Raw genomic sequence first — 230,894 nt, 5'->3', positions numbered from 1 at the left:
AAAAAAATGAAGAGGAAAAATGGGTGGGAGTATAGATAAAACAATGTGAGCCATGAGCTAACAGCTACTGAAGTTATTGTCTCTACTTTTGTATATGTTTGAAAGTTTCCATAATAAAAACATTTAAAGAAATCCTTCCCAAAGTGATGCAGATTACTTAAGGACTTAGAAACTTGTTTCTCATTTACTAAGTGAAAGAAGCAGTTGGCAAATCAGTATGATCCCATTGTATATAAATATAATACATACACTCAAAGGTCTAGAAGGGTATATACCAAAGAAGTAACAGCTTGCCCCGTACTTGGTAACTGTCAAATAGAACTTCCTAGGATGAATATGCTCTATTATCTGCCCTGTTCAAAACAGTAGTCACTGGGCACATGGCTAGTCAGCTCTTAAATGTGGCAATTCCACAGATGAACTGAACTCTTAATTTTGTCTAATTTTAATTAAATTTCAATAGCCACATGTAGCTAGTAGCTACCATCTACTAGCCACACATGAACATCACAGGCAGATGACGGAATTAGGATGGAATTCTTTTTACTTATCATTACTTAAACATTTTTCTACGATGAAAAAGCACTGTTTTGTAATAACGAAAAGTAGGCTGTTTTCATTGAAAACATTTACTGTCAGTTTGGATTCTCTTTGTCAAAGAACTATTATGAAAATGAAATGAAGTGGAATAAAGCAAATTACATAGAAAATTTCTAAGTGTCTGCTTTCAACTAACTTTTAAAGGAAAGGCAAAAGCAGGCAATTCACTTCCAGGTCTGTTCCCTCAAGCCTCTATTCCTTCAATCTCATTTCATGCAAAAACATGTTGTTTGTTTGTTTACTAAAAGGATTGAGTGTAAATGTGTTGCCTAGATTAGAAACTTCAACAGATATCTCAATCATAACAGAAAAAAATTAGAGCTACAGCAAAAAAGGCCTTCTGTGGTTTTTAGCTAATGAACTGGGAGCCATACAGCTCTGTGATCGGGCAGAAGAAAATATTTAAAAGATCAAAATGGATTTCATGGTTGAAGCAATCAGCAAACAGGATCAATCTGCACCAGTGTGACAGCGTTGGAAAGGAATACAGGACCTTAAACATGACAGTTGTTAACAGGTATGTCTGCAATTGTAGTTCACAATAAAGTGGAAGTCTGAGCATAATAGAACTATGCCAGAGGTGAGATTTTTATTAACTTGACATAATTTCTTGGCATACAAAGAGTTTAATCAGGTATAATATTTACAATTCTTACATAATATACATTTTAGAATAACTATAAAGATAATGTACTTTGTTCCATTTACAGTGACATCCTACAGTAAAACTACATTCATGAATTAGATACAAATAAATCCTCTACATACTAATAAAAAGTAAATGGATTGTTGGTTATACATTCTTTAAAATATACCTTTTCACAGGTAGCAGGAAATATTACATGTAATAAGTCTTTATGACTGGAATGATCCAGAAATATCACAAAGCACGAGTAAACACATATAGAAAAGTAGCTCATCACTTCCAAAAGTTAACCTTTAGCCTTTGTGTAAAATAAATGGTGCCAACATTCTTTATAATGTAGCGAGCTTTCCCTGTTTAAAATGAACACCCAAAAGGTGGGAGGTGTGTTGAAGAAAAATAAGAAAATCTAGTACATAAGATAGTGAAAAGAGCAATGTAGAGAAAAGTTTACTTAATCAAACCTTACTTCCCTCCCCCCATTACCTTATTTTAGTAGATAATTTATGTAAATAGAAAAGGATGCCCCCAAAATCATATTTATAGATGTCAGGATTTGGCCAAACTGAATCCATGCCCCTTTCAGTTGTCTTCGTTTAGAAGCATCAAGAAATTGATAAGCATATGTGAACGAGAATTGCCTTTACAACGTTTTGCCTTCATCAATGTTTGTTATTGTAAATATATACAATTCCCTACAATTTAACGTATTTAAACCCTAATCTAGTCCTTCAAAGTAACTTTATATCTAGGTTCTCCAGAATACTTGGAGTCTTTGTTATCAAAGAACAAGGAAAGCTGGCAGTCATTATCCAATTTTGCTGCTTTACAATGATTTCAAATCATTTCATGATATGAGTAAAGTGCCTCTGACTACTAGTCAGACAGGGGTTCTGGTGTCAGCTACGCCACCAACCAGCAAACCAGTGACCTGCTCTGTAAAACAAGAGGAGCAGCCCAGGATCAAAGAAGAGACACTGTCGGTGCTCTTAGATTAAGATCTCAGAAGTCCTACTGTGAGTAACGGCAAAGCACACTGTGAGCAGATGTGAGCAGCGGAACAGTACACCAAGGGATGCTGTTACAGTTTCACCTTGTTTCGTCCCACTCATTGTATTTGTGAGGAGCTCTGAATCCAGTAAGAGTAGTAAGTAACTAGTCAGTGCTCTTTCCACTATATCATGCAGGTCTGAAGTCATTCTGAACAGACAATTCTATAAAAATATAGCATTTTTCCAGCTCATGTCCACAGTCGAAAGTGCTACCAAACAGAAAAGTTAATTCCACAATATAAGAGTGATATGGGAATGTCTTATTCAAAATGGATAGTAAATTTAATCTTAAATACAATTTGGTTTATCGTGACCCCACTTCACATGTGTAAAATTATATTTTTAAAATACTGCTTTAACACATCACAAACTTAAGCTGTCCAGACTGTGAAAGTATAAGTTTTTTTCAAAATGCACCCATGAAGAACCAAAGTAATATTCCAAATAAAATCTGTATGTTTTACAAAGTAAACACCAAAGTTGATTAAAATCTACAAAGACCAGTATAAATTAGGTAAACAATGTAATATAGTGAATCCCTGGAAATTTCTGAATTTCTAAGGATTGTACCAAAGGTAATTTTTAAAACCTTAGAAATCTTAAACATGTAAGTGTTACAATGAAAAAATCGCAAATAACTATGCAATTACCTTTAGTCTAGTTCTAACATGAAACTGTATTTTATGAATTCCTCATAGTACTGCTATTCTTATTTTCAGATTACTCTAACTTTTAAGTTAATGAGTTAATGGAATAATGACAAGGAATCAGAAACTAATACCAGCAGATCAGTGAGGGAATGAAAACAAAGGACAGTCAAATTGATTTCTGAAGCCCAAGAGTATGACTAACGTTGTTTAAACTATAATTTATCATATGATACTGAATAATTCACAGCATAATGAAACTAAGATTTGTTACATACTACAGAAAGGCTATTAGTTGACACAGCTAATTCACCTTGGTTAAGAGCCAACCTACTCTATAACTACTTGTAACCATTAATTTACTTTAAAACCTTGCTGTTACTCCTGCATCATTTCTGCCAAATTTAATCCAAATTGGGTCTCCGCATATTCAAGAAGTCAAGCCACAGAAGTATATTTTTGTACGTACAGGCTCCCTGTACTGTTAAAGATTTCACTTTCTCTGAAGATATTCAGAACCATGATCTTTAGTGTACTTCAAATACATCTCTAACAATTAAATTTAAGTAGACACTAATTACTGCCACATTAACAACTCATGACTGAAGCCACAGGAGTTAAGAGTATGATCAAGAATTGCTTTTACAACCAGAGATCCCAGAAGTGATCTGAAGACCAAAGGTTGTATCCAAAAGGTAAACTGCCTAGGCCTCCTCAGATAAAGGTCAGATGAATTCCTAGGAGCAAAACAGGAATAGGCACTACAAAGGAAAAGTGAGGCACTCTTTTCTCTTTTTTTCTTTCTTCCTTTCTTTGTTTCTTTCTTTTCTCAACATATTTCCTTCTCCTTGAGATTTTCGGACAATTAATTTCAAAGTACACTAATAAAAATGCTACAAATCAGACTTTTGCAAAGCCCGGTGACCTGTGACTCTGAGGTGAAACAGGAAAGATTTAAGGTTCCTGGTATTGTTGCAATTAAAATACAAGGCTTTGGAAGTTAGCATTTCCTTAGAAATAATCCCTAAATATATTTGTATCCTTATCTAATACACAGCAATTATTACTAAATAAGCATTATATGCATGCAATTTGGCCAAACAAATATGGAACCTTTTCTGTGATATGAATTTATGTCAGTATAATTCCTGTTTAGACAGATTCTGATTTGATGTTCAGTCAACTTAGAAAACTCTACTTACTGGTGGGAAAATGTTAGAAAATTTATTATCTACCCAATGAAATATAATTTCTGTACTCATTTGGCAACTCAAGTTTAAAAACCTCTCATTTAGAAACTGAGTATCAATAATATTACTTACATGTAACTTGAAAAAGAAAGTTAAACTTAATTATGACAATATCAGAAAGAAACCATAAGGCAAATTACTTATTTTATACTCCTGACAAGATATGTCAATCAAAGATAGAATCAGACTAATCTGTAGCATATACCTGGAAAATTAGTATACCCATAATATTTTGGAATTCAAGGGTCTGTGATTCATGTAACCAAATACTAAAGCTATAGAGATGCTATAATTTAAAAGAATGTATACCGTGTACAACAAGTACACAGGAGATGTTAGAAGAATTAAAAAGCAATTTATTGCTGTATATTTTAGTATAAACTAAAAAAACTTGAGTCTTTTTTACTCCTTTTACAGAGATATTTTTCCTTTCACTAGGAGCAATAGCAAAATTGTATCTGGAAAAGGACACATTTCAAATATAAATTCTACATTATTTTATAAGTCAACTTTTCCTTTGATAGTTACAACTGATGAAAGCATAATTTTGCAACATTCAAGTAACTTTTGAAACACAGTTTTGTTACATCAATAAATTTGTCAAGGTTTTAGGAAATCAACTAAACAATGAAGAACTACAACTGCTATGAGATTCTTTTGGTAATTAAAAAAAAACTATTGTCAAGGGTTGTTTTTTTTTTCCTTCATAAAATGGAATAAATCTAAAGGACTGAGTTATGTCAATCTGTACAGCCACTGTATGTACGTTAAAGTACTGGACAATAACTGAGGAATATAACTGCATTTTTGAGCAAATGGGGGGGCATACATTCTCTAGTTCTAATAATTAAATTACATATTGTGTATATGACAGCTAGGCTACCAAGAAACAAACAAACAAACAGAAAAAAACTATTTCTGAATCACCAACATCAGGGAAGCTAAAGCAAAGACATATTCTCAAGTCAGGCAGGACATCAGGCTCCCACTCGATGCCGATATGCTTGATTGAACGATCCTGGGCACAGTGCACAGAAGAAAAAATTCAATGCTACCACCCACTGGGAAAAAAAGATTATTTTGTCTAAACTCTTAGCATCTTGTAACCTAGAGATGGCCTAAGTCTAGATTTAAATTTTAATCTATAAAAAATAGCCCTTTAAACAGGCTTTAAAAAAAATTTTAATAAAAGAAGTCTTAAAGTAGGTTCCTCTCCCAACTACTAGAGATCTATGTTTTGATTTATAAAAATATCAATGAACGGGTACCTTTTTCCCAAAAAACTCAATAGCTACTAAAAGTAAGTAAGTAGAATTAAAGAAGTAAAAATCTGTGAGCTTTCAAATGTATACTTTAGGGAGTCACCAGATTTACTATTTTCCCCTTCTTAAAAAAACTCAAAATTTCTGTGAATCTTGCTGGAAACGATTTAGTTTCTCTGGATTATTGGATGCCATTTGGGAGAAATCACGAAAAATATCCTGGTAAGTTTCATCACCTGCATGAAAGTAAAATGAGGAGACTTTTAAAATTTACACAATTGAAAGCATTAATAAACAACATTCATTTTTACGACTAGTAACTATTTTATAATTCATTACATTAAAATTTTGTTCAGATGAGCATTTTTGGAAGAAAAAAGACCAACTAAATATAAGTGCTGGAAAAGTATACAGTGGAAGAAAAAAAAAAAAACTATACCTGAAAAAAGCACCTCAGATGCAGCCACAGAGGAAAGTTCAGAGTTAGAAAAGAGCAAAGATGCAAGTGTTTTAAAGCAATATAAAGAAATACATTTATTAACACATGAGAAATAAAAGTCATTCTAAATGAGGTAAATCACGTCATTCTAAATAAACAAAGCATTCTTTAAATAAATATTTCCCTTGATCAAGGCCAAAAGAAAAGACCAAAAACAAACACTAATGTTTCTGTTGGATGCAAGTTATTAGCAAGACAAAACTAATAACCATGTGGGAAAAAAAGCCTCATATTTTAATATTATCTTTTAATTAAAGGCATTTTAACTTAAATAGCATGTGAAAAAGTAAGTCTTTACTCAAACTTTAATTCTTAACTCAAACTAATGCACCTAATCCACTTTTTACTAGGCTTATAAAATAAAGCCTAGAAAATGACTTTAAAATCATTTCACATTTAGTCAGTTTTTCATTTAGTGTAGGTCATATGAGCAAGGATGCTATGACAAAAGGGGAATAAATATCAAAGACATCTGTTAAATTAGAGTAATACAAATGTTTATACGTACAAATATGCTTGTAGAGAAGATTGTAGATACTGATATTATAGTGGATTGAATACTATTTTTCTTGCAATGAAAAGCTAAATATATAACACACATAAAGGCTAACTCCTCAGACAAAAGATTTGTATAAAATGAAATCTTATTTTCAAGATGAATCATTCATCATGAATGCTTCCTGTTAAACATATTAGCTTTATGCAGAAGCTGGGCATAATTCTGTTTTCTGATTTAGAAAACAGAATTTAGACTGTCAAATACTGTTTTAGATGATTAGTGTTGGAACATGGTTTTATAATTATTCCCCATAAGATACCTTGCATCCATCTTATTATACACTCATTGCTACAGTTGTTGTTAATAGTGCAGTAAGTTTTGTCAGCTTTTAAAAAGTGAGATTTTTTTGAGGCAACAGATGTCATACCAAAAGCCAGAGAATTAGAAAAAATCTGGGGGAGGGGGATACAGATCTAGTAAAAGGTCTAATAGCATAAACCAAGATTTTCAATTAAAAAAAGTTAATGCTTTTAATATTTAGTCAATGTAAAAAGCAAGTTATTAAAATCTCTATGTAGTTTTTCATTTAGCCCTGGAAATTTTCTCATGACCTGAATCAATCAATCTACTTTAAAAAGAAAAAATATGGTAAGAAGAGAATCTTAATAGGTTGGCTAAGAGTAACATCTAACTCATATTATTGTTACTAAAACAATAAACGTTGATATGGTGGAACAATGGGTAAGACAATTCAATTACACCCATGTTTCATTTCATAAAAGTTTACCCCACATTAAAAGACAAACTACTATCTATTCCCATTATTAGCCACTCTAAAAGATATAAAATAAACTGAGAAGAGACAAACATTAAACATCACTTAACAAACCATATAAAATATTTAAACTTTTTTCTTATTCTTAGATGTTGAATTCAAATATTTAAAATATTTATTGTAAACATTATAAATATTTTAAAAATACTATTTAAACTGGAGAGTCTGGAGTTTTACTTTCGAAGAAAGTGTAAAGTGCAGATTATAATACAAAAATACCACACTGATTTTACCATTCAACACCAGAAATAACTTAAAAGGCACACATTATACATTCAAGAAGAAATAGGAAGAAGTATCTAATAGATGCTAATGCCAAATAGTTTACAGATAGCACCAGGTGAGCAATCTTAAGTATTACAACAGTACAATGGCAATATATGGCTTCTACTATTAGCAATGCATATTTTGTATAACAGGTTGTGAGATTTTTTTTTTTCCTTTTTGTGGTTTCCCAGTTTTTGTTTTTAAAGTATCTACTACACAAGTACATTTTAGTAGAACCATTGTACCATGCAAAACAAATTATAAGATTTTTTTAATTCACTGAATTAAATGCTTCCTTGAAGGAAAGTGTTGGTGCTACACTACTCATTGGTTTCACTTACCGAATACATTTTAAAAGAGTTAATACAATACAAAAGGAAGTCTCACCTTCACACACATACACAAAACTTTTTGTTAACATTCAGTTTCTAACCAAATGTTAATTAAGGGACTTATCAATATAATACCTTTCTTAGGCCTCAAAATGTGTTGTCAAAAAGCAAACGTTACGATAACAATAGTGACTAAGATATTTAATATAGTTAACACAAATTGAACTTCAATATGATTCTTTAAATACAATTTTCATCATTTAGAATGTTTCCCACGGCAAATATAACTTGTCTACACTACAATACATAAACAATGACCCAGAATATATTGCCCTGGAAAGTTCATATGAGTACATTTAACAGTCTATTATAAACAGTAAACAACTAACCACCCAATATTTGTAATACTAAGTTATATTCTTTAAATTACTTCATCACATTTTATTTCTCTTCAGAAAGTTAACTTTTCCATGTGCCTGGACAGTTCTGAGTTTTTTGAAATGTGGACTGCTATATTTCCACTGATAGCTTAAAACAGTTCTTGATTTTTGGTATTCAGAATAAGCACTGCAACAGCAGTGATGATCCAAGATTTTGCTAATTTTGCTCTCAAAATGTACTCCCCTCAAAGATATGACAGCTTGTGAGACCCTACTCCCAGGTGATCAGTGTATGATCCTGCCCCTTCTGGGCTGATTACAGCTTCCTTTTTGTAACTGATTAGATCAATGATCAATCTTCATCAGCAACATACTCACGTAACCAGTAGTGGTTCACTAAAGCAGTGATTTTCAACTGGCTGAGAAACTCTGCCAACAATCAAGAGGAGTCACAGAGCCAGAGACTGTGGGAACCACCAAACTGGTTTCCAACAATTGAGAGAACGGCGTGATGTTGCACCCACCCACCCAGTCCTATGAGTTGTGGGAACTGACAAAGAAGGATACATCTTCCCTTCAGGAAATGTGTGCTCTTAAGTCGCCTTGCAAAAAACAGGGAGTCTCAGGTCCATAGGGTTGTAGACAGAAAGTTCAAAAGTGGGGTTTCCTAGACATAGGTCCATCATTCCCAAAGATTATATCTGAGTCTTTTAACGGTAGGGCTCTTCATAATGAAAAAATTGAAAATACCCGCCTTTTAAAACTACCCAGAATTCTGAAGTTTTCCTTCTATTGCTAGGCAACAAAAAAAGGATCTAGATAAAACAACCAACCAAAATCTATGAGAGGGAAATTTACAGCGATAAGCAGAGAAGAAAAAAGACCTGCTGCCTGAGCAAAAATATCTGCTCTCCCAAGACTCATAAAGGAAAAGAAGCCAGAGAGCAATTGCTGAGCCATTTTACCATGTCATCTGTATAAGTATAAAGTTGTTCTGCTTTAACTACGAGACCCCCAAATGAATTTAAAATCTAATTATTACCAAATCAGAATCTCATTTTATTCTGCTGATATACCATTTCCAGACTTCTGATCTATTTTTTAATCTTTTCTAAGCTAAAATTTGAGTGGTAGGAAAGCTTGTTTTTTTACTTTTATTATTTTTTTTTTGCAGTACGCGGGCCTCTCACTGTTGTGGCCTCTCCCGCTGCGGAGCACAGGCTCCGGACGCGCAGGCTCAGCAGCCACGACTCACGGGCCTAGCCGCTCTGCGGCATGTGGGGTCTTCCTGGACCAGGGCACGAATCCGAGTCCCCTGCATCGGCAGGCGGACGGACTCTCAACCACTGCGCCACCAGGGAAGCCCAAGCTTTTTTTTTTTAAATAAGCCTTTTCTTCAAATTTTCATTCAAATAAATTGGAAAAATCTGTTTTTCTACTGTTGAGCGGAAGGTATATACTCATAAACGTATACATAAAATGACAGTGAAAGAGACATTTGAATGCTCCTAGATGGGGGCAGAAGCCCGAGCAGTTTAGGTGGAACTAGAAGCTGCAAGAACATAAGAAGACCTGTCCTTCCAAGCTTCCCAGCTCCAGAGAAAAGTCACCCACCGACCTTCTGACTAATCAGCTGGGTGCAGCTTCATCAGCAAACACCTTAAGAAAACATTTACACTTAAAATGTCAAGAAAAAAAAAACTGTTTAACTTAAAATCTTGAAGTTCACTCTTACCTCACGAATCAGGTCATAGTCTTTGAATAATTTTCATTTTAAAGTGCTTAAACATAAAGGCCTCAAAAATGGCCTAGTAATACTATCACTTAAGTGTATATCTGTTACAAAATTATAATGTATTTAAAGTCTAACATTCAAGTTTAAAACAAATGGGTGAAATTCAGAATTAACGCTGAGACTTCACCCTTAATCAGCACTCTTACATCTTGGTACATCATGAGTCAGTAGTACTGTTTGATCCATAGGATTAAAGTGGGACACCCTAGATTAGAAGTATCTAGCTGAAGTGCCTCTATTCTCAAAGTTCTTATTTGTTCCTATTAAAGTAGACCAAAAATAAGTCATAAATACAGTCCTCTGAGAAAGGAATGGCCCCATATTTATCTTAGTTATATATTAATCTGGCTAAAATAAAAGTAAATGGCTGAAGCTAGCATAAAGTGCAGAAATTTCAAAACATACTTAAACAGGAAAGATAGATGATATCACAAGCCACTTTTAAAATAATATATTAGTAGTCATTGAAAAAAAATCAAACATACTCACTTAAAACTGAACATTCTCAATTATTTTAGTCATGAATTCCTAAAATTTTTAACGAGCATGTATATGAATTTAAAACAGATAAATTAGTAATTCATATACTCAAATTCATGAAACTGGAGATCTAATTATTACTCTCTTCTTTGTGAAGAATGTCTAATCAGGATATGTTCATCAAAGAAAGAAATCTGATCAGCAACATTTCTTGCTTTTCTTGACATCTCGACTCAAAAATTACTCAAAATGAGAATTGAGCTGATCCTGAGTTCTCTCTAATAAGAATACGTCTACTTTGCCATCCATCAAGCTCATGAAATATTCTTCTAAATACTTCCATTTATCCAACAGATATTGTACAATTACTTGGGGCAAAGGTACAAGATAAAATTTGACCTTTTCCCTATACCTTTTAAACTAACTCCATTTGCATTATGGACTTCTTAACCTACTGGTAAATTTTATTCTTAAACCTTCCACTCATTTTTAGATCAAATACGGAACTCTTAATTTAATAAACTTCTTCTAGGCATTTTCCATACTGACTTTTATATGTCAACACATAGTGATTTGTTTTTTTCCCTGAACACAATTTATAGAAATTCCCTGAATAACAAAAAGAAAACAATTTTGTTATATTCACTTGACAGCCAAAAAGAAAATGACTGCTGTGCTGCTGTAAGTGTATAAAGATATGTTATCATTCCATTCGCCTCTCTGGAATGTATATGGAAGACATCTGTACAGCAGATAAAGAAGTCAGCAGCCAGAGTTAGATACAGCAAGTAAATGTGTTCTGTAATAGGAATAGTTACGGATTTTTAAAGGCTCGGGAGTGAGCCACTCCCAAGAATTCAGTAAGTACAGTATATATACCTAACAACTCACAATTTACAAGTAATTTATAAAAACTCTGTAGCATTAAGTTAGTTTACTAAAGAACTATGAATCTTCCAATTGTAAACTGATAAATTCCTGGATGCATTTCTTATACTGCATTTCAGTATGGTTATTAGTAGAATATTGACCTGGCTGTCCATAAAGTCCTTCTGATTCCCGCATCTCTTCATTCATTCTTGCTAACCGTAACCTAAAATTAAATAAAAGAATTTTTTAGATAAGTTATACAATATAAATATTCATAAACTAATGAATTACATACACAGCTAAGACGTATTCATGTAATTTTTTCTTTTACCAGTATTTGCCACTGAAACAAAAGTACTTTTAGTTTATCAGGCCCAGCAATCTGAGATACAAAAATAACTGTATTTTATCTTATACAATTCTCATGAGAGAAGACAATAAAAGACTTCTAACAAGGGCATTTCACTTCTGTTTAAGCAGGTTCCCGGCAGCACCTCTAGCAGCTTACTTCCTCCAGACACAGAGAATTCCTGGCTCCTAAAGCAACCTGTCAAACTTTAACTGCCAACTGCTGAAATTATTGCTTCTATAGAATGGAAGCAATAGCCTGTCATAAGTTCATTCTGGTTCACCCTGAGGTACGGTAGTTCCAGATGTATAAATAGCACATGTTATCTATAAATATTAGGGATATATTCTGACCTACAGACATTATAATAAGTGACCATAGGTTACCAAGATTTTTGCATGGTTACCATATTGATTATACATTCTTTTTTGGGTTATTTATCCTGGCAGCAGGAAGACCTGTAGCACTGGATTAAGGAAACAAGAATTTCCTCTCATTTTCTTACTGACTTTAAGCAACATTTTGAAACAGGCAAATGTTACCTGTGGTGCCCCTCTCCTACTCTGTACTTCTTGCCTGTCCTCCAGGCCGCCAAATCCTCAACGCCTTCCCAGACTTCTGTCACCCTCTTCTAGCATGCTCTCTCTGGCAGTTGCCGCATCTGACATGGGCTTTTTTTATCTTCAAAGTACCACAATTCCCTGCCATTTCCTTTCCAACCATTGTGTGAATTAATAATAGCAAGATAAGTCTCCCTTTTTGGTATTTGGACTTTTCACAGAGGATGCCTGTTTCAAAAAATTGTAAGTGAAACTGACGTCCTCATACAAAGTAAAATGAGAAAACTTAAGACAATTTGGGACCATATTTTGGGGGAAGAAGGCCCATTACTGTAAGAATTGCCTGGGAAGCTGCAGCCAGGGTTAATTTCTCTGTATATCACTCCTATCTTTTCTTTAATAACTTATCTTTCTCCAATTTTAAGTCTATAATGATTTAATAGATGTAAATTTTCCTACAATAGACTCCATAATAACAATAACCCCTCCAGTGAGGAAAAGAAGCTAAGTACAGAGAAAATATGTCTTGCTCTTTTGTTTTTTCGTTTTGTTTTAATCTGGCAGGGGTCAGGGAGGGGTGATATATGGCAAGTCAAGAATTCTCAGTGGGAGCTCAGGAGTTCAAGACAGTCAAGGGAGTTTCTATCTGTAAGTGACTGAAATTCAGTAGTGTAGATGGAACTATCTCTACTTATTTAACAGGGAATCAGCAATCCTGGGCTTCATTCAGAATAGACTGAATAAGCGATTCATACAACATATGCTTGAGACTCCCTACACAACAATAAAGTGTAGGTGACAACCACATTCCTAGATTCCAAGTGTAATGAACAACTCTGATCTAAGATGAAAATCAAATAAAGACCTCAAGATTCTTTCTTTAGTAGGTCATGTTAAATTGTATTCAAACATTCCAAAACAAATATTTTTACCTCAAAATAGAGGACTCATACAAATAATTCTTTAAAAAAGTAAGTACAAACAGGTCCCCTAATTATCACTGCCCAAAGGAAATGCAACTGCAAAAGTTACTAACATCAATGCAGTTGGTTTCCCTGCTTATAATCCTCTAATTCCTGAGGTAGTCGAAAAATTGCCTGTTACTATACCAATCCAACTCCCACCCCAGTACTGTACTGAGAGTTAAAGAATCAGAAAAGTTACTGATTTTCTGTTCCTACGGGCCAGGCAGTATAACAGAAGTGGCTAAGCACATGGGTTTTAGAGCCAGAATTCTTGGTTTCAAATCCCAGCCCTACCACTTACTAGCTTCTCAAATTATTTGTGGCTTGGCTTCCTTATAAAATGAGGCTGATAATAATAAAACCTTCCTCACAGGGTTGAGGTGGGAACCAAGTAAGTTCATGTATGTAAAGTGCTTCATACATTTAACGTGCTTAGAGAAGTAAATGGCTTCTAGTAAAGAACCAAGTTTAAATTTCATGCCTACACACGAAACTCTATGTTTAAACACTGTATTAAGTAATACGGTGTATGGAAAATAATCAAGTGAAAAGAAAACACTTACAAGGTCACTATATCAGCGTTGGCTGCTTCCACAGCTATACTCAAAGGGTCCTTCCCTTCTTCATCAGTGGCATGTTGATTGGCACCTCGTTTTAGGAATAAACATACCTGCCTGTTTAAGGGAACAGTGTTTATGAGATATTGCCGATAAGAAAAAAAATTAGTATTCACCTTAAGAAATAAAAAGCACTACTTAAAGAAATAACATTTTCATTAGGAAATTCTTGATTTCATTCTACAAAGATTTATTGACTATTGACTCTAATAATAAAAATCTACCATGATCAACATTTTATAAATCTTATGAAATTTTCACATTTAACCTGATAATATACAGCATAGTGAGATGTGTAAATTATGGTCCCTACCCTCCAAGAATATCATAAAAAGATGTACACAGATAACTATAAATGTAAATAAAACAAAAATCACTCAAGGTCATTATCTGGGAAAGAAGAAAGCCAAGGCAATGTTAACATCATAATACATTAACGATAATACAACAGCAACGAGTGGGAAGTAATCTTGCTGCTGTATTCCACAAATATTCATAACTTGAAGAAACTGACAAAAAATGAAAAAAAATGAATAAATGGAGTCTATAAAGTAAAATGGGAATAATTATGATTATGAAGAAAATACAAAGGATGAGTTAAATACAACCATTTTTAAGTAGAGAAAAGTTTTTATGATAAAGTTATTGAACTGAATCTTCTTGCTAATAGAGGGAAACAAAATAAGCTATGATGAAAATAGAAGATGCTATAAAATAAACATTAAAAAAGGACAGTTTCTTGTTTGTCCAGGTAATAAGACTTGGAGATCCTGAGATGTTTTATTGAAAAACAATGACCTATGACACAAACTTTACATAAGGCCAATATTTTGACTTTATTTGTACCCTCTAGTAGAAAGCCCATTTTTACGGCTTTATTGTTCTGTGAATCTAAATATTGCTCCAGAAGACACACATCAATAGCACAAAATAAGAATTAACTACCCTGTGGGAAAACTAAAATTTACAAAGTTACAGAACTCTCCCAAAATGTATGTGCTATCTACATAATGTATGTACATGCATAAATATACACAAATACAGACTTAAGTTGCCTGATGAAATCACCACAGTTTTAAATACTAAAACAGATCTATATAAAGAATTAGTAAAGTTCAAAGTAAGCTTGGCAATTTTCTTATCTGAAAAGTAACCATATCTTTTTTCTGAATGAAATTTTTAAAAATTTTAAGTGCCAGCATGAGAGTGTAAGTCAAGGAAAGTATAACTTTATAAGCTCTAGCTAACAATCTTAACCTGAGAAAGGGCAAAACATTATTTCAAAATAATTTTTTCAACTACTTAAATATATAAGCACTAGTTTACCCCGTGTGCCCTAAGACAGTGGCATGGTGCAGTGGTCCCCGCCCTTGCACATCTCTCTGGTTCACATTAGCACCATTCTGAAGGAGAAACTCGCATGTCACCAAAGAGCCCTTAGAGGAAAAAAGAAGATAACAATGGAGAAAAAGCAAACAAACAACAATATATTTCTATTAACAGAGTATTTACTTTACTCTAATAGCCTTTCTATTGTATTTTCCCCAAAAGAGAAAATACCCCCCTGCAAAAAGCAGAAAAATGATAAATTATATTATTTTCTTCCCAAGAACTACTTCTAACTGGGATTCAATTTGCAGTTTGTGATCTAGCAAAACCCACTACTTTCATTACTAGAACTCCCTCATTAAGAAAAAAAATTGAGCTTATACAAAGTGATGTTCAGAAATCACTACTAGCTGCTGCTTCTATTTTCTATCCCATCTCTTAAAGCAAACAATAATGCTAAAGCTATGCTCAAAATGAATTATGATTTTTTTTAATGCTCTACTACCACTGAAGACCTGAATTTACAAATTCATACCCCTAATACAGCCTGAATAAGTGGTGTTGCTTTGTTTTCCTCAGAATTAGGCCAGTTCACATCTGCGCCATGAGCCAAAGCTTCAGCCATTTTAGGAAGATTTTTTTCATATGAAGCCCTATAAAGCTGGAGTCCTGGATTAAGATGTTGAGAGTCGAGAAACACAGAAGAATCCTGCCTTTCTGTCTCTGAAAAGCAAACACAAATACATCAATAAAAATGAGCTCTTGGCAAGGAGGGAGGGAAAGAATGGGGAGTCATTGCTTCATAGGTACAGAATTTCAGTTCTGTAAGATGAAAAGAGTTCTGTGGATAGATGGTGGTGATGGCAGCACAACAGTGTGAATAGATTTAATGCCACTGAACTGTACACTTGAAAATTGTTAAGATGGTAAATTTTACGTTATGTGTATCTTACCACAGCTTTTTAAAAAAGCGAACTCTTACCTGTATCACAGTATGAAAGTTGTGACATAAGAAACCACTAGTTTAACAAAATGAGCTAATGGGAGATGTTCACAAAGGAATCTTATTTCCTATAGACTAATCACTCTCCACAACCTTCTTCTCTTATAAATACATCGACTAGTACACCAGGCCTTTATGGTCTTGCCAGTATCCAATGGATAGGTAAATTACTCTGTATTAGATTAAAATTAGGTATATATGAGTATAAGCCTGGACTTAGAGACTCAGAAGAGGCAGTAAGAACCCCTAAAGGATTTCACTACTAGACCAAACCTCACTTTATTCCTAGAATGGTCCAATACCATCATCACAATTTGCAGTACAAGCAATTCAAATAATTTAAAGAATGCTTACTATCCTGAGTATTCTGCAAGATCATAACCACTGAAATCATAAAGGAGAGAATATAGGAGGAAAGCACAGGTCAGAAGAAAAACCTAACTTGGGGGGGGATGTGGGGGATTTGCTGATCTCTTTCTCCTGATAAGAAAAGACAGCCACAAAAAAACATAACGGGTAGTAAGAAATACCGTTCACATGGATTAAAAATTATCCTTAGCTATTGACACATATCTTGAGGCTCAGAAAAATGTACAGCTAAGAGAGAACTTCCAAATATGAAAATAGCTGCTTTCTCATTCAGCAGTATTAACTGCCCCTTAGTACCTTCTGAAAGACTAACCACTTCCTTCAGAAACTATTTAATCAAACTTGGCATTTTCCACATGCATTTTTCAGCAAACAATACCAATTAACATGGAATTTCACCAAAACTCACCCGGCTCATATAAACTATTGGCTGACACTGTGGAAGGTAAAGATTCTCTTCCATCATCAGAGCTCTGCTGGATTCCACTGTCATTACTTTTGACTGTTTTAAAAAAAAACCAGCTAGTGATTAAAGTTTGCACCATTAAGAAAAAAAGTCCCACAATCAATGAGGTTTTAAAATGAGCTCTGATACATCAACGTGATCTCAGCCACCACCAGCAGAATAAATTTACGACAATTTTAATCCTTTGAAACACTTCACGTATCAAAATATGAATCAGTCATGAAGCCTAGCAATAAACTTATTTTCAGAGTCGCAACATATCTCACTACCCCGTAATGTGTCAGGGGTAGTAAAGAGTTAATTTATCGTATGACTGTAAGTAATGTGTAATTCTGAGACAATGGGTAACATCTAGAGAAATGGCCACACCGCACAATGACCACGGGCACAGACTTGGAATGCTCCACAAGAGTAGTACTTACTACTACGTAGTTTTGAAGAAGTATCAAAGTAGGAGAAGAGTGAATCTAGCTCATCAGGACAGAACAGAGACTCCCTCCTGGCCTCGTCGCTATTTACAGCAATCACTGGGGACATGCAAGTTAGCAAAGCACAAAGCAGGCCATAAGAAGGGAAAAGGGCAGGAAAAAACGTTACTGGGAAAAATTTAGGAGGAAAAAACAGGAAGGCTATTAGGTGGTTAATCAGATATTTAGGGCTTTTTGCATGACAGATTTGCAATTCCCATCTCCCCTTTCATTTTAAGCAGTTTTATTCCTTAAGAATATACACATTATGGTTGAACCTTGAACAACACAGGTTTGAACTACGTGGGTCCACATATACTCAGATTTTTTCAATACTAAATACTACAGTACCACATGATCTGGGATTGGTGGTATCCACGGATGCAGAACCAATGATACAGAGGAACTGCAGAGCAGACATGGAGGAAACGCATACATGGAGGGCCAACTACAAATTATATGAGAAGTTTCAACTGATCGGAGAGTCAGTGCCCCAACCCCTGAGTTGTTCAAGGGTCAAGTGTACCTAGAAATGTGAATTATCAGAACACTGCTTAAATTTAACTGTTTTAAAAACAGAGAAATCCAATTTTTCTGTAGGATATACAGAAGGAAACAGTTTTTAGCATTTAAAAAATCTACAACAGCTACTAATTCAGAGATTAAGAAAGTGACTTCAGCTTAAGAAAATATTTATATAGATAACAAGTAAACCGTAATACCTGAACTTTGGGGAGATGCTCTAACTTGTTCACTTGGCCCAAGTTTAGAAATGCTCAGCCTCTTTTCTTCACAACTTTTGGAGACAATCTGTTTTTCCTGCTCAGGAGGTGATGATGATATAGAATATTTATCCACAAATTTTCTCTCCACATATTTTGCTCTGATATACGCCTCTTTCTCCTGTCTGGTTGGTATACATAAAAATGTCATGATGTTCTGCTTAATATCTTAGCATGGCTAATACTGAAAAGAAGCCATTACATATTGAATTTTTCAAAGAAAGTCACTAAATGTCATACTAGTTAAAACTGAATTTGCAACATTCTACAACATGTTTTCCTTCCCAATATTAAATGAACTATGATTTCATGTTTAAATGAAAAACAAACAATAAAATGAAAAATCACAAGTATTAACATGGCACTCTCTTATTGTCTTAATTTCTATGCTCATTCATTCCCATATATATTCTCTTTTGCTTTTTACAGAATGAAAAACATTACCAAGAAACTATTAAAATTTACAGAAGTTAACTTTAATTCCATTTTTACTCCGATAAATAATGTCACATACTGAACTATCACTAGTCATGACCATAATTCTTCGTAAGACAACTACTTCAAAACAACATAGCATTTCTAACTTAAGGGGGACCAAAAAAGGTATCACATTTAAATTTTTTGATTTATGATACAACTATAAAACACCAAGTTTGTTCTATACCTTTTCTTACTTACATCTTTCTAAAATGCCTAGGTCTTTGGCTAAAATAGGATATCTCAAGGTCTGAAATAACTCAAACAGACATGCTTTAGCAAAAAAATAAGAATCTGATTTAAGTGGTATTGGTTTAGAGGGCAATAACTTTTTAAAAGTATTAATTATCATAAAAATATAATCAAACATAGGATTATGGCAAATAAAATTTTAATACCTAATATAAAGAATCATAAAGTCTAAAAATAACATGAACAACAAAACTAATTATCTACCTTGAAGGCGGCCACTTCATTCAGAGTCTCCATATATAGAATTGGAAGTAAAATTTCAAACAGAGCAATTAAGTAAGTACGCTCCCCTACCAGAAGCTACCCTTTTCATCTGTAATTCTTCAATATAATAATGCCATGTATGAAATACATAATTAACAAATATTTGCAGAACGAAGTCAAACAATGTGATACTATTCATTGTAGGTAGTAGAAACTTGATCCTTGGAGACATTAATGAACAGATTAACTCTTTTTAAAGGCCTGCCACTAACAGAACTTTGTCTCCTTTAACTGCTAAGAGTTTTTATATTCCTATGTGGAGCCTTTTTTTTAAATTAATTTATTTTTAATTTATTTATTTCTGGCTACTTTGGGTCTTTGTTGCTGTGCGCGGGCTTTCTCTAGTTGTGGCGAGCGGGGGCTACTCTTCAATGCAGTGTGCGGGCTTCTCATTGTGGTGGCTTCTCTTGTGGAGCATGGGATCTAGGCGTGCAGGCTTCAGTAGTTGTGGCATGCAGGCTCAGCAGTTGTGGCTCACAGGCTCTAGAGCGCAGGCTCGGTAGTTGTGGCCCACGGGCTTAGTTGCTCCGCGGCATGTGGGATCTTCCTGGGCCAGGGCTCGAACCTGTGTCCCCTGCATTGGCAAGCGGATTCTTAACCACTGCGCCACCAGGGAAGCCCCGGAGCCTTAATTTTTAAGATTCTCTCTCATCTGGAGACTATAATTTATTATCTGACTAGTAAAATATAATTATCTAATTAACAAACCCAAGAGAGACACAGCCACATTTTAACAGAAGCAGTAATGATCTCTTCTGAACAGTCTGCTTCAATAATACATATCAATTAAAGTGAAATAAAATAACAGCTATATTCAAGATGGTGGGGGGGGGATGAGGTAACACATTAACACAACAGTACCTTTGTCCTGGTTGCGGTTTCTTTATTCCCATTTTTTCCACATTAGCTTCATAAACTCTATTCATAACATCATTCCCCAACTCACACATAAGCTGTTTGGCAGAAAGACAGAAAATAAGCAATAATTTCCTAAAAAACACTATATAAATCCTTAAGCAAACAGAGCTACTTAGTTCTTTTTGCATGTTCTGCAAATGCTCATTTCACAAAGATGCTTAAAGTTAAAACAAAAGGAGACAAGGACTGAGAGCAATATCACCATTTTGCCATTCTTCACCAGAATACCTTCCCTAGAAGATTACTACTCCTCAAGAAAGCGTTTCTCCTCACCCATCTTCTACCAGATTTCTATCCCTTACTGTGGCTAGCACAAGGCTACACATTCACAACATCTGCTAAGTTAACTGAAAAAAGAAGCCTAAGTCCAGACACGGTAAGGTTTAAACAACTCAGAATTGAAGCAAACTATTTTCTCCTTACACTTTATTTATAAGTATTTCTAAATATTTTTTAAATGTATCAGACAGTTGTGTTTCAACCAAAGCTTCTAAACTGAATCCACTGAGTTCATATCTACACGCAAAGTTGATGCAGAAATTAGATTGCTAGCCCCCACCCCCCACTTTCTTCTCCTTTGAATTCATAACAATTTATGGAATCTATCGAAATAGGGCTCTACCACAGGAGCCAACTTAATCACTTTCATTTAGACGTTTCCACAGTGATTCCACAAAGAAAACTTTTTACTTTACTTAATTGACAGGATTATTGGTTTATTTATGGATTGAAATAAAAACACAAGCATATTAAGAACACAATTTTCAGACAGAAATAAATGTAGGATACACTACAACCTTTACACAAACGTATATTTTTTACAGTATGGTAAACTAAATGGTGGGAATTAAAATGGGTATACTATTAACCAGTATAAATTTTGTAAATATTAAAAACCCAGTTGTGATATAAAATCATTTATGACATTTTCATAGATATGAATCCTTACACAGGAAAAAGGATGTCTTAGTCTGATGAGTACTACCCCTTAAAAATGTAAATTTGCAAATGTGTTATGCTAAAATATGCAATGATAATGACATGCTATACCAATCTATCACGCAGCTCACTATAGCAATATCTAATATTTTTAACAAGAATTTATGTAATTATAAAATATAAAATTAAGGCACAGAATCTAAGATAATTTGTGAGAAAACATAAAAATGCAGGGGTGCTGGTTTCCTTAAAAAGTGAACTGACAGGGCTTCCCTGGTGGTGCAGTGGTTAAGAGTTCGCCTGCCGATGCAGGGGACACGGGTTCTTGCCCCGGTCCGGGAGGATCCCACATGCCGCGGAGCGGCTGGGCCCGTGAGCCATGGCCGCTGAGCCTGTGCGTCCAGAGCCTGTGCTCCGCAATGGGAGAGGGCCACAACAGTGAAAGGCCCGCGTACCGCAAAAAAAAAAAAGTGAACTGACATGGAGTTAAGAGTGCTACATAATAAGCTTAGCAATTTAAAAAACCAATAACAAAACACCAGATTTGCCAAAATAACATCAGATATGTTCCAATACAATTTAATTCACTGTTAGCACTGAGAAACTCACACATTTGTAAAACCAGATTCTAAAATCTTGACTTTGGGGGATTCCCTGGCAGTCCAGTGGTTAGAACTCTGCCTTTCCACTGCAGGGGGCACGGGTTCAATCCCTGGTAGGGGAACTAAGATCCTGCACAGCTATGTGGCAAAAAAAAAAATAAATAAATAAAATCTTGACTTTTATGTGAAAACATAAAATATTTTTAAGCAAATATTCATTTTACCTTTAAAAGTTCAGGCTCCCAGGTGTCTAAAGTTAAAGATCGTACTTTTGAAAAGTGAACTCCAAGACTCCTAAGTGGGGAAAAAAAAAGACTGCATTAATATATAAAACTTTCAAGTCTCTATTTGCACATTATGCAAGTTATTTTTCTCTCTTAATGTGACATAGTCTCTAATATAGGCCTCAACACATACATAAATAGGGACAGATCTTCTAGTTAATAATGAATGGTGAATCGAAGTCCTCAAAAGTACTTCACAAACCAGAATTTTATCCACTTCATAAAAGATACAAAAACACACTGGCAGTCAAACTAGGCAAGTGGGAAAGGTCCTCTAACCAATGAGACACAGTAATTTACAATGTGTGTTTAACGGAAAGAAGTCTCTCATCCTGGGCAGGCCTACCCACCGGTGAATCCCAGAACACTCGATACACAGGGTGATGCCCAGGTTGATGCTGGCCCACCGTGGGTCTGCCAGACCACAGTCACAACAGCTGGCATTGCCAGGAATACACTGGACTCGCTGCAATGCACTTTCTCCTTTCAATAATTTATCTTTTGACTCATTTCCAGAATCCAGGCTTCCCGTGGATGGAGATGATTTCTTATCCAGCTTCTAAAAGAATTAAGAATTATTAAAAAAAAAAAAAAAAAAGGATTGTAATACTACGTTGCACACTGCATGCTCCAAACAAATGCTTCTAATCAACAAATTGAAGGCCTATTATGGGCCTAAGCCAGGAACTGTTCTAAGCACCGGGGATTCAAGGATGAAAAGATATAGTTTCCTCCATCAATTGGCCTTTAGTCTTGTGGGGAGAAACACATTAATATTAAAAAATAACCCGACACAATGAATGTATGTACAAGATAAAATGGCAAAGAGAAAGGGGAACAGTAAATTAACACGCAGGATGAGAGACAGAGAGAGTACACGTGAGACTATAAAGACTCAAGAATAAAATAAATACTATTTTATACCAAGTTTTTCCAAGGTATTCAATGAACTGCAAGCAAGTTGTTTCAATTGCTGCAGTGAATTACTGAAAATGATATGGCCTTTTACTAATGAGGAGATCAATTGCATAATTATAATTACGAGTGAATCAACAACAGAATGCACAATGTCTAAAATCTCAGGCGAAACGAGGAGAAAAGCAAAGGTGGTAGATAAGCAAAAAGCTAATTTTTTAAGTGAACAACAAAGTCTATACCAATAACGACCAAATACAAACATGTAGTTTGGGGATCCTAAGCAATTAAAGATATGACCTAAAAAGTCTTCTGGTTTAAAAACATTTCAACAAGCCAGTATTTTAGTATAAAATCAACAGAAATATAATTTGGCCCTTGTCTTGCCCTTCTTGAAAACTCAATTCAATAGCCGTTAGGTGGGGCTAAGCAAAGAAAGTGTGGGGATACAGTATGCCAGAGAGGACTCAGCTGGGTGAGGAGCATACCCTCAAATGAGAGTGACCCTGTGCAGGTTGCTGTTCCCAAGCAGCAGAAGGAGGGTATTTGCATAGGGAGACAGCCCAACAAAGGAAATGAGAGCCTGAGGATAGAGAGGAACTACAAAGTGGGAGTGCCACCTAGTGAGAGATGTTAGAGCCTGGCACGTGGGAAATGGCAGCAGGGAAGGGATATTGGTCACATACAGGGGAACTGATTATGTAACTAAACCTGCTAAAAATAAGTGGGAGCCAGATTTCTCACTGCAGAGAAAGGGCTAATTTATATAAAAAGGGAGAGAGTTAGAACAAACCCTGTTATATTAAATTAGGACTGGAAATACCAACAGGTGCCCTAATGGTTTCAGTACAAATAGATACATAAAGTTATACAGATGTAAATGTGTATATGTGTATATATACATGTATATTCCCTTATCTTGGTTTCTACAAACTATTCTCCACGAAAAAGAACTAGGGCAGTTTGCAGAAACTACTGATTTCAAGGCTAGTACAGAGAAACTACAAGAAGATGAACTCGGAACATCTCATCATGTTAGAAAGTAGAGAACAACTCAAAGATTGTTGGGAACATGTCAAAAGGATACAGAATCCAGGGCTCCACTGGATTGGCCAAACTTGGGTCAATTTGAGAAACAAAACAAATAATGATAGTAATGAATTATAATACATTGAATAAAATAGAGGCCTATCTTGATATAATTATATTTTAAAATTTAAAGCCTGATGAGGAACAGAATATCTACATAGTCTCAAAGTACCCCCCCCACACACACAAAATACTATTACAAAGATAACATTACAGTAGAGAAGTCTAGCAGACACTACCTTACTCAAGTGATCAAAGTTAACATCACCAATAACGGGACAAATCAAAATCTTGTGCCACCTGAAAGGATGCAGTGAGAAGAACACAGCATCATTTATACAACATTCCTACAAAAGATGCATAACCTTGTGAGTAAACAAACCAACAATGAGGGACATTCTACAGAAACCTGTAATCTTGAATACAACCAAGGTCAAGAAGGTCAAAGTAAGACTGAGGGACTATTCCTAACTGAAGGAAACTGAAGAGTCATGACAACTAAAAGAGACCTGTGCTTCTGAACTGCATCTTTTTGCTGTAAAGAACATTACTGGGACAACTGTTAAAACAATGATATTTGAGAATTAAATGGAAGTAATGCATCAATGCTCATTTCTTGATTTTGATGACTGTACTATGCTTATACAGGAGAAATGTCCTAATTGTGGGAATTACTCACTAAATTAATAATGGGTGATGGGGCATATGTTAGCAGCTTACTCTGAAACAGTTCAGGGGAAAAAACTGTTTGTATTATACTTGGAACTTCTCTATAAATTTGAGATTACTTTAAAATTTTTTTAAAAAAGAAATAAAATCTGCTTTACTAAAACATGTTTGATAATGTGAATTAGCTCATAAGCAATTATCATATAGAGAAAGGATGTCAATATAATGCAGAAATCATGTTGGTTCAGTCCCAATTTTTTCTTTATTAGCTAATGCTTTTGGCCAAAAGCAAAGTATACTAACACAGCAGAACTTGGGCTGGCCACCTCAAGGAACACAGGACTGAAAATGACACCCATCTCCCCATTCTTCTTGGCTCATTTTGGCCATGTGCTATGACTTGAAAGTGTTTACTGCACCATTCTCTCTGATCTTTATGTATTTTGTATATGTCACCAAAGCCTCAACCCTTCTGTACCCTTCCTTTAAGCTATCCTCACCAATTTTTAAAGTTAAGTCCCATCTGTATTCTATATTATAGTGTTCATTTATTAGGAATTTAACTAGGCTAATATTGGGTTGGCCAAAAAGCTCATTCGGTAGTGAATAAGTTGTTCCATAAAGTTCTTCATGAAAAATGTGTCTTTTATCTTGACTTAAAACCAAACAAACTTTTTGGCCAAGCCAATATTTTTACTGAGATTCTAAAGTTCCAAAAATTATTCAAGTTACAAACTTACAAGGTTTTTTAGGTTGGCCCTATCCCTATTTTTCCTGTAATCCCTGCTATTTCTGGTGTATGATTTTGCTAACATAGGTATTTCAGCAACACCACTAGCTCCTTCATCAAGATGATCTGGATACACACCTAAATTTGTTCCCTCTCAAAACTCCGCTAAAAACTAGAGAATTTTTTTAAACGCAATTACCCAGAGCCCTTAATGGACAAAGTTGTGATAATCTGAATATGAAAAAAGAGTAATTACTGCAATTAATTGGGACCCACTGTATTTACCAAAAATCCATGAGTGTATAATGATATCCCAAAAAACATGTATCTGTCCCCACTTAAGGTAGCTAATAAATCAACCAAATGTGGTCATTAAAAGCAAAAAATCAAGCATTTTATTAAACTAACTAAATAGCTCCGTTGATGAAGAAAACCTGTATTTCACACAGGAATGCAGATGGGAATGACAGAATTAGAAAATCATCATTTTGCAATTCCTAATGAAATTACAAATTCAGTTATAAAACTATTAGATGAATGGTTGATGGAGCATAGATCTTATAGGGTCAAAGTAACACAAGGTAGATTTTGTTACACAAAATAACAAAGTAGACTGGGAACAAAAAAGGAAATGGAACATGACAATGGAGGGATCATATTGTCATCTCCCTAATCCAATGTGTCTGCTTCATGTTCACACAGAACATTTTCGCATTAACAGTGGCTGGATAACAATATTGTATGTCTCCTGTTGCAGCATGAAGTATATACATTATCTATGTTGCAATCTATGAGAAGGAATTCTATAGGAACAAATAGCCTAACCTTTTCAGCACATCATTGTTATGAAAAAAAAAAGAACTGTTCTAGATGGAAAGACAAGGAACATAAGACCAGATGCAATGCCCAGTCATAGAAGAGCTCCTACTTTGTAAAACAGGTTGTAAAAGACATTTTTAGGACAACTGAAGACACATGAATATAGACTGGGTTACAGACGATATTAAGAAATTACTATTAAGTGTGGAATGACATGATATCTGTAATCTACTTTTAAAAACTTAAGCTTTTTTATTTAAAAAAATTAAGACATTTATCCACAAGAATAGGGAGAACAGGAAAGAAAATAAGAGCAACAAAACTTGGGGAGCTGAAGAGTGGCTGGATGAATGGTAACTGAGTAGACCAAGGTAAAATCTAAGGAAATAATAAGAAAAATCTAAGAGTCCATCAATTTATATCACATAATATTCAAAGGACTCAAGGATTTATACCAGTTATCTTGGAAGTGGGGATGAAAGTAGGAGGACTGATTGTTTAAGAAGCAGTTAGATCGAAGGTGCCCTCCCCAACACTGCCATTAGTGTACTGCTCTCTACAAAGACACACAAATGACTAGAGGTTTATTCTCTGGGAAAGTAAAACAGAAAGTGACTGGATGGGGTTTACCTAAAAGGTGGAAGGCAGAGGATTAAATTAATGTATACACACCGAATGCTGCGATCCCCAGCAATTAGCTCCAAGCCAGGCCCTTATCCCTATGCAGGAGATTGGTGAGTCTTCTCTGGGGAATCTTAGCTGAAAAGACTCCAAAGACCCTAACTCTGGTTGTTCCTCAACAAATGGTCCACACTTTGCTGAAGCTCACAGTCAACGAAGTCCTAACTGTGTTCTCAGAGCTTCCGAAGAGGTTACTCCTTAACTTGCAACCATGAGCAGATTACCAGAAAGCCAAGGAAAGCCCCTAATAAAATGGTTCTCAACATTGTCTATACACAGAAATCATTTAGAAAGCTTTTAAAAATATTGATGCCTGGGTCCCAACTCCATTCAATTGTTCTGGGGTGGGACCTAAGCACTGGGATTTTTTAAAGCTTCTTGTGCTATCCTAATGTGCAGTCAAGATTAAGAACCACAACTCTAACACTGCATATATGAAAAAAGAACAAGTTTATATGTACAAACATTCAGCAAACAAAAAGGATCTCTTGGAAATTAAATATGTGCTAGCAGAACTGAAATATTCAATAGAAGGTTTGGAAGACTAACTGATAAAATCTCCCAGAATACAGAACAAAAAACACAAAAAATAAGAAAATCATAAGACCAGTCCAGAAATTCCAGAAAAAGAAAACAAAGAAATTGGAGAGGAGGAATACTAAAGACTGGTAACAAGAAAGACTCCAACAACAACTCTGGAAACAAGAAAAACACTGCCATTAAAATTTTTAAGAATAATCATTTCCAACCTAAAAATTCCACACTCAACCAAACTATCAAACAAATGTGAGGATAGAATACAGACATTTTCAGACATGTACAGAGATTCACAAATGTCACATTTTCAGGAAGCTAGTGGGGGGAAGTGGTGAGTTCCATTTCTTAAGACTCACTCATGGCCTTGCTCAAAGGAGTTTGTAAACTCACTGGGTAGCTAAAGCCAGACTACAACCCAAGACTCTATATTTAGTTTATCTTCTCCAGGGAGATTTCCACTAAAATATGAGCTTTCCTTTTTTGCTTTTCACCCAGTTTTAATTTTAAATACCTTTCACATTCACTGTTTTATTAGAATAATAAAATATTTGGGGAAAAATACTTGCATCAGAATACCTGGGACACATATTGAAATAATGGATTAAACATAAATATATATATTAAATATATATTAAACATATATATAAAATGATAAGTAAAGAGAAATAAGCAAGAGAATTGAATCTACAATTTAAAAATAAAACCCATTTCAATTACAAAAAAAATTATCCTCCATAAAAAAGAAAGTTTTAATAATCATGCAATGTTGCGACTAAAATTAGAAACTTTGTTAATGTATCACTTGGTATTACAATATGGTTTACTAACCTCCGATTCATCACCCTTCTCTCTATAAGCAGTAGCAATACTGGTCTGAACAGCCTTAATCCATGCCTGGCGCAGCTTTTCAGAATCTGCCTGAAGCATACAACTTCTAAAAGGAAATAACATTGTTTTCTCAGATACTAAATTAAACCAAAAAATAAGAAGGTTTACTTTTTTGTCCACTTTGTTATTTAATAATTTTCTAACAAAAACTAATTTCTGTTGAAAGGTTTTATTTCACCTATCTTTACGACAGGGTATGTTCATAAAGAAATCAAGGAACCAATGAAATAAATTACCTACTGAAAACAAATCACCCTTTCCTGTATATTAAAAAAAAAAAAAAACTTTAAATTTGCCACATAAAATAACATTAATTTTTTCCATTGGGTAGATATATGAAATGATAGTTATCAAAGAAATTTATCTGATATATGACTTCAGTTCATTACCATGACAGTTAATATGTTTTCACATGGCCACATCAATCATCTTTATAGAATTTAAAGAATACAATACTGGGTAGAAGTTACATAAATATCTGACTTAATACGTGTAACCATTAATTATTAAAATTTACTTTTAGAGCACTTTTTTCCTCTTTAGCTCATATAATCACAACTGCAACACAGATCTCTCTGTATTCTGGAAAATTCTTTAAGACAAGCTATGGAAACATAAAAGCAACTCTCAAATTCTTTAGAACCACTCACTTTGTTGGAGAGACCACCTCAAAGCAGAATCGTCGTTCTATGTCCTCACAATGTTTCACTGTACAGAGCCTTAGATCTTCTACCACCACAGTGGGATTATCCTACAATAAGGAAACAAAACTCCTATATTTATCAACCTAGGTTTTAAATACCAACTACCAATGAAAACATACTTAAAAACAGTACTTGGAATAAATGGTCTAATTTTAAAGGTTTATATTTTATCTTATTTTAGATTAGAAATAGGAGTTATCAACATAGATATAACTAATAAAGGTAATCCTGCCCTGTTAATAATTTTATCTGCCTCATAAAACTGCTGTATAAGAATTAAATGAAATAGTTTATATAAACTTAGTCCAACACTTGGTAGTTAATTAGCAAGTGCTCAATAAATGTTAGCTTTCTGTTCATTTTCTTCTATTTTCTTTCATATCGATTTCTCTCTTGATCCTTACTCACATATAATAAAAGCTACTTTCCTCCAAAACAAGAAGCCTTTCATGAGTCAAGTTTAAATAACTGAAAGAAAAATAAGAAGCCTATACGTGCTTCTTAAAATACCTAAGAAAATGAGAAATTTTAAATCATTTTTTAGTACTTAATAAAAAAATAAACTCAAAACCAAGCTTATCAGAGTAGAAATAACCATGGACTAATTAGTTAGAATAAAGAACTTCTATGGAATAAACCTGCTACCATAGAATAGCAAGTAAAATTTCACATTGTGTCATCTCAAGAGTAAAGTGGATATTTGAAATTTACAGGTGAATACATCATTCATAAAGACTAACTAGGTAAAAATCAAGTCATCAATTAACTAATAGTTCTTTTTCTCTAATTATCTTTAACATTCTCAAGTCACATATAATCTCATTATGCCTTTCCATTAAATAAAAATACCTTACTCTTAAAATCAGGTTCAGGAAAACAAACATGTAAAAACAATGTTAACAAATTTAAAAGTTTCTATTTAAATTAATTCAAGCTTACACTTTAATGTAATTATTAACCTTTCTCCATTACCACTTTTGGCCCTAAGGTGATATTTCTTAAAAGGCACCCTTTCCTTCAGCATCAAAACAGTACTAGGGAATTCCTGTCTCACAGCTGGACAAAGAAACGTGAAGGAATAAAAGTAATAATCCTGGGACACAGAAAAATCCATCTCAAAGCTAGGAACTAAGAATTCAGGACACAATGTTGACACTTTCCACTTCTGAGTCCTCTTATACATACACAAACATAAAACTAATAAACAGTAATCTTGCACACATGCATATTTATGGACTTCAATGCTTTACCAAAAGGAACAGTTAAAAAACTTAAACTGGGGACTCAATGGGTTTTCACTAATTAACAAAACACCTACCTTAAACTTTTTCTGGTAAACCAACTGATTATTCTGTATTGAAAACCAGCGTCTAAATAGATACAAAATAGATTACGTTTTCACAAACATAATTTATTTCAGTTGTTGTTAGAAAAGAAATATTGAGGAAAGCACTAGAAAATCAGTTTATGGTAATTATGTTTTTAGAAGTGCATTGTTTTGTTTTGCTTTATATAAACTGATGTCAATGAGATAGATAACTACTGAAAGTAAAAAAAACAATTTCAGGCAATTTTAAAACCACAGATTAGGAAAATAAAATTACTATATTTTGATTCATTTTTATGTCAGAAATTTATATCCTAACAAAAGTTGTCATCCTTTATGTCATTACCAAATAATAATTGTTTTAAAATAAAAATTTAGCTTTTTGAGCTTCCTCAAAAATAACTAAATCTTTCCCCCCAAATAATTTGCTTTTGTTATAAAGTAGAAGTAAAATTATATTATAAATAAGACTTCATTTGTATACAATAAAAGACTGAAATAAATGGTGCTTTGTTTTCAACCTTTCTGAAGCTAATTCAGCATTTGATTTGTTAAGCAAAACAGAAAATTGTATCATCCTTTTAGAACTGACATCACAGGAGATAGGTGCCAATTCACTTGGGCTTACTTTCATGTAAAATACTTCTAAGCAGAATAATCAAAGTTATGACTAAAAATGAGTCACCCAACTATTGTTCTGCTCATTACTATACATTAATTGGCAAACACTTTACTTGCAATCTTCTTTAGAAGAAAAAACTAAGCTACGTATGGCATATTTACTAATTCTAATTTATTAAAACAGTAAAAGGACCTAAAGACTTACAAAAAAAAAATCACAGCCAAAAGCCATTCATAAAAGGAAGCAAAAACTCTCATCAAGCATGAAAGGTAAAACAATATTTGAGTCATTATTTTAAAATTAGTTTCATGTGAGATGATTTCTATCATAAACATTAGTTATTAATCTATTAGCAGATAGAGATTCTACCTTTTCATTGATTCTAATACAAAGCACTAAAAATTGTATTTAGACATATTTAGAATTTCTATTTTAAAAAATTAAGTTAATTCTCCAAAGCTGAGAAAATGATTAGATGCTTTTCTATTTTTAAGCTAGACAGATTGTTAGGTTTTCTTGCTATTTAAAAAGGTATCACCGTTACCATTAAAATAGAGACTGTTAAATAAGCATCTAGATAAAACCAAGTGGGTTGCCTCTAAATGCAAATCATCAAGAGGTGAGCTAGAAAAGGAAGAACTTCTGGGTCTCTTTGCTTTGGAACACATGGTTGGTTAGAAATGTTAAAGGAAATACCTCCAAACAAACAAAATGGTGCAGCCCTGCCACATGGGATGACATGCAATGGAAACAATCTCTGATATTGATTAAAGTGTTTTTTAAAAAAATCATTTGAAGTAGCGTAAACCATATTAATAAAAATTCTTATATTTTATATATAGTAATCATATTATATAATTTGATGAAAAACTACAATGAATTTTATTGCACAATGGAAAAACATCCATGTAAACTTTTCATGCTTCTGAGGTCTTCAAAAAATAAATTTCTTTTGACCTGCTGAATCTTAGAATAGCCTCTAAACATAAATAACAAAATACTAGATAAAAACTTAATTTTTTTTTTGTTAGAGACAATTTCCTCTGATTATTAACTTTATAGATCATTTGTATTTCTGAAACTCAGTTCCCCTACCATCTATCTGCTTCTGGGTAACTTTCTCACATCATTAGTTTTTGTATACACTACAAATTCATCTTAATTTGACATCTCCTAAGGAAAAACAACCCCACATATATCCTAGGTAGAAAAATACTTTAATTACTAAGATCAGTATGTCTTATGATACTATCTCCCCTCCTCTGCCATTAAAAAAGGAAAAAAGAGTTAACTTTACTCATTTACACTGATGAAGACCTTAATCAGGTAAGTAAAATAAAATATAATTTTAAATTGCTCCTGTAGGATAATCCTAGTTATTATTAACAATTTTAATAAAAGGAAAAATGAGACAGTTCATAGTCTATGCGATATGCAAAGATATTTAATATTTTTCAAGTTCATGCTACCTGTAATTTGAAGATTCTTTAAAAGGTAATTAAATAATAAAAAAGACAAATGTTGGAAAGCATTGTGCTGACAACTACACTATATTCTGCAAGATTCACAAACTGACCACAAAGCCAAAATATAAAAGTTTTTAAAAAGGAAAATTTCTTGGTTTTAAGAAAACTAAGACACCACTTTATATCTATCTCAAACTGAGATAACATAATAAAGATTTTAGACCAAAATATTACATTCATAAACAAATATTATTAATTTTTAAATACCAATGAGAGCCATAGGATGACAGAATTTTGGTGGGGAGGGAATACATTAAAAAAGAAATCAAGTATCTTTTACAATTTTTGAGCACTAGTCCCAGAACTCAAAATCAAGAACATGGGTAAAAGTCAGACTTCTAAATCTGTAGAAGCTTTATCACTAAAACTATACAGACGATGGATTCATGCACACATCTGGCACAGAGGTGCCAAAAAGGTGAACATTTAACAAAATTAAAAGCCTGAACATGTATATGTTCCTTTATCTAAAATTCAATTTAGTTTTTCACAAGGAAAAAGACCAAAATGGTAAAACAAACAAAAGCTAGGAACTGACAATGTTTCCTTTAAACATAATTAATAAAGTGATTACCAAAGGGGCTAATTCCTAATTACTGTTTAAAAAATTTAAGAAGCATTTACTAGCTTATTTCCCTTAAAAAATACAGACACACATATATATATATAAAGGTATTCGTATTACTCAATCTATATCTTCTTTGGATAACTATATACATATCAAATGTTCTTTTCCAGATTAAAACAAATTGAGGAGATAAGCAATGAAAAGGTATAATTCCATTCCTCAAATAAGAATTACACTTTCTTCCCAATTTAAAACATGAGACTTTATATCCATTGCAAGTAATCCAATTGAAATGCAGGTTAATTATGAGCTTTCTCGTGCCAAAGAGGAAACTGGAGTAAGGTAGGGGTGGGGGGAAGGAAGCCATTTGGTACCTGATATGATCGGGCTTTTTCCTGTCATGTGAAAAAATGGGGCAGGATTAAAACATAAGGGAAAGGTGGTAAAAGAATGAAAACGCAAATGTGCAAAATAAGCAAAAGACTAGCATGATATGAAAATAAAGCAAGAATTAAAGGAACCAGCTTAAGCTCATAACCTAACAAAAGAGTCAAAAGTATCTGTGGTATTTTGCTCACATATTACACATACATGCATTTATACAGTTAATTCCAATTCTTAGGGATCTGAAATGCTAATATTTCAGAAATATTCAAAATTTTCTTCAAAGCATTATGGTATAGAAGGTTCTGGTAGGACTTAGCACACTCTGCTATTATTTTCTGCCTCTATGGTCACAGCTGTAAAATATAAATAGTACCTTTCCTCATCTTAAAAATTTAAAGGAAATAATCACTACAGTTTTATATATATATACACCTGAAACAAATGAGAATTTTCCATAAGGAAAAGTTCCTCCCATCTGCTCACCCTCTTTTTGTCAAATGATAGTGGAGACTCTAAGGTCACACATAAGTAGAGTTTATCTTTAATCTATCTATACACTTCTTATTTGTATCTGTACTAGATTAAGATACTATATAATACATTTTATGCTTTCAGCTATATTTTCTAATTCCACAAAGACTGAGCACAGCATGTAATTATTCAACTTCTTTATTCGTTTTAACACCTCACTACTAAATAATGTTAATATTTAATTATTTTCCTTGTTCCTTCATCTTTTCTAAATTTATCATTAAAAGCAAAAGAGATATACAGGTATTAGTAATCCATCTAGCACTGACTTGAGCTTGAAGTAAAGCTGACACACTGAGAAGATGGCCTGGTATGGAAAGACTATTTTGTAGATATCACATCATCAAAAAATGTATACTATAGACATATAAAAATCTTAAGAGACACCAGAAATCTGAAGCCAACCAGAAACAAGCTCAACAATTCACATAAGACATAAAACGTTTCACTCCTTACGCTATTTCAATCATATCACACAAAATACCATCTCTTTGGTTAAATTTCAGATCGTAGAATGATGCTTTCAAGATATACTTAGATTTTATGAAACACAGGGTCAGGTTTTAAAACTACCTGGGAATTCCTAGTCAAATTCACATTTCCCTCAGGAAGATCTTTTTAAAAAGTTCCTTTTGAAAATACTGTATGCTTCTACTCCATAAAACTATAGACAATGGCAAATTTGTCATCATATGATTGGCACCTTATAGTAACTACAAGAAAGTATGTTTCCTAAAACTAATCCACAAACAATTAAAACAAAAACAAACGTAAACAATGGGCAGAAAAAAAATCTACATTTGAACAGTTGAATTCTTGGATTTTTAAAGTTAAGGCACAAATATCACAAATACACAGTCTTTCATTCAGAGGCTCGTAGAATATATTAAATCAAGCTAGATAGAGAACTAACTAGAGAAGCAGGGCAGAGTCTGGAAGTCATATACAGGTAAAGGGAAATTATTTGCACGTACTTCCTAACATTAGACTTTTGGTAACCTCATATAAAAAAATTTAGATACATTCCAAATTTTTAAAATTGAAAAGCAGAAGAGAATTCTAAATAACATTTAATAGATAACTCTTTCTTTCTTCTCCCTTTTATAGCTACTGACCTATAACCTAGAAAATACTTAAGACTTCTGTTGCAAGGTTTTGACTTTTGTTTTTGTTTTTGAAAAGGGATTTGTATAATGTTTATATACTATATTCCTTAGAAGTCTGCCTTTAACTACTGTTGTCATCAAAATATTCTTTAAAGGTGTATGAAAATGAAACTAATTTGCTATGCATAATTTATTCCTAATAATGCAAATGGATTAGGAAGGTTTTAAAAAATATTTTTTAAGCTATTTTTTTGTGGTTATTGAAGTTGTATTTTGTCTTATCAAAATACAGATTGTGGGCTTCCCTGGTGGCGCAGTGGTTGAGAGTCCGCCTGCTGATGCAGGGGACACGGGTTCGTGCCCTGGTCTGGGAAGATCCCACATGCCGTGGAGCGGCTGGGCCCGTGAGCCATGGCCGCTGAGCCTGCACATCCGGAGCCTGTGCTCCGCAACGGGAGAGGCCACAACAGTGAGAGGCCCGCGTACCGCAAAAAAATAAAAAATAAAAATTCAGATTGTTTGGAATTTCCATAGCAAGTTTTTTCTTTTTTTCTTTTTTTGACATTTCCTTTATGTTTTATTTTTTTTGGCCTCGTGTAATGTGGTATCTTAGTTCCCCGACCAGGGATCGAACCCGCCCGCCCCTGCACTGGAAGCACGGAGTCTTAATTCTGGGTTGATCCACTGTCGTCTGACCTTGGTCGTCTCTTGACTATCTGCCATAGCAAGTTTTTTAAAGAGCCAGGTTTTGAGCCTCAATTTTGTCACAAACCAGCTGTGTGACCCTGAATGAGCAACCATCTCCCTGCACTTCCATTTCTTTACTAAAAATTAGGGTGTTAACTACAATCTATGATTCTAATCAATAACTGTCATCCTATCACACAGAAATGGCGTCTCCTTTAAAAAGTGGCTTCATTTCCAAAGTTATTGTCTTCCTTACTTGGCAAATGATAGGTAACATATCTACAATTGAGAATTTTATAGTTATTCCGTACTTGATTTTAGTTATGTTTTAATGTCTATGCCAATTAATAAAATTCATGAAACATATAATAAAAAACCAAAAGGTCCATGCTTAAGTCAATTAATGTTCTTCCGTTGTCCTAAATGGGAATGCGATTTTCCACTAACACTTACTGTGCTTCATTTTGAAGTCTGAGAGCATTTCTGATTGGAGTAGTCCATGGAAGTTCATTTCATTTCTTCTTAACATAATGGTACAGTTTCTACGGATTTACTGTATTTTCACTGTGTTAAACTTTAAGGAGGTTGTTTTGAAATCTGAAGGTTAAAATTCAATTCTAACATTACCTCATGAAACCATACTAGTTGAAAAATCTTTATTATAAAAATTTGACAACCACACGATTTTAATTTCCTACTCTGGCTATGCAAATTTGCCAGGAAACCCTTCAAAGATTATTGGCTTAATACAGAATTTTAATTTTTGTTTTTTACTTTATAATACTTAAAACATTATTTCTTAACCAGACCATCTAGTTGATCCATCTATATTCATGTATTATTTTTAAAGTTCTACATAACTCGGCCTTCCCTGGTGGTGCAGTGGTTGAGAGTCCGCCTGCCGATGCAGGGGACACGGGTTCGTGCCCCAGTCCAGGAAGATCCCACATGCCACGGAGCGGCTAGGCCCGTGAGCCATGGCCGCTGAGCCTGCGCGTCCGGAGCCTGTGCTCCGCAACGGGAGAGGCCACAACAGTGAGAGACCCACGTACCGCAAAAAAAAAAAAAAACAAGTTCTACATAACTCAAAGAGACTTAATATCAAAAATAATCATTATTCTTTCCAGTTTATATTCACTCTCAAGTAAAGGAAAATTATTTCAAATACAACACACCATGTACCATTCAAACATCTGACAATATCGAATGCTATGGAAATACTCAATGTATCACTGACATTTGAAAATATCAATAAATGTTTTTTCTATAACCTCATCACCAAGGACTCAAAATTAGTGCACAAGGAATCCATTTCAATGTACTGAATATCCAAGCATAATCATTTCCAGTTAAATTAACAAAAATGTATACTAAATTAAACTTACCAAGAAAATTCTATTTATTTTGCTACTGTCCATTTTTTTAAAAAGAAAACAATCTATCATTAAGTGAATTCATATCTGTTCAAGCAGCAAATAATATACATTCAACCAATAATATAATAGTGTATCAATTAACCAGAACCCAATACTATTTTCAATTATTACAAAACTGTTCTAACTACTCTTTTTTTTTTTTGCAAGAAGGGAGGCATCCTTGAATAAAAGGCTAATCACTGCTATTCAGAAGAATGATCCTGAGACAATACAATCTTTTTTTTTTTGCTTTAATGTCTGAAATTATTCCACTTTATTAATACATAAGAAAATATTTTACACATTCATTCAAAAGACATTTACTGGATCAATATATATAAAAATCAGTTTAGAAAAAAACATTTTAAGTTTTCGGTAGGCATCAAGTTTAGAAAAAAGAAGCACCAGCTGCCATACTCACTTCACACATAAAAACAATTCCATATCCTAAAACTCCTGGTTAAAGTTATTGCAAAGATCCAAAGATCAGAATCACCTCACTTAAAGATTCACAAGCCAAAATTAAGTAAAAATGTACATAAACAGCATATAGGGAGGAATCCAAAGGGAAAAAAAAAGCTCACTTGTCATATTCATCCATTATATTCAAAATATAATTTGCAATCAGATCTATTTGGTAACAAATATGGGAGGAAGCTCACATTTAAAAATTTATTCATTGTAATGATCTAGTCACTACAGACCAAGCAGTATAAAAAGTCTCCTTGTTTCCTGGTTTAAACTTCGCTTAAATTTTAAAATTTAGAATTACTACTGTTACTTTTGACTTGCTTCGTAAGGCCCCTTTCCTAGAAGGGCCTTATCTTATCTTCAATGGACTGGGTTCAGGAAAGTTACTAGGGACTGTGAATTTAGGGAATTATGAAGGAAAGAGTTGCCAAACCAAAGGGAAAGTCAGAAAACTGAGAATATGGAAAGAGCAAGACTAGATTTGAAATATATTACCTGTTCCAAGTTTTGAAGGCATTGCTGGCTCGTTTGAACAGATAACCTTCCATAACAATGCCATTTGCAGCATCTACATTATATTCTAGCTTAGAATCATCACTGGAGAAATCCTAGACAAAATAACACATTAAAAAGTTCATATGATTTTTACTGATTTCCCTAGACAACAAATCTATCCTAGAGAAACAGCTCAAACAGTAAAAAGCTTTGTATTAAGATAGTTATATCAACAATATTCATAAGAAAGCAGGGGAGACCTAAATGTTCAAAAATAGAAGAATGCTTCAATATATTGATGTATTTCAATCCAGTAGACTATTATGCAATAACATAGATGAGTATACAGAATATACATTAAAAGAGAAAAAACAATATAAATTTTATAAATTATACAGCTTGGGTAAATAAATTGTATATACACTGTGATTAAAAGCACAATATGTATACAAATAGACAAAGGGAATAACTCGATATTCTACAGGTGTTATGTTTAAAATGTCTTCATTTAATCCCAATATTTTATGGTTATGTGTCGGCTAACAATTTTTTTTAAAGGAATATGGGTATATTTAATTGGGATTATTTAAATCTACCACTATTTTCTAAATATATTACTATTATGGCAGTTTTAAAAATCTGGTAGAAACAATAACTCCACTGTTTGGGGGTTCAAAAAAGGATTAAAATAAAATTATTTTTGCAAAGGAGAAGCACCACAGTGTGAAGTAAGCATTCCGAGCTCACTTTTTTATGAGGACTATAGAACCACTCATAGGCATTTTCTATCATTCTAATCATTCTAGTTTTCACTTGAATGCAATTCAAACTTTCAATTTTCCTCCAAGGATTCATGAATTTTTGAAATCAGAATTACCATATTTAAAATATTTCCTGGTGAATTTCCAAAGTAATTTCAACAAAACTGCAAGACTGCTGTGATCCCCAAATTGAAAACTCTAAAGATCAGTCTTGAAACTTTCAAAATTATTTCTGGACCAATAATCAAAATTAGAATGCTATCCTATTAGAGAGTAGTAGACTTTCTGTCTTGAGAAAGATTTTGGTAGAGGCTGGATGACCACCTGCCAGAACGCTGGGATGCGGGGGTCCTGCACTGGAGGGGAAACGGAGTGAGAACCACCTAAGGGCTTTCCAAATCTGACTCTAAGACTATGGAAAGAGGAAACAGACTAACTTCAGAATTAAAAACAAACACTGCTGAAATCTCTCAAAATTTAATCATAAAGACATAATAATCCAAAATAATCAAATGAAATAACCTGTAAATAAATTGCTACATTTCTTCCTGCTTTAATACTTTGGGGGAAAAAATCAGGGAAATTTTAATTCCTTCATTTAAAATTTACTTGAAGCTATAATTTATTTAATTATGTAGACAGAATTAAGTCAGCAACAGATGTAATTGAGTTTGGCAACATTCTAAAAATTTCATTTGTAACATCGGCATCTTTGCAATGCATTATAAGTATTTTTTTCTAATTTCAACTATTTTTCTTGAGATAAATTAAGTCTTCAGTATAATTCCTATTAACATCAATTAATATTTTATAGTACTTAAAATGTGATAGATATGATTTTATAATGAAAGCAACCAATAATGTTGAATAAAATATATAATATTAGAATTTAAATACACTGATGAGCTGACAAATTGGAAGGAATACTCAAAGGCAAAAGAATAAGTGAAAATTGGAAGCCACAGGGGTAAGCAGAGCAAGGAAGCCAAGTCTCCCATTAAGGGCGTTTGTCTCATCAGGAGAACTTGAAGCTCTGGTGTGGGGCCCAAGGAATAGAAGGCAAGGCCAAGGCTGGCCAATGAGGGGACTCTAAGAGAAGCTTTCTCTTTTGAAATTGCAAGAAGGACAAGAAGGACCACTATTATCTCTTTGATTTAAGCTTATTTTAAAAGTCCTAGCCAGCAAGATAAACAAAAAGTAAAGGAAACAATTATTTGCAGATGATGTGACTTTGTACACATAACATCCAAAAGAATCCAGAGATAAGTCAGTATTAAAGAGAGCTTAAAAAGACTACTGGTTACAAAATCAATACATAAAAATCAAATTTTATTCTAATATAGAACAAAAGTAAACAGTGAGAAAAGAAATTTTTACAAGATAATATTTACAATAACATTTGCAATACAATGTAACAAAAGATGTACAAGAAAACTATCAAACTTTATGAAGGACATTAAAGAAAACTTAAATAAATGGAGAAATATTTCAAGCTCATGGACTAGAAGACATTTAAAATAAAGATATCAATTTTTCCCCAAATTGATTCACAGATCCAATGCAATCCCAATCAAAATCCCAAAAGCTATTTTTTTGTAACCTAAAAAGCCACTCCTGAAATTTATATGGAAATGCAGAACTTTGGCAATTTACTTTTGAAGAGAAGGTAGGAGGCTTCGCTTTGTCAGATATCAAGATATGCTATAAAGCTAAAATAATTAAGATAGCACAGTATTGGCATAATTAAGATAAAAAGACCAACAAAACAGAATAGAGTCCAAAACAGACCTCACATGTATGGAAATGTGATGTATAACAGTATACAACACTGAGTAGTAGGGAGAAACAAACTTTTTAATAACTGAATCTAGATCATTTAGCTACCAATGTGAAAATAAAAGGAAACTGGATCTCTACCTCATACTATATACAAAAAACCAATTACAGATTGACTAAAAGATCTAGATATTGATAAAAGGCAAATCTATAAACACTTAGAAGATGATGCAAATCTATAAACCCTTAGGAGATATACCATTGTGATCCTCGGTTGGGAAGGACACAAAAAGTACCACACAGAAAAGACATTTTAAAAACTATGTGAAAATTTAAAACGTATATACCCCAAAGGGGGGCTAATATCCAGAATATTTGAAGATATGATCAACAGTTAGCTAGGCAACATGATGGAAAAATGGGAGAAAGACTAACAGACATTTAACAAGGAGGATATCCAAATGACCAACAAACTTGGGAGAAGGTCATTAGTGACTAAAGCATAAATTAAAACCAAAACAAGATGTCAATACCTACCACCAAAATAGGCAAAAAATTTAAAACTTTCACAATACAACGAGGTGGCAAGCAGCAATGGGAACTCTCACACAGTGCTGCTTACCAGGAGTGGTATAACATTTTGAAAAATAATTCAGCATTATCTACCAACACTGAACATATATACACACCCTCTGACCCAGTTTTATTCCTAGGTATAAATCCATCAGAAATGTGTGCATATATCCAAAAGGCATGTACATGAATATGCATAGCATCGTTTCTTCAACTGATCAATTTCAGTTCTTGAAAAAATCTAAACAATTACATTAGACATACTTTTCTTTAATTTTTAGTTTGACTGGATCTTGTTCTTTTCCTTTTTTTTTTTTTTTTTTTACCTGTAATGCAGCCTTGTGTCAGCATTTAAGGGCAAAAAAAAAAAAAAGGTAAGTATTCATAATGAACAAAAACAGCATTATTCCCTTTAAGGAAAACAATAACTGACAATTATTTAAAATCAAATAAATTTATCAGATTTAATAATCTACTACTCTTGGACATTCGGTACAACACTGAGCTGTTTATACAATAGGGAAAGATATTAAAAGATGCATAGTGCAACAGAAACTAACACGGTACTGTGAAGCAATTATACTCCAATAAAGATCTATTAAAAAAAAAGATGCATAATATTCATTAAATAATTCAGTTTAAACAAATAGTCACATGTTTCTAAATTTCATGACCTCTCATTTTAATTAAAAATGATTGGTCCCAATTCTTAAAAATCTTTCTACAGTAACGTCATTAAAACAAGTTATCCAACCAAAAGTGATTCTAACTTTAAACAAAATAAAACATGGAGGTAGTCTTACCTGAATATAACTAGAAGTAATGAATCAAACATGGTCTGGTAGAAAATCTTCCACTTTTTAAATAACGTTTCTCTTTGAGTACTAACAACCCATCACCAATAAAATTTTCCTTACTTTTATTACAGATTTCACTTTCAGTTTTTTCCTCTGACATCTTCTATATCAGATCTAGTTTACTGGTATTTTAAATTCTAAATAAACCATAACAAAAGTTGATTTGACTGCTCAATACCAAGAGAATAGATTTCTTAAAGCAATGCTAGAAGGTATTTTTTTTTTTTGTCTTTTTAGGGGAAAGTGTGATAGCAGTCCCCCACTACCAAAAATTATGCAGTCAAGTTTCCCACGTTTGGGGAAATTGTAGGTGTGGGATGGATAAGCCTCACCCTGGGAAAACCACCTTTGTGATCATGGTATCTCTCCTGCCAGGTAAGTATAGAACACATCTTTTTTCATACTTTTTACATACATTCAACCTCCAGTTGTCTCTTTTTATTTTCAGATTACTACACACAAAAAAATGTCAATGACTATATAAGATAAAATATTATTAGACTGAGTTCCAGGTATATCATATTCAAAGCTTTTAGCACACAGAAACAAAAACTGTTTTCACATTTAAAGCTTCATTTTTAAATATATATTTTTCAAACATTAGTTTAGCTAGACTTAGGCAAATTAATAAGAAATGCAAGTGAAATTTCAGCATCACTTGAGAGAGTAAGTGCTGCCTTAGAGTGACTGCAGCTGGAAATTCCTAGTACCAAACACACACATTGATGCTACAGTGTTCTCCACCCATGACCACCTCCACGCAACCCCCCATCCACCGCCCCCCACATACACACACACATTTTTACAGGTGGTTGGTGATATCCTAACTGAAACTATAAGTAGTGTTTTAAACCCTAAGGGCCACTTTTTTTTTTTTTTTTTTTCCTAAGGGCCACTTTTAAAGCAGTTAAGGCCCTAAGAGACTGATGTTTTTATAAACTGGTTCAAGAGCATGGCTTTCAAATATTTTGATATAAAATAATAATAAAATACAAACCTGAACATCAGAAAAATATTTTATTTTTTACAAAAAACGGAGGAATTTATCTATACAATACAATCTTTAATTATTAAAGCAACTCAAAGGATCCTTTCCAACACAATGATATCCTGCTGAAACCAATAATCAAGAAATTGTGTAAAATGGGAATTAATCTCCTTTAACTTCTCCCCTCAAGTACCTTTTGTTGAATGGTGGAATGTTTTTGCTCCATTTCTCTTTTCTCCTTTGCTGCATCCACAACCAGTCGATCCAACTATAAAAGGAGTAAATGATAGAGACTTAGAAGTTAAAGAAAGAAAGACATGATTATTTTTCAAAACTCATACTCCAAATCAGTCAGTCAATTGAGGTTTACCTAAAAAGGCATTTTGGCTACAACTTTAAAGTGGAAGTTCTTTTTTTTTCTGGTATCATATCCTCTTTGAGAAGGTCTTTAATTCCTCTAGGGAAAACATTTCTAAGAGCAACCATGGTTCCAAGCAATTGTGACAGGTGGCCCTGTCTAAGGCACAACAGTGATAACATGCTCACCCCTTGAATTAAGGAGAATGACTCTAGATTAAGTTGTCTGCTGATGCACTCAGCAATTCTGGTAGTCGCTATCAAAGACAGAAAGAAGATATACTGGTGATTTTTCTTCCCAAACAGCAAAAAGTAGCAGCTAAGCTAGTGTATGCCAGCCTCACAAGTTCAACGTAACAGACACTTCCAATCACTCAAGATGCATGATGTTTTCAAGTTGGCTTCCTAATATTACAATAAAATCTAAAAGGTAGAAAACAAAATTCAACAGATAAAAGAGAAAGCAAGAAAGGAGGGAGGGAGGGAATAGAATAGAATAGAGTAGGAGAGGACAGAATAGGATAGCATAGAACAGAATAGAATAGAATAGAAACCATTCATTAGATCAGAGTATAAAATCACCAATTTTTAAAGTCCTTTTATTAAAAAAAAATTTAAAAACTTATGAAATCATAAAATCCCATTTCTTTCTTGATCCTTTCCATCAGAAGAGAAATATCTGGCTTCCAGTATTATGACAAAAGCACTGGCTTCTTGAACTCCTCTTTGCTGGAATAACAAAAATTGGGTTATAAAATACCCCATTATGTGGGTCTACTCTTCTAAACTGTGATGCATGTCATTTCATCTTTTTTTTTTTTTCCCCCGGTAGGCGGGCCTCTCACTGCTGTGGCCTCTCCCGTTGCGGAGCACAGGCTCTGGACGCGCAGGCTCAGCGGCCATGGCTCACGGGCCCAGCCGCTCCGTGGCATGTGGGATCTTCCCAGACCAGGGCACGAACCCGCGTCCCCTGCATCGGCAGGCGGACTCTCAACCACTGCGCCACCAGGGAAGCCCTGTCATTTCATCTTTGAACACCCATCACCTCAAACTGACTAATGTGTGATAAATGAATAAATAAAAATGTAAATGTCAACAGACTACAGAGACAAAGTATTAAATGTCAAAATGTTCTCATTGATATCCTTTAAAAACAAAACTGAAAAAGGCCTTCTTAAAAGACTGTGTGATCCTTTATTCACTATCACAAATGGTGTTTTTTTTCTACAGGAGACAAATTCTGACCACAGAATCTTAATATCACTGAATAATAATAAAGAACCAAAAGAAAACACTGAAATAGAACTATCACTATTATAAAATATTTTACTTAGATGGCAACTATACCACTCCACTTTAAGATCTAACGCATACTTACCTTAGTGACATGCTGCATTGATTTAATGGGTAATGCTGCGCTAGGAAAATGTTTGTCCTTAATAGTTTCTTATACTGAATGAGTGGAATAACCATTATATCCTTGTTTTATAGCCTTTAAGTGAAAGGCATGTTAATGTTTTTCATACATTCAGATTGAAGTGCAGCAGAAGGCAGCCCCCAAGATTCAAACTGATATTTCTAAACTTGCATGCATGTACTTTCCACACCAGTACTACAATGCTAGTGATGGTAGTAAAATTGTCAACTTGGTAGTAAATTTCTCTGCTGCATCCCACCCCACTGCTATTGCAGCAGAAAGGGAGGAAATCCCCTCTCTCTGTTGGGGCAGAAGTATAAAGAAAAAGATATCTTCCAACATGGTGGAGTACTGGAGGACGTATGAGTTGGGGAGGTGCAACGGCTGGCAGTCTTGTCTCCTAGATGCTGGGTACTGTATCAGGAAGAGAGAGTTTGGAGCACAGTAGCATGTGTCCCGTGTTTCTATTAGTGTTGGGCATCATGAGGTTAATAGGCTCCTATACCTAACCAGGTGCCCCCAATCCTCTACCTATGTATTGAATCTCCTACACTCCTACCACCTCAGATTTCACCACTTCTCTTTCTGCCTTTCAACTTCTCCCATTCCCATTTCTTTTTAAATTTGTGCAAATAATACCTTAAATAAAACCTTCCTACAACTCATACTCCCCTCTAGCTACTACCTGCTCTCCTTTCTTCACAATACAACTTCTTAAAACATTTTTCCCTGTTCTCCACTTGCCCATTTCATATTCATCTACCCACTGTAATTAAGCTTCCACCTCTTGGACCCTCAACTCTCACATCAGTAACACATAACCTTCTTGCTGCTAAACCCAAGAGGTAGTTCTCAGTCCTAGGGTTACTCGACCTTCTTTCCAGTATTTGCACTGACAACCACCCCCACCTTTCTGAGACACTCTTTCCTTGCCCTGTGCTACCATGATTTTCTGGTTTTCCACCTCCTCTCCCATCAGTGTTCTCACGGAGCCCCTCTTACCTAGCCGTCTCTTAAAAGTAGATCATTCTTAGGGCTCTGTCCCAAGCCAAATCTCTTTTTACTGCATACTTGTGGACCTTGACCTTAACTTACAAAATCAAAATTATTAGGCATGGTGTTCGGTCACTTATGTTTTTTTAAAATAGGTTCATGATTTTGAAATACCTATTAACTCTCCTTGGGTCAATTCACACACTCTTGTGATTGCAATTAGCAATTATATGCTATTGACCCCTTTAGTGTTTCTTTCTCTTGAACTCCAGATATACCCACTTAGATGTCCTATTCTCAAAATCAACACATTTAAACTTGAACTCATCATGTCCCTCCACTCTCAAATTGGCTACATCTTAACTATTCCTCAAGTCTATCTATTTATCTCCACCCTTACCGCCAGGACCCTAGTTCCAGATGCCATAATCTCATAACTGAATTACTGAAAGAATATCCTAACTGGCCACCTCCAATCAGGCCATATTATCCACCAGGCACTACAGGCACCGGAGTTTAGATGCTTTTCAAGGACCTGCAAAATTACTTGAGACCTGGGAGGGTAAAAACTGAAATTAATAAATGTCAAAATATACAATTATTGAAACTAGTCAACTACAAACCAATTCATTTTTTTGATAAACTATACTTAATGTAAGATGAGGGTACAATCTAATGTTTGATTAAGATGTGGGGAGTGCCTGGGGCCTAGGAAGGTCTTGCCTTCTTCCCAATTCTGGGCTGGATGTACTGTATACATGTTACAGTAACACTTTGATCCTCCAATATGTGGTAGGGATAGCTGGTTGCCTCCCAACATCCATTCTCTCCTCCTTTCTTAACAACAGAATCCCCAAATTCTAGTAGGTTAACATGGTTACATGCATTGAGACTAAATTTCCCAGCTTTCCTTGCAGCTAGTGTGACACTGGGTCATACACAGAAGTGGAATATACAATTTCTAGGAAATATCCTTAAAGAGAGGGAATGAATCTTTCTTTCCCCTTTCCTCCTTCCTGTTGGCTAGCATTTGGATATGAAGGCTAAAGCTTGATAAACCACTTTGAACCATTAGGTAGAATCCAAAGATATAATAAGCCTGTGTCCCTGCAGATTAAGTGACCACCATACTAGGCCTTTGGTTTTACATAGAAGAAATAAAATTCTATCTTGTTAAAGCTCCTACTATTTCTGGTTTTCTATCACATGCAAACAAATCTAATCTCCATTTATATACCCAGACAGGGCACTCAGCACAGAGATTAATAGTGTGGTGACTTGTTATTTTCTTCCAATAGATTAAGTTCTGTAGAGGCACGGAAGAGCATTTCTATAATTCACAGCATATGCCCTGCACACCATCTTTCCCCAACACCATCCCAACACACACACACAGACACACATGCACACATGCATGCACCACATTTATTTTTGGTCAATGAATGCAATTCTCATTCTGCTCTTACCTTTTCCCCATTTCCCTAAACTCTATTTTTCATCCTTAATCCCTCTCCTCAGAAAGTAACCTGAACCATTTTGGGAAAGAAAATCAACTGAAAATTGACAGAAATCCAGAAAACTCACCAGTCAACAAAAAAGAATGTCCGGGAACAGATCTAACATAAAGTTTTGATTAGATATCAAAAATAATTTGGATGTAATAAAATTTCTATGTAATATTCTTATATATAATTCATGCATGTGCATGTGTATGTGCATGTGTATAAAATGAAAAAGTTCCCAAGAGTTCTATAATCTTAAGATTCTAAAATTTTATTATTCAAAATAGCAAAATGCGAATTTCTCTGAAAATAAAAAAAGAGCTATAACTCAAATAAAATACCAATTAGGATAGTAACTCAATAATCCAAATGTAAGAAACAAAAAAATAAATCCAGCTATGTATACTGTAAAACAAACACTTTGTTTTAAAATTCTTCTTTTTGGTACCCTAATATACTATCTGCAACATTTTCTTTAACTTTAATCTTATTTTTGGTTACACATTTAACCCATACATAAATCTGCTATAGCACCAAACTTCATCATTAAATAAACTGTCAAATTTCCCAATATGCTAAATCTCTTTAAAAATACAGATACTAGAACAAAGACTACAAAAGGAAAAATAAACAAGTCAAACTACATCAAACTAAAAAGCTTCTACACAGCAAAGGAAACCATGAGCAAAATGAAAAGGCAACCTACCAAATGGCAGAAAATATTTACAAGTCATATATCTGATAAGGGGTTAATATCTAAAATATATAAATAACTCAGACAACTTAACAGAAAAAAAAAATTCAACTAAAAAATGGGCAGAGGATCTGAACAGACATTTTCCCACAGAAGACATAAGATGGCCAATAAGGGGTCAAAGGTACTCAATGTCACTAATGATGAAAGACATGCAGATCAAAACCACAGGGAGATATTGCCTCACACCTGTTAGAATGGCTGTCATCAAAGATAAGAGAAGACTGTCAAGGATGTGGAGAAAAGGGAACCCTTGTGCACTGTTGGTGAGAATGAAATTGGCACAGCCACTATGAAAAACAGTATGGAGGTTCCTCAAAAAATTAAAAATAGAACTACTATGTGATCCAACAATTCCACTTCTGGGTATTTACCTGAAGGAATCGAAGACACTAACTCGAAAAGATATCTGCATCCCCACATTCACTGCAGCATTATTTAGCCAAGATATGGAAGTAACCTAACTAAGTGTCCGTCAATAGATGGATTTTAAAATGTGGTATACATATACAGTGGAATATTATTCAGCCATAAAAAAGGAAATCCTGCCTTTTGCAACAACATGGATGGATCCTGAGGGCATTACACTAAGTGAAATAAGTCAGACACAGAAAGACAACTACTGTGTGATCTCACTGATACGTGGAATTAAAAAAAAACAAAAACAAAAAACAGAACTCATAGTAAAAACAGACTGGAGGTTGCTAGAAGTGGGTGTTGGCGGTGGGAAAATGGGTGAGTGGGGTCAAAAGGTACAAAACTTCCAGTTATATGTATGTCAATTATATCTCAATTTAAAAAAATACAGATATTGGTATATAACACAGAATCAAGAAGTACAGTACATTACCTGTGCACCAAGATCCTTCATGTAGGGCCCAAGTTCACTAAATAGATCATATCCTTGATGAAAGAAGGCCAAATGGGCATACATAAAGGATAACATCTAACAGGAGGAAAAAATGGTTAGCATTTTAAAATCAATTCTTAGATAAATATTCTGAAATTTAAAAAAAATTCTGATCCTATCTATTGTTTAAAAATTATTCCACCAGAGCCCAAAATAGCAAACCTATTTAAAATTAAACTGAGTCATTTTTCTTAAAAGAGTATTACAAAAATATTTTCAAACTTATATTGCAATTATTCAAAGAATCAAGTTTCCAATAGCTTCACCATCTTTCCAGGTACATTATAAAATATCTATGTGTCTTTCAACAAAATTCACTGGCAAAACCTCAAATTACAAATAAAACATTAAAATATTAGGAGGGGACATATGAAGCTCTCAAAACAAAGCAATCACATATACTTTACAACCCGTAGATCACTAAGCACAACATGAAATAGGGGCATGCTCATTTTTTTCTCAAGATAGCAAAATAAAATGAGGCAACAGACTTTGCCAATATGGAGATTTTGTTATATTCATTCCAAAAATTCAAAAATGATTAATGCGTTAAGATTTTTTTCTAAGTTTTCCTACATTTTACCTATTCATGAGAGAAAAAACTCTTATTTTCATTAGTTAAATTTTTACATGAGAAGGAATTAATTCAATCACAATACTGAAAGAATCCTCCAAACATCCCTGTTATTTTTAGCAAGAAGAGACATCTGTTTAATTCTGTAAAATCTAAAATAGGTCAAAAGGTCCTTAATACTCAAGAATCCTTCAAAAGGAATTTTTTTGGGAGAGAAAAACCAATAAAATAAAACACAATGACAAAAGGACAAAGCTCACTAAAAGATGATTCTGGAATTAGATAACGCCGGTTGTACAACTTTGTGAATATGATTTTAAAAAACACTAAATATATTTTAAAAAAAGAGAGGAAGAGATTAATAGTTACAAGTACATAAAAAGTAAAATATGCCTGCACATCAAAACACAGAATAAGCATATTAAAAGATAAATAATAAACTAGGAAAAAACACTTGACAAAGGGTTACTTGTCTTAATAGATAAGAGATGTTACAAATCAATATGAAAAGCATGAAGACCCCCACAAAAAAAGAGGGGAAGGACATAAATAGAAAACATAGTGACCAAGGAAAAAAAAGGTGTGGGGGGGGGACATTCATACTCATTTGCCACAAAGAAATCCAAAACTAAACAATGAGATGACATTTTCAATCTACCAAATTGTGGTAGAGTGGGGGAAATTAATACCCAGTGTTGGTAAAATGTGGAAAAATGTTCACTCTCACACACTATTAGTGGAAATTTTGTGTAACCCTTAAAATTTGACAATATTCCTTAAAAGTTTCAATAAATGCTTCAACGCTTTGACTAAGTAATCTCTTGTCTTAATCTATCCGAAGGAAATATTATTCATTTAGAATGATCACTATAATGCTACGCTTTATGTCAAAAACAGGGAAATTACTTAAAATCCATTAATAGGTAAAGTTAATTTACGGTATATTCAAGGTCAGCAAACTGACCTACAAACTATATCCAGCCCTACCACCTGTTTTTGGATGGCCTACGGGCTAACAACGGTTTTTGCATTTTTAAATGGTTAAAGAAAATGAAAAGAAGACATGAAATTCATGACACGTAAAAATTATATAAAATTCAAATTTCCATGTTCATAAAAAAAGTTTTATTAGAACAGTCATGCCATTCATTTACATATTGTCTATGACTGCTTTCCTATTACAATAGCACAGCTGAGTAGTTGCAACACAGACGATACGGCCTCCAAAACCTAATATATTTACTACCTGGCCCTTCAAAAAAAATGTTTGCTCACCCCTATTGTATTCATATGGTAGAATTCTACCTGGTCACATCGTTAAATAAAAAAATATTTAATGACTCGTGATGATTTTGGAGTGTATTAGTGAAAAAAAAAATTATAGAACAGTATGTAGGAATGATTCCTATTTTGTTTTTAAAAATTAAATGGAATTTTAAGAGGTGTATATACATTTTCACATACACACACACACAGGCGCACGCACACAAACAGAGAAAAAAGACAAAGATTACACCAAGATATTAATAGTGGTTCTCTCTTGGTAGTAGCATTTATAAGTATTTTTATTCTTCCTTCATATATTTTATTTTCCAATTTTCTACAATTAACATACATTACTCTCAATCTGGAAAAGGTGGTGGAGGTAAACAGGAAGTATAATGTTCTCATCTGATAAGAAATAACATAAATATTAACAGAGAATTTAGGAAAAACCTAGGTGTGGACAAGGATCAAAAGCAATTTCTGTAGATCCTTTGAGAAAAAAAAACCATAAAAAAACTTTAGTGAACAAAATCAGAGAGGAGAAATTATTTCTAAGGTTCTCAAAATATAAAAGAGTGTAATGTATATATGACTATCATCCTCTGCCCACTTCCTTGTTAGCTTTTAAGACGAAAAATGGGCAAATAAAAAATCACTGTTGCCATGCCATCCTTCAAATTTCATCTCGTTTGTTTTCTACCTGCACTCCAAAAAGTTGATACACCATCTACAGCCCTAAGGGAAAAATTCTGTAAAATGACGCTATGTATGCCCTCAATCTCAAATTATTTAAGTGTCTGCTTTAAGCAGATTACAGTGTAATTATAGATGAGACACACATAAATAACTATAACATAAAGGAGACCAAAAAAAGTGGTTAAGTGACATATAAGAAGTACAAAAATATCATTAAGTAAGATTAATTATGAACCTGGAATAAATAAATAAGTCAATAAATAAATATACATACACACACACATATATGGTGCTATTTTAAAAACTTAAATATAGACATTTAACTTCATATGAAAATATTTAGAACATCATTTCAATAAATAACTTACTGATTTCAGGATTTCTGATCTCCTTTTTGATTGAAGGACGTTAATCTGAGGGAAAATGCACTTGGTTAATCACCTATGCATTATTTTTAAAACTAATCCAGAATGCAATATTGTAAACTTTGCTTATTCTAATACTTTTCCAGAAAAGTAAATGAAAACAAAGTTCAAGTTTTTCACCTTTTGACCTGCTTTTTGCAAAAACAGTTAAGACAAACATACCAATGAAACTCTCATCCATTTTTTCAACTTAAAGAAAAACTGGCCATGTTCAAACCATAATATTGTACTGTACTAATAAAACTATCACCTTGATAAACTTTTGAATTTCTTAGAATTCCATCTTCTCTCCACCCTCCTTATCTAATTGCTCTTTTAACATACATCCTTAATACAAATTCTAATCACTTTTACCACTACCACCAACCACCATATCTTTTCCTGACTGCTATAATAGTCTATGAACTAGTCTCTGTTTCCACTCTTGACACTTCATTCTCCACACAGCAACCAGAGTGATCTTTTCAAAGAATAAATAAGATCATGTACGTCTGTATTAAAACCTTCCAACTCCCTACTGTAGCCTACAAGGCCGTTTGTGAAGAGGCTCCTGCTACCTCTCCCACCTAATTTTATACTACAGTACTTTCCCCTTTTCTGTGGTCCAACCACAACCCAAGAGTACTCCCACCTCAATGCCTTTGTACTATTTGTTCTGTCCTCATGTCATGATTTTCTTCCCAGATGGGCACAAGGCTCTTATCCATCAGGTCGCAGCTTAAACAGTATCTCCTCACAAAGGTCTAAAGTAGGCCTTTAAGCAGTCTTTAGTACACCAACCCTATTTATTTTCTTTATAGTATTCATAACTACCTCATATTTTATTTACTTATTTATTTTCCCCAGCTAAAACATAAGCTCCATGAGATCAAGGTCGTGCTTTATTCCCAGCTGTATCCTCCAAGCTGTATATATTAGGCACTCAGAAATATTTGTTGAACAAATTAATGGATCTTAAATAAATATTTTAATTAGACCAAACTATTGAAAGATCAGTAATTATAAAAGTTGCCTTCTGTGGTATCTCTCCCAACTCTAGAAATTCACAACAAACATTTTATTTTTGTCTGTTATTTATTATATATCAGCTTAATGAAATACAATGTTTACACAAGAAAAGAATCATGAACTCTTTGCTAAAATTTCCAAAAGGTTACAGAATATCTTTTTAATATGTCCTTCCCACTGAATGTTCCGCCTGTTGTTTAATAAGGTAATTTTAAAGCACTGATCAGAAAACAAAAACAGACCAAGAGGGGACTTCCCTGGTGGCGCAGTGGTTGAGAGTCCGCCTGCCGATGCAGGGGACACGGGTTCGTGCCCCGATCCAGGAAGATCCCATATGCCGCGGAGCGGCTAGGCCCGTGAGCCATGGCCGCTGAGCCTGTGCGTCCGGAGCCTATGCTCCGCAACGGGAGAGGCCACAACAGTGAGAGGCCCGCGTACCGCAAAAAACAAACAAACAAAAAAAAACAGACCAAGAGGGAATTTCTTGGTGGTGCAGTCGTTAAGAATCCGCCTGCCAATGCAGGGGACACGGGTTCGAGCCCTGCTCTGGGAAGATCCCACATGCCGCGGAGCAACTAAGCCCGTGTGCCACAACTACTGAGCCTGTGCTCTAGAGTCCATAAGCCACAACTACTGAGCCTGCATGCAGCAACTACTGAAGCCCACGTGCCTAGAGCCCATGTTCTGCAACAAGAGAAGCTACCGCAATGAGAAGCCCGTGCACCACAATGAAGAGTAGCCCCCGCTTGACGCAACTAGAGAAAGCAGGCGCACTGCTATGAAGACCCAATGCAGTCAAAAATAAATAAATAAATAAATAAATAAACAAATAAATAAGTAAAGACAGACCAAGAAAAATCTAATAACTGTTTACCTAAGCACTAGTTTCTTCTGCATGTCTGTTTCAAGGTCTATTCAGTTTTGAGAACTAAAGATTAACTTTCAAATGCTCTAAGTAAAAGCTTAGAAAAATGTTAAAAATGCCTGTTTGACAATGAAAAACAGCATACATTTGAAAATACAAAAGTATATTCAAATATTTAGAGAAACTAAAGCATGACACTCTATAAATCTGAATATTTCTTACTTACTATTCTCTAAAACAGACACTTTGGCCATATGGTAAAATAACGCAACAGTTCTCATTAGAAAAATCAAACAAATAGTTATAAGAGAGGTGAGGTCCTAACTTAAAACTAGTGGATGGACGTCAAAGGAAACAGACAGTTTATATGTAAATTTGAAAATAATGAATATTTTAGGTAACTTCCCCCCTTCCCAAATAAAATTTAAAATTAAGTAAGCTGTTCACTCTTTCAAAAAACATTACCTATCTATTTTCCAACCACTGGACTAGAGGGAAGGGATATAATCTAGGAGTAGGAAAGACATATAAATAAATAATTTCAATAAATGAGATAAGTGCTCTAACAGCAATGTGTATGACAATAATATGGCAGCACAGAGGAAACAGAGACAAGAATGATTCATTTTGCCTGGGAAAGCTTGAGTAATTGTGACCACAGAACAGAGAATGAATTGCTAATGGGCAGGTTAAAAGCAACACAAGAAAGATCAGTTTTTATGAGAACATCTTAATACTCGAGACAAGAAGCAGTAAGAACTAGTGTTGCGGCTGCAGCAGAGTGAGAACGAGGTACATAGAACTTTTCAAGGCAATTTTGACTGTTAGATATAGTAGCTAAGAATGAGAAGAATATCTGATATGATTCTCCAATTCTGATTTCTATGATTAAGAGGGTGATACTACTCAGTATGGTAACGGCAATACAAAGTCATTTGAGAAGAAGAAAGATTTTAGTTTTAGACACAAAAGGAATGAGGTACTTCTGAGAAAAATATATTTTGTCGCTTATATATGGTGATAATTCAAGCAAAGGGCATGATTAAACTGTAAGGGATTATCATAAAGTCAGAAAACAGGAAGACCAAAGATGGAACCCTAATAGAGAGACTGAAAAGGTGGACAAAGGAGAGAAACCCGAAGTGGAAACTGAAAAGAAACATAAATTAAGATGATGACCTGCAAATGGTTTAAGATACATTAAGACAAAAGTATGTTTCAAGAGAGTGTGGTCTACTATTTCAGTGAAACACAACAGTCAAGTTGGTTAAAAAGTACAATATATCTAATGAATAAGACCTTAACATGAGCCATTTCAGTAGAATGAGGTAGGCAGACTCAGTACTCATACTACTGCAGGAAGTGGTATAAATGTGAGGTAGATAAGACGAGATAGGAAATACAGACTACTCCATGCTAGAAGCCTTTCATTAATAAGTGGAGTGTACTTCATTTTTTAAAATTTAACTTCCCACTTACTGAACAGGAACTTAATAGAAAAAAATCTTAAAGTCATTTTCTACTGTTTTCGCAAAGTTACCTGAGTAGTTTTTAATCACTAATTAGCAATATGTTTACTTAAGTATTTTTTTTTTTTTTTTGTGGTACGCGGGCCTCTCACTGTTGTGGCCTCACCTGTTGCAGAGCACAGGCTCCGGACGCACAGGCTCAGTGGCCATGGCTCACGGGCCTAGCCACTCCGCTGCAGGTGGGATCTTCCCAGACCAGGGTACGAACCCGTGTCCCCTGCATCGGCAGGCGGACTCTCAACCACTGCGCCACCAGGGAAGCCCTAATAGCCATTTTTTGAAAACATATAATAAACATACCTGAAGTACGTAATCTAGGGCTATATGTCGAAAACATTTCCTTGTTGCTGTCAGAATGTTTGTGGCTTCTTCAACTTCATGCTGTTTGTTTCTCTGTACTTGAGCATTTTTTACTAATGCGTTTTCTTTTTCTTCACTGACTTTTTCAAACTGCTTCTTGGCATCTTTGAATTTTCTAAGATCTCTAAAAAAAATTAAAATAGTGAAACTTTCATAAAACTATCTGGATCAAAAACTTTACCAAAATAACATTTAGAATTTAATTCTTATGTTCCTCTACTTATTTATTTATTTGCAAATGACACTCAATAGCTCTTCCAACTAACATATATATTAGTTTATGAGTACACACTATTCCTGATATAGTCAGCTAGCATTTCCTTACTTAAATCTATACAATTTAAAGTGAAAATAAATTATCAAATTAACATTACAGAAACATAAAAGGCAAAGTTAATTTTTCTAAAGACAAATTCTGGGACATGCACCAATATTTAACCAAATAATTTTTATTTTTTTTTACATTTATTTTTATTTTCTTTAACTGATGAATGGTTGATGTAAAATATTATATAAGTTACAGGTGTATAATATAGTTATATACAATTTTTTTTTTTTTGGTCAATCCCAAACTCCCTAACTATCCCTCCCCCACTCTTCCCTACTGATAACCATAAATTTGTTCTCTGAGTCTGTGAATCTGTAAACTTGTTGTTATTTTTTAATATTTATTTATTTATTTTGGCTGTGCCGAGTCTTAGTTATGGCACATGGGATCTTCATTGCAGCCTGCAGACTCTTACTTGAGGCATGCGAACTTAGTTGTGGCATGCATGTGGGATTTAGTTCCCCAACCAGGGACTGAACCCAGGCGCCCTGCATTGGGAGCATGGAGTCTTACCCACTGGACCACCAGGTAAGTCCATCTTGCCTTTCTCTTTTTTTTTCTTTTTTTTCCCTGTTTTTGTGTGTGTGTATGTGTTTCTTTGTGTGGTTTTGCTTTTACCATTTGTCTTGGGGGTTTTGCTTGTTCATTTCCTTTTTTTTTTTTTTTTTTCTTTCACATGGTACAGCTTGCAGGGTCTTGGTTCTCCGGCCAGGGGTCGGGCCTGACCTTCTGAGGTGGGACAGCCAAGTCCAGGACACTGGACCGCCAGAGAACTCCCAGCCCCAGGGAATATTAATAGGTGAGAGCTCTCCTAGATGTCTCCATCTCAACACCAAGACCCGGCTCCACCCAAGGGCCAGCAAGCTCCAGTGCTGGACGCCTCACACCAAACAACTAGCAAGACAGGAACACAACCCCACCCATTAGCATACAGGCTGCCTGAAGTCATAGGAAGCTCACAGACAACCCAAAACACATCACCTGACACAGCCCTGCCAACCAGAGGGACAAAATACAGCTCCACCCACCAGAACACAAACACCAGTCCCCCACACCAGGAAGCCTACACAGGCCACTGGACCAACCTCACCCACTGGGGGCAGACACCAGAAGCAAGAGCAACTACAGCCTCGCAGCCTGTGGAAAGGAGACCCCAAACACAATAAGTAAAACAAAATGAGAAGACAGAGAAATGTGTTGCAAATGAAGGAGCAAGGTAAACACCCACAAGACCAAACAAATGAAGAGGAAATAGGCAATCTACCTGAAAAAGAATTCAGAGTATTGATAGCAAAGATGATCCAAAATATTGGAAATAGAATGGAGAAAATACAAGAAACATTTAACAAGGACCTAGAAGAACTAGAGAACAGTGATGAACAAGACAATAACCGAAATTAAAAATACTCTAGAAGGAAGCAATAGCAGAATAACTGAGGCAGAAGAACGGATAAGTGAGCTGGAAGACAGAATGGTGGAAATAACTGCCACAGAGCAGAATAAAGAAAAAAGAATGAAAACAATTAAGGACAGTCTCAGAGGCCTCTGGGACAACATTAAACACACCTACATTCAAATTACAGAGGTCCCAGAGGAAGAAGAGAAAGAGAAAGGGTCTGAGAAAATATCTGAAGAGACTATAGTTGAAAACATCCCTAACATGGGAAAGGAAATAGTCAATCAAGTCTAGGAAGTGCAGAGAGTCCCATACGGTATAAACCCAAGGAAAAACACACCGAGACACATTAATCGCATTAAAAAAAATTAAATACAAAGAAAAAATATTAGGCAGCAAGGAAAAAGCAAAAAATAACATACAAGGGAATCCTGTAAGGTTATGAGATGATTTTTCAACAGAAACTCTGGAGGCCACATTGGCGTGGCAGGATATATTTAAAGTGGTGAAAGGGAAAAAGCTACAACCAAGATTAATCTACCCAGCAAGGATCTCACTCACATTCAACAGAGAAATCAAAAGCTTTACAGACAAGCAAAAGCTAAGAGACTTCAGAACCACCAAACCAACTCTATAACAAATGCTAAAGGAACTCCTCTAAGCCGGAAACACAAGAAAAAGACCTAGAAAAACAACCCAAAACAATTAAGAAAAAGGTAATAGAACTTACATATCGATAATTACCTTACATGTGAATGGATTAAATGCTCCAACCAAAAGACACAAGCTCGCTGAATGGATACAAAAACAAGACCCATATATATGCTGTCTACAAGAGACCCACTTCAGACCTAGGGACACATACAGACTGAAAGTGAGGGGATGGAAAAAGGTATTCCATGCACATGGAAATCAAAAGATTTTGATTTCCATGTGCATGGAATACTCATATCAGATGAGATAGACTTACTCATACCAGATAAGATAGACTTTAAAATATAAACTGTTACAAGAGACAAGGAAGAACACTACATAATGATAAAGGGATCAATCCAAGAAGAAGATATAACAATTACAAATATACATGCACCCAACATAGGAGCACCTCAATATATAAGGCAAATGTTAACAGCCATAAAAGAGGAAACTGACGGTAACACAATAATAGTGGGGGACTTTAACATTTCATTTACACCAACAGACAGATTATCCAGACAGAAAATTAACATGGAAACACAAGCTTTAAATGAGATGGATTTAATTGATATTTATACGACATTCCACCTGAAAGCAGCAGAATACACCTTCTTCTCAAGTGTACATGGAACATTATCCATCACATTATACATTATACACATTATCCATTATACATGGAACATTATACATCACATCTTGGGTCACAAATCAAGCCTCAGTAAATTTAAGAAAATTGAAATCGTGTCAAGCATCTTTTCTGACCACAATGCTATGAGACTAGAAATCAATTACAGGAAAAAAACACAAACACAGGGAGGCTAAACAATTTGCTACTACATAACCAAGAGGTCACTGAAGAAATCAAAGAGGAAATCAAAAAATACCTAGAGACAAATGACAACAAAAGCACGACAACCCAAAACCTATGGTATGCAGCAAAAGCAATTCTAAGAGGGAAGTTTATAGCAATATAATCCTACCTCAAGAAACATGAAAAATCTCAAATAAACAATCTAACCTTACACCTAAAGGGACTAGAGAAAGAGGAAGAAAACAAAACAAAAACCAAAACAAAACAATAAAAACCAACGTTAGTAGACGGAAAGAAATCACAAATATCAGAGCAGAAATAAATGAAACAGAAAAAAAGAAAACAAGAGCAAAGATCAATAAAACTGGGCTTCCCTGGTGGCGCAGTGGTTGCGAGTCCGCCTGCCGATGCAGGGGACACGGGTTCGTGCCCCGGTCCGGGAAGATCCTACATGCCGCAGAGCGGCTAGGCCCATGAGCCACGGCTGCTGAGCCTGCGCGTCCGGAGCCTGCGCGTCCGGAGCCTGTGCTCCGCAACGGGAGAGTCCACAACAGTGAGAGGCCCGCGTACCGCAAAAAAAAAAAAAAGTTTCCAACAAACAAAAAGTCCAGGACCAGATGGCTCGACAGGCGAATTCTATCAAACATTTAGAGAACAGCTAACGCCCATCCTTCTCAAACTATTCCAAAAAATTGCAGAGAGAGAAACACTCCCAAGCTCATTCTACAAGGCCACCATCACCCTGATACCAAAACCAGACAAAGATATCACAAAAACAGAGAATTACAGACCAATATCACTGATGAATATAGATGCAAAAAACCTCAACAAAATACTAGCAAACAGAATCCAACAACACATTAAAAGGAGCATACACCATGATCAAGAGCGATTTATCCCAGGGATGTAAGGATTCTTCAATATACGCAAACCAATCAATGTGATACACCATATTAACAAATTAAAGAATAAAAACCATATGATCAGCTCAATAGATACAGAAAAAGCTTTTGACAAAATTCAACACCCATTTATGATAAAAACTCTCCAGAAAGTGGGCATAGAGGGAACCTACCTCGACATAATAAAGGCCATATCTGACAAACCCACAGGAAACACCATTCTCAATGGTGAAAAACTGAAAGCATTTCTTCTAAGATCAGGAACAAGATGAGGATGTCCACTCTCACCACTATTATTCAACATAGTTTTGGAAGTCCTAGCCACAGCAATCAGAGAAGAAAAAGAAATAAAAGGAATACAAATTGGAAAAACTGTCACTTTTCAAATGACAGGATACTATATGTAGAAGATCCTAAATATGCCACCAGAAAACTACTAGAGCTAATCAATGAATTTGGTAAATTTGCAGGATACAAAATTAATGCACAGAAATCTCTTGCATTCCTATACACTAACAACAAAAGATCAGAAAGAGAAATTAAGGAAATAATCCCATTCACCAATGCAACAAAAAGAATAAAATACCTAGGAATAAACCTACCTAAGGAGGTAAAAGACCTGTATGTGGAAAACTACAAGACACTGATGAAAGAAATCAAAGATGACACAAACAAATGGAGAGATATACCATGTTCTTGGATTGGAAGAATCAATACTGTGAAAATGACTATACTACCCAAAGCCATCTACAGATTCAATGCAATCCCTATCAAATTACCAATGGCATTTTTCACAGACTAGAACAAAAAATTGCACAATTTGTATGGAGACACAAAAGACCCCAAACAGCCAAAGCAATCTTGAGAAAGAAAAATGGAGCTGGAGGAATCAGACTCCCTGACTTCAGACTATACTACAAAGATACAGTAATCAAGACAGTATGGTACTGGCACAAAAACAGAAATACAGACCAATGTAACAGGACAGAAACCCCAGAGATAAACCCATGCACCTATGGTTACCTAATCTATGACAAAGGAGGCAAAAATATACAGTGGAGAAAAGACAGCCTCTTCAATAAGTGGTGCTGGGAAAACTGGACAGCTACATGTAAAAGAATGAAATTAGAACACTCCCTAACACCATACACAAAAATAAACTCAAAATGGATTAGAGACCTAAATGTAAGACCAGACACTATAAAACTCTTAGAGGAAAACATAGGAAGAACACTTTTTGACATAAATCACAGCAAGACCTTTTTTGACCCACCTCCTTCAGTAATAAAAATAAAAACAAACAAATGGGACCTAATGAAACTTAAAAGCTTTTGCACAGCAAAGGAAACCATAAACAAGACGAAAAGACAACCCACAGAATGAGAGAAAATATTTACAAACGAAGCAACAGACAAGGGATTAATCTCCAAAAAATACAAATAGCTCATGCATCTCAATATCAAAAAAACAAACAACCCAATCAAAAAATGGGCAGAAGACCTAAATAGACATTCCTCCAAAGAAGACATAAAGATGGCCAAGAGGCACATGAAAAGATGCTCAATATCACTAATTATTAGAGAAATGCAAATCAAAACTACAATGAGGTATCACTTCACACCAGTCAGAATGGCCATCGTCAAAAAATCTACAAACAATAAATGCTGGAGAGGGTGTGAAGAAAAGGGAACTATCTTGCAACTGTTGGTGGAAATGTAAACTGATACACCCACTATGGAGAACAGTATGAGGGTTCCTTTAAAAACTAAAAACAGAATTAGCATATGACCCAGCAATCCCACTACTGGGCATATACCCAGAGAAAACCATAATTCAAAAAGACAGATGCACCCCAGTGTTCACTGCAGCACTATTTACAATAGCCAGGTCATGGAAGTAACCTAAATGTCCACTGACAGATGAATGGATAAAGATGTGGTACATATATACAATGGAAAATTACTCAGCCATAAAAAGGAATGAAATTGGGTCATTTGTAGCAATGTGGATGGACCTAGAGACTGTCATACAGAGTGAACTAAGTCAGAAAGAGAAAAACAAATATCGTGTATTAACACATATATGTGGAATGTAGAAAAATGGTACAGATGAACCTGTCTGCAAGGCAGAAATAGAGACACAGATGTAGAGAAAAAAACATACGGACACCAAGCGGGGGCAGGGGTGTGTGGGGTGAATTGGAAGACTGGGATTGACATATACACAGTAATATGTATAAAATAGGTAACTAACGAGAACATGCTGTATAGCACAGGGAACTCTACTTAATACTCTGTGGTGACCTAAATGGGAAGGAAATCCAAAAAAGAGGGGATATATGTATACATATAGCTGATTCACTTCGCTATACAGCAGAAACTTACACAACATTGTCAAGCAACTATACCCCAATTAAAAAAAAAAAGACAAAATGATTTTTAAACAGTAGTATATACCATAGGGAACTTGTTAAAAATGCAAGTTCCAAGGGTCCTCTACCAGAGATTACAATTCTTTGTGTTTTCGGGATAAGCCCTAGAAATCTGAGGGATTTTCTTAAGACATGCCCTTGATTTCACTGTTATGGTGGTCTACAGACCACACTTTAAGAAACAACATTCAGGGCTTCCCTGGTGGCGCAGTGGTTGAGAGTCTGCCTGCCGATGCAGGGGACGCGGGGTCGTGCCCCGGTCCGGGAGGATCCCGCGTGCCGCGGAGCGGCTGGGCCCGTGAGCCATGGCCGCTGAGTCTGCGCGTCCGGAGCCTGCGCTCCGCAACGGGAGAGGCCACAGCAGTGAGAGGCCTGCGTACCGCAAAAAAAAAAAAAAAAAAAAAGAAAAAGAAACAACATTCATTTATTGTTGGAAAAAATTAGGAGTCCAAAGGACATGAATATATTCTTAAAACACACACACAGAAGAATGCTTTCTAAAAGAATTATGTACCAGTAGAGAATAACAGTATCCATTTCAGTAGTCTGAAAATCTGAAACCTTGATTCATTAATGATCTTAGGTAAATATATAACATCCTTTTACTTTTTCTACCAAGGAATTAGGCAAAGTAATTTGAAGACAAATGACTTTAAAATAATAACAATAATAATAACGTGTACCTAGCAAAGACTTTAATAAGAAGCCATAAATTTTCATGTATACACTCTATAAGGACATTCTGAATATTAGTCTATTTTGAAGTGATTTATAAATGATCTGCAAGACATCACCTCCAGAACAACAAATTCTAACCTACTAAAACAGAAGTGCATTATGTTCATGAGATCTGCCACTATTTATAGCTTTTAACATCTGAATACTATATCATAATCAACTTTATCTGTAATTTAATATATTCTCAGTCAGGAATTAAAAGACATAAAGTGAAATTATTAATGTGGAAAAGGAAAACGTTCCTACCTGGAAGTTCAGATAAATTTTTTATTTCTAGTTTCATTTTATTTCACATATAAAATGTGATGAATGTGACACAAAAGGTTTGCTTCATTACTTATTATGCACCTTCATTACTCATTCTCGTATATTCTATTATCTTCTCTACAAAGAAAATACCATATTGAGACAACTAGAATAACTGACAGTATTTCAACCACTCTTGGGATCTGCTTTGATTTTTAAAGATCATTAGGTTATTTATTTACATTAAAAATTTTTTTTTAAGTCTGTAACAATTTGAACTATGTATCCTGAACTCAAATTTCATAGTATAAATGATTCATTGAAAGGCATGAAGTCTGACTCCTTTACAGAGTAATTCAGGAAAAAATGCAATATAAATTTCACAAAGCAAAAACACACAAAAACCTCCATATTTTCACTAAGTCATGTTTCTAAGCTCTCTGAAAAGATACCAACTCCCAGATGTGATCATTAACTGGTTGCTTTTCTTTTCTTTTCACTGCAACTGACTTACTCTTTGACAAAGTTCTGAAGCTGTGCCTTAATCGATCTCTGAGTTTGGTCAAATAGGATCTAAAAGAAAAGAAGGACATTAAACAATTAGAAAAGTAAACAAAGAAAATAATTTTCATTTAGTTCCGTAAATATTACATCCTTCCAACAATATTCCAATTCTAATAACACCTACATTTCTTACTGAACATTGCATAAGTATTTAAAAAAGAAACAAACTGATTTTCAAGCCAATTTCATCTGTTTAAAAAATAAAATTACTTCTATTTACAGAGGAATGAAATGTGCATTAATATTTAAATACAATGTTCAATCAGTAGAGCAATTTATTTCCTTGACTCTAATTCAGGCTTTGGAAGACAACCTAAAAGAGTAATACAAATTCTACTCTATCCACCACAGAAATTTCTTACTCTAATATATTAAAACAAAACAAATGAAAACAACTCTAGAACTGCCTTATACCTTAGTTAGAGGTTTCTCATTTGGGAAGACCTGTGGATTTAAATGTCTTAAATTCAGAACTCAAGTAAATATTATATAGCCCTTCAGGTTAAATTATTGCTAAGATTAAAAATGAGAATAAAATTTTACTTCTCACGACAATATTTTACACCACTTAATGGATGCCACATATTTAACTATGTGTGGTAAATTTCACAGGGCTTGGCATGGGAATTCCAAGTACTTTCATAATTTACAGATACACTTCATTCAGAATTTGAAACACATGCCAGATGAAGAGGCAGAAAAATAAATATTAAAAACAAAAAGAAAACCTTATGTCCTTCAACTGACTAAAAGCAGTACCAAAAAAATTCAGTCTCTATGGAATCTTACTATTAGCAAAGTCTTACGTCCTTGTCTAAACGCCAAATACACACACACACACACACCCCCCCCCACACACACACACAAAACCTGGATTGAGTACAGGGTTTCAAAATCTGTCAATTCACTTCCAAAGGAAAAACAGTTTTGTATTATGTTAATCCCAAAGTATTAAACCCAAATTAAGCAGAAGAAAGGAAATAATGAAGATCAGTTTGGAAGGCAACTAAATAGAAAACAGAAAATCAATAGCCAAAACCCAATGAAACCTAAAGCTAGTTCTTTAAGAAGATCTAAAATAGATAAACCCACAACCAAAGTGATCAGGAAGAAAGAAGACACAAATTTCATACAATAAAAAGGAGAGAGATGGCTTCACCACAGATTCTACAGATATTAAAAAAGGATAATCAGGGGAAAAATTTTATGCCGATAAATTCAATAGATGAGATGGGGAAATACTTTGAAGGACAAAAACTAACAAAGCTCAACTGTAGCAACGTTAAGAGCAGTTTCCTAAGGCAACAGAAATAAAAGCAAAAATAAACAAATGGGATCTAATCAAACTTAGAAGCTTTTGAACAGCAAAGGAAACCATGAACAAAATGAAAAGACAACCTACAGACTGGAAGAAAAAATTTGCAAATGTTGTGACTGACGAGGGCTTAATTTCCAAAATATACAAAGAGCTCATACAACTCAATAACAAAAACACAAACAAATCAAAAAATGGGCAGAAGACCTAAATAGACATTTCTCCAAAGAAAACATACAGATGGCCAATAGGTACATGAAAAGATGCTCAACTTCTCTAATTATTAGATAAATGCAAATCAAAACTACAATAAGCTCTCACTTCACACCAGTCAGAATAGCCATCATTAAAAAGTCTACAAATAATAAATGCTGGAGAGGGTGTAGAGAAAAGGGAACCCTCCTACATTGTTGGTAAGAACGTAAATTGGTGCAGCCACTAGGGAAAACAGTATGGAGGTTCCTTAAAAAACTAAAAATAGAGTTGCCATGTAATCCAGCAATCCCCCTCCTGGGCATACTTCCAGAGAAAACTCTAATTTGAAAAGATACATGCATCCCAATGTTCATAGCACCTCTATCTACAACAGCCAAGACATGGAAGCAACCTAAATGTCCATCAACAGATGAATGGATACATGGAATATTACTCAGCCATAAGAAGGAATGAAATAATGCCATTTGCAGCAACATGGGCAGACTTTGAGATTATCATACTAAGTGAAGTCAGCCAGAGAAAGACAAATATTATGTGATATCACTTATATGTGGAATCTAAAATATGACACAAATGAATTTATCTATGAAACAGAAACAGACTCACAGACATAGAGAATAGACTTGTGGTTGCCAAGGAGGAGGGGAGGTGAGGGAGGGAAGGATTGAGAGTTCAGGATTAGCAGATGCAAACTATTACATATAGGATGGATAACAACAAGGTACTACTGTATAGCACAGGGAACTATATTGAATATTCTGTAATAAACCATAGTGGAAAAGAATGTGAAAAAGAATATATATATATATATATATATATATATATATATATATACACACACACACACACACACATAACTGAGTCACTTTGCTGTATACCAGAAACTAATACAACTTTGTAAATCAACTATACTTCAATAAAAAAAATTTAAAAAAAGAAGATATCAGAAACCTAAACAGAGTTCCCTGGTGGCCTAATGGTTAGGATTCTGGGCTTTTACTGCTGTGGCCTGGGTTCAACCCCTGGTTGGGGAACTGAGAAGCCACATGGCATGGCCAAAAAAAAAAAAAAGAAACCTAAACAGAATTAAAGAAATAGAATCTATAGTGAAAAACCTCTCCTATCCTATAAAGTTAAAGGTAACTTTACATAAAACCTAGCAACCCCAATCTTAGGTATTTGCCCAAGAGAAATGAAAACTTAGGTTCATAACAAAATCTGCATACAAATGTTTTTTAGCAGTTTCATTCCTAATTGCCAAAAATTGGACACAACACAAATGTCCTTGGAGAAACAAACTATAGTATATCTATACAATGGAATACTACTCAGCAATAAAAAAGAAAGAACTATTAATACATACAACCACATAGATGAATCTGAATGCATTTTGATAAATAAGTCATATTCAAAAGGGTACAAACTGAATGAGTCCAGTTATATGACATTTAGGAAAAGGCAGAACTACAGGATGGATATCAAATCAGCAATTTACAATGGTAGGAGGAAGAAGGAAAGGGTGACTAACAATGGGTTAATAAGAGTATTTCGAGAGTTAACAAAACTGCATCTTGATTGAGGTATGGAGACCCAACCGTATGCATTTGTCAAAACTCATAAAACTGTACACCACAAGGAATCAATTTTGTTACATTTAAATTTGGGGCTTCCCTGGTGGTGCAGTGGTTAAGAATCTGCCTGCCAATGCAGGGGACACGGGTTCGTGCCCTGGTCTGGGAAGATCCCACATGCCACAGAGCAACTAAGCCCGTGAGCCACAACTACTGAGCCTGCGCGTCTGGAGCCTGTGCTCCACAACGGGAGAGGCCGCGACAGTGAGAGGCCCATGCACCACAATGAAGAGTGGCCCCCACTCGCCGCAACTGAAGAAAGCCCTCGCATGGAAACGAAGACCCAACACAGTCCAAAATAAATAAATAAATAAATAAATTTAAATTTGAAAATAACTTTAATACCCTCTAGGTCCACCCTATTTGTCACAAATGGCAAGGTTTCATTCTTTTTTATGGTTGAATAATATTCCATTGTACATATACTGTACATGTAATATATACACCACACCTTCTTCATCCATTCACCTACTGATAGGCACTTAGATTGCTTCCATATCTTGCCTATTGTGAATAATGCTGCAATGAACACAGGGGTGTATGTATCTTTTCTAATTAGTGTTTTTGTTTTCTTTGGTTAAGTACCCAAGAGTGAACTTGCTGGACCATACAGTAGTTTTACTTTTAGTTTTTTGAGGAATTTCCATACTGTTTTCCATAGTGGCTGTACCAATTTATATTCCCATCAACAGCACACAAAGATTTACCTGTCTCCACATGCTCACCAATGCTTGTTACTTGTTAACGTTTAGGTAACAGTCATTCTGACAAATGTGAGGTTATATCTCATTGTGGTTTTGATTTGCATTTGATTTGTTTAGATAACAGCCATTCTGACAAATGTGAGGTTATATCTCATTGTGGTTTTGAAAGCATTTTTTCATGTGCCTGTTGACCATCTGTATGTCTTCTTTGGAAAAATGTCTATTCAGGTCCTCTGCCCATTTTTTAAATTGGGGTATTTGGGGTTTTTTTGGATGCTGAGTTGTATGAGTTCCTTGTATATTTGGGATATTGACCCTTGTTGGATATAACATTTGCAAACATCTTCTCCCATTCAATAGGCTGCCTTTTCATTTTGTTAATGGCTTCCTTCACTGTATAAAAGCTTTCTTAGTTTCATGTAGTCCCATTTGCTTATCTTTGCTTTTGTTTCCCTTGACTGTGGAGACATAGCCAAAAAAATATTGCTAAGACAGATGTCAAAGAGCATACTGCTTATGTTTCCTTCTAGAAGTCTTATGGTTTCCGATCTTACATTTAAGTCTTTAATCCATTTTGAGTTTATTTTTGTATATGGTGTGAGAATGTAGTCATCTGATTCTTTTGCATGTAGCTGCCCAGTTTTCCTAACACCATTTATTGAAGAGTCTGCCTTTCCCCCACTGTGTACTCTTGCCTCCTTTGTCATATATTAATTGCCCATATAAATGTGGGTTCATTTCTGGGCTCTCTATTCTGTTCCCTTGATCTATGTGTCTGTTTTTGTGCCAGTACCACACTGTTTTGATTACTGCAGCTTTGTAGTATAGTTTGAGATGAGGGTGCATGATACCTCCAGCTTTGTTCTTCTCTCTTAAGATTGTTTTGGCTACTTCGGGTCTTTCATGTTTCCATACATATTTTAGAATTATTTTTTCCAGTTCTGTGAAAAATGTAATTGGGATTTTGATAAGGATTAAAATGAATCCCCACACTGCCTGAGGTAGTATGGTCATTTTAAAAATATTATTCCTTTCAATCCATGAGCACAGTATACCTTTCCATCTGTTTGTGTCATCTTTAATTTCTTTGATCAGTGTCATATAGTTTTCTAAGTCTTTTATTTCCTTAGTTAGATTTATTTCCATGTATTTTATTCTTTTGGATGTGATTGTAAATGGGACTGTTTGTTACTTCATTGTTAGCGTACAAAAATGTAACAGGTTTCTGCATATTAATTATGTATCCTATTTGTAGTGAGGTGGATGGATCTAGAGTCTGTCATACAGAGTGAAGTCAGTCAGAAAGAGAAAAACAAATACCGTATGTTAACACATATATACGGAATCTAAGTAAAATAAAAAAAAAAAAAAAGGTCATGAAGAACCTAGAGGTAAGACAGGAATAAAGGCACAGACCTACTAGAGAATGGACTTGAGGATATGGAGAGGGGGAAGGGTAAGCTGTGACAAAGTGAGAGAGTGGCATGTACATATATACACTACCAAACGTAAAACAGATAGCTAGGGGGAAGCAGCCACATAGCACAGGGAGATCAGCTTGGTGCTTTGTGACCACCTAGAGGGGTGGGATAGGGAGGGTGGGAGGGGGGGAGATGCAAGAGGGAAGAGATATGGGAACATATGTATATGTATAACTGATTCGCTTTGTTATAAAGCAGAAACTAATACACCATTGTAAAGCAATTATACTCCAATAAAGATGTTAAAAAAAAATGTATCCTGCAACTTTACTGAATTCATTGACAAGTGCCAGTAGTTTTTTGGTGGCATCTTTAGGATTTTGTATATATAGTATCATATGGCATCTGCGAACATTGACAGTTTTATATCTTCCTTTCCAATCTGCATTCCTTTTATTTTTCTTGTCTGACTGCTGTGGCTATGACTTCTAATATTTGCCATTTGCTACAACATGCATGGACCTAGAGGGTGTTATGCTATGTGAAACAGTCAGAAAAAGAAAGACAAATATTATATGATTTCACTTATATATGGAATCTAAAAAACAAAACAAATGAACAAACATAACTAAAGAGAAACTACAGGAAAGCCTACTAGAACTAATAAGTGAATTTAGCAAGTCTGCAGAAATAAAGTCAGTATACAAGATTCAGTGGTATTTCTATACACCAGCAATGACCAATTAGAAACTGAACTTTAAAATATATCACTTACAATAGCACCAAAAAATAGGAAATGCTTAGGGATAAACTTGACAAAAGATATGCAAGACTTGTATGATGAAGATCACAAAATACTGCCAAGAGAAATTAAAGAAAACCTAAATAAATACAGATATATTGTGTTCATGGATTAGAAGATTCAATATTAGTAAGATGTCAATTCTCACCAAATTGATCTATATAGATTTGATGCAATCCCACTCCAAATTCCAGTAAGGCATTTTGTAGAAGTTTAAAACTTGATTCTAAAATATATATGGAAATGTGAGGGACCTAGAGTAGCCAAACCAATTTTGAAAAGAAGGAAGAAAGTTGAAATATCTAACCTACTTGATTTCAAGACTTATTATGAAACCTACAGTAATCAAGGCATTTGTAGTATTAAAGATAGGCAAAAAAGGTCAATAAAACAGAATAGAGTCCAGAAATGACCAATACACACGGTCAACTTTTTTTTTTTTAAACAAAAGATGCCAATAGGGAAAAGATAATTTTTTGAGCAAATGATGCTGGAACAAACAACTGGACAGCCTTATGACCAAAAAATGAAACTCGACCCTTACCATGCAACATACACAAAAATTAACTTGGGATGGATCTACAGATCTAAACTAAACCTAGAATAGTGTCAGTGAACTTGGGTTAGGCAAACATATCTTAATAGTACACAAAAAGAAAACTATAAAAGAAAAAAAGATCAATAAATTTACTTCATCAAAATTAAAAACTACTGCTGTTCGAAAGATACTGCTACAAAAATAAAAAAGATAAGCCAAAGCCTGGGAGAAAATACATATCTGCAAAACACTTATCTGACAAACAACATATCTGGAATATAGAAAGAACTCTTGTAACTAAATAATAAGATAAACAGCCCAACTTTTTAAAATGGGCTAAAGATCTGACATTTCATTGAGGAAAATACAAGGGTGGCAAATAAACGCATGAAAAGATTCTTGGGATCATTAGTTATTAAGGAAATGCAAATTAAAACCATAACAAAATTAAGAAGAGTATCCATACCAAGTGTTGGCAATCATGTGGAACAACTAGAACTCTCATACACTGCTTGTATAAAAGGATACAATCAAATTTGGAAAACAATTTCCAGATTTTGGAGGTTTTCTTTAATGAAATTTAAAACTTTTAGAAATTTAATGTATAAAAGAATATTAACATAATTATAAGCATTAATAAATAATAAAAGAAATTCTTCTTTCCATAATTCTTCTTAGCAATTTTTTTGTAGATTTCACTATATAAGTAGTTTCGTAAAATGTTAAACATACTACCCATTCTACCTCTAGCTATTTACACAAAAGAAATAAAAGCATACATCTATACAGACTTTTACACATATTTTTTATAAGCAGCTTTATTTGTAATAGCCAAAACTGGGAAACAACTCAAATGTTCATTGTATTGGCTTTAAAATACGTCCACAAATTGTTTGACATTCTTCCCTTCAAAAGTGGAGCTTTTCCCCTTGAGAGTGGCTGGTCATAGAGACTTACGTCTAACAAATAGTAATATGGAGGAAGTGACACACAGTAACTTCTGAGACTAAGTCATGGATAGTATTGCATCTTTCTCTTTGCCCTTACTCTTGTATCATTTGTTTTGGGAGTAACCAGATTCCATGCAGTAAAAACCACTCAAGCAGCCCTGTAAAGAGGCTCCTTGGTGAGGAACTGAGGCCTGCAGTCAACAGTCATATGCACGGCCCTATCTTGGAATTGGATCCTCCAACCCCAGTGAAGCCTTCAAATTACAGTAACCCTGGCCACATCTTATCAGCTCTCTCATTAAAGACTCTGAGCCAAAGCCACTCAGCTAAGTCTCTCTAAAAATTCCAGGCCCAGAAACTGAGATAATAAATGTTTGTTGCTTTAAGCCACTGTATTTTGGGGTAATCAGTTATACAGCAATAGATAACTAACACATACATCAACAGGTGAATGGATAAACAAATTGTGATATATCTACACAATGCAATACCATTAAGCAATAGAAAAAAAGGGAATAAACTATTGCTACACAGACCATGATTGAGTCTCAAAATCATTACACTGAAAGAAATTAGACCAAAAAAAAAAAATCCATTTACATATAGGTCTGGAAAATGCAAACTGATCAGTAATGACAGACAGCAGATCAGTGATTGACTAGGAATGAGGAGGTGGCAAATCAGAGGAGGAATTATAAAGCGGCACAAGAAAATTTTGAGGCATAATTGTTATGTTCATTAAATTAATTGAGGTGACAGTTTTATGGAGGTATACATATGTCAACATTTATCAAATTGTACACTTTAATATACAGTTTATGTCAATCATTCCCCAGTAAAAAAAAAAAAAATCAATATATTCCAGAGAAAGAAACACAATGGTTTTTGCCTATTATTGTTATTTTAGAACTACAAAAACATTACAAAGTTCTCCAAAATATAGCATTAACTAAAGTTTATATACATTTGGATAGAATGAGAAATATTTCAAGCAATTGTCAATAATCTAGCCTACCTATTTTAACACCTCCATTAGAATGAAAAGTATGTTGTAATGCAAAGGCAACTGAGTCTCCCACTTGCCAGTTTCAAGCTATCCAGCTACCGAACAGCTAACTCTTCCTCTGGTGAACTGTTGCAAAGAGCTGCCTCAATAGGGCACTAATCTATTCCCCACTAAGAGAGAATTCGCAGCATTTCTTAAGCTTTAAGACTTTGCCTTGTCAATGTCTCTGGAAATTCGGTGACGAAGGAATTTTGCAAGACTCTTCCCTAAATTTTTGCCCTTTACCTCATTTCCCTATTTTCCTTGTGTAGAGTTCTACTATCCTGACTAGTTGGGGGTTCTGATCAAGATCTTACCCAAAGTGCTCAGCAACCACCCAAAAACTTTATCTGGGCTTTAGACCAAAAACAAAATTTGTTTCATCCTCAGAATTGAGTGCATACAGGTCTTCTCTTCCATGTCTGTACCACAAAACCTGGGATGGTATAATAAAGCCAGAGTGACAGGTTCCTTGGGTGGGGTGTGTGTGGGGGGGGAACCAACACAAAAGCAAAGGTTCAGTTCCATTTTTGGAAATGAATGGCATTATTCCTAGCAACATATGTATGACAAATAATCAGCAATGTCATTTGACCTATCTGCTACTTATAAAAGGATCTTACCTTTTAAGAGGTAAGAGTGCATAAATATCATGGCTGTTTAAAACCAATGGCTTACACTCAGGTTATTCCCCATTCATGTCTGCACCCAGTTAAAGCAACACTATCTAGCTGTGTTCAGCAAAAGATGAAAGCTGAGATACACTACACAGATGGCAGACACTCTAGGAACTTTAGTAGAAGAATAGGCTACACATCCATAGATAGCATTGAACTATTCTCAGTTCTTGCCATTTAGGTCCCATTGGCCGAGACTAAAAATTTTGTAGTCTTTGTGATCCATTTAAATATTACTGAGCTACCATAGCAGTCTCTTCTGACGATTCTGCATGACAGAATCATTCCTGTCCTTTCCAGAATCTATAGGCACAGGGTTATGGCTGTTGACACTGTGGATTCATTGAATCTTTTAGTTAATCCCATTAGGCCTGTTTATTACAGGCTTATAATAATCAAGAAGACTCTTCTTTGCTTTTATCAGAAACAGGTCCCAATATGCAAATGAATATTTATTATGTGTTCCTGTTTTTCTACATCCCCTGCCTGTCCTAACCTATCCATTTATCTAACTTCTTCTTTCTCCCTTTCTTCATTTCTCTAAGGCAGTGGTTCTTCACGGGCTTGGGTGTGAATCAAAATCACCTGCAAAGCTAACAGAAAATATTAATACAAAGATCCAAGCTTATTGAAGGACAGAATCCCTCTGTATTTTTTAATAAGTTCACTAGGTGATTCTGTTACTCCAAGATTGAGACAAATCGCTCTGACCAGGGGTTCTCAATTGTACAGTATTATAACCTGGGGAACTTTTAAATACCCTGATGCTGAGATAATTAGAAAAACTGGCAAGTATCAGGAATCAGAATTTTTAAGGTTCCCCAGATGTGAACCAGCATTATCCACATCACTTGCGTGCTTGTTAGAGATGAAGAATCTCCAGAACCACCCCAGACTTACAGAATCAAAATCTGCATTTACCATGATTTCCAAGTGCTTGTTTGGGGCAAGAAGCAATGCATTGTTTCTCAAACTGGGCTGCACAATGGGATGACCTGTGGAGCTTTGATTGCTGGGTCTTACTCCCAGAGACTAATTTTAACTAGTCTGGGTTGCAGCCCACTAGCACTCCACTGAGAAGAATTCATCAAGGCATCTAAATCACTAAATTACCTTCACTAAGAGCAAAAAGGGGCCTCCCTTCAGTGGATGTCATGACAGATACAGTCCTCGGAAGTGGGCAAAAACAGTCTTGAGAGCAGAAGTCAGCACATTTTTTCTGTAAAGAGCTAGATGGTATTTTAGGCTTGTGGGCCATGTTGTCTCTGCCACAGCTACTTATCTCTGCCATCGTGCGAAAGTAACCATAGACAATACAGAAGCAAATGAGCATAGCTGTGTTCCAATAAAAATTTATATGAAAAAAAGGGGAGGGGGCGATGGGCTAAATTTGGCCTGTAAGCCATAGTTTGCCAACCCCTGCTCTAGAACAGTGGTTCACAAACTTTAGAATACAACAGAATCCCCTGCAAGCCTTGTTCAAACACATATTGCTGGCTTCCAGCCTCAGAGTTTCTGATTTAGTAGATCTGGATGGGCTCTAAGAAGTTGCTATTCTAACAAGTCCCTAGGTGATACTGATGCTGCTGGTCCAGGGACCACAATTTGAGAACCATTGATCGAAAGTAATGGTCCTCAAATTTTACTGCATGTCAGAATCACCTGGGGAGATTTTAAAAATTCTAATGCCGCACTCCAGATGACATAAATCCAATCTCTGGGAATGGGAACCAATTTACTACTATAAGCGTTCTCAATGCTTAGGTCATGGCACACTAAAATAGTGACATTTCAGGGGAAAAGTTACATGGCATTACTATTTGAATCATCCAAAGCTATTTTAGTCACAATTTGTTTGTCATCACTTCTTTGTTTTGTACGCCCTGTCAAATATTGCATCTTTCTTTTGCTTATTTTTCACAATTCTTCCTCCTATTGTCATTTTTCACATTTTTCCTATTAACAAGGTATGTATGATTGTTTCCTTAGCATCATCATCATTAGTTATAAGGTATTCCTATTAGAATGCAATTGATTTTGTTATTTTTTGGCTCTTACTTCTTGGTATTTATTTATTATTGGCTTTTAATGTTAATTAGCCAAAGTCTGACTCTTAATGAAATTTAATTATGTTTTATTTTAAATTATTAAAAAACATTTATTTCTGAAGATGGAATTAAATGCACATAATTATATCATTTTAAATGGGATTGCAGATTCAAAACATTTTGAAATTTTGATTTTTTGATCATAAATAAGCATAACATTTGTTGAATAAACTAAAATGAATTAATATTTCCTATCTTTACTAAATGCCTAATTTTATAATCTTGCAATATAATTTACTTTAAAACATTTTAAGAATGCAGAAAATTATACACATAATCAACTTTTGAACCTTAAAACATATCCTATTTTATCTCATATTTAAATAGATCTGATTTTTTACTGGTTGTCGTTTTCCACCATAATGGACAACTTTTTCATCAAACAGTGCTGGAAAGCCATTACATTCATAAGGCAAACACAACATTTCCAAAATTCTCTTCTTTAACCAAAATGTATTTTTACATGAAAGAGTTATTAAATAAAGCAATTACAGAAGCAAATCATACAGGACTTCAACACAAAATATCCATTTAATACAGAAAAAGATTTGCACTTTAAACTTCTACAAACACAAAATAAGAAACAAAGTTCTTTTATCACATTAGTTATAACTATATCAGATTACTAAACTGCTTAAAAGGTTACTACTCAATTAACGGCTAGAGCCAGAATGCCTCATACAATTGCAAAACTGTATAATATACCAGCCTACAAGGAAAATTTCAGAACTTTGTAATTTCCAAAGAAGCAAAGGAAATAGAAAATGTGCCGCATTCAAATAACAGAATTAACAGATGCGTTTGATGGCATGCCAAATAAACACAGCAATAATTACTAACCCAGAAGACAACTGTATCAAAAAGTTTTCATTGCTGCCCAATGATTCTACATGTTAATAACTGTACTCAAACTAACAGCAATACTTAAAATTTCTGAATAGAAGATTATCTTGGAAGAACACTGATTGTTTTACTAAGCACCAAAACAAATTCCTAGGGATGAAATACTCAAATGCCAAAAGAAAACTTTAAAACAAACAAAGAGGATAAATTTGGAAACACTGTAACTTTGCATACTGATAGAACAGCTACAAAGACAGCAAGACGTAAATTTACGTTAAGAATTCATTTAGAAAGCTGTGAAGATCTAGTAGTACATTATTTCACAAAGGATCTCTTATATGTAAAAGGTTACATGTAGATATAAATTCCAAATTAAATTTTATGAAAATGATACATGAATCTAAACAAATATTCAAAATATTTCAATTTTTTTCAGCTTTTTGTATAGAAGTGAGACAAGTATATCATGCTCTGGGGACTTCCCTGGCTGTCCAGTGGTTAAGACTCCAGGCTTCCAATGCAGGGGGCACGGGTTCTATCCCTGTTCGGGGAACTAAAATCCTGCATGCTGTGCAGCGTGGCCAAAAAAATTTTAAAAAAGGAATATCACTTTCTACTGTTTTCATACAACAGTGTACTAGCTGTCCAAAGGAAGAGTTTTGCCTAAGTTTATGATTTAAAAGTAGAATTCAAAAAGTTTAAGGAGGAACAACTTTCAACTTGCAGATGTGTTTAGTGCTAGTTATTGACTTTAAAAGGTGGCTTAGTTAACTGGTGTTCTAAATCTGATGATCTTATTTCAAACAATCCTTGATATTTTTGACAATTAACATGTACCAACAATCTTTATGGATTCAAAGTGTTGGAAACAAGAGGCTAAGAATGAGTCACTAGGGAGTCAGTGCTATAATCTGAATCCAAAAATAGAATTATTAAAAGTGAGTAAATGGGGGGCTTCCCTGGTGGCGCAATGGTTGAGAGTCCGCCTGCCGATGCAGGGGATGCGGGTTCGTGCCCCGGTCTGGGAGGATCCCACATGCCCCGGAGCGGCTGGGCTCGTGAGCCATGGCCGCTGAGCCTGTGCGTCTGGAGCCTGTGCTCCGCAACGGGAGAGGCCACAATAGTGAGAGGCCCGTGTACCGCAAAAAAAAAAAAAAAAAAAAAAAAAAAGTGGGTAAATGGGGTTTAGTAAGTAGAGCAACTTCTACGTATACCTACAGAAAAGCTTCATCATTATTTTATTCAAAATCCATTCAATTTATCACAGAAAATTTAAGCATTACATGTGTCAATGAAAGAAAAGGAAGAGCAGCCCCACTTAATGAATGATTGCTCCTTTAAGGTATAATTTAAAGATATGTAATTATTTAAATTCTAATTACAAGTGATAAAACAGTTCCTGTCAATCAGGAGGAAAGGGCAATAAGTGCTCATCTGCCTTTCACTAATATGTCTACCTATGCAGACAAAGTTCTCATCAATGACAATGGCCAAGAATTTGAAAAGATCATCAATTTTTAAATCTTGATCAGGAATTGCTTGAAATCATTTCATGCATAAGATTGTTTTTTTTTTAAGTTATGTTCAGGGAAGCCAGTTCAAGTTTCTCATTAAAATATTTTTTAAATATATGGAAGTGTTATACACACAGAGAGAAGAAAAAGAAATAGAAGGAATACAAATTGGAAAAGAAAAAGTAAAAGTGTCACTTTTCAAATGACAGGATACTATACACAGTGAATCCCAAAGATGCTACCAGAAAACTACTAGAGCTAATCAATGAATTTGGTAAAGTAGCAGGATACAAAATTAATGCACAGAAATCTCTGGTATTCCTATACACTAATGATGAAAAATCTGAAAGTGAAATTAAGAAAACACTCCCATTTACCACTGCAACAAAAAGAATAAAATATCTAGGAATAAGCCTACCTAAGGAGACAAAAGACGTGTATATAGAAAATTATAAGACATTGATGACAGAAATTAAAGATTATACAAATAGATGGAGAGATATACCATGTTGTTCGATTGGAAGAATCAACATTGTGAAAATGACGCTACTACCCAAAGCAATCTACAGATTCAATGCAATCCCTATCAAACTACCACTGGCATTTTTCACAGAACTAGAACAAAAAATTTCACAATTTGTATGGAAACACAAAAGACCCCGAATAGCCAAAGCAATCTTGAGAACAAAAAATGGAGCTGGAGGAATCAGGCTCCCTGACTTCAGACTATACTACAAAGGTACAGTAATCAAGACAGTATGGTACTGGCACAAAAAGAGAAAGAAAGATCAATGGAACAGGAGAGAAAGCCCAGAGATAAACCCGCTCACATATGGTCACCTTATCTTTGATAAAGGAGGCAAGAATATACAGTGGAGAAAAGACAGCCTCTTCAAAAAGCGGTGCTGGGAAAACTGGACACGTACATGTAAAAGTATGAGATTAGAACACTCCCTAACACCATACACAAAAATAAACTCAAAATGGATTAAAGACCTAAATGTAAGGCCAGAAACTATCAAATTCTTAGAGAAAAACATAGGCAGAACACTCTGTGACATAAATCACAGCAAGATCCTTTTTGACCCACCTCCTAGAGAAATGGAGATAAAAACAAAAATAAACAAATGGGACCTAATGAAACTTATTAAAAGCTTTTGCACAGCAAGGGAAACCATAAACAAGACCAAAAGACAACCCTCAGAATGGGAGAAAATATTTGCAAATGAAGCAACAGACAAAGGATTAATCTCCAAAATTTACAAGCAGCTCATGCAGCTCAACAACAAAAAAACAAGCAACCCAATCCAAAAATGGGCTGAAGACCTAAATAGACATTTCTCCAAAGAAGATATACAGATTGCCAACAAACACATAAAAGAATGCTCAACATCATTAATCATTAGAGAAATGCAAAGCAAAACTACAATGAGATATCATCTCACACTGGTCAGAATGGCCATCATCAAAAAATCTAGAAACAATAAATGCTAGAGAGGGTGTGGAGAAATGGGAACACTCTTGCACTGCTGGTGGGAATGTAAATTGATACAGCCACTAGGGAGAACAGTATGGAGGTTCTTTAAAAAAAACTACAAATAGAACTACCATACGACCCAGCAATCCCACTACTGGGCATATACCCTGAGAAAAACCATAATTCAAAAAGAGTCATGTACCAAAATGTTCATTGCAGCTCTATTTACAACAGCCAGGAGATGGAAGCAACCTAAGTGTCCATCATTGGATGAATGGATAACGAAGATGTGGCACATATACACAATGGAATATTACTCAGCCATAAAAAGAAACGAAACTGAGTTATTTGTAGTGAGGTGGATGGACCTAGAGTCTGTCATACAGAGTGAAGTAAGTCAGAAAGAGAAAGACAAATACCGTATGCTAACACATATATATGGAATCTAAGAGAAAAAAAAAAAGGTCATGAAGAACCTAGGGTTAAGACGGGAATAAAGACACAAACCTACTAGAGAATGGACTTGAGGATATGGGGAGGGGGAAGCGTAAGCTGTGACAAAGTGAGAGAGTGGCATGGACATATATACACTACCAAACGTAAAACAGATAGCTAGGGGGAAGCAGCCGCATAGCACAGGGAGATCAGCTTGGTGCTTTGTGACCACCTAGAGGAGTGGGATAGGGAGGGTGGGAGGGAGGGAGACGCAAGAGGGAAGAGATATGGGAATATATGTATATGTATAACTGATTCACTTTGTTATAAAGCAGAAACTAACACACCATTGTAAAGCAATTATACTCCAATAAAGATGTTAAAATATATATGTATATATATTTTAAATATATGGAAGTGTTATACACATTCAATATGTAATATCTTTCCTAACACTTTAGGTTTTATTTTAACATAATTCTATAAAAATAAATTATTTATTAAATATTTATTAATTATTTAATGTAATTCCATAAAAAGGAAATCTAAACATTTTTCACCAACACCCAGACAGGACATGACACCTTATGTCCCCTAGAAGTTTTCTCCAGTGTCTCATACAAATACAACCATCAGTTTCTACCTGTGCCATGAGATGAGAACCGTTGGAAAGCACTGAACTACTATATTCTCACTACCTAAAACCATTTGTTGAGCGAATGAGTAGACAGCTGTAATATGGAAAACCAAACTCACAAAAAAACAAAACAAAAAGGGTCATATATTTTCACAGAATTTTATGCAGCAATTCAACTTCAAAACTTCATTCAGCAAATAATCAAAATAATATTCCAATTTCCTCATACTAACAGCAAATTAGAATCCAAAAGAGTCATCAGCGACGTTACAGAAACAGAGCTCTAAGTTCCAGGAAAACAAAGTAGTCAAATCAACTGTAGTACATAGTAGAATGTAGCATATATGACCTGCTCTGGAAAAGTTATGAGTTGGCACCTTATAAAAAACATATGAGTTAAAGAGCAACCCTAGGAAGTTCTCATTCTATAAGGAATAAGGAACAGTACTATCCATTTTTACAGAGAAAATAAATCACAAAAGAATCCAAATAATTTATTTTTTAAATGACTGGATAATCTAAACCCAATCTATGTTTAATCTTACTTGGCTAAAAACCCAAATGGTTACATTATTTCACACATTTATTTAAGCCCACAAAGTTATTCATAAATATCATCTCTGTAACACCTAGCCTTTTATCCTGATACAAAGTGATACACCAAGACTTAAGTGTTATGAGCTTTGCTATAGAATATAAAGCAGATTCCAGTGTTTATTACCTTTTAGAAAGCAGTTTGTCTTATCCTATAAAGTCTCCTTTATCCTATAATGCTATGTAATTAAAATTTCACTGAACAGAATGCTACTAAAATAAAGCATTTTATACAACTAGGCTTTCCCACATTTTTAACAAGTGACTCTGAGATCATATTTAAATCTTATAATAATTAATACTTTATAATTAAAAGTCATCTAGTAAAAGCTCCTTCATTTTACAGAGGTGGAATGCAAAGCTTAGAAAAATTAAATGACTTCCCCAAGGTAAGAATTATGCAAGTACTAAGGATATAACAGTAAACAAGATATGTGTCATCCCTATCTTTAATCTAGTTGAAGTATACAGCGTTATGATGCGGGAAGAACCTTTGCCACAAATATAAAGATTGTGATTCGGCCTTCCCTGGTGGCGCAGTGGTTGAGAGTCCGCCTGCCGATGCAGGGGACACGGGTTCGTACCCCGGTCTGGGAAGATCCCACATGCCGCGGAGCGGCTGGGCCCGTGAGCCACGGCTGCTGAGCCTGCGCGTCCGGAGCCTGTGCCCCACAACGGGAGAAGCCGCAACAGTGAGAGGCCCGTGTACGGCAAAAAAAATAATAATAATAATAAAAAATAAAGATTGTGATTCAAGTACAAAGAGGTCACTCCTACTGAAAAAACTAAGGGAAAAGTATTTGTTAACAAGAAACAAAAAGGCCAGGTAAAGCACAGAGCATAGCAACTATATAAAAGGCAAGAAAATTAAAAGAAACTACGGTCTCACAATTTCATACCTATAGTTATTAGTAGAAAAATTTCTGAGATGCTGTAAAAAGGAATATGGGAATAAAATTAGAAAGGCACTAGACATCTGGGTGTAGTATCAGAGCTCCCCTATATACATATATATAAGTATACATGTAAACACACACAAGATCACCAACCTATAGCATTTAGACCTCTAGGCAGACAGGCAGACAAATAGTGATCTCCTCTTAGTTTGCAAATTATCTTTCTAAAGCATATTAAGCATTTCTAAAGAATATTAAATACTTCTGTCTATTTGTTCACTGAATTTTCACTGATTTAACACATCTTTATTCATTTAATGACTAAAAAAACATTACAAGCGTTGTCATAATCTCAGTGTCCTCAATCCTGCCATGAGTAACTCCTTCCTGCCAAGGACTCTTCTAGGTGGTAGTAGCAGAGATGAATACAACAAAGTGCCTACAGTCATAAAACTTAGGAACAGACAATAAAATGAGTACACATATTTAAGAATATACATGGTATGTGTGTGCGCACGCAAAAGGTAGGGTAAATTGATAGACAGTAACCATATGGTGGTCAAGGAAGGCTTCTCGTAGAGGCAGTGATCTATTAAAGTGAGGGAGACCTATAGAAAGAAAAGCAATATGGTAAGGAAACAGTCGCACATAAACGTGGAGGAGGAACATGCCACACCAAACAGACTGCAAGTACAAAGGCTGTAACATGAGAATTACTTTGGCATGTTCAAAGAAGAACAAAGAGCCCAAGAGGCTACAACTGGACAGAGAAGAGAGATGAGATCAGAAAGTTATCAGCAGGAGCCTCATCATATAGGGCTTGGTTAGGATTTTATTCTGAGTGTAACAGGGAACTAGAACAGGAGAGTACTGTGAATTAATTTATATTTTTAAAAGTTCATTCTGGCTGCTGTATACATAACTCACTATATTTAGAAGCGCAAGTAAAGAAGCAGAGATACAAGTTATATAATCCTAAACAAAAGATGGTAGTAGTTTAGACTTGGAGGTGACAGAGCAACTATTTATTATAGGATCTGGGGTATATTTTGTTAATGTGTGGGATATGGAGTATGGGGGGAAAAAGAAAAGTCACAGAAAGAGGTTTCAAGGATGAAAATTGCTAAGACTGCACAATAATTTGCTTACTAAAACTGTTTTCAAAATTATAGCCTTTATGGTTGGTGTGCCAGTTGTTTACTGGCTTTCACCACTACATCACCCTTCCATAATCTCCTCCTCTATGTTGCCAGGAGCTAGAAATCTGCAAAGCATATTTCCCAACCCGCCTGCAAGCCAAGAGGTTAGGTTCTGCAAATAGGATCTGATGTTAGATTAAGAGGCAGGAGATAAGGAGAAGCCACTTTCTTTTTCTGCTTCTGTTCTGACACAGCCATTAGTGAGCAACTGAGCTACTCCAAATTTCGGCAGCGTCAGTGACCAATCTGAGGGTGTCAGTGGGACTGCAGGCTCCGAGGCTCTTGCAGCCACAGCAAGCAGGCAACCCCTGACTTCCTGGCTCGGCAACAATGGCAGTGTTCTCAAGAGTGCAGTACTTAGGGGCTCTAGCACCACCACTTCCACCCTTGCTCCTGCAACCCCTAAGGACAGTAGCTCCTTCCTACTTTGACTAATCTCTAGGCTTTTTTTATTTTTTCACTGTGGCTTTTTGCATTCCTACAACCCTTCCAACACTTTGTAACCAATTCACTATATTAAAACCCTTCTATAAGAATACCGTATGTGGTTTCTGTTTTCCCGAACGGAAACCAACCAATATAGTAAAGGAAGAAGTATCACTCCCCAGGATCTAGCTGCACATATTTTGTTCCTCATCACAACACCCTTACACGTTGGTATCGCAAATTCTACAATTCCCCTTTTATAGAACAGTAAAATGAAAAATGAAAGTGATTAAATAAACTGACCAAAATTATACAGCTAATAACAGTGAAGCCTAAACTCAAAGTTGTTTCTATCTAAATTCTATGCTCTTTTTACAATGTTAAAATTAAGAAATATCGATTGCTTTCAATTTTAGAAAAGGAAAAAAAAAACCACATTATTGGAATTAGTTCAGGAAACCAGCTGCACATTAATAGCACTAGCACTAAAAAGACCAACCACTATCCTCTTGAAGCAAACTATACTTATATACCTTGCTTCAAACAAACCTCATTTTTAAAGACTCAATTTACTCTAAGAGAATGATTTATAAAATACTCTGAACTTAAGTTTTCTTGACAGGACAGATTTCAACATACATTTAAACTATTTATTTACCAGAAGTTTATCTTACTCATAACTTTTCACATATAAAACTATAACAAAAAGCAAAATATTCTTATATAAAGCAATAATATAAGACTTACTGATTTAAAGAAAATATAAGAAACAGGATTACTACAAAGGATACTATATTACAAAAAAATTTAACCTGTTATGTTAATTTAAAATCAGTAACTTAAAAAAATTTAATTCTCATTATATTACACTTTTTAAGAAGTTTGAATCCCAAAGGTCCCTGATTTAAAAAGAAATCAAATATACTCTACACTAGCATCCAAATTCAATAGAAGGCAAAAAGAAAATTAATAAGAGGTCATTAAAAACAAATTGGTGCAAAATATTAGAGCTAAAATCATAAAAATATTAGAAGAAAACAAAGGGATTAATCTGCATGATCTGGAATTTAGCAGTGGATTCTTGGATATGACCCCAAGAGCAGGAGGAACAGAAAAAAAAAGATAAATTGGATTTCATCAAAATTAAAACTTCCATTTATTTTTATTTATTTATTTTTGGCTGTGTTGGGTCTTTGTTGCTACACGCAGGCTTTCTCTAGTTGCGGCGAGCAGGGGCTACTCTTCATAGCGGTGCGTGGGCTTCTCATTGTGGTGGCTTCTCTTGTTGCGGAGCACGGGCTCTAGGCGCACAGGCTTCAGTAGTTGTGGCACATGGGCTCAGTAGTTGTGGTTTGCAGGCTCTAGAGCGCAGGCTCAGTAGTTGTGACGCATGGGCTTAGTTGCTTCATGGCATGTGGGATCTTCCTGGACCAGGGATCAAACCTGTGTCCCCTGCACTGGCAGGTGGATTCTTAACCACTGTGCCACCAGGGAAGTCCCAAAATTAAAACTTTTAGAGAGTGGCCAAGATGGTAGAGTAGAAGAACCCTAAGATCACCTCCTCTCACGAACACACCAAAATCACAACAATCTGCAGAACAACCATCATTGAAAAAGACCGAAACCTACCAGAAAAGATTCCCTACAACTAAAGACATACAGACAGAACCACAACAAGGCAGGTAGGAGGGGTGCACCTGTGATATAATCAAATCCCATACCCCCCGGGTAGGACACCCACAAACTAGAGAATTAAATTACAGATGTTCTCGCATAAGAGTGAGAATGCTGAGCCCCACATCAGGCCCCCAGCCTAGAGGTCTGGCACCAGGAAGGAGAGCCCCCAGAGCATTTGGCCTTGAAGGTCAGTGGGGCTTGACTGCAGAAGCTCCACAGGACTGGGGGAAATAGAGACTTCACTCTTAAAGAGCACACACAAAATCTCAGGTATACCAGGACCAAGGGCAAAAGCAGTAATTTGATAGGAGCCTGGACCAGACCTAATTCTGGTCTTGGAGGGTCTCCTAGGGAGGCTCCTGGGTGACTGTGGCCCACCCTGGGGACACAAACACTGCTGGCAGATGTATCAGGGAATATTCATCTGCGTGAGCTCTCCTGGAGGCTGACATTTTGGCACAGAGACCTGGCCCCACCTAAAAGCCTGTAGGCTCCAGTTGCTGGGACACCTCTGGCCAAACAAAAAACTGAGCAAGGACACAGCCCCATTCATCAGCAGACAGGCTATCTAAAGACTTCCTGAGCCCACAGCAGCCTCCAGACACACCCCTAGAATGGCCCTGCCCACCAGAAGATGAACACCCAGCCCCACCCACCAGGAGGCAGGCACCAGCCTCTCCTGTCAGGAAGCTTGCAGAAGCCTCTAGACCAGTCTCACCCACCAGGGGGCAGACAACAGAAGCAAGAAAATTACAGTCCAGCAGCATGTGGACCAAGTCCACAAACACAGGCCAGACACTACCCTGGACCAGCTGGCCCCTAGCCCTTGTGACAAGAGGGGAGTGCACTGCTGGGACACATAGGACGTCTCCTACAGAGGGCCACTTTTCCAAGGTCAAGAAACTTAACGAACCTACCACATCCATAAAAATACAAATAGCAATTTACAAAAAATTAGGTGACAGAGGAATATGTTTCAGACAAAGGAACAAGATAAAACTCCAGAAAAACAAAGTGAAGGAAGATAGGCAATCTAACCAAGAAAGATCTTGTTCAGAATAACAACCATAAAGATGATCAAAGAACTTAGGATAAGGGATGCACAGAGTGAGAAATTAGAAGTTTTTAACAAAGAATTAGAATATATAAAGAACAGCCAAACAGAATTAAAGAATACAATAACTGAAATGAAAAATACACTAGAAGGAATGAATAGTAGACTAACTGAGGCAGAAGGATGGATCACTGAGCTGAAGACAAAATAGTGGAAATCACTGTCCCTGAACAGAAAAAAGAAAAAAGAATGAAAAGAAATAAGGACAGTTTAGCAGACCTCTGGGACAACATCAAGCGTGCTAATATTCACTTGATAGGGGTCCCAAAAGGAGAAGAGAGGAAGGGCCTAAAAACATATTTGAAGAGACAATAGCTGAAAACTTCCCTAATCTGGGGATGGAAATAGTCATCCAAGTCCAGGAAGTGCAGAGTCCCATACAGAATTAACCCATAGAGGAATACACCACAACACACTGTAATCAAAATGACAAAAATTAAAGATAAGAGAGAATATTAAAAGCAACAAGGGAAAAGCAACAAATAACATACAAGGGGACTCCCATAAAGTTATCAGCTAATTTTTCAGCAAAACTCTACAGGCCAGAAGGGAGTGGCAAGATACACTTAAAGTGATGAAAGAGAAAAACCAAGAATAATCTACCCAGCAAGGCTCTCATTCAGATTTGATGGAGAGGTCAAAAGCTTTACAGACAAGCAAAAGCTGAAAGAATTCAGCACCACCAAACCAGCTTTACAACAAATGCTAAAGGAACTTCTCTAGGCAGAAAAGGCCACAACTAGAAACAAGAAAATCACAAAATGGAAAAGTTCACCGGTAAAGGCAAACATACAATAAAGGTAGGAAATCATCCACAAACAAAGCTAGTAGTAAGGTTAAAAGACAAAAGTAGTAAAATCATTTGTATACACAATAAGCAGTTAAGGGATATAGAAAACAATTTGATGCAGAATATAATATCAAAAACAGTGGGGCTTCCCTGGTGGCGCAGGGGCTGAGAATCTGCCTGCCAATGCAGGGGACATGGGTTCGAGCCCTGGTCTGGGACAAGATCCCACATGCCGCGGAGCAACTAGGCCCATGAGCCACAACTACTGAGCCTGCGCATCTGGAGCTTGTACTCTGCAACAAGAGGCTGCAACAGTGAGAGGCCCGCGCACCATGATGAAGAGTGGTGCCCGCTCGCCGCAACTAGAGAAAGCCCTTGCACAGAAACAAAGACCCAACATGGTAAGAAAGAAAGAAACAAACAAACAAATAAGTGAATAAATAAATAAATAAATAAATTTTAAAAACAAAACAACAAAAAAAACAGTGATCGTGAGGGGAGGAGGGTACAAATGCAGGTTATTTAAAATGTGTTTGAAATGAAGAGATCAGCAACTTAAAACAAGCATGTATAAACATAGACTCCTATACAAAAACCTCATGGTAACTGCAAAACAAAAATCTATAATAGATATACACACAAAGAAGAAAAAGGAATACAAACATAACAGTGTTTGTTAGAAGAGAAGTCATCAAATCATAAGACAAAACAAAAGAAGAAAGGAGAAAAAAGACCTATAAAAACAAATCCAAAACAATTAAGAAAACAGCAATAGAAACAAATATATTGGTCATCATCACCTTAAATGTAAATGGACTAAATGCTCCTACCAAAAGACAGAGACTAGCTGAATGGATACAAAAATAAGACCCGTGTATTTGCTGCCTACAAGAGACTCACTTCAGATCTGGAGACACATACAGACTGAAAATAAGGGGATGGAAAAAGGTATTCCACGCAAATGGAAATCAAAAGAAAGCTGGAGTAGCAATACTTATAACAGACAAAATAGACTTTAAAATAAAGACTGTCACAAGAGACAGAGAAGGACACTACATAATGATCAAAGGATCAATCCAAGAAGAAGATATAATTGTAAATATATATGCACCCAACATAGGAGCACCTCAATACATAAGGCAAATGTTAACAGACACAAAAGGAGAAACTGACATTAACACAATAATAGTGGGGGACTTTAACACCCCACTTACATCAATGGACAGATTATCTAGACAGAAAATCAATGAAGAAATACAGGACTTAAATGACATATAGACCAGACAGACTTAATTGATATTTATAGAGCATTCCATCCAAAAGCTGCAGAACACATTCTTTTCAAGGGCACATGGAACATTCTCCAAAACAGATCACATGCTGTGCCATGTAGCAAGCCTCAGTAAATTTAAGAAAATTGAAATCATATCAAGTATCTTTTCTGACCACAAGGCTGTGAGGCTAGAAATCAACTACAAGAAGAAAAACTGCAAGAAAACACACACACACGGAGGCTAAACAATATGCTACTAAACAACCAATGGATCACTGAAGGAATCAAAGAGGAAATTTTAAAACGCCTGGAGACTAATGAAAGCAAAAAAAGAACCGACTATCCAAAACCTATGGGATGCAGCAAAAGCAGTTCTAAGAGGGAAGTTTATAGCAATACAATTCTACTTCAGGAAACAAGAAAAATCTCAAACAAACAACCTAATCTTACGTATAAAGCAACTAGAGAAAGAAGAACAAACAAAATCCAAACTTAGTAAAAGAAAAGAAATCACAAAGATCACAGCAGAAATAAATGAAATAGAGACTAAAAAAACAATAGAAAGATCAGTGAAACTAAAAGCTGGTTCTCAGAAAAGATAAACAAAACTGATAAACCTTTAGCCAGACTCATCAAGAAAAGAAGGGAGAGGGCCCAAATCAATAAAATCAGAAATGAAAAAGGAGAAGTTACAACCGACGCCACAGAAATACAAAGGATCATAGGGAGAATACTATGAGCAATTATATACCAATAAAATGGACAACCTAGAAGAAATGGACAAATTCTTAGAAAGGTACACTCTCCCAAGACCGGAGGAAATAGAATATATGAACAGACCAACTACCAGTACTTAAATTGAATCAGTAATTTAAAAACTCCCAAGAAGTAAAAGTCCAGAACATGGTTTCACAGGTAAATTCTACCGAACATTTAAAGAAGAGTTAACACCTATCCTTCTGAAACTATTCCAAACTACTGCAGAGGAAGGAACACTCCCAAACTCATTCTATGAGGCCACAGTCACCCTGATACCAAAATCAGACAAAGATATCAAAAAAGAAAAGTATAGGCCAATATCACTGATGAACACAATGTAAAAATCCTCAACAAAATACCAGCAAACTGAATCCAACAATACATTAAAAGGATCATACACCATGAACAAGTGGGATTTATTCCAGGGATGCAAGGACTTTTCAATATCTGCAAATCAATCAGTGTGATACACCACATTAACAAATTGAGGAATAAAAACCATATGATCATTTCAATAGATGCAGAAAAAGCTTTTGATAAAATTCAGCATCCATTTATGATAAAAACTCTTCAGAAAGTGGGCATAGAGGGAACCTACCTCAACATAATAAAGGTCATATATGACAAACCTACAGCTAACATCATACTCAATGATGGAAAGCTGAAAGCATTTCCTCTAAGATCACAAAAAGACAAGGATGTCCACTCTCGCCACTTTTATTCAACATAATTTTGGAAGTCCTAGCCACAGCAATTAGAGAAGGAAAAGAAATAAAAGGAATCCAAGTTGGAAAAGAAGAAGTAAAATTGTCACTGTTTGCAGATGACATGATGCTCTATATAGAAAATCCTGAAGATGTTACCAGAAAACTAATAGAGCTCATCAATGAATTCAGTAAAGTTGCAGGATACAAAATTAACATACAGAAATCTGTTGCATTTCTATACACTAACAACCAAATATCAGAAAGAGAAATTAAGAAAACAATCCCATTTACCATCACATCGAAAAAGAATAAAGTACCTAGGAATAAACCTACCCAAGGAGGCAAAATGAAAAGACAACCTACTGAATAGGAGAAAATATTTGCCAATATTGTGACCAACAAGGGATTAATTTCCAAACTATACAAACAGTACGGAGTTTCCTTAAAAAACTAAAAATAGAGTTGCCATATGATCCAGAAATCCCCCTTCTGGGCATATTTCTGGAGAAAACTCTGATTTGAAAAGATATATGCACCCCAATGTTCATATCAGCACTATTTACAATAGCCAAGACATGGAAGCAACCTAAATATCCATTAACAGAGAAATGAATAAAGAAGATGTGGGGTGTGTGTTGTGTGTGTGTGTGTGTGTGTGTGTGTATATATATATATGCACACACACACAACAGAATACTACTCAGCCACTAAAAAGAATGAAATAATGCCATTTGCAGCAACATGGATGGACCTAGAGATTATTAAGTGAAGTAAAACAGAGAAAGACAAATATCATAGGATATCACTTATATGTGGAATCTAAAAAAATGATACAAATGAACTTATTAACAAAACAGAAATAGACTCACAGACACAGAACACAAACTTCTGGTTACCAAAGGGGATAATGGGGGTGGGGAGAGGGAGGATAGCAGTTTGGGATTAACATAATACACTCTACTATATATAAAATAGGTAAACAATAAGGACCTACTGTATAGTGAAGAAAACTATACTATCTTGTAATAACCTATAATGGAAAGGAATCTGAAAAAGAATATATATATATATGTATAACTGAATCACTTTGCTGTATACTTGAAACATAACATTGTAAATTAACTATACTTCAATAAAAAAAATTAAAACTTTTATGCATCAAATGACATTATCAAGAAAATAAAAAGACTACTTACAGAATGGGAAAAATTATTTATATATCATATATCTGATAAGCATGTAATATCCAGAATATATAAAGAATTTAATTAAAAAAAACTTTAAATGGGCAAAGGACTTAAGTGGACAACAATGGTAACAATGGCAGAAGAAAATATACAAATGGCCAATAAGCAGATGAAAAGATGCTCAACCAGATTGGTCATTAGAGAAATGCAAATCAAAACCACAATGAGGGACTTCCCTGGTAGTCCAGTGGCTAAGACTCCACACTCCCAGTGCAGGGGGCCTGGGTTCAATCCCTGGTCAGGGAACTAGATCCCACACGCCGCAACTAAAAGATCCCACATTATTTCAGTAAACGTTTACAAAACTTATAAAGGAATTTCACAACATTCCAAAAGTAATACATATCCCTCATTCTTGAAGATCTGTCCTCAAAGGGGATATATATATTTGTATCTTAAAAGAAATAGCTAATTTTAGAATGATGACTTGTACGTCTTTCTTCTTGAAATTACTTAAAAACTTATAAAGGCACAACTTAAAGGAAAAAAATTAACTTTTATGGGTGTGTACTTCATTGAAATTAAAGTTCACTATTATAGAATGGGAAATAATACACATCTATACTTTCTCCCTGTCTCTCCCTCACACACACACAATTTTAGATCCACCCAACTAAAAAGTTGTTGACAAATCAAAGCCATTCATTTTCCAACTTAAGTAATTTTATAAAATACTGCCACCAAAGAAAGTACTAAAACATGAACATGGTCATAATAACACCTATTTACTAAACACTTACTGTGTGAAAATTTATCATTTCTTGAAGACTGTCAGAAAATTTGGTCAAACTTGTCTATGAGAAAGAAATCAAAAGAAAACCAAGTCATTTAAGAGCTACTAATATAGGCCACAAAAATGTTACTTCAGCATTTCTGACAGAAGATCAAGTTACACTGTAAACAGTAACATTTATTTCTCACTAGGACAATCTCACTACCTCTCAGGCATGCTCTGCAGAGAGGTCAAGTCTACATGTAGTAACATAAAACCCTAGAACAGTCAAAGAATTAGCCTGCCCTATCAATACTATTATACTAGCAAATCGAAATGGCCCATGTAAACCTAAGGTAAAATTGAGTATATCAAGACTGTCCATTTAGGCATCTATGGATCACATAATCATCAAATTACAACCATTTCTGTACCAGTTATTATTCTTCATAAAAGAAATGTCATAATACCACATAGTATAGCCAGGGGTGTAAGCTAACACAGCATAGCTAGCTGACCAGAACTTTCCTATGCAGCCCCCAAAATGTATAGTTAGATACTAGTCTTGGGTTAATGCTCTCTGCTTGCCCCGATAAACAGCTACTAATAAGCATGATCCTACTCTCACTGCTCAGGTCCCCTTGTAGATGCTGCAGTTCACCTAGCAGCAAGTATAGTAAACTTATATCCACAATACAAATCAACCATCACCTTCTAACTGTCCTAGAAAACAGGATTATATCAGATAGCACCAACAGATGATAGCTTTTCCACTTCTAATTTTAAGGACCACTACTACTATTAATAAGGTAAATGGATGCATAATTCTCTTAACATCTTGTTTCATTTACCATTTTAACTAAATTTAATAATACTAACCTCAACTACAGCATCATTGCTAGAATACTGTGCCAGGTCTCGAATCCCATTCATGAACTGTTTATTTGCAACACAAAAGGCTTTTCCAGTATCAATCATTGCAATACATAGCTTCACAAGCTGAAAAAGAAAAACATCATATCATTGAAAATAATTTTACAAATTACTTAATCAAACAAGTGCTAGCATTAACCACATGTGTTAGCCTAGTTAAGACAAATTATAGTTCATCAATAAACCCAAAATAGACTAAATGAAAACTGTTTCTTTTCCTTTGGCTTAAAAAGTAAATTCATAAGAGAACTGTACCAAAAAAAGTTGACCTTTCAGGATGCAGAGGCTGTCTGATAACAACCACCACCAATCATTTTATCAAGTTAAATTCAATCCCATAAATTAACCCCATAAAAATGTATTAAGCACCCCTTGGAAGGAAGGAAAGGAAACTTCAGGCAGAGCAAGCAGTATGATAAAAGATTTTTTAAAAACACAACTATGGTATGGTGGAGGAAAGGGAAGTAAACTGGTATGGTGGGTTAGTCATGCTGGTCATTTTAATATCAGACTATCAAAGCAGAATTGCTTAATCAACCATATTTCTCTAATGCCTACCATCTAGGCATTGTGCTAAATCTTAGAACAGAGGTTCTCTCTCTCTTCTCCTGTCCCCTCCTTTCTTCTTTCTTTTTTTCATCTTTCTCTTTTTCCCTTTCATTCCTTTTCTCTCTCTTTTTTTTTTCTATCCCTTCCTTGTTTCTTTCTTCAGTTCACTCAGATACAGAACATTTTCTTTAAGTAAACAAAAACTTGGCTGAAAATCTAATATTAAAAAAGATAAGAGTGGAGCTGCTCTAGATGAAGGAAGGGTAATGAGAGGGTGGGAAGAGGGGCCACCAAGAAGAAGATAAAGAGCTCAGGAAAACTTTAGAAGACAGCTCAAGGATCTCAGGAGTGTAATTTAAAACTGTTACCCTGGGACCCAGAGGAACAGAAGTGAAAAACATAATCTCTGTTCTAATTCTAACCATTCAAAAAGCAGATAAATTCTATTTAGCACAAGTACAACCGCTATGCTCATCAAAATCATGCAAGAGGGAACAAAGGAGGAATGCGTAATGAGGGCTATGGGGATCAAGGAAGGGTTCCTGGAAAAGGTAACACTTGAGAAAAGCCCTGAACACCAACAGGAATTAGCCAATCAGATAAGGGTAATAAGAAGACACTTCTCTAGGAAAAGCATATTCTAAGGCCCTGAAGCTTAGACGGCAGGGCAAACCAGGGGCACTAAGTAGCTTAGCACAGTGTGAAAATGTATACAAGGGCCCGATCAGGAAAAGCCTTGTGTGCAAAGCTAAGGTGTTCACATTTTATACGAAAGGAAATGGAAAACAATAAAGACATCGAATGGGTGAGTTGACCAGAGTTCCATTTTAGAATGATGACCTAAAAGAAGAAAAAGTAAGATACGGAAGTGGAAAGAATAAAGATAAGGAGATTAGACCAAAAACTAAGAGAGCCTGAATTAAGGCAGTAAGCAGGGAGAGAAGAGAGGAGACAAATTTAGAAATTAGTTGAGTACCGAAGTACAATTATGCAGATAGTGTCCTACCAAAGGGAAAAACAGGGGATGAAATCCAGCCTGAGCTCTGCTTGCTGAGGGCTATATCTGCTACAAGATGCTAATTTGCACAAAGACACTATACTGTCCAGCCAAGACTTGTTTTAACAGCATTGGGCCTGTGAGGTAGGCCTGAGCTAGATGGGTCTGTGAAATAAGCCAAGTGGAAAGTCTACCAAACCCAAGTGAAAATAGATATTTAAAGCTCAAAAAAGAGAAGTGTACTGTAGATACACACACAGGAGTCAGCAGCAAATAAAGTATCAGTGCTACAGCCTAGATAAAAAGCAGGGGTCACAGTGTGTACAGTGAGGACCCCACAAAGGAGACTAAAAAGGAAAAGGGAAAGGTAGGAGGAAAAGCAACAGATTAATTTCATCAAGGTCAAGAAAGAACAAAGTATCAAAAGATGGATGATGAATAGGTTGAAAATCCATAAAGGTCAAGTTTTAAAAACACTTAAAAAAAGTTTGTTGAGTTTGGTGACAGTCACCAGCATCCCTAGCAAGAATAGTTTTAAGAGAAACTGGGGGGGGGCTGTAGCCAGGTTACAATGAGTTATGAACTGCAGATGAAGAAGACATAATGAGAGGTCAATTCTTCGCGAATATATATTCTATAGAATATCCCAGGGGAACATTCAATACCAAAATAGGATTCTGTGATCAAGTAAGTCTGGGAAACTCATTTTGTCAAGTTAAACAGATTTCTTTATTACTAAATTTGTAAGAGCTTTTGATATATTAATGTGTATTATGAATCCTAGAAAGGAAGTATGTAATAGGCAGCATTTCTCAAAATTATCTGACATTGATTGAATTCTCTTTAGAGGAAGCATCCTCATAGGACCAATGTTCCACAAAACCCACTATGAGAAATGCTGGCAGAGACTAGTCCTTCAAATAGTTTGCTATTTCAAAAAAAATAAAAACATATCTTAACAACCAAAAAAACTAATTCTAAAATTCATATGAGTAACCAACATGCAAGAAGAGAATCAAAAAAATTGAAAAAGAGTAATGAGGTGGGGACATTAGCCCCACATTAAAATATACAGGTGCAGTAATTAAAAGTCTGGTAATGGATGTGAATAGACAAATTGGTTAATGGAAGAGAATACAGAGTGAAGAAGCAGATACACACTCCAGCCAGGGGGGTAAAAAATTATCCAATAAAGGACACTGGACAGCCATCTAAAGCCATCTAAAAAAAGAAACTAAGTTGTATTCCAAACCCCCAAATTAATTTCAGATGGAATAAATATTTAAACATAAAACATTAAATCAGAAAACCAAGAGAAAACAGGAGGTGGTATTTTTTATAATCTCAGAGTAGGAAAAGTCTTTCTGAAAAGGATGCAAAACTCAAAAGCCATAGAAGAAACTAATCAATTCAAATACACAACAATAAAACATTTAGATAAGGGAAAAAAAAAACTTAGTCAAAAGACAAATGACAATATTGGAAAACAATACTAGCAACAAATCACAAGGGACTAATTTCCCTACTACAAGAAAGGGTATACAACTCATTTTTGAAAATCCAACCAGCCACTACAAAAACAATGGCTGACAGACATGTACAGGTAATTCCCAGAAAAGAAAATTCAAATATACCTATGTCCATGAAAAGAAACTCAACCTCACTCATAATAAAAGAAAGGTAAATTACTATTTTTTATAGAAGAGCAAAGGTCAAAAAATGTGATAACATGCTGTTTTAGAGAAGGTAGGTATGGCGAAATAGGCACTCTCGCACACTGCTGGTGGGAATGTAAACTGGTACAATTTCTATGAAAGGCAACTAAGCAAGAGCTATAAAAATTTTAAACATACATGCCCTCTAATGTAGTAATTTCACTTTTAGAAATGTATCATACAGATATATTTGCACAATTAGATACAATCAGCCATTAAAAAGAATGGGGCAGCTCTGTAATTAATAATAAGGAACAAAATTTAAATTATGTATTTTAAGAAAGCAAAATTAAAACAACGCTAATATCTTTGTTGGAGTGGGGAGAGAAGAGTACAAATACATATAATCTTTCACATGCTTAAGAGATTTCTGAAAGACCACACAAGAAACTAGGTCAGTGTACTCCTCTGGGATATAGATTAGATGATGACTAATTTTTCACTAGGTACACTTTTGTACCTTTGAATTTTGTACCACATGTGTGATATTGCTTATTCAACAAATTAAATAATTCAAAAATGATTAAATTGAAAGTTTCCATAAAAACAGAAACAAACAGACAGGTTGGTAGTAGAACATTATGGTTAAAAACAGGTTTATAGGCTCAGTTGGCTTAGGTTCAAATTCTGCCGCCAAACTTAATGCTCTAAGTGATTCGGAGAGACCTCAACCTCAAGAAGCTTCAGGTTCTTCTGTATGACACAATGACAATGGTATCAAACCATAGAGGGTTACTATAAGAGTTAAGATAATGCACTTAAAGATCTTAGCACAAACTGTTACTGGCACATGGTAATTACTTGATAAAGATTTGCAATTCCTTGTCAGAGGTGAGATTTTCCTCTTGTTTTGTTTTGTTTTGATTCAAGAGAAACAAACGTTTTTGTTCACTTAAAATAATGAGGTGGTAGAGAAGGAAAAGGAGAGAGATGGCTAAAGCAAAGTCCTGAGAAGTTAGAGTTTGGAATTACATAGGAAAGGGGATATTTTTATCACTCAAATGGGAAAAAAAAAATGGAATAAGGACAGATTCTGTTAAGTTTCTAGATTAAAAGCAAGAAATAAAGGTGTTCCCACCAAAAGGAAGTAAGAGACAAGTTCCTCTACTAAGAATGAAGAGCAAGGTGGTGAATCTTGAGAAAAGTGAAATATAAGAGACGCTAAACATAGTAAGATAACCTGATTGAGTGTCAGAAAAATTGCTTTGCATCATGAATCCCAGGTATGTGTAGCTCCACCAATTAGTTTCACCAAACAGTTGTGTAACTTCTCCTGTAGGGCTTTATAGCCCAGATAAGGGACAGAGGATATAGATGGTTAGACAAATATAGTCAGAATTCTGCAGAGTAGGTGTTATGGAAAGGAAATGAAGGTCTCCATAAGAGAAATGATGTGATAAGTTAAGAGTAGACTGGAAGAGTTCACAGCAGTATTATACATAATAGCCAAAAAGTGGAAACAACCCAAATGTCCATCAACTGATGAATGGATAAACAACATATGGTATATCCATACAATGGCATATTATTCAGCCATAAAAAGGGAAATACTGGCGATGCTACAACATAGACGGATGAACTTTAAAAACATTATGCTAAGTGAAAGAAGCCAGTCACAAAAGGTCAAATACTGTATGATTCCGTTTATATGAAATGTCCAGAACAGGCAAATCCACAGAGACAGCAAGTAAATTAGTGGTTGCCAGAGGATGTAGAGAGAGGGAAACTGGAATTGACTACTAACAGGTACAGAGTTTCTTATCAGGGTAATGGAATTAAGTAGTATATTCACATTGTGAATATGCTAAAAACCACTGAGTTGTACACTTTAAAATGGTGGGTTTTATGTTAGGTGAATTTTATCTCAATTAAAAAAATTATTTTAAAAAATATATAGTGAATAAAAAAGGGATCTGAAACATTGGAAGCGGATAGACTGAAAGACTAGAGATTTAGATAAGCTTGAAAAACAGAAGCAGGAGGAGTCCAAGATGAGAACTGGAAAGACTGGAGACTCACATCAGAAAGTAAGATATCAATGAGCATTCCACAGTTTCAGAGATTACGACTCTGAGCAACAAGACACAGCATATGGCCAGGAAAACAGGTATCAGAATTAGAATAAAGGTCACAATCGCAGGCGTTGGAGGGAAGATGAAATTGTCATATAGCTGAAGCACATATACACTGCAGCTACTCAGGTGGAAGGACTGACTGGGTGATAGACAGATAGATACTTTGCCAGCTGTCAAAGTCCTTATTAGATGACAGTGATGACAGCTATACTAAATAACATAAGCCTACAAAGAGGGAAGATTTTTACCTAAGAGTAAAATGAGGGCTTTTTCCCTGTTAAAGACAATCTGTCTTCAAGGAGATCTAAGAGTCTGTTGAAAAGACACCACCATCATTAACATTTATTTAGAACTTACCATGTGTCAAAGCACTTAACATGTATTAACACATCTCATTCACATAATAACCTTATAATAGATACTCTTATTTTCCCCATTTTGGAGATGAAGAAACTGAGACATAGGAAGGTTTAGGAACTTGCCCAAGGCCATACAGCTTAGTAAGTGGTAAAGCCTTGCTCCAGGCTTTGTGCTCTTAATTACTAGACTATGCTACAAACCAAAAATTACAATAATATTATAATAATTTAAATGGCAGTACAATTTTAAAATGTAAAAATGCAAGAAATAATGAAATACCTGAAAAAGAACCTAAGTTTGGTAGTACCTGAGCTGTGATTTAAAGGGTATCTGCTTAACAAACAAGGAACAAGCATTCCAGTGAGAAGATGCAATAGATACAGAAATTATATCTAGATGGCCACTATGATGCTCTGTGTATTGCCAATGCCAGAATACCTGGCAGAATGGATAAATAATTGGACCTAGTCGAATAATGCCATCCATTCATGGAGCATTACTCATCAGAAAGAGTGTAACTACTGGTGGCATACATTATAAGCAAAATAAATATAAGCTAGGTCGTCAAGCTGGTTAAACCTGTTGCTGCCATGATTTGCAATATTACAGGTACAACTGGTCCTGCACAAAGTTATGAAATCAGTAAACTAGTTTTAGGCAACCCCTCCCCTCCACAAGTCCTTCAATGCCACCTCCTTCAATAACAACCATTTCTTGCTCCTCACAGTCTCTCTTCTTTAATTGTAACTCCTCATAATTCTAAAGTAAAAATGATTAGTAATAGCTTAAGAATTTGGGAAAGGGACATTGTATAAGGGATCAAGATCTTAAACTAGAGAAATATAAAAGTGACTATGGAAATTCTATTTGGGTGGAAGATGATATTTTAAAAGATGCCAAAGCTTCCATGATAACCTGAGTAGCCCTTTGGGTAATATGGACTCTAGAAAGGATTTAGGGTTCTTAGTACTGAATGCCAATACTGTGACAATTTGGTTTAGATTTGAATCTTTTGGTTTTAAGATTCTACCAGTCTCTCAACTGCAACCAAATGATACAAAGGGGGGGGGGATAGCTGCTCATAAAAGCAAATCATTAACAAAAATACTATAAGAGGATTCTGTTTAGGTACTTTAAATTTTGAGGTCCCCCCGACACAAGTGTTTTGTTTGATTTAGATGCAGTTCTGCCCAAAGAGAATAGATATCCTTATTGTACTACTCTGTGATTCTTTGAAAAGCCTTCTCCTTCTATACACTCTCTTATAAACCTACCAGAAAATCAAAACTACATCTTCTGCTGCCTACCTTAAGGGTTTAAAAACTTTGTTTCACAGAGTCCTTAAAAATAAATGTAATACCTCAGGGGAAAATAATAATAACAACAACAACAACAATGATCCCATATATATAATTTTAAATAGAAAATAAAGTTCTTGAAAATAATATCCTTACAAAAAATTCTAACATCAGTTTTTAAAAACACTTGCCTGGAAGCTTGCTAGTGTTCCTCAGAAAATTTCCAAGTGGCATGTGCTCCCTCAACATGGATCCAGGAGTACAGTGGTGCACAAGAAGAGTACTGAACTAAGAATAAAACAGATGGATTCTAACCCTGGTTCTGCCTTTTCTAACTCTGTGATTTGAAGCAAGTCCTCTTCACTTTCTGGGCTGTGGGACCCTCATCTATAAAATGGAAATAATCCACTTGTCCTACCCACCTCACAGGATTAGTGTAAAAATCCAAAAACATACTGTATATCAAAGTGCTTTGAAAACTACAGAGTACTGCACAAAAATAACTTACTACTAAACATTTTCTAAAATTATTTTGTTTTACATATATAACTAATAACTACTGCTTTATATAGTTTCTATACTATTTACATTATATACATATATTTCATGATTTCAAAACATTTGAAAACCATCAGTCTAGTTAATATATATTATCCTTGTTATTCAAAATGCAGTCTATGGAACAACAGCATTGGTATCACCTAAAATGTGGTTAGAAACACAGACTCTCAGATACCAAGACTTACTGAATCTAGATCCATATTTTCACCAGAACCCCACATATTCCTATGCACAGTAAGGTTTGAGAAGCACTGCTTTACATAATAATTCCATTTATAATAATAATTACATAAATAGGAAATTATTTTCAGAGAAGGTATTCAAATATACACATTTATCTCCAAAAATTTTAACAATGAACAACGGTTACTTAAGATCAGAAGCCATGTCTTACTCATTCTCATATTTCACTGTTATACAGCAGATAACATTTCTTGGGTAGAGGCCAAAAAAAAACAAAGATTATCAATAATTAATACAGAAGATAGGAATCAATCTACATCTACCCTTGCATAGAATATGACCATTTAATATCAATTATTAAATACACATTCAGCATTTCTGGCATTAGCTTTAAAAAATGGAAGGAGTATTTAAAATTTTATATTTGAACATGGCCTCACCCAAATGTATAAACAAGAGTGGTTAGGTTACATATGATATCCATTAAGCATCAAAAAAGACTGCAATCTTTTTGATGGAGAAGGAAACAACCGTCCAACAATATAAAAGATGCCTAGTCAGACATGGTTCAGATTCTTGCTCTGGCACTTAGATTAAATTTTCAACAAACTACTTAATGTCTCTAGCCTCAACTTCTTCATAATATTGGGATAATATTAGCATTTACCCTCACGGAGATAAAAGAAGTCACTTGAACCATCTAGTGTTACAGGAACAAATCATTATGCAAAACAAGAATTAATGTTTTAAAAAGTTAAAGTAAAATTTACCTTATCAAGTTTCAGTTCCAATTCTGCCACATCTCCTTCTACTTCTTCCAAAGCAGCCCTAGAAAAATTAAACATAAAGTAAGTTACTTTGTGTTTAAACATATACTTTACTCTTGAAAAATAACTCCAAGTAAAAAAATAGATATGAATGCTAAAAAATTACACTTCACATAAAGTAATAACTCCCTTAGAACAAAGTATGAATACTTCATAACCATGTATTACAACACATAATACAATTATTGTTTAAGGTAATGAGAGAACACATTAGGCTAATTTACTCAACACATTCATGTTATTCAAATTAATAACACTAATTAGAACTATTAAGCATGTTTTTAAAAACAAGTAAGATTTTGAAAGTTGAGCCTGACAAAGACTTATATTTCTATTCAACAAAGCACATGTAACCAAACAGCACAGCATGCTTGGCAACCAAAACTAAAGGCTTTTACTTTTAGAAACGGTTCAGAAAGATGTTATGACCCTTGTTTAAGACCGCGTTTTGTTTCCTATGTATTTTTAAAGAAATCAGCAGATTATCTTCCTTGTCAGGGGAATGATAAAATTCTAACACTAAGTAGTACTTGATATGCCCTATAGGGCAACATTCCAAAATTGGAAATTTGGAACAAAACAGCAGCAACTAAAACTTTTTAAGGATAACAATATTTTATACTTAAGAGTAAAAAATGTTATTCATCTACTTTAAGCCATCTATCTATCCATTTTAAGATAACTACTTGATAAACTAGCAACTTTGCAATACCTGTTTTTTGAATCAACCAAAATTTGTTTCAATTGGGTAACAGTGGGGGACTAGCCACCCAAAAAGCTATTTTGAACTCTGGGCAAGAATTCTCAATTAGACACTGTTAAGAAGAGAAAAATAGCCAAGATATAAGCTCTATTCCCAAAACTACCCACATAACCTCTGTGTGACCTCTTGAATACCATTTTTATCAGCTTGTGGTTCTACTTCTCTACCTGGTAACATTTATTGAAAAAAATTTTTCATCTCCAAAATGAGAAAATTATGTAACCATAAATTATTTAGTAAAGAAATGCCGATTCCATAAAATGAGATACTCTAGCACAGTTAAGAAAACAAGAGGTGCTATACTTCCACAGCATAGAAAGAGAAATGCTTCTCCCCTAACTAAAAGTTTGTCATTTTCTTCAGCAGTGTTTTCAAAGTACACATTGTTCCCTTAGCCTAGAAAACATTTCCCCTTCACATTAATCCTCATTCTCTTCACCTGCCTCTATGTTACTCATCATTTAAAACTTAATTCACAGAAGAAAACAAATATATTAGTACAAGGATATCTATTTTTTGTAAATAGGTTTAAAACCTACATGTCCAGCAATGAGAAATAATGTAAATAAATGATGGTACTCCATCCTATTATGTGAAGCAGCAGGTTTTTAAATGAGATTAATCTGTCTCTACTGAGATGGAAACATATACATTACAGACCATCACAAGGGAGGAAAAGCAAGTTACAAAATTACATATAGTGTGAGCCCAGTTTTTTTGGGGGGGTTGGAGTGGGGAGCCTATTCGTATATGCATAAGAAAAAATCTGGAAGCATATTTACCAATCTGCTAACTATAACTTTGAAGAATGGGGATCAGAGGGCAGAAAGTGAAAATAAGGATTTACACTTCTTACGATTTATATTTCTAGATTGTTTTAATGTTTTCAATGACTATGTGTTTTTAAATAATTTTTAAAGCTAATAAAGGGGAAAAGAAATAAGTTCAGACATCACCTTCCTAGGAAGTGGGTCCTCTTAGAAGGTCTATCCCTGTCCACTTCTCTCACTAGTACGAACTCCTGGTAGCAGTACAGAGACTCAAAATGTTTGCCGAGTCAAGAAAGAAACTCCACAATTTCAGAAACTTTCTTCATTTATACTTCTTTTGTTGTTGGCCACGCCGCACGTCTTGCGGGATCTTAGTTCCCTGACCGGGGATCGAACCCAGGCCCCCAGCAGTGGAAGCGTGGAGTCCTAACCACCGGACCACCAGGGAATTCCCTCTCCATTTATAACCATTTAAAACCTCTCCATTTATACTTTTAACCTGCATTTAATTTAGCTTGATTCAATTTTCAACTTCAAGAAAATGAGTTGAAACAATCAGCTTAAGATTTGATTTAATCATTGGTGTCTACTAAACATATAGTTTAATAGAAACTTCATGTACATTCCTCAATCTTATTTCACTGTGCAATACTACGAATTTATTTGTGAAACACTTTTAAACACCTTTCTTTAAAGAGAGGTAAGAGGGACTTCCTTGGTGGTTTAGTGGTTAAGAATCCACCTTCCAATACAGGGGACGCAGGTTCAATCCCTGGTAGAGGAGCTAAGATTCCACATTTTGTGGGGCACCTAAGCCCATGCACTCTAGAGCCCACGTGCCTCAACTACTGAGCCCGCACACTCTAGAGCCTGCCTGCACACCGCAACAAAGACCTGACGCAGCCAAATAAATAAATAAATATTTCTTAAAAAGAGAGAGGTAAGAGTTTGTGTATAAAATTAACAGGTAAAATGTGTTTTGCCTATCATTTCAAAATAAAGCTCACTGTAATCACATATTGAGAATCTGAAAGTTTATCACAGAGGTTCTTCAATTCAACATTTCACCTTCTCTAAAAAAAATCTCTGTCCTTGGTCATCTAAGATGTGTGTGAAAACTTGTAGCAATAAGTAAGTAGCTAGTGTCTAAAGCAGCCTGGTTAACTGTTGAATATTCCTTGGTATAAAAAGAAAAGTATATGGACAGAACATGGTCTCAGTTCAAATTCTGTCTCACCACTCACTTATCTAAGGCTAAGGTATTTTATCTAAGTTTCTTCATCTGTAAACTGAGTAAACAAATACCTATTTAAAAGAGTTGTAAAGGTTAAATGAGGGACTGTACATGTCACTGACCACAGTATATATGTACTACAACACAAAGAACACAATCAATAGGAGCTTCTTTCTCTCCTTTCTCGTCCCTGCATTCTGAGGTGAGTTTTGCCTCCCTATTGCGTCTACTCATTATGCAAGACAACCATTCTGGAACACATTTTTAATACATAAATCAATAAGTAAAACAATCTACACAACAATCCTTCAAATAGTGAAAGACAGATATTATTCCTTTCCAACTCTCTCAAATATTTATTGAGCATATGGGCTTCCCTGGTGGCACAGTGGTTAAGAATCCACCTGCCAACACAGGGGACACAGGTTCGAGCCCTGGTCCAGGAAGATCCCACATGCTGCGGAGCAACTAAGCCCGTGTGCCACAACTACTGAGCCTGCGCTCTAGAGCCCGCGAGCCACAACTAGGCCTGCACGCCTAGAGCCCGTGCTCCACCAGTGAGAAGCCTGCGCACCACAACGAAGAGTTGCCCTCGCTCACCACAACTAGAGAAAAGACCACGCGCAGCAACAAAAACCGAACGCAGCCAAAAATAAATAAATATATTTATTAAAAAATATATATTTATTGAGCATATAATTTTTATAAATGTGCAAGGCATTAAAGATGACAATATTATAGACCCTACACTCCATAGCTTAAAATGTTAATTACAATTATTAAATTTTAAAAGTTACACACACATTAACAAGGAAAGAAAACCTGATTAAGTAGTAAAATAAGAATAATATAAAATAATGTTAAAAGATGGTAAAATAAAGGGCAAAAAGACCAGAAAGCAGTAAGCTAAGTCTCACAGGATTATTATAAGCAGGGGTCAGCAAATGACAGCCTGTCAGGCAATCTGGCCCATAACCTGCTTTCACATAGCCCATGAGCTAAAAATGGTTCTTGCATTTTTAAATGGCTGAAAAAAAACAAAAGAAAAATAATATTTAATGACCCATGAAAACCATATTAAATTCAAATTCCAGTGTCCATAAATAAAGTTTTATGGAAACACGGTCAAGCTCATCCATTTACACATTGCCTATGTCAGCTCGCACGCCCTAGTGGCAGAGTTGAGTAGTTGGAAGAGAGACTATATGGCCTACAAAGCTTAAAATATTTACTACTATCTGGTCCTTTAAGGGAAAAGTTTACTGACTCCTTACTATGAATATCAAATACAAGAACAGGGATGAAAACGCGTTTTCATACATGAGCTACATACAAGAAAATAATTTTTAGGACTTAGGTCTGCTTGGCTGTACCCTAAGAAACTGAATAAGCCCAGATTTCAGGGAAAGAGTCACTTTATTTTTTTAAATTTTATTAAAGTATAGTTGACTTACAATGCTGTGTTAATTTCTGCTGTACAGCAAAGTGATTCAGTTACATATATATTCTTTTTCCTATTCTTTTCCATTATGGTTTATCACAGGATACTGAATATAGTTCCCTGTGCTAGACAGTAGGACCTTTTTGTTAGGGTCACTTTATTTTTAATAATAACAACTTCATTCTTTTATCTATTCATGCATCACAGATCAACTCACAAAAGAGTTAACTAAAAATAAAAACATAAAACTAGAATAGGAAAAAATCTAGCAGCAAGTACTAACACTGAGACATTTCTAATCACATGGTGATCACTTTGGGCTGTGAATTAAATAAAGCTCTAAGAAAAGCACAAACATAGAACTCTCCCCACCCAGATAACTGCACACCCCTGGTGTAGAAATAAACTTTTTTTAAAATTTTTTTATTGAAGTATAGTTGATTTACAATAAACTTTTTAAACCACTGCTTTTACAAGTTTATCCATAAGAATAACTAAATAGTATGTGTAACACGAGCATTACATTTTCTTTATAAAAGACAATTATTTGAAAGAAACAGGAGGTATGATAAAGAATTATTCTACCCATCCATTTGAGATCCTTTAAAAAAAAAAAAACTGTTTCCACTTCAGCTTTGACAATATGCTTAAAATGGAATTGATAATCTAAGACTAGGTCACATGATGATGCAATCTAAAACACAACTACAGGATACTCAAGATCACTTATTGAGCACATAAATATCCTCAAAGCATTAAAGATGGATTTGAGGCTCTGTCATAACTACCTCCCAAAGAATTATGAAAGAGATCAAATAAATACTCAAACTATAATGTACAGATTTTGAAACTAACATCTATGGTCCTTGTTTTATATAATAGATATACTCCTAAAGGCTGCACATAAATTGAATAACCATTTAGATACTCAGAGGAGTTGCCTATATGTCTATCATGACCTACCATCCCCAACCAACTCTTTCAGCTCAACAGCTTTATCCACCGTGGGCAATGCTGGGCTATTCTTTGCAAAGATAGGACAATGGCAGGATCAGGGATAGCTCACTGATCCAAGGGTAGCCCTATAACTCAACAGATGGCAAAACTAGATGACCAAACTCCCCATATAATGAGATGGCTCCCTCTTGGGTTTTTGACCGGAGAACACATGACACACCCTGGAAACTTACTTTTTAAAAGAAATCCTTCATTAGATCATCTTGTAATGTGAATGGCCTTCCCTTATTTTGTTCAATAAGCTCTGAGCCCTTTATAATTGGGTCTCTGTAATACCTTTTAATGTTGAGAGGGAATGGAATGGAGTTTTTAAAAAACTGTCTAGGTATGAATCCATATTTTACTTCTTACTACCTATGTAATGTTGAACAAGTTCTTCGTGTTTCAATATCATCTATAAAATACAGGTAATAATAACTGTATGTCCCATAGAGACGTATGAGAATTTTTAAATACATATAAAATCCTTAGCACAGTACCTGACACTCAGTAAGTAATCAATAAATGTTAGCTATAATCATCTATAGTGTTAAAGAAAATACGCAATTTCTTTTCATTTTCATCTCATGGGGCCAAAAGGGAAGAAAGCAGTGATAAGATTAAGTTATCACATACTCCCAACAAGAATTTGAAATGGTTTAAGAAGGAACAAAAAATTTACAACAGGCCTTTGATCAGCAGATAAAACAGCAAGTCCAAACTGCTTTAAAATACTTCAATACTTTTGCCCTCTTACAAAAATTACATGTCAAATACACACTGGAGTCTTCTCCTAACTTCTTCATAATTTCAATCTAGCCATAGGAGAATATAATAAAATTTACTTGAAAATCCTCTAGGTTTTCTATGGTTATCAAGGTTGGTTCTATCTGACTCCTCTAAGAGCCTACAAACAGAGGAGAACCAACACTGCAATCAGTACCAGGGGGAGTTAAGGCCCTGAATATATATTTATTAGACAATAATAGTAAGCCACCTTTTAATAAACAACAAGGTCCTCCTGTATAGCACAGGGAACTACATTCAATATCCTGTGATAACCCATAATGGAAAAGAATAGGAAAAAGAATACATATAACTGAGTCACTTTGCTGTACAGCAGAAATTAAACACAACACTGTAAATCAACTATACTTCAATAAAATTACATAATAATAATAAGCCATCTTTTTAAAAAGTCTCTGCCTTTATTTCTGGAAAGTCTCAGTGAAATTAAAAGGACATTCTCCTTTTAAAAGTATATGCTAGAAATGTTGCTGGAAACATTTACATGCAACATAGTATGCTAGAAATGTTGTTAACTGCTCCTATTCGCTCAGATTGGTCAACTAAGCAAAACTGGCAAGATCCATGAGAAATTCAGTCCTGTAATCGAAAAAAGAATTGTGGAAAAACAGACTAGAAATGGAAACCAAACTTTTAGTCTAACCCTCTACCAACTAATATGGGTCGCTGGAAAGATCTCTGAATCTCTCCAGACCTCAATTCTCTCATCCATAAAAAGTGACGAATGGACTGAATCATCTTTAATATCACTCCAGATAATAACATTCTATTACTCTGGAATAAGCATTCAAAGGAAAGCAAGAACCTGGATTTGATTATCTTCTCCCAAGCAAGGTTTCCTCCAGGCCCTCACCAACACTTTCAACAGAGTTAGAGAATAAAAGAAAAAAACATATAAGCCATGAAAACCCTCACCAAAATTTATATTGTTTCACTCATCCCTTTCAAATGCCTCCTCTATATGCTTCTTAAAAGATAATGGAGGACGAGGGAAAGATGGCGGAAGAGTAAGACACGGAGATCACCTTCCTCTCCACAGATACACCAGAAATACATCTACACGAGGAACAACTCCTACAGAACACCTACTGAACGCTGGCAGAAGACCTCAGACCTCCCAAAAGGCAAGAAACCCCCCACGTACCTGGGTAGGGCAAAAGAAAAAAGAATAAACAGAGACGAAAGGAAAGGGACGGGACCTGCACCAGTGGGAGGGCGCTGTGGAGGAAAGGTTTCCACACACTAGGAAACCCCTTCGCGGGCGGAGACTGCGGGTGGCGGAGGGGGAAGCTTCGGAGCCGCGGAGGAGAGCATAGCAACAAGGGTGCGGAAGGCGAAGCGGAGAGATTCCCGCACAGAGGGCCGACCAGCACTCACCAGCCCGAGAGGCCCGGGGCCCGGGGCGGGCGGGGCTGGAAGCTGAGGCTAAGGCTTCGGTCGGAGCGCAGGGAGAGGACTGGGGCTGGCGCCAGAACACAGCCTGCAGGGGGTTAGTGCACCACGGCTAGCCGGGAGGGAGTCCCGGGGAAAAGTCTGGACCTGCCGAAGAGGCAAATGACTTTTTCTTCCCTCTTTGTTTCCTGGTGTGCGAGGAGAGGAGATTAAGAGCGCTGCTTAAAGGAGCTCCAGAGACGGGCGCAAGCCGCGGCTAAAAGCATGAATGCCAGAGACGGGCATGAGACGCTAAGGCTGCTGCTGCCGCCACCAAGAAACCTGTGTGCGAGCACAGGTCACTATCCACACCCCACTTCCGGGGAGCCTGAGCAGCCCGCCACTGCCAGTGTCCCGGGATCCAGGGACAACTTCCCCGGGAGAACACACAGTGCGCCTCAGGCTGGTGCAATGTCACGCCGGCCTCTGCCACCGCAGGCCCGCCCCACCCCACCCCCGCCTGAGTAAGCCAGAGCCCCAGAAGCAGCTGCTCCTTTAACCCCGTCCTGTCTGAACGAAGAACAGACGCCCTCCGGCGACCTACACGCAGAGGCGGGGCCAAATCCAAAACTGAGCCCCGGTAGCTGTGCGAACAAAGAAGAGAACGGGAAATCTCTCCCAGCAGCCTCAGAAGCAGCGCATTAAAGCTCCACAATCAACCTGATGTACCCTGCATCTGTGGAATACAGGAATAGACAACGAATCATCCCAAATTAAGGAGGTGGACTTTGAAAGCAAGATTTATTATTTTTTCCCCTTTTCCTCTTTTTGTGACTGTGTATGTATATGCTTCTGCATGAGATTTTGTCTGTACAGCTTTGCTTTCACCATTTGTCCTAGGGTTCTATCCGTCCGTTTTTTTTCTTTCTTTAAAAAATTTTTTTTTCTTAATAATTATTTTTTATTTTAATAACTTTATTTTAAATTATCTTACTTTATTTTACTTTACCTTCTTTCCTTCCTTCCCTCCTTCCTTCCTCCCTCCCTCCTTCCCTTATTTCTCTTTTTTTCTTTCTCTTTCTTTCTTTCTCTTTTCCTTTTCTTTTTTCTTTCTTTCTTTCCTTCCTTCCTTCCCTCCCTTCCTCTTTCTTTCTTTCTTTCCTTCCTTCCTTCCTTCTTTCTACTTTTTCTCCCTTTTATTCTGAGCCGTGTGAATGAAAGGCTATTGCTGCTGCAGCCAAAGTGCTGGACACCCTACATAAAACAACTAGCAAGACAGGAATACAACCTCACCCATTAGCAGAGAGGCTGCCTAAAATCATAATAAGTCCACAGACACCCCAAAACAAACCACCAGACGTGGACTTGCCCACCAGAAAGACAAGATCCAGCCTCATCCACCAGAACACAGGCACTAGTCCCCTCCACCAGGAAGCCTACACAACCCACTGAACAAAATTTAGCCACTGGCGACAGACACCAAAAACAACGGGAACTACGAACCTGCAGCCTGCAAAAAGGAGACCCTAAACACAGTAAGATAAGCAAAATGAGAAGACAGAAAAACACACAGCAGATGAAGGAGAAAGATAAAAACCCACCAGACCTAACAAATGAAGAGGAAATAGGCAGTCTACCTGAAAAAGAATTCAGAATAATGATAGTAAAGATGATCCAAAATCTTGGAAACAGAATAGACAAAATGCAAGAAACATTTAACAAAGACCTAGAATAACTAAAGATGAAACAAGCAACGAAGAACAACACAATAAATGAAATTAAAAATACTCTAGATGGGATCAATAGCAGAATAACTGAGGCAGAAGAACAGATAAGTGACCTGGAAGATAAAATAGTAGAAATAACTACTGCAGAGCAGAATAAAGAAAAAAGAATGAAAAGAACTGAGGACAGTCTCAGAGACCTCTGGGACAACATTAAACGCACCAACATTCAAATTATAGGGGTTCCAGAAGAAGAAGAGAAAAAGAAAGGGACTGAGAAAATATTTGAAGAGATTATAGTTGAAAACTTCCCTAATATGGGAAAGGAAATAGTTAATCAAGTCCAGGCAGCACAGAGAGTCCCATACAGGATAAATCTAAGGAGAAATATGCCAAGACACATATTAATCAAACTATCAAAAATTAAACACAAAGAAAACATATTAAAAGCAGCAAGGGAAAAACAACAAATAACACACAAGGGAATCCCCATAAGGTTAACAGCTGATCCTTCAGCAGAAACTCTGCAAGCCAGAAGGGACTGGCAGGACATATTTAAAGTGATGAAGGAGAAAAACCTGCAACCAAGATTACTCTACCCAGCAAGGATCTCATTCAGATTTGATGGAGAAATTAAAACCTTTACAGACAAGCAAAAGCTGAGAGAGTTCAGCACCACCAAACCAGCTCTACAACAACTGCTAAAGGAACTTCTCTAGGCAAGAAACACAAGAGAAGGAAAAGACCTACAATAACGAACCCAAAACAATTAAGAAAATGGGAATAGGAACATACATATCGATAATTACCTTAAATGTAAATGGACTAAATGCTCCCACCAAAAGACACAGATTGGCTGAATGGATACAAAAACAAGACCCATATATATGCTGTCTACAAGAGACCCATTTCAGACCTAGAGACACATACAGACTGAAAGTAAGGGAATGGAAAAAGATATTCCATGCAAATGGAAACCAAAAGAAAGCTGGAGTAGCAATTCTCATATCAGACAAAAGAGACTTTAAAATAAAGACTATTAGAAGAGACAAAGAAGGACACTACATAATGATCAAGGGATCGATACAAGAAGAAGATATAACAATTGTAAATATTTATGCACCCAACATAGGAGCACCTCAATATATAAGGCAAATACTAACAGCCATAAAAGGGGAAATTGACAGTAACACATTCATAGTAGGGGACTTTAACACCCCACTTTCACCAATGGACAGATCATCCAAAAGGAAAATAAATAAGGGAACACAAGCTCTAAATGATACATTAAACAAGATTGACTTAATTGATATTTATAGGACATTCCATCCAAAAACAACAGAATACACATTTTTCTCAAGTGCTCATGGAACATTCTCCAGGATAGATCATATCTTGGGTCACAAATCAAGCCTTGGTAAATTTAAGAAAATTGAAATTGTATCAAGTATCTTTTCCGACCACAACGCTAGGAGACTAGATATCAATTACAGGAAACGATCTGTCAAAAATACCAACACATGGAGGCTAAATAATACATTACTTAATAACGAAGTGATCACTGAAGAAATCAAAGAGAAAATTAAAAAATACCTAAAAACAAATGACAATGGAGACACAATGACCCAAAACCTATGGGATGCAGAAAAGCAGTTCTAAGAGGGAAGTTTATAGCAATACAATCCTACCTTAAGAAACAGGAAACATTTCAAATAAACAACCTAACCTTGCACCTAAAGCAATTAGAGAAAGAAGAACAAAAAAAAAATCCGAAGTTAGAAGAACAAAAGAAATCATAAAAATCAGATCAGAAATAAATGAAAAAGAAATGAAGGAAATGATAGCAAAGATCAATAAAACTAAAAGTTGGTTCTTTGAGAAGATAAACAAAATGGATAAACCATTAGCCAGACTCATCAAGAAAAAAAGGGAGAACACTCAAATCAATAGAATTAGTAATGAAAAAGGAGAAGTAACAACTGACACTGCAGAAAGACAAAAGATCATGAGAGATTACTACAAGCAACTCTATGCCAATAAAATGGACAACCTGGAAGAAATGCACAAATTCTTAGAAATTCACAACCTGCCAACACTGAATCAGGAAGAAATAGAAAATATGAACAGACAAATCACAAGCACTGAAATTGAAACTGTGATTAAAAATCTTCCAACAAACAAAAGCCCAGGACCAGATGGCTTCACAGGCAAATTCTATCAAACATTTAGGGAAGAGCTAACACCTATCCTTCTCAAACTCTTCCAAAATATAGCAGAGGGAGGAACACTCCCAAACTCATTCTACGAGGCCACCATCACCTTGATACCAAAACCAGACAAGGATGTCACAAAGAAAACTACAGGCCAATATCACTGATGAACATAGATGCAAAAATCCTCAACAAAATACTAGCAAACAGAATCCAACAGCACATTAAAAGGATCATACACCATGATCAAGTGGGGTTTATTCCAGGAATGCAAGGATTCTTCAATATACGCAAAACAATCAACATGATACACCATATTAACATACTGAAGGAGAAAAACCATATGAATATCTCAATAGATGCGGAGAAAGCTTTTGACAAAATTCCACACCCATTTATGATAAAAACCCTCCAGAAAGTAGGCATAGAGGGAATTTTCCTCAACATAATAAAGGCCATATATGACAAACCCACAGCCAACATCCTCCTCAATGGTGAAAAACTGAAACCATTTCCACTAAGATCAGGAACAAGACAAGGTTGCCCACTCTCACCACTCTTATTCAACATAGGTTTGGAAGTTCTAGCCACGGCAATCACAGAAGCAAAAGAAATAAAAGGAATCCAAATCAGAAAAGAAGAAGTAAAGCTGTCACTGTTTGCAGATGACATGATACTATACATAGAGAATCCTAAAGATGCTACCAGAAAACTACTAGAGCTAATCAATGAATTTGGTAAAGTAGCAGGATACAAAATTAATGCACAGAAATCTCTGGCATTCCTATACACTAATGATGAAAAATCTAAAAGTGAAATGAAGAAAACACTCCCATTTGCCACTGCAACAAAAAGAATAAAATATCTAGGAATAAACCTACCTAAGGAGACAAAAGACCTGTATGCAGAAAATTATAAGACACTGATGAAAGAAATTAAAGATGATACAAATAGATCGAGAGATATCTCATGTTTTGGGTTGGAAGAATCAACATTGTGAAAATGACTACTACCCAAAGCAATCTACAGATTCAATGCAATCCCTATCAAACTACCACTGGCATTTTTTACAGAACTATAACAAAAAATTTCACAATTTGTATGGAAACACAAAAGACCCCGAATAGCCAAAGCAATCTTGAGAAAGAAAAATGGAGCTGGAGGAATCAGGCTCCCTGACTTCAGACTATACTACAAAGGTACAGTAATCAAGACAGTATGGTACTGGCACAAAAACAGAAAGATAGATCAATGGAACAGGATAGAAAGCCCAGAGATACACCCACGCACATATGGTCACCTTATCTTTGACAAAGGAGGCAGGAATGTACAGTGGAGAAAGGAAAGCCTCTTCAATAAGTGGTGCTGGGAAAACTGGACAGGCACATGTAAAAGTATGAGATTAGATCACTCCCTAACACCATACACAAAAATAAGCTCAAAATGGATTAAAGACCTAAATGTAAGGCCAGAAACTATCAAACTCTTACAGGAAAACATAGGAAGAACACTCTTTGACATAAATCACAGCAAGATCCTTTTTGACCCACCTCCTAGAGAAATGGAAATAAAAACAAAAATAAACAAATGGGACCTAATGAAACTTCAAAGCTTTTGCACAGCAAAGGAAACCATAAACAAGACCAAAAGACAACCCTCAGAATGGGAGAAAATATTTGCAAATGAAGCAACTGACAAAGGATTAATCTCCAAGACTTACAAGCAGCTCATGCAGCTCAATAACAAGAAAACAACCCAATCCAAAAATGGGCAGAAGACCTAAATAGATATTTCTCCAAAGAAGATATACAGTTGCCAACAAACACATGAAAGAATGCTCAACATCATTAATCGTTAGAGAAATGCAAAGCAAAACTACAATGAGATCTCATCTCACATCGGTCAGAATGGCCATCATCAAAAAATCTAGAAACAATAAATGCTGGAGAGGGTGTGGAGAAAAGGGAACACTCTTGCACTGCTGGTGGGAATGTAAATTGATACAGCCACTAGGGAGAACAGTATGGAGGTTCTTTAAAAAACTACAAATACAACTACCATACAACCCAGCAATCCCACTACTGGGCATATATCCTGAGAAAACCATAATTCAAAAAGAGTCATGTACCAAAATGTTCTCTGCAGCTCTATTTACAATAGCCCGGAGATGGAAACAACCTAAGTGTCCATCATTGGATGAATGGATAAAGAAGATGTGGCACATATATACAATGGAATATTACTCAGCCATAAAAAGCAACGAAATTGAGCTATTTGTAGTGAGGTGGATAGACCTAGAGTCTGTCATACAGAGTGAAGTAAGTCAGAAAGAGAAAGACAAATACCGTATGCTAACACATATATATGGAATTTAAGAAAAAGAAAATGTCATGAAGAACCTAGGGGTAAGACAGGAATAAAGACACAGACCTACTAGAGAATGGACTTGAGGATGTGGGGAGGGGGAAGGGTAATCTTTGACAAAGCGAGAGAGTGGCATGGACATATATATACTACCAAACGTAAAATAGATAGCTAGGGGGAAGCAGCCGCATAGCACAGGGCGATCAGCTCGGTGCTTTGTGACCACCTAGAGGGGTGGGATAGGGAAGGTGGGAGGTAGGGAGACGCAAGAGGAAGGAGATATGGGAACATATGTATATGTATAACTGATTCACTCTGTTATAAAGCAGAAACTAACACACCATTGTAAAGCAATTATATTCTAATAAAGATGTAAGAAAAAAAGAAAAAAGATAATGAACATAAGATGAAAATAGTGGGTTGTTTTTTAAGTTTTTTGTTCAGCTCAACAGTTTGCGGAAAAAATGTATCTTCTGTTCACACATGTATTTTTCTGAGTGAGTTCCATTATATTTCATTTTTAAAGATTGTAAATATTATTCTGCCATTTCTCAGAGAAAAAAGAACATTTTTTAAAAGGTAGTTAAAGGAACACATACCTCCTCTCTTCTCAAGTTCTCCCTTGTCAATACATACTATCCAAAGTAAAACCACTGAGGCCAGAGAAGAGCATAATTTAAAAGGCAACCAAACCACAGCCCAAGATCTAGATGTAAGTACTAGGTCTAAGTGAATGAATACCACACTCTCAAGTCATTACTCAGGCTTCAAGAACCCTATCAGTCAAAGCTCATCATTAAAAAAAGGGAACACTCTTAAAATATTATCCAGATCATCCTACATAGAGAATAGCGAGTTGGAGAAGTGGAGAAGTACAGGATCTTCTGTTCCTAGAGTTCCAGACTGTCTCAACAGGGATATAACTTCAATAGTCACTTCCAGAATTCGCTTTGCATAGCAGATAGGAATTATACACAAAGTAATTTTTTTTATCACGTGCAGTGGCAAATATTCACTATTTACAGGAAACTAGTCTAAGGAAATACTAGTAATGTTTTATTCTGATCAGATAGGAAATTATTTTATATTTTTTCTCACAAAAAGTCAATAGAAAGCCATATTTCCATTTCACCCTCCTCTAACAGGCTAAATTTCTTGTCCAGGGAGTTAGCATATGCAAGCCGGTGCATATGCTACTCCTAATTGCAGTAGGAGTTAACTTCATTCTACTGTGCCATAAAAGAAGGTAGTGAAAGAAGGGATGCCCCGTCTATTATGTTGGGATCAATAAGTGACATATGACTGGTTAACAGTCCCTTCCAGTTTTCACAGTACAGGATGTAAAACTAGAATGAAAGCACTAGTCATCTAAAGAAGGGTAAGGTCACTTTCATGAGAAAAAAAAAAAAAAACAGGATTAAGGGAAAAAAACTACAGACTTACAGACTATAGAATATTGCCTTCAACTGGGCCCAGAAAAATAAAAGCTAAAGAAGAAAGTATTTCTGTTTTGAAATCACAACAAACTCAGGCAGGTCTACTTAAAAAAAAAAAAAAAATTTTTTTAAGTTGACTTTCTATAAAGGCAGTCCAGTCCCAAGAATTCTTATCACTGTAGTAGGCATTGCCATAACAGGAAAATAAAGTAGCTACCATTACTGTTTAGAGGATTAAGAGCATATGTTCAACCAAAGCAGTTAAACCACAATGCTTATTCTATTAGTGGAGTGTCACAGGCGATATAGAGAGAAGAAGCTCTGTAAACTTCATGGTTCATAACAAAGGAAGAGAAGATTTCTATGAGAAAAGGACACTGAGACTGATATTACTGTCAGTATGACCAAGGCTTTCAAATAAGATGGGACTATCATCAGATTCACAATGAGAGAAAGAAGCAAGATGGTAGGGACATCTAGGGCCAGGCCCAGATACCACTGTCAAAAATTATAATCAGAGACCTGCCATGTTCCCTTTCATGGCTGTTCCCCCATTACCCTTTTTAGAAAATAGAAATGGTACTAAAGACACAGGTTACCCTCTGCAAATCAGAGCAGGTAGGTAAGGTAACTACATACTGGGCCTTTCCGGGTTCTCTCCATAACATATCAGAGACTGATAGACAAATCACATCTAGAACTTTCCCAGACTCCTCCAGTAACAAAAAAAAAATCCACTTTAATACATAATTAAAATAATTTTGCATTACCTCTTCTCCGTGTTTTACAATTTGCATGGCACCTTTGTGCATGGTATAGCATGTATTGTATTCAGAGATGAATATAAAATAGTAATATGAAATAAGAAATAGAAAAAATATTAAGAGGAAATGAGCAACAACCCCAGAATCACAGAATCAAATTGGAAGAAACCTTAGCAAATTGCTGAATGTCAGAACTGTTTAATGAAAGTAGAGCAGGGGCTTCCCTGGTGGCACAGTGGTTAAGAATCTGCCTGCCAATGCAGGGGACACGGGTTTGAGCCCTGGTCTGGGAAGATCCCATATGCCACGGAGCAACTGAGCCCATATGCTACAACTACTGAGCCTGCGCTCTAGAGCCCGTGCTCCGCAACAAGAGAAGCCACCTTAACGAGAGGCCTGTGCACCGCAACGAAGAGTACTCTCTGCAACTAAAATGAAAGCCCGCGCACAGCGACGAAGACCCAACGCAGCCATAAATAAATAAATAAATAATTTTTTTTTTTTTTTGGTGGTATGAGGGCCTCTCACTGTTGTGGCCTCTCCCGTTGCAGAGCACAGGCTCCGGACGCGCAGGCTCCGCGGCCATGGCTCACGGGCCTAGCCACTCTGCGGCACGTGGGATCTTCCCAGACCGGGGCACAAACCCGTGTCCCCTGCATCGGGAGGCGGACCCTCAACCACTTGCGCCACCCGGGAAGCCCCAATAAATTTATTTTTAAAAAAAGTAGAGCAGCTGTGTTTAGAAAAGCACTTCACATACTATTTTAGCTCCATTAAAATGCTGCAATTTTACAAGATCTGTAAACAGGATGCAGAAGAATACAAATTTAAGAGCGTAATAAGTAGGCTCAGGGTTTTGAAGACAATGTTCACACTATAAACCATCTTTGGATAGTAAACTTGTGACACTGAAGCCCCTTCTACTCCTCAGTGGAATGAGCACCTCACCACCACCACCACCTCCTCCACAAAGCACCCTATGTTCACTTCGAATAGAGCACCTGGCACTCAAAATAATTCAACTATTGGTCTAGATGTCCAAACTGAGACGCCTTGAGCAAAGACTATGATTCCTTTAGCTATATATCCCTAGTTCAGTTAGTTAACAAGCAAAACGCCTGCTTACTGGACAGATGGAAAGATGCAGCATTTAAAACAATTATGTAAGCTGGGGCCCAGGGCCACTTATGACGGTTATACATGCATTGCAGTGTACATGTATTTATGTGTAACTTTCCAATTCCTTTTCCAATTACAATTACAATTCCAGACTTCAGTTATTCCAATCTGCCATAACCTCTCCAGCCTTATACAGGTGTTATTTTAAAAGACTTTAGAAAAAATGAAAGAAAAAAGAACACAAACAATTCCATAAACCTCAAACTCAGATTTACAATGAAACAATGAAAAAGACAGTTCTTTCCACATAAAAGGAGGAGCCTATATACCTTTATTGAACCATTACAATACCTATAATTTCTTTTAAAGTTGAGAGAAATGGGAATTTTTTTCACAATATAATACTCTGGAATGTCGAGTAATAGAGGATTTGGAAAGTAGCTTAAACTAAAGAGGACTTCCCCATGGAATGGATGTGAAGTATGAGCATATATAAGCACAGGTATGCCAGTGAGCAGATAGATGTATAATCAAAGATGGATTAAAAGTTTTTGGCTAGAGCAGCCAAAAGGATAGAGTTGCAGCCAACTTGAGATGGAGAAGACTATGGGTAGAACTGGTTTGGGTAGAAAAGATCTGGAGTTCAGTTTGGGACTTGACTTTGAAATATTTATTAGATATATAAGCAGTGACATCAAATAGGTGGAGGGATATAAGAGTCTGGATTTTAGAGGTCTGGGCTGGGGGTACAAGTTTAGGAATCATGGGCATATCGATAGCATTTACAGCCATGCCACTGGACATTATCAAAAAAAGTGAAGACAGAAAAGAGGATTAAGGACTGAGGTCTGGGACACTCTGATATCAAAGATCAGGAAAAACAAGGGGAACTGGCAAAAGAAACCGAGAAGAAGCAACTAATGAGATAAGAGGAAAAAATGAGAGAGTGTGGTGTAAAAGGGAACTGAAAAATGCATATCAAGAAGGAAGGAGTGACCAACTCTGTCAAAAGCCACTAATAGATCAAATAAGATAAGGGCTGAGAATAAACACCAATTTTATGACAAGTCAAAATGGCTGAAAAACACCTCTAGTCTGGTATTTTGATGAACCAAGGGTGTACTCCTACAGAAGGAATTACTTTAATATCTTAAAACAGACGTTTGGAAATTTTTCCAGGAATATAACGCACCTGAAACTAAAATAAGAAAAAAAAAATTCCCAACTAGAAACTCTGAAAATGCATATTAACAATAAACAAGGAAGACAAGTAGCTAGGTTCCCCTCTACTCTTCTCCATCCTCAATCTCTTCCGAGAAGCTAAAGCTAATTAATTATATGAAAAAGAAACCTTCTTATTCTTTCTCAGGAAGTCCAGGGCAAAAGTTCTATTGCCATCCATAACATTAAACACAATCTAACTCCTACAAATACAAAGACTGCTAACCAAGCTCTAACTCTCCATGAGACAAATTATGGATCAAGATCTGTACTTTCTTTTCTTTCTATAAAGTTGGGATATTTTGCATTCCAATTCTACAGTTCTTTTTGTATAGCTATACTGTTACCCTTTGCTAATAAATTCTCGAAATTAAAAGCTATGCATACCCACAAGATCAATAATTTTAAATTAATTTCATTAACTGCTTACGGATGGGTTATAAATCTGTCCCACAAACTTGCTAATCTTGTCTTTCTGCAGTAAACAAAACTGGAAGTCTAGGTTATCTTTGTTTAAATAATCTAGCAACAGCAGTCTTAAATGCAATCATATTAACTATATTGCTGAAGAGCCAGGAATCTTTATACCTCAGATTTTATCTTCTATCAGCAAGTCCTCATCCTCCTGTTTAACAATCCTATACTCTAAAGGAGATGGTGCAACTTAAGTAAGAGACTGTACAGTTTTGGGTAATATGTGTATTTAAGCTGAGCATTTATTCATATTCTGTAGTTCACCACTAGCTCTACCTAATCCACTGATTTATAATGGCTACAGATACAATGGATGCTTATTAAACACTTGGTTGATCTATTGCATCTTGGTTGCACATTCCCGGTGATACCTAATATTACCAACTAAATAACAGGAAACTAGTCATTCTAAGACATCAAAAGACTCAACTCAGAAAACTAAAAATGTACATACTTTCATAAAACTGCTAATGTGACACTTCCAAGTAAGTATAAACTAAGACACCATAGAAGTTCAGTGCATTTCGTGTTTAACACAATTCAAGGGGAAAGAAATACAACTACTTAAATGTTTACAGACTTAATGGCTTGACATAAATCTTACTTGTTCTATGGTTATGACCTGTAGCCTATCTAAATCTGTGTCTAACAACTTGTCTTGTAAAGGAATTCTACTGGAGTCTCAAAATAACTGCTGACAAGTCTATTTTGAATTTGTCTTCATTTATGCCATAAGGAGTGGGATACATGTGTATATGACATACACTAAAAGCTAGAAATATAAAGATGCCAGTTAAGAAAGTCTCCTGGAATAATGGGAAGCACACTTATCTCTGACCAAATAACAAGCATGTCAAAATACAGACTCCTAGAGCTCTATCCCACTCACTCTGACATAACCTTAACCTGCACAGTTGAGGTATGTGTAATTTTAATAAGCTCCCAGGTGACTCTGATGCAGTCAGTCACAGGAAGTCACTACCTTCAAGGGCAAAAATAAAAATATATTATAACACATAAACTTTTTCTTGTAAAACACATAATATTTTAAAATAAAAAGAAATCACAGGTACATTAGTGCATTGGGAATAGAAATCACCCTTGGCTTTAACATTCTACTGACTACCTTAAACTATTATTACTGTTTCCCCAAAGAAGATAAGATTGCCAACAAACACATGAAAGAATGCTCAACATCACTAATCATTAGAGAAATGCAAATCAAAACCACAATAAGGTATCACCTCCCACCGGTCAGAATGGCCATCATCAAAAAATCTACAAACAATAAATGCTGGAGAGGGTGTGGAGAAAAGGGAACCCTCTTGCACTGTTGGTAGAAATGTAAATTGATACAGCCACTATGGAGAACAGTATAGAGGTTCCTTAAAAACCTAAAATTAGAACTACCATATGACCCAGCAATCCCACTACTGGGCATATACCCTGAGAAAACCATAATTCAAAAAGAGTCATGTACCACAATGTTCACTGCGGCACTATTTACAATAGCCAGGACATGGAAGCAACCTAAGTGTCCATAGACAGATGAATGGATAAAGAAGATGTGGCACATATATACAATGGACTATTACTCAGCCATAAAGAGAAACAAAGTTGAGTTATTTGTAGTGAGGTGGATGGACCTAGAGTCTGTCATACAGAGTGAAGTAAGTCAGAAAAACAAATATCGTATGCTAACACATATATATGGAATCTAAAAGAAAAAAAATGGTTCTGAAGAACCTAGGGGCAGGACAGGAATAAACACACAGACGTAGACAATGGACCTGAGGACACGGGGAGGGGATAGGGTAAGCTGGGCTGAAGTGAGGGAGTGGCATGGACATATATACACTACCAAACATAAACTAGATAGCTAGTGGGAAGCAGCCACATAGCACAGGGAGATCAGCTTGGTGCTTTGTGACCACCTGGAGGGGTGGGATAGGGAGGGTGGGAGGGAGACACAAGAGGGAGGGGATATGGGGATATATGTATATGTATAGGAGATTCACTTTGTTATACAGCAGAAACTAACACAATATTGTAAAGCAATTATACTCCAATAAAGATGTTAAAAAAAAACAACAACCGGGCTTCCCTGGTGGCGCAGTGGTTGAGAGTCCGCCTGCCGATGCAGGGGACACGGGTTCGTGCCCCGGTCCGGGAGGATCCCACGTGCCGCGGAGCGACTGTTTCCAAGAACGCTGAAGAAAAGCAAAGTGTGTTTCTTAGGGAAACAACACTAAAGTTGTATTTATTGTATGGATATGTGGCTTTGTTATATTCTGATGAAGATATATTATTTAAACCTACAGGAATAGAACCACACTCCTAAAAGGGACAAGGGCTCCCCTGAAGGAGAAAGTCATTCCCTTCATGTCAATTGTTAAGGTAGCATTAATCATCTGGATAAAGACTAGGAGAAAATACTGCAGTGTCCATCAACAAATGAATGGATAAGCAAAATGTGGTATGTACATACAATAGAATATTATCCAGCTTTGAAAAGGAAGGAAATTCTGACCTATGCTACAACATGGATGAAACTTGGGGACATTATGCTAAGTGAAATAAGCTAGTCACAAAAAGATAAATATTGTATGATTCCACTTATATGAGATTCTTAGTCAAAATCATAGAGACAGACCGTAAAATGGTGGTTTCCAAGGACTAAGGGTAGGAGGAAATGGGGAGTTATTACATAATGGGTACAGAGTCTCATTTTGGGGAGGTGAAAAGAGTTCTGGAGATGAACAGTGATAATAGTCGCACAATAATATAAATGTACTTCATACCACTGACATGTACACTTAAAAATGGTTAAGACAGTACATTTTATATGTATTTTACCACCATAAAAAATTGGAAAATAAAATAATTTCTTCACATCAAAAGACATATGCATTTTACTTAATTCTTTCCTTGATAATCTCTAACCTGTAGTCTTTTGCCTGTGACTGGCATATTCCTAGTACTAACCAATTTCAAATTTCTAGGTCAAACCATCAAGAAATTTACAGATAATTAACATAACTATGTTGCATTTAAACTCATATTGCATGGCAAAATTTGTTTTAAAGCTGGGTCTTGATGATGGTAAAGGATTACATCACATACTACACAGACCCACTGACCAACCACTCAAAAATCTATAGTTGGCTTAAAAATAAGAATTAGCATACTCGATTAAGGTAGCATAACTTGTTGCTCAGAATATGAAATTTGAAATTCTGAGTAGTAGTACTAAGCAGAGATTTAAGCCCTTTTGAGGTGTGAGAAGTCTTTGTAAAATCAATCTTGGGGATAATAACAAATTAAGGCCATAACAACTACCTCTGAAATAAGCAGTAATTTTTTTAAGCTTTGCATACTAAAATATAAGTAAGTTTTTCATTCATTCAACAAATATTTCTTTAGTATTTATTGGATGCCAGACACTATACAAGGGACTTAGAATACAGTAGAAAATAAAATAAATCTCTGTTCTCATGGAACAGGTTATGACAATCAATAAAGAAATCTAAGTGGGTTTAAGACTATCAATAAATATGTACACATATTGTATCAGGTAGTATAAGCACTTTTTAAAAAGGCGGGATAAGAGGATACAGAGTGATGGAAGGGGATTCAATTTTAAATATTTAAGAAAAAATATTCATGGCTGAAATATACTAAGGAATGGAAAGAAATTGTTTCAACAATATAAGCAGTGAAGAAAATAGTTGAATAAATGTGATTTTTATTATATTCCATAGAGGGGAGTTCTACATAAATTTAGACCTTAAAGCACTCAACCTTGTTCTTTTTGTAACTAGTTTTAGTTGGAAGTATTTATTGATTTAAAATTTTATTGATTCTGCCTTATTTTATTTGGTGGGTTACATCACAACCAAGATTTCTTATCTTAGGACACTAATCAATTAATTAAAAAATTATAGTCCACAAACAAAAGTGCCTGATGTTTATTTAAAAGTAAATATTGCTTAGGAGAATAAAATGACAGATCATAGGCTGGGAAAAAATATTTGCAAAATACATATCTGATAAAAGACTGCTATTCAAAATATACAAAGAACTCTTAAAACTCAACAATAAGCAAACAAACAACCCAATTAAAAAAATAGGCCCAAGATCTGGACACCTCACTAAATAAGATATACAGGTGGCATATAAACATATGAAAAGATGCACCACATCATAAGTGATCAGAGAAATACAAATTAAAAACACAATGGGGGGGTAGGGGATTAAGAGATACAAACTACTACGTGTAAAATAAATAAGCTATAAGGATATACTGTACAGCACAGGGAATATAGCTAATATTTTATAATAACTATAAATAGACTATAACCTTTAAAAATCCTGAATCACTATGCTGTACACTTGAAACATATAATGTTGTAAATCAATTATACCTCTATTAATTAATTAATTTTAAAAAACAACAAGATACCACTACACACCTATTAGAATGGCCAAACTCCAGAATACTGACACCACCAAATGCTGGTGAGAAGGTGGAGCAACAGGAACTCTCATTCATTGCTCCTGGGAATGCAAATGGCACAGCCACTTTGGAAGACAGTTTCAGGGTTTCTAATAAAACTAAACATACTCTTATAATACATACCATACAATCCAGCAATTGTGCTCCCTGGTATTTACCCAAATGAGTGGAAACCTTTTGCCCACACAAAAACCTGCACATACATCTATATAGCAGCTTTATTCACGATTGCCAAAACTCGGAAGCAACCAAGAAGTCCTTCAGTAGGTGAATGGATAAATAACCTGTAGTACCTCCAGATAGTGGAATATTATTCAGTGCTTAAAAAAAAACAAGGAATGAGCTATCAAGCCATGAAAAGACATGGAAGAAACTTAAATGCATATTACTAAGTGAAAGAAGCCAATGTGAAAAGGCTACATACGGTATGATTTCAACTATATGATATTCTGGAAAAGGCAAAACTATGGAGACATTAAAAAGATCAGTGGTTGACAGGGGTCAAGGGGATGGAGAGATGAATCAGCAGAGCACAAAGGATACTTAGGGCAGTAAAACTATTCTGTATGTCACTACAATGGTGAGTGAATGTCTTTACTCACGTGTCAAAACCCACAGGATGTACAACACTACCAGCGAACCCTAATGTAAACTACAGGGTTTGGGTGATAATGATGTGTCGATGTAGGTTTCTTGATTGTGACAAAGGTACCCTGGTGCCTGATGTAGACAGTGGGGGGAGGCTGTAAGTATGTGGGGACGAAGGGACATGGGAATTCTCTTTACCTTCTGCTCAAGTTTGCTGTGAACCTAAAACTGCTCTAAAAAATAAAGTCTATTAAAAAATACATTTGCATATGTCTGTATCATCAGTTTATAACTGTAAAATATTTTCAAATGTATAATTATTCGATACCATTGATTTGATAAATTCTCTATGTATAAAAGATAAAAATAACTTTCTTTTAAAAAATAAGATATGTATATATTCAAAATAAGCAGTAAATGAAGCAGTAAATTTTAGAAGTCTCAAGTCACAGAAGGTGAAGTTTTAGGGTGAAAAAATAAACAACATTAAAAAGTGAAGAGAAACCACAATCATTCCACAAATCAGAAAGAAAAGGACAAACTCACCAATAGAAAGTAGGGGGAAAATATGAATAGGCAATTTGTAGAAGAGAAATCATGAGTGGACAATTAACATGAAAAGATGCTCAACTTCATGGGCAATTAAGAAACAAATTTAAAATCACAAGACACCATTTCACACTCCTCAGATTGGCAAAAACTTTAAAGTCTGACAATACCTAACATAGGAGAGGATATGAAACATACAGTCTCACACATAGCTAGTGGGAGTGTACACAGATATAACCTATTCATAAAGCAATCTGTCAACAGCTGGTAAAATTAAAGATGTATATGCCCTTCTACCTGGTAGTTCCACTCCCTAGCTCTCACACATGTGCAGAGACATGCACACAAGCTTCATAGTAACACTAACTATGAACACAGTAGCACTAAGAAAAATAGGAAACAAATGTCCATCCACAGAAGAAGAGATAAATACAATGAAGTATTTTCTTACAATGGATTTTAAAATACCATGAAAACTGTGAAAATAAATAAACTAAAAGAGTAAGAATCAATTAGGTTGAATCTCACCAATTATAACACAGGAAGTAAAAACATGACCAACAAAACACTTTCAGGTAGCCTGTTATTTGGCAAGCAACTCTTTGAGCATAAGCATTGGCTGTCATAAAATACAAAAGGAAATTATCCCAACTTATAAACCCAATTTACCCTCAAGGAAATGAATATCAAGATCTCAAATATTTATATCCAGCCCATTACCTCTCTCAGAGCTTCAGACTGCCTACTGAACATCTCTGCCTGAATGAGCCACGCTAACTAAAAAACTGGGCATTATCTTCTTCACCAAACCTGCTGTTCTCTAGCTCAGTGATTAGCAACAAACAGTATTTGCACAGTTGATCAAGACATAACTCTGGACCATCATCCTGGCCTCCTTCCTCCCCATCCCTCATATGCAAGCAAACACGTCCTATCATTCTACCTCCTAAATACTTTGATGCTATCCCACTAACTACCCGGAGCAAACCATCATTTCCTCTCATCTGAACTGCAGCAACCACCTTCTAAAGGACTCTCTTGCTCCAGTGAAGTTAATCATATCAACACACTGCAATCAAAATGTTCTTTAACAAGCAAAAATATGATCAAGATACATCAACCTCCTACTTAACATTTTCAATGGCTCTCCACTATCCTCAGGTTAAAATCCTTAATGGACTCAAAAGGCCCATGATCTGGCCCTTATTTATGCCTCCATCCTCACCACTGTACACTCTCACTTACTTTCGGGCCATTCCACACGCAGTTCTCTGCCAGAAGCCCTTCTCCTCAAACTTCTTCACCTCAGTAATTCCCAATTTGTTCTTCATCTGTCAGCTTAAACATTCCCTATTTTAGGAAGCGTTACTTGCCCATGCAAGACAGAGATCTTTCTTATCTGCCCCCAGGATTTAATTCAATTGTATCACTTAACACACTGTAAGTTAAGTGTCCATTTGCTCCCAGAGACAGAGACTGAGTCTTTTCACCAAAGCTCCAGAACCTAGTTTAGAGGATTAACAGGTTGAACTTCCTTTAAAAAGCAAGAAACCTGCAATTTCTTGCCATTTGCAATTAACTTGCTCTTGGGTGGTTGCTCAGTCTGCTTGAAACCCATACTGAAGATTATTGTTTTTAATAATTTCTGGGCTTCCCTGGTGGTGCAGTGGTTAAGAATCTGCCTGCCAACGCAGGGGACATGGGTTCGATCCCCGGTCCAGGAAGATCCCACATGCCGTGGAGCAACTAAGTCTGGATGCCACAACTACTGAAGCCCACGTGCCTAGAGCCTGTGCTCCGCAACGAGAAGCCACCGCGATGAGAAGACTGCACACCACAACAAAGAGTAGCCCCTGCTCGCCACAGCTAGAGAAAGCCTGCGCACAGCAACAAAGACCCAACGCAGCCAAAACTAAATAATTTTAAAAATAATAATTTCTCAACAATCAAAGAAATAAATAAGATGTTCAGATAAGAACATTCATTCTATAAAAGTGTTTTGTAGGGAATATTCCCAGATAAATAAATAACTGAACACACACACGGCTATTCAAAATACTGAGATATTATATAACACGGAGATACTTGGAAAAGACTATTAAGTGAAAAAAGCTTAAAGTGGAATTGCAGAAACAAATGTTTTATGAGTATGAATATTTTAAAGGTTTTTTTTTCTTACACAGTGATACACAGCCTCCCACAAAGGTTGACCATTTACACTCCCACCAACTATATATGAGTAAACCCAAATCTTTGTCAATTGAAATATCTTAAATAATGGCAACTTAATATGGATTTATTGCCATTTATTTAATGCAAAAAATGAATAACTTTTAAGTTTACTAGCCATCTGCATTCTATTTTTTAATTGCCTATTTATGATATTAGCCTATTTTCTTTTTTTAACCATTTTTTTAATTGAAGTACAGTTAATTTACAATGTTGTATTCGTTTCAGGTGTACAGCAAAGTGATTCAGTTATGCATACATATATACATACATATATATGTATTCTTTTCAGATTCTTTTCCATTATTACAAGATATTGAATATAGCTCCCTGTGCTATACAGCAGGTCCTTGTTGTTTATCTATTTTATATATAGTAGTGTATATATGTTAATCCCAAACTCCTAAATTATCTCCCCCACCCCCTTTCCCCTTTGGTAACCATAAGTTTGTTTTCTACGTCTGTGAGCCTATTTCTGTTTTGTAAGTCCATTTGTTTCACTTTTTTTAGATTCCACATATAAGTAGTATCATACGATATTTGTCTTTGACTTACTTCACTTAATATGATAATCTTTAGGTCCATCCATGTTGCTGCAAATGGCATTATTTCATTCTTTTTTTATGGCTGAGTAGGTATTAGCCTATTTTCTACTGTCAGGTTTGCAATTAAAAAATATTTAAACAGTTTTACTGAGATATAATTCAAATACTATAATCACTTAAAATATACAATTCAATCTTTTTTAGTACATTCACAGAGTTGTGCACCCATCACCACTAATTTTAGAACATTTTCATCACCCCCAAAAGAAATCCAATGCCCATTAGCTAGTCACTTCCCATTCCCACTTCCCCTGCTCCCAGCCCTAGGCAACCACTAATCTACTTTCTACCTCCACAGGTTGGCCTATACTGGACATTTCATATAAATGGAACTGCAAAAAAATTTTTTCCCAGTACAATACTTTGGATTTATTTAAATGGATTTTGATAAGAGGACAGGGAAGAATTATTACATTAGACTCTATGTTTATGGATAAGTTGATACAGACATTTTCAGATATCCAAGCTAGGTGTTATGTTTCTGACTTTTAGATGGAGACTTCTTGTATTTCCAACCAAACACATTCTTGAATGTAGATATTCATTTGTATCAAGTCTTATCTAAATAGAATACAGATCAGCAGAGGCATTCCTATGATCCAGTAGAAATACACTCAACTCAGGAACAGCCACAGAGAAGAGATGCATAGGGTAAGGTATGTGGGAAGGGGCACGGAGCTTCCATGCTGAGTGTGCCACTCTCTGCCAAAACACCACATGTTCACCAACCCAGTAGCTCCTGCAAGACATTTCTAAGAACTTTCTAAATATATAGGATTTGACACTTCTTTCACACATTCCAAATATTTTTCCATCTATGGAGGGGAAGTTAATATTTTTATATAGTCAAATCTATTTTAAGGCTTTTGCCTTTTGTGTCATGCTTAGACTGTCCTCATCACAAGTTAATATATAATCTCATCTATACTTTCCATTACTATATTCAAGGCTTCAACTTTAACATCCAAATCATTACTCCACCTAAAATTTATTCTGGAGAAGTGTAAGTATCCTACCTTGTTTTTTGCCAAGTAGTGAGCCAGTAGTCCCTCTTTATTTCTCAAGTAACTATTTTCGATTGATTTGAAATATCACCTTAATCATACTCTAAACTCAGATACATTTGAGTCTGTCTCAGAACTTTTAAAAATTCTGTTCCTTTCATCTGTCAGCTCTGAGCTCAATACAACACTATTTTAATCTTGGTATTCCAATAATACATTTTAAAATCTGATGCGGGGAGGGCTTCCCTGGTGGCACACTGGTTGAGAGTTCGCTTGCCGATGCAGGGGACACGGGTTCGTGCCCCGGTCCGGGAAGATCCCACATGCTGCGGAGCGGCTGGGCCTGTGAGCCATGGCCGCTGAGCCTGCGCGTCCGGAGCCTGTGCTCTGCAACGGGAGAGGCCACAACAGTGAGAGGCCCGCATACCGCAAAAAAAAAAAAAAAAATCTGATGGGGGACATCATTGTCTTGGCTAGTCTCGCATATTTGTTCTTGCATTTAAATTTAGAGATTTAAATTTATAAATTAATTTAGGAAAAATTTACACTTTACAATGTTGAGTCTTCAAGCAACAGACATGATTCCTTAGTCATATTTTCCCTTTTTGTCATCAAGTTTTTAGTTGTTGTATAGTTATAAAGTCCCACATATGTTTGTTGACTTCACTTCTATTCATTTTATGTATTTTTTCACTAACTTAAAGGAGATTTCCCTGAACATGTGTTTATTTCTATCTGCTTACTTGGTATACAGGAAAGTTACTAACTTTTATGTATAAACATGTTCAAAATCATTTTTGAATTGTTTTATTCATTTTCATTGTATCTGCCTTATACTTAATCAGACCTAAACATTATAAGCTGAAAAAGGACTATGGGAATATGATCAGAAAATGAATGAGATTCAGAGTAACATTTACACATGACTCCAGAGACTGTTTTATAAAGTATATTACCTATCCATTCCTTTAAAGGAGAGCAGTGTGCATTGTTTTGTACATTACTTTTTTCAAGGGGGTATTCTGACTACATTCAACAAGCTAAATTTCTCAAGGAAGACCAGAGACATTTCCAAATAAACAGCAGAAAGAATTATACAGCCATGAACTTGGGAGACCATGGATGGAAGTAAAAGGAAAAGAACCCTGTTCTACTCAGAATCCATCTGACATAGCTTTCAATCTAAAAATGTGATTTACTACCTAACTTTGAAATACTAGATGTGTCTCACAAACTAACATATGTTTGTTTTCCCAGGGTGGGGGAAAAAAAACTTACTGTCATGCCATAGAAATGTGTCCTTGTTTAAGAGGAATCTCACTGGGACTTCCCTGGTGGCACATTGGTTAAGAATCCACCTGCCAAGGCAGGGGACACAGGTTCGAGCCTTGGTCCGGGAAGATCCCACATGCCGCAGAGCAACTAAGCCCGTACACCACAACTACTGAGCCTGCACTCTAGAGCCCGCAAGCCACAACTACTGAGCCCACGTACCACAACTACTGAAGCTCGCACGCCCAGAGCCTGTGCTCCGTAACAAGAGAAGCCACCGCAATGAGAAGCCCGCGCACTGCTATGAAGAGTAGCCCCCACTCGCTGCAACTAGAGAAAGCGCGCGCACAGCAACAAAGACCCAACGCAGCCAAAAATAAATAAATATACACAAATTCATTAAAAAAAAGAGAAATCTCACTAAGTCTAGAATAAATTATGATAGAAAATGATAAAAATCTTTTTAGTGGTGAGCCATCTTGAATGATTTTTGTGTTAGACTTAATTTGGGATGAAGAGGGTAACTATGTTGCTTTTCCCTCTCTCAGTCATTTGATTACTCTTGCAGAGACTCAGCATCAAAATAAAAGACCTCTTAATTATGTTGATCACAATAAACCTTACTACACTAATGGTTTCCCTGTGATTAAGACTTAAAGGCTAACTTAAGCAGGCAGGGCAAAAAGACAGCATCTCTTCCTATTGTTTTTCTTCCTATTTACTCTGACAACATTCTTGTATGCCTTAAATGTTTCACTTAATTTCCAGAATCAGGTCTATGTCAACAGGAACTTTCATGAGGACAGATTACCTCTTAACACAGGCAGTTTACCAAAAAACTCCTTTCTTCATTATTCAAATTAGACTTTGCAGCCCATACAGTTAAAACAAAAAAAGAACAGGGAAAAACATATACAAAATTAAGCAATTAGCCTGGGGTTTGAGTAAAGTTATTGGTACTATGGTCATTTCTGATCAATCTATTACTTTGATAACTCCCCACTGCATAACATAGAGAATAAAAACATCTAATAAATGAGACTTTTAATAAATGTAACCCATTCCCACATTACCTATTACTCTAGCAGCAGTTATTCCATCTGTCAGGTCTGGGCTCATTACATAAACCAATTACAGGAGGCAGGGGTGGGGGGTACCCATTCCTCAGCAGAAAATCTGAAAACTTGTAGTACCCAGGAAACAGAATGGAGTTGGTACAGACTGTGTTCTAATCCTCACTGTCATTAATTTGCTATGTTATACTGGCCAATCACTTCAAATCTGACTTATTCGTTATCTATAAAACTCCAAATATTATCACTTATCCTACCTTCCCAAAGGAGCTTTGAGAATCCTAAAATCTCTGAGTCAGGGGCTATCAAAGATAACCCATTTTAATTGTTCCATTTCAAAAATACAGAAAACAAATCAACTGCACTGAAGTATTTGAAAGGAAATAAATACAAAAGAATAAAACACTAAATAAATATAGAGAATGAGTATTACAAAGAATAAATTCGACAGAAATTTAGAAAAGATGGAAGTCAGTGAGGGAATGATGAGATGACTGTTTTGGGAGAGCAGTAAGAGCATGTTTCTTTCCTTCCCTAAAGTTTACAAACATTAATAAAAAGAAAACTATTATTATAGGAAACTCCACCTACTATGAAACTAGGGAATGGCTACAATTCCATACCACAGATAAGAATATAGGTCCAATGCCATGAAATAAGGACAAAATGAAAAGTGGAGCTCCCACAATTTCACTAATCTTAAGCTAAGTACAGACACGTCCTATTAACAGCATATAACACGATACCAAATAAACACCTGTCAGTTCTTAGCTGAGCCTCCAAGGTACTACCTGCCAACTACTTACTTCCACTATCCAAAATGAAGGGCTACACCATGAAGGAAGTGGCCAAAAAAAAAGGGCAATTTTATAATACCTTAGCTAATCACCCACCTCCAACTATTTTTAAAAAGGGTGGAGGTGGGGAGGATCTGGAGAGATCTAAAGAGAAGATGGAAACTGGGGAGAAGAGATTTTCTTTAGAGTGAGTTGTCAATAACACTCCCAAATGAATGGGAGTGGACTGGTGTTTTACCCTCACCTCTCACCTAGTAAGGAGGGCTTCGAGGATACCACTCCGAAAACTTGGTATCTGTCTTTTGGAGCTTAGGAACTCTGTGGACTGGTTTTATCTGACTTCTACCTGAGAAATCTAAAGACTAGCAGTTGATTAGAGTGACCCACAGCAGCAGAGCAGAAGACTAGAATTACAAAGTAGCTGCACTATCACTGCTAATAGGCCAAGGAGTGTTTCGCATGTAAAAAAATATGAACCACTTGAGAGCTGTCTTGGACTTGTTTTATATCCTGGAATGAGGAAACTCCTGCAGAGGCTGAACTGTACCACCAGATGCCAATGGACAGAAATACTGTAAACAACCTGCCTAACAAGAAGCATTGGCCTATGACAAGAGAAAAGCAGTTAGAGATCCACATTGATGGATTAGGGAGTAATAGTAATAGCATTCTCCAGGCTGGTTTTGTTTTTAAACAGATTTACTGAGGTACAATTGACAGTGCATATATATAAAGTGTACAATTTGATACATACATACACACACACACACACACACACACACACACACACACACACACGAAGCCAACACCAAAATCAAGATAATAAACACATCCATCACCCTGAAAATTTCCTCATGCCCCTTTGTAACTTCTGCCTCCTGCCCCTCCCCCCTCCAGGTACTTTGTGTTGCCACAGATTAAATTTTTAAGCATTTTATATAAATGGGTTAATATAATATGAACTCTTTGATCTGGGTTCTTTTACTCAGCACGCAAATTTTGGAAATCAAAGAAATCAAAGAAGAAATCAAAAAAGACCTAGAAACAAATGCCAATGGAGACACAACGACGTAAAACGTATGGGATAGGGCTTCCCTGGTGGCGCAGTGGTTGAGAGTCCGCCTGTAGATGCAGGGGACACGGGTTCGTGCCGCGGTCCGGGAAGATCCCACATGCCGCGGAGCGCCTGGGCCCGTGAGCCATGGCCGCTGAGCCTGTGCGTCCAGAGCCTGTGCTCCACAACAGGAGAGGCCACAACAGTGAGAGGCCCACGTACCACAAAAAAACAAAACAAAACAAAACCTATGGGATGCAGCAAAAGCAGTTCAAAGAGGGAAGTTTATAGCAATACAATCCTACCTTAAGAAACAGGAAACATTTCAAATAAACAACCTAACCTTGCACCTAAAGCAATTAGAGAAAGAAGAACAAAAAACCCCCAAATTTAGCAGAAGGAAAGAAATCACAAGGATCAGATCAGAAATAAATGAAAAAGAAATGAAGGAAAGGACAGCAAAAATCAATAAAACTAAAAGTTGGTTCTTTGAGAAGATAAACAAAATGGATAAACCATTAGCCAGACTCATCAAGAAAAAAAGGGAGAAGACTCAAATCAATAGAATTAGAAATGAAAAAGGAGAAGTAACAATTGACACTGCAGAAATACGAAAGATCGTGAGAGATTACTACAAGCAACTCTATGCCAATAAAATGTACAACCTGGAAGAAATGCACAAATTCTTAGAAATGCACAACCTGCTGAGACTGAAGCAGGAAGAAATAAACAATATGAACAGACCAATTACAAGCACTGAAATTGAAACTGTGATTAAAAATCTTCCAACAGTGCTTCCTGGTGGCGCAGTGGTTGAGAGTCCGCCTGCCGATGCAGGGGACGCCGGTTCGTGCCCTAGTCTGGGAAGATCCCACATGCCGCGGAGCGGCTGGGCCCGTGAGCCACGGCCACTGAGCCTGCGCATCTGGAGCCTGTGCTCCGCAATGGGAGAGGCCACAACAGTGAGAGGCCCGCGTAACCGCCCCCCCCAAAAAAAAAAAAAAATCTTCCAACAAACAAAAGCCCAGGACCACATGGCTTCACAGGTGAATTCTATCAAACATTTAGAGAAGAGCTAACATCTATCCTTCGCAAACTCTTCCAAAATATAGCAGAGGGAGGAACACTCCCAAACTCATTCTACGAGACCACCATCACCCTGATACCGAAACCAGACAAAGATGTCACAAAGAAAAAAAACTACAGGCCAGTATCACTGATGAACATAGATGCAAAAATCCTCAACAAAATACTAGCAAACAGAATCCAACAGCACATTAAAAGGATCATACACCATGATCAAGTGGGGTTTATTCCAGGAATGCAAGGATTCTTCAATATACGCAAATCAATCAACGTGATACACCATATTAACAAATTGAAGGAGAAAAACCATATGATCATCTCAATAGATGCAGAGAAAGCTTACAACAAAATTCAACACCCATTTATGATAAAAATCCTGCAAAAAGTAGGCATAGAGGGAACTTTCCTCAACATAATAAAGGCCGTATATGACAAACCCACAGCCAACATTGTCCTCAATGGTGAAAAACTGAAACCATTTCCACTAAGATCAGGAACAAGACAAGGTTGCCCACTCTCACCACTCTTATTCAACATAGTTTTGGAAGTTCCAGCCACAGCAATCAGAGAAGAAAAAGAAATAAAAGGAATCCAAATCGGAAAAGAAGACGTAAAGCTGTCACTGTTTGCAGATGACATGATACTATACATAGAGAATCCTAAAGATGCTACCAGAAAACTACTAGAGCTAATCAATGAATTTGGTAAAGTAGCAGGATACAAAATTAATGCACAGAAATCTCTGGCATTCCTATACACTAATGATGAAAAATCTGAAAGTGAAATCAAGAAAACACTCCCATTTACCATTGCAACAAAAAGAATAAAATATCTAGGAATAAACCTAACTAAGGAGACAAAAGACCTGTATGCAGAAAATTATAAGACACTGATGAAAGAAATTAAAGATGATACAAATAGATGGAGAGATATACCATGTTCTTGGATTGGAAGAATCAACATTGTGAAAATGACTCTACTGCCCAAAGCAATCTACAGATTCAATGCAATCCCTATCAAACTACCACTGGCATTTTTCACAGAACTAGAACAAAAAATTTCACAATTTGTATGGAAACACAAAAGACCCCGAATAGCCAAAGCAATCTTGAGAACGAAAAATGGAGCTGGAGCAATCAGGCTCCCTGACTTCAGACTATACTACAAAGGTACAGTAATCAAGACAGTATGGTACTGGCACAAAAACAGAAAGATAGATCAATGGAACAGGATAGAAAGCCCAGAGATACACCCACGCACATATGGTCACCTTATCTTTGACAAAGGAGGCAGGAATGTACAGTGGAGAAAGGAAAGCCTCTTCAATAAGTGGTGCTGGGAAAACTGGACAGGCACATGTAAAAGTATGAGATTAGATCACTCCCTAACACCATACACAAAAATAAGCTCAAAATGGATTAAAGACCTAAATGTAAGGCCAGAAACTATCAAACTCTTACAGGAAAACATAGGAAGAACACTCTTTGACATAAATCACAGCAAGATCCTTTTTGACCCACCTCCTAGAGAAATGGAAATAAAAACAAAAATAAACAAATGGGACCTAATGAAACTTCAAAGCTTTTGCACAGCAAAGGAAACCATAAACAAGACCAAAAGACAACCCTCAGAATGGGAGAAAATATTTGCAAATGAAGCAACTGACAAAGGATTAATCTCCAAGACTTACAAGCAGCTCATGCAGCTCAATAACAAGAAAACAACCCAATCCAAAAATGGGCAGAAGACCTAAATAGATATTTCTCCAAAGAAGATATACAGTTGCCAACAAACACATGAAAGAATGCTCAACATCATTAATCGTTAGAGAAATGCAAAGCAAAACTACAATGAGATCTCATCTCACATCGGTCAGAATGGCCATCATCAAAAAATCTAGAAACAATAAATGCTGGAGAGGGTGTGGAGAAAAGGGAACACTCTTGCACTGCTGGTGGGAATGTAAATTGATACAGCCACTAGGGAGAACAGTATGGAGGTTCTTTAAAAAACTACAAATACAACTACCATACAACCCAGCAATCCCACTACTGGGCATATATATACCCTGAGAAAACCATAATTCAAAAAGAGTCATGTACCAAAATGTTCATTGCAGCTCTATTTACAATAGCCAGGACATGGAAGCTACCTAAGTGTCCATCAACAGATGAATGGGCAAAGAAGATGTAGCACATATATATGATGGAATATTACTCAGCCATAAAAAGAAACGAAATTGAGTTATTTGTAGTGAGGTGGATGGACCTAGAGTCTGTCATACAGAGTGAAGTCAGTCAGAAGGAGAAAAACAAATACTGTATGCTAGCGCATATATATGGAATCTAAGAAAAAAAAATGTCATGAAGAGTCTAGGGGTAGGACAAGAATAAAAACACAGACCTACTAGAGCATGGACTTGAGGATATGGGGAGGGGGAAGGGTAAGCCGTGACAAAGTGAGAGAGTGGCATGGACATATAGACACTACCAAACGTACGATGGATAGCTAGTGGGAAGCAGTGCATGCACAGGGCGATCAGCTAGGTGGTGTGTGACCACCTAGAGGGGTGGGATAGGGAGGGTGGGAGGTAGGGAGACACAAGAGGGAAGAGATATGGGAACATATGTATATGTATAACTGATTCACTTTGTTGTAAAGCAGAAACTAACACACCATTGTAAAGCAATTATACTACAATAAAGATGTTAAAAAAAAGAATTTTATATAAATGGGTTAATATACTATGAACTCTTTGATCTGGGTTCTTTTACTCAGCGTGCATATTTTGAGGTTCATCCACGTTGTATCAACAGTTCATTCCTTTTTGTTACTGAGTAGTATTCTGTTTTAAGGATATACCAGTTTATTTATCCACTCATTTGTTGATGGACATTTGGGTTGTTTCCAGTTTTCAGCTATTACAAATAAAGCTGCTATAAACATTCAGGTACAAGTCTTTTTATGGCCATTTGCTTTCTTTTCTCATGGATAAATACCTAAGAGTGGAATGTGTGCATCGTATGAGAACTGTATGTTAAGTTTTCAAGAAATTGCCATACTGGTTTTCAAAGTAGTTTTGCCATTTTACATATCTACTAGCGTGTAAGAGAATTCTAGTTACTCCACATACCTGCAAATACTTGGTATGATCGGTATGATCCATCCGTTTCATTTTAGCCATTATACTAGGTATGTAGAGGTATCTTAGTAGGGTATTAATAATTTGCATTACCCTAATTACTGAAGAAGTTGAGCATCTTTTCAAATGCTTATTTGCTATCCTACATCTTCTTTAGCTAGTCCTGAGAGGTGAAAGAAGGCTTCTGGAAGGTGGTAATGTTGACACTGAGACAGAAAGGATGAATAGGAGTAACCTAGTAAAAGGGAATGGAGAAAGCCTTCCAGGCAAAGGGAACAAACAGCCTGTTCAAAGACTGGAGGAGGCAGGAGAGAGCATGAGTTGCTTGAGGAGCTGAAATAAGACCTTCTTAGTAAACTGGAAATCCACATATGTATAGAAAATGTCCAAACGTTTTAATATTGGCACACTTTTAATCAATGTTAATTTTTAACATTATACAAGTCAACACAACGCATGGCAAGAAAAATATATGCCTATGGGCTAAATAAGACCATGTTAGGCAGTTTGTAATCTCTGATAGAGAGGAACTAAGTAAGATTATTAATACAATTAATCTAATAGACATACAGCCATCAACAAAGATTTATACTCTGCAGAGTATGCATCTTCTATTTAAACATTCATGGACCACTTTAAGAAACTGATTAATTAAGCCACAAAGAAAATTCATAAGTTTCATAAAGTAGAAATAAAACTAATCACACTCATTAACCACTAAGTATTGAAAATTGAAATAGCAGAAGTAAACAAACAAAAAAATCCCAATGTTAGGAATTTTAAATTTTTCTCTGTAACAGTGTTGAGTTAAAAAGAAAATCAAAACTACACAGTAATAATATATGATAAATAATCATAAAAACATTTCACATCAAAACTGGTAAAATCCAGCAAAAGCTAAGCTCAAAGAAAAACTTATACTCTTGAAGACTTCATACTGAATATTAGACAAAAAGAATGTAAATGAACTCAAAATGTCAGATTTACTTTATTCTTTCTTAGAAAAGCAGAAAACAGAATTATGAAGGCTAAGGCCGATAGTAATAAAAAATAGAATTGATCAAACTTGGGAATTCCCTGGAAGTCCAGTAGTTAGGACTCAGTGTTTTCACTGCTGAGGCCTGGGTTCGATGCTTGGTTGAGGAACTAAGATCCCACAAGCCATGGGGCACGGCCAAAAAGAAAAGGGAAAGTTGATCAAACTCAACAACTAATATGGGGAGGTAGATAAAAACTAAGTATTATGGGACACCATATTAACAGGATAAAAAAAGAAAGCATCAATTAAAACATTATGAATGAAAAAGACAAGAAATCTACAATATTTTACATGACCCTATGTTGTACAAATTTGGAAGCCTGAGTGAAATACATATTATATTAGTTTTCTAGGGTTCTCATAAGAAATTACCAAAAACTGGGTAGCTTAAAACAATAAATTTCTTCTCCCACAGCTCTAGAGTCTGAAGTTAAGGCACCGGCAGGGCCATGCTGCCTCTGAAACCTGTACAGCAGGATCCTTCCTTGCCTCTGTCTAGATTCTGGTCATCGATTCCTGGCTTATAGCAGCATCACCCCAGTCTCTGCCTCTGTCATTACATGGTTGTCTTCTCCCTGTGTGTCTGTCTTCACACTGCCTTCTGCCTCCTTATAAGGATATCAGTTATAATGAATTAAGAGTCCATCCTACTTCAGTATGACCTCATCTTAACTTAATTACATCTGCTATGACCCTATTTCCAAATAAAGTCACATTCTGGGATACTGGAGTTAGGACTACAACATGTCTTCTGGGGGACACAGTTCAACCCATAACAGATACTTCTGGGTAAGACAAATTGCCAAAGAGTGACAGAAAGGTCAATCTAGGTGAATTATATAACAATTTCAAGAACAAATAATTTGAAGAGCAAATTATACCAGAGCATGTAGAAGTGGGTACTTATTGGGTTGGGTTTTTTTTTTCCACTTAAAAAAGTCAATATAAGGCTTCCCTGGTGGCGCAGTGGTTAAGAATCCGCCTGCCAATGCAGGGGACACGGGTTCGAGCCCTAATCCGGGAACATCCCACATGCCGCAGAGCAACTAAGCCTGTGCACCACAACTACTGAGCCTGTGCTCTAGAGCCCGCAAGCCACAACTACTGAGCCCGCGTGCCACAACTACTGAAGCCCACACGCCTACAGCCCGTGCTCCGCAACAAGAGAAGCCACCACAATGAGAAGACCGCGCACCACAACGAAGAGCAGCCCCTGCTCGCTGCAACTAGAAGAAGCCTGCACACAGCAACGAAGACCCAATGCAGCCAAAAATAAATTAATTAAATAATTTTTTTTAAAAAGTCAATATAACACTATAGTAGTCCCCACTTCAGTTACCCACAGTCAGCCACAGTCCGAAGATATTAAATAGAAAGTTCCACAAATAACCCATAAATTTTAAATTGCATGCCATTCTGAATAGTGCAATGAAATCTTGTGTCACCTTGCTCCGACCCGCCCACCACTGACATCATCCTGGCTTGATGATCCAGGATTACCTGAAGTAGATGATCATCTTTCTCACATATAATCAGAACATCAACAGTAGCCTTGGGAATTCTCTGGTGGTCCAGTGATTAGGACTCAGCACTTTCACTGCCAGGGGCCTGGGTTCAATCCTTGGTCAGGGAACTAAGATCCCACAAGCCATGCAGCATAGCCAAAAATGAAAAAACAAAAAAAAACAGTAGCCTAACGCTTCATCACAATGCCAACTTCATTTTATCATCTCACATCATCACAAGAGGGTGAGTATATTACAATAAGATACTTTGAGAGACCACATTCACATAATTTTTATTATACTTTATTGTTATAAATTATTGTTAATCACTTACTATGCCTAATTTATAAGTCAAACTTTATCATAGGTACGTATGAATAGGAAAAAATAGTATATATATGATTCAGTACTATCCTCAGTTTCAGGCATCCATTGGGGGTCTTAGAACGTATTTCCTTCTGATTAGGGGAGACTACTGTATTACCAAAACCTAAAACAGAACAACAGCTCATTATAACTGCTGAATATTAATAAAAATTCCTAAATAAAATATTAATAAGATCCAGCTGTGTTTTTTAAAATTATGACCAAATGAAGCTTCCAGGACTGTAATAAAACTTAAATATTATTAGGAAATCCATTAATTTAATTCACTATGTTAACAGGTCAAAGAAGAAAAGCAACATGGTTATCTCTCTAAAGACTGAATATTGGTATCCCTCCAAAATTGATATGCTGAAACCTTAATTTCTAATGTGTTGGTATTTTGAGGTAGGGTCTTTGGGAAGTAATGAGGGTTAGATTAGTTCACAAAGGTGATGATGGGATTAGTGTCCTTAAAAGGAGTTTAAGAGATCAGAACTCTCTCTATACACCAGGAAGAAGGCTCTCATCAAGAACTCAACCATGCTAACACTCTGATCTTGCACTTCCAACTTCCAGAACTGTGAGAAATAAATGTTTGGTATCTAAGCCACTCAGTCGATGGCAATCTGATATGGCAGCAGTCCAAATTGACTAAAACAGTCTCAGATGACAAAAAGGCAACTGACAAAGTTAAACACCCATTCCTGATTTATAACCCTATTTATTCAAAAACAGTTACTTCTTGGGAATTCCCTGGCAGTCCAGTGGTTAGGACTCTGCACCCCAGGTTCAATCCCCGGCCAGGGAACTAAGATCCCACAAGCCACGCAGTGCAGCCAAAAAAAAAAAAAGTAGTTACATCTTTAAGATACGCACACACACCACAGAGAGAGAGAGAGAGATAAGAAAGCACATTTGCTTGGACTAGTCCTCCTCATTCAAAATTTACCAATAGCTTCTAAAATTTTAAGTGTTATATCCTCTTTTACCCAAATTATTATGTTCCTTTTAGGTATTTATGCTACAGATACAATAAGGCAAATACACCAAGAGTACAGAAGGAAGCTCACAGGAAAAATAAATAAACTAAAAATAAAAAACCCATCAGGGGACTGGTTATTCAAATTACCATTCACTAATTAGTACACAGCCACTTAAAAAGTATGCAGCCATTTAAAGAGGCAGATCTCTATGTACTGACAAAGAAATATGAATATTATATTAAGTGAAAAAAGCTAAGTGAAGCAGACAGAAGATGATCTGATCTCATTCATACAAGAAAAATGACTGTGTTAGCATAAATAGAGCAAAACATCTGAAAGCATATACACTAAGCTGTTAGCACTTAGAATTTACTTTAAATGTATTATTTTTCCAATTTGTATAAATTGTTTTTAAAACCTGTAAAAAATAAAGCTTCATAATTTTTTTAAAGATAGAATAAAGAAAAGGGCACTGCATATAAAAGTTTGAAGTGGCCATGACAGCAATGTTTAGGTGGCAACAAAAGAAAAAATTAGAAGACACAAGAGGGTATAAATTAGAAGGCCTTAGCAAAGTTTACTCAAAGGCAGTGTAAAGACACTGATCATTTTTGTGTATAAAAGTAAAAATGATGAAATTAGTATCACAGGAGGACTTAATACAATATTGGGTTGGCCAAAAAGTTCATTTTGTTTTCCCATAAGGTGCTGCAGAAAAACCGAACGAACTTTTTGGCCAACCCAATAATAATAGGTGGTGTTGGGTCGGGCAGGGAACAGCTTATCTAGGGAAGAACTATAATGAGGCTGTCTACACTGGGGAGTTATTGAGGTCGGTCTGAGGTGTGACAAAATACTTGTTACTAATAATTGGGATACAAATGTTATCACATCACTTGCCTGCTAAAAAACACTTTAATGGCTATCCACTGCAATCCTGAATGCTTTACTTGTTCTAGAGAACAAGTAAACAAGAATAAGGAATGGAGTTATAGATAGCCAGTGGGTAACTGTGCCTTGCCTAGAACCATTAGGTTAAAAAGACAAGAAGACTGAAATCACTGTGCTTTATTATCTGTTTACATATATTAAAGAAGAATTCCGACACTCTTAGAACAGTAGTCCTTGAATAGTCCTTGAATATAGGTTCATATCAGAACCACCTAAAAGACATTTTCAAACTATCTATGCCTAGGTCCTATTCTCCCCCAAAGTTCTGATTCAATAGGCTTGGAGCAGAATCCAAACAAAGGTATCTTGGATAAAGCTCCCTAGGTGATTTTGATGTGCACCTCTGATCCTCTGGTTTAAAACTGCTTATTTGACTACATGGATGGTTTCTCAAATAATCAAACATTAAAATAAAATGAAAACTAACACATTGCTAATATAGAGGGCAAAGGCCTTGACATTAAGTCATCAGTTAACTATCTTAGAATCAAACTCTCCCTCCCTAACACTGTCATATCTTTACTTCAATGACTGCAACTAGCACCTGTGGTCAGAATACAGCTGGCTGGATTCAAATCAAGAAATGCCATTGGGCTTCCCAGGTGGCGCAGTGGTTGAGAGTCCGCCTGCCGATGCAGGGGACACGGGTTCGTGCCCTGGTCCGGGAGGATCCCACATGCCGCGGAGCAGCTGGGCCCGTGAGCCATGGCCGCTGAGCCTGGGCGTCAGGAGCCTGTGCTCCTCAACGGGAGAGGCCACAACAGTGAGAGGCCCGCGTACCGCAAAAAAAAAAAAAAAAAAAAGAGATGCCATTGTTTACACCTCTTGGAATCATAGTAAAGCAGCACTAGTAATGTATTAGTGCTGTAATTATAGGAAAGATTACACACAATTTACACAATAGCTGATTGATAAGCAAGAAATCTCCACAATAGTGTTCTACAATTGTGAGTGGTGGTTTGAATTCAACAGTTTTGTAATTTGTACAGACTTTTTCTATTGTCATAGCTAGCTTTCTGCCATACTTAAAAGATCACAGTTTTTAAATAAATACTGTAAGAGCAGGATTACTTCTTAATACCTTCAAACATTGGATTCTCTTCAAGAGATTCAGAAACATAATTATTTTTGCTAAGAATTATTTTTCTAATCAAATGTTTTAAAATGTTTCTTTGGTGTATTTATTTGATACTATTAAAGAACTCCTATGGAAAGTAACAGAAGTTTTAGATACCAGTCAACTTTCACATACAACTTACTTTCTAATTCATTTTTCAAGTCAAAAATGAGGTGTCAGTGGTTATGTCTTTTTTACCTCTTATGAAATTAATCAAACACATAAAAATAGACAGAAGTATATGATGCACTCCCACATACCCATCACCTGGTTTCAACAATTATCAAAACTTTGCCATTCTTGTTTCATGTAATCCTATCCTACTTTTTTGCTGATGTACTTTAAAGAAAACACCAGCTGTTATATTCTTTAATTAAACTTTAATTGATAAGAATTTAATAGAAACTCTTTATCATTATCACACCTAATAACAGTAATTCCTTAATAGTATCTAATAACCATGTCATGTTTGACTTTCCCAGATTGTCTCAAAAATGTATTTTTTACAGTTTTGTTCAAGGCTATATCATTTTGTACCAAATGTGATACTCTAAAATATTTTGCCTCAAAAGTTAATGTTTTATACACTATCCAAATCTGAACATGTCATAGCTCTATAAGAGCTTCCCACTATGTTTCTATGGCGATCCACCAAAATCCTTAACGTGATATACAAAGTCTTGCATGTTCTGGCGCTTACCCAAATCAAGGCCTCAGGTTATGACTGAGACCTCTCCTAGCTCCATAATAATCTAGTATTTTCTTAATGGTAAGTTGCCCCAGTGAGAGATAATGGACTAAAAGAATCAAAAAAGTACACTCAGCTAAAGGTAATGAAAAAGCAATCCACTGCGTGAACCTTTTTTTTTATGATCTTTATTAGAGTATAATTGCTTTACAATGGTGTGGAACCTTAATTGAATGCTGAACCAAAGGAAAGAAACTACTTACAAAAGACCTTACTGGCACAATTGGGAAAATTAGAACGTGTAATTACCGTTAGCGTTATAAAGGTGGTTATGAAGGAGAATGTCCTTATTTTTAGAAGATGCATTTTGAACTTTCAAATGGTTTTTTTAAAAATGTACATGCTGGGGAATTCCCTGGCAGTCCCGTGGTTAGGACTCTGCGCTTTCACTGCGAGGGCCTAGGTTCGATCTCTGGTCAGGGAACTAAGATCCCACAAGCCGCGCAGCATGGCCAAAAAAAAATTTTAAATAAATGAATAAAATAAATAAATAAAAATGTACATGCTGTATGTATATGTGTGTGTGTGTGAGTGTGTGTGTGTGTAAGACAGAGGGAGCAAATGTGCCAAAATATTAACAACCAGAGGATCTAGATAAAGGTTAGATAGGTATTCATTGTACATCCTTTCAACATTTCAGTAAAAGAATGTACTGCCTCCTTTTCCCCATAGTATCTTTTTTTTTTTTTTTTTTTACTAATAGCACTTATTTTTGTAAACAAAACTTCAAAAATAATGGCCAGAAAGCATACTCCTATTTCCCAGAGATAAAATACTTTAGTAGTTTTCCAGACTTTTCCAGACTTTTTAATAGCCCTTTTGACATACACAGTGTCATGTTACACATTCTAAATTATATTCTATATTCCACTTTTTCTTTTCACATAATGTATCATGGACATTATCCCCATAAATTGAGATCTATTTCTCATTCTTTTATGAAAGGCAGAATAGAACAGTGGTTTAGATCTATAGAGCAAGCACTGGCAAAGTTTCCATATAGAGCCAGATAGTAAATATTAAGCTTTGAGAGCCATACAGTCCCTGTTCCAACTACTCAATTCTGCTGCTGTAGCAAAAAAGTCATTGATAATATGTAAATAAATAAGCATGGATGTGTTCCAATAAAACTTTATTTATGAACACAAATTTAAATTTTGTATAATTTTCATTGTGTCATAAAATTATCTTCTAGGTTTTTTTCAACTTTTAAAGATATAAAAACATAGTTCACAAGTAGAAATGACAACATAATCTGCAGGGACCAATGGAAAAAAATAAATGAGGCCTCTTGTTTAACAATTACGAATTTCAAAATAGTGACAGAGCATTAAACCAAGCACAGGGCCCTTCTAAGAGTGAGGCCCTACATGACTGCACAAGTTATATAAAGCACATAGAATGGTCCTAGTAAATATAAAGCACTTTTTAAGTGTTAGTTATCATTGTATTTTAATAGCTAAACAGTATTCTACTTAACCAATATTCTACTTGCACAATTTTTCTTATAAATAATGTGATAAATTTACCTGAAAAATATCCTTGTTCATATAACTTTGCACACTTTTCCTATTATTCCTTAGGAGAAATTCCTAGATGGAAAAATGGTAAATCAAAGCATATGCATTTTAAAATTCTGAGATATTTTACTACTTTGTCCTTCACAAAAGCTCTACCAAACCACACGCTTTCCAACAGTATGAGGACTGTTTCCCTATACCTTTCCTAGCAATGAGAACTCTTAAAACTGTCAATTTGACAGACAAAAATAGCTCGTTTTAGCTTTAAATATGCAATCTTATTGCATCTTTATAATTTTCCTCATCATTATTGCCAAGGGCACTTTTGGATACAATGTGCAGCAGATTATATTTTCCAAAGATGGCCACACATGATCATTTGCAACATGACCTGGCCATTCCCCCATCAAGATGCAGAGTCTATTTCTCCACTCCCTTGAATCTGGGTGACTCCTGTGACCGCCCTAACAGAATACAGTGGAAATGCTGCTGAACCTGTTCCAGGCTTAGCCCTTAATCAGCCTGGTAGCTTAAATGGCCTCAAGAATGAGATGACATGTGAAGAGACGGCAGAAGGACCATGAAGCACAGGGGCGTCAGGCATGTGAATAAAGAAGCCACGTTGGAAGTGGATGGTCCAGCCTCAGCCACCCAGTTTTCATAACATGGATCAGAGATGAACCTTCCAGCCAAGACCTTTTCAAACTCCTGACCCACAAATCATGAGCAAAATAAAATGGTTGTTTTAAGTCACTAAATTTTAAGTTGGTTTGTTACAGAGCAGTAGATAACCAGAACATGATTTAAAGTAAAAACTGATAAAAAAAATTTTTTTAATTTTTGAATTTTATTTTATTTTTTATACAGCAGGTTCTTATTAGTCATCAATCTTATACACATCAGTGTATACATGTCAATCCCAATCGCCCAATTCATCACACCACCACCACCACCCCCCACCGCTTTCCCCACTTGCTGTCCATATGTTTGTTCTCTACATCTGTGTCTCATTTTCTGCCCTGCAAACTGGTTCATCTGTACTATCTATTTTTCTAGGTTCCACATACATGCGTTAATATACGATATTTGTTTTTCTCTTTCTGACTTACTTCACTCTGTATGACAGTCTCCAGATCCATCCACGTCTCTACAAATGATCCAATTTCATTCCTTTTTACAGCTGAGTAATAGTCCATTGTTATGTATGTACCATATCTTCTTTATCCATTCGTCTGTCAATGGACTTTTAGGTTGCTTCCATGACCTGGCTATTGTAAATAGTGCTGCAATGAAAACTGGGGTGCACGTGTCTTTCTGAATTATGGTTTTCTCTGGGTATATGCCCAGTAGTGGGATTGCTGGATCATATGGTAATTCTATTTTTAGTTTTTTAAGGAATCTCCATACTGTTCTCCACAGTGGCTGTATCAATTTACATTCCCACCAACAGAGCAAGAGGGTTCCCTTTTCTCCACACCCTCTCCAGCATTTGTTGTTTGTAGATTTTCTGATGATGCCCATTCTAACTGGTGTGAGGTGATACCTCATTGTAGTTTTGATTTGCATTTCTCTAATAATTAGTGATGTTGAGCAGCTTTTCATGTGCCTCTTGGCCATCTGTATGTCTTCCTTGGAGAAATGTCTACTTAGGTCTTCTGCCCATTTTTGGACTGGGTTGTTTGCTTTTTTAATATTGAGCTGCATGAGCTGTTTATATATTTTGGAGATTAATCCTTTGTCCGTTGATTCGTTTGCAAATATTCTCTCCCATTCTGAGGGTTGTCTTTTCGTCTTGTTTATGGTTTCCTTTGCCGTCTGATAAAAATTTTAAGATCATATATCCCCAAGTCAACATGCACTTCAAAGGTTATCTTAAAGAAACATACTTACTCCAATGATTTCATGATTACTAAGAGCACCTTAAGAACAACTATTTTATAATTGCTTAAGGAGCCTTAATATTTATCTCATTCTGAATCAGGTTGTCAAGGAACAACAGTTTCCAAAAGACTGTTATAGATATTCTAACTAGATAGTCAGCTGAAAAATTAAGAGTTTATCAAGGAGACAAAATAATGTTATTTTAGGGAACTCCCTGGTGGTCCAGTAGTTAGGACTCCGCGCTTTCACTGCCAAGAGCCCAAAGTCTCTCAAGGTGGAAGCGGAAAATTTTTTAAAAACTGAAAAAAATAAAAAAGAATATGATATGTAAAATTTTTTCTATACAACTACAATAAGCATTAATTCTCTGAATAGTTCAGTTTGTGAAATTAACTATTTCCTTATAAACCCCAAGTATAAATATTCTGGTAGCCTAGAAAAGACTAGGCTCTCTAGAATTATAACAACTACCCAAGAGGATCTAAAGATTTTGGTTTGATTTAATTACTATGTAGTGAAGGAAAAGTTACACAAGCCCTAGCAGCTGTCACGTATTACTTATAGTTTTTCAAATTTATCAATAGTACAATAACAGAAAGATTTCTAAACTAAAAATAGTATGTTATGTGAAAATGGAGAATGTATGACTATCTTATGAACATAATTTTTGGCAATAAAAGTCTGTAGCCTAACTTGTGCACAAAGTATTATGCTGAGAGTGAAAGGAAATGAAGACAGTGGTGGTCTCTGTACCAAAGAGTTTATAATCTAAAAGGGAGTATGAGATGAGATCATATCAGTTTGTAAAGTAAAATTACAAAACGCTACACTTCTGTGCCAATTCTACTTAACAGCACCACCTGGGTGTCTACTAGATATCTCAAACTTAACAGGTACAAAAATAGAACTCTTTATTTTTTACCCAAAACCTGTTCTTCCCTTGCCTTCCCCTTAGCAGCAAACAATACCTCTATCCGCCCAGTTGCTAAAGGTAAAAATGTCATTTTTTATTCTTGTTCCTGACGAGCAATTCAACAGCAATTCTGTTTGATTCTACCACAAAAATTATCTCTACTATCTCCCCGAGTCATCTCTTGCCTGGCCTAGCCTGATAAGGAAGCCATTGCAGGAAACTAGTTAACTGTTCTCCCCAAATTCACCCTTGCCCCTCTACTACCCATTTTCCGAACAGTACTCAAAATATTTTAAAAATATAATCCTTATCATCTCTCACCACTGCTTTCTAATGGCTTCCTATTGCACTAATCATAAAATCCAAACTTCTTACAATGGATGACTTACAAGGCCTAACATGATATGATCCCTGTTTCTCTCTCTCATCTCCTACCACTGTTCCTCTTGCTCACTTGCTCCAGTCCACACTGGTCTCTTTTAGTTCCTTGAAGATCATGCTCCTTCCCATTTCAAGGCTTTTGATTCAGAAGCCTCTCTTCCCCCTAGTTCCCAATCCATGGTACCAGAGATCAACCGGAAGATGACCAACTATCATGGGCCTCCTGATGGAAATGAAACATCACCACTCACAAGTATTCTTGTCAAAATTGTTTAAACTGAGTCTATCCAGAGGGAACAACCAGACAATTTCAGAATGTGGGAAACTGTACAAGATAATTTGTCTACCCTCAAAAAAGTAACATGAAATTATTAGTTATCATATTATCTATAATCCAGAAAAGTGGGGGAATCATCACTTTGAAAATAGGAATAAGCAGTAAGTGTTATGCTATAACATCTTGATAGAACATATAATACAACCATTTTCTTTAAATCATAAAACCTTCCTAGCAACAGTGAAAATTTATAACATACTACTAAATAAAAAATAGCACAGCTGAGGCTTCCCTGGTGGCGCAGTGGTTGAGAGCCCGCCTGCTGATGCAGGGGATGCGGGTTCATGCCCCGGTCTGGGAAGATCCCACATGCCGCGGAGTGGCTGGGCCCATGAGCCATGGCCACTGAGCCTGCGCGTCCAGAGTCTGGGTTCCGCAACGGGAGAGGCCACAACAGTGAGAGGTCCGCGTACCGCAAAAAAAAAAAAAAAAAAAAAAAATAGCACAGCTACCAAAACTTTGCACTGTGATTTTAAGATGGTAACGTGTAAACTAACAAACACAAATGAGACTTTTGGCAAAATTTCAACCCAGATGAGATGAGACTTAAGTTGCAATGAGGTTAATAAACTCTGCATGTGAGACAGAGGTGAGACTTTAGGAGTCAGAGGGTGGAATGTGGTAGACAGAATAATGGCCTCCCAATGATGCCAACATCCTAATCCCCAGAACCTGTGAAGATGTTAGGTTACACTGTTTGGGTGAATTAAAGCAGCAGAAAGAATTAAGGTTGATAATCATCTGACCTTGAGATGAGGAAATTATCCTGGAATTATCTGGGTAAGTCCAATGTTACCACAGAGTCATTATAAGGGAAAGAGGGAGACAGAGAGTGTCACAGTCATTACTGGCTTTGAAGATAGAAGGGGGCCATGAATCAAGAAATATGGGCAGCCCTTTGAAACTAGAAAAGTCAAAAAATGAAGATTCTGGGACTTCCCTGGTGGCACAGTGGTTAAGAATCTGCCTGCCAATGCAGGGGACACGGGTTCAAGCCCTAATCCGGGAATATCCCACATGCCGTGGAGCAACTAAGCGCGGAAGCCACAACTACTAAGCCTGTGCTCTAGAGCCGCAGCCACAACTACTGAGCCCACGTGCCACAACCACTGAAGCCCGCGCACCTAGAGCCCATGCTCCGCAACAAGAGAAGCCACCACAATGAGAAGCCGGCACACTGCAACGAAGAATGGCCCCCGCTCACTGCAACTAGAGAAAGCCCGTGTGCAGCAACAAAGACCCAACACAGCCAAAAATAAATAAATAAATAAATTTTTAAAAATAAATAAATAAAATAAAGATTATTCCCTAGACCTTCTAGAAAGAAATGCAGTCCTGCCAACACCTTGATTTTAGCTAAATGAGACCTGTATCGAAACTCTGACCCTCAGAACTGTAAAATAATAAATTTGTGTTGTTTTAAGCCACTAAATTTGGGATAATTTGTTAAAGCAGCAATAGGAAACTGACAAAGCTTATTCAGTGACTGGACTAGGATGATCATTGGTCACACTGTCTACCTAACAAAGGAAAGAATTCACCCTCTCTGGAGGAAGATAATATCATCCAGAGCATCTACTGTTTTTCAAATACGATGTATAGCCTGAAGTTAAAAACTGGGCCCACCAAAAGAAAGAACTAAATAACAACAAAAAGAAAACACAAAACAAATAGAAATAGACCGACAGATGACCTAGATATTGGTTTTATTAGTGACTTAAAAGTGCCAATAATTAATATATTCATGAACCTAGAGAAAAACCTGCAAGAAACAGATGAAAAGTTAGTGATTTTCACCGAAGAGTAAGAATCTATAAAAGAGAAAATCAAATGAAGTTTCCAAAAGTGAAAAGATACAACTGAAAACTCCACAGACAGGTTTAACAGCAGTTCATACACAGCAGAAGATGAGGGAATACAGATGAATAAAAATATCCTATTTCTCTATGAAGAATATTTCAAAAAAGAACAAGAGACATGTAAGACACAGCAAAAAAATTCTAACATATGTGGAATTGAGTCCCAGAAGAAGAGAAGAAGTGAAGCAGAGGCAACATTTGGAGAGATAATAGCCAGGAATTTTACAAATGGATGAAAGATTCTCTACAAACCCCATGTATTGAAGAAACCCTACAAGCCCCAAGCAGGATGAATATGAAAGAAACCACACCTACACATCATGGTAAAACTGCTTGAAAACCAGTCAAAGAAAAAACTCTTAAAAGCAGCCAGAGGAAAACAGACACATTATGCTCCAAAGAGCAACAATAAGACAAACTTGTAACATAAATGATAAAAACATAAAAAACATAAACAAAAGACAATGAAATGACATTGTGCTTTAAGAAAAAAGCCAACCTACTATTCTATGCTTTGGGAAAATAGCCTTCTAACATCAAAGAAAAACAAAGGCTTTTTCAGACAAACAGAGGTGGCTCTTAGCCAGCCCATAAAACCTGAAAGAAATGCCAAAAGAGGTCTTCAAATTAAATGATAAGTATGCTAGGAAGTATCTTAATTCATTTTATTCATATAAAACTATTACCTGACCATAACCAATAAAATCTAGTCTCTTTATTATTATATTAGTTTAAATACTTTCATTTGAAAATTCATAGAAATGGATTTTTAACTTACTATAAAGCCTCCCTTTGAACAGAAAATTGAAAATCAAAGTAAAACATTATCTCCAAGTTAAAAACTATTTTTTAAAAAAGGAAAAGTTTTGTTTATTTAAAAATGAACATGGGGAATTCCCTGGCGGTACCGTGGTTAGGACTCCGCTCTTTCACTGCCAAGGGTCTGGGTTCAATCCCTGGTCGGGGAACTAAGATCCCACAAGCCCCAAGGTGCAGCCAAAAAAAAAAAAACACACACACTTCTGGCTAGAACTAAAAAACTAAAATTAGTCCCATCAACTTTAATTTTATATGAGTCAACTTTAAAAGTATACACACTTGCTCACATCTTTGTCTAAAAGTGACTCTAGAATACATACGAAGTTAAATCCTTGATATTAATTGTCCTAGTGTTAGGGGAACCACTGACTAAAACTGCCCACCCTGGCCAGGCACCAATGAGCTATCTTGCGACAGGAGGTCCTGGTAAGGAACATGGAACTAACAAGCCACCACCAACCAGAAGAATTCAGTAAAGGTCAAAAGGTGATGCCAGTCCATATGCCCTGCCAGCCTCCCAGAATCCTCCTCGCTGTAATCCATCTTGGCTGAGCGATGCATGCACCACCAGGAAGGACCCTGAGTCAGAATGATTGGCCAGAGACAACCCAGAAACTAATCCCATCACCGTAAAACCAGAGACTGCAAGCCACGTGGCAGAGCAGTCCTCCTGGGTTCCCTTACCCTCCTGCTCTCCACCCGGATGCCCCTTCCCAATAAAGTCTCTTGCTTTATGTCAGCATATGTGTCTCCTCGGACAATTCATTTCCGAGTGTTAGACAAGAGCCCACTCTCGTGCCCTGGAAGGGGTCCCCCTTCCTGCAACAGTAATGCCCATTCTCCATTGCCTGCCTTTGGTTAAACTATTTTACCATTTTTTTTACACTTCAGCACTGAACTATAACTTTTTAAGCAGTGAAAAATTTATATTTAAATTTGAGTATGTCTGTGGCATCACAGAAAATATAAAAATTTTAAACAGAAAAACTGATTATATTTCAATAAAGAATCCTGACGTATTTCAGGTACAAAGTACTACAAGATTACAATCAAGTTAATTCCTTCTATGAGAATTTCTTCATGTACTCATTTACCCGGATCTTTATAGAGGTTTAACTTGCATTGCTTCTCATCTGTCTAACCTCCAAATCCTAGATACAATTCAATGGAAACAGATTTCATGTACTCTCGAGTAAACACGTACATTTCTTCATAGTAGTTTTCTTCTACAACCTCTCAGTTCACTTATCCTTTGTTCTGTCATCATTCAGGATTTAAATCCTTAAGGCACTGTGTCCTCAGTTGTTTTTTCTCCTCCTATTCTTCTCTTGCTCACTCTTCCTTCTTAAATACTCTACACATAAAATCTACATATGGCCCTTTTTAAAGACCTTCACTGCTCTCCTACAAAGTGAAGTCTGTCCATCTACTTTTATTGTTTCATCATCCACAACACAGATGATTTTCATATTTACAAGTAACATGCCTAATCCTTCATGCATTCTAGATGCTTCCAACCGATAGCTTATTATTTCCACGTGGGAATGCCTGCATCCTTAACTAAATCATCCAAGCTTCTCTTCAAGGATACAAGAGAAAGAGGAAGGGAAATTAGCATTATTAAGTGGGTACTCCCCACCTACTTCGGTGAAAAGCATTTTGAATTCTCAGTAATGCTGTACTGTTCTCACTGAGCCTAGGTAAAAGTAAGAAACCTACCCAAGATCTCACAACGAGTAAGTGAAAAAGCAGTCAAACAGGTAATCAACCTCCAGAGCTCACATACTTGGTCCACATTCACTACCCTAAGAGAGTGTTCTCCAGTAGCAATTATGCTTTGCATACCAACAGCAGATCAAATACATCCATTTATCTCCATTTTCTCAAAAAATCCAATTAAGGGCTTCTCTGGTGGTGCAGTGATTGAGAGTCCACCTGCCGATGCAGGGGACACAGGTTCGTGCCCCGGTCCGGGAAGATCCCACATGCCGCGGAGCGGCTGGGCCCATGAGCCATGGCCACTGAGCCTGCGCTCCGCAACGGGAGAGGCCACAACAATGAGAGGCCCGCAAAAAAAAAAAAAAAAAAAATCCAATTAAAATGACAGAAAAGTAAGGTGGGTTAATACACAGGACAAAGAACAGAAGCAATAACAGTAGCAACACAATTCTGGAATCTGAAAGGCAAATAAAACAACAGTAACTCAGACCAGAAAATGCCAAAACCTAAGTCTTCAAAGTACACTTGTGAAGCCAATGTCAAGCAAGAAGATCCACAATACAGAATCCCCTAATGGTTAGAGGCATGAAGATGTCATATGTCTCAAAATACCGGGATGGAGGTGGGAGGAGGTGGGAGGGTGAAAACAGGATTAGTTGAAATCTTATACTCATAAGGAGCAACCAAACTCTTCAGATCCTCATTCCACTCCTCCAACCTGATATGACTACCCCTCCCTGACCCTGACAAAAGATGGGAGCTTTATTTTCTGTAAAGGTTTACATAATTAAATCAAAAGTATTGATTAAAACTCAGTTAAAAATTCCCTATGAGAGAGAAACTCCAGTAAGAAGTCTCTACCCCACAGCCCTTCTCCAACCCCTTCCCTAGCTCAGTTCCCTGAAATTCAGCACTTATGCTCTACCTACCAGGCAGAAGATGGCTCTTTAAGGACATGTCAGATAAATAAGAAAAGACCTAAAGATACTGACATTTGGGAGTGGTCCCAATGAAAATACTGCCCTGTAGAGAAACTCACCAGTCAACAAGCTGTAACAAAATATACCACACTTCCAATAACTTTTTAAGTGCCTCATTCTTTGATGTAAACAGAGAGCCAAGGGTCAACAGAAACACATTAAGGAAAACTTCTAAAAGGAGACCAAAACAAACAACAAACAAACAAACAAAAACCTTAGAGGAAAGGTAATTCAGAGAGGAAAAAAAATTGTTGACTATGACTAATTTCTTCAGACATACAAGGAAAGCTCTTGAAGAATGGGTTGACATTAAAAAGGAATATTCACAGTAAGAAAGAATTCTTGAAAACTAGGATTAGTAAATAATTTGGATATATCATCCAGAAAGTAGAACAAAAAGACAAAGAAATAGAAAAAGGGAGAAAAAAGAAAATTAGAGGATTCATTCAAAATATGAATATAAAAATAACAGGTTAAAAAAGAGGAAAAGAAACTACCAAAGAAATAATAAGATTCCTCAGAACTAAAACACATGAGTTTTCAGATTGAAAGTACATGTCCAAGACAATAAATTAAAAAGACCCACCCAAAGGCACATCATCATGAAATTTCAGAATACCAGCAGTAAAGAAAAAATCTAAAAAAACTTCAGGGACAAAAAATGAATCAGGAAATAAAAACAGCATCACATGTCAACAACAACACTGAAAACCTGAAGAAAATAGAACAATGCCTGCAAATTCTGAGAGAAAATCGTTTCAATCTACAAACCTACAAACATTTCCAAACAGCTAAAGTCTAAAAGGAAAAAAAAAAATGCACCTTTTCAAGGGAGGGTAGTGGCAACTGCGCACTGCAAAAATAAGTAAATAGACAAAGCAACAACATGAAAATCAAGAACAGTAAACCCAATATATGAAGGACAGAGGGAATTTCCATATCAAAAATAAAGAGAATCAAGAAAATGAAGACAAACCACAGACTGGGAAAAAAAAATTCCAAAACACATATCTAATATAGGACTGTTCTTCCAAATATACAAAGAACTCTTAAAAACCAATAAGAAAACGAACAACCCAATTAAAAAATGGGCCAAAGACCTTAAAAGACACCTTAACAAAGAAGATATACAGATGGCAAATAAGCACATGATGGCAAATAAGCTCACATCATACGTGATCAGAGAAATGCAAATTAAAACGAGATACCACTACACACCTACAAGAGTGGCTAAATTCGAGAATACTGACAACACCAAATGCTGGTGAGAAGGTGGAGCAACAGGAACTCTCATTCATTGCTCTTGAGAATGCAACTGGCACAGCCACTTTGGAAGACAGTTTGGGGGTTTCTTATAAAACTAAATATACTCTGGCAATACTTACCATACAACCCAGCAATTGTGCTCCTTGGTACTTACCCAAATGAGTGGAAAACTTATGTCCACACAAAAATTTGCATACAAATGTATATAGCAGCTTTATTCATAACTGCCAAAACCTGGAAGCAACCAAGATGTCCTCTGGTAAGTGAATGCATAAATAAACTGTGGTTTATTCTGACAATGATCTTGTATCCTACGGCCTTGTTGAACTTATTAGTTCTGACTTTTGTGCATTCCTTAAGATTTTCTATGTACTAGATACAGTCAGCCCTCCATATCCTTGGATGCAGAACCTGCAGATAAAGAGGGTTGACTATACTACACCATTTTATGCAAGGAACTTGAGTATTCACTTTTTTCTTCTTTTTTTTTTTGCAGTACGCGGGCCTCTCACTGTTGTAGCCTCTCCAGTTGCGGAGCACAGGCCCCGGACGCATGGGCCCAGTGGCCATGGCTCACAGGCCCAGCCGCTCCGCGGCATGTTGGATCCTCCCGGACTGGGGCACGAATCCACGTCCCCTGCATCGGCAGGCGGACTCTCAACCACTGCACCACCAGGGAAGCCCAAGTATTCACATATTTTGATGTCCACGGGGGTCCTGGAACCAATCCCCATGGATACCAAGAGACAACTGTATATAATCTAAAAGTAGAGATGGATTTACTACTTCTTTTCTTATATGTATGCCTTTATTTTTCTTTCTTGCCTAATTGCTCTGGCTACAACCTCCACTACACTGCTAAACAGAAGTGGGAAGAACAGACTTTCTCTTGATCTTAGAGAAAAACTTTGTCTTTCACCATTAAGTATGATGTTAGCTGAGAGTGTTTTATACATGTCCTTTATCAGGTTGAGGAATTTTTCTATTCCTAGTTTATTGAGTATTTTCTTTTTTCTAATCTTTGAATTTTATTTATTTTTTTATACAGCAGGTTCTTATTAGTCATCAATTTTATACACATCAGTGTATACATGTCAATCCCAATCACCCAGTTCATCACTACTGAGTATTTTCATCATGAAAGTGAGCTGGATTTAGTCAAATGCTCTCTCTGTATCAAGATGATTATGTGGTTTGCATCATTTGTTCTATTAATACAGTTTACTACATTGATTGATTTTTGTACTCCTGGGATAAATCACACTTGGTCATGGTGTACAATCCTTTCTATATATTGCTATATTTGGTTTGCTAATATTCTGTTGAGGATTTTAATACCTGTATTCATAACAGATATTGGTATGTAATTTTCTTGTAATATCTTTGGCTTTGGTAGCAGGGTGATACTGGCCCCATAAATCAGTTGGGAAGCGACACTTCGTTCCTACTGTTTCTTCGAAGAGTTTATGAAGGACTGTTGTTAATTCATCTTTAAATATTTGATAGAATTCATCAGTGAAGCCATTTTGGCCTGGGGTTTTCTTTTATTTTTTCTTTTGGGCAGCATTGGGTCTTCTTGCTGCGCGTGGGCTTTTTCTAGTTGTGGCAAGCAGGGGCTACTCCTGGTTGCAGTGCATGGGCTTCTCACTGCGGTGGCTTCTCTTGTTGCGGAGCACAGGCTCTAGACATGCAGGCTTCAGTATTTGCAGCACGTGCGCTCTAGAACACAGGCTCAGTAGTTGTAGCACATGGGCTTAGTTGCTCCGCGGCATGTGGAATCTTCCCAGACTAGGGATCGAAACCGTGTCCCCTGCACTGGCAAGCGGATTCTTAACCACTCCGCCACCAGAGAAGTCCCTGGGCTTTTCTTTTCAGGAAGCTTTTTGATTGCTAATTCAATCTCATGTCTATTCAAATTTTCTATTTCTTCTTGAGCCATTTTCAGTAATTTGTGTCTTTCTAGGAATATATCCATTTCATCTAGCTTAACTAATTTATTGTCTGAGTATTCTTCATAGTATTCTCTCATAATCCCTCTTATTTTTGTAAGACAGCAATGATGTCCCCTCTTTCTGTCCTGAATCTAGAAATTTGAGTCTTCTCCTTTTTTTTCCTTTGTCTAGCTAAAGGCTTGTCAGCTTTGTTGATCCTTATGAATAACCAACTTCTGGTTTCACTGATTTTCTCTAGTTGTTGTACTAGTCTCCATTTTCATTTATTGCTGCTCTAGTCTTTTTTATTTCCTCCCTTTCCCTGCTTTGACATTAGTTTGCTATTCTTTTTGTAGTTTCTTAAGATGGAAGGTTAGATCACTGATTTGAGATCTTTCTTCTTTTTAATATAGGTGTTTGTAGGTATAAATTTCACTCTAAGCACTGCTTTAGCTGCATCCCATAAGTTTAGTATGTTGTATTTTTGTTTCCATTTGTCTGAAAGTATTTCCTTATTTCCTTGTGATTTCCTCTTTGATCCACTAGTTATTTAGGAATGTGTTGCTTAATTTTCAACTATTTATAAATTTTTCAGATTTCCTTCTGTTACTGACTTGTAATTTCATTCCATTGTGGCCAAAGAACATATTTTTCATGATTTCAATCCTTCTGAATTTACTGAAGCTTGTTTAATGCCTTAATATACAGTCCATGCTAGAAAATGTATTCATGTGAACTGGAGAAAAATATGAATTCTGCTACTGCTGCATGAAGTGTTCTATAGATATCTATTAAATCTTTTTTTGGTTTATAGTGTTATTCACATCTTCTATTTCCTTGTTGACCATCTGGCTAGTTGTTCTACCCATTATTGAAAGTATTTACGTCTCTATTATTGTTGGATTTTCTATTTCTCCCTTCAATTCTGTCAATTTTTGCCTCATGTATTTTGAGGCTATACTAAGTGCATATGTTTATAAGTATATGTCTTCCTGATGGATTGACTCTTTTATCATTAAAAAACGTCCTTTATCTTTAGTAATTTTTGTCATAAAGTCTATTTTATCTGATATTAGTATAGCCATTCCAGCTCTCTTTTGGGTACTGCTTGCACTGTTTATCTTTTTCTATCCTTTTACTTTCAATCTATTTGTATCTTTGAATCTAAAGTATTTCTCTAATAAACAGCATGTAGTTGGATCATCATTGAAATTTTACATAATAAAAAGTTTTAAATAAATAAGGCCAAAATACATAGAAAGACGTAACCTCTTCTGGAATTGAAGAAGCTATTATATAGACAAAATATTCAAGAACAGCCATTAAATTTTTGGAAAAAACAGTAACAAAGGAAAACTTGTCCCACTGGATATCATAACAGACTATAAAATTTTACAACTAATATATTAACAATATTTGCAAGAGAACAAAAAATTACATTGGTAGAAAAGAGCAGAATCCAGAAAAAGACCCATGTTCGTATACATATATGTATATGCACGTATGTGTATAATTTTAAATCAATGGGGAAAGGATGGATTATTCAATAAAAGGTATTAGGACAAGGGCTTCCATTAGGAAGAAAATAAAATAGGATTATCTCCCACACTCAAAACTAAATCCAGCTGCATTACATGAAACTAAAAATTGCTAAAAATAGAAAATATCCTATAATAATGGAAATGGGAACACTTTTCTAGGGAATACACGAATGCCAATTTTTAAACTTCTGTATTATAAAAGACACCATACACACACTTAATGCAAATTTAATTAATGCAATAAAGCCTGTGGCTCAAGAGATGGAGTAAAAGAGTGAATTCACTTCCAAGTCCACCACTTGAAAGTCCACCATTAAGAAGTCAGTTTGGGCTTCCCTGGTGGCGCAGTGGTTAAGAATCCGCCTGCCAATGCAGGGGACACGGGTTCAAGCCCTGGTCTGGCAAGATCCCACATGCCGCAGAGCAACTAAGCCCACGTGCCACAACTACTGACCCTGCGTGCCTAGAGCCCGTGCTCCGCAACAAGAGAAGCTATCACAATGAGAAGCCCGCACACTGCAACGAAGAGTAGCCCCCACTCTCCGCAACCGTAGAAAGCCCGTACACAGCAACAAAGATCCAACGCAGCCAAAAATAAAATAAATAAAATTTTAAAAAAAAAAGTCAGTTTAACTTCTCAAAATATCCAGTTTGGTAATTTTTAAACATTTTAAAAACAAAGATAGTAATTCCTACATCGTAATATATTTTAGTATTAAAAGAGATGGTAGCTATAAAAGCATCTAGTATAAGGCCTGGTATGTTATAAAAGCTTGTTCTTCCTTATTTCAACTTATGCTGGTACTACATTAAATGAGGAATTAGAAGCTGCAATGAGGAGTAGCTGGGTTCCTGTATTTTGGTTCATGATAAAACTATTGATACTTTATAATGCCATTCTACCACTTCTGAAATAAAAACACATTTTGCTTCATCTCTTGCCCACTGTATTTCCATGTATATAAAGTACCAATTGTTAAGAGTGTATACCGGTTCTAAATATGGAAGGTAAAGAGGCAAACCAGCCAGGATTGGCACCAGCTTAAGAGCAAAACATTATATGTATGTGTGTGCACGTGCACACACTTATGTGTGCATTTATTTATTTATTCCAATGTCTTTCAACCATTAAAATCTTTCACCCTAAAACATCTTTTTAAGATTTTTATCCTAAGTTGCTGAACAAGGATATCTGAAATAGAATCAAACAAAAAACCTTCAGATCAGTGCAAAATAAACATTGTTAAGGATAAAAAATAAATGTACCAGATAAAGACTCAATATTTTTATATCTGAGGAATGAATTAGAGCAAAAATCTTCCACAAGTCAAAAAGCACTTGGGACCTCCCTGGTGGTCCAGTGGTACAGAATCTGCCTTCCAAGGCAGGGAACTCCGGTTCCATCCCACACGCCCCGGGACAACTAAGCCCGCCAACTGCTGAGCTCGCGTGCCTCAACGAGAGAGCCCGCGTGCTGCAAACTACAGAGCCCACGCGCTCGGGAACCCACGCCCCACAGCTACAGAGCACACGAGCCCTGGAGCCCACGTGCCACAGCTAGAGAGAGAAAACCCGCACGCCACAACTAGAGAGAAGTTGGTGCACCGCAAGGAAGAGCCTGCACGCCACAACAAAAGGTCCCGCGTGCCACAACTAAGACCCAAAGCAGCCAAAATATAAATAATTAAAAAAAAAAAAAAAAAAAAGCACTAGCAGGGGCTTCCCTGGTGGCGCAGTGGTTGAGAGTCCGCCTGCCGATGCAGGGGACACGCGTTCGTGTCCCAGTCCGGGAAGATCCCACATGCCGCGGAGCAGCTGGGCCCGTGAGCCATGGCCACTGAGCCTGCGCGTCCGGAGCCTGTGCTCCGCAACGGGAGAGGCCACAACAGTGAGAGGCCCGCGTACCGCAAAAAAAATAAAAATAAAAAAGCACTAGCGGAACCGCCATCTTCCAGTAATTCGCCAAAATGACCAACACAAAGGGAAAGAGGAGGGGCACCCACTACATGTTCTCTAGGCCTTTTAGAAAACATGGAGTTGTTCCTTTGGCCACATACATGCGAATCTACAAGAAAGGTGATATTGTAGATATCAAGGGAATGGGCACTGTTCAAAAAGGAATGCCCCACAAATATTACCATGGCAAAACTGGGAGAGTCTACAATGTTACCCAGCATGCTGTTGGCATCATTGTAAACAAGTTAAGGGCAAGATTCTCGCCAAGAGAATTAATGTGCGTGTCGAGCATATTAAGCATTCTAAGAGCCGAGATAGCTTCCTGAAACGGGTGAAGGAAAATAATCAGAAAAAGAAGGACGCCAAAGAGAAAGGTAATTGGGTTCAACTGAAGCGCCAGACTGCTCCACCCAGAGAAGCACACTTCGTGAGAACCAACGGAAAGAAGCCTGAACTGTTGGAGCCCATTCCCTATGAATTCATGGCACGATGGGTGTAAAGAAAATAAAAGACCTGGACTGTAAAAAAAAAAAAAAAAAAAAGCACTAATTCAACTTTTTGTTTCAAACAAAATTTCACTTCCTGAGTGAACCATATGTTTATATAAAGGAAAAAGCACAATTTTTATTAAAATTTTATAAATTTACAGTTTAGGGCCCAAACAAGTTCAAACTTCTTCAACAAATGTTGGTCAAAATGGATAATTCCCACTTTAGAAATGTACACTTAGATGCATTCACTTTCCTACAGATTTTAAATGAACAAGATTTTCACCTTTAGACTGGTTTTTTAAAAACTAAGAAGGGAACCCAAAATTACACAATGAAATGTGCCTTCCAATCTAAAAACAAAACAAAATGTTCACAGGAATGTAAAAGTAACCACGGACTATTCAAATTACTAAAAACAATGTTGCAACTGCAACATCCTTCTCTCGCTATTTCAACCAGTCTTCCTGTTTCCTTACCAATTTAATAGGAAAATTAATGTCTGAAGCTTGAACACTGATGAAATTTTTCTTCAGCAAGAGCTGCCATTTACATTAATTCTACAACATTCAAGGCAGTTATGTCCACATACCAGACTTAAACGCCACAAGATTCATTTGTGAAGGATAATAAAAATAGGAATTAGATTTAAAGCAGCACAATAGATCAGGACACTACAAGGAATAAATAGTACAGCTGCCTTGCTCTCAAAAAAACAAGCCCAGCCGCCACAAATCTTCTCTTTTGATACAAACACTTCAATATATCACTCATAAAGTGCACAATGCTTTTAAAAGTTTCACTTATACATAAGGCATGTGAATAAAAAGACTTCTGAAACATTATTTTCAAATGCTATAGAAGCCTACACAGTAATGGGATTATAGGAAAACTGTAAAAATTAGAAGTGTGAATGATGAGACTTTTATTTCCTGGCATTCTTGCCTCTATTGCAAATTTAATCTAGTCTCACAAATGTATACAAGATATTAGAGTTCTCTGAATCTTGGTTTGTCTTCCCAATTTGCAGCCAACAGCAACTGGAATACCGGAAACAACTCTAGAAAATCCCTAACATCCTAATTAATATAGAATATAAATTACATTCAAGTCTAACAAACGTTCACTATAATATTCCATACGACTTAATCAGTATCTTTTCCTCTTATTTTATATTCAATGATTCTTTTATTTTAAAAACAAAGACAGCACATGGTTTGTGACCAACACCAGGGATTAGAAGCATTTCCAAATCACTTCTCTCAACTTTTTTTTTTTTAATGAAATTTAAACTGTGAAACAAACTGAGCACAAAGCCACATTCTCTAGGTAAAAAGTGCCGTGATTACCTCGTTACCCAGTAATATTAACAACAATTTCACCAAAAAAGTAGAACTTTTTAAGGTACACTTTAAAAATTACTTCCTTTGCCACACAGTCCTGGAATCTAACTTGCAAAGCTGTCCTAAACAATCCATTTGTATCTCCTCTGAGTCCATCAAATCACGCACAATGTAAGTTTTAAAAACTAATACCAACAACAACAATCAAATCAGGTGTACGTTTTTACAAGCAATAGCCCAAATAAAATTAACACCAAAAAACAAACAAAAAAAAAATCAAAGGACATTCTCTTAGAAGTAGGAGCTCCTTAGTTTTACAATAGTTTCTTTGCTTTTCACTGAAAAGAAAATGGCAAATGAAATTAACAGTGATAACGATGAGAACAGTTAGTTCCCAGGCAGAGAGGATGCAGGAATTTACAACCCAGGCTTGGCCTAGAGATCAGCCGGCACATACACATCAATGCTCAGGGGACGCTTTCAAGACATGTCACTATCTAACGGAAGTTCTAAAGGCCTTATTTTTAAGGCCTAAGGACAGCCCTATAAATGCACTGTAAAACACAACCTAGCAAAACTCCATTCTCCAAAACAATTCAAGAGTTTCCTACGATGCCCGAAACCGAAAGAGTCTGTGCTCTGGACACCCTCAGGACTGCCGCCTCTCTCAAGGCAAGGTGGCCAGCCCATGTGAATCGGAGCGCCACCACGTCAGTTTATGTGACAGATCCACTGGGAGCATCCGACGGTGATGGGGGCACTCCCGGGCCGACGCTGCTAGAAGAGGAACAGAAATGCCATCTTCAGGGCCCTCCTACTTCCGTTCTCAAAACAGAAATGCACTGTTTCTCCTAGTCCTCACCCCTCAGCCCGGTACCTCTCGACAGCGGTGCCCCTCCAAAGAGCTTAGGTGTAAAGAAAAGCCTACAGCCTCGGACCAAGGTGGACAGAATGCTGTTGGTCAAAGGACTCCCATCCCCGACTCCCGTGCAAAATCAACCGCCAGCGCCTTCCGAGGAGACCCCCCCAGGCAGGAGACACGCCAGCAGCATAAATCAACATCCCAGTTCGCCCCCCACTCCTTCACCCTCGGGGTAAAAGGAACTAAGTGAACTGCAGGAGGGTGCCCTGCAAGCTCCCTCAAAGAGGGGCTGGGGTGGGGGTGGAAACGAAGAAGCAGCGGAAGGAAGGGGAAAGGACGAGCGGCAAGAGGAAGGGGACGAGAGCGCGCACCGCAAAGGGCACGAGTCTTCGGGGACGCGGCTGCATCCCAGTTCCCCGGAGCTGGTGCGCCCCGCCTCTCGGGCGCTCCGCCCCGGGCAGAGAGCAAGGAAGGGGGATAAGGAGGCAACATCCTCCTCTGGCTCAGCCTCGCCCCTCACGAAGGGCTAGTCGGGGCTGTCGTGCCCTCTCCGGGTCGGGAGCGACGGCATCCGCAGCCTGCCCCGTCGGAGGGCGCGGACTACGGGGCCTCCCGCGCGTTCCGCGGTCTGCCTTTCACGCCCCCACCGCCGGGGGAGGCACCTCCGGGTGACGCCGGCCCGGCGCCAGGCGGCCGCGTCGGCTACCTGAAGCGGGGCGAGTCCTTCAGACACTCTTCGAAATCCACCGTCATCTTCATCCTGCCTCCGCCTCGTCTCGCAAGCGGCGCTGGAAGAGCCGAGGGAGCCGCGGGAGCGGCTGCGCTGGGGACCCAGACGGCTACGGCTGGCGCACGGCCGCGACTAGCGCTGCGCAGAGCTGCGGAGGGCGCCTCGCCCGCTGGTCATAGCAGCCGCGAAGACAGCGGCGGCAGCGACGGCTCCTCAGGCCCCAGTCCTGCCCCTCTTCCTCCCGCCCCCAGCAGAGGACCGACCTCAGGGAAACGACCCGGAGTGACAGCCCCAGCCAGCCAGCCACGAACACGACGGCCAATGGGAGGGGCTTCCGGTAGCACCGCCGCGGGCGCTCGGGCAACGCGCCTGAGCGACGGTAGCGGAAGCCAATGAGCGGCGCGACCGTGGGAGCCTCCTTGCCAAATACGTCCCGAGGGCCAACCAGAATGCGCGGGCGTCGTTAGGCGGGACGAACCGGTTGCTGGGAGGCCGGCACCTGAGGCTCCTTGGGAAGGAAGTCACGTGGCTGCGCGCCGCGCTTCCCCCGGAGCCCCCGCCTCTTCTCCTGCTTCTCCAGCCCCGCCCTGCTGAGCTGCCAACAAGGAGGAGCCGCCGCCTGCAGGTCTGAGGAAGGAGAGTTGCTTTTCAAGGCAGCTTTGGCAGAAATCTGAAAAGGGTAAAAGAGTAGAGATTATAAAAGGAAGAGATGGTCTAAGCCACCACTTCCTTTCAGTTTAGAGAAACCGAGGCCAGGAGAGGAGCGAGGGTAACTTTAATGATAAAATCCGTCTTTCACTTACCGGCTTCATCACGTAATAATTTGGAAGTATCTCCCATGTATTGATATATATTTTCATATAACCAGAGACTACTTTCAGAAGGAGCTGGCATTTGGGGTGGGCATGGAAAGATCAGAAGGATTTAGACAGATGGGGGAGGCAGGGCGTTTTGTGTGGAGGAACCGTTCTCAAAACCACAGAAAACATTCCTCCTTACTGACGCCTTTCTCTCAGTAGCCTTTGCCAGTTCTAAGATGATAGGATTCTGAAAATGCAGGCTCATTTACTCAACTTGCAACACCTGCCCTCTGATACACGATTTTTCTAGGAGCCACTGTAAGATACTCATCTTCTGATGCCCACAATAATCCCACAATCCCCTACTTCTGATTCTTAGATGCCACGGACTCATGGCATGTAAGTAAAAAGTACCATGGATACATTGTATTTACGTATATACTTCTAAACTCAACCTAAAAACCATACCTGTAAAAATGCACAGGGAGGGTTAGAACAGCATAGTGGCTCTGGAGGTAAACTTCCTGGATTTGCCTGCTAGCTTTCTCACTGCAAAATGAAGATAATACCACTGATCTGACAGAGTGTCCTGAGGCTGAACAGATAAGAACTCAAGTCAACAGTGCCACATAGTAATCATTCAGTTAATGTTGGTTATTATCATAATTGTACCACTTTCTTCTTCAGTACCATAAGCAGAAGTTAGGTTTAAGTCTTCTCACTTCCACTGCCTAAAGTCTTATATAATAACCCTTTTGACCATCTGGTTAAGTATAGCATGATGGCATGCTGTTTTTCATAACGTATGGTTATATCTTGATCTCTTCATCACCTTTAGAAAGTAACAGCATACTTTTGAGACATTTCAAAGAATATACGAGCATTATATATGTTTCTTCTTTGTTTATAAACTTGGTTTCTTTTTTTAATTGAATTGCATAGCCCTAGAATCTACACAGCTTCTCTTAATAACTAGAAACTATTTGGCAGTTAAACATTCAGTGTCCTCAGACACTTCAGTTAGTCAAAACAACCTCTTCTTAGATTTGTAACTTCTGTGTCAAATTTAGAGAGTTGGCCATTTCTACATTTAATTGTATTCCGTATGCATGACAACTAATCTGTGTATATGATATCTTATTGTTTCAATGACTCAACACAATGTAACCTTTTGGAAGACCCCTAACATGACACTTTGAGATTCAGATTAAAATTCAACTGCATGGCACCATCAATGCAAATAACTAACCTAATTATCAAATGAACATCTTTCTGTGGATGGCTAAATTTACGTATACCTAGTTAGTGATAACGCTGTCACAATTTTTCTTTGCCCTGTGATAAAGCAAGCATTTTGGGGTGTCAATTGTAAGATACGTCTTAAATTGAGAAATATTAAAAGTGAGATAGGGTAGGAACATTGAGTCTTAGAATAGAATTACAATATCATTATTCTTATAATAATGGAAACCAAGGCCCCAAGACACAAAAATAACTTGCTAGGTGACTCAGGCCCCATGATCCAGACTCTAACTGCAAACTGCCCACTCTCCCTTTAGAATTCAGCCTTTACAGTTGTGGCTCTGTCTGCCTGTGAAGCATTTCCTTTTCATCTCTTTAAAACGCAGCTCAGGGCTTCCCTGGTGGCGCAGTGATTGAGAGTCCGCCTGCCGATGCAGGGGACTCGGGTTCGTGCCCCGGGTCGGGAGGATCCCACATGCCGTGGAGCGGCTAGGCCCCTGAGCCATGGCTGCTGAGCCTGCAAGTCCGGAGCCTGTGCTCCGCAACGGGAGAGGCCACAACAGTGAGAGGCCCGCGTACCGCAAAAAAAAAAAACAAAAAAAAAACGCAGCTCAGATGCCACCTCTTTCAGGAAGCCTTCCCTGTTTGCTGAAATACAGACCTCTCTTTTCAACACACAGTGAAAGTTAGTTACCAGGCCCAGTCTACACTCTTAGATGATATAAATGATCAGAACTTAAATCTCTTCCAAATTTCTTCTCCCCAGACTTCCTAGTTCCTTCCTCCAAACCCTCTGGAACCCTGCATACCCACAGCCCTTCCCAGAATGCTTCTGATTTTCTCTGAGAATACTTTTGACTATACATCCTCTCGAGCAGAGGTTGTTCAGTGCCCCTTCTCTGATCTTTCTGAACCAGGATACATAGTCGACAAGAGTCTAACTCTTGACAGCAACTTATAATTTATATTCCACCTTCATGTAAGAATTTCTTCTTTGAGGCTAATATCATCTAAATAAACCACTGTCTTACTTGCCTCATTGCTGTTATCTACCAATTTCCTAGTAGCCCCCTCCCTTAGCCTGACTAATTGCATTGCAAATTATCTCAAGAAAAGGGAATTATGATGAAGGTAACCATTAGCAGTTACTAGAACTGAGAAGCCCAGAAACTCAGGCATCTCTGGGCACTGGTTTCCCTCTCTTAGCAGCTGTATCCTCTCTCTTTCTCACCTACTCCCCAACTCCCACCAGTTTCCTCCTTGCTCTCTTAGGGATTCTGTTCCCCTGTGAACCTGGCTTGCATATAAGCCCTCACTGCTAACTTGTTCCTTCAACAAGTTGGTTGTCAGATGGCTATAGGGGCCAAGCAGATAAAGTAAATGAATGAAGCTGGCCAGGTGTGAGCATATGGCGTGGGGAAGGCCATGGCGAAGGGGAAAGCAGGTGCCCTGTGTTCTACTTGGCTTCAGTTTTTGCCATATCAGACTTTTGAATTTTACAAGAGAAACCAAATAGCCAGATTTCAATGTGAAACCTTCCAATTCTCAAACGTTGGCAACCCATTCAAAATATTATAAAACATCGCACAGGTCATAAAAATGTATCCGGGCCACTCTGCAACTTCTGCTAAATATTTCTTGACAATTCTTGATGTATCCTTTCAACCTATGCTCCTAGAGCTTATCATTTTAACCTGTTTTCCAATTCCCAGATCCCAGGAGAAAATCCGATTAACGCAGCTCATCTTTTCGTGACAGGTCACACAGGTCCCTGGCAAGCAGATAGAAGGGCAGGATCACTCAACTTAATCATTTGTACAGGAATGGTGTCAGGATGCAGGATTCAGGACAGCTGACTACTAGACAAGGAAATTTCCCTAAAAGAAGGTGTCGATGGCCAGGTCCCATAAAACGCAGCTAGTAAACTTTCATCCAAGACTTTGGGCTCTCACTCACAGTCTTCCAACCCCAATTCCTACCCTCAGCTAAGGAGATTTCAACATTCACTCATTCCTTCTTCATTCAATAATATCCATTGAGCATGTACTCTGGCCAAACCCTGTGGTAGGCTCTGAGGTTTACAGGTGAAATAAACAGTGTCTCCCGTCTAGAGCTATCAGACCAGAGGGGGAAATATGTGATTAGTTCTGGGCCAGGGGCAGGCACAGGGGGCTACTCATACTCTGATGGTCATTTCTCCCAGTGAAGGAAATAAGGTTCTCATACCTCCACAGATATGAGGGATCTTGAAAAAGATCCAAGAGAAGGTGTGGAAGGTCTTTCCAAGGACCTTTAATCACAGAGAACTATGTGACTAAAGCACAGAGGTAAACGGTGACCAGATACCAAGGACCTTGTCTGCCACACTAAGGAATTTGTATCTTAAAGCAGTGGGAAGCCACTGGGAGAATTTAAGCCTGGGAGTGAGATCTGATTTGAATTTTAAAGGACAGTGGGACAAGGGGGTGGGGGCAATTTCGAGGTTTTCAATCAAGGCAACCGCAATCAAGAGATGTTTAGGGGGCTTCCCTGGTAGTGCAGTGGTTAAGAATCCGCCTGCCAATGCAGGGGACACGGGTTCGAGCCCTGGTCAGGGAAGATCCCACATGCCCCGGAGCAACCAAGCCCGTGTGCTACAACTACTGAGCCTGTGCTCTAGAGCCCGCGCGCCACAAGTACTGAAGCCCGCGTGCCTAGAGCCCGTGCTCTGCAACAAGAGAAGCCACCACAATGAGAAGCCCGCGCACTGCAACGAAGAGTAGCCCCCGCTCGCCGCAACTAGAGAAAACGCGCGCGCAGCAACGAAGACCCAACGCAACCAAAAATAAATAAATAAATAAATTTATACTTAAAAAAAAAAAAGATGTTTAGGAAATACAGTTAAAAGGTTCTGATGGCCAAATGAATGTAAGGGAGGCAATGAAGACTGAACCCCTAGGATGACTCCAGGTTACAGGTTGTGGTGACTGGTAGGAGGTGGTGTCATTCACACAGAGAGAAGAAAGGTTATCTCTTTGGCTCAGAATATGTCACTCCAGAAAGTCCTTACATGTTCCCATGTTAAACTTTGTCTCACCCAGAACATTCCATGCACAAGCTCAACCTTCAATGTTCCCTGCTGTCTCACTCACACACATTCACTTCACACCCCAAGTCCCGACCCCAGGACTCTCTCTTTAAGGCTGTTGGTATCCACCTGTCTGGTCTTCCTCCACTACTTCAACAGCTTTTTTTTTTTTTTTTTTTTTTATCATGCCCCCTACCTCTCCCTAGGTCATTCCCTGGCTATTTCACACACCCAGCACTGGATCAATCCAAAGATTTCCTTCATGATGCCTCCCCCGCTAGTTGTTGAGCAATACTGGAGACAATTTATATCTTAAAGCAATGGGAGCCATTGGAAGAGTTTAAGCAGAGGAGTGTGATGTGATCCAATTTGTATGTTAAAGGGGGCTGGGTAGGCAAGAGTTGAAGGCTTTCACGGCTGAGACTGTATCACTGCATTCAGTAGTTCAAGACTTGGACACTACATACTTAGGCGTTTCAACTGTCTTTGTATTATTTATGTTGCCACATCCCTGGTGCACTGACACAATGGCTATTCCCAAACTTTGCCAGCCAAGCTGTGGCCCACGCCTCCATGATCTGTAGATAATTTTGCCTCTTCACAAAGAAGACAGGAGTCATTAGGTAGGAATACTCTTCCCAGCCCTGCCCCGCATACTCATCTACATTCCCATCTTCCTTACTTCTTACCCACCTATCTCAGAGGAAAGTGTATCTTTTCCTTGTGCCCCAGACCTCACCCCTTCCATTCTCCTCTGAGAAAGGTTCTTTCTCGGTATCCTCACCCTTTCTCTCCACTGACCTTTCTTTTCTCTTTGAAGAAAAGAGAAAGAAATGGAAGCATATATCCTCTGTATCGGTAGGGATCATTTTTGTTGTAAGAGAAACTATTTGAGTAAGGCAAAAATAAAGAGTTCATGATAAAATAGGATGATTTCACCTGGAATGGAGATGACAGGCTTTCCATGGACCTTGAGAAGTAGTTGGAACCAGGCCCCGTAAAGCCTGGATGCTCCCTCCCCTCTGTCCTTTCCAAACATCTGCTTTGTTCTTCTGCACACCTGAAGCTCATTTCACCTGACTGTCCGGGCCCAGCTCCCGAGATTAACCAACCAACTGGCAAGAAAGGGTTTTCTCTCTTGACCCAAATTCTAAATTTCTTGGGGGAAGTATCAGCCCAGCTTGGATGATGTACCCCATCAAGGGCCAACTGACCACATCAAGGGGACAGCCACATACAAACATAGCTTCAGAAGCCTCCCTCTGTGACCATGTGGATAGGGGATCAGTTAGCAAAGAAGGCAGACAGGTGAGTTGAGTAAACCCCCCCTTTGGCTGTTGCCAAATCTCCCTCCATTGCTTCCTAAGATTCTTAAGAGCATGGTCAACACATTTTCTTCTCCTGTTCATTCCACTATCCACTGCATTCTGTTCTCCACTCCCTACCCACCCCCATCAGCTGTTTTCAGTAAGGTCCCTTTCTGATTGCCAAGCCAAAGGACACTTCCAGTACTTATTTTTCCTAACATCTCTTCAGCGCTTGACACTCTTGGCAACTCTTTTCACCTTGGAAACTCATAGCACTCTCATGCTTAAAATTCTTCAATAGTTTATCATCACCTAAAGCTACGGTTTTTAAGCTTTCCTTAATCATGGGGCCCTTTGTTTAAAAGAAAAAGTCTTTCACTAGTACCCACTATTAAACGGGTAAAAGCAGAGTTGGTGTGGTTGAATTAGGGGTGGGAGACCCAGGCCCCTGCCCACCTGGGCCCACTCCGCATTCCCAGATGACCCACCAGTGGACTCCAAAGAGACCTCACAGCTCTACTGAATAGAATTTGAAAACCACAGATCTGTAGGATAAACTCCAAATTCCTTAATTTCAAAAATCAGGCCCCGTCAACCTGCCAACCTTTCCTACCTTCTTTGCTGCCAATCTCTCTACTCCAGACAGGTTCAGCCATCCACGAAGGGATTCTTTCAGTGGCTTTGGTGTGCTTTTTTCTCAGCCCCACCGTGGCACTTGATGATTCCTCTGCCTGAGTGGGCCTCCTTCCTCTGTGTGCCTGGTGAGCTCCAATCCATTATTTGTAAGTTGGCTTAAATGGAATCTCCTCAGGTGCTTCCCACATGACGTGACTTCTCCTTTGTGTCAGCACATAACTCCATTAGAACAGAGTTCAGTTCAGCTTTATAATTTGAGATTTTTATACTCATGTTCTCTTCAGACCTGGAGCTGCTGGGTGGTGACATTATGTTCTTTTCACCTTTTTAGCTCTGGAACCTAGCCTAGTGCCTGGCACTTACTAAGTGTCTGATAAATGTTGAGTAAATAGATGTATTTCTCTCCCCAGATGATCTTTTTCTTATTCGCATCCCCATGGTTACTTCCCCACCAGATTATGTGTAAGTATATACTTCCCCACCAGATTATGAGCTCAGATTACAATACTTATATGTTAGGGTGATGGTGAGAACTAAATAAGATATACATCAAAGTGCCTAACAATGCCTGATTCATTGGGAGTTTTTCATCCTGGCTGTATAACAGAATCCCCTTTAGAGTTGTTCTGTGTTTGTTTGTTTTAATGTAGACTTGTGGGCCCTACTTATTAAATCAGATTTTCCAGAGGTGGTCCAGGGCATAAGTCCCACAGATGACTCTGATGCACAGCCTTCATAATTGAAACTCAGTACATGCTACCTAATGTTCATTTTGTAACTGGCAAAGGTCCTGTTGGGTCTATACTTCAGTATAGTCTGTACCCTCTGCTGCTCTTCTTACTTCCTTCTGCCCCCTTCCCACCTTCCTGCCTTTATTACATAGTAAGAAGACTTACTCTTTGCCCAACTACGACCCCCACAGATCCAAAACACCAAAGTTTCTAAGATTAAGAATCAAGAATGTAACTTCTTGATCTGGCTATGGTCTCTCTCTCAGCGCTTTCCTGGAAGTCCTCTCTCATAACCACCACATTTAATTGATCCTCAGATCCTGTTAACTTTTTCTTGTGTAATAGCTGTTGAATTTGTGCCCAACTTCCAATCCTCATTGCCACTGCCTTGGTTCAAGGCCTTCAATATCCCTTGCCAGAATTATTCTAAATAGCATCCTAACTGGGCTCCTTGCTTGTTATAGGCTGAACTGTGTTCCCCTCAAATTTATATGTTGAAGCCCTGTGCCCAGGACCTCAGAATGCGATTATATTTGGAGATGGGGTCTTTATGGAGGTATTAAGGTTAAGTGAGGTCATAATGGTGGGGCCCTCATTTAACAGTATGAGTGATATCCTTATAAGAAGAGGAAGGGATCCTAGGGATGCAGGCACACTGAGAAAAGGCCAAGTGACGACACAGAGAGAAGGCAGCTGCCTGCAAGGCAAGGAGAGAGGCCTCAGGAGATACCTGCCAACACATTGATTTTGGACTTCCAGCCTCCAGAACTGTGAGAAAATAAATTTCTGTGGTTTAAGCCACCCAACCTGTGGTATTTTGTTATGGCAGCTCTAGCAAACTAATAGAGTCTTGGGTGTCCGGGGAATCCTCCACTTTACTCAGCAGAGTCAGCCTGCCACCGTCAAAGCCGGAACGGCTGTCATTCTCTTTCCCAGCCCTCCTCACACAGAGGAGGAGGGATTGTGACCTAGGCTTGGCCAGTGAGAAGCAGCCACCCCAATCTTGGTCTCAAGTCATAGACAGAAGAGGAAACTAAAAACATTGTTTTGTCCAGTCCCTTGTAAACTTTATAGGTGAAGAAATGGAGGCATAGCAAAGAGTAATCTGTGCACTTATCAGACCTCACAGGGATTCCATGCCGGAGCCCAGGCTCAGCACACTGCTTCCTATTTCTCCTAAAAGCCCAGGAACTAAGGCCAGCTCCACTGGTGCTGGTCATCCAGCACCTGAACACAGTCAGGGCCTGGTCAGCAAGGACAGAGGGGCACTGGTGTCTGCCACAATGGCAAAGGATCAATGTGACTAACCCTGACAAATCAAGAAGAAAAAGAAGGAAAAGACAAGAATGCTCATATCTTAAAAAATGGAAGTAATACAAATGGACAAAAAATTACAAAATTCAGAAATCAAATACATGCAAATTAGAAAGCTATACCTTTTCCTCCCCTCTCAGATGGTAAAGATGGAAGAGAATGCCCTAGAAAACAACCCATTAGAGTGTAAACCTCCTGAGAGCAGAGACTTCTGTTTTGCTCGCCACTATATCCCTGTCATGTGGTACAGAGCCTGGCAGATAGTTGGGGCAATTTAATATTTAATATTCAGTAAGTGACTAGCACACCTGTGTGAGATCGGCTTTCCTTATTGCACAGGAAGGCAGTCAAATCCAAGCCCTGCAGCCTTCCCTCTGCCACACACAACACATAAGAAAATACCTGTTCTTTAAAGAAGTATGACTGGCGGGCTTCCCTGGTGGGCGCAGTGGTTGAGAGTCCGCCTGCCGATGCAGGGGACGCGGGTTCGTGCCCCGGTCCAGGAAGATCCCACGTGCCGCGGAGTGGCTGTGCCCGTGAGCCATGGCCGCTGAGCCTGCGTGTCCGGAGCCTGTTGGCTCCACAACGGGAGAGGCCACAACAGTGAGAGGCCCGCGTACCGCAAAAAAAAAAAAAAAAAAAAAAAAAGAAGTATGACTGGCTGTACCACACAGTTCTGAAAGCTCTGGTACATGAGAAGATAAAGTACCTTCAAAAAGGAAACAGGAAACATGTATAAGAAGGAAAAATTAAGTAATTTTTCTCACTGGTGAGACTGTGTAGATAGAGGTTCTCATACACTGGAGAAGCACAGAACTTTTCTGAAGGACCGTTTGGCAATATGTATCAAAGTGCTAAATATGTTTATCTTTGAATTTATCTTAAGAAAAGGATAGGAGATATGTACATATACATGTTTGCTGCAGTGTTATTTCTGGAGAAAAAAAGATATATTCTAAATTTTTACTAATAGACGGGTTAAATAAACTATAATATATCCATACAGTAGAATACTATGTAATGAGAAGAAAATAAATCCAATATTAGCAATGATTATTAGTTTTGGTTTAATCCTTTATCGTTTACCTCCTTTCTTTGTAAACATATATATTACTTTTATAATTGAAAAAAAGTCTTCAGACCTATTATTCCAAGAAAAGTAGACCCTAAAGTGTTTAAAATTTTACCTATTTGCTCTATTTTAATCACTTATATCCTGTATGTCTCTTAAATTAAGAAAATATTAAATAATAAGGCAGTTAAAATGAAAGTTTTTCTAAAAACATGGAAACTATGGGAAAGAGAATAAAAAGTTATGCTAAGAACCCAGGCTCTTTTTTTTTGGACAAGGTTAAAAATAAAATACACTGTTATGTTGTTCCAATTAACTGAGAAAAGAATTCATACCACTAACACAGGAAAGACAAACATTTTCCAAGAGAAATTTATACAAGCTTAATTTCTGTTCCTATCACCTGTTAGGCAACTAATGTGCACTTCCACTGAACCCTCTCTTTAGTGCTGAATTCATGGCTTTGAAAGTGCTTACACATGAGGATGTGGTATTATCACAAGGACATTTTGGTACTTCCTTTTAGTGGGCCTCAAAACACATACCCTGTTTTCTTTACTTTTGTTATTTTAAAGAAAGTTTGGGATTTCCAAATATGAAAATGAAGCTTTACTAGGGGACTTCAGTTTTGTTGCTGTTGTTTATGATTTAAATACTTTGAACATTTGCACATGTACAAAGGGGTATGCACTGAAGAGCAGGTCTCCTTCCTGCTGCTGTTGATGCTAGGAGCACTCATGTCTTAGGCTTCACTGCTTCCTTCCTTACCTACCAAGGGCCACCCATGACCTTCAGCAGAACATTTACTGCTTTTCTTCCTAATATCTGTCTTTTGCCTTTAACTGTCTCTTGGCAGAGGTGCTAGGGAAGTAGAAGGCAATAGAAATAAATTTGTCTTCTTCCTCCTCGTCTTCCTTCATGTGCTAATGTTGGTATTGTTAGGTAAAACCAAGCTATTGATTTTCATGGCTGAAATTTAAAACTTTTTAAAAAAATTTTTATCGACTGTAGGAATAGAGCCAAATATGTCCCTCACTAGAAGAGCTAAGAAGCTGCCTACCTCATTCCTTAATCTCTCCTAATGACAGGGTGGCTTGTTGTTGTTGCTTAAAAAAAGAAAAAGAGGGGGGAGGAGCTGACGAACTTTACCTATTTATTAGTTCCTTTGAACACACTGTGCTATATCAAGGTATAGATCTACATTATGAGGGAAGTATTCTTGTTTAAAATGTAATGTTGACATTACTCATAGCCTTTTGCACCAACACAAATGCTCGCCCAAATCCTACAAATCCAAAGCTACACATTCAAACACCAGATGTGTGTGCTCTGGGAATGCAAGGGGAAGGATGATGTTTCAAGTTAGTAAAATATCAAGTACAAGGCATAAACTGTTAGAGATGTGGCAGAGTCCAGGAGTACAAGGGGTTAACGGCCCCACCCCGACATGGGGCCTCAGTGCCTGAAGTGTAATGCTGTTCAATGTACTGTGATTTCAACATGACTGGTCACAAAATAGCTACATTCAAAGAACAGAAGTTGTCCAACTCCTCTCGTCCCAGCCACCACGACTCCAGTTCCTTGCAGTTCTGACTCCAGCTTTCTTACTTCTCTCAGAGAATTAGAACACCTGTTAGAGCAAAACTAATAGGTGGGCTAGTGCCAGTGGTGCGCCGCCACTGACAAAAGGGGTGTGTATCACCGCTGGCATTGGTTACATTGCTACATACATATAACTAGCCAGAGTCAACCCTCCCCTCCACCCATGGAACAGCTGACCTGCCAGGCAACTTCTGGCAAAGAAGCTCCACAGAGACGACCGTCAGGCATGCAGAGACCACCAACCTTCTGACGGACATAACAGCCCTCACTGTTCTCCTCAGCTGATTCCATAACTGGCCGCTGAAAGGGGCCTGGGTGGGCAAGGGCACTGCCACAGAGCTGTCGGCAGCTTGTCGACATGATTCGAAGGCGGCCGAGGTGGGTGGCACTATGGAGATAAGCAGTTCACACTTCCCCATCCTTCCCCCCACTCCCTAACTTGGAAACACAAGGTACTTTGGGATCTGAAATCAGCCTCCCGCAGCTGCTCTGCCCTGGATTGTGCTTTGCCAACTGCTTCCTTGGGGCCGTCTCTCAAGGAGTGGTTGGGTTTTGCCTTTTAGCTCACTATAGGTCACAGCAAGACGTTTGGCCACACAACCAAACAGGGAGGACCTCCTATATCAGGAGTCATGATCTTACAGAGCCATAAGAACCTTCAGGATTCTATAAAGGACTCACCCAGGGTGACACAGCCAGCTTGCAGAACAAGAATTCAAACAGGTCTCCTGAAGCACTGTTTCTCAAACTTGTGAAACCAGGATCCATGGTCAGAAATACATTTAACCTCGTTACCAATGAGTGAGTGAAATGTAGACATACATGTGATTGAAACAGACATGGCATGACACAGTATTACCCTTTCCAAATGCTATGCTCTGTTTTCTTTTCTGTTGTTTTTATTATCATTATTTTTTGGCCGCACCGTGCAGCTTGCAGGATCTTAGTTCCCTAACCAGGGATTAAATCCGGGCCCTTGGCAGTGAGAGTGAGGAGTCCTAACTGCTGGACCATCAGGGAGCTCCCTCTGTTATTATTTTTAAAAAGTTTTTTTGACCTACTAAATCGGTCTATGACCCACTAATGAGTCACAACTTGCAGTTTGAAGAGGCCCATACACATAAGCAAAAACTCCTTGTGCTATTTCATTTTGAACCATCTGGCTCATTTTAAACTAGGTACATAGTAAAAATTTCTGAAAATAAGAGTATAGTCATCCCTCTGTAGCAGCCCTCTTCTTCTGTCTTCAAAGCCAGTAATGTACAGTTCTGTGTCCATACTTCCCTCTGACCACAGTCAAGAAAGGTTATCTACCTTTAAGCAGTCATGTGATTAGGTGGGGACCACTTGAATAATCCAGAATAATCTCTGCATCTCAAGGTCCTTAATCACATCTGCAAAGTTCCTTGGTCACATGAGGTGGTATATTCATAGGTTCCAGGGATTAGAAAATGGACATGTTTGGGGAGGGTATTATTCTGCCTACAACAAATGACTTGATCTGACTTAAGGTTTTACCAGGATAACCCTGAGTGCTCTGTAGGGGACAAGGGTGGAAGCAGGGAGACCAAGTAGGAGGCTATTAGAATAATCCAGGTGAGAGCTGATCAAGGCCTGAGTGCCAGCAGTAGAGGTGGTGACATGTAGCCTAATTCTGGTTTTTTTGTGCAGGTAGAGCTGACATGATTTGCTGATGGATTGGATGTGGGGTATGAGAGGAGGGTGTCAAGGATAACTCCAAGGATGACACTCTCCCCCCCACCCCCTTAGAGTACTTGACCTATGTTGTGTTGATTTGTTTAACTATCTTCCCTGTAAGACTGAAAGTTCTAAGGGAGAAGGGCTCAAATCTGCCTTGTTCATTGTTGTATTCTCACATCAAGGAGTGCATAGAACATAGCGATACAGCTCATAACTGCTACTTATTGAGCCGTTGCTACGTGCCAGGCACTTAACATAATCTCATTTAATCATCAGAACAGCCTTATGAGGTAGGTACTATTATTATCCTCATTTACTAAGTGAGGAAACTGAGGCCCAGAGAAATGAAATGACATACACCAGTGAATACAAGGGTGGAATTCAAATCCATATTGAGAGGCTTCCCTAGTGGCGCAGTGGTTAAGAATCTGCCTGCCAATGCAGGAGACGTGGGTTCGATCCCTGGTCCGGGAAGATTACCACATGCCACGGAGCTACTAAGTCCATGTGCACAACTACTGAGCCTGTGCTCTAGAGCCCACAAGCCACAACTACTGAAGCCCTCGCGCCTAGAGCCCGTGCTCCGCAATAAGAGAAGCCACCGCAATGAGGCAATGAGAAGCCTGAGCACTGCAACGAAACAGTAGACCCTGCTCTCCTCAACTGGAGAAGGCCCATGTGCAGCAATGAAGGCCCAACGCAGCCAAAAATTAAAAAATCTTAAAAATAAATAAAACAAATCCATATTGAATAAATGAAATAAAATAATTCTTTCAAGATAAGCAAACATTTGGGTTTAGCTAAATATTCTAACCACATATGAAATGGGAGAGGGAGAAAAGGACATAGATTTACAAATATTTCAAAGTTTTAGCCGTAGAAAAATCATGTCAAAAAATAACAAATGTTAGTGTCACTAACTTAAGGGTTCTCAAACTATAGTCCATCTTAGCTGTGGTTTGGTTACTGTGATGACTTATACAGACAGTAACTTCAAAAATGTTTTATAACCAATCCGGAGGCAGAGAAGAGAAAAACAGATGACATCAGGCAGACCATGGGGGCACAGTAAAAAACGTCCAGACATGAGAGTGAAGAGGGAGGAATTTTAGTCTTACTTTAGTCCCATCCACTTATTAGCCAATACTCTTAAGGCATTTATTTCATCTTTCTGAGACCATCTCAACTATAAAAACGATATAGTATTTTCTGCTTTACTACCCCATAGACTCTTGGGAGAAACTAAATTTATTCATTCAGTAGATACAGAGCACCTACTACATGTGCCTGGCATTGCTCTAGACACCAGGAACATGTCATGAACAAGACAGACAAAATCCTTGCCCTCATGGGGTTTGCATTCTAGTGGAAAGGAGGATTGACAAAAATAAGAACAAATAAGTAGATATTTTCAAGAGTAATATGCACCCTGAAGAAAAATAAAAGAGGACAGGGGTTATAGAGTGATCAGGGAAGAGGTAACATCAGACAGAGACTTGAATATAAAGAAAGAAAGCTAGACAGTGATCTGGGGAAAGGGCAGTCCGGGCAGGGCAAACAGAATTTAAGTTCCTGAGGTCAGAATGAACTGGGGGTTCACATGTGAGGAATAGCCAGGAGTGAGCACGGGGGGATAGTGGTAGATGATGCTACAGAGATAGGCAGGGGCCAGGTCATGCATAGCTTTGCAGGCCATGGCAGAGAGCTGGGGTTTTATTGTGCATGTGGTATGAAGATAATGAAAGCAAAAATACGCAAAGAGCAACATAAATAGTAGACAACAGAGGTGTAACATGGACTTTGGCAGCAATATGGCACATCTGTTAAGAAGAGCATGGGCTCGAGAGCTGCCTGCTTGGAATCTTGGGTGCACCACTTACCGTGTGTGGCCTTGGATAGGATACTTAACTTCTTAGTGCCTCAATTTCCTCACTTGTAAAATAGCAGTAGTAATAGTACTTACCATATTAGGGTTGTTTTGAAGATTAAATGAGATATTACACATATAACACCCAGAATACTTTCTAGAATTAAGTGCTCAATAAATGTTAGCCATTATTACTATCAGTTACCAAGTTGTACAACTAATTGAGTTCATTAAGGTAGACTTCACTAATTCAGAATCTGCAAGTTATTTTTTAAACAGAAAATTTACATATAAAGAAAAAACATTTTTAGGGCTTCCCCGGTGGCGCAGTGGTTGGGAGTCCGCCTGCCAATGCGGGGGACGTGAGTTCGAGCCCTGATCCAGGAGGATCCTGCATGCCGCAGAGCAGCTGGGCCCTTGTGCCACAACTGCTGAGCCTGCGCTCTGGAGCCCACGAGCCACAACTGCTGAGGCCTGTGGGCCTGCAGCCTGTACTCTGCAACGGGAGAGGCCACTGCAGTGAGAGGCCCACACACTGCAGCAGGGAAGTGGCTCCTGCTCGCCACAGCTAGAGGGGGCCTGCACACAGCAACGGAGACCCAACACAGCCAAAAATAAATAAATAAAATAAATAAATTTTAAAAAAAAGAAAAAGAAAAAACATTTTTAAACAGGAAAACTAAATGCATATTTCTTCTATATAAAGAATTCAGACGATAAATGAAATTAGCCTCCCCGAAGGTTCTGAATGTGCTTATTTATAAAAGGTTTGAATAAGCACTCTGAAGGGCTTTATCTGCTTGTTGTTCCTTCCTTTGGGGGACCAGCCCTCCCTCTTCCGCAGTGATTCTTCTTGGTCTGTGTAGTCCTGGTGAGGAGTGAAGATGAGATCCAGCTTTGCCTGGAGTCCTCCATCCGCACTCTGTCTTCTCCATTCCTGCCTCCTTTCTCCAACGTACACACACAGTGATTGTTCAAAGAAGGAGCAGCACAAGACTCAGACTGGGCCAAATCGGAGTCCTCCTTGGGAGTTTTTCAGAGAATGCTCTCTCTTTCTGGCATCTCAAGCCTCTAAGGATGACATAGACCAGGAAGTAGCAGCCAACTCTACCACCAGGTGGAGAGAATGAGGCCATCACAGAGAGAAACAGAGTCAAAAGATAGAGATAGCCCTGCTGAGAATTCAGCCACAACTAAAGTCAGCTCTATGTACCTCTGGACTTTACAGTTATGTGAAACATAAATTCCTATTTTGTTTAAGGATTTGGTTTCTTTGCACCAAAAGACTTGATATACATACCTTCTCTGAAAGATGTTCTTTGATTTTCTAAGATATCTGTAATAGTCTGCATCTATATAATATTCTTTATAAGATGCTTCAAGAAACTGACCAAAAAAAAAAAAAATCATTATGGATGTTATACAATGTGTAAAGATGAAAGTTAGAAATCAGTTGTCAGGTTAGCTGATAACCCAAGGCAGGCACAAACTTCGTCAATATTTCTGGTAACCCACGTTTTCAGATCTACAGTGGACCTCATGCTAGTTATTGGAGTCACCTTAGGAATGAACTATATCATGTTAAGTTTTCATTGTATTTGTTACTTTTCAGGGAAAGTGATTTCAGTCTCAGTAAAACCTAATACACGTAGTAGTATCACAGTGGTGCTATTTTTGCCATCTCTGTGTAATAATAAAAAGGCATCATCTGTTTCAACAGTCCAAAGGGATTCCATATCCACAAATTCACCCTATTTCATATTTTAGTAACTTTTCCCTTACTTTCACAGTGTTTAGCAAAATCTTGTTTTTGTTTGTAAGAAGGAAATTGGAGTAATGTGCAATTGAAACAAACCAGATTAAGAGCCAAGCTATTCTAAAACCCAGCTGCCGACCAGCTACTCAGTCACCCACCCTACTTAATATGTTCTCTTGGAATTGAGTAGCAGCCAAAACGAAATTCTCTTCAAAACTGGATTAAGATGCATGTGGATAACAAAATGCTCTTAAACAAGCCTTTCCATATTAGTAAATAACTTGAGAGGAAAGAGGCAGATGAAAAATCCCTGGGAATTTATGAAAACTCGGCAGACATGTTTATCACTTAGGTTATGCAAGAAACTACCCTAATAATAAATAAGCACACTAAAAAGTCCTTGTGTAACACATAACATATTTTACCACCATTTGAAAAGTATGTAAAAATGTTTTGTATTTTTATTTTTAACCTTTCTAAAGTCAGGCACACAATGCCTTCAAGAAGCTATTTTTGGTGCTGGTACAGTGTTCTGACACCTTCTCCCTGAGTAAAATTGACACATCTGCTGAAATTAACATTTTTATCTCCATGGACCCACGTGTCCCTGAGAAATATAAAATATCATTGCGCTTTTCTGCTAACCAGCATTTGGAAGCAGACAGCTATTCAAGCCAAATCTACTCCAGTCCTCTGAGAGAGGGACCTTGTTATCACTAATCCATATCTCCTTTGAATATTGTAAGGCCTTACACAGGGTGAATAAACTCACCTCAAACTAAACCAAATATATGTGTCTGTGGTACCCCAAATCCCATGTGTTGGGATCTGCATATAGATAATACCTTGGCAATCCAGCAAGTTTGCTTGATGCCCAGATCTAGAGAGGAAGGAAGAGCAGTGCAACTGTAATGTTTCCTTACATCCAATACAGGAACAGGTCCAAGGCACTGGAATCTATGCAAAATTTCCTCTGTTCCCTCTACCCACATCTCCTTTTAATTGACCCTAGGGCTCCATCATTACAGATTGGAATCACAATCTAACGTTTCACTAGTCAATATACCTCAAGACTCAAGAATAATTAAACATTTGTCATGCACTTTCCTATGTGTTAGAAATACAAGAAAGATGTATTTAGTCCAAGGGAATAGAAGACAGGTACATAATTATAACACAGAGCAGAATGTGCTAAGGGAGAAATAAGTATAATGTAACAGGGATTCAAAGGAAAAAAACCACCACATATGAAAAAGCTTAATGAAAGAAGTGAATCTTGACCTAAAAGACAGGAAAGATCAGAATGACAGAGGCTGATAGAGAAAAGAAAAAAGGTGAGAAAGCCCGAGCTATGTTAGTGAAAAAAGAGCAGCCCAGCTTCACACAAACCAAGGGAATATATAGAGAGTAGAAAGAAAGGACCTAAGGACGAACTGAGTTTTGATTTTATCCAGTAGGCTGTAGGGAGCCAGGGCCCTCCAAACCAGGAATATCTTAATGCATGATTAGGTTTGTCTTAAAAGACAATTAACATCCAGGAATAGGATGGATGTAGATTAGCAAGGGTGACAGAGGAAGGACTGAAGGAATGAGACTAGTTGGAGGGTAGATAATAAAGGATCAGAGTGAGAAGTGTTACAGAGAAGTTAGAAAAGGACACATTCAAGAGATATTTTAAAGGTAATATTGACAGAGCTTAGTAATTTATAAGATGTTAGGGTAAGGGCAGGGAGGGCATCAAAGATGGCTTTGCATAGCATGGGTGACAGGAAGACACTGCTCCACAATTATGGCATGGTTTGGTACGGAAATTTTATGAGTTTAGTTTTGTACACATTGAGCTTAAACAAAAGAAAGTAAACGTAAAGTCTGCTTTTTCTCAGATATCCTTTAGAAAAATTTTGCTTTGACTTCTGAGTTCCAAAATTAGCTCCGAGCTGTCTAGCTCTGTGCTCAAGTGTTTTGTTTTGGGGCGTTGGAATATCCCCTTTCTCTAAGATCTGCCGCTTTTACTGTCCAAAATTTCATTTAACAAAAGATAGGTGATGGTAATTTAAATGTTTTTCTCAGTAGTCTTTTTTTTTTTGCTGTCAGTAGGTATTTTAATTTTTATTATAACTAAATTTTGGATGCAATAACTTTTGTTAATAAAATGTGTGAACAAGAAGCATAACATCTGGGGTTCTAACTTAATACATACCAAAGCCTCTGACTCTAAAAAAGATTTCTTAGTTGTTGTGCCACCTGTTTAGAGACTAATTAATGGTTTAAAAATAGATGATCTTTTGGAGGCAAATGACATCAAAATCGTGGAATATATTAATATAGATCATAAACCTACACACAGAAAACAATGATATGCTTTAGGCATTGCATTAAACAAACAGGCTGAGATGATGCCACGATGAATGAACATTATGTGTATGTTATAATTTGTACACATAAGGAGGTAGGTACTTCAAAGAACAGTAAGGCAGGGTTATTTATTAGGTACGTTCATAGGTCTCTTTTCAAATGTTACTGCTGATGATTAATTTTTAAACTTTATCTAGTCATATGTGCATTTTTAACCTATATACAAAGATGAACCTTCTCTATCTCCTAAGTCTAAACATCTTCTAAAATATAATTACAAACATACAAATCTCTGCTCCACTTTGCCTATCGTTCTATCCCCATATTCGCATTCACAACTAAAGTTCTTGAACAAGCTGCCCACACATGCAATATCCATTTCCATGCCTTGTACTCATTCCTCAGCCCCCTGCAATGTGGCTTCCACCTTCACAAGGCCAATGAAGTCAATTCTCACCAAGATCATCCTGATCTAGGTGACCCTAAATCAAATGAAGAAATGAGTTAATTTATCTAATATACTTAGTAGAGTATCTGAAATATTCAAGATATGTTCCAAACTTCTGTCTTTTCTTGGTACCTCTGACTATATGTAAATCCAGCAAATGATTTTTCCATCATTCAAAATAATTGAAAAGTCATCACATTTTCACTCACTTGTATTTATATAACTAAACAAGAAAAATAGCTAAAAGAAGCTAAATAGCTAAATAGCTAAATTTCCATTTTAATTCTTCAGGAAAATCTCATCAACACATGTAATATAATTTTCTGGAATTTGGGCAGAAGAGAAGCTAAGTATTCAGTCTGGTTCTCAAAATTTGTAACTTTTTTGATTCATGTTCTGGCTGGACCACAGGACCCGACAACTGATATCTTTTCAAAAGTGTTAAAGACCTTCCTAAGATAGGTAGGGCTGGGATAAGTTCAAGGACTATTACATTACAGTAACAACCCATTCACCCTGGTGTGAGCTTTTTGGCAGTTACAGCCAGAAACAAAGACAGGAAGCTGGAAATGAAACAAGCCTCTTGGCATCAAGGAAAACAGTCACAAAGGCCTCATCCAGAAACTGGTAACTACCCTCAGATGTCTTACTTTTTAAAAAAGACCAGCATGTTAAGGCTTGGGAAAAATCCCTTCAATGTGCTCTTGAGGGCAAGGCTGTATTTCAGACAGTACAATAATCAATGTTGCTAAAAACAAACCAGTCAGTAAGTAAAGATTATGTTTGGGATCCTTGGTATGTGAATCTTGGACAATGCACCATTCTTTAGCAAGATTTACTTCCAAAATGCTTACAGGTACAAACTTCCAGCTACAAAATAAATAAGTCACAGGGATGTAATGCATATATCGGAAATAGAGTCAATAATATTACAACAACTTTGTATGGTGATGTATGGGAACTGGTCTTACTGCTGTGATCACTTTATAATGCATAAAAATACTGAATCACTATGCTGCACACCTGAAACTAATACAATATCGTATATTAATTATACACATATGATGTGTATCATTGAGTGTATCATTATAACAACAAAAAAGGCAGAGTTTGGGTAACTCAGTTTTGAGAAATTTTACTTGGGGGGAAGAACTCATTTTCAGATAATCCTGAATAATGAGTTAATAATTCTTAACTCCCTCCACTATGAAAAAATATAACCACCAAGTCTAGACAGGGCCACAGTTGTTCAATCCAAGGAGAGATTTATTGTGAAAATAGAGTCAGAGAAACTAGATTCTAGACTCTCTGCCAAAAACCAGATGGGTAATCTTGACTTCTCTTTGCTTTGGTTGACTTCTCTGAAAAACAAGGACATTAGACTAGTTGATTTCTAAAAATCCTTTCCAGTTCTAATATTCAAGCATTAAGTATATGAAGATGCTAAAGAGTAACGGGAAGGAAAAGTTAAATCACATTATAAACAATTATCTTCCTTTTATTCATTCAATAAACATTTATTGAGGCTTCTATTGAGATGACCTATACCAAGCTCTGAGAATACTGTAGTAAGTAAAAGAGGTCCTGCCTTGAGCTTTCTGTTTAGAGAGGGAGTCAGGCAACAACAAAGCAAACCAACCAGATAAGAAAACAAGAGTCTGAGAATAATAGGAAAGACATCTTTTTAGATAAGATGGTCAGGGAATGGCACCTCTGGAGAGGTCATGTCTGAACCTAAATAATGAAAACAAAAGCCATATGAAGAATTAGTGAAGAGCATTTCAGGAAGAGTAACCTTTAATGCCTAGGCCTAAAAAGGGGGGAAAACTCAGTAAACTTGAGAAAATGAAAAAAAAAAAGTATGACTATAATAATTATGCAGAAGAGTGGCACGAGAAGATTTGCAGAGGTATTTGGGGGTCAGTACACACAGTCTTGTTAAGCCATTCTAAGAAATCTGGACTCATTCTTAAGGATGGTAGAGAAATCACTGAAGGGCTTTAAGTAGGGCAGCAACACTTGCTGTTATAAAAGATGGATTGGAAAGGGACAGAATGGAAGTGGGGAAATCAAGTACTTAGGAGGCTGTGGTAGCAGTATAGGCAAAGTATGATGGTGGTTTGACTATGATACTGTAGTAGGGATTGGAGTAGGGGAGAGATTTAAGATATATCATGGAGGTAGAATCAAAAGGGCTTTCTAGTGGATTGTTTTCACATATTTGAGAGAACGAAGGGAATCAAAGTTGAGAAATAATATGGTGCTAAGTTATTGATTTTGGGAGAATGTTTTGGGTGGGGAATACAGCAATTAAGAATAATTAGAGGAGGGCTTCCCTGGTGGCTCAGTGGTTGAGAGTCCACCTGCCGATGTAGGGGACATGGGTTTGTGCCCCGGTCCGGGAAGATCCCACATGCCGTGGAGTGGCTGGGCCTGTGAGCCATGGCCGCTGAGCCTGCGCGTCCGGAGGCTGTGCTCCGACACGGGACAGACCACAACAGTGAGAGGCCCGCGTACCGCAAAAAAAAAAAAAAAAAAAAGAATAGAGGAAAAATAAAGAGCTCAGTTTTAGATGTGGTGTTTGATATATGTGAGACATCTTATGTAAGCAATAGATATCTGAACCCTCTGTTCTTATATCTTTTGATTCTGGTCACAGTAATTGCATACCTTTTTTCTAAGAACCATCTATTTACCTTTTTATGTACAATACCCAGCAAATTTCTGGGGTCACAGTTGGTGCTTAATACATATTTAATAATCTTCTCAAAAATAAACATCTTTTCCCCTAAACTCTACATTTATCAGTGTGTCTTCATCCAGACTGTAAAATTTCAGATGATTCTAGTCCACGTCTTCCGAACAGTGCTTGAAGCTTAGAATAGAGAATACTATTCTGGGTCAAATTCACTTTGCAGTCTGACCAATTTCCCACTACCCGCCCCATTCCCCCACCCCCGGGCTGGTTTTAAAATTCCTGGATTGAATTCTATACTTTGTCATTTGCCATAAAAAAACTCAAGATACTCCTACTTGGACAAGTGGGGACCGCTTCTCAAAGTTAGCACTGAACCAGAGCACATTTCCTGATAGCTTCAAACTACAGTGGGACTCCCATAATTGTGGTCTTGCCCCAGACCCTCTCAACCCACCCCTTTTCCCCCAATAACCTGACTTAGGGATAACTAAAAATGGCAGCAGAAGGTTAACTCGCAACAATCCACAAATTTGCTTTAACTTTTAAAATCCAACATTTCAGATTAAGTTTTGTTAAAAAAAATGGTCATTTAACATTTTTGATTTCTGTGGGAACTTTCTAGCTTGCTTAGTAACAATTTTGTCTTAGATCACTAAGAAATCTTACCTTCAGGAAAACGGCGTAAGTAATCTGCTAAATAACAAAGTCTTGCTAATAATAATTAGCCCGGGCTTCCCTACCAGAAAGGCCTCCTCAGAATGACTAGAGAAGGTAAGTGTGTAGTTTACTCCTTCCTTGTTCCCCCCCAAAGTGTGCTCTCTGCTCTGTATGTACATGTAACTTCTAAAATATTTAAAGGCGGGGCAAGAGTCTCACGTCCATATTTCCCAATTAGCTTGGCATGATGCCCTACAATAAAGTGCTTATTTTTCACATGGGAATCTCTTTTACAAATGAAGATGAAAATATATATATTATCTTTTAAGTAACTGCTTATGTGATACTGCAGATACCAGGGAGTATAACTAAACAAGAATATAATTAAACTTTCTTCTTCCTATGCATGTTAGGTCTATTGCTGGTTAACACTTTTTCAGGCTGTAACATTTATTAGATCAAGGCACACTGCAAAGCTGCTTATAATCCCTTTGCCTAAAAAGTGAGGTCAAATGATATTAAGATGCCAAAGATCAGCCTGCACAATCCTCTTCTGCTTCTAGTCAACACAGTCAACAATCCAAAATAATTAAATGGAGAACAAAAATGTGTATTTTCTTCCAATTACAATAATTCCCATTGGTAACAGAACTGAAATGCTTAACACTCAGTTGGCAGACTTACCGAAAAAAATTTCAGGTCGGGCAGTTGAGATAAAATCATGACTGAACACTTGCCAAATCCACCCTCACTTACCTCCTCTCAGCATTACCTCCCACCAATAATTCCTCAAATAAAAGACTAGATGAGTCAACCTCAAATTTAAAGTGTAGGAGCCAACCCCCACCCCCAACATCCCCCCCCAAACACTGGGGCAGCTAACCAAGGCTTGGGGGTGTAAGCCACAGACCAGAGACACTTGCTATCTGCTCTTTTATTTTCCCAATGAGTAGCAGATGTGCTCTTGTCAACCAGTTATGTGAGCTGATGGGGAGGACAAGGCATTTTGGAAATTTGCTTAGAGCAGCAAGTCTTTGAGCAATAGTTGTATCAATACTAAAAACCACAGCAGCTTATAACCAAACACATCAACCACACCCTCATCTGTCCCGGATGTGTATTTTACAGTTTCTTGCATAAGTTACCAAAAATTAAAGTCGTATATCTGGCAAATTATATACAATCTGCAATGTGCAGTTATTGCTACCGTGTCTTCCCTCTTTCAATGGTAAACTGTTCTTTTCTTTTAGGAGGAAGTTCGACTTTCATATATTAGAGATCCCAGACTATTTCCCTACTCCTATTTGGAATTCTACTTGAGGGAAAAGGGGGTTGGGAGTGGTTGTGAAACGTTTGATAAATACTAGGTTAAACCAAGTTTTGAACAGTTCCTTAAGTAGGATGTCTCAGACCCTTTAATATGATGATGTGCATTATTATAAATCTCTGGGAGGTAGGGGAATAAAGCATATAGCATGTGCAAAGCACATTTGCTCATGGAATCCTTTTCATGGAACATGTGGGATTGAGGGTTTCATGGAACACACTGGGAAATGCTGGCTTAGGTATATGTTAATTTGACAGGCTAGCTTGGTACTTACTTTGTAACACGGAGTCTATGAAAAAAAATCATTTTTTGAGTTTGAAACATTCTGTTCAGAGACAAACTTGTGGAACGCAAACCAAATCACATGAATTTAGACATCTCCAGCCACTGTATAATTGTACTTTTGAGATTTTTCCTCAATGGTATATAAACCTCAAACAAAATTTCCAAATTTCTTCAGATTAAAGTAAAAAACAAAAACTCAAACTAAACACCTGAAAAATGTTACTCCTAAAGCACACGATGTGTATCAATAATCCAAATAAAGTTTACTTGTAAGGTACAACTGCAAAAATGAGGGAATTTCTACATCTAAAATGGCATGGATAAAGAGTATGAAATTTAGTTACATCTGGATTTGAATCCTGTCAACTGGCATGTATGAGACATTGAGACTGAAGAATTTGGCTAAGAGCATTTTCCTCACTTATAAAGTGCTGATAAGATACCTGTTCTGCGTGGTTGTTTTGAGGATTATATATTGGACACCTAGCACAATGCTGGGCAACTAAACAAACTATCCTGTCACAGTGTAGTTCAAGACCCTCTCCTGGTATCCAGAACATTTAGCCAATGGAACACGATAGCTGGGTAACAAGAAAATAAAATCCACACACAATCGTCATATACTGTATTTTATTACAATATGTTCGGTGTACTAATTTAAGAGGAAAAAATGTAAACAAAACGGAAGTCTAGGGAAAAATGGCACTTTGCTTTAATCTTCAATTTAAAGTTATTTTTAACAATCCATTTATACCATATATGTCTCAGATTTTAAAGAGCATCATTGCTGAATTTCAGACTGAAAAATAAACAGAAAAGATGACATCAGAGGAGTTAAGCAGAGAAGAGATATTGATTAAAAAATTGAAAGTAAAATCTACTTTGGCTAGAACTGAACACTGACAGATAACTTTCTCCAAAGGAAAATCTAACTTGAGTCATGAAGGTCCATTTTTTGTATAGTTCAATACTGTGTCAATTAGGAATTCATGACGATGAACAGTTTTACTCAGTCACATTTGACTACCTAAAATCCTACTGGGCATGCTATTTGCCATGTCTTATTCCTCTTACATAACTATCTACTTCCTGAAACCAGAAATGCAAGTTTGCCTGTGATTTAAGTTTCAAGAAATAGTTTGTAGAAAACACCAAAAGGATCAGTTGTTAAAGGTCTTACCTTTTCTTCACTGTATAGCAGCTATTTCTACAAATAAAGAGCATGTGGATACTTTCTAAGGACTCGAAATGAGAAAACCAAAAACAGAGGTCTGTGCGCATGAACATATGTACACACATATGTATAAGCTTAAATACCCCCAAACAGGTTTAAACAGGTAAGAATACCTCAACATTCTAAATTCAGAAAGTAGAGATAAACATTGTTTATAAATCAGTAGTATTACTAGCTAATATGTTTTAGTTAGAACACTATACCTGCAGTTCAAAAGTACTGATTGGATTCCATTAAAAAAAAAGACATTCAAATTAATAAAAACATTCTTCTAACAGCAAAGAATTCTCCCACTTCTTATTTATTTTGACATATTGATATTTCTATAAACTTGCAAGTGGAAGAAAAGCTGTTCAATAAAAGCCAATTCATACATACATACAGTATACAGAAATTATTTTAAAAGTCTGTTCATATAATGGATTCCTTTGGTACTAACAAAAAATTAAGATACAAATAATTGACTAGAAATGAAACCATCACTAAACTAAGATACACAGGAACTGCACTTCATTTCAGGGAAGAAGTCCAAATCTTACTGTGTTAGAAGAATAAAGTACATTTGTCATAGTATACATTATGATATTCCCTTAAAGCAGGAACTATTTAAGGTTTTTAAATTTAAAAAGTGTTCAGATTTACTTCTGTCTATACATTCAGGAACTATCATCATATCACTGGTTACACACAATTCTCTCATCATGCAAAAAAAACCCCCCAAAGCCTCAGTTAGTTGTTTTCTAAGGTCTAATTAAGTCAAACAATAAACTAATAATAGCACTTTAATTAGCAAGCTGTAAATCACAGAGGTGTAGAAATTCTGCAGTTGAATTGTATTTCCTGTCTATAGTACTGCTGCATTTCAATCTATTTTCTCCATGTATTAGAAGAACTAATAGGCATTGATAGTCAAAATAAGATTTTCATTGTTGCAGCAAATGACAGAATATGTGAGAAAAGGAAAAGTTCCTAATGTCACGACAATCTTTATGATCCTTTATAAAGGTAAAGGATTCTGTGCATATGCGTGGAAAGGAGTAAGAAACAAAGGTAGGAAGTTAAGACAAGTAGATAAAGGGAATGCTGAGACTATATTAGAATTATATTTATTTAAAAAACTGATCTGAAGTCTGCCCATCGAGAGTACAAAAAAAAAGTCAGAGCAGACGTTAGTGCAAGTTTAACCTGATAATTTATTTGTGGAAAAAGCTAATTTTGATGAGAAAAAGTTTAATCCTTTCCTTGTAAACATAAAAGAAACTCAACAGGAATTTTAAAGGTAGTATACCAGAAAATGCAACAGTAACTCTTATAATTCTTTTCAATTAAACAGACAAGTTGAAGATGCATGTTAAAATACTTTTCAGACTGAATATTTATCAGCCTGTATGATCTGTTGTTCCAATTGGATTTTGATTTTAAAAAAAACTAGTTTTTATAAGAGCTATCACATCTAGAAGTGAAGAAAATAAATTAGATCCCTTCTCCCTCCCCAAAAGATATTAACTTCTAAAGCATAAAAAGCTATATATCTTATACAAATTAACCAGTGTTCTTACAAAAGTAATGTAGTTTTGGACTGATGACATTATGCTGTATTTGTGGTGAAGTACTAGGCACAAGAATATATGTATCAATTAGGCATTTTCAGTCTATTTAGTCTCTAAAGTTATTTAATTCTTGGCAATATATAATAACTGGTACGCATTTTGGTACTTAAGTCATGAATTGTAGAGAACAAGAAGCAGTATGTTATAGTAATGGTTTGTATCTGACAATTACTGTGCTGAACGAATCCCTTCTATGAGCTCTGTGATTTGTTTTGCAGTTGGTCACATGTAGTAGATCCTGCAATGATAAAAGAAAAAACAGCAACATAATTTGTTTGTTGAGTATTGCCAAACTTGGAACTACCTGAGCTAAAGTTTCCTTCCACTGCTACGTATGATAAACAAATAGAAAGATCTAAAAAACAAGTAAGATGTATTTCATGCAGACTGATCAGTATGATATGAAAGAATCTGTATACCCCGTAAATAATATAAAGAGCAGAACAGGTGTATCTATTTAAGTGACAGGACAAATAGGTTTCAGGTTGAACACTTTTGTGACTAAATCACAGGTGGATAGCTAAGAGTTTATTACAACTCAACTATCCAGAACTATAAAAGATTTGTGTTTATGATATAAAAATGATAAAAAAATTTCCTGAGAGTCTAAACATGCCACATTTCTTTTTATAAAAACAGTAATAAAACAGCTGGGAATGGGCAGGAGTGTAGAAGAGGGGGAAAAGAAGGAAAATGATAAAAAAGTAATGGGTGCCATAGATCCTTGGAGATTTTAAAAGCTGGTAAAATTTTTTTAAGGGCCCAAGAACAGAAAATAAATAATGAACTTTCTTCTCTATGCCTTATTATGTAGTCTTTTCTATCTTTGTGGACGTTATTGAAGCGAAGCAGTATATACTCCTAGGTAAGGAGTACTTCATCTCCACTGAAGAAAAATCAGCGTCAATACAAATTTTAATCATCTATTACACTTAAATGAAAAAAATGTATTTATGTGTTAAATCTGTGAAATCCAATGTTTTAGAAGCAGAGACAGACAAAAGGTCAGATTTATTTTTCAAAAGCTGTGGCTTAAAAAACAAATCCCTTTAATATTTGGCATAGTGGTGCTGGTACAAATTTCCATTGGCAAATGAAGGGTATTCCCAACGCTTTGTTAGAGTCGCTACAAATAGATACTGAAAGTCTGAGAAGAAACTGATGAAAAGTTATAACCCAGAAACATCTGCATTGAATACATAAAAAGAAATCACCAAGATATAGGTAACAGGGAAACAACTAGGAGATAGGTCACCTAAAAATGGATAATAAATTTAAAGAGAGAGAAGAGAGAGACATACACCTAAAAATGGATAATAAATTTAAAGAGAGAGAAGAGAGAGACATACAACAATAATTACTCAAGATAAAGTTTGTTCAAGTTAAACAGACTATGGTGAATAAAATGGAAAGAAAATGCTGTATGAAACAAACTGAAACGCAAAAGCATAACATGGAATAACAAAAAAATATTGTCATCCTGCTATTATAATGAGCACAGTCATCAGGTTCTACCATAGAATCACTTATATTTCATATGTGCTCACCAAAACAATAATATAATAATTATTTACTTTCCTAAGACTTAATCATCCAAGGCACAACATATAAAAGTAAGTTACTAGGGAGGGTGGGAGGGAGGGAGATGCAAGAGGGAAGAGATATGGGAACATATGTATATGTATAACTGATTCACTTTGTTATAAAGCAGAAACTAACACACCATTGTAAAGCAATTATACCCCAATAAAGATGTTAAAAAAAAAAAAAAGTAAGTTACATCTCCACTCAAAAGCACCAGTTTGCAGCACAAAGAGTAGGTAGATGGGCACAAAATCTGCATTAATGGTATAGAAGATTCACCTTTGTTGAATGCCAGAATAACAGTTTATGAAAAATAAATAAATAAAATCAATTTTCTATGATTGATCGAGAGTTGGTAGGCTGCAGTGGCTGCCTGTCTGAGACTTAAAACAAACAAAAATCAGCCAAATAATTTGTTGACCCAACAGTCAAAAGAATCAACACTGGAAAGACATGACATACTTTATGCCTGAAGGGATGTTAAAACAAATCTTCCATGTTAAAAACACGTTTCTTTAAAAAGTTTAAACCTTAATTGACATTCTTACGACAGACAAAATATGATCTGAACCATTAAAAACAAAGTATAGCTTAATATGAAGACAAACATCATTGCTTAAAGCCAAGTAGACCAAACAACATAAGACATATAACATAACATATGGGCTTAAATCAACTCTGAGCATAAAAACATTATTTTGAAACTGACCAACAGGGGTTGAAATTTTCTAAACTTTTGGCATAAAAAGTGAATTTTAGAAAAATTTTCTGAGGTTCTTCAAAGTTGTGAGCAAAATAAAGTATATTATTTAGGTACAAAGGACCACAAGTGTCTCAGTGATATTTTCAAAACACCTAACCTTGATTTGATTCTTCTGTATTCATGCTTTCTCCAGCTGCAGTCTCTGACATTTCTTCATCCTCCTCCTCATCACGTAGGTCTTTTGAAATTAATTGTCTAGCTAATTTAATATTCAGTCCTTCATTGTAGTGAAGCTTCCTTTTCATTTCAAACTGTCGCTTTTTTTCTACAAGATACAAAAAAGTAGGCGTCTTTAGCTCAAAGACTGGCAAACTACAGCCTGTGTCTATTTGGTAAGTAAAGTGTTATGGAACACAGTCACACTCATTTGCTTTTGTAATGCTTAAAACTGCTTTTGTACTCAATGGCAGAGTTGAGTAGTTGCAATAGAGACCATATGGCCCTCAAAACCTAAAATATTTACTGTCTGGCCGTTTATAGAAAAAGTTTACCAACCTTTGCCTTAGATGCTTCAAGTACATCTTAATGGGAGACTAAGAGTAAGAGCCATTAGTAGTTATATTTGTGAAGGAAATTTAAAGATATAGGAAAATTCTCCAGATAGAGATGAATGGGAAAAAAGGAAAACTATAATACCATATACATACTATGTACAAAGCCTGCGTGCATGCACATGTGCACACACACACAAAATAAAGACTCGGCAATTAACAACCGTTAATTCTGGGTCAAGGAACTATGGGGTAATTTTAATGTTTTCAAGTTTTCTATTTTTATAATCCAGAAAAAATTCCTTTAAAAAATTCTTATTATCCATTAAGAAATTGCCATGATTTAAAACATTGCTGGCTCTAAAGAGGGAGGGAGGGAGGGAAGAAGGGACGGGGAGAGGAAAAAAAAACAAACATTGCTGGCCTAAAAACATAACCTCATTCCCAGAGTAATTTTAAGAAAAATGTGTTATTAGGAACAGTAAAGTGATTCTAGACTATTCTTTATTTATAGTCTTCACCACAGAAACAAAAATAGCTGTAAATCAACACAACTGACCATATTTTATCAATATATAGCACTTTAAAGATCAACTTTAAGAAATATTATAAGATTTTAGAATTTCTTAGACCAGTAAATTGAAAAACAAAAAAGGAGTCGACATAAAATTGCCAACTGTTTATTTTGTCAAGAGCATTAAAACTCATTCACCATAGGTTTATTATGGTATTCATAAAAATATTTTAATGCCAAAAAGGCATAAGAGAAATCTCTCAGAATAAGGCTATTCAAAGTACTTTCTCTATGTCCCCTAATTCCCTCTATCGAACCCACATCCCCTGCAGTGGAAGCGCGGAGTCTTAACCACTGGACCGCCAGGGAAGTCCCTCCCTTTAAGTTTTTATTATCTATACTTATTTATGTTCTAAACACTGGCATTTACAGTTGTCACTACTGATCAGTCACTTTTCAGCCTCTATTTGGGTTGGGGGAAGGAAAGTTCCGAGATCAACATCCATATCATCATCCCATAAACATTTGTTGCAAACTACCAAGATCTTGCCAGCCATCTTTCTCCTTCTCTAAGTTACTTTTGTGATTTGTTTTACTCTTTGAGTACCATATTGTAGAAGAAAGTAAAAATTTTTTAAAAAATCAATAAAAGACCAAATCCTCATGACTAAATTTTTAGTGATGAGTTTCAGATGAGGCCAAGATTAAAAAACAACAAAAAATGATTCTAATTGCCTCCAATACCAGATACATTTACTAAAAAGGTAAGACTTTTTCTCAGTACAAAGTAACACATGTTCTTTTTCATGCAACTTAAAAGAACTTACAAAGTTTAAAAAAAAGCTAGAAACTTAAAAATCACTCAGCCTCCACACTCAGAAATTATCATATTTTATGACTCGACTTTTTTCTAAAAATGTATTTTTTATAAAAATGAATCATACCTTGTTGTATGTATATGCTGTTTTCTCACTTACTGTATAGTTAGAATGACAACGTCCCAGGAAGTCTCAGTTTATGCCTATTGTCTGATGGAGCTGTATTAGTGACCCTTTCACTCTTAAAATAATCCAGAGTTTAGACAATAAAGTATATGAAGATAGAGTAAAATTCTGCCACGTACATAGCAGATCTACATAATTTTTAAAAGGTTATAAAGTAGTGAGTTATAATTTAATCCCCTAACTTGGTCAAAGGTTTCTGATTTCCCCCTTTGTATTTTCATTGTTTTTTATGATGTAATATACAGTTGACCCTTGAACAACGTGGGGATTAGGAGTGCCTACTCTCCTCACAGTTGAAATCCACATATAACTTTACAGTTCGCCCTTCATGTTCACAGTTCCGCATCTGTGGATTCAACCAACCACAGACTGTGTAGTAGTGTAGTAGGTATTTAGTATAAGTGGACCTGCACAGTTCAAACCCATGTTGTTCAAGGTTCAACTTACATATTTGTGCATCTGTTCTATTATTTTCTCAACATTAGTTAGTGTTTTTTTTTGTTTTTTTTGTGTTTTTTTGCGGTACGTGGGCCTCTCACTGTTGTGGCCTCTCCTGTTGCGGAGCACAGGCTCCGGACGCGCAGGCTCAGCGGCCATGGTTCACGGGGCCAGCCGCTCCGCGGCATGTGGGATCTTCCCAGACCCAGGCACGAACCCGTGTTCCCTGCATTGGCAGGCAGACTCTCAACCACTGCGCCACCAGGGAAGCCCTAGTTAGTGTTTTTTTAAACTGTGCCTTATAATCCTTTAGTAAGTTATAACCAGCATTTTAAAAAAATGAAACAAAACAGAATAAACTGGATAGAACATATCACATATAGTAAAGGTTAAGTAACGTTTTGTGAAATTTTAATTTTTATAATTTTATGTTTACATGTATACTGAGTGGCACTTGGTAAAAAATGTTTGAGAAACATTGAAATAAAGCCTGGGAAACTGAATTGCTAGAGCAAAGGGTGTCATTTTCTTTTAAAGCTTTTGGCTCATATGTTGCCATATCGCCGTCCAGAAAAGCCAAACCATTTTTCACACCCACCAATTGTATATGAATAACTTATTTCTCCACATTCACACCAAAAGGGATATTGTCATTCTTTTTAATTTTTGTTGATCTGAAAGGAAAGAAAGGCACCATGACGCTGTTTTAATTTGTAGTTTCTTATTCCTAAGAGTTGATCTTATGGTATTTTTCTTTTGTCAATTATACTAATAGTCTAAGAAGATGATTTCTTTTTAATTCTAAGAGATATTAAACTCAGTTTTGCTTGTTATATATTTTAGTTTTGCAATACTCAAAATTTATTATATAATTTATGTATTTATTTTGTAGAAAGCTAACATAAGTGGTCTCAACCTTCTTTGAATATTAATTTTACTTATAATCTTTGTATGGCAGAGCAACATAATGCCAAAGAGTACAAAAATTTTCAGGTTTCAGGCCCAGCTCTAATAATAATCAACTATCCATGTGAACTTGACAAGTAAATTATCCTTTTTATACTTTCTTTGGCTATTTTAAAAAATAATATAATGGAGAATATACCGATTATTTTAAGTTATTAAAAGTTAATATTTACTGAGTACTTACAATATGCCAGAATCAGTGCTAAGTGTCTTAAATTCTTTATCTCATTTAATACTCAAAAATGACTCCAAATATTTTTATAGCCCCCCCATTTAGAAATGAGGAAACTGAGGGTCAGAGAAATTAGGCAAATTAGGTAAGTTACATACCTAGAGTACAAACTTAGATCTATCTGACTCCACAGCCAATATTTTAATTGTTATGTTACTAGTTACAAGATAAAATTTTCTTTTTCTTTTCTCCTTTTTTTTTTTTTTTGCGGTATGCGGGCCTCTCACTGTTGTGGCCTCTCCTGTTGCGGCATCTCCTGTTGCGGAGCACAGGCTCCGGACTCGCAGGCTCAGCAACCATGGCTCACGGGCCTAGCCGCTCCGCGGCATGTGGGATCTTCCCGGACCAGGGCACGAACCCGTGTCCCCTGCACCGGCAGGCGGACTCTCAACCACTGCGCCACCAGGGAAGTCCCCAAAATAAAATTTTCTAAGAATTTCTTTAATAAACAAGGATGTTCAGACATGTAATTTATTTAAAAGCAATAAACACCTGTATCAGTAACTCTTACTACTGGGAACTTGAACTTGTGAAACTGTAACTAGTGAAATGGTTCCCCCTGCTGGCTAACTCCTGGAACTACAATTTGAGGGAAAATCCCTTAATGAAACTGACAATAGAGGTTAATAAAAAATTCCCTGTTCTCAGTAGATCACGTTTTCAGAGAATAAGGAATCAACAAACTCTAGGAACAATTTCTATCTGAAACCGTTTCAAAGGCCTTTGGGGTATATTTTGGGAAAATAAATCAGGAAGTCACTGAGGATAGATAATATAATACAATTTGAGATTATGCTATATGTTATATTTCTTTCTTGTATAGTACTCAAACTATCATAGTTTTGTTCAATACACTACATTCTAAAGATGATAGGAGGGAATAGCAAATTGTACCTTTACAGCTACACACGACAAAGATCCTGACAGTTAACTAGCAAATATTCAGAATCGTAGTTCTAAAGTTTCTAAACTTCTTTACAGTACAGGTAGTTTCTGCATTTCAAGCCTTCAAGTAAACAAACTACTCGATTTCTTTTTTCTTTTTTGTGAGGGTGTGTGTTTTTCTTGCATCTTTTTTCCTACATACATAGGCTTGGTCTTCCCTTTTAAAAATAATTGAAGGGACTTCCCTGGTAGTGCAGTGGTTAAGAATCCGCCTGCCAATGCAGGGGACACGGGTTCAATCTCTGGTCTGGGAAGATCCCACATGCTGCGAAGCAACTAAGCCCGTGCACCACAACTACTGAGCCTGCGCTCTCGAGCCCGTGAGCCACAACTACTGAGCCCGTGAGCCACAACTGCTGAAGCCCGCATGCGTAGAGCCCGTGCTCCGCAATGAGAAGCCACTACAATGAGAAGCCCACGCATCGCAACGAAGAGTAGCCCCCACTCGCCGCAACTAGAGAAAGCCCACGTGCAGCAATGAAGACCCAACGCAGTCAGATAAATAAATTAAATTAAAAATAAATAAATTATTAAAAAATAATTGAAAATAAACTATATAAGCAATTTTCAGTTCCTGTGATTATACATTCACATCCTTCAAAATTACAAAAAGCAACAAAGTGAAATATTTTCCATCTTTCCTTACCTCCACAGATAAGAACTATTACTTGTAAAAACAGGAACAATGAATAGGTAGCAATGCCTTAACTGTGTATGTACTGTGTGGGCTAAAAGAGCCTCTTTCATCCTTGTTGAGAGGGCTATCTTTATCTCCTTTCCTGTGACACTTCTGTTCTTTCTGTTCAATGGGACCTAACAAAAATCTTTATTCCAAGTCTGACCATCTTGATTCATTTGGTAAGCTTCACCACTGCCTTAATACAGAAAAAGCACAAGCAATTGAGAAATTAGCTCTTACTGCTATCCACTTTAAGATCATCCAAACACTCAATGACCCTAAATGTATTAATTTAATAAATATTTACTGAGCATCTACCTGGTATAGATGCTTGGTACAAAGAAAGGAACAAAAAGTACAAAGAAAGGAACACATGTTAATCCCTTTACAGACAGTAATATTTTCTTGAAATGGGGGGGGGTGTGGAGCTGTCATACAGTAAACCCACACAAGTAGAATCTGAATTATAAAAATGTTGCTCCTTAATCTCCCACCATCCACTTCCTAAAAAGGAAAACCATTTGACAGTCTTCTATATAATGTATTTATCTTAGCAAAAATTATTAGCAATGCTAAAAGCAGTAAAAGAAAGAAACTACCTCGTTCTTCAGGTGAGAGGTCACTATCCTCATCTTCACTGCTTTCTTGTTCACGAACTCGATACTTTGGCTCTGAGCTTTCAGCAGCAGCAGTTAATCTATACAACAATCATTTAAAAAGAAATCAATACTGTGATAGTCTTATATTAGTTGAGTGTCTCACTCTACTTTTTAGTCTCATAAAAACATCTAAAGATCATTAATATGCTAGCTATAACCTGATGAGGAACATAAAAAGCAAGAGAGTGGGACTGTATAAAGAAACCAATAAACAAGAAGAGTGGAAGTTGACAAACCCATGAACAGCAAATAGAGCTTTTTTTCAGGAATTCAACTTATTTTGCCTTTCTCACTTCTATCTTTAAAACCCAGGTGACAGGATATTAAAAAGCAAAAACAGAAAAACCTCCATTCAGGGAACTGACACAGGGAATCTGTGTACCAGCTTCTGGTTCTCAATCTACATACCTTGATTTTAACCTAGAAATAAGACTATGTAAGTTGCTATGAAAAAACCAGATAAACTTATTTATTTAGCACATGCTTTTTATTTACACTTGTACAAGTAAAGTAAAATGCCTTTAACTCTGCAGAATTAAAAACAGCATGAGAAAAATGCTTTATAGTCATCAATACTTACTTCCTAGCTAAGATATCTGGGGTCAGGGCTTCAGTGGTTTCTGAATCACTCAGTGCATCTTCATCATCACCTACCATACTAGGATGATAAGCACATTATAAATTAATACCTGAACTATAATTTTTCAAGCAGGAAAACAAGGTAGAGAAACATAATTCTATTGACTAAAAGTATCAATGTATTTATGGCTCTGTTGTCATCTTTGAAGTTTAATTTTACACTGTTTCTATTTGATGCAAATATTTAAAAGTATAGCACCAATCAAGAAAAGCCTTCAAATAATTTAAAAAAAAGAAAAAACATGCCAAAAAAACCCCCACTGCAACTATAAAAATAAATACTGAAAACGCGAATCATCTGGAGGGGGAAAAAAAAAAACTTCAGTTAGTCCATCCAGTGGCAGGGAAAAAATAATGCAAAAGAACCCTATCCAGCTTTAGAATATGTATTTGTACATCAACCTGAAGATAAGACACAAATGATCTATGCAAACACAGGTTAGGTAAAATAACAAAATTAGATCCTAAGACCTAATTCAGGAAGTTTAAAAGCTATTTAGCTTACGCAATCTACTCTCTAATGAAATATTTGCTCCCCACATAATTGCGAAAAATGGTTATCTTTATTATTTAAATATAAACAGTTTTAAAATAATGGCTACAGCTATTTATTTTTGAATGTTTGATCTTAATTTTTTTAGGATAGTTATCTCCAACCAACACAGATAAGGGATGTCTACTACCTTTATTGAAAAGGAAGAAAGCATTGACTTTGGCTTCTGGTACAACAGAAGTTTTAGTTTACGTTTTAAAGTATATACCTGTAATTAGGAGAAAAATAAGGATCACTTTCATAAATGATATGTCTACTTCTTCCCTCAAGCTTTATTAGTACTGAGTTTCAGTATCTGTACCTCCTATTTCATTATTTTTCTCCCCTTGTCACAATCATGTTAATTCTTGTTTTTACTGTTTTTGCTATTATCAAGTTATCTCAACTTATCTTCCAAAGTTTCATCCATTGATTTAAAACAGAATTTCTTTAACTCTATTTTAATAGTAACTTCTGGATTTATATTGTTTTACTTCAGTGACAAATACAAAATATTTCAGTCCTGAAAATCTTTATTTTCTTCAATACAATCTAGGCATGATCTGAATTAGGTATTTCTAACTTATTTAGAATCTCATTATGTTTATTGGTGCCTTATTTTTGTCTTCATACTAACTACAGCCATACACTATCATTTTACAACTCATTAAAAAAATGATAATGAGTCATTTGAGTCTGGAAGACTCAAAACTAACAATTACAATGCAATTATATGAACTACAATATCATGTAAGTTCAAAAATAAGGACATGAAACAGTAGTAATGTCCATTTGTCTTTGCATGGATTAAAGAAGAGTTACCATCTGTGAAGTTATCCCTTTCTGCAAAGAGAATGAATAAGCCCCTGACACCTACTTAGGAAGCAAACAAGCCCAGCTCTCATCTTCCTTTACAAATAGATGACTTTAAGGAAGGCAAAAGTCACTTTGTATATATCATTAGCAGCTAGGGACCACTGAGGTGCAATGAATAAACATTTACTACTATAATTATAATGTAAAAAATGGATTCCATAAAGTTCCATATTACTTTTACTATTACACAAAAATATGCAGTTGAGTTATTAATTAGTGTTCCAGTAACAAATATAAAAAAACAGACAAAGATTCAAATCATCTGTTATCCAGAAGCTCATGTCAAATGCAAAATGGAAACAAGTCAAAAAAGGAATGCTGTGTACAAAACATTACCTATGGTAAGGAGTGCTAGGTTCATCTATTTTCATTAAACCATAGTCTTTGTCTGCTGGATGATATGTCGCCAGGATGTTCATTTCATCCCACTTCTGGGACTTTTTACTACAATAATAAGAAAAAAAATTTTCCTCAATGTAGTGAAAGATACAAAATGTACACATCTAAAATTCACGAACATCCAAATCCCACATTGCAATTTCTATTTGACTGCTAACTTCTATTTTTACATCTACTTTCTTGGAACAGAAACTGACTTGGGTAAAAGCCATAAGTAACTACAATAAAGTGTCAGTAAATATTTTACAGAATACTTAGTGCCCACATATTAAAAACACATTACAGTTGTCCCTTGGTATCCTCAGGGGATTGGTTCCAGGACTGACACAGATACCAAAATCCAAGGATGCTCAAATCTCTTCTATAACATGGCGTAATATTTGTATATAATCTCTGCACATCCTCCTGTATACTTTAGACCATTACTAGATTACTTATAACGCCTAATACAATGTAAATGCTATGCAAATAGTTGTAAATACAATATAATACAATGCAAATAGTTGCTGGCACATGGCAAATTCAAGTTTGGTTTCTGAAACTTTCTGGAAATTTTTTTTCCAGAATATGTTTGATCCATGATTGGTTGAATCTGAGGATGCAGAACCTGTGGATATGGAGGGGTAAACAGATTCTTCACCAGACATTCAAAAAACGATTACATTATGACATGTTTAATCTTCATCTGGCCTATAGAGTAACAGCAAAAGCTGGAATTTACACATTGCCTGATCTCAGTAGTTAAGGATTTTGGATCTACGATATATTTTTAATAGTTTGATAAAAAACACAACAAGAATATTTTCCTTGGCCTAATTTTTTTTAGCAGTATCTATAACAATCAAAATAATCATAACATAAAACTACAGAGAAAACCTCATTAAATTCAGATACCATTAATAAAGATTTAGATTGCACATAAAATTATACCTCAGTTGTTTTTTTTTTAAATTTAGAAATATAACGATATGCTGATAAATGGTTTCAGATCACCTGGAATAAATCTACTTAAGAAAACTAGAAATGCTTTGTAAATGCTTTATGAACATCCATTAGCGTACATTCAACAAAATATTTGTACAACTACTAAGGTGCTCAATAATTAAATGCCTTAATTACAAATCCTTATCTACTCATTAAAAAGGACATCAACAACCTCTGTGCCAGCCAACAATCTGTTACATATACAATTTGTGACTTGGTTATATACTTAAAAATAAAACTACCTTAAAAAAAATCAATGTAGATTTTACACAGATTCAAATCATCCTTTCCATATTTGCTCAACATTGGTGAGGTTTTACTGCAGATATTTTCAATTTTCCTAAATCTACCAATACCTGGATCTTGAACTGCTCTTGAAGAAAGACAGTTTTAAAATTTTAATATTATATTCTCTTCTCCATGTTCTGAGTCACCTTAAAAATTACATGTGCCCACTCGTGGCAGTTGAGCCTGACTTTATGCTCTTCTGCTTTCTACCATAAAGGGCCCACAGTGTCCTCATTTAAGGCTAATCACTTTTTTCCTTCATATTTTTATTGTGGTAGAATATACATAACATAAAATTCACCATTTTAACCATTTTTTTTTTTTTTTTGCTATTCGCGGGCCTCTCACTGTTGTTGCCTCTCCCGTTGCGGAGCACAGGCTCCGGACGCGCAGGCTCAGCAGCCATGGCTCACGGGTCCGGCTGTTCCGCGGCATGTGGGATCTTCCCGGACTGGGGCACGAACCCGTGTCCCCTGCATCGGCAGGCGGACTCTCAACCACTGCGCCACCAGGGAAGCCCCATTTTAACCATTTTTAAGTGAATAGTTCTGTGACATTAAGTACATTCACATTATTGTGTAACCATCACCATCATCCATCTCTAGAACTTTTTCATCTTCCCCAGCTGAAACTCTGTACCCACTGAACACTACCCCTCACCCCCGCCACAACAACCATTCCATTTTCTGTCTCTAAGACCACTCGAGGTACCTCTTATAAGTGGACTGATACTGTATTTGTCCTTTGTGGATGGCTTATCTCACTTAACGTCTGTATGGTTCCATCCATGTTGTGGCATGTGTCAAAATTTTCTTCCTTTTTAAGGCTGAATAATATTCAATTGCAGACTAAATGCTATTAACTACAACTTCCTTTTAAGCCTACTTATGCTTAGTTTTATCAAGAGGCAAATGTTGGCCTAGATATACTCCACAGGTGACTGCCACTACAACTCCCATTCCCGCCCCCCACCAAACAGAAGTTTCTTCACCATGAAAAAATCAAAATCTTAAGTTTATAAGAAGCTAAAAATTAATGGGTCATTTATTTTTAAAGCACAGAAGTAACATTTCTTCTTCAAAAAACTGCTTTTTTATTCATTCAGCAAGGTACTCACCTGAATTTTCAACTAATCAAACTTAAATGTTGCTAGTGTGTGTATGTATATAACACTTGATTGAACTAGACTGTGTATATAGATGTTGCTTTAAAATAGTATTGATTTCTTTAGATGCCTAGTTTCTGACCATCAGAGTAATAGTTGGTCTTGTGGCAAAAAACAACAACAGTAACATACAACTGTGAGATAGATGTTTAAGGTTCAAGTTCCACCTACCCTTCATTAGTCCTGTTACTATAGGCAAGTCCAACAAACATTCTCTCTTGGGCTGTATTTACTATACATGGAAATTATAAAAAATGGAATTTTTAAATCTAAAGTTTTGTTACAAGTCTGGAAACCATATCTCACTTAGCACTGTGAGAATGGCTTGCGATAAGGCATTCTGAAAAAATGTTTAAATTGCTTATGTATGAATGCCTTCTCCCACTGTCCCACATGAGTCAAAATTTAAATGATTTTGAAGTATTTATGATCTGCTACAGAATGAGTTTTTCTAAAAAGCAGTCAGTTTTCTATTTGACTAAATCTACAGTTTCAGATTTGTATTTTGCTAAATAGCTCTATTATCTACAAATTTCTGTAAATTTAGAAAGCAAATGATTTAGGTCTTCTCATGGTCATATTCTACATAAGGAAACTCACAGTGAAGAGAGATACACTTTAAAGATTTTAGACAGCAGAAATGATCAAGAAGCTTCTGATCAGAAGGATAATTAAAGACATATACAAATTTTAAGAGAATTAGATTAATTTTGTAAAGAAAGCAATTCAATTAATAGACAAAGGGAGACCCATTATATGGTAACTCAATGTTCCCTCCTGATAGACAAGGCCTCTGAAATGATAAGCCAGAGTTAAGTCCGAGTCAGAAACACAAAAGCACAGGTAAACGTTTCATAAAACCTGTATTAATACAGTCCAATTAAGATTCCCTATTAAAGATATTGTAAAAGATAACTAGCACATATCTATTTATATAAAGTTCAAGAGCACGCAAAAACTAAAATGTATAGGGATGTATACTTAGGGAATTACCGTAAAAGTCAGGATAGTGATTATATTACAGGGGAGGAGACTGTGATTGGAAAGGACAGGAGACATTTCTTTTCTTTCTCTGTTTTTTTTTTTAATATTTATTTATTTATTATTTATTTTGGCTGCACCGGATCTTAGTTGCGTCATGCATGAGGGATCTAGTTCCCAACCAGGGATCGAACCCGGGCCCCCTGCATTGGGAGCGTGGAGTCCCACCCACTGGGCCACCAGGGAAGTCCCAGACAGGAGACATTTCTGAGGTGATGGAAACATTCTTCTTCTTGACAGGGGTGTTTGCTTTATAATTATTCCTTAAGCTTTAAAATTACATCTAATACACTTTTCTGTATGTGTATTAAATTACAATAAAATATTTAAAAAATAAACACATACAGGGGCTTCCCTGGTGGCGCAGTGGTTGAGAGTCTGCCTGCCGATGCAGGGGACACGGGTTCGTGCCCCGGTCCGGGAAGATCCCACATGCGGCGGAGCGGCTAGGCCCGTGAGCCATGGCCGCTGGGCCTGCGCATCCGGAGCCTGTGCTCCACAGCGGGAGAGGCCACAACAGCGAGAGGCCCTCTCACCGCACAAAAATAAATAAATAAATAAATAAACACATACAAAATGACTTTGTTAGGTGTGTCCTAATCTCAAAGTAAAACAAGCTACTTCCTAAGTGATGCTAACAATATTGAATTAAAATGACAATTTATCATCATTAGAAGAATGAAGATGGCCCTCTGAAGTTACAGAGGTACCCCCAAACACCCTGCAAATCTGTTCTGTGAGACAATGATAGAAGAAAAAGAACTGAATTGTAGGATATAAGAAGAAATGATGTTTTCTTGAAATTAAGGATAAAATTTAAAAATCACAATCCTAGTACCTTAACCCACTAACAATTTTGATTTCTGTATATTCTTTCCACTCTAACATATACGAAAAAATACCCAAGCTATTAGTATATATAAAAATATAGACAAAACAGTATATATATAGTATATATAAAAATAGCTTCTATATCAGTATATGTATTTTATCATAAGCTGCTTGTATTTTCTAGTCTTTACCTTTTTAATATTACATGCATAATATTCAATAACAAACTATTTACCTAATATTAGATATTTAGATTGAATCCAGTGTCTTCCTACTTAAAGTAAAGCAGAAATGAACATTTGTGCATATTGTATTCAATGACTTTTCAGGATAATTTGCTAGGACAAGCATATCTGGGTTAAATTTATCAAGAGCTTTGTAGTTCACTCCATGTTGCCATATAGCTTTTTTTTTTTTTTAAAAGAGGACTATTTGTAATGTCCCCAAATAACTGCCAAAACTTTGCCAGGATTGGGTATCTGTGTGTGTTTTTGCCACCTGAGAGGTATAAATTGATATTTAAATGCTGTTTTATGTTTCTCTGCTCATTACCTAATAAATCATATGAAAAAATGCTTATTTTACTTTCCTTGTGTGAATTGTTTACATCCTTTGCCTATTTACTGGAAACATTCTCATTGAGTGAGTTCTTTGTATCTACATAAATGTAAAGAACTCATTCAAATTTATGAGAAGGTTTAAACCACATTATATATAACTCCAAGATATATATAAGATTTAAGCTATATTATATAGAACCACATTACATATAACCTAAATTTTTCCCATTCGCTTGCCACTTAGTTTACTATCTACTATAAACAGAATTAAAGTTTTATATATCCAAAGCTTCACTCCACATCTTCACCACAATACTAAGAGGAAAAGAACCTTACAACTGTCAAGATCCAGAGGAGATATTATCTTGCAAAACCATGAACTTTCAGTAAGGGCATAAAACAATAGACTCCAAAGAATGCTGGAAATTCTTAGGAGGAAAGTAATGAAGTCGAAGAAACTGTCTGCAGAGGACACTGGATATGGAAATTAGCATCTCTTAAATTCTGGTAGAATTAACATCAGTTGAGTAACAAAACCCAAGGAGTGAACTTGGTTTATTCCCAATACTACCACAAACTGTTCGTGTGACCTTCTTTGGGCCATCATCTCCACTTACAAAAAATAGGCACAGTACCACTTACACTGAAGATCTGCTGTGAGGGTGAAAGCACCTGCTAGTTTCAGCTCCCTCCTCCCTCTTGGGTGATTGGTTTTCCGGCAGCCTAAATCTGCACCAGAAAAAGTCACCAATTCTCACTTTCACTTTGCTAGCTCATATGATGCCATCTCAAAGACCTACTCATACTTCTTGTTGCTTGTGACCTTCTCGTTTTTACAGTTTTAGCTGAGTTTGGAGTGGGAAGCAGGATTTTGCTTCAATGTGTTAAACTTTAACCCCACATTTCAAGAAATGGTTCTTTCTTAAATGAAGATTCAACTTCTGTAGGTTGACAAAGTACAAGCCTTTGAAGCTTGAACAATTAAACTAAGACTTAAAAATAAAAGCAATTAGTAAATAAAAGGTCACTTTTGGAAAACTTTACTCAGTGGGCCTTTGACCGTATTCCATATCCCTTTATAGGCAGAAAAAGACAAAGCTGAAGCACATATAAAATTATATTAAAGGAAATTAATTTAAGCACAATTTTTCCAAGCAGAATTTGCCTACATTACCTAAGACTACTACAGAATTTGAATTGAACACAGTGAATCCAAAGCATACTGTGTACAACAACCCCAAAAGTGGGGAAAATTAGATTTCTGTATTTCTAATAGAATAAGACCAACATTTGAGGGTGAGGTACGGGGTTAAACACTTTACATTTAGTAACTCATTTAATAATTAAACTAGGCAGGGATAATAATGAATAACGCACTGTAAGTCACAGAGCTAATAAGTAGCAAAGAGGATCTGAACCCAGGCAATCTGGCCCCATATTAATCACTAACCTTTAACACTTCTAATAGGATAGGCTTTAGTAACACAATATTTTCAACAATTCCAAGTGAACATTTTTCTCACTTCAATATTTCTGAAAACAGAATATGTCTTAAAATGGATGGCATCTTAAAATTGGCAGTATTTTTTTCTTTCTTGGTGCTACCTAAAATCATGGTACATCTTAGAATCAATGGTGTCTTGTTTTTGATGAAACACACGTACTTACTCACTAGATCTGTTATGTCTGACCTTCACAGGTTGTTCACTATATTCAAAGCATCCAGAAAGAATGGGAATTCCACAATCACAGTGATGACAGTGGTGTTCTAATTAGTTGAGCAGGGTGCTGCAATATACTGACATTATCTATGCCTAATTATGTGGATTTACAGACTATATCCAGTTTTAATTGAACTAACCCTCAAAAAGTGGTACCTGACAAATGGTACCTGAAGAAACCACTGAAGATAACAGTACCAATGCAAAGTACAGAGAATAAGAAGATAACACCACTGGGACATTAAAAAAACAAAAAGGTTGGACAAGAACTGTATATAAAAAAATCCTAAAGACTACTTGAAATACGGCAGTATATAAACCTCACTTTAAGTATATATTGAATCTTGAGATATTATCTAATGGTAGTAGTATATGTATATAAATCATAAACAAACATATTTGAAACATATTTCAAGTTTTTCCTACTAAAATGATGCACAATCAAAAAGTTTAGAGACCAGTGGAATAGCACAACTCATGACTTAAAAAAAAATCCCTTAGTAACATCTCTTTATGTTAAATAAAATGTTCTGTTAAATTATACCCTCTCACAACCTGATGGCGTTGGGGTAGGGAGTGGTTTGTGCAGAAAAGGGAAACTACCACTGTACTTCACATGATAATGGCACCAATGAAAGTTATTCGTGGATTCTGTATTTGCAAATCTGACCACTTGCCAAAATTTATCTGTAACTCCAAAATCAATACCTGAGATTTCTGTCTCTCTGACATGCATAAAGCAGGGAAAAATTTGAGTTGTCTGATGCACATGTTCCCAGCTGAGACTAAACCTTGCTTCAGCTCTCTTACTGTAAATGTGTCCTTTTTATCTATTTAGTACCATGTTTTTTGCTTTTCTGGTGAATTAGCCATTCAAAATGGCTCCCAAAGATTGTGCTTAAGTGCTGTCCAGTGCTCCTAAGCCCAAGATGATTGTTATGTGTCTTATGGAGAAAGTATGTGTTAGATAAACTTCATTCAGGCATGAGTTATATATAGTGCTATTGGCCATGTGTTCAATGTTGATGAATCAACAATATGTATAAAATTAGGTGTCTTTAAACAGAAACAGAAATTTTAAAAGGTTATGGACTGATTGGTTGATGAAAATGTTGTGACCAGAGGCTTACAGGAACCTAAGTCTGTATTCCCCCTAGGAGTAACAGTTCAGTATTAACTAACTCAGTGTTTGTGGTGACTTTATAGAGTGTCACTACTGAGAACAGTGAGAACTGACTTAAATCCCCAGTCATTTTCACATTAATATGAGATTATTTTACTAATACTCTGGCTCCAACATTTGAAGTTAGACCATTACACCGTACTTTTTAGTTTCTGAATTTTAAGTGCATTGTACTTGAAAGAGCTATTTCGGTCCTTTATACATGAAAGGGAAAATACTGGTTGTACTTAAACATTATAAAAAGTTTGTTTCAAATGTGTTCACCTATACTTTCATTGTTTCTGTTCAAAGAGGCTCTCATAAAGTCACTAATATTGTTTGCATGACCTGTGCCATAAATAATAATGTGTACTGTATTACGAATAGAATTAGTTTATTTCCCTTCCAGTCAAATAACACTTACCATGAAAAAACCCATCCCCTTTTACTACTTAGAGCTAAACATCATAAACCTCAATGAATTAGGGCTTGGTAACTGCCTTTGAAGACAGGACTATAACCTCCTAATTTACATAAGTCAAAGTCAACTGCCTTGCAAAAGGCCCCCTTTAAGTCAATCTGCCCTGTTAGCAGCTCCTAGAGAAGGAGCAGCCCTATGTGGGTGAGACAGTCTAGTATAGTGGCTTTCCAGGCAGAAGGACCTGGAGGTAAACCCCCGTCAATTACATAAAGAGGCCAACACACAGAGTGGGGCCACCAGAAATTACAGCAGACCAAAGTTGAGAATAAACAGAAGCAGCAGCAAAAGACAGAAGAAAGTAATAAGCTACTTGGTAGCCAAACAAAAAGAAGCTCACACTGGAGAATAGGTAAATAACTTAAATGCTAGTGAGAACCACATTCTTGCTGCTGAACACCCTGAAATCATATAAAAGCCTTCCATAGTTTGTTTTGTTATTAAGACTATCTTGGTCTTTCTGTTATAGCTATGCTCTGGTAAGATTATTTTCTTAATCCCATTACAACACCCCCCCCTTCCCATATGAAGCGGCTTACCCCAAATAGAGGTTTGAAAATTGCATGTTGGAGAACGTAAGAGAGTCAAGCATCCAAAAGAGAGTGGGAGTAGGAGAGGTGCTAGACAAATTAAGGTCCTTTCCAACCCCCAAAGGCCATGATTCTGAGCTGTGATCCTACTTAATGTTTTCCTCTAGGTAACACAAATCCCCATAAATTTACCATCACCAAACTGTAGTTCCTTTTATAGCCCTAAAATGATCCTTTTGAACAGGTGTGCCCTAGTTCCAATATTCAAAGTTTTCGGGAACATCCTCATTTTAGCTTTATGACTTCACAGATTTCAACAACTTTTCTTAGGCCTTACTTCCAGAATGTAGAGTCCTTATGTGTTTAGTATCTTAGAACACCCAAGCCCCCGAGGACTTCTAACCCAGTGTTGTATTTTACACTATATATACGGTTTTGCACCTTTTTTTTTCCCCATTGAGGACTGCACCTTGGATATCTTTCTCTGCACATTAACATCTATTTCATTCTTTTTAAAGGCTGGTCTGTTTTCCCATTATACTAATGTACCATAATTAATATTTCACCAGTCCTTCTTAAGGGACCTTGGGTTGTTCCCAATTATTTACTATCACACACAATGCTATGGGTCAACATCTTTTCACATATGTATTTGTGAGTATGCAAAAGCAACTAAATTATCACGGGATCATTTTAAGTTGGTACTTTCTGAACTGTTCTGAGCTTACATATGTCTTTCAAGAGGAACAAAGACTAGAAAGCGCTCAAACTCTCGTTGCAGATGCAAAAATAATTAGCAATAAGTAGCTTTCCATTAAATATAGATCAGACTGGGAAATTTTCGGTTTCTTTTAATGCAGAGATAATGACAAACCAGGACCCAAGAGAGTGAATGTGGCATGATTCTTGTGGTAATGTTCACCTAAAAAGGAACGACTATGGCAGAAGGGCCATTAGAAAAATGGAGAAATTCTCTCTTTTTCGGAGGAGTCTCTTATTAGCTTGCGAGTAGATCTTAAAGGGCTCCCAAGCCAAGAAAATACACTTTACTCATTGAATTTAAGACACTCCGATACGAAGTGAAGAAATAATAAATGCTTAACAGGTGAAGCTTTAACTTCAATTTGATTCTTTAATATTCCCAATTTCCAGAAGCTCAAAGATCATGGTGTATGTTTTCAAATTATTATATATGCGTATATACTTAAAACCCACACAACAAACGTCATAGCTCCTGTCTTCTTTATAATCACTCCACCCCTCAGCCTGGCCGGCGGAGGGAGACCCGAGCGGCACAAGGGCCGCATCTACGCAGCCGCCCCGCCCGCCCGCCCGCCCGCCGCGCTCGGTGTCCGGGGTCGGGCTGGGGGTCGGCAACAGTGCCGGGGGGCGGGGAGGGCGAGGCCGCCCAGGCGGGGAAGAAGGGGTTGGCCAGGCCGACCCGGGCGACGATGGCCGTCCCTCGCGGCTCTTACCTCAGCTCTTCGTCGACACTCCTGCCGGGCTGTTCGGCCGATGCCACCACAGAGGAAGTCGCAGCGCTCTTGTTCTTCAGGATCCCCTTGATGGGCCGGTGCGAGGCCGTCGAGGCCGCCATTGCCCGTCGCTCCGGCGGTCGGCTCAGCGTCGCTGCTTGGCGCCGGGTACAGGAAGGAAAGGGCTGGGCGTGAGCAGAGACTCGCCAGTCAGCCGCCAAGCCCGCCTGGGGCTGAAGCGGCCGCACCTGCTGTCGCTGAGACAGCCACCAGAGTCGTTGTCACGACACAACGACTCGGACGCTCTGGCGTCCAGCCGACGCCGCGTGGCTAGCGGTCCTTAGCGCGCCGGGCGGCCCTTACAGCACCCTACGCTACCCACACTTCATCCACGGCCCGCGGAGAGAAGCCGGCCTAACGCCGGAGCGACGCCGACGCCTAACCCAAGCGGGCCCGCCCTCTCGCGATATCTGGGGAGGGGCGGGGGCGGGGCGGGAACCATGTCCACCTCTTCGCCCCGCCCCTTCCCGTCCCTCTCGGTGAGCTCTCTCCTGCCTTGGCTGGGGCTCTGGGTGAGGAAACGTTCCGAGAGGTTTCCGGCTGGAGTCTGTACCGAGCTGTACATCTCTCCAAGCACCCTCGCTCCCACCATTTCATGAGGTTCATATTGTTATTTCTGTATTTTATAGATCTGAAAATTGAAGCTCAAAGGTGACATCATTCGCCAAAGATATTAACTGACTTTCAGAGAAATGAAGTATGTCTCCTCTTTCCTTCCATTTAACCAGCATAAAAAGCTTAACTATCCATTATAAAATCATGAAATATCAGCATTGGAATGGTCCTTAGAGACCTATTGTGAGATCATAGAATACTGACTTTTATGAAATCATAGAACATCAGCATTAAAATAATCTAACTTATTTTTACCATTGGAAAAGCTGAAGGAGAGGAGAAGTGAAGGGACCACCACTGTCACACGGCCCATCCGTAGTGTGTGGTCATAGAAGTTCAGACTTCTGCTTCTAGTCTGATGTTTCCCCATTTTACCACATTCTGCCTCTGTGTTGGTAATCTCATGGAAGGTATCACTGGCAGAAGTTCCTAGAATTGTAGCTTATAATCTTTCTCCCCCCAGATCTTGGGGACACACTTAGTGTAACCAGCTGTCCAACACTGGGTGAAACAGGCCAAAAGCCTAGGGGACTCTCTAGGTCTTTGTAAGATGAGTCCCAAAAGAGAAAAAAAACAAAACCCTCCAGCACACACTCTCTGCATGTTATCTCTGCCTGGGTGCGAATGAAAGATAGCCGGGAGAACCTTGATGAGAGAGAAGAGACCTTGAGGCTCTAAGGTGCCAGGATACACGTGTTTCCCAGTGGTGGGTGCTGTGACTGTTGTGAGGAGAAGTGGGTTCTAGGGAAGGGCAGGAGTTTGAAGTCCTGGGAACACTCTGGGGGCTAGGCTGTATCTAAAGTCAAGCTCAGGTCAACAGAGGGGGTGGTGTCCACTCCAGACACCCAGCCTCTCTCCATGCAGCGCCACCACTGGCGTCATACTGGTGGGAAAAGTGGAGGGCTCAGGAATTAAGCAAGTTGCCTCCTGTTACGGGTTGAATTATGTCCCCCTAAGTTATATTGAAGTCCTAACTTCCAATACCTTAGAATGTAAACTTATTTGGAAATAGAGTCATTGCAGATCTAATTTGTCAAATTAATATGAGGTTGTACTGGAGTAGGGTAGGCCTCTAACCCAATATAACTGGTGTCCTTATAAGCAGAAGGTCATGTGAAGACAGGGGACTGGAGTGATGCATCTACAAGCTAAGGACCACCTGGGGCTACCCAAAGCTGGCAGAAGCTTGGAGAAGACTCTCCTTTCGACATCTCAGAAGGAACCAACCCTGCTGACATTTTGATTTTGGACTTTTAGTCTCCAGACTGTGAGATTAAATTTCTGTTGTTTAAAACCACCCAGTTTGTGGTACTTTGTTATGGCAGCTGTATATACCCCTCCCCTCCCGCTCCTCCCCTTAGTCCCCAACTCCCTCATCACCAGGCTCTTTCCCATCACCCTTTCCTTGATCAGGCCTCCTCATTATCTTCATGACAGGTCAGAGCAGAGCAGACTAGTTCATCCAGAATTGCCACTGCCAGCGGACCAGACCCCTGTGGATTCATGGACTACTAGGTCTGGAAGGGACCTTGTTAATCCCACCAGGTAGCTATCCAGCCTCTTCTCCAACAATCCCAGTGGCTGGGCGCTCGCCACCCCTCAACACCACTCCTTTTATCTTTGGACAGCTCTGAGTTAGAAAGTTCTTCCTTAAATTGATCTGACTCCCAGTTCCCAGCAACATCTGGCCACCTGTGTAAGGGATGAGAGGAGCGAAGGTGGAGGTACTTTATCATACCCCAATGGCAGTGATCTCATTCAAGTCTCCTAGTCCTGGGCCCCAAATCTCATCTCCCTTTAAAAAAATTATTTTTAAATTATTTATTTATTTATTTTTGCCTGCGTTGGGTCTTCATTGCTACGCGCGGGCTTTCTCTAGTTGCGGCTAGCGGGGGCTAGTCTTCGTTGCCGCGCGCAGGCTTCTCATTGCGGTGGCTTCTCTTGTTGCGGACCTTGGGCTCTAGGCGCTCGGGCTTCAGTAGCTGTGTCTCGCGGGCTCTAGAGTGCAGGCTCAGTAGTTGTGGTGCACCGGCATAGTTGCTCCGCAGCATGTGGGATCTTCCCGGACCAGGGCTTGAACCTGTGTCCCCTGCATTAGCAGGCGGATTCTTTTTTTTTTTTTTGTGGTACGCGGGCCTCTCACTGCTGTGGCCTCTCCCGTTGCGGAGCACAGGCTCCGGATGCGCAGGCTCAGTGGCCATGGCTCACGGGCCTAGCCACTCCGTGGCATGTGGGATCTTCCCGGACCGGGGCACGAACCTGCGTCCCCTGCTTCTGCAGGCGGACTCTCAACCACTGCGCCACCAGGGAAGCCCAGCAGGCAGATTCTTAACCACTGCACCACCAGGGAAGGCCCCAGGCGGATTCTTAACCACTGCACCACCAGCAAAGTCCTCTCATCTCCCTTAATACAGGCTCTGTACCTTGAAGAGCAACAATCGGTTTATTGCCTTAGAACTCTGATCCTCAGGAACGACTGTAGGGTTCCTGGAAACTATTCTGCTTTTATTGCCTGGTCCCCAGCCTATAGCTGAGTTCCTGGCATGGAACAGGGCCTCAGCAAGGGAATGATTGCTGAATGGAGACAATGCAGGGGACAGTGAGCAGGAAGGGCAGGAGGGCAACAAACTTGTCAGAGCTGCATGTGTTCCCCAGGGATCTCCCCAGGCAGAGGCATCCACAGCCCCCCTTGGCACCTCCCTGTCCTGGCCACACCTCTGTTCCTAGCCACAGGTCTTCCACTGCCCAGTGGATCTGACGTCACACCCTGAAGGCCCTGACCAGCCCCAGGGAAGAGAGAGGGTTCTCAGTGAGAGGAAGCTGGATGGCCACCTCCCTTCCTGAGTTCTTTCCATCCAAGTTTCCAACACCTGCACTGCCTCTTCTGCCCTGTCAGCAGGAGCCCAACTCAGCGGTGATAATCCTGTTCTCAAGGGAATACACCCTTCATGATGTAAATTACTGGGCAGAGTTGCCTGGTTCCTGCTTGGGCCCAGCAGTCATCTCCCTGGACCTAACCATGACTGGGCTCTAAATTAAGCACTGTCTTGCTTTGAGACACTAATGAAAAGGGCTAGCACAGTATGACATAAAGTGTTTTATTACGGTTAATAAAATAAAAAGCATTGGAACAGGGAGTGGTAAAGAGTTCTCTGGAGAATCTTGAAAAAAAATTTCCATCATCAAAAGTCAAACTGTTGCCTCTTGTATTATTTTTTCCACTCCAAACACCACTAAAAGAGAATGTAGATGAAGAGGACTTTCTTAGTGTGTAAAAATATTAATGAAGCATTAGTTTGACTGCAAGATTATGAGTGCCAGTACAGCTTTTCTTTATATTTTAGAATAATTGAACCACTTTACTCCTTAGTGTGGCCCAAAGAAGATTTCCAAATGCTTCTAAACAGAGCTCTCCTTCTATGCGTTTACTGAGATACTCTCTTGTGGGAAGTCGTCTGGACCAAACAGCCCAAGCACTGAATTTGGCTGTATTCGCATTACATTTCCTGTGTGTTGAGGGTTTGGCTGCCAAGAGATGGATTGTGGATGGAATCTTCCATTCTTGTTTCAGTTTCTGAAGGTAGCTATTGAGATCAAGGCAAATCATGTATTTAAAAATATATACATGTTAGGGACTTCCCTGGTGGTGCAGTGGTTAAGAATCTGCCTGCCAATGCAGGGGACATGGGTTTGATCCCTGGTCCGGGAAGATTCCACATGCCGTGGAGCAACTAAGCCCGTGCACCACAACTACTGAGCCTGTACTCTAGAGCCCGTGAGCCACAACTACTGAGCCCTTGTGCCACAACCACTGAAGCCCGCACGCCTAGAGCCTGCCTGTGCTCTGCAAGAAGAGAAGCCACCACAGTGAGAAGACTGTGCACCGCAACGAGGAGTAGCCCCTGCTCGCCGCAACTAGAGAATGACTGTGTGCAGCAACGAAGACCCAACGCAGCCAAAAATAAAAATAAATAAATAAATAAATTAATTAATATATATATATACAAGTTTAAGAATTATCTGACAATTACCAATATTTCTGCTCTCCTTTTGAAGACTTCATCATGGTTGCCTGATTCAATGCTATGTGTGGAGAGGAAGAGAGGAGACAGGTTGAATGTACCTCCTTACCTGGCTGAGCCAGTTGGCTCTCATTGGAGTAGGCAACTGAGACCAACACCACTTGGTTTCTCACCAAAAACAGAATTCCAAAGCTAGAAATGGCTTCTGTGACTGACCTGTCTAAGTCATCAGCCAGGGCTCACTGAGCAGAGAAGCGATAATGCCCACTCCTAACCTCTGGAAAAATACCCAAGGGTTGGGACTTAATGACCACTGAGTCAGCAGCAGCTCTTTGCTTGTCAAGAATAGCTATTGTTCTTTTCCTTTTCAGGTAAGCCCTCCATGGGACAAGAAAAATCACAGATTTTATAGTGCATGGAAAAATTCATCATAGCAGGGGCAAGATTATTTAAACAAAAATACAAAAGTATTCAAAAGAGGGAGAGAAATCTAAAGACAAATATTAATCACTTTTTGCTTAAAAAATGGCTTTGATTTGCAACTCTCCACTGTTTCTCTTCTCTTCAAAGATACCTACCAAAAGGATTCCTTACCCTCACCACCAAATACTGCCAAAATACTTTTCTGAGAAGACCCACACAGCATAGGTACACCTGTCAAGTATACAAAGGTTTCATTAGTTCCTAGATGTTTCCTGACCCATTAAAAACTAGTTAAATTGAGGAAATCTAGAGAATTACCTACATTTTTCAAAACCTATAAGACAAAAAAATGGAAAGAAAAAAGAAGGCAGGATAAGAAGTGTGAAGAGCCTTGGAATGGTAAGTAGGAAATGTGAATTATTTTCTTGGCTAAGCTACAAATTTATCTTGGGCCTGCCAGAAATCTCTCAACTTTTTGTGACTGTAAATTTTCCATAAGTGTCATTGAGTCTGGTCTGTAAATTACTGCAAGTAGTAAGCAAGCAATGACACATATTTTAATTTCATTGTGCTAATATTTCCAGATTCTTTTTTAAAAATTTTTTTTTCACTTTGACATCTAATGACTTTTTTATTTTATTTTTGGCTGCATTGGGTCTTCGTTGCTGCGTGCAGGCTTTCTTTAGTTGTGGTGAGCAGGGGCTACTCTTTGTTGCGGTGCCTGGGCTTCTCATTGCGGTGGCTTCTCTTGTTGCAGAGCATGGGCCCTAGGCGAGCAGGCTTCAGTAGCTGTGGCATGCGGGCTCAGTAGTTGTGGCTCGCAGGCTTAGTTGCTCCGCGGCATGTGAGATCCTCCCGGACCAGGGCTCGAACCCCTGTCCCTGCATTGTCAGGCGGATTCTTAACCACTGTGCCACCAGGGAAGTCCATATTGCCAGATTCTATTGCATTTTATTATTCTGTGAACTCATAATGGAATGAGGAGTATAGACTTTGATTCGGAATACATATGATGTTGGTATAAATACCTCATGGAAAATCCTAAATATATTTTGAAGCCTATAATCATTGTTTACAATGGGAAGACTTCTTATTTTAAAAACTGTATTTATGCTCACTTGCATTTGTTCTACTTTGATATTTCTCAACTATGTAACCTTATTATTTTTATTTGACTCTTGTAACAGTTCTGGATTGATCTAGCGACCAATCTCCATTTTTCCTTATTGACCATTCATCTTCATACTGCTCTCATACTAAACAAAATAAATTGTGTTATGTAGTGAAATGTAATTTATAAAATCAACTCTGCTTTTGGCATGGAGCAAACAATTGATTAGACCCTTACCCCACTTTCATCTTTTACTCAAGGACCTCAGCCTTCAGTGACTGCTTATTGCATAGAATAAAGTCCAAACTCCTTGGGCCTTCACAATCTGGCCCTGTCTGTTTTTCTAGGCTCCCTGTCTTTTCACATCCACTTTCTTTCTCCCCATGCTCTTCAGACCAATCTTACTACCATTCTCAAGGTGCCAGAAAGAAACCGTGGGCAATGAGTCAAATCCATTTCCCCTGCCTTCACTAATCAGGGTTGTTTTAAGACTGGTGTGTCCTCCATGCAGCATGTAGCCTAAGCGATAAGATGTTTGCTAGAGCTGTTTTCCAGGAACTTCGAGTCAGCTGTGTCTAGTTGGAGCTGAGCTGGTTGAGACTGGATAGGACCACTGACCCTCCAACTGGACATGAGCAAGTGTCCACTCGGTGACCTTTTGACGTCACAGGGCCCAAAACTCCACCCTCAAATGATGCTAAGTGCCTCCATTTTTGAATGCGCAGAGGACCATAGCTTATTTACACCTGCCCGGAATGACAGTCACCACGCCTTTTCCCAATCACCTTCCCCCACGCCCCTTACACCTCAAGACACCTTGCTGTTTTATGCCATGAATGCCCTGAGCCCCAAGCATTTGGTAGGTGGATTTGAGACTTGTTCCCCTCTCTTGGCTGCCTTGTGAATAAACTCTCTGTGCTGCGAACCTCATCATCTCAGTGTTTGGGCTTGCTGCACGTCAGGCAAAACAAATGTGGTTCTGTAACAAGAGCACCCCATGTTCCTTCACTTTTTCATGCTCTACTAGTTTGTGTGAAATGCTGTCCCCCATTCTTGCCCTGGAATCATCCCAGTTCAAAGGTCACCTCCTTCCCACTCCACTCAGGCAGAATTAGTCTTTGCCTCCGTCGGGATCCTGAGGAACTGTTTGCATCCCTCTATATCGTGGTATCATAATTCTCTAAGTGTCTGTCTGTCTCTCCCACGGTGGCCTCTTTGGGAGCAGGTGCATTTCTCCTCTCAGCTTCCCAGCAGTATAACTTAACGAATGCAGTGTCTGTCCATGAGAAGCACCTGATGAGTGTTGGTCGAATCAGTGAATAAATGAATAAACGCTTCTGAAATTCTTCCCCAATCAAACAATGGTTCCCTTAACAACATCAATTTCTTAGAAAACTATCTGATTACATATCTTGTTCTACATGGCAGAGTGAGTTACTAACCAGCTATAATGCTGGAAAGGAAATAGTAGAGATAAGAAAGCCTGCTGAATAAGGCAGAGAAGGCATTAAAGGTGGGGGAGTGGTTGTCTGTCAACACAGTCTGTCAAAAATCTTTATCGAGGACTTGTTCTGTGCTGGGCCCCTTTCTAGGTGCCGCCGATTGCTTGGTTTCATAAATTGAACTATGGCAGCTATTCTTTTTACATTTTAGGTTCAGAACCCTTTCTAAAAAAAATTCTTTGTTCTCTCTCTCTCTCTCTCTCTCTCTCTCTCTCACACACACACACACACACACACACATACACACACACACACACATCCAGTTTTAATTAGTTCTCTCTGCATTTGTGTCTGTGCTCTGTGAGAGCAGTGTTGCTGTTTTCACGAAGGCATGTCTTCCTATCTGCATCATCAGGCATTCTTATGAAGTGGGCCTGTGCTCTAGATGGGCTTCCAGACCCTCTGTGTTCTCCTGTGGCTAAGGCAGGTTCCCCTCTAGGAACCACAAAGCTCTCACAGAAGCAACTGGTGCCTAGCTGTTTTCTCCCTCCTGGACTGGCAGTCAGGGGAAAGCAGGGGAGGGGAGACTGCGAGAAAAGCTCATGCTTGGGAAACCAATGGCTGCGTAGGTGGCTGGTTTCAGGGCAAACATTCTCATCTGTGAAACATAAAGCAGGAAATGCTGAAGGTTTCCAACTATCTTTTTTTATAGCTCCTACAAGAACATTCTAGGGCATGAAGGAATTTGCTCCTCCCATTTTCTCATATGTGGGGTTTTCTAGCCAGCATCTTGAACTGAATTGAACTAAAAATGAAGCCAAAATCTTGAACTGAATTGAACTAAAAATGAAGCCAAAATGAATACTAGCTTTGTCCCTAGAAGTTTTTTTCTTTTTCGGCTGCACCATGTGGCATGTGGGATCTAACCCCCTCCAGGGATCAAACCCAGGCCCTCTGCACTGGGAGCACGGAGTCTTAACCACTGGACCACCAGGGAAGTCCATCGCTAGAATTTTTTTTTAACTGTGGCACCTATACTGTTGTATTGTAGGTAACTAACTAGAATGTTCTTTCTAATTGCCTGTCATTAATGGTTTACCTACTTGGAAACCCAACTGTGTCCAAGCTAGGCCCTTAGTAAACATTAATTTTATCTTAATTTTATGAAGGTCCACTGTACCCCTAATACTCCAGCATTCTTATTTATTTATTTATTTATTTTGCGATACGCGGGCCTCTCACTGTTGTGGCCTCTCCCGTTGCGGAGCACAGGCTCCGGACACGCAGGCTCAGCGGCCATGGCTCACGGGCCCAGCTGCTCCGCAGCATGTGGGATCTTCCCGGACCGGGGCATGAACCCGTGTCCCCTGCATCGGCAGGCGGACTCCCAACCACTGCGCCACCAGGGAAGCCCCTCCAGCATTCTTAAATACACTGCTCAGCTATGCTTGTCAAAGGCAGTGAATTGTATTCGCCACATCTCAGAGGAGAGTCCAGAAGCATATTTGATTCTGTGCTAAAATGGCTGCAGTGCAGCATTGTGGACCTTTATGGGTGACTATAGCTGAAACTCACTTTGATCTTGCTAAATCCCTCTAAATAGGAAGCAATGAATTAAGGCTGCAGGATAAACTCCCTCCAACTCTTTCAAAGAGAACACATAAACACGTTAACTGCTTTTGTTTCATGTTTCTTCTCCTTCCATAGAGGGACATAGAAATAAAGAAAATTTATACAGAGTGGGCAGGAGTAAAGTCTTCTGCTTAATCACGTTAGTATACTTATTAAATACAAGATTATACTTCTTGAAGGATAAGAATGTAATAAAGTTGTCAATGCTAATTGACTTAAGTCAATAACACTAAGTGGAATTCAGCATAAATGTCTTTTGCTCCCACCTCCCCTGCTCAGGCATCAAACTCCATTTCAATCTTTCCGGGCTCTGGGACCCGGCCAAGCCCTTTCTTCTGGGACAGCTGCTTCCAGGAGCCAAGTAGGCTAGCCATGCTTCTCTCCTAGTTCAGGCAGCTTTCAGAGAGTTCAAATGGCACCGTGGACCAGCCGTTTCACACCCAAGGCCAGTTCTGCTCATTAGGCCCCCAACCCTGTCACCCTCAGCCTCCCTGGACATGTAACCTCTTTGCCCACTGTCATCTTCAGGCATCTTAGTGCTCATTTTCCTCCTCAGCCCTTTCTGCTGGCACTCCAGCCTCCATTCCTCACAAACAAACAGCTCCGAATATTCGATAACCAAAACGGTGTGGGCTAGCTCCAAACAGTCAGAAAAATAGCCATGATGCGGGTGCGGGTTCATATAATTCATGGAGGCCTCTGCAGTACCAAGTGTTCCTCCTTTAGTTTCTGGGCTCACTGGGGGGGCCCAAGGACGACCAAGTGATGGGGAGCACTCTAGAGGCTCAGAAGAGTGGTTGCTTACCAAGTGGGACTGCTGTGATGGCCCACATACTGAGTAGCAGCCTGAGACTCCAAATGACTTCCCAGAAGGTTGCCTGCATTCCTCACCTTAGCAAAATTCTGGCTTTTCTCTCCCACGCAGCTCTTACAAATCGTGGCTGGTAATTCATCCATGTGCCATGGAGCCTGGGGGTAGGAAGTGGTGGGCCTTTCTCCTTTACTCTCAAGGCTGCTTCCTTCATCATCACTCCCCCTACCCTGACCCACACCCCAAGATAAAAACTCCTGGAGGCTCATATCAGCTACTATGTATCCCTGTCTGCCCTTTCCAGCTGTGGCCATCTCGCAAACTCCTGCCAATCTCTACAATTCATCAAGAGCTTTGGCTCATTTTTTTCTCATGTAAGAAATATTTGGGAATTCCCTGGAGGTCCAGTGGTTAAGACTCAGCACTTTCACTGCAGGGGGCCTGGGTTCAATCACTGGTAGGGGAACTTGGATCCTGCAGGCTGCATGGCGTGGCCGGAAAAAAAAAAAAATCATTATTAAGCATTCATTGTGCCAGTGTGCGGTATGTACAGAGATGTGTAAGATGTGTAAGACTTCTTGTCCTTACAGATAAGCTCATAGTTTAAAGAATAAATATAAAACAAAGACTCAGACTAGATGGTAAATGCCTGAGCGGTCGTAAAGCATTTATAGGTATGGAAACATGGGCACATGGAAATGGCTGGTATATTAGTTTTCTGTAGCTGCTGTAACAAATTACCACCAAGCAGCTTAAAACAGCAGAAATTTATTCTCTCAGAGTTCTAGAGGCTAGAAGTCTGAAATCAAGGTGTCAGCAGGGCTATGCTCCCTCTAAGACTCTGGGTGGAATCCTTCCTTAGCTCTTCCTAGCTTCTGGTGGTGGCCGGCAACCCTTAGACTTCCTTAAGGGCCGCTGCCTCATTCTAATCTCCGCCTCTGTTGTCACGTGGTGTTCTCCCTGTGTATTTCTATCTTCACAGAGCATTTTCTTCTTCTTATAAGTACAGCAGTTGTATTGGATTAGGGTCTACCCTAATGGCCTCATCTTAATTTGATTAAATATGCAAAGACCCTATTTTCAAATAAAGTCACATTCACAGGTACTGATGGTTAGGATGTCAACATATCTTTTGGGAGGACACAATTCAACCCATAACAGCTGAGTAGGAAGGAAAGCAAAGGAAGGGCTGGAGAAGACTGGCTGGACAGAACTGGTGAGCTGGTAAGTTGGAGTCATCCAGGTAGAGAAGGAGAGTGAGATTGTGTCATGTCATCTGGAGCAATGTGTACAAAGGGACTGAGGTCTGAGAGGATGCCACCTTTGGGAAACTGCAAGTGACCTAGTCTGGCAGCTGTAAAGGATCTATACTCAGTAGTGGCAAGAGATAATCCTAAAATGTGGCAGGAAGCAGGTCAGGAATCTCATTATCTTCCCACACAAACATGCCTTCACATCTTTACTCTCTCTTTTTGGCTCCTGGTAACCACTTATCTTAGACTCCTCCTTCCCCATCACTTCCCACATCCAGTTGGTCCCTAAGTCCACATGATTCTGCCTCCTAAGACTCTCCTAAATCTGACTTGTCCTTTTCATCCCCACTGCCTTAGTTCAGTCCCTCATCATCACACACATTATTACAACAGCCACCTCATGGATGTTCCTACTTTCAAGCTCACCTGTCCCTCTCTATCTTCCTTCGCTGTCAGAGCCATCACTCAGCTCAGGACAGTGCCCTTCCCAGGAGGAAGGTGTCTGAGTAGGTGGTAGGTGGATGCCCAGTGTGTCATGAATGACGTGGCCTTAGCCTGCTGCCTGAGTTTCACCAACCCCTTTCTCATCAGACCCTGGCATCCTCTGCAGCCAACTGAAGGCAGAGCATTAGCTCCCAGAGGACTCCATCTGCTCTTTAAGGACTTTTTTCTCTGCAAGTTAAATTACTTCCTAGATTTAAATCCTCAGTCACTCCCCTTCACCTTCAAATTGACATCCGAACTCCTTGTCATGGTTTACAAGGCTGTGGGTAATCTGACCTTGGCCACTTAGCTAGCTTCATATTCCACTGCTCCTCCATAGACGCTGGACCCCACTTGCTACTGAATTCTTTGAGTTCTCTCATGTGACAGTCTTTCTTCTGCCTGGGATGCTGCCTCCTCACCCTTCTATTTCTGGCTAACTTCAGCTTGTTCCTTCAAAGGCAGATCAGGATTTGCTCCTGAGAGAAACCTTCCCTGACTCTTCAGACTGGGGTCAGGTGCCCCTCCTTGGTGGTGCCCTAGTGCCCAATTCTAACCTAGATTCCAGCTCCTAACCCTTCGTGGCCTCTGAATCCTACATTGCAATGGTTGATTTTCTTGTTTATCTTTCTCTCTAGACTGTGAGCAACTCAAGCAGGCTCCAGATCTGTTCTCCAAAAGCAGTGTACTGTACCCACAGTACTGCCCTTTTGGCATCTGTGGAGGTATCTTGTGCTTTTTTTGCCTACTTTTTGTCGTTTTTATTTGGCTTTTTTTGATGGAATTCCTGGATTTACACGGACACTAGATGTGGACTCTAAGGCAACCCCCTTCAAACAGGTAATGTTGGCAGCTACCCATGATGGAGACTGGGTAGCAAAGCCTGAATGAGGTGGGGCTGGAGCATTTTGCAGGCAGCTGGAAGCATTGCTGCAGATGAGATGTGGAGATTATGTGGAGACTGAACACTGTTGTCTATGGGTGGATCCCAACTGTAAATTCTTGAAATAACTTGCTTTCAGTCACCCATAATATTTGGTACAAGTTAGTTTTTATAATTTATAGTATTTATAACTAGCATTTTAGAATCCAGAATATTATTTAGCGATTTTAAGGTCTTGATTCATGGTAAATAAAAGAAAAATAACAGCCACAGGGGAACTAACAACACCATCCTTCATAAATGTTGCAAATCTATTATAAGCTAATTTGAAATACAAAGTCCGAGGTGCTTTGTATGTCAAAATACTTTAAAAAGTCCTTCAAATGCCAAAAAGATAGGAATAAAGAATAGAACAGATAAAATTATAAAAAATACTTTCAAGGGGCTTGATTTTTGAGGCAGGCTCCACACCTACCCATGTATTAACTTCACTCCTCTGTACTAGAAGTGAGGGAAGCGAAAATGAATGACAGCGTCCCTGCCCTAAGGCCCTCATCATCTAGTGGGAAAGGCAGGCTGGCCAACCAATAGCTAAGAATGAAGTAGATGATTTAGGGTTGACACATTGCATTTGTCTTTGGAGGCAGTAATTCCAAGAAAAAGAAGAGCTGCCTTCCTGCCAAAGGGAATATGTGCGCTGTTGGCATTCTTAGGCATAATTCAAATAATGAGTCAAACCAGTCCTCAGAGCAGAGAACTGAAAACATTGCGTGGGTTACCAGTCTTTGTCCCTCAGGCAGAAAACTATCACATTGTTTCTTGACCGTATTGAATTTGGTGGCCTAATATAATGTTTTCTGGGATGTTCTGTGGATTCTGTTTTCACAGAGTTGCTCTACTACCTGAAGAGTTTCCTTTTAGTTTTCTTACATTATGCTGAAATAAGAATTTTTCTTCATTTTAAATTGCTTTGTGATTTATTTTTCAGTTTGTGTTTAGCATTTAGGGTACCATCATTCTGTACTGAAAATTGTCTCTCAGCAAGCCACCCATTGGCTGTTCTTTGTGACTTTAAAGGGAGATGTCTTTCTTTAAGATGGTGGCAGAGGTGGTTGTTACAATACTAGACATAATTAATAAACAATATCAGTTAATGGTGAGGTTTGTTTGAGAGCTAAGAAAGATTCTCTAAGTTAGGCTATTCTTTGGTAAAGTACACATCTTCATAGAGTCTCCCTTTACTGTGATAATTCTTTTGCTGTCAGTTGGCAGTGAACTTACTTATAAGAAGCTATGGTACCTCAGGGCTTTTATTTGTGTGCATGAAAAAAATTCTCCTTTCAATGACAGTCAAACTTTTCTATTACAATTAAAAACAAGTTTCAGAATGGGTGACATTTTCAAAGAGAAAAAAGTAAGAAGGAAGGAATGAATGAGCTGGGGTATACTTTCTATAACACACAAAGGGACAACAAGAACTGGACACAGAGAAAGCATTCACACTTAGTAAGGAATTAGTAGCTTCTCAGTTAACGTGTTAAGTACATGCAATCAGCATTTGTCCCTCAAATCAGAAGGAGGCAGCAGAGTCTCATGGGAGGAGGGGCGTTTGAAGCTCCTCTTCTTCATGCTTCCTGTGCTGTCCTTGTCCAGATGGCTCTAGATGCTGGGAAGGTCTCATAAAGTCAGTCAGTCCCCTGCTTCCTGGTAGAGTTGCCCCTTAGCCATATGAAAACATATTCCTAATGCTAAAAATAACCAGAGTCTGAATCCAAGATTTCCTTGTGACATCTCACGTGTCTGGTAGCCCTGGGGAGCAGGATGTCCTCCTCTCACTCACCTCTAATAACATAGAGTATCACCAAGCCTAGCCAAAATTACCTCCTTAGTTATTATTCCTTGACTATAGCCTCCTATGTAGAGGTTATTGACTTGCCAAATGTAACACTGACTCTGTACCATAGTTTTTTGTCTCATGGAGACTGAACATTTTTCTCATAGGAGGTGTTTTGTTGTTGTTGTTTGTGGGGAAAAGGAACAGGAAGAAGTAAAAAAATCCCAATTATCCCATGAGTAAATGACTTCTCTGATAGAAATTAGTGTCCAAGTTCAAGTCACCACTGTAACTAGCCAAATAGTTTTGTTCACGTCATTTCACTTTGCTGGGCATCAGTTTCTCCATTTGGAGAATGAATATGCATATGAGGGGGATGATATTCCAGTGGTAAATTGTGGGAATGTAGCAGAAATAGCAAATTGGGAGACAATCTTAGTTGAATATGTCACGAAGCACATGAATATAGGATATTTACATTTATTTGCCTTGTTTTCATTTCCACGACTGATTCTTTCTGGGCCCTAGGGAGTTTATTAATTTGTTCATTCATTCATTCATTCAGTAAAAAATTGTTGAGTGTCCTAAGCTCTGAGGACGCAAGAATGAACAAAACAAGTTTCCTGTCTTCAGAAAGCCTACATTTTAGTGGGACAAATAGACAATAAATACATAAGCAAATAAGTAAACAAAATAATTGCAGATTGTGAAAAGTGGTAAGAAAGAAAATTTTAAAAGTGTATGGGATAGGTGGTAATTGGGGCAATCACTTTTAGGTAGATGCCTGTAGAGATGCCATCTGAGCTGAGAAATGAATCCCAAATGACATGCAAACAACCTTCGCCTCTAAGCTTGCCAAGGTAGAGAGGCTGTTCATATCAGTAACTCATAGGTACAAAAATGACCCATATAGACTGTTCCCCATGTACAGAACACTTGGTTGACATAATGCCCTTAGGCAGAATGCCAGAGATGTCAGTCCCAGTTTTGTAGATTTCCATAGCAGTAGGGCTGGTCCTGGTCATTACCAACCACTCCCTCATTTGGGGAGGGAGTCCTCTGACTCTGTGTGCAGGCCCTGACCTCACCAGTCCTGCTCTGACCGGGCTGCAGGCAAGGAATGAACATGTGCTTATCACAGCTGAACTGTACTGATGAAGGAATGGGCACCTGCTTTTTCCAGTACTGCCCATTCTGGCTAGGGAGCTCCTGAGCCCATTTGTCACCTTCTGGGGACAGAGCAGATTCACAGATCACTGGTAGCTCTTTTGACCTGGGAAGGGTTGGAGACAGAAGGTTTGGATTAAAAGCAGGTGAAGCTGGTGACTGCCTATGTACTATGACTGGAATTTTTCTCCTCTGACCTGTCCTCACCTCAATGCCTGAAATTCTACTGCTAGAAGTTAGCATCCAATCCACTCAGATTTTGAAAGTTTTTTTGTTTTTTAGTCTTCAGGTCTCTGAAGGCTAAATTTTGAGGGGAGGGGTCACTCTCTAAACATTTTAATTTAACATCTTAAAAGAGACTCACAAATTTGTAGTAATTTGTTACAGCAGCTACAGCAAACTAATATAATTACCAATGCAATGGAAGCTACCTATGTTACTGTATCCAATTGCAATCCCCTCTCTCTACCCTCTGGAGGTAACCTTGAATTTGGTGTTTATATTCTCTGAATTTCATTATACTTTTATTGCATATGTATGTATCCTGGAATAATATGCCATTTTATGTAGAGAGTCATACCAGGACTTCCCTGGTGGCGCAGTGGTTAAGAATCCGCCTGCCAATGCAGGGGATATGGGTTCGATCCCTGGTCTGGGAAGATCTTACATGCCGTGGAGCAACTAAGCCCGTGTGCCCCAACTACTGAGCCTGTGCGCCACAACTACTGAAGCCCACGCACCTAGAGCCCGTGCTCTGCAACAAGACGAAGGCACCGCAGTGAGAAGCCCGTGCACCGCAATGAAGAGTAGTCCCCACTCGCTGCAACTAGAGAAAGCCCACATGCAGCAACAAAGACCCAACGCAGCCAAAGATAAATAAATTTTTAAAAAAAGATAAAAAAAAATAATTCAATGAGCTATCACTCCCCTGGGTCCCTGAAGAGGCTGAAGAGTTGACTTAAGTTTGGCATTCTTATACTTGAATTATAATTAGTAGCCTAGGAAAATTCAGGAAAGTTAAATATAATACTTCCAATGCATTTATAGAACATAACGTGTGAGACTTTTCTGGACTCTACTCTTATTACACTGCATTTCCGTTACACCTGAGATGGTGGCTTGATTTGTGAATATAGGACCTGTGATTAAAGCAATCTTTATTTACTACCAACAAGGCCCTCTGTACACTTCTAGGAGGCATGAAGGGAGATAAGTAATTTAGAAAGTTTTTGTTTACACAGTTGTCTAAATATTGTGTTCTTTTATTTAAAAGTTCCCCCCAGAGCAATCACTTTCATCTTGATGATTATGAGGAACTATTAACATTATGAATATTTGTTAAATATGGCCAACTTTTATGCTAAAATCAATATTTTGACTAAATATCAAATATGAGATGAAAATAGGTTCATCAGATCTAAGGTTTTCCAGCAGAGCAAGGTGAACTGAACTAGTTGGGAGTGCTGAGAGGTGATGTGGTGGAAAGCACACTGGGATGGG

The 230,894-nt window shown here is 37.3% G+C and overlaps 2 protein-coding genes, 1 long non-coding RNA gene and 3 pseudogenes across 4 annotated transcripts; 2 read left to right on the top strand and 4 right to left on the bottom strand.

Annotated features, from left to right (window-relative positions):
* Positions 1–1,178: 1,178 nt before the first annotated feature.
* Positions 1,179–165,374, bottom strand: ACAP2 (ArfGAP with coiled-coil, ankyrin repeat and PH domains 2). Of its 2 annotated transcripts, XM_060010911.1 has the most exons (25): positions 164,970–165,374; positions 101,093–101,150; positions 92,531–92,650; positions 91,680–91,733; positions 63,895–63,953; positions 55,773–55,956; positions 52,014–52,058; positions 49,050–49,145; positions 43,370–43,444; positions 38,222–38,334; positions 33,504–33,524; positions 30,405–30,456; positions 29,033–29,133; positions 28,323–28,428; positions 22,405–22,613; positions 21,995–22,064; positions 20,173–20,264; positions 18,259–18,443; positions 17,492–17,596; positions 17,013–17,105; positions 15,767–15,954; positions 15,229–15,338; positions 13,849–13,959; positions 11,573–11,634; positions 1,179–5,690 (listed from the first exon to the last, which is right to left on the bottom strand). In XM_060010911.1, exons 1-25 carry the CDS (start codon positions 165,020–165,022, stop codon positions 5,590–5,592), a joined length of 2,463 nt encoding a protein of 820 aa, XP_059866894.1. In that variant the 5' UTR covers positions 165,023–165,374; the 3' UTR covers positions 1,179–5,589. The 2 variants fall into 2 exon arrangements, with proteins under 2 accessions (XP_059866894.1, XP_059866895.1); XM_060010912.1 differs by lacking the exons at positions 17,492–17,596; positions 33,504–33,524.
* LOC132425143 (U1 spliceosomal RNA) lies at positions 42,423–42,571 on the bottom strand (annotated as a pseudogene).
* On the top strand, positions 161,417–162,098 carry LOC132424129 (large ribosomal subunit protein eL21-like; annotated as a pseudogene).
* Positions 165,375–190,471: 25,097 nt separating the features above from the next.
* On the bottom strand, positions 190,472–214,069 carry PPP1R2 (protein phosphatase 1 regulatory inhibitor subunit 2). Its single transcript, XM_060010910.1, has 6 exons — positions 213,659–214,069; positions 203,361–203,468; positions 201,558–201,635; positions 200,918–201,015; positions 195,147–195,314; positions 190,472–192,940 (listed from the first exon to the last, which is right to left on the bottom strand). Exons 1-6 carry the CDS (start codon positions 213,778–213,780, stop codon positions 192,894–192,896), a joined length of 621 nt encoding a protein of 206 aa, XP_059866893.1. The 5' UTR covers positions 213,781–214,069; the 3' UTR covers positions 190,472–192,893.
* On the bottom strand, positions 200,311–200,427 carry LOC132425170 (U6atac minor spliceosomal RNA; annotated as a pseudogene).
* Positions 214,070–214,104: 35 nt separating the features above from the next.
* Positions 214,105–215,624, top strand: LOC132424808 (uncharacterized). The gene is made up of 3 exons (XR_009519273.1): positions 214,105–214,197; positions 214,348–214,415; positions 215,439–215,624. It is a non-coding gene; the product is annotated as an uncharacterized lncRNA (long non-coding RNA).
* Positions 215,625–230,894: the final 15,270 nt, after the last annotated feature.

This window comes from Delphinus delphis, chromosome 4 (assembly GCF_949987515.2).
Source record: "Delphinus delphis chromosome 4, mDelDel1.2, whole genome shotgun sequence".
Classification (NCBI taxonomy): domain Eukaryota; kingdom Metazoa; phylum Chordata; class Mammalia; order Artiodactyla; family Delphinidae; genus Delphinus; species Delphinus delphis.
This window is presented reverse-complemented; position numbering and strand designations above follow the sequence as displayed.

Coding starts and splice junctions, on each gene's coding strand:
- PPP1R2 (XM_060010910.1), bottom strand. CDS start 213,780: ATGGCGGCCTCGACGGCCTCGCACCGGCCCATCAAGGGGATCCTGAAG. Junction 203,469..213,658: donor AGTGTCGACGAAGAGCTGAG/GTAAGAGCCGCG, acceptor TTATTATTGTAG/TAAAAAGTCCCAGAAGTGGG. Junction 192,941..195,146: donor TACAGAAGAATCAAATCAAG/GTTAGGTGTTTT, acceptor TTATCATTGCAG/GATCTACTACATGTGACCAA.
- ACAP2 (XM_060010911.1), bottom strand. CDS start 165,022: ATGAAGATGACGGTGGATTTCGAAGAGTGTCTGAAGGACTCGCCCCGC. Junction 22,065..22,404: donor GAGTGTTCTGGGATTCACCG/GTGGGTAGGCCT, acceptor TTCCCCACTTAG/GAGTCTTGGAGTTCACTTTT. Junction 18,444..20,172: donor AAACCGCAACCAGGACAAAG/GTACTGTTGTGT, acceptor TATACCAACCAG/ACAGGAGAAAGAGGCGTATA.